General features: G+C 36.8%; 11 protein-coding genes across 21 annotated transcripts; 6 read left to right on the top strand and 5 right to left on the bottom strand.

The window, feature by feature from the left end:
* Positions 1-3,087: 3,087 nt before the first annotated feature.
* Positions 3,088-32,863, top strand: LOC124631788 (probable cytochrome P450 304a1). The gene is made up of 9 exons (XM_047166391.1): positions 3,088-3,286; positions 6,059-6,307; positions 11,702-11,874; positions 12,879-13,151; positions 13,856-13,973; positions 16,384-16,564; positions 22,314-22,431; positions 22,758-22,899; positions 31,029-32,863. The coding sequence occupies exons 1-9, from the start codon at positions 3,193-3,195 to the stop codon at positions 31,211-31,213; spliced, it is 1,533 nt and encodes a 510-aa protein (XP_047022347.1). The 5' UTR covers positions 3,088-3,192; the 3' UTR covers positions 31,214-32,863.
* A 20,984-nt stretch (positions 32,864-53,847) lies between these two features.
* On the top strand, positions 53,848-71,399 carry LOC124631870 (exosome complex exonuclease RRP44). The gene is made up of 15 exons (XM_047166502.1): positions 53,848-54,061; positions 54,140-54,468; positions 54,669-54,865; positions 63,505-63,731; positions 64,015-64,297; positions 65,232-65,402; positions 66,284-66,399; positions 67,158-67,413; positions 67,675-67,799; positions 68,133-68,303; positions 68,739-68,945; positions 69,360-69,580; positions 70,055-70,223; positions 70,575-70,715; positions 71,091-71,399. The coding sequence occupies exons 1-15, from the start codon at positions 54,008-54,010 to the stop codon at positions 71,343-71,345; spliced, it is 2,922 nt and encodes a 973-aa protein (XP_047022458.1). The 5' UTR covers positions 53,848-54,007; the 3' UTR covers positions 71,346-71,399.
* Positions 71,400-71,802: 403 nt separating this feature from the next.
* Positions 71,803-74,714, top strand: LOC124631872. The gene is made up of 9 exons (XM_047166507.1): positions 71,803-71,825; positions 72,099-72,357; positions 72,436-72,546; positions 72,620-72,855; positions 73,103-73,363; positions 73,602-73,704; positions 73,776-73,871; positions 74,053-74,208; positions 74,577-74,714. Exons 1-9 carry the CDS (start codon positions 71,803-71,805, stop codon positions 74,622-74,624), a joined length of 1,293 nt encoding a protein of 430 aa, XP_047022463.1. The 3' UTR covers positions 74,625-74,714.
* Positions 74,715-75,397: 683 nt separating this feature from the next.
* On the bottom strand, positions 75,398-84,042 carry LOC124631871. Of its 3 annotated transcripts, none has more exons than XM_047166505.1 (9): positions 83,825-84,042; positions 78,902-79,033; positions 78,627-78,770; positions 78,284-78,504; positions 77,646-78,188; positions 77,205-77,546; positions 76,833-77,073; positions 76,236-76,535; positions 75,398-76,094 (listed from the first exon to the last, which is right to left on the bottom strand). In XM_047166505.1, exons 2-9 carry the CDS (start codon positions 79,011-79,013, stop codon positions 75,748-75,750), a joined length of 2,250 nt encoding a protein of 749 aa, XP_047022461.1. In that variant the 5' UTR covers positions 79,014-79,033; positions 83,825-84,042; the 3' UTR covers positions 75,398-75,747. The 3 variants fall into 3 exon arrangements, with proteins under 3 accessions (XP_047022461.1, XP_047022460.1, XP_047022462.1); XM_047166504.1 differs by lacking the exon at positions 83,825-84,042 and adding an exon at positions 80,271-80,287; XM_047166506.1 differs by lacking the exon at positions 83,825-84,042 and adding an exon at positions 80,051-80,155 and having other exon boundaries at positions 78,902-79,079.
* Positions 84,043-85,372: 1,330 nt separating this feature from the next.
* LOC124631868 lies at positions 85,373-168,019 on the bottom strand. Of its 5 annotated transcripts, XM_047166500.1 has the most exons (24): positions 167,840-168,018; positions 166,414-166,587; positions 120,162-120,339; positions 119,240-119,342; positions 118,738-118,859; positions 117,572-117,723; positions 116,362-116,541; positions 115,026-115,074; positions 113,606-113,770; positions 113,037-113,326; positions 112,557-112,708; positions 111,818-112,032; positions 111,231-111,573; positions 110,733-110,893; positions 110,290-110,403; positions 109,637-109,778; positions 109,016-109,222; positions 94,146-94,320; positions 92,709-92,735; positions 91,117-91,248; positions 89,160-89,279; positions 88,501-88,556; positions 87,220-87,228; positions 86,933-87,072 (listed from the first exon to the last, which is right to left on the bottom strand). In XM_047166500.1, exons 2-23 carry the CDS (start codon positions 166,513-166,515, stop codon positions 87,222-87,224), a joined length of 3,192 nt encoding a protein of 1,063 aa, XP_047022456.1. In that variant the 5' UTR covers positions 166,516-166,587; positions 167,840-168,018; the 3' UTR covers positions 86,933-87,072; positions 87,220-87,221. The 5 variants fall into 5 exon arrangements, with proteins under 5 accessions (XP_047022457.1, XP_047022454.1, XP_047022453.1 ...); XM_047166501.1 differs by lacking the exon at positions 92,709-92,735 and having other exon boundaries at positions 85,373-87,072; positions 167,840-168,019; XM_047166498.1 differs by lacking the exon at positions 87,220-87,228 and having other exon boundaries at positions 85,373-87,072; positions 118,738-118,847; positions 167,840-168,013.
* LOC124631873 (delta(9)-fatty-acid desaturase fat-7-like) lies at positions 126,646-130,161 on the top strand. Its single transcript, XM_047166508.1, has 5 exons — positions 126,646-126,873; positions 127,299-127,429; positions 127,855-128,060; positions 128,727-128,912; positions 129,804-130,161. Exons 1-5 carry the CDS (start codon positions 126,690-126,692, stop codon positions 130,039-130,041), a joined length of 945 nt encoding a protein of 314 aa, XP_047022464.1. The 5' UTR covers positions 126,646-126,689; the 3' UTR covers positions 130,042-130,161.
* Positions 168,020-169,463: 1,444 nt separating the features above from the next.
* LOC124632062 (tetratricopeptide repeat protein 21B-like) lies at positions 169,464-179,029 on the top strand. The gene is made up of 13 exons (XM_047166717.1): positions 169,464-169,687; positions 170,021-170,127; positions 170,866-172,945; positions 173,337-173,622; positions 174,114-174,307; positions 174,543-174,935; positions 175,321-175,425; positions 176,296-176,467; positions 177,070-177,259; positions 177,568-177,771; positions 177,959-178,057; positions 178,148-178,266; positions 178,469-179,029. The coding sequence occupies exons 3-13, from the start codon at positions 170,990-170,992 to the stop codon at positions 178,705-178,707; spliced, it is 3,957 nt and encodes a 1,318-aa protein (XP_047022673.1). The 5' UTR covers positions 169,464-169,687; positions 170,021-170,127; positions 170,866-170,989; the 3' UTR covers positions 178,708-179,029.
* Positions 179,023-204,335, bottom strand: LOC124632063 (V-type proton ATPase 116 kDa subunit a 1). 3 transcript variants are annotated; one of them, XM_047166719.1, is made up of 15 exons: positions 204,212-204,335; positions 195,812-195,957; positions 190,706-190,882; positions 189,391-189,551; positions 185,348-185,528; positions 184,757-184,933; positions 183,645-183,857; positions 183,125-183,275; positions 182,449-182,822; positions 182,258-182,367; positions 181,739-181,866; positions 180,818-181,044; positions 180,213-180,438; positions 179,519-179,690; positions 179,023-179,243 (listed from the first exon to the last, which is right to left on the bottom strand). In XM_047166719.1, exons 2-15 carry the CDS (start codon positions 195,926-195,928, stop codon positions 179,144-179,146), a joined length of 2,514 nt encoding a protein of 837 aa, XP_047022675.1. In that variant the 5' UTR covers positions 195,929-195,957; positions 204,212-204,335; the 3' UTR covers positions 179,023-179,143. The 3 variants fall into 3 exon arrangements, with proteins under 3 accessions (XP_047022675.1, XP_047022676.1, XP_047022674.1); XM_047166720.1 differs by lacking the exon at positions 204,212-204,335 and adding an exon at positions 203,652-203,780 and having other exon boundaries at positions 180,284-180,438; XM_047166718.1 differs by lacking the exon at positions 204,212-204,335 and adding an exon at positions 203,652-203,779.
* Positions 204,336-205,130: 795 nt separating this feature from the next.
* LOC124632064 (thiamin pyrophosphokinase 1) lies at positions 205,131-212,523 on the bottom strand. Of its 3 annotated transcripts, XM_047166722.1 has the most exons (7): positions 212,245-212,518; positions 211,233-211,425; positions 210,840-211,006; positions 210,546-210,632; positions 209,955-210,234; positions 209,453-209,575; positions 205,131-208,856 (listed from the first exon to the last, which is right to left on the bottom strand). In XM_047166722.1, exons 1-7 carry the CDS (start codon positions 212,272-212,274, stop codon positions 208,852-208,854), a joined length of 885 nt encoding a protein of 294 aa, XP_047022678.1. In that variant the 5' UTR covers positions 212,275-212,518; the 3' UTR covers positions 205,131-208,851. The 3 variants fall into 3 exon arrangements, with proteins under 3 accessions (XP_047022678.1, XP_047022679.1, XP_047022677.1); XM_047166723.1 differs by lacking the exon at positions 205,131-208,856 and having other exon boundaries at positions 209,445-209,575; positions 211,233-211,404; positions 212,245-212,523; XM_047166721.1 differs by lacking the exon at positions 205,131-208,856 and having other exon boundaries at positions 209,445-209,575; positions 212,245-212,521.
* A 570-nt stretch (positions 212,524-213,093) lies between these two features.
* LOC124631713 (charged multivesicular body protein 5) lies at positions 213,094-216,376 on the top strand. The gene is made up of 5 exons (XM_047166265.1): positions 213,094-213,265; positions 213,354-213,505; positions 214,159-214,324; positions 214,796-214,919; positions 215,664-216,376. Exons 1-5 carry the CDS (start codon positions 213,197-213,199, stop codon positions 215,831-215,833), a joined length of 681 nt encoding a protein of 226 aa, XP_047022221.1. The 5' UTR covers positions 213,094-213,196; the 3' UTR covers positions 215,834-216,376.
* Positions 216,377-223,908: 7,532 nt separating this feature from the next.
* LOC124631711 (synaptic vesicle glycoprotein 2B-like) lies at positions 223,909-234,376 on the bottom strand. The gene is made up of 11 exons (XM_047166264.1): positions 234,149-234,376; positions 229,490-229,543; positions 228,475-228,636; positions 227,929-228,091; positions 227,057-227,178; positions 226,501-226,742; positions 226,146-226,351; positions 225,640-225,902; positions 225,217-225,376; positions 224,730-224,857; positions 223,909-224,248 (listed from the first exon to the last, which is right to left on the bottom strand). Exons 1-11 carry the CDS (start codon positions 234,150-234,152, stop codon positions 224,193-224,195), a joined length of 1,560 nt encoding a protein of 519 aa, XP_047022220.1. The 5' UTR covers positions 234,153-234,376; the 3' UTR covers positions 223,909-224,192.
* Positions 234,377-237,261: the final 2,885 nt, after the last annotated feature.

Below are 237,261 nucleotides of genomic sequence, written 5' to 3' on the forward strand. Positions count from 1 at the left end.
GAGACTAAATTACTTCTGAGAAGTCAATCAATTCATTTTCTGATTTTATCAACATCATTGTGAAATGAAAATGATTGATTGGTAATCAACCATCGTGAGTTGTAACTTTAGATTTCGTAGGTCGCATTTACAACAGTCAAAATAATTAGATAAGAACCGTTTTTTTGAAAAGCCGACATTACTGATGCGCAAATGTGGGTACTTACCTACTTATGTATATGTCGGAAGTGTCCATTTTAATTTATAGCAATGACACGCAGAGCCGGAATTTGCGAACCAATTTTGATAAAATGATTGATGCTCATTGCATTTATTTGAACTTTAGTTTAAATCCAATTAAAACAAGGTATTTTGGAAAATATAAATCTATACTAATATTATAAAGCTGAAGAGTTTGTTTGTTTGTTTGAACGCGCTAATCTCAGGAACTACTGGTCCGATTTGAAAATTTCTTTCAGTGTTAGATAGCCTATTTATCGAGGAAGGCTATAGGCTACTTTTTATCCCGGTACGGGAAGTAGTTCCCACGGGATGCGGGTGAAACCGCTGGCAGAAGCTAGTACGTAAATATTTATATTATTTTTTACCTACCAATAATATAATAGGGACCTTTCCATTTATCAAGAAATCAAGACAGACATAAATAAACAAGTTGATACATAACTAGAACACAAATAAATAAGGACATTTAGGGTTAAATGGAATAATAAATTAACATAGCTAATTTGTATCCACTTCATTTGTAAATATTTCATATCATATCAAACCAAAGTTGCTAGTCATTATATGGGTTAAATAAACTCAATATCTAGGTCTGAGAGACATGCATGATTTCTACGTAAGTAGGTACTACCTACTTCATATTTTCTGATGCAATTTTGCAAATTGCTTTGAAAATGAACCAAGACAAGTTGTTGCAACTCACCCTTACGTAGTTTGATATTGTCCAAACTTATTTAACAATGATATTTACATTTACATATTTACAAAAATAAAAAAGGGAAGAAAAATTAAAACGATGTATCAAAATGCAGCGTGCAGCGTGCAGCGCGCAGCCAGCCTTTCGGGTACGACCCCCGCTGACAGCGATGCGGATGAATGTTTTAATTTGTCCAAACTGTACCTATCCAATTCCATATCCTGATTGAAATTAAAAGTTTCAGGTACAAATTGTTTTAAGGACAGCTGGGTTCGCCCCATCTGTTCTATCTAATATCTAAAACTTTTGATAAATTTATGGAATCAGGCGTTATTTTGCGGAAATCCATGACATAGGTAACATGTCAGGATTAGAATCTAAAACTTTATTAATTCATTTGTTTTATATTATGTATCCCTATCCCTACTTCCCTACTAATATTATAAATGCGAAAGTAACTCTGTCTGTCTGTTACGTCTAAACCACCGAACTAATTTTAATAACATTTGGTACGGAGATAGAGTTGACCTTGAGAAAGAACATAGGATAGTTTTTAATCCGGACTTTTGAAGAATTCTCTTGGAAACGCGATATAACCGAACTCTACGCGGGCGAAGCCGCGGGCAGAAGCTAGTCTAGTAACATATTATAGTTTTAGTTTTACAAAGCTAAGTTTAGTCAAAATATTATCATGATTTTAACAGACCTGAGTAAAGAGCGTCTATTTGTAAAGAAAACTCCTTTGACGGCGAGTAATATTCGCAACTGTGGGTGAAAATTATAGAGGTTGATATCCGGCCGTTCGAAATCAAATGTTTTCTTCAAAAGAAAATCCTCTAAGATTTGTAGACGCATTTTACGTGTTTCTTTTGCGATCAAAATTATAAAACTATTCAGGAAATGTATGAAGAAATTATTAGATAAAAAAAAATGTAGGTACCTGGGCACCTTATTTTACATAATGAGTAACAATTTAATTAATTAGCTAGTTGGTCGCAATTGAACGTAATTTGCAACAAATGCACAATTATCCGGTAGTTAGCAATTACTTATAATATGGGACTTCGGTTATTGAGTTAATTACATATACCTATTCTTATTTTCTAGCAATATTGAGCTTTTCTTAAAATACCTTGAATAAGGTACAGGGTGCATAAGGTAAGGCAAGCGTGGTGATTAATGCTCAATCCTTCTCCATGTGAGAGGAGGCCTGTGCCCAGCAGTGGGACGATGAAAAACAGTAAGGTACAGGGTGATACCTACTTGAAATCCAGATCTTGCAATTGAATAAATGCAGCGTAGCCTTCCATCTATCCATATATTATATTTATATCCTTCATAGGGACCAACGCAAATGGTAAGATGGAGTTGGTAAAGCCTGGTAGACGTAGAGAAAAGATGAAGGGACTACGACAAAATTGGTGGGACCACTTGAAATATCGGAAGATGTAGAGATGAAATAGAGAGGCCTTCACCCAGAAGTGGGACAGTTCGAGCTAGTAACAAAAAAATAGTTAATTGTAAATAGAATTGGGTGATGTTATCTGACCTACTTGCCGATTTACTTTGAACTCATATGGCGTCATACCAAGTAGTTATTTCGCTAAATACCTAAAATAAATGTAGGCAAAAGGGGGACAAACGAAATTACATATTTTACCTATAGAAAATGGATTATCAAGCCAAAGGCAACATATGTATATGCTAAAGGTGAAATGCTCTTAGCCGTTACTATCACACGTATTAACCCTTAACACAAGTACTTAGTCACACATCATTTACAATGACTTACCTTATATATTTATCTTTAAGAAAGCATCAGGAATTCTCAAAATATCTGAAGATAGTGTTCAACAACGTGATTTCCACATAGCAATTGTTAACATATGTTAATAGATCGTTAAATAAGATTACCAAATAATTAATGATATCATAAATTAATCAGAGGCATCATAACAACACACGATTCAACTTTGCTTATCGACCAACTAAAGTTGACCTATCAAAGAGGCGCTGGTGGTTGTGAAAGACATTCACGATAAAGGGCTTTTCGTACAAATAAATGTAGTTCGTAACTTAGCCGCGGGTCAAGTTAAATTAGTCAGAGTATATTTATCTTCGAGCTTGGTACTTATGTATAGAACCTCGGGATGTTGGTGTTTTTATGCAGTGTGTGATCGGAGCCCTCGGTTGACACAGGCTTTGTAATTAAGTGCCATCAGTAATTAAAAAAACATTATTTTTTATTTTTATTTTATCGTGAAGTGGCCACGATGATCGCTGCAATAGTTCTCACAGCTGTTATAGCTTTCTTAATTGTTCATACTTATAAAAATGCCTACAAAAGGCCGCCAAATTTTCCGCCAGGTAAGTTTTTTTTTGTAGATTTTGAGTTAACCCTTGGTACGCTGAAATAAAATTCTATTCTTAATACTTAGTCATTTTCGGAAACTTTTTTTTTGCGTAAATATTTTTGCTAATTTATTTAAATTACATATTTGATCGACGACTTCAACGATTTATAAATAAATTAAAAAAAAAATACAACTGTATTAAAAAAAAAATATCCGCATCGCTGACAACGGCGATCGTGCGTTTTCGGAAACCGGTTTAAATGATTGAATGATGAAGATTTTTTGATTGATGACTTGTGATATAATTCTGGGTAAGGGCAATTGAAGTGAACGACCCTAAGGGTAACCTTTACATTATAGCAGGTACCGGTACCTATAGCGTAATTGTGATTTCATTATTACCTACCTACCATAATTACGTACTGGAAACATCTGCAACTTTCACAATCATCAAATCGGAATTACAGTCGACTCTCGTTAATTCGAAACTCGAGGGACTCTTAAAATATTACGAATTATCGAGTTTTTGAAATATTAAATGGTTCGAAATTTGTGAGAGAAAATAAATAAAACTTCGAATTATTAAGTGTTGATCAATTATTATTTTTTAACTGCTATTTTATAACTATGTCAAAAGTTTAAAGACACATTTGTGTGCATACATGTATTCATAATGTAATTAATCATTCGAAACAGCTCCGTCATACAGCTTCAAAACAGATTGCTGCTACTCAGACTGCTTTCTGACTCTGACTTACAATATTTCCGCCTCTTTCTCTCTGCAACTTTGAATTCTCGAGTGTTAGACGACTAAGATTTCGAATTAACACGTCATTTTGTTATAAAGCAATGCTTTTTTCGTTCGAATTACCAAGTGCATAAAATGTATTGATTTAGTTCGAAATATAAAGAGATTTTGTAAGGAACTCGTGATAACTTTGAATTAACGAGATGTTCGAAATATCGCAGGTTTGAATTAACAAGAGGCGACTGTATTTACGTACCCACTAATTTTGCGAAAAAAAAAAACTATTGTAGATTAGAAATAAACGTGCTTTATAATTATTATTATAATATTGCGGATTTCTTATATTTGTCCAAATTTTTACTTTATAGCTTTAATACGACTTACTTTCGACGCGTCCCGATTTGCAGAAAATTCGGTGGCTCAGTAAAATCATATTTTTACTTTCCTATGATTTCACGAGTAGGTAATATGTCTATCAGAGATTCACTTCTAGTCCAACCTACATGTAAATACGGAACTTTACCTCAATGAGTACAAAAACGCAGATTTACGAGATTTCCTCGAAAGGAAAGCTTTGCACTCAGATGCCTCTCTACCGCTATAAACCTGTTATTTATAAGATGCACGGATTTCCCGCAAAAAACTAGACTTTTCTTGACTGCCTACTGTGTAGGAATAACTACATCTACTTTTATAGTAAAAGTAGATTTCATCAAGTTTTGCAGGATCCAAATTTATGGGTCTTTCGTCATCTCAACACACTTAACTCATCACGAATGTGTTCAGTTGGAGAAACTCAAAATTTTAACATTTATCATGTCGTCAACTCGACACGTTAAGATTTTGATGCGTGTTCAGTTGGTGAAACTTAGATTATTCACTTTTATGTTTTCACCAACTCAACACGTTTTATAATTTAACCCGATTTCAAATAAAAAGTACAGTCAACAAATGACCGCACCAACGCTGGTATTAAAATACTATATTTGTTAGAAAGTCAACCTTTTCCAGAAGGAACAAAATGGTTTTTAGTCAGTAAATCGGAAAGTCTCGACAGATTTTATTTTATCTCTCACAAAATCCCACCGTATGACTTAAATATTTATGAGGCAAAGCTCTAGCTCTAATGGGATTTAGAGGAAAGTTGGCGCTCTGGTGATGATAATGGGCTACTTAATTTTATTTATTTTAAAAAGTTAAAATAAACATACAACTTAAAAGTAATAAATTGCATCAAAAAATTGCTCCTCGTCGCTGTCGCTTAATTTATATTTCATGAACCGGACGAGTGAAGCATTTCCTCAGGACACGTGTAAAAGCCAGTGAAATAGATTTATCGTAAAGTTCAAACAGGATTATTATTAAAAGAGAGATAACGACAAAAATAACGTACGCGAACTTAATTCACGTTTTTTGATAAACAAAAGAACAGAGATTGTGGGCGACGTACGATGGAAGTCTCGTGTCTCGAAATGTGTAAATTATCGCACGTGCAGGGTGTGTTTGATTATTATCTAATAGTATTCCCAATTTGGTTATTTTAGGATTAGGTATTTCAGCTTTGTGAATAGGTATGAATATTATTTAATGCATACCTAGATAATGTTATGTATTTCTCTGGTCTAGATTTCTGTTGAGCTTTTAGATAACAACATTGGTCCTTCATTGAGGATAAATATATGATTGTATTCAGCGGGTCGTTGGGTGGAAAAGCTATTTCAGGACGATATGGGTGGAATGTTATTATAAACTGAACAAAAACTCGAGTTTAAAGTAATATAACGGACATCGATCAAACTTCATGACCGCATTGATCATTTTAAGCCCGCTCTACACTTGCCGCAAAATGCGTTTCGAAGAATAAATATGCGTTCGCGCCCTTTCGCGGCAATCGCGCGCGGTTCGCGGGCTAAGTGTGGAGCGGACATTACAAGTAACCAAGTAGGTTCAGTAACCGTCAATTTCGAAATTCAAAAAACAAAACCCGTAATGATGGCGTCTGCCGTACCTACTAACATACATATATTTGGTTCCCAGGTCCTCCCAGTTTGCCAATATACGGAGCTTTTTGGATAGTTCTAGCTCACGACTACAATGACTTAGCATCAGCATTCCGTAAGCTTGGAGAAAGATACAAGACGAAGATCTTAGGCCTGTTCATGGGACCAGTTCCTACGATAGTGCTGAACGATCCTCAACTGATCAAGGAAATGCTGAACCGTGAGGAGTTTGACGGAAGAATGGACATTATTCTGTTCAGATTGAGGTCTTTTTGGAAGAAACTTGGTGAGTAATAATGTCATGTGTTGGTGAAGTTGTATGCTCTCGTGTTTTTGAGTGTCCGTTTTCACTAGTACACTTAGAGCAATATAGTTATGCTTTGATACGATTATTTCAGGAAACCCTTTTCTTTAGATACTTCATTCTAGGGGATTGAGCAGAGCAACTGTGTCTTTGTGCATACTCGTAAATAAGCTATAGGTATATGTTTGTATTAATTATGGAAAACCATAAAAAACATAAGCTGATTGCGAAAGAAATAAGTATCTACACGCGTAGATATAATAATAAAAATATTGTTTAGATCATGTCCCAGTACGCTAACAGTACCTAATTGTCTTCATATAATTTAAATCATAGAGCTTTCTGGTTTTTAATAGATTGTTACATAATGTGTCCTACAAAGTAATAGAATAATGTATTGCTATTTAAATATGTTTACAAACAAGTACCTACGTTATTATACCTTTATGTGTAAACTTGTTATAGGTACCTACTTATCCATAATTTTAGTCTAGTATACGTAACCTTGTAGTCCCAGTCTTACCAAGGGGTAACGGGTTACTCTAGAAGTTCGGTTGAGGAGCTCAGATAGGTAGGCTGCCGCTCCTTATATAACTCTATTAGCACTGGTACTCGGCTGTATCCTGTGAGACTGGAAGTCGACCATAACGTAGTTGGGAAAAGGTTCGGGAGATGATGATATGATAAGTAACCCTGTAGGTACTTTTGACCAGGTGAGGTATAAAATGAGTGACTCAATGGTGCATTGCAGGTATTTTGAATACCTATTATTTTAATCTGATTTCATAACTCATTTGAGCAGATTAGCTGCTAATTTATTAGTATGATAAATATAATTAGCTTGTTGATTTGTCCTTTGTTCATTATTCTTGGCCTTTTGACCGCTACTCAAAATTTTATCAATCGAAATTAGATTAGCTTGCTTAAACCCTACACATTGATTCTTGCTCGAAATTGTATTCGGTCCCTTCAACTTAAACAACACTCCCGTTATTTGGAGGACCAACAGCATTGCCATTAAATAATTATAAAATGACTTATGTAACATGTAGCCAATTATAGGTCCCCACTTTAGAATAATTCAGCAATTAACGCTTAACTTTGAACTGCACACATCAAGGCGTAGTTGCTTTTTTATTGCGAATCTTAATCGCGTAGTAGACAGTACCTTACACAATTTTTTTGCTATTAATTGCGGTTTAGCGAAATATTGCCGTGACTACTATCTGTTATAAGTGCGCTAGTTGGATGGTCCCCTACTAACTCGTCCCAGGCACGTCCATAGAAGCAGTCCTTACCTTTATGTTTTCAAATCACTATTTCTCACGAGTAGCTAGACTTACGAGTTTTACATGTCTAGCTTTTAGAAAAGGTGACTCTTTTAATTAAGTAGATAAGATTTTGTGCTTAAATGCATATTAGTCTTCATATCATATTGCAATAAATCTACAATTTGTGCCAGTCATTTAAGAATGTTGATCTCTCAAAAGTCAACCAATTAAAAAATGTTTTCTTAAAAGAGTACCCTTAATGCTAGCTTTAGTGCTAGGTTTTAACCATCCTGTTGATATAAGCAATTAGCAAAGTAAGTACAATAGGTATAGTTAACAATGTGTTAACGTTAATGTATCATTGATGCAGTCAGACAGTCGTGAAGAAACTACTGAGATCTAAGACATTCATAACATTATCGTGTTAGTGTTAAACATACAAAGCCTCAGAACAGTTAACTTTTAGACACCTTTCACTTGCACCAAAGAGATTTAAGGTTATGGCACATTATAGCGGCACCGCAACAGCACGGCTCCACACCAACATTTAAGTTGTCATTCAATTTAGAGCATTAAATCGTGTATATTATAATATATTTCGTAATGTCAATATGAAAAAGCCAACGGCAAGCAGTCAGCGAGCTTGCCGGTTCCACACAACTCGACTCACCGCCCGCGTGCTGCAAGCGAGCGGTCCTCAGGCCGCTGCCTCGAATTTTGCGGGCAGCGGGGCGGCAGCGGCGGCGGCGCGGGTGCGGCAGGATCTTACGCGTATAATCAAATGGACCGGCCCTCGAATACAGCGGCGCGGGAGCGGGCAACGAGCGGTGAGCTCCATTCAAAACGGTGACCGAACGCGCCGCCGCCGCTGCCGCCCCGCTGCCCGCAAAATTCGAGGCAGCGGCCTCATGCGTACAGCGCGCCGACGGCGTGCTAATTGCGCGCCGACTCCGAGCCGGCAGCGAAACAACGTCATTACGTCGTGTTCAATCATAACATCAATCATAATCGTCTTAAAATGATATTGAGTTTGCGGTGACAGCAAGCTTACGGCCGGTTCACACATGTCTCCGTTTTACTGTCCCGTTTTATCGTGTACGTTTTTCTTTCGTCGATGGCGTATGTAGTTGTATACAGAATACTGTGCCATGTGTGAAGTCACTCATACAACTACATACGCCATCGACGAAAAAAAAACGTACACGATAAAACGGAACAGTAAAACGGAGACATGTGTGAACCGGCCGTTACACCTCGCGGCCGGCGCGCGGCCGGCGCGCCGACGGCGAGCGGACAGCGCGTGGTTGGCGCGCTGGCAGCTAGCCGTAGTCTTAATTCGAGGCGACGCCGTGCTGCAGCCGTGCTGTTGCGGTGCTGCTATAATGTGCCACAAGCTTTATGCTATATATAGGTAGTAGGCCTACACATATGTTTAATGTCTTTGACTTGCATTCATGCACACTATGGACTTATGTATATCTTGGAAACGTAAACCAGGCTTAGAATACTTCGATCCGATTATACGGTGAAGATCTTGACTATTCAAAGTATTTGTTCTGAATTATTTTGAATAGCTTAATAAAGATATAGATTTAATTAATTTATTGATAACGATCAATTAATTTCTGCCAATATTATCATTGATTGTTATCAGTCCAATAAATATTTACAGACAGGTGTAAGAGAGTCGTAAATATGAGATCACCATAAATTTAAATATTAGGGGTTAAAGTATGAAATTGCCGTTTTATTCTAGTAGGTTTTTGAATTGCCATAGAGTCTTCATGGTTTGAGGTTTTCGAATGAAACTTTTTTCACATGGTTTCTGTGATGTTCTTCTTTAAAAAAATGTGAAACATTTGATTATCGATGTTCAATTGTTTTTGTTATTCAACTTAAACAAGAAAGATGGATACTGCGAAAACTTGAGTAATTTTTGAATATGAGTTCCGACGCGGAAGTAAACGGCAGAAACAGCCCGCAATATCAATGCTGCATTTGAAGAGGTGTCTGCTAATGAACCGCACCGTGCGATTTTGGATTAAACGCTTTTGTGGTGGAAACTTCGACTTGAAGAACGAGCCACGAGGAAGACCGCCTGACAGGTGATTAACGAGGAATTAAGAGAGACGGTGAACGCCGATCCTAGTCAAACTACCCTGATACCCAGCCGAACACCGAATAATGTTGAAAAAATAAGCAGTAGGTAAAACAGCCACGACTCGAGCTCGACGAATCGAGCTTCACCGTTATTGCTCCATGACAACGCGAGACCTCATACAGCAAGAGAAACCGTTTTAACTCTTCAGTAACTGCAGTTGGAAACTATTCGTCTTCCTCCATATTCGCCAGACCTTGCTCTAACTGACGACCATTTTTTTTTGTGATTTGGATTATCATTCAATTATCTGCGTGACAAGAAGTTTTCTTCCCAGGAGGCAGAACAAAATTCTTTCACACAGTTTGTGCAGTCTAGATCCTCAGAGTTCTATCGTAAAGGCATAAATGACCTTCCTTTTAGATGGCCGCAATGTAAGATAATAATGGCAACTATTTTGATTAAAATGGTTTGTTAAAAATTAAAAAAAATATATATAATTTAGATTTTCAGTACAAATCCGCAATTTCATACTTTATTAAGTAGTGACGTATTTTCATAATGTTACGTAAGAATCATTTGTACGTAGATGTAAGTGGGCCTAGATTCACCGACAATATGAACTTTTTTCTGGTAGGTGCCCAGGTTCACCGACAGTATATAAGGTACTTAAGTGTCCGTTTTTCTTAATTTTGCCTTGAAAATTGAACGTGAATAGTCATAAAAACAGTTCTTTGTTTTCAGAAAACTTACATGATGCACTAAGGTAAACTTGGGCCTTATAGTAGGTGCCTTCAAACCGTTGGTTAAGTTATTAAAGCGAGCAACGATCTTCGACTTTTTAAATACGTACCAAAGGACAGTTCCTGTTTTAGGTACATTAGAAGTTGTAGTAGGTACAGATTATATTCAGGAAGTAACTTCCTGCTTACTAATTGAAGCTGTTTATGAATTTAATATTGTCGCAATTAGCAGCTCAAGATAATATTGCAATGTTTTGAGTTAGGCGTGCACTTAAGTTTGCAGGATTTCCTGGATTATGTAACATTAAATTATTGAAAATTTTCAAAATAGAATAGAAAGATAAGTAGGTACTTAGGTACTTTGTCATCTAAAATTAAAAGTTTCAGATTTACTGAACCTGCATGATGAGTTCCTGCGTGTTTCAGAAGGCACGTAAAACTTGGGTCCCACGGTTGTCATTCGGTAACAGACCGTCTAAAAACTTTGATTGACTTCACGATTTTCTAATCATAAAAGAAAAATCCTATCAAGGCCTGACTAAATAGTCTGTAGTGTGCGGTCAGGCTTAGGGCGATCAGATACGCAGTCTCCTCATGTAGATAGAACTATGGTACCTACTCAGCTGCATCTACAACGTACTGACATTATCGCTTTCCAATATTAATTGTTACGCTTTACAAAAGCAATCAGTTATCTAAAGGGACTTTGATTTTCCTCAAGACTACATAAATTGATAAGTATTATTCAATAGGTCTAGTCTAGAACTTTATTACGTAAACAAAGACATACGCAATAGTAGTGTGTAACAGCTTATAATATGTAATAACATAATCGTTTCAATCACACATCATTACTTTTATGTGCGTAATAGCAAACTTAGTAATTCATGTTAACAGTTATTGAATATTCAAGTATATCTTTGTCTAATACGTTTATGGAGAAACGACAGAAATTTTATGAAATATAACAGCCAGAATGTCCTTGCGTTTTCAGTCACATTTCGGAAAGCATTTAAACCCTAGATTTTCAAGTGAATTTGTAAATATACTTACAGAGACTTGAACCATTTAACTATAACCGAACTACTTTCACTAGTCAAAAACGTCGATTTGACCAGTGGGGGGCAAGTAGATACGGCTGGCTATCCTTATAGCTAAATGGTGCATTTGGCATTTGACCTTTTGATCTATAGATATTTTTGCAAATAACCCGAATATATTATTGCGTATAAGTATTCTAAATTCGAACTCGTCTTGTCATCAGGTATATTCTTCACTGATGGCTACTTCTGGCACGTGCAGAGAAGATTCTCATTGCGTTACCTCAGGGATTACGGCTTCGGGAGACGAGACTATACCCTGGAGTCCGTTGTAGCCGGAGAAGTTAAGGAAATGCTGGACTTGAGACTTAGTGGACCTAAATACCCTGCTGAACATGTAAGTAGCTAGAATTTTTGATAAAAAATTATTTTTTATTCTCTTGAATCTGCTTTTCGGAAAGGATGATTTACAAATCCAATTTAAATACATAAATTGATCGTGTTTCAAAAAGTATTTGTTATAGGTAACTTAGCAAATAAAAGATATATATTACAAATGTTGAATGTACTGGACTAATTTTACTCCGATTACAAGCAAAATTGAAAGGGTGCCCTTATTTTTGAGGGCCCTGGGACCTGGTACCACCCTTAATCCGGACCTGGTACTACGTAGTCTTCTAATGATACCGTTATCATTTGGTAACCTAGTTACCTAGAACAAGTAGCAATCATTGTTATCAATCAAGTTTAAACTGAATGAGGTCACGAACTAAGAACTGACCTACTTAAACAATAAAGTGTTTGTTTATATCATTTTTTGGTAGTTTTATTGTTAACATTATACTTATTTTTTCATGCGGTTTCACTCCCACGCTTCGGGTAAGGTAGCTACTCCAAATTATAGTTCGGCCATTCAGAGAATGCGTTCCTGACACGTCGCGATTGAACTGACGACGTAATAACATTCATTGATTATTGATATAATAATGTTGTTTTAATGCTCCTCAATTGTTAAAACGGTAAACAACCAGCAAAAATATTTTTATCGTAACTGCAACGCCATTGCAAAGTTACGTCGTCAGTTCAATCGCGACGTGTCAGGAACGCATTCTCTGAATGGCCGAACTATAATTACTTATGCCTTTTTGCAAAAACTAAAAACAAAGCACTTTATACGCACTCTTGCCGTCAAAAACGAACGGACTCTGGAAATGTCACAACACGTTCGACCACTATTCTATTTTGCGAAACACGTATGTAGGTAAATAAATATAAGTACAAACTTACCATACACCAATAAGATAGTATTCCGCACTCACTCATATCACTGTAAACATCCGTCAGCTCAAATGCCCTGACAATTAACGCTATTTTTAAAACCCAACCTCTACTTACTTCCAGGAAATCGTCAAGGGTGACCTGGTGCAAATGCCATACTTCTTCTCCGTTCCCTTCATCAATGGAATGGTCCAAGTATTATCCAGAAGCACCCTGCCGAGATCGGAGTACCATGCCCTTTGGGCCCTTTCGAAAGGCACCGTGATGTTCCAAAGAAGTTCCAATGATATGGGAGGAGCGTTATCCCTTACACCTTGGCTTAAAGATGTGCTGCCGAACTTCAGTGGGTACAACTCTTTAGTGAAAGGAAATCAGTTTTTGCTGGATTTCTACTCGGTACGTACCTAGGTACTTCCTATTAAATTGTGGAATGACTACAATTCTTCATGCTACGAAAAGTTCTAAGATGTCGTCTGTAGCCCATACAAAGACAGACTAGGAACTCTAGAAACAGAACTTATTTTTGTAACTCAATAGCTAAGGAAAGTCAGATGCTCATAGACAGGGCAGTTCTGGATAAAGCTTTGTAGTAGAGAAATGGCTAGACAGATGACTAATCCTAGCCTTGAATAAAAGGGCTTACCTTTTGTAGGTTGTTGACTCATCCAGTTTTTGTTCTTGATAAACATCGTACTCTTAAGTCAGCGTCACTGGTGACCTTTGTAAGACGTCAATAACGTCTTGACATCACGACTTATTCTTGGGAATTCACAGGCCAAAAACATTTTATTTTAGTTTTGAATTTTAATTGCAAAAAATTATCATTTTAGAATTTTAACTCGGTGCAAAATTAAATTGTGATTTTGGCTAGACTCCCACACTTTATAAGCCTTTTTCTGAAAAGGAACTGTTTAAACCCAAAATCGGTTATAATCACCCACCATTAACATGTGCAGTCTATTTGCCGTCAATAGCACAAGTAAGAACCCAGATCAAGAAGAATAAGAATCGGAAACATCAATTTTATTAGACCTACGAGGTATCCTACTTAACCATCCTTTGTATAGCCATGTGAAACTAATTAAAACTATATTTTTCAGAAACTAGTGAACGATACAATGGACACGCACGATGAGACGTATGACCGTCACTTCTTGGACATGTACCTCACCAGGATGAAGGAAGAAATGAGACAGAAAGGACGCAGCACTTACTCAGGTAATCCTTACTAATATTGTAAATGCGAGCAGGGTCTGTCTGTTTGGTTTTCACGCCAAAATTATTGAATCGATTTCAATATTTGGTACATACATTTAGTCTAGAGCCTGAGAAAGGACATATGCTAACCCATCCTTGGTCGCTCCCGGATAGGTAGGTATATACCCAACCCAACGCAATGGAGCGATTCAAAATACGAGCCTATTGACAATAAAAAGATAACATCCAAAATCAAATCATATAAATCATAGAATGATTTTCGAAAAAAAAAAAGGTTTTCGAAGATAATTAACATAATTTATTGGGACCCTTTTCGTGACAATTCATCAAATTACCCCCCCCCCCCCCCGCTGCGTGTGCAGCGTGAGGGAGTGTTGACTCTTAGTAGTGACTAAAACCCACCATGTTCTCGAAAAATCCCGTATTCCCGATTCCCGTATCCGTATTCCATCTATCCTCCGAGCCTTTTTACCAACTTTGTAGGGGTCGGCTTCCAGATTACAACGGATTTACTTTTACTTTACGGATATTTCCGTATCCGTATTATACTCAGGCCTTATCAAGAATAGACTCTCTAAGGCTACAAATATCTATTATTGCTGTTTTGTCTTTATTTCTCAGTCCGGCACTTTCTAGATTTATTTTTATTACAACTGTTTACTCACTTAAGTTGTTTATTAAAAATCCTTGGCCTTAGGTTAAGCTCGAAGACAGATCAAAGAACACAAATATGTAATTACAAGGAAATTGCTTACGTATGAAACTATATCATGCATGACATGACAGAGTTCATTGCTCGTCGCATATTGTTGCAAATAGTAGTTGCAATATTTATAATGTTCAGATAATTTTGTTTTGTCTCTAGCGCGTCCTAGATATGCGACTGTCTATTTGGACTAGACAATACATGTTACTTGGTTTGGAAATACGTATTTTGGAATAGAGACTGCAGAATTTTTTGGGTGCAATTCTGAAAGGAAGAGAGCGAATAGGTAGGCGAAGAAGAGGATTAATACTTATTTTTCTGCGTATACAAAAAAAAAAACATTTATATATTATTAGATTTGGTATTTTTTGATTAGGTAGAAGATACCTATGTACCTAATTATTTGTTTATTTTCAATAAAAGGTACTCCGACAGATAACGTCATGCACTATGACCATGAGGGACGAAGTTCCTACTTAGTTGTATGATCATATGTGTTTACAAGAATTTTTGAGGCGACGCGCCTATAGTCAGATGATAAGGTCCTCAAGAAATGTTCATTGAGAAATATTGATTTATGCGGTAAATTGTAATGATTGATGCTTTTCCTGTGACCTTATTTTTCACCTTGGAGATAACAAAATAATGATTAATTAAGTATAAAAATTAAAGGACATTGTTTCACGATACTACCGCCTGGATGTTATTTATCGATATCCGTTCAATATTCACAAGAAAAAAATACTTATTGAAAAAATACGATAATCTATACAGTTGAGATTATTTCCAACTTGTGTACCGATAATTTGACAATAGATATATTTTGTATAACGCAAATGTGCAAAGTGCGTTTAAAATGCTTTAGTACCTAAAAAAATAATTGAAGTAGGTATAGCGGACAATAACCCAAATATTTAGACACATTTAAAGAGAGAACCTATTAAAAACAATTTGATGTAACAGCCCTAATTAAATAGATCTTAACATTTAATTAAACTATACCTTTAACATTATTTTGTACACTTCTTTGAATTTCCACTGAGCTTCCCTCCGACATAATTATTTTAAAAGTCATTTGTTATCTCTGACGCAGGCGTAATTCTAATTTAAATAAGGAACTCTAATAAATCTAACAGCAACATGTATTAATTTCAATAATTTATCTTATCATTGAATATTATATTGAGTCTTCTTTTGATTTTGATAACATCTATGAGCATTTATCTCCTAATACATGTAATTTAAACTAATTAGATCGACATTTATAAGGTGACCTAATTAAAGTCTACATCGCTATAGGAGTCTACATCGCTATAGGAGTCTACATTTTTTTTGTTGCTACTTACTTATACTAAGAATAAATAGTTTTACACACAATTTTGATTAAAAAAAATGCTTGCTGCAAAAAAAGGTTACCTCATTCCATTGACTGCCTCCACAGCTCTATCAAGCAGGATCGTAAGGACTTCAAAGAAAATGTACCAGAACATGTGTGACAGAAGTCACGATATACCGAAAGTTTCTTTAAATCAATTACTGACTTTTTCTTTGTTAATCAGATAAAAAGTGTAAGCAATAGATTTAATGAAGCTTAAACTTTAATGGAGCTTTGTGCAACTGACGTTTATAGATACCTATAAAGATAACAAGAGCCCATTTGCGACCTATTTTAGTTCTTACCTAACCTATGTTATTTGTTTCCAGTGGACCAGTTGCTACTGACGTGCACAGACTACACTTTCCCCGCGGCGTCCGCCGTACAGTTTGTCCTGGCAATGCTTGTGGAAAGACTACTGCTGCAGCCGGAGATTCAGGACAAAATACATGAAGAAATAGATCGCGTCGTCGGCAGGGATCGGCTGCCTAACCTTGATGATAGAAGAAAGTATGTAGTTGTCTGTCTACTTACCTATCTTCAGCCTTATCCAAGTTTTATTGATGTTTTGCTAGCATGACTTACCGTACCAGTACCGGGATAACATATAGCCTATGTTACTCAGGATCGGGAAGAGTGTAGCTTGCCAACATTGAAATATTTTTTCCAATTAGTTGAGAAGTTTCGTAGACTTTACAAACTCTTTACTATATTAGTCTACCATAAATAGCCTATTTTTATATGTCATGTAAGATGACAAACTGTTCGGGTAAGATTTATATGGCTCAGTGTTGAATTGTAGCTGAAATAACTGAAATAACATAAGGTATCAAGTTTGAAAGCTCACACAAAAGTAAATAGTAGAGCTTGCATAGGACATGTTAATGCAGATTATTTCTTACAGAAATTCCTTTTACCTCGTAGTTAAACAACAATGGCCTTACTACAAAAACTTTAACCACTGTTTTACACTTGTCTAAAAAAAATGTGGCTCCAAAATGAACCATATGTCAACGTCATAATTTGACATTTTTTTAGACAAGTCTTAAACTGACGTTAAAAAGTTTTTGTGGTAAGACGGTAATAATCGTTGCACGTTGCATGAAGGATATCTTCTAATTAAAATTATATTTTTTCCTAGTGGTGCAGGATAATAGCATTCTACTGGTTAATAAATTATGTCGTTTAAGAGATAATACTTAAAAAATACATACGTAAATGTTAGCTTCCTCTTACACGAAAGATAAGGTTTTGAGTATTATATTAAATGTCATGTTCTTTTTGACATTAACATAATCTTGGAACACATTTCAATTGATACGTTTACGCCATCAAAAAATAAGGTTGGTGTTAAACCTCATAATAAAACTTGCTGAAAAGATTTAAAAAAATGTTCGTCAATTTATTCAGCAAATTAATGCCTATTACTTATATCATTTAGAAGCCTACTATGCAGATGATTCTATAATAAACCTAAGGAAATACATAAAATTCTACAATAAAGATTATTTACTGAATTCTGCATAAAATTCAGTAAATCTATAGATACTTACTAATCATTCTATTATTCAAAAATATTAAAAAGGATTTTTTTTTGTTGGTTTGTACTGTGTACTCGGTAACATAGGCTGCCTATATTTTATCCGAGTACGTGAAGAAGTTTCCCCGGGACGCGGCTGCAACCGCAAAAGTTTATTCATTTCAAAAGTCAGTGCATTTTCAGTACAATCACTTGCACTTTTCAGTGCATGCTGACGACAATTAGGTCACAGACCTTATCGTTTTACAATACCCTTATCTACCGACGCCTACAACTTACTAATAATAGTATTGCGATAGGTCGCACATATCTTGGGTACCTATTGCTTGCAATTAAAATATATCAGTTGCAGTGTTCCAGTTTTTTCGCGACTTCTCCGCACCTGTCTACATTTTCAAGGACAGACTGATGCCCATCGCGATAACCCACAATTCAGGTCGATTAGGTACCAACACACACTACCAACCTAGTTTGTATCTTTATCTACAGGTACCTAAGACTAAAGAATTAGCAAGTGATTATTGAGATAGGTCTTAATAAACAACAAAAATATGTTGTTTCATAAAAAAAACTGGGCAGAAATAAACAAAGTTGAAAGAACATCTGTTGGGCATGAATAATGCATTAAAAACAATAAAACGGTCTTATCAAAGCAAATTATTTGCATTCTTAGACTATTTTAGATAACCTCTAATTTGTGAACTTTTGATTACTATTCATGAATCAAGATTAAGATTTGTTGGACTTTAAGACTCATAAAAATGCTACTTGTAAATTCCTCATAAATTTATTATGAACGCTTCAAAAGTAGTGCAATTTTCACTCGAGCATTTGTTATTCATATTACGCTCTAAATAAAACTCATGAAAGGTTGCATCCGACAAAGAAGCAAAAACATTACCCTCCTTTAGGAGCCGGGAAGAAAATAGGGAGCAATGCACCACATATTTCATGGCATTTACAAGTCTCTTTGTTATATTGTCCCTATGTCTAGGTACTGTTAGAATTGTAAACGTGATCACGTGCCGAATTTTTTGCCCCTACTATCAAACCATCATTTGTGTCTTTCTTTTTTAACTTGAATCGCGATGGCATAGAACAGTTAGGTACTTTTTTGTCGTTTCGTAGGCTTGGAAACGATTTTATCAAGTCTAACGAGACTAGAGGGGCAACGTAACGATGACCATCTAAAAATGTATTCCTAAGAAAAGCTTTTTTAAACTTCTTTGAAAATTGACGCCAAGAAGCTACACTACGATTTTTGAAAAGTTTTGCTTTAAGTAAAGTTCCTACTTACCATAGTACCTAGGTACCTACTTATCTAGTTGATTTGATTTTAGTTTCGTACAATCGTTTTAAATGTGCTTTATCGGGCTTTTGCCTTAGTAGCTATTTAGTAAACCATGCTTTCGCTCTGACACGAAAAAAATAAACAGAGGCTAAAGCAAAGGTTCTTGTAATGTTATATGAGCTTGTCTTTCATTCGGGGCTCAAATAAAACCCCGAAAAATAATAACTAAAGGAGGTATAAAAAAAGCAAATTCCAAGGTCTTGTAAACCAGGTTATCAGGAACTCAAACAGCGCTAAAATTAATCCTAATCTCAGTCAAGGTGACAAGACAATACTAACCTATCATAACATACTGCCAATTGTTTTCGTAACATTGATAACAATGTAGGTGAAGATAAGATAGGCGACGTAGGAAATCAATCAATGATTACCTACTTTAAGTTCTGGCAAAATTCATGAAATCTTTGTAGGAGGTATTTACGAACATATCGGACGTGCCTTCAAATGACAAGTGAATCGTGACAGGCTTGGAGCTTGACGTCCGTTTGTAATTTTTTTTACTGTTCGCGGTATTTTTCTTTATCTTTAATTTTACCACGGCTATGTTTGTAATTCGAGAGGTAAATAAGTTTTTCAACATAGTGCTTATTATTGTGTAATACATTAGGCACATTACATATTATGTACATCGGTAAGATACTTATCGCTTAATTAAAATTTGATGAAATTAGCATTTGTTTATCCTGTTTAGAATTTGTTTATTATTTGAAATTATAAGTACCTACTCTTAATTTAAGTAGGTATCTCATGCCGAATCTTTTTCCTGATCTTTTAAATAATTCACGATATGCATCGTGAAGTCATCATGCATGAAGTTATAAATAATTAATGTATCCAGGTTCCTACCTCACCTAATATGTATGTTACCGTAAGATTACAAACATCGTTAGATTACAATCTATCTCGAGAGATTGTAAACTGTCGAATTCTTGTGAACCGTAACATCTGATTGCAATTTAACGCATTATTTTCGCTATATTATAATCTATCGATGAGAAATTGTCAAATTGTCAACTGTCCGAAAGCTCTCTCTGATTGGTCAGTCTTTTTGTAAGATCGACCAATCACGACCAGCCGTTCTGTTCCCATGGAGTTCCCGTAGAGTTAGGAATGAAATAGAGGTGTCAGTTAAATAAAATAAATGCTCTTCAAAAATTCTTCAAGTATTAAATTTATATAAAAATAACTCTTATAAAAATACAGTTAGGTATTTTGTCTTCAAATACAAACTAATATTTAAAAATAAAATAAAAGGGGTGCTAATTAAACAGGCTTCTTTTTAATATCATTATTCGCCCCCAAAAATGTATGTTGCCTTCTAAATTACTAAGTCAGCCACAATTAATAAAGCGTCGAGCATCTAAATAATACTATCTTAGCCACGAGTTATCTTCCACTCTAAATACAACTCAGCATGATGGTTATTTTTTTGCATCTAAATTTGTAGCATGCATTCTAACAGTAAACTTCTTAAATACTATTAAATGACATCATAAAAATATTTATTTACCTTCTAATTTTTTAACTCGTACCTACTGAGTTTTTTGTTTAAAATATAACACATCCCATATTAATTGACCCAGCATGGAAGTAAGCATGCAACATGCAGCAAGCATAACTTCTGTCACGGCTCCGGCGCTGCGGGGCTCCGGCGGTCCCATGCGAGCTTATCGTCGCAGATGGTTTTCACGCTCACCACCGCAGCTTCGGCTTGCTGGCCGGCTGAGCCGGCCAGCCTCAGCCGCGGCGGCGAGCGCTGAAACTACCTGCGCCTCAGCTCGCAGGCCGCCTCGCCCCTCCGCGCCTACGCGGTTTTGAATTGCACTCTAGGGGTAGGGCAGACAAGACTACGTGGAGTCGGTTTTGCAGCGATTCGTTTTCGTCACTAACTTCAATTTTTAATACAATTTTTAATTGTGTGTAATTTGAGTCTTAAAAATTAAGTACAATTTTTGATTTTATAAAAAATTAAACCGTCACTTATTTTTGCACGTCTAAGAGCTGTGACACCGGGAGTTGCAAAGAACATTGTCTTTTTTGACGTTCTACCAATCAGCGCGCAAGATGCATTCCGTTCTACGCCAGTTGACAATTTGACCGCTCTACATCGCTCTCGATCTTACAAAAAGACTGACCAATCAGGGAGAGCTTTCGGACAGTTGACAATTTGACAATTTCTCATCGATAGATTATAATATAGCGAAAAATAATGCGTTAAATTGCAATCAGGTGTTACGGTTTACAATAATTCGACAGTTTACAATCTCTCGAGATAGATTGTAATCTAACGATGTTTGTAATCTTACGGTGACATGTATAAAATAAGTACCTAGGTACTTAGATATCTACATTCTACATACATAGTTGATTTAAATTCACATTTCGGTCTATTGGGGATTCGGATATTAGGGTCTTGTGCTTTTAGCATCGATTGTGAACTTCAGGAAAAATCTCTATGTTATCGCCTAAAGCGCCTAGCGTTTCTGTGTCACTAAAACTCATAAACATGCGTAATCTCATATCAAAAATTAAAAGTTGCGCACGCAATGATTCTAAACTCTACACTTATTCCATTTATTAATATTTTCCCGTTTTATTTTTTTCGTAATGGTTAATCATAATCTCGATTAATGCAAAAGTGATGAATGTCGTACCTCCATTAAATAAAGCTGATGGCGCGAAGTATTAACGGGTTTTCAACCAGCTATTACGGTAGTAAAACCGCTATACTTTGTACCATCGACAGCTACTTTCTGGCCATCACGAAAAACGCTAGTCGTTGTGGAAAACGGATCATTGCTTTTGTAATAAGAACGTCTCGAATGATTTTAAAATTTCAAGTCTTCGAATTTGTATTTTGTTGCCATAGGTGTCGGTTAGTCGAAATATGGTAGAAAATGGAAAATACTGGCAGCTATTGCAAAATCTTTTTTCGTTAAACTCCTTAGGCAATTTTCCTAACCTTTTTTGAGTTTCAGCCTAAGTACTGATACTACTTGTACAAGTATGTAGTTATGTAAATTCAATCATTTCGTCATATTCAACTTAATAGGTGGACATTGTAAAAGAAGTCGTACTAATAGGTACGCCTATCCGTTTGGTCACGCAACGTGAACCACTTAAGTGCATAGGATTACCTAGGTACTTAGACATTATTTACCTAACCAAGTAAACATTGCATGTAGTGCTGATTGTGTAAGTTTTATGTAACTACAATGCACTATTTCATGATATCGTTTTCCTTTAAAACTAGAGATGCGGCAACAGTTTCAAGTTTTTTTTGCTGTTTTTGTTTTTTTTTCTGTCATCTTCCATGTGTAATATGTACCTCTAATGAACATAATACAGCAATTAATTCTTTGTTACAGTATGCCGTATCTGGAGGCATGCATCCGCGAGACCATGCGGTACGACACCACGGTACCGCTCGGGGTGCCACATCGAGCTATGAAGGACACCACGCTAGGAGGATACAATGTACCAGAGGTGAGCACAGTAACAGCCTACATTAGTCTTAAGGCTCCTCCTGGTCTTCAGGTTGCCGCATCCAAATTGTGCTTTTGCAGATCGTCACTTCATCTTTCATTGGCTCTTTGTGCTAATGGTCAATTCGACCGAATCAATTCTATGGCATCAGTTATAAGAGAATACAATACGATCCTTTCTGTTGTCTTAAGATTTCGTTTATGAATAGCTTTAAAAAAATGGGTAGACTCGCTCTCTGTTACATAGGACCTAAACATAACCCTATCTAGGAAAATGTACGTTGTAAATTATGAAATTAATAACAAAAATATATTGCTTAATTCCAGGGCACCATGATGAGCTTCAACCTGACGATGTTACACATGGACAAGGAAATCTGGGGCGACCCAGAAAACTTCCGCCCTGAGCGCTTCATCAAGGATGGCCAGTTGGACGTCGCCAGTGACAAATCATTGCCATTTGGAGCAGGTACAGCAACATTATTCATATTAAGCGAATTTATTTAGTGATTCGGATTAGCATAATACATGCAAATATAAAGTAGATCTTTGTTAGGTTAGGTTCTACGTCAAAGTTGATGCAAGCACATTATAACTGCTAAAATGGCTAAAATGCATGACCAGTGGTCAGTTTTATTCTGTCATACTGCTTTAATTTGCATATGAATCGTTTTCAAGATTTACCCGATCCATTGCCTGTATCCGTGACCTAACCACGTTCGAGATAAAATTTTAATGTTTTTGCAAATGAGCCTGGTTCCTACGTTCTTACATCTCGCTTCAGCATTACGTGAAGGCCGTCAGGAAGAATTACCACCTATGACATTGAGTATTTATTAAGACATGTTTTTATTTTGTGCACAAATTAAAATAAGGATAGGTCAGCGTGATAAATAAAAAATGCTATTTTTGTACTCTTGTGTAGCCATACAGAGACTCGATGTTTAAGCTGTAATTATTATAATTTATGCTTCAGTCATTAATTGGGAAATAAAAGTTAATGAGGGCCATTTTCCGATACTAGATCAATCGTAGGTAACGTGTTAGGTCATTGAGTAATTTGGCACATAAAGTGTATGCCGCATAAAAAAATATATATATTTTTATTCTATTAAAATCTATGGAATCATAGAAATATAAAATAATGGATATTGGGCATAGACATTTTTTATTTAGTTTTCAGGTTTTAGGGTGAAATTCAAATCTATTTATTTTATAAAATACATCTACAGTACCTAGCTTTAATTGGATATTGAAATTCATTGTACTCAATTATTTACAAAATGTTTTTGTTTTTAATTTTACTAAATACTAAATGAGTGTCACATGTTTTTTTTGGTTCTTACTTCGTAAATGGGAACATATTTTTGATGTGATTTTACACGGATGTGACGTATACAAAATGGTGACGTTCTAGAGAAATGTCAATGCCGATGTTATAGTTCACGTTCACTGATAACGTAGAAATCTAACCTCAAAAAATTTCAAGATTAGGGAGGTGGTATATTACATAACGGTTACTGTTTTTTATAAAGCCCTGAGTACTTATACCTAGTATTTTTATTATTCAAGATAGAAATTATGTCGTGATAAAGTACCTGAATGATTGTTGACTATTGAGGCTAGACTTGAATTAATTTGGGATTTATATAACCTGTCAAGACCGTACCTACAGTTTAAAAAAAGAAACCCTAGGCCTTTAAATATATATAATTAAGAATGTATTTAGATACATTAATTTAATAAAGAAAGCATCCTACTGTGGCCATTCATATTTTTTATTATTTTACTAGACATTAAGTAAAACAATAGATAATTTATTGTCTTCTTTAATTATTTATAAGCATGCAGCTGATTTAACTGTGCCAATTGCTTGACAGTTTACCTAACTAATAGATACATATAAAATAAGCTGTCTTACATTATAGGTAGCGACAACATTACATTTACTTTAATTTCAACATAGCTGCCAATTCCATGTTCTTCAATGCCAGTAATGCAACATAACTGAATAAGTGGCACGTTTAACGAGTGCCTAGGTAGGAACTAGGTACATTCAAAGTCTAAAGGCCTGCACAGACATACCTACGGGTATCGGATTATAAAATTAATAGATACATATCTACAAAAGAGATTAACGCCAAGCGTGACAGACACGCGTTGAATAGGGTTGTTTCCAATTTTCGGAAATCTATTTAGATAGCTTCTAAATAATTTTAAGATCACCCTCTCTTTCATTTTTCGTCTCAAATCTTTTTATTTTTTATGTATTACATTTTTTTCTATTTCTCTTAAAATATTGCTCAGAAAACGCTAGATCACGTGACTGTGACGTCAACGTTCTCTGTTCATTCCTTTACATTTTAAAGCACATCTAACGAGAAAAAACTAACATACCAACTAATGGATTTCTTAATTTTAATAATGTTTTTTTATAAAATAGCTACAAAAACTATAATATTTTATACATATAAATTATTTTTATACATTTGCACAAAAATAAAATGCCTCAAATGTTTTGAGTTGTGTAGGTGGAAAAATGAAACGGTGCAAAGAAACGTAAAGTTTGTGTTTATTTATATTGAGGTTATGTTTGTGTCCGCGTTCGAAAAGATTTGATGCTTTTTCAAAAAACTTAAATTAAATGAATGTCTGAATAAACAAGGTTTGTGCGGCGCGAGGTTATGGAAATACGACCATTAGTGCTCCAAATAAACTGTTCATCCACGTTCCGCTGAATAAAAATCTTGGTTATCAAAGAATTGAGCGACCATAAAAGAGTCTACTTCTGGCAGATTGGAATCTATCAGCTTTCATAAATCCTTTCTCCATAATTTTTTAACAGTTGTATCACTTAAATGCAATTAACACACAGAACTTCACAGAAGCAAATAAACAAAACATTAATTCTGAGGTTATTTCGATATATCTGTCACTGTCAAATACTTGTCATTGTCAAATATAGAAAGGATGACGTCATCGGTCTCTTCTCGTCGTTTTTAATGGCGTGACGTCATAGGCTCTAAATTAAAATTTCATAAATTAATTAAAAAAAATATGGTCAGTTATAAATAATATAATATAGCTTATCGTGTTTCTAGTTTTGTGAACTTTCGGTGCATTTATTTATTTTTAACTAAATTAATACTAGGAAACAACCCTATTACAGTTTCCTATTTCAGCATTTTTTCGTCTGTAATCAATAAACATTGTTAGAGAGAGTTAGTAGAGTATGAAACGCATCATCTTAATTCAATTTTGTATTTCTAGAGCTCACGTTTTCTAATTCGTGACTCAGACAATTGTTATGAACTTTCATTTGAGATTCATACCACTACTATTATATACTAGTCTGAAACAAGGAATCGAGACTAAACCTGGGTATTTTTAATCTAATTACTAATAAATCAGTGCTAAATATAAAGTTATTTAGAGCGCATTATCACAAACACACCTATAGGTCTAAATCTAGAAATACAAAAATGTTGCAAGCAAGTGAACCTATTTTGCAAAAACTGGGCCCATTATACAAGTTACTGCCATGGTAAGCGGCACCTACTTATACCTACATACCTTTCTATTGTTACGGTTACAAAGTGATAGCAAAAAACCATGCTTGCACCTTGGTGCCTCTAGGTACAAGAGTAGGTATTTGTCACAACCTGGGTTATTCTTACAACTATTTTAGCTGTTGCTTTTAGACATCCTGTCCTGACGACGATAGGACCAAACTTACAAGAAGGTACTACCTACTCTTTCATTTATGGAACTAATGTTCCAAATCAGTCTAGGCGTCTTTGAAAAATCGATTATAAAAAATCAGCTTTTTTGGAAGTCGGTTAAAAGATAGAGACGAATCTGTAAGCGTTCTGTTAATAACCTGCGCACCTTATGTTCGATAGCAAACATATGTAGTAAGTATACAATCTGGAACGCCTTAATAACAACATTTATATGTAGACCTGCATTTTGCAGGTCTACATATAAGTGCAGTCGTTTATAAACCTGTCAAAGTATGTAACGTTGGGCAATATGATTTAGCTACAGTTACTTAGTTTTCGATGTGAAACGGTTGAAAAATTGCTACAAAGTAGTTTATGGCTTGGGTAACGTTTACAACTTAATAAGGGGTATAAATTTTCCACACAAAGTTTCATTGATTTCACTTTTATAATTAGCTGCAGAATGTTTTTTTTTTCTGTAAAGATAAGTAGGTGTCGGATCTCCCGACTGTCATTTCTTTCAAAACCAAAGATTTGAGGATTGGTTCTATGTAGGTTCTTTGTGTAGGTCTGTAATCAACATACCAAACCTTTCACTTTACCCATAGAGTTACCTTTCTTGGAGATGAGAAAACTGCATGAGATTGTACGAGTACAATGAAAAAACAATAGAAAGAAGTCTATTATGTACTAGCTTCTGCCAGCGACTTCGTCCGCGTTAGAGTCGGACTTTGTGCAATGAGAGGAAGAATAAACACCCCCTCCAATTATCTAAATCTATATATATACTTCCCCTGCCGACTTCGGCTATGGTGACTGCTTTCAGTTATCATTGAGAGAAGAGCTAGGATGATCAGCTCTTCTATGCGCCCTTTGATGGCTGCAGTACCCTATTTTATGTGTAAACGTGCGCGAGCATTGGCTGCACGTTAGGATACCGTCCACGTAGTTATAATGAATGGCTACTGGTGTTTTAGCCTTAAGAGCATCACGCTTCGCATCCAGTTCTGAGGATCAATGTTGCACCTTTTCATGTGTCTTTTCTGAACATCCTTGAAGCGTAAGAACTGGCCACCTTGTTTCCGTCTGCCGTTCTGGAGTTTAGAAAAGAAGATGCGTTTGGCCACCCTATCATCATCCATGCGTAGAACATGACCGCACCATCTGAGCTGTCGCCGCATCAGGTACGCTTCTATGCCGCAGACACTCGCGCGTCGTAGCACTTCGGTATTTCTAATCCGATCCGACCATTTGATTTTCAGAATGTCTCTTATGCACTTTAGATGAAATCGGTCCAGCGCCCGTATATGTTTCCGATAGAGGACCCATGTTTCAGCCGAGTATAAAAGATTTGGGAACACTATGGCCTTGTAAACGAAGATTTTTGTCGAAAGCTTCAAATCATGTGTGTGTAAGACCTTGGCTCGTAATTTACCGAAAGCAGCTGATGCAGCGCCAATGCGATGGTTTATTTCGGTATCAAGGTCACACTTGGATGTAATTGTGCTGCCCAGATATTTGAAGGTATTCACTTGCTTCAGCTCAGTATCGCCAATGTTTACCTTGATAGGTTCTGTAGCTCCTTGAGAGTCGATTGCCATTACCTCAGTTTTCTTAACACTGATTTTTAGACCGAAACGACAACAGACTTCCTGAAGGTTAGTCATCAGGTTCTGGAGCTCTTGTGCAGAGTTGGTAACAAAACACAGATCATCAGCGTACATGATCTCCGTTATAAGAGCATGAGATACTTTAGTATATGCTTTTAATCTGGCCAGGTTGAAAAGTCCCCCATCAGTCCTGAAACGTATTTTGATTCCAGCAGAAGTTTGTTTGAGTGCTTCACTGACAACGACAGAAAAGTAGAGAGCAAACAGTGTTGGCGCAAGCACACAACCTTGTTTGACCCCACAGGTGACAGGAAAGAACTCTGACTGGTCACCATTATAGGTAACACAGCAGGTCATCTCGTCGTGCAGAAGGCGAATCATTCTCACAAACTTCTCAGGACAACCTAATTTTGCCAGTAAAGTCCAGAGGGCTTCCCTCGGCACGCAGTCAAAAGCTTTTTCTAAGTCCACGAAGCACATACACAAAGGTTGGCCTTGTTCTCAGCTTTTTTCCTGGAGTTGCCTGATGGAAAAGATGGCTTCGCCGGTGCCCCTGTTAGGTCGAAACCCAAACTGAGTTTCTGGCAATATGGCTTCGGAGACTGGTAAAGCCGGTTGAGAAGAACTCTGGCAAATATCTTCCCAGGGACAGAGAGGAGCAATATACCCCGGTAGGAGTTGCAGTCGGAACGGTCTCCTTTGTTTTTATACAGTGTCTGTATACGGGATATTTTAAATTCAGGTGGTATTGTTTCCTCGTTCCAAATGCGATCAAAAATTTGCCAGATGTAAGTATGAAGTTGCTCCCCTCCGTATTTCAGCAGTTCTCCGGCGATGTTATCAACGCCAACTGCTTTTTTATTTTTCTGCTCTTTGATGGCTTGAACAACTTCAGCAAAAGTTAGTGGTTCAGCAAGCGACTCATTCGGCGGCAGAGGATGGATATGCCTTATATGCTCAAGATCTGCTGATCGATCTACATTGAGCAGGTGGTTAAAGTGCTCTGCCCAACGATCAAGTATATCCTGCTTAGCAGTGAGCTTTTGGGAACCATCTAGGGATCTTAACGGAGTGCAGTTTTTTATGGAAACGCCAATCAACTTACGCATTTCTTCATAGAAAGCGCCTAGTTGATGGGTATCTGCAAGCCACTGTATCTTTTTTGCCTTTTCAAGCCACCATCCATCTTTCATCTTCCTCGTTAATTTCCTTAAGGAATCACCACTACTTCGGACTTCTTGACTGGATTTATGATTTCCTTCATTACGCTTTATGAGTACACGATGCTGTTTAAATGCTTCAGTTAGGACCCTATCATTCTGGTCAAACCAGTCCTCGTTGTTTCGTTTTTTGTATCCTATGGTTTCCGTAGCCACAGTCAGTACGGTGGATGAGATCTGTTTCCATTTTGATATTAAGTCACCTTGCTGGGCATCAAACACATCTAGCGCATCTGTTAGGCCTTTCTGGTATTTTTCTTGAAGATCTTTACAATCCAGTCGATCTAAGTTGAGAGATATTGGTTTAGCCCTGCAGGGTCTTCGTGGTTCACAAAGGCGGAGTCTCAACTTAGTTACCAAAAGCCTGTGGTCTGTCCAGCAGTGCGCGCCGCGCATAACGCGTGTGATATGCACCTGGGAGATGTCCCTTCGTCGCGTTATCGCGTAATCGAGGAGCGGGTGCATCCAGGTGGTTTTGAATTTGTCGCGAAGCCTAAACAGAGTGTTTGTGATTGTGAGGTCGAATTGGGCACAGAGTGTGAGTAGTAATTGTCCGTTACTATTCATATTGCCCACACCATTCTACCACCATCACCTACGCGTACTGATGCGTACCTACTACTACTTTAAGAAATAAAATGTAAACTATTAATATTTTGTATTTAAACACTGCCAAAATAACTAATAGGTACTAACCTATTTTATAAAATAACAACAAAAGAAAGTTAAAAATAAATTATTTAAAACCTAAAAGTCACCCAATAAGGTTGAACACTCTGAACGTCTATTCGCATCAATCGCACCAACAGCCAAATATTGTATGAAGCTCGCGCAGTCACCGCGCCGCGAGTTGCGTCGAGCGCGGCGACCTTTGCACAAAAATGATCCTTATAGCATGATTCAGTATTCACGCGCGATGGCTTATTACCGTTTTTCATGTACAACGTTGGTGTTTCTTTACCGATTTATATAATTCTTTTTATAATGAATAGATAATAGTGTTAATTATTTTTAATAAGTGTGAGTGAGAGTGTTATAAACGTAACAGTAGTCAAATATAATCAGAAAGCTCCGAACTGCTAAGCTTCCGAGAGTTTTACGTGTTATTGTGAGTCAACCATAAAAGATAGACATATGCTGTCATGGGATATTTTTTACATAATTTTATGAAGAACATTTCTGTCATACATGGTTTCTGTGTAGCTGTAACCATTAGGGCAGCACACGCGACGGAAGCTTAAAAAATGGAGTAACTTCTCCCGTTTTCCCAACATTTACCTTCACTGCTCTGCTCCTATTGATCGTAGCGTGATGAAAAGTAGGTATCCTATAACCTGCCCAGGAGTATGAAGAATCATTGTACCAAGTTTCGTTGAAATCCGTCAAGTAGTTTTTGTTTCCATAACGAACATACATACAGACAGACAGACAGACAGACAAAAATTTTACTGATTGCATTTTTGGCATCAGTATCGATCACTATTCACCCCCTGATAGTTATTTTGGAAATATATTCAATGTACAGAATTGACCTCTCTACAGATTTATTATAAGTATAGATTACTTAATTATGTATTACTTAAGTTTCATAATATTTATTTCTTATTGCTTGATACAGATAATTAATTATCAGTCTTAAGGCAAATCTAACATTAATCAAGACGTATCCGTGGAAATATTTTCCTGATTATTTCATGTTATCAAGCCTTACCTACAACTAGATACTTACAAATTGAAATAGGTCAGAATTAAATCCTAGATACTTATAGAAAACCGATAGTTTATCAAGAATTAATTATGTAAAGCGCCTAATCCTGTAGATATACCGACTTAACTATTTTATTACGTAATTTTAATAGAGAAGAATTTGTACAATGTAGTTATTGTAACCTATTTGCCGAAAACACGTCTCTAAAATGAAAAGCCTTGAGAATGCACCTAAATATGTACCTACTAGAACAAGTCATGATGGATGACAGACAGCATAATTTTATTTTAGCTATTATTTTCATGAAATATCTACTAATTTATTAACTTTATCCCCAGGCCGAAGACTATGTGCAGGGGAGACCTACGCACGTCAGACCATGTTCCAAGTGTTCGCGGGCTTCATGCAAGCATTCCACGTGACCACTGCCGATGGAAAACCACTCCTCAAACCTGCCCGCAGGATACAGGGCATCATCACCACCATCCCCGAATTTTGGGTCAAAGTCAACGTCAGAAAATGAATGCAGCCTCTTTTGTTGAGTGTAAAATGTGTTTGATCTCTTTTTTTACCGGCTGCAATTTAGTCTATGCTACTATTAAAAAAAATTCTTAAGTGACACGTAAATGTATACGAATGGGCTTGTAGCCATTTACATTTTAAGATGTTAGTGATTATCTGCGTGGGCTTGATACGAGAAAAATTCTGTATTGTTAAATTATGCGTATCGTGGATATATTTTTGACAAAATGACATTGATATGGCCTCTGTAGTTTACCTTGACAGGGCGACCCATTCAGAGGCGCAACTAGATTTCTTTAAGCATTATTTTTTTTGCCTTGCATGGAGAGATAATATTTAATCTTTGCATGTGACACGTACAATTGAGTACTTAGTTCTAAAGTCAGAAAACCTGAATGTTTAATGATCTTCTGTTTGAACGTGTAGCCGTGTGCCACATAAGGTTAATTACTTTGCGTGCTTGTCTCACTAAACGACCATTATTTGACTACAAGTATCTTACATTGGTAAAAACGTAGCCTACTTATTAGAATTTTTGCAAGAGAGATGAGTTATGGCTGATTTAGTTATTTGTTTATGAGATTTTAGAAGAAGAGTTATGGCTTACTTTTTGTTAGGTTCGAAATAATGCCTACATATAGCAAATGTTGAGAAGGTAAAACACCTCAACACTATACAATTCACAACTTTTGCCTGGTTATGTCATAAGGACGGTGAAGGGTGATTTCATATTACCCCCAGAATTAATTAAAGTCTTTAAAGTTGATATCCCCAAGGACAGGTATGCCATCATTCAGTGTCGTGAACACGCGAAATACGTAATGATTTACGACCGTTGAAAATTCAATAAATTATTTTGTTGCAAACATAGTGAAGAAAGATGGCTGTTAACATAATGAATTCTTTATAAACATGCATCGTTAGTGTTGCGAAGAAAACTGTTATTTGCAAGTAGGGCAACCAAATCAAATGTAGGAACCGATACTAGACTATTGGTTCCTACATTTGACCAATAATTCGGATAATTGTCAATAACTCAACAAAATCCATTTAATACGATGTAAATCTTAATTTTTCTGTGTAGCAGTTAAAATTAGCAAAGATTTTAGGCACGAAGTTTTAGGTAGGTTTAGAAAATACATGTCCGAGCAAAGTCGGACGAATGGTTTCTCTACCAGCAGGCAAATATTTCAATAGCCTTATTGTTTCTGTTCAACTATATGCATTTCCTCCATAAAGCTACCTATCTTTGTATTACGAGATACACAAAGGCCACTATGTAAACATGTTTGGATAAAACGGTCAACGTCCATACTCCGTTTATATTTACCTACTTGCATATGACACATGGACTTAAACGTCACGTTCTCGTCAATGTCAGAACCATGTTCTTATTTTAAATTATGTTTTATTGTTTAATTTTATAAATTATGTATTCTGTTGTTTTCCTCGTATCAAGCCACCAGATTTTGCATTTAGAATTAAATGATGATATTAATAGAAATATGCTTAAAATATTGACGCTCAGTCTTAAAATAAGTAATTTAGCTGTTTTTGCTTCGCTAATTGCACCGAACGTGCTTTTAGCTTTGTATCTAAAAATAAGCAAACAATTACTGTGTATTTACCTTAAATAAAAGATACATAATTATTTTCTTGGTTTTCATTTAAGGACACAACAGTCATAGCAAGAAGAAAACGGTTACATAAATAAATACCTAAGTTTAAAATGAAATGCTGGACTATGAAGCAAGCTGTTGCTTATTAATTAATTTAAGTACGGAAAAAAGATTTTATATTATGATTTATATTCTATTATATCGATCTTTATAGCTAGGCAATTTTAATGGAGGAAGCTATTAACAAGAACAGTGGAGGACATTAATACCTACCTCAGATTAGAAGACTAATTAAAGCAGATCCCAAGGTTGTTTGTTTTGAATAATTTTAACATATCACTGCAGTGTGCAGAATTAAAAAAAGAAAGATTATATTGCTTGTTACGTATTGACGTTTGTGACATTACTTTCGGTAATCGGATCACAATCGGATTCTGTGCCAATAGCTAGTTGGTGTTTGTTGAGAAGTATTCACTATTTATCTGTTCACAGTTATTTCTTAAATGGGTACCTACTTATAGGTTTTCTATTAAAGCTGTTTTATGGCCATACGATTTGTAAATGCCCATGCGTGCCATAAAAATAGGTGAGCCATTGTAGAAGTCCTTGCATTAATAGTATCAGAATCTTGTTTGACTTGACCACTAAACAAGCGCAAGTCTTATGCGTAAGAGTGTAGAAATCCATACTTATAATTAAAATTAATCGATGGGTTTCGAGCCTTAGATTAGGTAGGTAGTTGAACTAAATATTCGTAGTTTAATAGTGTTTCAGCAGTTGCTACGAATTTTCTTCTGTATAGGTACCTACTTAGGATACCTACCTTACGAGGCAGAATAGAATAAGCTTATAAGAACCATGACATTACAAAAGACGCGATAGTAGGCTTAACAGACCTTACCAATCAGTGCGCGTCATCCAAAATTACAGTCATCAATCATGATATGCCATCAGAACTAGTCAGCTCTGAAATCTGCAAGTTATTACTGGTTTTTTTATACATAAATTTATGCAGCCTAAAAGTCATTTCGCAGTAAGAAAATCTGTCTTTCTAAACATGTAGACTTCAAGAATTTTTAAAAGTTTGCAGTTGCAAAAAAAAGCAAATATCTTATTAACGTAAACGACGTCTGATATCCTTTCTTACAGATTTTAGTTACGTATTTTGAACATCACGTAGGCGATATTACCTATCTCAGATTACCTATCTCAGATACCTAATTATTCTATTGATAGGTCTACAGGCGCTAGGCTTTTCACGTACCTAGTCACTGATATCTATTAGAGTGTTATCTTTCTTTATACATTATTTTGTATAGTTCGGCCATTCAGAGAATGCGTTCCTGACACGTCGCGATTGAACTGACGACGTAACTTTGCAATGGCGTTGCAGTTACGATAAAAATATTTTTGCTGGTTGTTTACCGTTTTAACAATTGAGGAGCATTAAAACAACATTATTATATCAATAATCAATGAATGTAGTTACGTCGTCAGTTCAATCGCGACGTGTCAGGAACGCATTCTCTGAATGGCCGAACTAGCAAACGTTTAAGGATATATGCATTACCTAAGTGATGAATTCGTTAAGTACGTAATTAATTTTTATTGCATCAGAAGATTACAAAAAGATTTATGATAAGAGACGGTCAGCTGACTTGAGGATTTTTGAATGAAAATAAGCCAAAAGAAAATATTTTGTCGAATGTGGATTTTCCTTTCCTTTACGTTTTAGGATTTAAATCGAATGGGTATAGTTCAGATAAGCTAGCCATGGATCAAGTAGGAAGGTAACCTATAGTATTTTATCAGGTTTTAGAAATAAGAATAATAAAAAAATCGTTTGAATTTCAAGTTTAAATTATTCAGTAAACATCAAGTTGCGTTATCGCAGAAATATAGATAAAATGTAATTTCTTTGCATTGTCATCGAACCCTGGCCTTGAAGATAAGCTACCTACGGGGTGATGTTTCAATTTATGTTTGTAAACACAATCGCCACACTTTCAAGCGAAGTTTTCATTTCAGTAAGCTAAAAAAGGGTCAATACTGAATCCGAATGGTCTTAATAATTGGATGAATGCGTATTAATAATGTATCTATGTTGAGACTGAAGTTAGAGCATTTAACAAGTGGAGTGGAGTGAAGACCTGCACAATGTGAGCAAGGGGACAAAATAGTTTTACATGCATCTATCTACCTTACGTTGATTTCTTCGGAGCGTGTTAGGAGGGAAGTACCGCTGACTATCACATAATATGGTTAATAATAATAGCCTATGTAAAGTTTATCGACATACATTGATAAGCAAGATTATAAAACATTGATATTTCTCTGTCAGACCGACCTATGATTGATCAGGTTACGCAATACTCGAGAAATACACGTGCTTAATTTTTAATTAATTACTGTACTAATTTATTAATGAAATAATTAATTGCTCAAGAGTTTTTTGCGCCCCTTCTTCTTCCTAGCAAAAACACATAGGTAGGAATGGTGAAGGGTGGTTTTGGAGGATGTCTTTTATAACTGTTTTACGTTTAAGTTTGAATTAGGTACCTACATGCATTATTTTACATGTCGGGTAACAGTTTCTACAGTACAGTTGCAGTTGTAATAGCGTGTAGATGTTTTATTCATTGAAATGCTTTATGCGATAGGTACCTAGTCAGCCCCTGAAAACAAGTGTCTACTTATCTGAAAAGACCCAAATAACGATTTAGGTAATAACTCCGCTGGGGATCATTATATTGATTAGAAATAATCACTTAAAATTTTTTGGCTAGCAACAGCAATTTACCGCAATTATGCAAGCCTACCTAATATAGCATACCTACCTTAATTATTATAATCCTTGAATGACGTTTATTAAACATTAACCTAAATATCTGTTGAAATTCAATTTCTGAATTTATTTGGTTGAAATTAGTTTTTGTATCCTCGTTCCAGAATGTTTTCGGATGCAATTTGAATTATTTAATTAAATAATGTCCCAATCAGTTGATATTTGAATGCCAATGCATAATTTAATTATAGATACCTACTTTTAAACCGGAAGTGGCCACACATTTTCCGTCGCTTGCACAGGAAATAGTGTAAAGATTAATTAATAAAATTACCATTTTATAAATATCATGCAAGTATTCTAGAAATGTTTTATTTTAGTAGGTAGGTAATGAGATATTAGTAAGTACCACGTAGGTAACTCTAATTATTTATCGATTGACCTAGTGGGTTAGGCTGTTCGATATATTAAAGTTAGTCATAAGGAAAAGCTTAATAAGGCTTAGTTCTGATTTGAATTCCATTGACAGGAATGAATTTTGTCTAAATACGTAAAGGGTAGGTAGGTAGGTAAGCATTTTAGTTTTTTGTAGATAAATGACTTCCGTTGTTAGCGTTTTATCAAATCTACTAAGCGTTGTTGAAGACCAAATGTTACGTAGTTTAAATGTTTGTAATACTTTGTATATCGATAGGTATTAATAATAGAGGAAAGAAATAGGTTTCAGTACCAACTAGGTAGATACCTACTTTATTCTTTACACGCCTTATAGGTACAGACATACCGATTACATTATCTGAAGAAGCAGTTTACCTGGTCAAAATCCACATTAAACTAACATTACTCTGTGTACTGTGAATTGTTTAACGTTTGTGAGTATAATTATTTTACTTCAACAAAGTGTTAATTTTATAGTTGGTTTCATAGTTCGAGCCTATCTTAATGTTTGTTCATTGACGTTTACTGATAACGGGTGTTAAGTTGCTTCGTAGTTATTATCTTGACAGCTCATCCAGACTTTTCTAGAAGTCAAATGTCAATAGTCCCAGGTCAATCTCAATACAATGAAGTTCTGTGAATTGTGTGTATGTAGGTATTTCCTTGGTTTGCTTTCTTTCATTAGGCATTCCAAATTTTAATGTGCTTGAGACATCGTAAGAGGGCGACCAAAACTTTTGTGCTTAGTCAATAATTGTCTCTTTTGTGGTGAAAGTTAACAGAATGCTTCTGTAAAAAGGAGACATTGGTAAATTCATCATCATCATCAGCCTTTATTTAATTTGCCTTTTTTGAAGTGAGTTAACAAGTCCAGGTTTCTTCATGACGTTTTCCTTAACCATTGCTAAGTTATTCGCTTCAAAGATAAACTTAGAAGCTATATTAAGCCTGGGCTGGAATCAAAACCGCACTCCCATACTTGAGACCACGACTCAAGTCAACATTGCTCAATTGATCAGCACGTCTGGCCACCTCGCCTCCTTGTTGACCCCTGTCAGTATCCCCTCGCTCAGTTAAACGAGCTCAATGTATTCAATTTACCACGGCATCACCCTCTGTGTAAGGATTCTTAGGACCAGCGTGAATTGGTCCACAGTTTTCATTATTAATTACGCATGCCAGACACAGCTCAGTCTTCTAAACAATTTTACAGGGAAACAAATGAGCTGATAGATAAATTAGTATTGTTGTACCAAAAATCGGTAAACATAATGTCTTATTTTAATCCCTTTTTAATTCTGTTAAACACTAAAATGAACTTTGTAGCGCTAAACTGTCAAGCTAATTCCCATTTATGCCTGGTTGAACAAGATTTTTGTTACACATACAATAAGGGATCAGTCTGATCAAAATATCCCAAGAAACATCCTATAACTTCGTCACAATCATCAGAAATTCAAACGTCACGTCAAAATATTGAAGATTAATCGGATTAGCCGATTATGATCTGGTAGCAATACCTAAATATTATTTGTTTTTCAATCTGAAAAGCTTTACTCATTAGGTAGGCAGGTAGTTTGTGTTTTTATTGATTAATTTTAATAAAATAAGACTAAGTAAAATATTTTGCCAGCACACCCAAGATCGGAACCAAAATAAACTAGTGATAAGGTAGACCAATTTTAATATACGTAAATAAAGATAATAAGAAAAAACATAAAAACATACAACTTTACGTTAAGTAAGTCAAATAAACAATTTATGTGTCAACATGGACAACTTACGTCTAATTTATTCAATAATATTTATTTAGCGACTGCCGCTCTTATCTATTGAAAATAGGTAGCCTATCTTATCGGAAAATCTAGTAGGTAGGTATCTTTATCTGCCATTAACACTGCAAGTCTGGAAGAGAGTATAGTGCTATTGATTTTGATTCAATTTTTTACTTCATCCCTAGTTCTTAAAGTATAGGTACAAAATCAAAATCATTATTCAAACTTGGCTGCAAAACAGCACTTTTCGAACGTCAAAAAAAAATTACATAAGACAGCCCCCAAAACGCCCACCCTTCACCACTTCTTATGTGTTTTTGCTGGGAAGAAGAAGTGGCGCAAGAAACTCCCCAGCAACACATGTCTGTCTGTAGGTTAAAAGAACCTTTCAACAAAGTACAGTGAGTATATTGCAGTATGCAATACGCAATATTGTCATAAAATAAAATTACATTTATAAATGATTTATAAAATCCACCACATGCTAGCTAGCACTCACCCTACGTAACTTGTCTACGGTACTGCGCCTACATCCAGTTTGTACATTCCGAATTAAAAAAAAAAACATGAATGCAGTTTGTATTAATTGGCTATTTAATTCATAATTCTATGGTCAGAAGACTTTCATTTCAAGAATGAACATGTCGATTTTAAAGATAAATGGGTAGGTAGGTATGTTAATTAAAACATTCATTCAACTGATAAAACTTATTATCTTGAAATTGTTAATTAATAAATAACCCAAAGGAACAAAGAAATACTAAATTAGCTGTGAAAATGTGACGTCAGAAACATCTGCATCATTGTACGATGGATGATGTGATTCTCGCTATCGCAGCTGTAGGCTTGGAGATTAAAAGCATGTAACTACAAAAACAAAATGATAATTATGTGATTTATCGTATACTAACCATTTTATTAGCTTATTGTTGATTTCTGTAATAATTCACTCATTAATGGGAATATTAACTGCAACACTAAAATACAATAATCGCAGGTGATGATGATGTCCTCCTAGCCGATTATCGGCTACGGCGGCTGTTCTCATGTAAGGAGATTAGCCAACTACGCAGGACATATTATAGTGCACGAGCATTTGCGCAGACACAGGTGCACTCACTATTCCTTAACTCTCATAGCCCGATGGGACGGTAATCCGACACGACCGGAGAGAGATCAGGCGCAGGACCGACATTTACGTGCTCTCCGATGCACGGGTGTATCAATCACCAGCTTCCAGGCTCCGGGCTGCTTTGTGAAAGTCTTCTAAAACCCACAAAGCGATTTCGGCCCGACTCGGGAATCGAACCCGAGACCTCGTGCTCAGCAGCCGCACTTGCGACAGCTAGACCAACGAGGCAGGTGCTGAATCGCAGGTACCTATGTAATAAGATCTATTTTGGTCGAGTCGAGTCAAGAATCTAAAAGATCCTTCACCTCCACCATTCAATCAGATAACCAATTCAAATAAACTGGATTTGATATAATTATAAACAACCAATTTAAACCAGTAGGTTATTAAACAAGTTTAGCACCAAATTGTTGTGGTAGTCACAATTTTGTTGTCAGCACCATTCAGAACCAGTAAAATAACAATAAATAAATTATGTATGAACAAATAAATATTTAAACTAAATTGCGTTCAATTTAGTTTTTTAATGCACCACATCCTAGCCAAGACTCAGAAACGTAAAACATGTATGAAAATGACCTGTGTAAGTCACGTTATGACCACGTGTTCTATAGATTTTAAATGTAATTTCCATACGTTTTTTTACGAGATAAGTATTACAGCCTATATGATTGAAGAAAGACATCTTGGCTAATGAATGATGTCTGGGAATGGGTGATCGTGACCTACTGGCTTAGTTTTCACTCATCGTCTGTCATTATCTCTCTCAATTTCTAAAAAATAATGCTATGTGCATTAACAGGTATACCTATCTTTCTGTAGATTAGTATATTATATTTGGATCAATGCTACTTAGCTTCTTTAAGAACGGTTTGGCACATGATAGCAATAATTATTTAAAACTAGCTTCTGCCAGCGGTTTCACCCGCATCCCGTGGGAACTACTTCCCGTACCGGGATAAAAATAATCCTATAGCCTTCCTCGATAAATGGGCTATCTAACACTGAAATAAATTTTCAAATCGGACCAGTAGTTCCTGAGATTAGCGCGTTCAAACAAACAAACAATCAAACAAACTCTTCAGCTTTATAATATTAGTATAGATAACCATGGTCCTGGTTTAACCTCACCACACTACACTCAAAATCTTTTATAACGACATTGAAGGGACTACTCATATTTAGTCGTAAAAACCGATAGTTTTAATAACCAGTGACAAGTATAGCATATAAAATTCAGTCAGGTCCTTTGATTTTGGTTAGTTTAACAGGTATGTTTTACTAAACGATGTCGCCATAAACAGTTTTGACTGTAAGTAGGTACTTGCAACTGATTTGACCGATTAATTCGGAATAGTCCTAAAACCGTATTATTGTCATACAAATTGTACTATTTCATCCACTGGAAGTTGTTATACATGAGCTAACGTATCTAATTAATAATTATCGATTTATTTGAATAAATTATCATATAAATTCGTAATTTATGCACAATTTTGGTTTTATTTTTATACTATCAGCACAGAGTACGCATTTATTTATTAAATAGATAATGAATGACCATGTCACGACAGGATGTTGGCTAAACGATACGGAATCGAAATATGCCTACTTGATTTTTTCTTGGGCGGATTTTGTACCTATGTAATTGTTCTTTTTTTCGTTTCCTTTGTTAATTTGCATTTTCCAAACTTCTGTCCTTACCGTCATAATATGATAATTTATTATAATTCTTGCCTCCATAATTAGCCTAAACCTTAGTCAATAAAACTTGTTGTTTGTATTCAGGTAACGTCGACCGGGCACCTCGGTTCTATGAACTGTGGTCATTGTGATTGTCATAAAAGTACGAGACAATATGGCTAATGGCCGATATTTAAAAAGGTAGGTACTAATTATTATTTAAATCCCGATAGGTATATGTTATGGAAGTGCAGACGAGTGCATATTTTTCACTGATAGTTTTAACTATTTGTGGAACATACAATACGTTTACCCCAATTATCTCCGCAGTTTAAAGATAAACATTTAAAACTAAATTCTTTCGGGAAGATAAGCAAGTGGAGCACGTTTTTTTCGAAAACAACAAAATAAGCTAACCGAAATTATCAAATGACGGGTCAAAGAGCAATTTCTCAGATGTCCAGTCATTAGCTCATCAGGAACACATCATAAGCATCCTGTTCCACGTTATCGTTTATACATATGTCCTTCTGTTTCTACGTGGGGCGTCCGGACCTGTTCTGAGAATTAGCAATTCCGTACATTAGGTAACTACCTATGTTGTTTCATATGCCATCAATTTGTTTCAAATCGTAGCCCTCAAATTATGGCTCCTTCGGTTCCTGCAATGCTCTAAAATTGCTGCATTGGGCATTCTCCCTAAAAGTCCCACATTTTCGAGTCTTTTCCCTTCACCTTCAGCATGTTAAAATAAGGCTGTTGGTACTAACCCACTTTAGCCCACTGACACTATGTTATCTGGAATGTGGTACAGACAGTCCCATTTATGATATTTTCTACTGGTTCCCTATACATATGTAAAGCTAGAAGACACCCTTACCCTAACTGCTGCAGCAGACGTCTATTATATGATTACGTCAAGAGGAACACTTGTAACGATTTCCTTCTTGACCGTTTATTTTAGCGGTCATTGTGACTCATGTACACGATGCATGATATTGTAGACTAGTTTTTCGTGAAACTGTAAAACATTTTCGTGCAATAATTAGGTGACAAAGAAATCTTTTTTCCTTGTGTTAAGTTAGCTATTTATCATGTACCTACATGTAGATTTAAGTAAGGTTACTAAGGTGATCATTACAGTATGTCACCTTTGGAGGTTGCGGGTGTTCCAGCTGATAATTATATAGCATTTATAGAAACTAAGTGCATGATTGTAGTACACAAGTAACAATTTAATGTGAACTAACTTCAAAGTAACGTGAACAATGAGGAGACTCCCATTACCAATTCAATTTTACATATGCACCGGTAATTGTTCGTATTTTATTTTTTGGATACTATCAGCATAAACGATAACAATAATAATTAAAATACTTCGATATGTGCGCGTGAAACTAAGGCCAAAGTTGAATGTTATCAAAAACGTATTTAAAAAACCGGCCAAGTGCGAGTCGGACTCGTGCACGAAGGGTTCCGTAAATTACAGTTAAATCAACCTATCTCAAAAACTATAAGAGATACTTTGATCAAACCAAAAATCGTTGAAAGAGTTAATTAGCATGCATCACCTCTATTTTTTTTAGAATTTTATACCCCGTAGTTATAAAAATAGAGGGGGGGGGGACATACTTTTTACGACTTTGAGAGCTGATATCTCAAAAACCGTTCACTTTAAGAAAAATGTTTTTTAGAAAACTTTATATCATTTTAAAAGACCTTTCCATTGATACCCCACACGGGTATGTACATCGAAAAAAAAAAATTCATCCCTCAGTTACATGTATGGGGGGCCCCACCCCCAATTCTTTTTTTTACTATTTAGTGTCATATTTTTGTAGCGGTTCATACAACACATATTCCCATCAAATTTCATCACTGTAGTACTTATAGTTTCCGAGTAAATCGGCTGTGACAGACGGACAGACGGACAGACGGACATGACGAAACTATAAGGGTTCCGTTTTTGCCATTTTGGCTACGGAACCCTAAAAACAGCCAAAATTTAGATAAAGTAGATAATTTCCGTATGGAAACTCACTGAAAAGGAATAAGTACGTGAGTGCAATAATCAAATTATCTATAGGCTTATCTGGACTAATACTGCTAGAAAAAAAAATCGTACAGCGCGAAACTAGAAGATAAAAATAACTCCTCAAAAATAGGAAAAAATCTGAAAGAAATTGGGTGGATTTTGGCCGATATATTTTATCTTACACAAACGCATTCCGTAATAGCTTATTTAGATAACACATTTTAAGACAGGTAGCGGTGACCAATGCGAGGTGTTGTTCCAAATCGTTTTTTCAGCGGCTATCGGATTGGCTAATAATGCTTAATTAACTTATCTAACGTGAAATCTAATTCGGCCTATTATATTTATCAGGTGCGCCATTTTAATCCATGTTAATCTGCTCGTATGTGCTTTGTAATCCATGTTTTTACGCATTAATCATACATAAGCTTTGTGTTACAATACTGATGTACTTTCAACAAGTTACTGTGTTGAAAAAATTGGGACTGTGCCAACTTAGGACACAAAAAACGGGAGATAAAAAATGCGGAAAGCGCTAAATCCAGTCTTAATTTATATTAAGGCCATAACCTGTCTAGGAACCAGTATATACGAGCAGGAACTTGATGCGATGCTAAATATAGATGTGGAATAATAATAGCGTGTGACAAAAAACTAGTAGGTATACAATCTATTACATAACTAGCTGTTGCCCGCAACTTCGTCTGCGTGGGCAATATAGAATCGTCAAAATACTACTTATCCCGTAGGTGCATTCTTTCACGTGACAGTATAATTAGGATTAGCACTTAGCAGTCGCATAGATTCATTGATCAAGGTTGTGTTGTGGATGTGACCATTTATCTAAACAAAAGAAGTAAAGTTTGTGTCGTTGTTCAGCCAATTTGGAAAATTATTACGTATGGTGCGTAAGTAATTTTCACAGGAAACAGCTATAATCTATGTCTACATGCTTTGAGTCTGACAAAGCTGTCATTTGTACATTTTCTGCAGCTGCTGCGACTAATCAGAAGCCAGAAAGTCTGTCAGGCTTACCATAATATGGATATCGTCTTGTGTAGTTGACTGGATTGTAGGTAAGTAGTCGCTCCAAGCAAAATATTGGTACTCAAACAGATTCGGTGACTGGAAGCCAACACCAACATAGTTGGGGAATAGCTGGATGGATGATAAAATGAGTCATCATCATCAGCAGGCGCATAGGGTAGGATAGTTTCACTTACTCATGGTAAGGCTGACCCCACATTAGGCGTGCGCGATCCTCGGGCGTGTGAGTAGCGCGGGCGTCGCGAGCGCGCTGCGTGAACGTCGCGTTTTGCTGCCCTGCGGCATGTGTGAAGAGTGCAAGCGACGCGCTCGCGGCAAGCACGCGGCGCTCGAGTTGCGTTCTTACCCCTTCGCCTGCTATCCCTTATCCGCCTTATCCGCCCGCTAAACGCCTTAGCAGTTAAACGTCAAGGAGAGCGGCGCGTGCGCGCCGCGAGCGCGCTGCAAATGCCGCAGGGCAGCAAAACGCGACGCTCACGCAACGCGCTCGCGACGCACGCGCGGCGCCCGCGCTACTCACACGCCCGAGGATCGCGCACGCCTAATATGGTGGCCTAAGCCGAGACTCCACCGAAATGTTTGCATTAGTTCACGAATAGGCAAAATGTACGCATCTGTGAGAATCCACTTCATGTGTTCGTACTTGAAACCTGTAGTTTTGCCAAGATTTTCAGAATGTACGCTCGCAATTTGTCATTTCTTGGTGGAGCCAGCAAATCAAAAGAAACATAAGTGTTGTATACTGTGCGTCACTACCGCACACCGGGAAAATTTCGCTCTTGCGGAGGACGTTTATATACCATATTTTGTGTCACACGTAAACAGGACGACAGTAAGTATCCACCGAAACACTTTCAAAGATCTGATGAACGAACAAATCAGACCTGACTTGGTCACCTGGGGCCAATCAGAGCTATATGAAGCGATAATACGCTTTGGCTCCTACTGTTATTGTGGTTTCTGAAAATTTATTCACCTCATTCAACGATGAATGTAATTCTAATGGTACTATTAAGAACACTTGCTTAGCGCAGAAGCTGACGTTGGCAGGTCAACTCTTTTGACTTCTCTAATAGGATACCATTGGTTTTTGTGCAATGCACACCTGCAATGCATGCTGGATTAGGATAGGATATAGGTGGATAGGATTTGCAACAGAGAACAATTCTGTCTTTGTGATTAAATGATATCAAACGTAGTTTTATATAAAAGGTGTTTTTTAGGGTTTTTAGACTGGGCTCGGGTCTTACTGAGACTGTTCGTAATCGTGAACTTCGTCGTGAAAATCGTGAACTATTTGCGATCAGAAGTTGAAAGTAAGCATGTCTCTGGTATGCGGCGCGTAATTTGTACGTTTTCAGACGCATAAAGCATTTTACGTGTGTATGGTATTAAATAGAGAGAGCTCCCATTTCTTATCTGCACTTTGTATCTGGGCTTGTTTTTAAAGCTACAGAATCCTACATTACCTTCCTCACGCTTAGCAGCGCTTGCGAGAGATAGATCCTCATTTCTTCTAGGATTAAGTTTACATATTTTGCATCAGAAAAAATAATTAAGGTCTACTTAATACTACTCACTCAAAGTAATTTGTTTTAAGGCCACCACATTAGTGGAAGATAAGCTAAACTATGTTTATGAAAAAATCCTGATATGAACTCCATCTGTAACTTTAAATGATAATTAATTGTTCCACTAAAGTCATCATTTTTGACATAATGTTCAAAAAATAATTTAGATGGCACCGTTTTAAATTTGGCTGAGAACTATTAATTTTCTTTTCATCAAGGTAATAATTATAGTTGGATTTTGATGTGGCACGGCAAACTGACAAACACTATTGAAATGTCTATCGAAAAATTACACTACGTGTTAAAATATGGTGAATTACGGAAAATACACAACTCCATCTGTTGAAATAATAATCCTCTATAAAGAATGTATGGTAATATTACCTCGCTCCTTTGACAAATTTGATGTATTTTATTTACCACAGATGGAGCTACTTTAACCTTTTTTTTTTTTTTTTTTTTTTTTTTTTTTTATCGACGTAAAATCATCAAATGACCCCTCCCGCTGTGGGTTAGCAGCGGTGAGGGAGTGTCAGACTCTTACTGACTAAAATCGTCGTGTTCCGTCATAGGCCTTTTATGTACCAGGGCCGCGGTATCTCTTTCGAACAACCCGCAGCCCCGGCAGGCCTTGGCCCTGCTGGGCCCCGCTGGGGTTGCTGACGTCTCTTTGAGGAGCGCGTGGAACAACGCGCGCCGTCGACACGGGTCTGTCGTCTAGGAAGACAGAGGGACGATGAGCCACCCGAACTTAAAATATGGTGAATTACGGAAAATACACAACTCCATCTGTTGAAATAATAATCCTCTATAAAGAATGTATGGTAATATTGTCATTTACCACCTCGCTCCTTTGACAAATTTGATGTATTTTATTTACCACAGATGGAGCTACTTTAACCTTGGCTAAACAAAATTTTCATATTTTTTTTTTCTTCCGAAGTGATTGGTGTGATTTTCTGTGTAAAGATTAATAATAGGCCGATCAACTAATATAAGTATGTACAACATTCAAATGTAAAGTTTTGGCAAATAGATTGTGTGTCGTAATATTTTACATCTTGAATTCACAAAATTAATCATATCTTTTGATAGAGTGGATCGATTTCGATGAAACAAAAACTAAGTAATACCCCAAGTTACGTAGAATTTTTGTATATAAGCATTGTCTGCATTTAATTCGTAGATTTTACGTGAATCCCGAACAAACAAACAGATAAACAGACAAACAGACAAACAGACAAAAATGACAAAAATGATGGAAATGGGTTCTGTTAGTTATCCTTTAACATGCTGGCTATTTTTTTTGTCAATTTCGTCAATGTACAAAAATTACTTTTCTACAGATTTATTATATGTATAGATTGACCTACTGACGATGTCGAATGCCAAACACGTGTTCACTTACACTGGTAATACCACGTGTATTAAAGGTATTCATATTGTTGTTACAAATCGTATTAAAAGACAAGAGAAAATGTTACTATAAAACGTTTATTTCTCGATCGGGATCATTTTCACACAACAAACGTGTTTATAAATAATCAGGCACTTGACGAACACATGCGGAATTGAACATCTATTAATTATTATACTTATTAATTATCATCTTATAATTAATTGCTTGGAAAATACCACAATAGAAGTGTTATATAATTAACTTACAAACTAAGCAGATTATTACAAATTGAGCCATCATAAGATATTTTTTGAACATTTTTTTACAACCAGTTAAAATATCAATTGACTAAGTCTACAAGGGGAGTATACTAACACTCGATATTTAATGATTCATCACTGGGCTTGATAAGAGTTAACAAGCAATACAAATGGATGCACCTATGCCCTTATACATCACATTTAAATTCACATTAACTAATTACATGCAAAAATACCTGATTCCCTACAAGTTCGTAAATACATGCCATTACAAAATATCATCACGGTATATCTTACCTAGAATATAATTTAAGAGACTAGCTCTAATTATACTTAATTGATAAAGCTTAGACAAATTACAGTTTAGTTTCGTAGCATAGCACCTGAGCAATACAAATACTTGTTACTAAGCATACATACAGACATGATGATCTAGACACAAAAACATGCGACAATACATTGTGTTCATAATTATTTCAATTAAATACGAAATAACGTATCACATCTGTTTTCAACAGTGACATATATTCACATTTGTATTTAATTATTTTGCCACTTTTATCAATTATCACAAAGGCACATCTGCTAATTTGCTTCCATTATCACAAGTAAACACATTATATCCTACAAATCCAATTCATCCATCTTCTAAGTGTTTTTCCACATTTTCTGGCTTACCATTCAACTCTACCAATTCTGCCGGATTTTTATGTTTCTCTGACTTATACGCACCCGGCCCTATTAATGACAAACTAACTGGTAAAAATATTAAACCATTAAATAAACCAAATAATATAACTAAGAGGAATATCTTAAAGAAAGATTGGAAGGTGTATGCCTTCGACATACTGAGTAGAGATAGTGAGAGGAATGTGGAGCCTCCGCCAAGCAACACAGCAGATCCAATAGATGTGACAGTTTTAAAGGCTCGTTCAGAGTTAGAACCTTCCGTCAATGTTAAGAATGTGTGACCTACATGAGCGGCATAATCCACGCACAAACCTGTCGCGAGCTCTAGACCTATACAACACACAATATCCACAGTCATGCCCCACCTTTGCATGCAACCTAGCACATTTAGAATAGTTAAGAGTACACAAATAAATATCCACAGACACATTTGTAGATTAGTTATCAAAATAACAGTGCAAACCATTACACAAAGTAGTGCCAGCTCTATATTCCTTTCGACTTCGACAGCTATGATTTCATCTGTGACCCAATTGGCGAATACCTTTGACCAGACACTTCGATAACCATCACCACTTGTTATATTTGTGGACTTTACAATATCTTTAACATGATTCATTGCCGGAATATATTCGTCAGGACCTCCGAATTTTGCAAAATTAAACATCATTGTAGAAGCTTTAATTTTAGTGGCTGGAATGCCGCACTCGAAGTGATCATCAAATTTAAAATTTACTTGAAATCTGCCGCCGAGCGGGCTGTACAAAAACCGTGACAAATGTTTATTAAACTCTAAGTCTGTCAATGCTGATGCGTTCTTGATAAGATCTCGATCATAATTTTGTAAGACATATTGATGGAAATGGTCCACCCAGGTGACCATATCGTAAATATACGTTTCGTTCTTTAATTCTTGAATCATTTCGTGTAGTCGAATGAATTCTTTGTTATAATTCATTTCTCCTAAAAACACCATGGCCATGTTGCCTTCTTCTGGATAATAATAATCATGAGCATTTAGAAAATCTTTGAAATACGTGTCGTCAGGAATAAACCATTTTGGGTCAAACCTCTGTTCTAAGTTAAGGATGGCCTGTATACTGAAACCAGTTATAATAACTGTAAACAGAAGAACTATAGTTTTGCCAGGAATAGTAAAAACAACCCGTCTATAAAACTCTTCCAACCAATTTTGGAATATAGTTTTATTTGTGGATGTTTTAATTTCCTTTTTATGTTGATAACAAAACAAAATACCATTGCGGTTATCCTGAATTCTTCTTAAGTCTAATGTAAATACTGCTACATAAAAAGTAACTGAATAGCAAAATATGAAAAAGACGCCTATAGCGGCATAGATACAAAAGGACTTTAACGACGGAAGTATCGTAATAGCACCAATAAGGAGAGCGACAATGTCCGTGAATGACGTAATTACAATGGATACGCCGGCGTGTTTCAGCATGAGACCTACTTTAACTGGTAAACTCTTTTTAGACGCCGACTCACCTAAGTTGTTCCAACAAGCATTCATCACAAACATGTCGTCTATTCCGAGACCCATCAGAAGAAATGGCAAGGAAGAATGAATTGGACCAAATGATATACCAAGAACAGAACACCAGCCTACAGCACTTATGTAGGCCAGTCCTACACACAACAGCCCAACACTACCCAATGTTAATCTTATTTCTAACCAATTAAATCGAGACAGAGCAAATTGTATGTAGAAAAACATTAACATTATACCTAAAAATAATTTATCTAATTCATCAAACATTGCTTTGCCACTGATGTCTGCAAAGCTTCTTCCAGCTTCATAGAACAATTTAATGTTAGTAAAATTATGATTAATTGACTCCATTGCATCTAAAAATTCGTTTTCCCACATAGCCAGTGGGATAGAGACCCAGTCTTCAGTGCCAACTAGATTACCCACCTCATTAACATCAACACTAGACATATTCACATGTGTGAACCATGTCAGCATGACTGACCCAGCAGATACTATGTTACCATGCTCATCATATTTCATTTCACCAAACAACTTTGTGTAATCAAAAGGATGCCCAGTTGTAGGATTAGTTTTGATCTTGTTAATTTTTTCTACAATATCTTGTCTTGTGGCCTGTTCGATGTCTTCCTGCTTGTTCTTCCATAAATCCAGAATGTTGGTCCGGTAACAAGTATATTGAAAACTTTCTAAAAAGTCACAATAAAATTCATCATTGACCCAAAGTGTTGGGTCTGAAAAATCACTATCACTGTTAGCACTTGAGTTAGAATGGCTGTTGGTTTCAGGCATTATGTCCAGGGATCTTTTGTCTCTACCTGAACTATAGAAGTTGACAATAGGAACTTTGTAACACAATTCTTTCATGGTGTATACTTGATCATTATATTTTATTTGAATTTCATTAACTCTTCTTGTGATATTGTTGATTGCAGATAAAACTTTAGGATCAAGAACATTATCAGAAGTAATTATGACTTTTTGGAGTCTGAAGCCGGTCCCAAAGGTATCAATGTACCAGTTTGTATCATAATAAAAATCTGACTCTGGTGGCACCCATAGGTTCATAGGGTTCTTCTCTATGTGAAATCTAAATAGTCCAATGCAGCTGAACAACACAAAACTTAATGTTATAATGACTGTCTTCCATGGATTCTTAGCCACAAGCACTCCAAGATTGAAGAATATTCCTTCTACCAAATGAACGGATTTTGAGGATACAGCTTCCCATAGCTGTTGGGGTGACTTGAAACTGCTTGATTTAGACATAGCTTTGATCTAAATTCACACGTTGTTAAAATAATTTAACTTGAAACATTTAAAGTTTTGACATAATTACACGCGATTTTATCTTCACAATTTAAACGCGTTTATTAGAATAACAATTTTAATGTACTGGTTAAAGCGCACGACATTCGAGCTACGTACGTTTAGGGAGGCGGCGACCGTCCGCCGCTCACCGCTCGACTGATATATTTATCTGCGGCTACGCGCCGAGAGACGCAATTATCCAATTTTTCATTTGATAAATGCCACTACTATTGACCGCAAACATGGCCTACACACCGACACCCAGCGAGTATTCGCTAGCTCTGTACGTCCTTATCAGTGTTAATCACGCTAACGTTGATTAATTATTCAGTGTTATTTATTTAAACGCAATCGTATGCCTAATGTTGGTGTTCTCGCAGTCAAAATTGCCGGGAAAATATGAGAATAGATAGGCACTGTAAAAAATACATACCGTACGTTTTCTTGAGAAAATAATGAATTTATCTACATATTTTTTAACAATGTGGAGGGCAAGTAAATATATTGCATTGTGATAATTTGATGGTAAACGAACAATTTATTTTTTCGTTGTTTCGTGACACACGCCGGGTTCATCCATATAATTCTAAGCTCGAATGATGGGTTCATCACCCTCTTCCTTTGTTTGCTAGCTGTCAATGTCAACTGTCAGTGTCATTATTATTATATATTATACTTTCACGAACATTGTCAGTTAAAAAAAATCGGTAAAAAAACTTTTAAGTTAAACGGTTTTATCTTATGTGCACTGAAAACTAGAAAATAAAAAAATAGTTACTTACCTGTCAACCTACGTAGGTGGTCCCGGTCATATTAAACTAAAATAAAAACGTGGGGCCCATTAACTATTGCTGTAGTACTTTCTTCTAGAGGTATAATAGGTGTGGATAACTAGAGATTTTGACAATCAATAATCAGCCGTAGCGGCTTCACCAGCGAACGCCGAGCTCATGATCTACCAAAGTATAAAGATATGCTTTGCCATAGGTAGGATTTCACAGGGGCCCCACGTTTTTATTTTAGTTTAATATGACCGGGACCACCTACGTAGGTTGACAGGTAAGTAACTATTTTTTTATTTTCTAGTTTTCAGTGCACATAAGATAAAACCGTTTAACTTAAAAGTTTTTTTACCGATTTTTTATTTTCTAGTTTTTAGTATTTAATGAAAATGCGTACCGAATATTCCTCATTCTATCTAATTCATTTAGTGTATCATTATTACACGGTCTCTTACCTGACAATTTATTACAATCTAATTCCTCAATACATAGCCCTTCCAGATACTTTTTTTTTTAACAACCCCAAAAATCATCACATGACCTCTCCTGCTGTGGGTCAGCAGCGGTGAGGGAGTGTCAGACTCTTGACTAGAAACCGTTTTGTTCCGTCGTAGGCCTTTTATGTACCAGGGCCGCGGTAACTCTTTCGAACAATCTCGCAGCCCAGGCAGGCCTTGGCCCTGTTGGGCCCCGCTGGAGTTATTGACAGTTTTCTACTTGTGAAGCCCTTTCATTTGATACCCGTATTGGTGGGATTGATAAAAAATTGTTATCAGCCATTTGGTAGCGGCGGCCATCTTAGATTTCAATTTTGCATAGTAAATTGTATTCTACTTGTTGAGACCTTTCATTTGATACCCATGTTGATGGGATTGATAAAACCTACGTTATCCGCCATTTTATAGCGGCCGCCATCTTGGATTTCAATTTTTTATAGTATATTGTATTCTGCTTGTTGAGCCCTTTCATTTGATATCCATATTGATGGGATTGATAAAATCTACGTTATCCGCCATTTTGTGCCGGCGGCCATATTGGATTTACAATGTTATTGATATTACTATATTGTATTGTCATCGAAATTAAAGGTGTATACAAAATTTCAGATTAATCGGTTGACAGGAAGAGGGTGAAATTTGAATTACTAAATTTGACCCAAGAATGAATAAATAAAACAAACGGGGTAAGCTAAATAAAACCGTTTAAAAACCATGGATTTAGTAGAAATGGACTGGTCTAAGGCGCTCCCTAGACAGTCAATATAATTGCGCAATGCGACAAAAATATTGTGCAATTAAATGTTCGTTAAAATCATTGCGAAAAATTTCAGTTAGTTTGGATTGGCCCCAACGTATTGCACCGCATCGCTGTCGTTGCGGTGACAACCTCGGTCTCCATGGTCTGTTGCTCGGCATCTCAGCATAAAAGACATTAGCTTATTCTTCGGACAAAGAGTTGGCATTGCTATACAAAATGGCAATGCAAGCAATCTTCTAGGCCCGTTTTTGGACGGCAGTGTAGTAAAGTACTTCTACGCCTAATAACACTTCACAGGTTCTTTCATACATTTTTTTATTCATAGGAAGTCGTGGTGGCCTAGAGGGTAAAGAGCCAACTTTTCGAGTGTGAGGGCGTGGTTTCAAGGTCAGGCAAGTTCCAATGCAACTTTTTTATGTTTTTATGTACTTTCTAAGTATATTTTGGACACCAATGGCCAATGACTGAGTTTCGTATGGCATGTGAAACTGTAGAGGTAGTCAGGGGCCCGATTCTCCTAATTTTACTTAAGCGTCATTCGATTCACGTTCGACTGCGATCCAATCACGACTCGATTACGATTGAAGCGTATGTGGTATTCCACTATTTTTTCTTTGAAATAAACGTTTTTATCCTTTTCTGTCATTCAATAATGAATCATTTTGTCTGCAAATGATTTATGATTGCAATATGATTGTAGAGCAACTACCGTATAGATATAGACTAAAATCACCAAAATAGCAGAGCAATCGCAAACCAATCGAATGTCGTTGGAATACGATTGGTCTTATGTTAGTAGCAGAATGCCCGATATGGTTAAAACTGCTATTGCAATCATATTGCGATTCGATTTCTATTCGATTTTGACATTAAAATATTAACTTATTATCGGGCCCTAGAAGCCAGTAAGTCTGATGCCTGTTTAACCAAGGAGTATCAGGTTGCCCGGGTAACTGGGTTGAGGAGTTCAGACAGGCAGTCGCTACTTATAAAACACTGGTACTCAGCTGCATCTATTTAGACTGGAAGCCGACCCTACCATAGTCGGGAACAGGCTCGGGAGATGATATGATGCAAGTAAAAATATCGTAATATTGAAAACTGAACATTCACAAACCTCATCATTCATTTCCTTCAATGTATGTAAACAATGGAATCAATATTTTGGTTTTCATTAAATAATACTTTGTAGGTAATTTAACAAAAATTGAATTCAGTTCCCAATCCCTGAAAAACATAATTCGTAATATTGAGCAATTTAATAAATCGTCTGGTGAGTACCTTAAGAAAAGCAAAAGCATGATTTTAATTATCTGTGGATTGGGTTGCAATAAAAAAAAAAACATTGTTAATTTTTGATAAATATATGACTGCGGTGTGGTTAAAGTGGTTTTATTATGAACAAAAAGTTCAAACTTATAAATTAGATGGTGTAAATGAAATGAACATCTCACAATTTATCAAAAGTTTAACTTGTTCGATCAAATAAACCGATACAATGTGGACTGTAAAGACATTTCTAACCAAAACAAAGCGCGGTAACATCATAAAAGTGAGGTTATATTTACAATGTTTATATTCATATTTTTACACTGAAATTTTGTATAAAAACGTGTGAAATACATTTCAGATTGTGCGGGAACATTATTTACGGGATGATTTGTTGTGTGGGTCTGGTGCTTGCAACACATGTCCCCACAAAGATGATGAGATAGTGTTGGATAGTAATCCGGAGTCAATATGCGCGTTGTTCGACTATCCTCATTACTTGATCCTGGATACAAATGTAGTGCTGCATCAGATAGACGTGCTAGAAGAAGACGCGTTGACAAACGTGATCATACTCACGACTGTACTGGAGGAAGTGAAACATCAGAACACTGCAATATACCAGAGACTTTTGGAGATTATACAGAATAAGAGAAGGAAGTTCTATTCGTTTATTAATGAACATCATAAGTAAGTTTACTGAGAATACATATAATCATTTGATTGGTTAATATTGTGTAATATAAAATTATCTATCCTGAAGATTCAAAAGTTTGCTGAAGCGTCTGTTCTATATTTTTTATTCTAATTATGTGTGTTTTACTTTAAAAAATATTGCAATAGTATTGTACAACAGGAGTCCAACCTATTGATCAATTTTTGTGTTCCAGGGACACCTACATTGAAAGGGATCCAGGTGAAAAACAAAATGATCGCAATGACCGAGCCATTCGTAAAACAGCAATTTGGTATGAATCTCACTTGAATGTAAACAGTGCAGTGGGCCAGGTTCCTAAAATTGTGCTCATTACTGACGATGAAATTAACAGAAAAATTGCACAGGAAGAAGGCATAATCTGCTGTTCGAGTAAGTTTTAAGAAAAGTTTTTTCTTGACTTTCCAAGAGGGTGTAATGGTACAATTTTAAGGTTAACCTCTTGAATGCCGCTAATTAGAGAACAATAGAAAATCAATTATGTCTTGCGTATGTCTACGCACCGGCATACAAGGGGTTAATAGAAAAATTTATGATTTACAGAAGTGAGCACAAGTGGATCTAGCCCTTATAAAATGTTGTGGAAAAAAAATTCACAATTATTAAGTTTGATATATGGGGGAGTCCTAAATTGAGTACTTAAGAGGTTGTATATGAGATACAGTGCTCACTACAGTACCAGTACAGTATTATATGTCTTCGAAAACACAGCAATGATGTGAAGAAGCAGTCCTATGATTCTGTGAAAATATCGAGAATATCAGTCATATCTGTATACAAATCGAGAATATCCTCCCAATTTCTGTCACCACAGGGCTATCTGTCAAGGCTGATTTACATTGAGTCAGTAACTGACGTCAGTGTAGGCGCCGAAAACTGACGCGTGCTATTTACACGAAGTCAGTGTAGTGTCAGTGTTTCGTCAGTAGTACTGTACTGACTTCAAATCAATTTACGAGATGGCAGTGCCGGGTCAGCACTGACTTGTTAGTGGACTGACGTCAGTTACTGACTCAATGTAAATCAGCCATCAAGGCTGACTCAATGTAAATCAGCCATCAAGGCTGATTTATATTGAGTCAGTAACTGACGTCAGTCCACTAAGTTACTGACTCAATGTAAATCAGCCATCAAGGCTGATTTATATTGAGTCAGTAACTGACGTCAGTGTAGGCGCCGAAAACTGACGCGTGCAATTTACACGAAGTCAGTGTAGTGTCAGTGTTCCGTCAGTAGTACTGTACTGACTTCAAACCAATTTACACGATGGCAGTGCCGGGTCAGCACTGACTTGTCAGTGGACTGACGTCAGTTACTGACTCAATGTAAATCAGCCATCATACTTTACCGCCAAATTTTCAACCGGCGCCATTGCATTCTTGTGATTCGTTCAAAACGCATGAAAAAATTTTTGTCCACTGCAAAAAGTTTTGTTCCTAGTGCTTTTAGCCTAGGAAAAGTGAGTTTTTCAGTGCTTTTATTTTAGAAAACACGGCAGTGTATATAATAAAATGGACTCGGTGAGTAATACGTGCGAGAACCGCGAGCGAGACGCGGCCGCTCCGGATGGAGGGCAATCGTCGTCGACAAGCTCGAGGGCGTTGGAAAGTAGTTCCTCCTCATCCTCGGAGTTTGAGGAGGGCACGGCTTCGCCCTTGCCTAATAAGCGTTCTCGTGCGTCGGCGAGGAACCGTAAGTACAAGTCTAAACATGTCCGTACCGATCCTCGTGTTGATACTTTGATGTCGCAAATGGCGTATTTGTCTAATTGGTCAGTGGGTCGTCTTAGGGGCGGAGTTGTAGGAGTTGGAGTATACGCTTAGGGGCACTATGAGCAGCAAAGAAAACCAAAAAAAAAAAAAATTTGGGACTAAAATTTTCGTATTTTTTTTTTCGAAAACTTGCCGATTTTTTTGCAGAATCGGTTTGACCTTGCCTGCAGTAACCATTTACGATCTGAGAAGCATGGTCCTAGGACGCACCGTTTCCGAGTTATGGGCCATTTTAATTTTTCGTATTTTTAGAAAATGGTTTATATTTCCAAAATGGTAGCTCGGATGAGATTATTTTCGGGAAAGAAATTGTTGCTCCACTCAAAAGCCATGACATTGTGTAAAAAAACCAGCAAAATTGAGAAAAAAAAAAACAACATGAAAAATTTTACTAAGTCCTGCGCCCCTAACAATACTCAAGCTGAAACGACGCCCGACACTTAGAAAATTTTTCATGTTGTTTTTTTTTTTCTCAATTTTGCTGAGTTTTTTTACACGGTGTCATGGCTTTCGAGTGAAGCAACAATTTGTTTCCCGAAAATAATCTCATCCGAGCTACCATTTTGGAAATATAAACCATTTTCTAAAAATACGAAAAATGAAAATGGCCCATAACTCGGAAACGGTGCGTCGGAGGACAATGCTTCTCAGATCGTAAACGCTTTCTAAGGAGTCACTAAATCAGTTGCTGAAATAAAAATGGTCGAATTCGACAAAAAAAAATTTTTCCGAAAATTTTACTAAGTCCAGCGCCCCTAACAATAAAGCTGAAACGACGCCCGACACTTAGAAAATTTTTCATGTTGTTTTTTTTTTTTCTCAATTTTGCTGGTTTTTTTTTACACGATGCTTTCGAGTGAAGCAACAATTTCTTTCCCGAAAACAATCGCATCCGAACTACCATTTTGTAAATATAAACCATTTTCAAAAAATACGAAAAATTAAAATGGCCCATAACTCGGAAACGGTGCATCCTAGGGCCATGCTTCTCAGATCGTAAATAGTTGCTGCAGGCAAGGTCAAACCGATTCTGCAAAAAAATCGGCAAATTTTCGAATCAATCAGGTTACTGCTATAATGGTAGGGCAGCGCCAAATAGTACAATAACGAGCTCGCAGCCTTCTGCTGCTAAGGACAGTTGTGCGGAACAATTTATTACTTTGCCGGCACAGCCCGAGTCGCTCTCTCTAAATTTGGGTGCCTTAAACACCGAGATAGACAGTAAGAAAAATATTCCACCTAGTGATAAGGATAGCTTTAATGAGTTAAATAAGCTGCAACAATTTGACTCGCAGGCTTAGAAGGGCATTAGATACAAGCAAGCTTTGCAAGGTTGCCTTGCAACCCCAGGATTTACAGGTCTTATGGTCAATGATGAGTTGTGTCACTTTAATAAGAATAAGGATTATTTAGCTGCTACTGAAATGTTTTTAGCTGGTATATCTAACAAAGTCTTAGAGCAAAGACAATAGGCATGATGACAGTAATCAAAAATCATTAAAATAATATATTTATTAAATTAAACTTGAAGCTTGGTATATAAAACGCGCATTGTTTTCTTTATTAATAATGTGATTAATATGTATTTTTATAAAATAAAATTACGAAATAAGGCAATCCGCCATGATATCTTGAACACCAATCAGAGCTCGTGACGTCATTTCTCAAAACAACTCGCGCGAAAGCGCGCGAACGTCACATTTCGTTATTGTGAACTTCCACTGCGATCTTTGTTTTTAATTAATTAGTTGTTTATAACACGAGTTATGGAGCCCGGATTTATCAATGCAAACAGCGCTAGCATTGATATGCAGCCTAGAATTGATATCATAATGCTGGGAAAGTTTTTGGCATCAAATAAAGATTTTTGTTCAGCTGAATTTAGAAATCTTAAAACTTCCATGTAAGTATACTAGTTTAATTAAAAAACAATGAGAGATGAAACCTAACCTCGAAATAGTTATTTACATTATAAACTATGCTAGAATCTAGAGAACTACGTAATAACTTACATCAAAGTGATCTTCACAAAAATAAAGTTGTACCCTGGGCAATATTGCTTTTGAATCTCGCCTTGCAAGTTTAAGCCGCTTGTTTCGTATTTTTGTAGGTATTGTGAGGAACGTACACAAATAACTGACCCCACAACACCTATGCCCTTTCGAATTCATATTTAATAACACAAAAAACTTAATTATCGCACGAGCGTTGTTCACTTGCGTCTTGTAATTTCAGTCGTGACGTCACAAGTGACACCATGACGCTGACAAGCGTTTTCGCGCCGGATTCAAAGTGGACAGAGAAAAATGCAATTATTTGATAAAAAATCTTCGCATTTTCTTAAAATTAATAATTTTTCATATAAAATAGACGTATACCTACATTATACAAAGGAATTTAAAAATTTGTCATCATGCCTATTGTTGAAATCGGGTTTACAGAATATTGTAGATTGGGCTAGCGCGGATCCAACTAATTTGAACCCCAAGTCATTGGTGGACAAAATGTCAGAGATTTTTGGACCTGGGTCTTCGAGTTATAAAAATTCAGAGACCACAATGCAAATTATTTGTGGAAAACGATCTGAATCTATTGAGGATAGGCGGGACAGGATTTTGAAAGAAAGGAGATTGGGCAAGAATGTATGAAGTCTGGTCCAAATGTCCACCACGAACGAGACCTATATAATTAAATAGTCCACTTAATTTAGAGTAACTTGTACTAAGAAAGTAAAAAAAAAACAATGCCAAAAAAAAGTTATAGCCAAAAATGTATTCTTAATTTTCGTTAGTTTTTGTATGTTATCATTATAATTTTTTATTTTATTCCACTTCCATTTCCGCACTTTATCTAAAACTAACATGAGTAAGACACATTTGCAAATAAACAGCCCATATTTTTGCCCGATGTATGTACGAATCACTAACCAATTGAGGCGCCAGAAGTGCTTGAATATACTCAGCGGTTCCTGGTTCCAGCGGTAACTGGTGGTGTCTTCTCTCTAATAATGAACAATTCTATTTTGTCAGAAGTTACAGAAAGTACGAAAACCGAACATCACGAAAAGTAATTGAAAAAATGAAATTGAAAAAATCTGTAAAATGTTGTATTTGATTTTGCTATAACTTTTTTCTGGCATTGTATTTTTTTTTACTTTCATAACAAAAAATGTTCTACATTTAACGGGCTATCTAGCCATATAGGTCTCGATCGTGGTGGAAATTTGGACCGGAATCGCCCATTGTCCTTTCAAATACGAACCTTAGGAACACATTGAGGAATGTTCCACCTAGTGCTGAACATTTATTTAGCAGAGAGGCACTACAGCCTATTATACAGTCCCTCGGAGGGTCTCAGGTCTGGCTGAATACTCCAACCTACCTCAAGGAAAGGAAAGTTACAGAGCGGGGCGAGCCCTTTCAAAATAGAAAAATTAATTTTAAAAATAAGTCTAAAAAGTTTGATAAGAAATTTAAGCATACTTCTAATAAAAACCGGCCCTTTCGTCAACGTTCCACTAACACAGCCAATAACGATAAGTCCACCAGATCTAAAGAAGAATGACTCTCACCGGGTGTTCAGAGGAGGTTGCCTTAAATTCTCCACAGAGAGATGGGCTCAGTTGGGAGCAAACCAGTTCAATTTAAACACTATAGCCAATTACCGCTTGCCATTCAGAAGCAAACCTCCCCTGACATATCCCGGTCAGAACTTTTTAAAGTGTATAGCCACCAAAGTTTCCCTGGAAATGACAAGAGTGATTCAGGATTTAAAGATGCAGGGCATCCTGGAGAAGCCAGCAGTGGTGGATCCCGGTTTCTTCTCCAAAATGTTTTTAATAAAGAAGGCGGATGGGGGATTGAGACCCATCTTCGACCTCAAGGCTTTGAACAGGTACATAGCCACAAAGCATTTTTACCTAATTTCGCAATTAGACATAGTTACCTTTCTTCAAGCAAACGACTGGCTAGTGAAGATAGATCTTCACCAAGCCTATTTCCATTTGTGTGTCGCGGAGACTCACAGACGGTTTTTGAGGGTTGTTTACAATGGAGAAATTCTCTAGTTAACTGCTCTGCCATTTGGCCTATCATCGGCGCCCCGTGTATTTGCGGCAGTCTCAAACTGGGTGGCAGAGATCCTCAGGAATCGAGGCATTCGTCTTTTGGTCTATTTGGACGACTTCCTCCTAGCTTGTCAGGACAGATCCAAGTTAATGGCACAAGTTGCGGAAACGTTGGCCGTCTTGGAGTCTTTGGGATGGCACGTGAATTACCAGAAGTCGGTGACGGAACCAACACACAGGTTGGAATACTTGGGCCTGGTCTGGGATACTCAGTACCTAACAATCGCCTTGCCCATCAGAAAAGTAGAAGGAATAAAAGCCTCCCTGACAAAGCTATTAAAGTGGGACAACTGCTCGTTAAGAGAGTTGCAAAGCGTGTTGGGAAAACTAAATTTCGCCAACTATGCGATTCCCCAGGGCCGTCTTCACTGTCGAAAGGCCCAACTCTTCCTGAGAAAGTTCTCCCGGAGAAACCAGAAGAGAAAATTGAGTTCCGGAGTGCGAGAGGACTTCCGGTGGTGGTTGGAAGCAGTAGAGGGCTGTCCAAACCCGTTACTCAAGAAAGAGGTAACGCATTTCTTGACCACAGACGCAGCGGATGCGGGCTGGGGAGCAAGTCTAAACAGCAAGTATCTCTCAGGCAAATGGGCCACGAACCAAAAAGCCTGGCACTCGAACCTAAAAGAGATATGTATGCCGTTTATGCGGTAATAAGGTCACAGGTCATTGTTACAGAATGCCCACATTTTGGTTCAGACCGACAATCGGACTCTAGTAGCATACATAAGGAATCAGGGCGGGACTCGGTCCTTGAAGCTGTTAGGCCTAACAACCCAGTTGTTAGAGTTGACTTGTCGGCTGAACATAACGATGACAGCGTACCACCTGCCAGGAAACCTAAACGGCATTGCAGATTGCCTGTCAAGGGGAAAGTCAGTACCCGAGTGGCACCTGCTGCCACCAGCCACGGAGGCAGTGTTCAGACAATGGGGGGTTCCAGAAATAGATCTCTTTGCTACAAGAGACACGGCAGTAGTTTCAAGGTATGTCAGTCTAGACTCAAGGGATGGCTCCGCAGAGTTCTGCGACGCCTTCAGCCAAACTTGGGACTTTCAGACAGCTTGGGTATTTCCACCTCCAAGCATGATGCCCAGGGTTCTGGCACATCTGAACAAGGCAAGAGGGACATACATTGTGATAGCGCCACAGTGGACCCAGTGCTTTTGGTTTCCCGACCTGAAGACACGCGCGCAAGTACCCCCACTGCCCATAGAGAACCTGAGGGAGGTGCTGCTGGACAGGACGACGGGACTACCTCCACCGTCAGTGGACAAGCTAGTACTTCAGGCTTGGAAAATTGGGGGTGGGGAGATCAAGTAAAGGACTGGAGCAGAGACGAACAAAGATTGTTGAGAAGTAGCTGGCGCCCCTCCACTATTAATACGTATAGTGCACCTTTAAAAAGATGGATACTTTGGTGTGAATCCCATGGAGTGGATAATAAGTGCCCAGAGGGCAAGGACCTAGCCAGATTTTTAGCTAATTTATACTTAGAGAAAGGTTTTGCATACAGCACGGTAATGTTGCACAAGTCTGCTGTCTCAACTTACTGTGCACCTAGCGTTGAGAACTTGGCCAAAAATTTTTTCGTTCAGCAGGTTTTAAAGGCAGTGAGTCTAGCTAAACCACGCCCAGCAAAACTACCAGTATGGGATGTTAAAATATTGTATGAGTGGTTAAAGTCTTCAGAATTTCCAGACACTCTTTTTTATCAAAGCAGACACACTGCATTGATTCTTTTACTTGCATCTGGCCGAAGGTTGCATGATCTTACACTTTTGGAGCTTGGTGATCAAGGATATGCTGAAACTGAGGACACAGTAACATTCTGGCCAAAATTTGGCTCAAAAACAGACACAAGTTCTCATAGACAATCAGGCTGGCTTCTCATGAAGCACCAAGATTCTAAGCTTTGCCCAGTCACTAACGTTAAGAAGTTAGTCAAGATTTCAGAGACTAGACGCAATCAAACTACAAATGTTAATTCCCTTTTTATATCAATCACCGGTGATACAAAGCCTGCCTCTAAGACCATGATCTCAGGATGGGTGAGGTCAGCCTTCAAATTGGCACAGATAGATGGCTACTCTCCAGGCAGCATAAGGTCAGTAGTGGCCTCCAGGGGATGGCTAGACAATAGGCCTATACAGGAGATATTAGAAAGAGGAAACTGGAAGTGTGTGGAAACCTTTTCTAAATATTATTGTAGAAATATAAATAAACCTGTCAGTGAGGATGTCCCTGGTCTACTTTATAATAATTTTAAAACAATGTGATTAATAGTGATTATATTTGATTATTTATGATAATGTGATTTTGATCTCAATTAGTAAGACTGAACAGTTCAAGTGTTTAAGTTTGAAAATTATTTGTTAATTTGTGGCAGTTAAACTGCATTTTTATTTATCAATCCTAAGAAGGAAGTTATGTTTTTTGTTTTCATATTGAATTGTTTAATTTGAGTTTCTTGATAAGAAAAATATAAATATTTTAAACTAATAGTGTGGTTGGATTTTGTTCTTAACATTTTCCCAGCAAATATTGAAAGTTAAAGATGGTTCAAAGAGAGTGATAAGAAAATTTGTTATAAGGAAGTACCTAGTAAATTATATTACTCTCACATTGCATTCTTGTGTTTTATAATTTCTGATCACCAGCAGATATCAAACAGGTCTTCACATCATTGCTGTGTTTTCGAAGACATATAGTATGACTGTTTTGCATTAAGACAAAACAGGTATTATATGTAGAAGAAAACACAGCAATGAGCCAAGGTTCTTGCTGATGATGAAGACTGCAATGGCGCCGGTTGAAAATTTGGCGGTAAAGTATGACAGATGGCCCTGTGGTGACAGAAATTGGGAGGATATTCTCGATTTGTATACAGATATGACTGATATTCTCGACATTTTCACAGAATCATAGGACTGCTTCTTCACATCATTGCTGTGTTTTCTTCTACATATAATACCTGTTTTGTCTTAATGCAAAACAGTCATATTTTTACCTAGAATTATAACCAGAAGAAATTTTCCTTTAAATGTTTTGAAGCAGCAACATACATCCAAGATATTATTGTTCTATTAAAACATGCAATTTTTATTTGATTACAGTAAAAGACTATGTGGAGAACATTTCCAGTGTCATAGGCCTTGCAGATAAGTTATCAAAGAATGTGATACCAGAGACGTGTTCTAAAGATGCTCTCTATCCAGCACATTTGACACCATCCCAGGTCCATGAGGGAATAAGAAGTGGGAAACTGCATCAAGGAACATTCCGGGCTTCTAGAGATAATTTCTTGGAAGGTACTGCGGTGATTAGTGGATATGAGAAACCTGTAAGTATTGCATACAATTTTTTTAAGTAATCGTAGATAATTTGAATTGATCTTGGGGAAACTGTTAATAACATTAATACTCAGTTAATTCCGATGTAATTCAAAAATTACAACATTTCAAAATACTTATATTTGCTTGAAGCTAGAAACAACAATTATTTTGCATATAATTTATGACTATGTACTGACACAGAGTTAATCTAAATTATATTAAACCAACATCTTCTTTCTTTCTTTTTCTTTTTTTACTGAAACATCAAACATAAAATATTCCTACTTACAGATTCTACTACAAGGACATATCGGCATAAACAGAGCCGTAGACGGTGACTCAATAGCCGTAGAAATATTCCCTGAAGAAGAATGGAGGCGTCCCAGTGACATTGTTCTAGAAGACAAAGCAGAAGATCCTGGTGATCATTTAGAAGAAGAAGAAGAGTTATTAAAGACTGCTGAACCGGTAGACAAGAGTGATGATGAAGTTACTCCCACTGGCAAAGTGGTGGGGATTATTAGAAGGAAGTGGAGACAGTATTGCGGTATTTTGATGCCGAGCAAGTTTCCAGGTAATGGTTTCATTATTTTAACTTAGTAAGTTCTGACTAAATACGTGCTCGGAAAATACTTAATCTGACAACAAATGTATCAGTGTCAAAAATGTCTCTCATAAATGTGTTCTAAGCTACATATTATATTTGAGAGAGAACTCTATTCTTACCTTCTAATAAGCGATATTTGCCTCAGTTATTTGATACCCAGGAACCATCCTACGTGTTCTTGCTTTCCAATAACTCAAATATGGTCTTCCTTTTAAAAAATTGCATTCAGATTCAAACAATGTTCCGCCCACTACTATCTTATATCGGGTGTGTCGTTCACAATCACATTAAATGAAATGCGTTAATATACTGGTTATTATATGTCGATTAACACAGAGGAAAAAGAAAAATACGTAAAAATAAAAAAAATAATTTTTCAAACAAAGTAAATATAATAAAAATGTGTGAAAATTAGAACACCATATAAAAGTCAGTCATTACAAACAACTGAAACTCTCCCTTGAAGACTGACAGCTGTCAACTGATCAAAAGATTCAATACTCCTAACTTTATCTCTACTTTACCCATGATGTTGTAAATTAGAAAAACGAAAAATGACTCCTGTGGTTAAACCACTGAATGGATTAGGTTATTTTTTTTACAATTCGGCATAGAACACCATAAAGTATGTGTGATAAGATTTAATGTGATTGTGAACGACACACCCTGTATATATAAAAGAAAGTCGTGTTCGTTACTCCACTTATAATTCAAGAACGGCTGAACTGATTTAGCTGAATTGGCAGGGAGGTAGTTTAGAGCCAGGAGAAGGACATAGGATAGTTTTTGTCACCATCCGGCTACGGGAAGCAGTTATCTCGGGTCGCGCGGAAGTAGTTGTAAATAAATGGTATTCATATAATCATTCCAACATCCTTAAAGAAAACCTTATTTTCCCCAGGAGCAACTCGTCACCTATTCACGCCGGCCGAGAAGTGCATCCCGCGCGTGCGCATAGAGACGCGACAGAGCGAAGTGTTAGCAAAGCAACGCATACTTGTTGCGTTAGATTCCTGGCCTAGAAACAGTCGGTACCCGTTAGGACATTTTGTCAGAGCTCTTGGACCTATTGGTAAGTTGTTTTCTGGACTCCAAAGTTATTTCAGTGTTTTATACCTTCAACAGAATTTTGTTCAGTATTGGAAAGTTATTTGAGTGTTTTATTCCTCTGTCTAATTTCGTGTGTTTCGAAGCTAATCCGGTTAGAGTGACCACCACAAACCACCCAGAAGTAGGAGCCCCGCTGTAGCGGGGCTCCGTCGACTTTGCTTTGGTTTAGAATTACCTTCAGTGCTCATTTTCAGGCGAACCGTTAGTCCTAGGCAAAAGGTGCCCAGATGGTTTTCGTCTTATTTTTAGGTATTCTATACGATGGAAATGAAAAACTAGGCATTTTTAAAAATTTACATTTTTTATGAAAAGTCCCAAAAGCCTTTATGTATCTATATATATAAAAATGAATTGCTGTTCGTTAGTCTCGCTAAAACTCGAGCGGCTGGGCCGATTGAGCTGATTTTAGTTTTAAAATGTTTGTCGTAGTCCAGGGTAGGTCTAAACGGTGAGCAAATAAGGAAAAAAAGATTGCGAGTAAGATTCCCGGGACGGGAGTGATTAGACAAAAACCAACTTACGGAATGCCGCAGAACCACAAAAGTAAAGTACTAGGACAGCATAATTCACCTTAGTAAAGTATACCAAAAACGAAATTTCGATGCAACTGCTCACCATGTACCAGGGTAGCATAACTTATATGAGTATACCAATACCAAGTGTAGGTAGACGCTACTGCACACCATGTACCAGAGCGGCAAAAAATACACCGGGCGCGGGTAATACCGCGGGGAACGGCTTTCTTTATATTTTCAGCCATATCTAATGGACGTGCCTACAACGTTTTTTAAGCGCTAGATCTGCCCCTGCCTACAATTATTTTCATTTGTTACTTCTGTTTAGGTGACAAGAACGCGGAGAATGAAGTGATATTGTTGGAACACGACGTGCCTCACGCTCGCTTTAGTGAGGCCGTCATAGCGTGTCTGCCGCCCGACGACTGGACCATACCTGAGGAGGTAAGAATTTTATCCATTGTCAATCAAAGCCAAGTCAAAGTCAATATCGTTTTCTAATTGCTTCATTTCAGAGGCGTAATTAATACTTTTTTTTGAGTACTTGCTTACTCCAGAGTTGCACTCACGTCCCGTGGAAACTCATCATCATCCTCCGAGCCTTTTCCCAAACTATGTTGGGGTCGGCTTCCAGTCTAACCGGATTCAGCTGAGTACCAGTGCTTTACAAGAAGCGACTGCCTATCTGACCTCCTCAACCCAGTTACCCGGGCAACCCGATACCCCTTGATTAGACTGGTGTCAGACTTACTGGCTTCTGACTACCCGTAACGACTGCCAAGGATGTTCAATGACAGCCGGGCCCTACAGTTTAACGTGCCATCCGAAACACAGTCATTGGTGTCTAAGGTATACTTAGAAAGTACATACAAACTTAGAAAAGTTGCATTGGTACTTGCCTGACCTGGAATCGAACCCGCGCCCTCATACTCGAGAGGTTGGTTCTTTGCCCACTAGGCCACCACGACTTTTCTACTATAAACTATTCCCGGATAAAAAGTAGCCTATAATTTTCTTTGATAAATGGGTTATCTAACAATAAAATAATTGTTCAATTTTAACCTGATGACATTAACGCGATCACAAATAAACTCTTCAGCTGTAATAATATTAGTGTCGATAAGCATAGATTTCGAGTTATCCAAAATTTGAAGTTTCACACTAGTTTTTAAGAAGACATTAATTAATACCATTATTTACAGGAAATAAAGAAACGTGTGGACCTACGCAACGAATGCATTTGTTCCGTGGACCCTCCTGGCTGCACGGACATAGACGATGCATTACACGCTAAAGCCCTTCCCGGGAAGACCAGCGACGGACTCAAGCGTTACGAAGTGGGCGTTCATATTGCCGACGTCACTTACTTCGTGCGACCAAACACCGCGTTAGACAAGGAGGCTGCTAGCAGATCTACTACTGTTTATTTAGTGGGAAGGAGGATTGACATGGTCCCAGGTATTGTTCTAGACAATATCTAACTTCTACCGTATTATATGAGAGTGGGTGTTCATATTACTTACGTCATGTACTTTGTGCGATCAAACACTGTTTATTTATTGGGAAGATGGATTAATATAGTTCCAAAGTAATTTAATGTAATATTTTCTTTTTAGGCACCAACTATTGTCCGTTGAAATAATATAAAATTATTATTATTTACTAATTTATTAATACTATGTATGTATATGTCTTCTTATTTTTTTATTCTTGTTTCAGATCTGCTAAGTTCTAACTTATGTTCGCTACGAGGCGGCGAAGAGCGACTAGCGTTCTCCTGCGTGTGGGAGGTCGATGAGAATGCCAACATTCTCAGCACAAAGTTCCATAAAAGTGTGATTAAAGTAAGTACCTACATGTTGTTTACTTTGCTATTCATAATTATAGGAATATAAAACGTTGATTATTATTCGACTGATTATCTCTAAAACAGGTCATACATAACCTAGCATCGCTGATGAGAATAATAGAAAATACTTGAATTTTAATGTCTCAAAAGTCCTAAATTAGACATCTTAAAACCGAAACAGTACTGTTACTTTTCAAAAAAATTGTGGTAGTTATATTTTTCCTGTCAAGCTTATTTACAAGCTTCACCAAAAATAATAGTGAATTTTTTGCATCAAACCTTTTTGTACCTAACCTTAACAAATGGTTTATTTTTTTTATTCTCCCAGTCAGCATCAGCGATGACATACGAAGAGGCACAGATAGCGATTGACGACAAATCCCGTAATGACGCCATTGTATCGTCGCTGCGGATACTCAACGCGCTCGCCAAGAAACTTAATAAGAAACGTATGGACAACGGAGCCTTGTCGCTGTCGTCGCCTGAAATAAGGTTCCAGGTATGTGGCGTTAAGATTAGCTTTATAAATTAGAAAACTATCATGTTGCCAATGTATAGTTTATCTAAAGCCAACATCTTAATGTCCTTATTTGAATAATATTATTTTTTCCGGGTGGGTCTCGGCAATATTTGTGAAGGTTATATGTGAGAAATGAACTTTATTGTCATCAAATAATATCGTCGATCTTTTAACATGGGGACGTAAAAATGTTTAGATAGATTTATTAACCAGTTTGCTAAAAAAGTAGATTCTGGAGTTTTCACAAAATCCATCCATCGTTTCTTTGGTCGTTATTACCTCTATATTCGTCCACATTCATGCTCGAAATGTTCAACATGATCAAATTCCATGGCAGCCAGTTTCCATATAGTTTTCAGACATCATCTTTTTAACAATAGGTAATCACCATATAACCAAATTGAAATTCTCCAGATGGACTCAGAAACCCACGATCCCGTAGAGGTAGCAGCTAAGAAGATTCTAGACACAAACTCGATGGTAGAAGAGTTCATGTTGCTAGCTAACATTAGCGTGGCAGAGAAACTTGCGGCCGAGTTCCCGCAGTGTGCCCTGCTGAGGAGACATCCAGCACCGCCGCCTTCTAACTTCACTACCTTCCTCAAAGCCACTAAACAACAGGTGAGAAGTATGTGTGAGGTTTATGTGAGAATTTCACATAAAAACATGTTGGCGAAACATGTTGGCACATAAAGATTTTGATTGATTGTAATCATCAATCAATCACTGCTCGAAAAATGATTCTGGATCAGGCAAGTACAAATGCAATTGTTCCAAGTTTTAATGCAATTTCTTAGTATATCTTGGACACCAAAGGGTGATGAAATGTGAAGGAAACCTGGAATATAAAGTCTGAAATCACCAACCCGCATTGAGCAAGCGTGGTGATTAACGCTCAATCCTTCTCTATGTAAAGAAAAGTGTGTGCCTGTGCCCAGCCGTGGATCGAAAAAGGCTGATGATGAAATATAGATGGCGCCACGGTGACACATAGTGAATTTCAACATTTAACCATATTTTTTTTTTATTTCCCAGGGTTTCGACCTAGACGTATCAACAAACAAGGCCTTTTCCAAATCCCTGGACGAGGCAGTGATCCCGGGCCGGCCGTTCTTCAACACGCTACTGCGTATAATGGCGACCCGCTGTATGCAGCAAGCGCAGTACTTCTCCAGTGGCAGCAAGACTTTCGAAGAGTATTATCATTATGGACTGGCCTGTCCTATTTATACGCATTTCACTTCGCCTATTAGACGGTGAGTTTATTTAAGATTTTTTACATGGACGATCTGTGTAACTAGTTGGTTAAATTGTTAGGAATGGATGACTGAAACAGTGTAATAGATTTTAACAAAAAAATATTGGTACCTACATTTTCGAGGTATACAAAAGATGCGCTCGGCGAATAAACTACTTGCGTCTGACGCATACAATATTCTAATCGGCCTACGGCTCAAGAGAAGTATAGAAATGTATTCCATGTACCTATATGCAGCTAGTCTGTTCGAAATTACCAATTCGCTTTGATGAAGTATGAAAACTTAACCAGTAATTAGGCAAATAATTAGGCGTCCAAAATCTTTGTGTCAATGGATGTGGTAATTTGTCTAGTTACCGGTAAATTTGGTAAATGTCCAAATTCTGATAGGATAATATATCAGTCAAACACATGGTTCATCCTTAACTCGAGCATTACAATATCAAATCTAACAGTATACCTTGCTCCCCAGTTACGCGGACGTGATAGTCCACCGTCTCCTGGCCGCGAGCATCGGCTGCGACGTCACCCACGCCACGCTGCTCCACACGCGCCGCGCGGCCGCGCTGTGCGACAACCTCAACTACCGACACCGCCAGGCGCAGTACGCCGGACGGGCTTCTGTTACTATGAATACGCATGTATGTATACTTAGGACTCATAGGTATACCACATAATAGTTATCTGATACTTGTCAATCACATTATCAATCTTTGAAACTGTAGTGGTCTCCCTAATCTGCGGTTTCTCTATGTTCTCTCTAACAAGAAATATTCCGTACTCTTAATTGAGATAATGAGTAGTAGACCTTTTGAAATATTCGCCCCCATCTACTCAGAGTAAAAGGTAGTATCGCGGTTTTGAGAGAAACATATTTTTGGTCTGAGATCCCCAGTGATCTCTGATTTAAAAGAATAATGTCTTACATCAAACAATTTTTTTTATCTCATAAAAAAATATTGTAAGTTTCACAATTCGTGATTCTTCCACAGATCTTGTTCAACAAACGCGTAGAAGTTGAGTTGGCGAGCGTGTTAGCCGTGAAACGGAACGCAGTGCATGTCCTCATACCGAAGTACGGGCTCGAGGGACCTCTGTACCTACCCTCCGACAAGTTCACTTATAATGAAGAGGTAAGTGTTTATTTTGTCAAAATTACATATTTTTCTGAATCAATTGAGTACATGATAGGCATGCAAGCTGTTTAAAATATAATAATTGTTTCACGTGAGAATTTTTGATAGCCGTCTTATGCAGAATGACCCGTTCCCCACTCGAATATCACATTTATTATTCGAGATTTTATACCCGAAAATATTTTTTTCCAAACTAGGCTTTGTATAACTGTTCTGAACCAGCATTATTTTTACGAATATTTCGCATTTCATCTCTCATCCAACTTTTCCGATTATTCGTTTAAAATATATTTGTCTATTGATGAAATTTCATTATGTAACATAAAACTCATGACTCGGAGATATTCTTAGAAAACTTAATTTTGTCCATAGGAACACATCCAAAAATGCGGTGACGTTGTACTAAAGACATTTGATGAGCTGACGGTACGACTAAGCTTAGACAGCACTAACATACAACACAGAAAATTAGTTTTCGAACTAGTGAAGCCTCACATACCAGGGTTCAGCGTAGATATTATGGAGACCGAGGAGACCGAAGAGTCTAAGAAGGAACCCCAAGACCCCAAGAAAAGAAAGGAAGAAACACCAGTAAAAAGTGCGAAAAAGAAATATAAAAAGAAATAAAGTGGAAAAATCGTTATGTTTACTTTATAAGTATAAATATATTTTTCTACTATTTTTAACTGTTTTTATTTTATTGTTTTTAATAGTAGAAATCATTTCGAAGTTCCTTCAGACTTTATGGTCAGGAAAGTTAGGCATAACCAGGGATTATCTCTATGCAATAATAATCCTTGGATTGTGTTCCTCATAATAATAGTTATTAGTTGTTATTTTCTACGTCTTACATTGCGAATCGACAAGTGTGCAAAATTATCGAGCTTATATTTTATTCTCTTTCCGACTCTAATTGATAGGTGTCAGGCTTATAATGAGTATTTTCGAGGACATCGATAACTATAATTTATTATTTCATTTTAATATAAAAAGTTATGTATAACAATTTTCTCAGACTTTTCTGTCGAAAGCACTTGTGGACTTCTTATGTTAGAGACGACAGCTGATATAAAACGGCCTCAAAATGTATGCCGGCAATGCTGTAACGTGAGTAGATAGAACTTTCAATTAAGACACAAATTAACTTGAATTTTGAACAAAAAGAGACACTGATAGCATGCTGATATAAAATATAGTTGTTTTCCCATGGTTACTTTTGCGTCCCTTGGGATCTACTACCCGTTCCCGGATAAAATATAGCCTACTCAGGAATAATGCAGCTTCCCAACACTTAATTTTCGATTTTTAAAATCCGTCGAGTAGATTTGGAACCCACGGATTTGGTTATTTACATTAGTACAGATAAATAACTTATTTCAGAGGCATTACCGGTCCTATGGACTACAAATATATGAAAGTGCTTCGTTTTGTCCTTCGCATTATAAGTGGCTGGCCAGGCAAGGCTCTCGGTGAGAAAACCCTCAGGATCGAGGGCATGGGCCATGCGTACTACAATACTATACTATCACTTGTGTACTTGGCCCTAGGGATCGCATACTTGAAGAAAAACTTCCACAGATTCGATTTTCTGGAGCTGGGACAGTTGTATATTGTTTTACTGATGAATATGCTGTCTACGGTAAGTGTTTTTAACTAAATTATAGATAGATATTATATGATATAAATATAAGGTTTACTTAAATTGTTCATTTTTCAGTCAAGAGCCTTCACCCTGTGTCTATCTCAAAAATATAGAGAGGTAGCGAAAATATTCATTCAAAAAATACACTTGTTTTACTTCAAAGAAAAGTCAGATTTTGCTATGAAGGTAAGTCCCACTCTAGAGGCTTACGAATAAGGATTATTCATAGTAAGTCTGAATGTAAAACTTTATATTTCAGATACACATAACAGTGCACAAAATATCATTCATCTCCGCGGTATATTTAAGTGTTTTGCTGTTCATAGCTGCCTGTATGTTTAATTTAATACCAATGTATAACAACTACAGTGCAGGAAGATTTGCTTCGTTTGACAATTTGGAGAATACGACGTATGAGCAAGCCATTTCTTGTCTTTATCCTTGGAACTTTGAGACTAATTTCAATGGTTATCTTGCGGCTACGCTCAGTGGATGGTAAAGTTCAATTTGTATATTAATTCAACGTAGGGTCTATATGGAAAAGTAAATGCGCACTTTTTTTGACAAATCAGATGCAATAGGTACAAAATTGGCCGTTGTATGAAGCTGTGGATTTTAATATAACTTCTTCAATACAGGTTGTTTAGAAACTATACATATATACTTCTAACTTATTCAATTTTGTGAATAAACATTTATTTATTTTTATTATTTATTTAATTTACCTAAAAAAAAATTGTAGGTATGGCACAATTCTATGTGGAAGCAGTGTATCGATGTTTGACCTATTCCTCTGTCTCATGATCTTCAATCTTTGGGGGCATTTCAAAATTCTCATTTATAACTTGGAGCATTTTCCCCGACCTGCGTCCGAGGTCGTGGATGCTGAAGGAGAAGAAAGAAGCGGCAGGACTGTGGGCTCTGAGATGTATTCACAATCAGAGCTCGAAGAAGTTGCCGTGTTGCTGAGGGATTGCATACAGTACCACATGCTTATTGTCAAGTTAGTATTATGATTTAAGTTTATGCTGGAATTGGGGGATTCATCCGTGCTATTACCACGACTTTTGAAAACGGATGGTAATGAATGGAAGCTTAAGTCGAGATCTCCCTGCGCGTCAAAATATTTTCTTCATTAGCATCCTCGAAAATTAAGTTGTCAACAAAGGAAGTTTTATAGTTTTTTGTTTCTACATAGTACCTAAAATGCGTACCTAAATCTTTTGTCGACATACTTTCAGTTTCACAAACAACATGTCAGACGCATTCGGAATGGCGCTCTTCATTTACTACTCTTTCCATCAAATTACCGGGTGCTTGCTGCTTCTCGAATGTTCTCAGATGGTGAGAAATATCTACTTACTGTTGTCTCTAGCGCCTGAATGTCTACCTAATTGTATCCCAATTGTTTTCAGACTGCTGCAGCCTTGACACGTTACTTGCCGCTTACCATTATTATGTTTGGAGAACTGGTTCTGTTGTCAATAATTTTTGAAACTATCGGTACTATGGTAATAATAACTTTTTTTATAGATTTCTTAGATTACATGATTTTATCTGAAGTATTTGGTGATGCTCTTTCATTTTTTTATTTTGAAAATATTAGATAATTTTATATCACTAATTTCATCTAGGTATTCTAAAGGCGGTTCGTCATTTAGGTAGCTGTTTCATGCCATTTGTATCTTTCAGAGTGAAAAACTAAAAGATGCGGTGTACAAAGTGCCATGGGAGTACATGGACACCAAAAATCGCAGGACTGTCCTGATTTTCCTCATAAAGGTTCAGGAACCTATTCACGTGAAGGCTGGCGGGTTGGTGGATGTGGGAGTCACTACTATGGCTTCGGTAAGATATACAAAATAGAATTCTTTATTCTAATTTATTTTGTGTACATTTTTAAGCAAATATGTAAACTATATTAAACCTTATCAGCCTTACTTATAAACGTGAATTAAATAATAAGTTAATAAGTAATATACTTAAGGGCTGTTTAAGAAATATTCTTACAAACGTTATTTAAACATGTCTTAAATAATGAACCCAAATATTTAATCACTACTTAAGGCTTTTAGTAGGTAATTCGTTAAAATGATGCTTAGATGATAGAGAGAAGATGATTAGATGATTTTTATGAGTAAGGCTGTCTTTAAAAAATAAAATACAAAAATAGGGTATCAGATTGAGAAAATTAAATGACTACTTTTCGTTTTCAGATCTTGAAAACGTCGTTTTCGTACTTCGCCTTTCTACGCACGTTCTAAATGTTTACCCCGTGTAATTGCGTACCATCAAGCTTAAATAAGAATGCTTATTTATTTATTTATCGTATTATGAATGACGTACGGCTTTAGTAATTATAGTTCGGCCATTCAGAGAATGCGTTCCTGACACGTCGCGATTGAACTGACGACGTAACTTTGCAATGGCGTTGCAGTTACGATAAAAATATTTTTGCTGGTTGTTTACCGTTTTAACAATTGAGGAGCATTAAAACAACATTATTATATCAATAATCAATGAATGTAGTTACGTCGTCAGTTCAATCGCGACGTGTCAGGAACGCATTCTCTGAATGGCCGAACTATAGTACTTTACTGTGTTTTCTCTTCAAGAGTTTATTTATGCATTGTAGTAAACACAGCCTTTTAATTAAGTAGGTACTACGATTAAAATTAGCGTAGGTTTGACAAACCTTTATGCTTACGTCTATATTGTTTTTTTTTAATTGGTTATTTTGGAAAGACTTACAATTATTGTATTTCGGATCAGGTGTAAAGTATGTTTTGTAAATTTTCTGCTGCAATTATCTATTGCACGTAATATCATGTTCACGCGACACTTTGCCCTATCATTAAAGCTTCCACACCTGGCTTTGATGTTTTATTCTGTTATCAATTAACTGACCTTGTTATTAGTAGATAATAATAATGTTATCTGCATGGGAAAGTTATTATATTATTTAGACTTTAGACCTCGGTCCACTTACTTAAGTTATCGTCTTACCTACGTCTGAAGGTAAAATAAAAGAATACTGTAAGTATTTTCTACTTTTAATAACAACAATAAATTCATTTATCTAACAAATGACATTGACATGATCACAGTTCGCCATTACATCAGATTGTAACAACTTATCATAACGGTAGGCAGCCCCGAACGTCAACAAAATAAAGATAAACACATTTGTCCTAGTAAGTACGAGTCTTATAACTAGCAGTCATTTCTTGTGAGTCATTTAACTTGACGCGTGAACGTCCACTGAATGTCACCTATATCAACAATCCCGTGTCGGTAAATTCGTCTGGACCTGTCCTCGGTTGGTGGCCGACTTAGCCGTGCGCCGTGAATTTACATCGCTTAGCTAGAAGCTACGAATGTTTTGATCTAGTTGGCTATGCGTCTCCGAATGGGAGGCGGGCTCACTGCCGTTGTAGGCGGAGGTCTGAGCATGACTCCCGAATCTTCTGTTTCTCCCGTTTCCTCTTGAGGAGTATCTGTATCTGTACTGGTAGTAGGAATTTCTTCAGGGGTGATGATTTGTGGCACAGTGCCGGCGGCTAGGTTTGCTCGTGCAGTGATTTTCGCGATTTCTTGATCTACCTTAGCGACTAACTGCTCGATGGCAGTAGGCCAGCGAGTGGCGGGGATTATGTGAGAGGGCACCAGGCGTGCGTCAGCCATTACTGCGAGTCGTACTGTGTCCGCGTACTGTATCACCGTTAGAGACATACCTGGAGACAAATGTTACATGGGTTAGTATTGGATAATGGAATAATTTGATACTCAAATCCATGTTTTTGTGAATAAGAATCTTGATGATCTGAAATACTATACTTCAGTATATTTTCAGTTCAAGAAGCAAAAATACTTACTAATATTTGCTTGAGGAGGTCTCCAATAAACGACAGCATCCACATTATGTCCCCACAACGTCTTCCGTGGCGGCGTGTTGGGCGGCGCGTCGATCTCTGCGTAGGAGAGCGCGTATCGGCGGGACAGCAGGTTGAGCAGTAGACGGGCCAGCGGGGAGGGCAAGGCGCGGGTGAGGGCGCCGCACTGCGCCTGCGCGGCCCAGCCCGCGGCCAGCGCCCGCTGGCGGCAGCAGGCGCGCCGCACGCCCGCGCACACGCGCCGCGCCGACGCGCCCAGAGGCAGGGACAGGCACACCATGCCTGCGGAAGGTAAAAATATATTACCATCATAGATTGTCATCTTCCCAATACAGGAAATTTGTTCAAATCTATCCCTATATCTATCAATGTCCGTAAGCTTTCGTCCTTGAAGCAGAAGAACAATGAAAACAGCTCTCAATGTCGACCACTTTCCAACTGCACCATTGAAACTGTTTAAATAAGCTAAAAGATATGTGCTAGATAACTATTAAGTAATCTATGGTACTAGGTTAAGTTTGCGCCAATATTTAATGCCTGATTCTGATGTCACAAATATCAGTATTCTTTCTATCTTACCTCCGGTCTGTGATTTCTTATGACTCTTCCCGTGTCCTTCAGCGAAAGTATAGAGGAAGTCCTCATGCGCAGCCCTCGCAGTCGTCAGCACATGGTCCGGTGAGTAGTTTTGTGCGTTTTCGAAGAATGCCCTCAAAGCCTCTGTGGCGGCGTATAGGGCAATGTCTGATGACGACACGTCCAGAGCTCTTGCTACGCGCTCTATACCGGCCCGGGGGACGGGCTTTGACCATGCTGTAACCTGACATACTTGTGTTAATATTTATAAAAAAAAACTTGATAAATAACTTACTAAGGGATGTGTGGCCCCAATAAGTGAGAGACCAACAAATATTGTTTATCCGCTATATTGGTTATATCTAAAGTAGGTACCTTTCGCCCACACAAAGACACAGTTTGTAACAAATGTCTATGGCCATCATCAGCACCAATAGTATCCGTCCAAAGTCTGGCAGGCGCCCGATACACTTCAAGCGCTGCCCTTGTCGTCTCATTAATAGCCGCTACACACAACTGCGCTAATTCAGCATACTTCCAAGTTAATGTGTCTGGTTGTCTGGCGTGACCACAAGTCCGTAACTCGTTTAAAGCAACCAGTTCATTTCGAATACGAAGGGGTAGACAAATGAACTGGCGTAGTGAAGAAAATGCAGCACCGATAGCCATGCCCGGCCATTTTCGAGGATCTGCTGTTATGAGTGGTGATAGGATTATCTGCGGATCAAAAAGATACGTAAGCATGAGGTTTAGTGCTAAAAGTCTGCGATCACTTTCACAGAGTTCTGATGCATCTGTTACAATGGAAATAATTACCTTTGGTATAGTAAGGTTTCTTCTATTACATTCTCTCTGGATCGCCGCCAAGAGTGTAAGCGCCGTGACTGGCGCCTCCGAAGCCGTGTCCCTTCCATTAGACCGTTTATTCAGTTCTCTTAGCGCACTAACTGTTGATATTAAAACTAAGCCAGCCACATGAAACGCTCCAGGTAAAGTCTTCAATGCTCTCGGACTTTCGACAGGATCATATTCAGATACGAATTCGTTCCACGCATTTGACAAATTTTCGTTAAGTTTCCCCCATAGTTCTGGTATGGCTGACGGCGTTGGGAACAGCTGTGTCAAGGGACTCTTCTTGGTATACTCTGTCTGTGACGTACTGATCCTGTCTGAAGGACTTAACTGTTCCATAAGTAGCAAGTCCCCGATGTTTAAAGACTTCTTCCCTGAGAGCAAAAGGTGGTGCACCCGAACTAATATGTAATACTTGGGCTCCGTTGAGACGCATGGTATTACGATGTACTGCCACGGAGATTGGTCGCTTGCGAAGTATTTTGATACTATGTCACTGACGTATTCCTGGAAATTAAATGAAGTCCAGTTTATTAACTATTCAAAGTTGAAGATATTATAGGTCTTGGTTCTAAGCTGTCTTGTTTATAAGTAAGGTTTACCTGAATATTGTTGTCACCAACTTGCCGTCCTCTATAAACGGCACTGGCTACAATAAAATGGTTTTCTGGTCTAAAGGTGACACTGGCATCCCATGCATAGTTCCCCCAACATGACACCAGTTGATGTCGTAGTCTCGGAAACATAAGTCCCCCATTCTTGTCGAGTTTGTTTATCACGTGGTCTGTTAGGTGGTTCTTTAGCTCTTCTGGGTCTAGTGTGCCTGTAAATTAAATTTATATTGTTAAAATAAGGCATGACTTCATAAAGTGCTAACTATTAGGGAGATGTCAATTAATTTTGTTCAATAAATTAGTGCTGATCTAATCTTAGCGTTATACATACCTTGTACTGAAAGTAACACATTGATGATTCCCTGGTTCCGATGCGTGTCAAGCAAAGAGCGAACTGTGTCTGTCCAGATGAATTCTAGATGTGGGTATCTGCTGGACAGTAGCTTCAGCCAAAGATATTTACATACTCGTACAACTGGAAAAAGACGAATTCAGATTAAGTTCTGTATCACATTAAAAGCTCGAGGTAGAGGTAGATTCAGTTCGAAGATTTGAAAAAGATAAAAAAAAGAAATGAAATAAAAAAAAAAATATAGAAATACTTACAAATATAAGAAACTGTTAGCACTGGCAGCGCCGACACGAAGATCCAGAAAGCGCAGTATGTGTAGAACTCTTCAACGAGGCGCGTGCGCACACTTTTACGCGGTGAGATCATAGCTCCCCTGTTGTTACTATCTGTGAATAAAATTTAACTATATACTTATATCACAATTTTCATAATAGGCATGATGACAAATTTTTAAATTCATTTGTATGATGTAGGTATACGTCTATTTTATATGAAAAATTATTAATTTTAAGAAAATGCGAAGTTTTTTTATCAAATAATTGCATTTTTCTCTGTCCACTTTGAATCCGGCGCGAAAACGCTTGTCAGTGTCATGTCGTCACTTGTGACGTCACGACTGAAATTACAAGACGCAAGTAAACAACGCTCGTGCAATAATTAAGTTTTTTGTGTTATTAAATATGAATTCGAAAGTGCATAGGTGTTGTGGGGTCCCCCAGTGTAAGAACACATCCAAAACAACTCCTGATAAGTTATTTGTGTACGTTCCTCACAATAAAAAAATACGAAACAAGTCGCTTAAACTTGCAAGGCGAGATTCAAAAGCAATATTGCCCAGGGTACAACTTTATTTTTGTGAAGATCACTTTGATGTAAGTTATTACATAGTTCTCTAGATTCTAACATAGAAGTTTTTTTAATTAAACTATATAATACACTTACATGAAAGTTTTTTTTAATTAAACTAGTATACTTACATGGAAGTTTTAACATTTCTAAATTCAGCTGAACAAAAATCTTTATTTGATGCCAAAAACTCTCCCAGCATTATGATATCAATTCTAGGCAAATTAGCTCTGTTTGCCTTGATAAATCTGGGCTCCACAACTCGTGTTATAAACAATTAATTAATTAAAAACAAAGATCGCAGTGGAAGTTCACAATAACGAAATGTGACGTTCGCGCGCTGTCGCGCGAGTTGTTTTGAGAGATGACGTCACGAGCTCTGATTGGTGTTCAAGATATCATGGCGGATTGCCTTATTTCGTAATTTTATTTTATAAAAATACATATTAATCACATTATTAATAAAGAAAACAATGCGCGTTTTATATTCCAAGCTTCAAGTTTAATTTAATAAATATATTATTTTAATGATTTTTGATTACTGTCATCATGCCTATTAAACTAAGTAGCTTAATGCGTCCAATCAAAAAATCTAAGCCTTGCGGTGCAATGTTTGATCCGTAATCAAGTCGATACGCAGATGACGCTTCTGCAGATTTAGCGTAGTCATATTGCTTCCTAGCTATCCACTTACGTTTTTCAAAGTATGAAATCTTAACAAAAAGACGCTCTCCTATCGATTAAAATTACATCAACAAACATCTGAATATCGACTACCTATGTAACACATTCCGTAACTATAGTTCGGCCATTCAGAGAATGCGTTCCTGACACGTCGCGATTGAACTGACGACGTAACTTTGCAATGGCGTTGCAGTTACGATAAAAATATTTTTGCTGGTTGTTTACCGTTTTAACAATTGAGGAGCATTAAAACAACATTATTATATCAATAATCAATGAATGTTATTACGTCGTCAGTTCAATCGCGACGTGTCAGGAACGCATTCTCTGAATGGCCGAACTATAAGGCTACTTTCCACCTAGTGCGTCGTGGCTCATATTCGTCACTATGATACAAAACACGCTGCGGTTATTGTGGTTAGAAAATTCTCCTTTAAATATCATTGGGAGCAACTGAACCATACTTCAGCGTCATCATTTCGGATAAGGATGTTTAATATCGAGTGCATGCGTGGTGAGAGTTCTAAGTGCAAACGAACGTTATTTATTATTCGTTGCGGTTCGACGCGTTGTTTCTAAACTATTGATAACGGCCATTGCAATTGAAAACAATTAGATCGATAAACAATATTGTCTGTGATTTTCCGAAATAGGGACTGTTATTTTCCGTTTTGAATTTAAATAATCAATTGATTATGCTATTGTGTTACGCGTTTTAGGTGAAAAATACGCTTGGCGAAGTTTGTTTACCAGAATTTAATAACAAATGTAGACAAAACTGTTGAATTTATTTAGTTTCGTAGATACTAAGCTATCGCGACGCAACTGGACACGCCCGCTGTTCATCATCCATTTTAGTTATAATTCTTACAAAGCCAAAACATACATTGTTATATTTATAAACAAATGGGCTGTATCAACATGATAGGGACCTATTCGTTAACTTTCAATGTTTTCATTTACATTTTTAGATAACAATTATAATTGGCCTACCGGGTTCACCTTCTCGTGTCGTTTCCCGGATCTGCGCGATTTTTGTTTTAATGAATATCGTATGATTCAGAATATTTGTTTTATCGCTGCTTGCACTCAGACGATGTAAATACTTAGTTGATGAAATGTTGTGTGCATGATTGAAAAATTGAAACTCGCAAATTACTTAGGTACCTACCTACATACAATTCTGGCCCGTTTAATATTTCCATGATATATATTATAATATGACTCTAATGACTTCAAATAATACGCTCGGAAAACCGAATAAAATGGTCATCCGGAAAAGTTCAGGAGCTTTCTTCTATAAACTTTGTAATCGTTTTAGTGGAGAAGAGAAATGTTATTTAGTTGCAGCACAATATGTATCTTTCTTCGGTTAGATTTGAAATATAAATAAATAAATAAAGTTGTTTGCTTGAAATATGATATTGAATTCATATGAAATCGTACGGAATCGTTAACCTCAATTTATTGTTATGAAATGACCGGTATCGTTCGAACACGCGAAATATTGCCTTAAACTTAGTGTACTTTATGAAACAATCGCGTTACAGTTATGTAGGTATAAAATATTGAATTAAATAGACTTTGCTATTTGTTAAAAATATTATCTAGCATCTACATAGGTAGAGAAGTCAAAGACTATAAACTTTATGTATGAAATAGTTAAGTATAGGTACCATAGTAAATGAGACTTTGAAAATATTCATACTAAACTATGCATTTCACTTAGACTAAAAGTTATGTAGGCGGCAGAAACCTGTTCTTGGACTTGCTTCCAATTTCACACACATCTTCACATCACCATTGGTGTATCAGAAGAGTTCCAACGTATTTACTCGTAGATATCCCAAACTATTTACTTATTATTTTTTTACTAATTTCATTTTTAATTGACCACAGTCCAATGTAAAAAACTGCTTTCAAACAGTCTAACAAAACAACTGATATATCCTAATCTAGGTCCGCTTCACAACAATTGAACAAACAATAACAATAAACAAAACACCAATTGTCTTTCATTAACCACTTAGGTACTATTAGTTAATTAAAATGTTAAGGTCACTATTTGTCCACTGTGGCCTGCAGATAACAGACAAGTGCTGCCGGTATCACTCTCACTTTCCCCCTTCTCGTTATGGTGAAAGGTTACGTTCATTCATTAAAACCTCCATGAATAACTGATTCGAGACAAAAAATACCATAAATAAGCAATGCTTTTTTGAATTTAGAACTTAAAAGATTAAAAAAATGTCAAATTATTGAAATATAAACAAAAAGTAAATTGATAAAGACGTGATAAAAGTTAAAACAGGCGAGAGTTGGTAGCGATGTAAATTGTTAACAAAATCATGATCTACTTTTACCGCGAAGTTACATAAGACGGCTGCGTTAAAATATTTTGTACCGCACGCTTGATATTTTGGTTAGTGACCAAATAGTCAATGTATTCCGTTTCTTTTATCTTGAGTAATTAAAATCGAAAGGTCAACGGCCAGGATTAAGAAGTCTACGTTATCTGTATCGACGATAACAGTTGTTCTATTGTGCTTACTTGTTTACTAATAATAATCTTTCTGATCGCTTTATCGTAGTTTTTACTACTTCGAAGGAACTGCCTACCTAAATGTCTTGACGAAAGTCCGTTTTCTCAAGTTCACGTGTCTGTGTTTGTTATTAAAAACCTAGATTAGACATATTCATTAAACTCATCTGAAAATAACTATTATTACGTATTTTACTAATTTAAATTACATTCAATGTCTAACGACTTATTTATTTGTTTTATACAAATAACTTTTTGTTATTTTTTCTCATCGTGCCAAACAATAACTTGAATTAGCTAATATGTTTAGCTAATTAGGTACTCCAAACTCCCGCCATTTTCTTTTGCGTAACTATCTAAGTAATTAAATCTAAGTTTTATCCATGTATCGTTAAAAATACCTACACATATATGTAGTGTTTATAAATTCAGGAAGTTAACAGAGGTTTGCAAAGTTTAAGATTTCGCGCAAGATTTTCCGAAAATCGCTGCATTTACGTAGGCTAAAATGAATTACGAAGGCGGACGTCAAGTCCAGTCATCTTGACTCTTCTCTATCACTAGTGACCCTATTGCACGCGATAATATATTATCACCTAGTGTTTCATCCTTTGTAATACGTAACACATAGTTTTAATGTATTCATAGACGTGCCTAATTACGCGAAGCGGAAGAAAACAACTCAAAATGACTCTACATTTCGTAGTTTTCAGTTAGAGGTCACTTTAAGTTCATTAAAATGAAATGTACCGTAAGTAAATGCTCTAAATAGGACCAGTGTATTGATAAAATCACACACTAATAGCTTAAAATGAAATCTTGGGTATCAAAGCTTTCTACCCATTTATTGAAATAATTCTTCAGAATTTTCATGAAACTTCAGGAAAATATTTTTCATTTAACACTCTTTAGAATAATAGTAGAACCTCTTTGAAGTTCACATGCAATTGTTGTCGTTGACACATAATATTTGACAGCACTCAAAAATAAATAAACAATTTTATGGAAACGTGAACTGAAACTGTAAATTCAGGCTGCAAGTCAGTATCGTTGATCTTGATGAATGAATGTTAATGGAATTAGTGGAACATATAAATAGACGAACCTTTATTTTTATCAGCTTCAAGTCATTAATGCACACACGTTTTTGTTTTGTCAATTTGTTGTCGAGTTTGAAATTGGAACTAACTGTTCGAAAGTTTGGCGGGAAGGTCGGTGCGGCGCAGGCGCGGTGCGGGCGGCGAGTGGCGAGGCACGCGGCGCAGCGCCACGCCGCGTCGTGATTCCCGCGCTTATCGACCCACCACTCGACCAAGGTCCAAATGTAAACACTAACAATGTTCTCCACTAGTCATTGTAAAATCAATAATAGGCATGATGACAAATTTTTAAATTCCTTTGTATGATGTAGGTATACGTCTATTTTATATGAAAAATTATTAATTTTAAGAAAATGCGAAGATTTTTTATCAAATAATTGCATTTTTCTCTGTCCACTTTGAATCCGGCGCGAAAACGCTTGTCAGTGTCATGTCGTCACTTGTGACGTCACGACTGAAATTACAAGACGCAAGTAAACAACGCTCGTGCAATAATTAAGTTTTTTGTGTTATTAAATATGAATTCGAAAGGGCATAGGTGTTGTGGGGTCCCCCAGTGTAAGAACACATCCAAAACAACTCCTGATAAGTTATTTGTGTACGTTCCTCACAATAAAAAAATACGAAACAAGTGGCTTAAACTTGCAAGGCGAGATTCAAAAGCAATATTGCCCAGGGTACAACTTTATTTTTGTGAAGATCACTTTCATGTAAGTTATTACGTAGTTCTCTAGATTCTAGCATAGTTTATAATGTAAATAACTATTTCGAGGTTAGGTTTCATCTCTCATTGTTTTTTAATTAAACTAGTATACTTACATGGAAGTTTTAACATTTCTAAATTCAGCTGAACAAAAATATTTATTTGATGCCAAAAACTTTCCCAGCATTATGATATCAATTCTAGGCAAATTAACGCTGTTTGCCTTGATAAATCCGGGCTCCATAACTCGTGTTATAAACAATTAATTAATTAAAAACAAAGATCGCAGTGGAAGTTCACAAGAACGAAATGTGACGTTCGCGCGCTTTCGCGCGAGTTGTTTTGAGAAATGACGTCACGAGCTCTGATTGGTGTTCAAGATATCATGGCGGATTGCCTTATTTCGTAATTTTATTTTATAAAAATACATATCAATCACATTATTAATAAAGAAAACAATGCGCGTTTTATATTCCAAGCTTCAAGTTTAATTTAATAAATATATTATTTTAATGATTTTTGATTACTGTCATCATGCCTATTATAGAAACGAGGTGATTGTGTCGTGAGCTCATGACATCAGCTGGGTTCATAGTAGATCAATATATCGTATCGCTCTGATATTGATAGGAGAACTTGGACTACATTCAGTTAAGTGTACCTACCTAATTATTTATTCAAGTAATATTTATTATTCAGCTGTCAGCATACTTGAAATATTTTGATTCAGGAAATGTTACTGAATTTTCCCCGCTTTTTCACCCACTAGCTTGATTTTTTTAGCTAGTTTGAGAATTGTTCCTGAAACGGACTGACTATTGTTCTAGGGTAGTAAATAAAGAAGACAAAAGAAAATTAAAATTATTTATTGAAACAACTTCAATTTCTTTAAATTAAATAATCTTTACTAAAGCTAGTGGGCTTAAATTTACACAACTAACGTAGGAAAGCGCAATATATGGGATAAATATAAGTAGCCATAAGTACACAAGTAATTGAAATATATTTTTCTGTTAAAGTACATATGTAGGTAAATTGTTCTAGGTATCAATATAGGACTTAACGTTAGGCTCTGCAGAAGATTATGATTTCCTAAGTTTAACATTAAATTACTATAACATTGATTCGACAAATGCTTTAAAATGACATCTGGATATTTAAAATGCCTTACAAGCGAGTGATGTTTGTACCTATTTGATACCTACTCGGACTTATAACTTTACATAGCAAATAAATAGTCGTAAAACATTCATTTAAGTTAATTTTGATTATGTGACGTTCGATACATAAGTAATACTTAGTGATTAACAATAGGGAAGATATCATGTAGGTATAAATTAAATATAAGGTCTTACAGCCACTCTTATCACATATTACAGCTTTATTTACTAGTTTGTCTACCATAGAAAATCTAAGATAACTTTATCGCCTGTATACAAATTTGTAAATTAAATCTACAAAATTAGTTCCCGTTTAAGGTAGTCCACTAACTGTATAATACAGGAGGTCAATATTCGTTTGATTACAATAAAACAAAATGCACTAAGCATCGGGTTACGAAATGTCAAATTTCACGTCAAACTAAAACCTTTAGGACGATTTTAGGATATTAGATCAAACTGTAACATCGATATAATTTGGCATCGTTCAACTAAATGTAGCTTAATTAATTAGCTTTACGATGAGTGGAAATAAATGCGAACAAGCGTTGCTCTAGCGCTCTGGTGGCGTCACAGGGACGTCACAATCGCAGTCACACCACATTGCGGGCAGACTTCACACACTCAATGATGGACTAAACAACAATAAGTAAGTCAAGCGAAACTTTCATACAGGAACTACTGAGTGCCTGACATCTGCCCGACAAATTGATTCAAAATAATATCACAAGTGAACTGTCTCAAACAAATACATCATATAGCGCTCGCTTTGACATGTTTAGTGGAAAGGAATTTTTGTTCAATGGACCTCCGCGGGATGCCGCTGACCTTCTTGGGCGAGGTGTTACAATTTATGGATGACGGCAGAGACTTGTAGCCGCCGTCCGAACTGTAGTCCGTGTCGGTAGACTGACCGGTCAGGCTCGGACTGTGCCGGGAGACGCTCTCCTTGCTACTGATCCGGCCATTATACAAATCACCGTACGAAGTATGATGCTTGATCATTGGCTCTTCAATCACGATGTTCTTTGTAAGAGTGCGTTCTGTTGTCGTGTATTGGTTCTGAAAGTTCTCTATCGAACGAGATCTGTTGGAGTATAACGCCCTACGGTCAGATTTGTCCCCCACAGAGGAGTCTCTTTTTATATATCGGCGGTTGTTGTCAGAGTTCGCGAGGGCTTGCAAATACTTAGTACCGACGCGGCTGTTAGTCTTCAACTGCACGGTGTCGGCACGTTTGTCTACAATATTCTCGTCTCCATTAACAAGTCCGTTCACTTTCCTAACACCACACTGGCATTTGTTCACAGTCCCGTTGGTAACAGGTCTCTTAGTCTTTTGTGCTTCACTATAAGACGGCAGCTTCCTCACGCTAGCTTGTTCATTCCAACTGCGAACACAAAATTATCGGTTAATATCAATTCTTTAAGATAATCATGATCAGCGTTTGAGTTTTAGAAACCTCGTTTATTAGTCACGATTTCAACTGCAAAATTAGATTAGCTTTCGTTAGGGTGTTTATGAATGTGTTCCTCACCTTTATATTCTGTCGAGGCAGCGTGCAACACAGAGACATATTTCATAATCAAAGTAAATTAAAATGTTATATGTGGTTATATGACAAAAAAGTGAGAAAACCACACGACTATATACCTACAGTCAAACAACACAAAAAATCGTCACTAACTGCCTAAACCAAGCCAATTGATTGCCTAGTCAAGTCAATGTGCCAGAAGTGCCGTGCTTCACACAAAACATCCTAACATGCTGAAACTCTTCGTTGTCAGTACTATATAGCACCATCCTTTTCTCTCTATCACAACCCCAATCATCAAACCTTGCATTATTGTCTTTTTTTAGCCTTTTAGTAACGCTTAGGCACTTTACACACTATTTACATTTTTATTGTTGGTTTTTTACCGAATCGTTATATGCAAATCTTCATGCAAACTAGCAGTGATGAAGTCACTTGATGTATTTGTAGCAATATTCGTCGATGTCCCTATCGGAGACGAGGAACACGGCTCCGTCGTCGGTCCGGTACAGCAGATGCAGTAAGCACAACACATTGACGGAACACAAGAGGCAAACAGCGAGCAAACAGTCGAGCCACGCTACCTGATCCGACGGACGAACACGACCACCACCCAAGTGGAAACTGCCGCCACCAATATCCAATGACGACATTTTTTCAATGAAAATCCAATTCGGAATTTAAAGCAGCATGTGAGGAAATTAGAACAAAATGAACATTTTGAAGGACCTGATGATGATGACAAATTATAGATGATATTGATGGGTACGCCACTTCTTGATGAATGATAATAAATACATGAATAATTTAAATCAAAGAAAAATACCAGTGAAATAGGGAGATAAAGTTAATGTTATTTTACACATGGATGTTGGTGCAAATGTCATTTTTTTATTCATGTAGTCTTTGAATATGATGATCCATTTGGAATTGTTTAAGTTTGACACTAATGCTTGGCTCTTAGACACGGTATGTTGTACGAGTGAGGAACAATGATCTTTATATTGTGACATGTATGAGGGGATAATGGGCGGTATGTACATCAAGATGATAGATGAATGCAGTGTGTGATAAATGGACTTTATTGTAGCGAAGATAAACCTAAAACAATAAATAAAAATATTGGATAGATGGTGGAATAAATAAAACGTAATAGTGAAGGGAAAGTTAGTATGACTAAATAAAAAGAAAGTGAGGTAACTGTAGGAGATAATGTAGAAGCAATAAGTGTTTCACTCAGTGTAATACAAGTGTAGTGCGTTGTAATGTTTAGGATGCGGTTACCTCACTAATCCGGAATTGTCAGAACTCGTTAACGCCGAGCTCATCGGCGGCCGCAACTGAAATAGAAAACCACATACATTTCAACTATTGTTTGCGAAACAAAGTCATGTGTCATATGATGACCTAGATTTTAAATACAATGCATTATATGAAACAGTTTTTCAAATGTATTATTATGTTTAAAAATAAACTTTTATTAATTCTCTAACTTCACAGTCCCCGTAATTCATTCCATCCTTTCTCTTCGTTTCCTTGGACCTTTTTCATTTCAGCCTATTATAGGCTTTCAAAAACAACGATATTTGGGAAACCTACAACTTGAATTGGTAGGTTTCCCAAATATCGTCACTAGGCTTTAAAACTGAATTTTAAGCACTTAGCAAAACTATTTTATTTGAATTTGTGGGGTTTCGCAACGTTTTATTACAGAGTTTTATGTTTTTTTCCTCTTAGGTTGTTCTGGTAACTGGGTTGACAAAGTCAGATAGGAAATCGCTCCTTGTAAAACACTGGTACCTACTCAGATGCATCCGTATAGACTGGAAGCCGACCCCAACAAAGTTGGGAAAAGGCTCGGGAGATGATGAGTTTTATGTGGGTATCCTTCTTAGTGTAAATTGTTTATGAAATGCCATGGTAATAAGTGAGTAGGTACATACCCGGTCGGTCTGCGTGGCGACGTTGCAGGTGTCGTCCTGCCTCGGCTCGTGGGTCTCGGCCATGCGCAGCATCTGCGCCTGCAGCACGCGCACCAGCCGGTCGCGCTCCTCCAGCTGACTCTGTAACAACGAACAACATATTGGTTAGCAAAGGTCACAGCTCATCGTTGGATAATACTGGACTGGACTTCGTCTTACGTCCGTTCCCAATAATTAGTTTTTTTATTTAATCTTTTCCATTCAGGCAACAGGCAAATGGCCCATAGATAGGTACAGATAATATATCTGTCTGTTGTTGTCCGTTGTCTTGCTCACTAGAGTTAGGAATTTGATGTTACTTTGAGGTAAATAAAATTATATTTCTCGGAAGCAAGTCAACGGATAAATAGAATATTGGGAACAGCCACAAGGCAAATCCGGGTATCTCAAATTGCGAGGGGCACTAACATGATTGGATTATAAAAAAATAGCCTATAATCATTTATTTGACGACCTCGATGGCGCAATAGTCATCAGGCCGGACCGCCGAACCTGAGGTCCCGGGTTCGATTCCCGGCTCGGTCGACATTTGTGTGATGAGCATGCTTGTGGGTCGTGGTCTGGGTGTTACAATATGTATTTATAAATATGTATATATGTAGCTATATGTAGTTTATCAGTTGTGTTAGCACCCATAACACAAGTTAATTAATAACTTACCATGGGGCTAACCGATCGTGTGTGAAAAGGTGTCCCGACATTATTTATTTATTTATTTTATTTTATATCATCTCCTCCGTCCCCATCTCAAACTCGTGCCAAACTGAATGGTGGTTTGGAAAATCGCGCGAGACTGCTGATCAGATACCAGTGTAAGGTGCCATCGCGTCTCATGATTTCTTTCTCAAGCGGAGGTAATTACTTAACTCACCTGATACTACTGTTCAGTGGCCTAGCTAGACGAAACCAGATTGACTCATGCGTTCATATCCAGTTTCAAAATAAGCAATTTGATTTATAGTTTATTGCTATATCGTTAAAAAATTATGATGGCCATATTTTTTTACACTGCCCTCAATATTTAATGAGAATTCTTTGGCTATGAGAATGGCAAATAGGTCTTTATAACGGGGTTCAAGTTATCATCAAGAATCTAGAAACTATTCGAGTCACATAGTGAGCAAGCACCATTGTGACACGCTTGCTCATTGTTCACATTACTTTCGCATAAGGTTAATAGCTAATTTTGATCATTTCTTGCTGATCTCCGTAAATATACTTGAAAATAAAGTTTCTGATCGAATTACCTAATTGTATTATCCGTGACCGTAGTCAGATATTTTAGGAGCCAAGAGAGACAAGGATTAGCCTCAACCCTTGTCATAAGTTTAATAACTAAATTATGACCTGTCGTTAAAGTAATTTAGGGCTTGTTTATTATAGAGTTCAATAAACCAGTTAGTAAAGCCAATTAGTTATTTTAAGCGCATTAATTAGATCTACTGCCATAAATGACCGAAGGCCAAGTTTTTGCCGACACTTGTATGGCTTCATGACTGGTGATTAGCTAATTAAACCCATAGGAGCTAATGTTGATATAGAACCGTTTTACGAAAATCCTTTTGAGTTGTTTATTTGTTTACTCAGTCTAACTTCGAATGAAACTACTCTTAGTGTTTTGTGTTTTCATGATACTTTGATGATTGCCACTGTGGCCAAAACTTCGCTGAACCTCATAATGATGTAGATTTGTATCCCTATTTTAGATACCTGTAATCCTATCAGTATTCTTATCATTGAGGTTCCTTTAGTTTGCCTTAATTAGAACAATAACAATCTTACTTTTCTTTTCGTAACCATCATGTAACCATCACATTTACGCACTTACCAAGAGTGTTCGAGAGACTCAATACTCTTTCGGTCATGAACCCAAGAGGGTACATGTAGCCTGTTGATATTATTCAAATATTAGCCTCACCTGCAGATAGAGTATCTGTCGGCGCATCTCGGCGCAGGCGTCGGGGTGCAGCGGCGAGGCGGGGGGGCGGCGCCCGTTGCCGCGCGCGGGGCTCTCCGCGCACGCCGCCAGCAACGGGTCGAGAGTTTCGCTCTGTGTACCATGGAATTGTAGAAAATGTAGTTAGAAATATTGTAAAGCTAGGTAAAACCCTTCCATCAGATGTCGCGAAAGCTGTAGATTAAAAAAATACATACATATAGCTAGACGGTTTAAGGTGCCCAGTAAGTCTGTTTTTCAATCCATTAAAACTCAAGAAATGGATCCTATGCACACGAAGACACCGTTCAGTTCACAAAGATCGCGAACTACTAAAATTATGATTTTTACCCGACTGCCAATGACTTAAAGTTGTGGTGTCTAAAAGATTAAAACGCGTGAAACAAAGCTACTTACATACTTATGTGACTCCATTTGACACAAATATTAAAAAATGATTTCGACTTTCCTTATTAAAAATACATATAAGTAGGTACATCGCTCAAATATAATTGTTGCTAATGTACTTAAGATTGCGTCATAAGTTGCGAACAAGTTGCCAAACCTCTACAACCTACGCAGACAGGATTAGGATTACCTATAAGCGAACTAAATTCAATTTGAACGAGGCCGTCTATCTTTAGCCTCGTTTTACGGCATATCCACTTAAACTTATAAAAGAAATATAGATAGATACAAGGCGCTACCCTTTTAATTAAAACTAATATTACCTATGTCTTCGATTCGTTTCTGAATTCGTATATGATCGATGATTCGTGATGAAATTTAATAATTTTGTTTGTATGATTAAATTAAATAATTTCATATGATCCATAATTTAATCAAAGATTTAATTTAAATATTTTCGATAAGCTATTTCATTTATAAAACGAATAATAATTTCTTCTAAATTGTACATACCTAACAGTCCAAAAGTAACAATAACGTGTATCAAGTGAACAATTTTATGGCTACTATTTTTAGGTTTTAAACAAATATTGTGCTTGAGGAAGACAAATATATCAGATCTTAATTCATATGCATTAAAAAACATAAGGTGATCAAATCCAGAAATACAGCTGCAGACTCGATCTTATCTTAATCACGTTGTCAATGGCATTATTTATTTTAATCTAATGTTGAAAACAGATGTGTCTTAATAAAGCGATTGTGAAGCATTTGTATCATCACCAATCTAGAAAACATTATACCCAATCCCACAACCTTGTTAGACCAATGTGTGAAGCACCAAAACAGAAAGTATGCATTTGTGAAAACAACGGATTATGCAGGAATTGATGATGAAACGAACTCAGCGATTGTTTATACAGTCGACAGTTTTACCAAGATGTGACCTCGCTATTTTATCAGGAAATAATCTCATTCGTGTTATGTATACAAAATATAGTTCATGTTGCAATAAAGTTGAAGGACAATGCGTTTAACATCGTTGTTACATTTTACAAGCCAAAGGAAAAGGAAGGCACAGACACGTTAATAGTATATTAACAGTTTTAGCATTGAATAGCAAAGTGCAGTGCATCGGTGCGGTATTGCGAAGGCGGGTTACTTACACTCATCGAATGATGCTCCTCCCCGGGCTGCGTGCGGCAAACAAGGCGATGCAACCAAATAAACATATACGTTACAACACGCCAAAACAAATTAAATGTGCCAAGTACAAGCAAATTAATGCTATTTAGTGAAACAACCAGTGCCCACTGAAATGTGACGATGTTCATACACGCTTTACATATCGACTTTATATCTTTTCAAGTGAAATTCATCGTTACATGCTTCAGTGGACAGTGATGCAAAATCATATTAAAAAATTAAAACATCTAAATACTGAAAACTATATTGGAATAAAAACGAAATATCACTAGATTGGAACTATAATGACGAAATTTCTATTTAATTTCAAGGATGCTTAAGGCAAAAAGTACTGTTTTTAGTCTAAAGCGTTTCAATAGCACTTCAGTCATTGTCAGATTTCTATCTAGTGTAACTAGGCCAGATATCAATCTGTGCACTGTGGAGTTAAATGCCTGGGATGGGAATGTGGACCGATAGAAATAAAGGGGGATGCTTACTTCATACATGCTACCTACATTCATTAGACACTAAAGAAAATAATAACATTTCTATACTACTACAGTAAATACCAAAATAAATATTCTAACATGCTATTTCGTTATGCACAACAGAACTAGGAACGTGTAATTTAAACTACTTATTCTAACAAGGAAGTAGTGCTAACTAATATTGGTTTGCTGAACCAGTGCGTAATTTATTGTAGTCAATCATATTTGAAAGTTAACTGTAAATAATATTAAGACTTAACGCTACACGGCTCTTTTGCTTCAAGATAATTATAACATCTTAGTAAATTCTTAACCTGAAAGTTTCAGCAAATAAAATGAGAATGATCTAATTAGACGGCCACGAAAGTAAAACCCACAATTAATTGGTGTACTTATATGATTCACTATCTCTGAATGGGAACAATTATTGATGTAAATAGCGCAGCAATGAGCAACAGTAGCACAAACCATTAATATGCGTGTGCGCTGAAACAGATCATTAAATAGACACAGTTTCATTTGAGACATGAGATACTTGCACACGCACCTACGAAGAAATGAGAACATTATAAATACTATTGTAGTAACTATTCTAAACTTATATAAGAGAAGAAATAATTGTGAAAGTGAGTTTTGAGGTAAAGTGGGAAATAATAATGGTATCGTTATTTTACATAGTCAGCGTTTATCAAACTATCTAATCGTCGCGTAAAAGGAGAATGTAACTGTCCCAAGTGTATGTTCACTGAGTGTACATTAAATTCTCATTTGATATGCCGTGAGCAATTTACGAGGAGTGGTATGGAAATTCATTTTATGGCAAGGGGATGGTCAGAATGGGCAGTTTGGGGAATTATAGGATTGGAAATGTAATTTGTGTAGTGTTTTGTTTAGAGACACATACATGCAGGGCATGGTTTAACTGACCTCCTGTAAGACCCGCTTGAGCTGCAGCAGCAGTGTCTTGATGTCGACCACATCTTGCAGTAGCGAAGCGGGCGCGGGCGCAGGCGACGCGCTGCCATCACTGATGCCAGCGTCCGACGGCGTCTGCGTCCGAGAGCGCTGCAAAAGCCGCGCTGTACGAACTGGCAAACTGGCCCTGCAAACATCAATTAACCATAAATTAAAATGTCAACATATTGAACAAGGTTTTTCAATTGAAGTAATTAAGGTAGAATGAAACCGGTTCACATTATATCCTCGCAATCCGTGACGGATGCCGTTTCACATTTACAAATCCTTAAATTTTTAAACACGAGCTGTTTGTGCTGAGCGCAATTAATTTTAAATGCGACATTATCCTATCGTGAAACAGCCATATTGATCTTAAATATGAAAAACCTTGTCATCAGACGCAGCTTATCTCATCTCATGAGAACCGTTATCAATTGTGATATCTGTCTTTTACACATTCCTGATGATTAAGTATATCGAATTGATGCATTATTTTCGTCACCAGTTTATAAATAGGTTGGCCTTTTTATATTTCCAGCTAATACTTCCCCTAAATTTAATGGGTATCGTAATGGTTTACTGATTTCATTTGAGGTTCTGACGTTGGGCGTGTTCGCGACCCGCCTACTCAAATTAATTAGCTAAACTAGGGCGACAAACAGACGTTTTGTCACCTGCTATAGTAAGCTATAATGGTGAAAACAATCTAGTTAATTAATATAGACCTAGTCTGCTTCCGGACAAGTAATTAGACTTCTATGAATGAAGTTTTCCATGAAAAAGGAGTGCGTGCCTTTAGCTACGAGAAAGCAACATTCTACAGGTTGTTAAGAATGTAGTTTCACATAACTTAAACCATCTCCCTTTAAAAATGTGTCAATGAGTCAATGTCAATGCCTTGATTGATTAGAATAATTAGATACAGTCATTATTTGTTTTTCAATTGTTGTTTAGAAGCAATCATAGGTAGGTAGGTACTCGCAGCGGAATATACTACGGGTAAATAAACAAGTAGGCAGTGTTGTTATTGGAATTCGTTTTAGTAGTCGTAAAAGAATTCGCAAATTGCAAAATAATTTTACTTGCAGTTAAAAGTTAAAACCAACCATTTAGTTACGTACCCAGTACGTTAACGAATTGAAGTAAGAAGAATGTTTTCTCGATGACTTATGAAATGGTAACATAAGATCGCCTTACGTGAACAAAAAACTATAATAGAACAAATAAACACATAGGAGATTGTGCAATACGTTATTATGAACTATCGTGGATTACCACAATAAAATGACGTTCGTTCTGTTGGGAAAGAAAACCAATAACATCCGGTTATGAAATCATCAGCCAATGGAGCGTTTAAGAAAGGTAGTGCTAAACAAAAATGAAACAAATGCAATGGACAGACACGCTCTACGCAGACACGCAAATAAATGAAAATATCTAATTTAATTCGTGTTAGTCATAATTGTTTTTCGTTGTTGTCCTACATGGTAAAGCAAAGTGCAACAAATAAGGATAATCCACATAGTTCGGTTGATGATTCAGTAGCAAGTGTAGCGGTGCAGCCAGTCTAACTCATTGCCTCTCCATTGGCCTTGCGATGTTGCTTCGGCCGCCGTATCTAGCTACTTGGCCTTTCAATGCACACGAAACAGCACTAATATTGCTTATGGAGGGACGAGCTTGTAAATAAAATAATATTCGACTGCAACCTCATTAGGAAACGCGAATGCGAAGTAAAGTCATTGAATTCTCGTAATCTTTTGTTTCAATTATGTAGACCGTGTACATGTTCCACATAATAGTTTTATAAACACAGAATTCTGAAAACACGACACTCAATGATACATAAACCGTTTGATATCGTAAGATAACACTCATGTTTCACCTATAAGATACGATATCGATTTGATTTTAGTACAAATATGATACGATTTTGTTTTTAAATAAATGCGTTTTGAGGTTTTTGATGTCACTTTCTAAGTTAAATTACAGAAACCGTTCACAACACACGCAATGATCACATTTGTAATGTATTTATTGGCCACCTGTATTGTTTAGCCCTCTGGCTGCGCAGGCTCGGCGCTGGGCTGGCTGAGCGCGCGGCGGCGGGTTCAGCGACGGCGACGTGGAGGTCGGTCTTCTGTCGTCTTGCACCCAGGTGCTGGGCGTGGCCAGCGGAGCCGACGCTCGCAGACGTGGCCGAAACTGACCGCATGTCGCGCGGGAGACTTTCACAGCGCGCACGCACGCGGACAACTGAAGTACGGCCGCGGCCCGCGCTATCGGCGCCGCCACCGCCGCTGACGCCGCACCAGCTCGCCCGGAAAAATCAGATCTCGTGGCGTCGACCCTATCCATTCATGCCGAACGGATCATAATCATCACGCAGTTTTCTTTTTGTCACACTCTAACTATACCCGCGTACTGTTAAACCTACAAGTTTACGCACCGTGATAACGACACAGTTGCGAAGTAATTGTTTATCATAATGTTCCCCATGACAGCAACATAACCAGGATGATACGCGTGTGGCCACTGACTCCTAGTTTGGCAATAGGGGCATGTCAAATGACGCAGCGAGGTGTGTCGGAAAGGGAGAAGGCTGAACGAGCGATTCTAATGTCTGAGTCGTCACACCGAGCGTCACGCTCGCTGACCGCGCACTGCCACCATAAGCACTTTCTTTTGCACGTGATTATGTTTGTTTTGTGTCATTATATGGATAGATGCCTAACGTATACGTAACGACTGGCCTAAAACACGTAAAATAACACATTTGCAACTATTTACCTCACTTCACTGTGTTACACTTCTCACACGTTTGGACGGAGGGGTTATCGGAGGGTTGAATAATCACGAAACTATTAGGAGCTTATAGGTCAGTGTCAATGTCTCAACGAGTTTGTTTGTTTTGTACAGGGTCGCCGGTCTGGTTACCATCCACTAGTGAGTAGAAACGCCAGCGCGCATGCGTCAGTCCGTTCAATAATCACCCCTGGCTCAGCTGATTATTTTTATAAACCGATTTCTGCTTCAATGTTCATAGCAGCTGTATAAGTGTTTATAAAAAGAAATGTAATTTAATTATGTAAGTTACATTAACCACCAACTTACTTAAATACAAGCAATTTAGAACGTTGACGTCAACATCGATTTCAGCCCCAAGTTTTCGCCCGAGCATGACGTCATTTTTATAGCTGACAACATTCGTATATTTTCATTAAATCGTATGATAAAATTATTTTACTGTCGTTGTCCGCGTCGAGGGAATAATCATCGCTCATATAACTGTTCTCTGTTGTATTTCCATTACATGAGGTAAAATATTTGCGTAGCGCGGATAGATACATAACGCTTGTGGACCGACGCGAATTCATTTCCCCCTTCAATGGGATAGTACGTTCCGTTATACGTACTATTTACGGTATAGTACAAGTTGCAGGGGCGGTAATGGAAGCGAGCAAAGCTGTGTCGGTCACGGTTTGGGCTGGCGACGATGGCGGCCAAGCGAAACGCAATTGTCTAAAAATACGGTAACTTACCATAGGCGCAATTACCATGCTGAAATTATTTAGAACTGCTAGAAAAACATTTTTATTGTAATAATAACGGCATTAGTTGATTTATAAGAAGCTTGTTATAAATCTTGACGGGCAAAAGTTGGAAAAGGTCAAGGAGTGTCAAACAAAAGGCGCACGTAGGTTATAAGCAAGTAATAAACTATGTGCCTAGATTTAATGACGGCTGCTTAAAAAGCTATTAAATATTTCACTCTAGGGTTAAACTTGAATGTCACGCGACTGTTACCACCTGGTTGGTAATATACGGCTCAAAACTTAAAGCCTGAAACGACAAAAGTGAAAATGCATATAGACTCAATCCCGTCCACTGACGACCAGTATTTAAAATACAAGTAGGCAAATAAACTCCAAAATTATTCTCACACTAATTAGCTGCAACTTTAGAAAAACGAAGCTTATCTAATAAATTAATTAAGTGAAAGAACGTTAATTGAACATTCACTTTTCGCTGCTACGTGAAATTGCTGAAATACAAAAGTTACAATACATTGCAGACAAAAGCGTATGTAATGCATGTTGTTATGAATTATTTATTTGTATTTTAGGTACATAACGAATGCAAATATTGTAGATACATAACAAGTGAGGGATATGTAACTAAATGCGTGATCATGCGTTGTTATGTGTATGTAAAGAGCTGAGTAATAAAGTAACCCGGGGGAACGGCCGCATAAGAAGCAAGACATGTTCTACTAATTATTACTTTCATTATAATGCGGGTAGCTAACTAGACTGTGTGCTTTACTCCCTTTAAGCTAGGGATAAAAAATATGGTGGTATTACGGGCGGACGCTGTAATGACTGTTTCGTAAAATACTCTTTACTTTAATTAATCGGACGATAGTGTTTATTTTTAACTACGAAGTCATGAATTAAAATAAAAAATAACATTCTACCAGCTATTCTAACTCTATATACATTCCATGTGATGTATTAGGTACATTTTGTGGTTAAAGACATAATTCTATCTGGATAAGCCTGCCACACCCTATATTTTACACGTGCTGGCAGATGGATATTGACTAATATTACTCTGGAAATATACATGAGAAATACTACTGCAGTTTTTGAAAACTCTGGGAAAAGTTCAATAAATCTACTCTCCTTTACTTCCTTACTGTTTTTTTTACTCAGTTAATTTTAGTCCAATCGAATTATGCGACTTTATATTAAACTCGCCCTTCATCGTTTTAAACCTGCACCCTACGAAAACATACAAGGATCAAGGTCACAAACTCCACAAGCAGTCGTGCCGGATTGACTACATTAGGGTAAGTCTAATAATAGGTACAGGCAGTCTCCTTGATTACTCGTTAAAAATAAAAAAGGAATCGTAGCGAAGGAAAATTGACGGGGAACTATTGCAATCTGTTAATCGCTCTATGAGGTAATTAAATACTTTTAGTAACAATAATATTTTCACATTTACAAAGTAAGTTTCAACGAACTCGATAAATTACACAGCTATAGTTTCCTTGCGGGAATAATACCAGAAGTTATAAGTTAGAATTAGGCTTAATTAATGATGTTCTGTATCGGCGAGGCGTAATGTGGCCTCGAGGCTCGAGGCAACCGCAGCCCGCAGGCTATTCTATTCAAACGATACAGTACCACTTCTTTCTCACTGGGGAGTCAGGTTTCCGTGGTCTGCTTTGCTAATGAATACTACGCAATTTGTGCATTGTTCGTGTTTTTGAAACATTAAACTAGAATACATATAAAGTTATAGGCCATTTGCTGTTTTATTCAGGAAATGGTGTCAATGATATTTTTATATCATAAACATACTCCTGTATTGCTCAGCCAAAATTTATTTAAATCATCTATGGTGCAGAAACATCATAAGCTTATGACGTGATTTATGGCCCCAATATTCGTGCTGAAGGTAACCAGCATAAGCTAAAGTCAACATAGGAAATGCAGAGGGAGCAATGCAGACGGCGAGACGTTCGCATGCAAGAGTTGTAACGATAAATACTTGTTCATAAAAAAACTTTAAACAAGTATAGCTGTGGTGCAGAGGGAATGAAGAGGGGTTGGTTTTACCCCAATCTCATACATATATGTAGATGTGGCATTTGCGTGAACATTAACAAGTGCAATGTGCATGTTTGCATTTAGCAATGACATTTAACCTGGCACGTATAGCGGTTAGCGTACTTTGCAGTCGTTAGATCTTAATGCAGGTTTTGTAAACCACATCTAATGAGTCTACTTTAAATGTGGGAGCTAAAAGTAGCTGTTCACTCTTAAGAATCTCGTACGCAGAAGGGATAAACTTTAGAATAATTATTGTGAAAATATTTATATAATTTGTGTGCATATAATTTGCATCATTTTCGCGTACTGACTCTTTGCATTAGATACGTTGAATAACTTTCCATGAATCATTTTTCTATGGTTATTGAACCTGCCAATCGATTTAAGTACGGTGCGTGAAGACATCAAAACAAGATGGTTTGTTTTTTGTTTTGTTTCACCATTATATCGCATAATGCTGTTATTATGTAAGCATACCTTCTCAACGTATTATTAATAGAAGATACATTAAAAGCCACCGACGTATTTGAGGTCATTAACTTCTACAATTTAGCGAATAATTGACAGATAGTTCATGAGGAAAATAAAATACGATATACAGATTTAAATGATTTTGGCATAATTATAGTATTGAACTTGATGAGATGTCCATAATTATTTTATTATAAGAAGAAACGGTACCAGATATAAATTAACTCAAGAAATTGGTCAATTAATAATGAAATTGCAATAACTCAGAAAATATAAGCAATTCCAAGCCCCTCAGAACGTTTGAATTGAACTAAATAACTTGATATCATAGGTGCTTTTTAGCGATGGCAGTCAGCCAGGAAAATTATGAATTTTACACCTATCATATAGGTCTTTAACCTATTTTCCCAGGTGCATTAACCTATAGTTATTCCTGTAACGGTAAAGTTCCTAATCTAAACTACCTGCTCACTGGAGAATACAATAAAAAAAATGTACAAAATGATCGAATCTAACCATTTATGTTTTGTTTTATGGCTAGCAACGTTGTGGGTGTAAGTATCGCAATTCCACCAAAACTATATCCCACGAGAAAACCTTGATTTAGTTTATCGTTGTATCCAATTTATAGCGATTTATTACAAAATCGTGCTTCTGTACATTTGATCTAAAATACAGCTGAGCTATAAGTTATTAATTCTAAACCTTATTTATTTTATAGTTTTATAACCGCCAATTCACGCAATTTTATGTAAATCAAATTACACAATTAGGTTCCATCTGACTGTTGTCTAGACTCTAGACTAAAAAACCGAAAACACACTTTTGCATACTTATAGGTAGTCAGTAGTATGTCATTAGTTAGGTTTGCCGTTATAACTAAGCTATTTTTTGTTGGTTAGCTGCCACATTAATCTGAGATCAACAGTTGCTGTCGGAATGTAACGTGAACTCCAACATCTCGGACAAGGTGCAGTGCTCTTGGCCGGTTTTAGTACTTATTTGTGCTGGGTTATGTCATTCGCATTTGAAAGTATCAATAAATAACATTGTAAAAGGAAACATTTATCATATTACGATGTCATACGTAAACAAATCGTTTGCGAGAGGATAAAACTGAATTTTAAAGGTATTTGAAAGTTGGGTAATTACACGAATTTATGGTAATTATATATCTTTTCGGATACCCACCTAAATATGACACCAATATGACTCTTCATTCAAGCTATTATGTAATATATAAGAGCGTTCCGTGATTACGTTTAATTATTGGCCTATTCAACTTTTTAATGACTTTATGTAATGTTGTGACTTTGTAAAAAATCTTGACAGTTCATTGTAACGTCAACACTTAGTTTTTTGTATGTCGATACCGTTTCACTTGTGTTATTTTAATAGCAATAGCAAATAGCTGTCATGTAGGTACATACCTGTAAGTGCGACAAATAACACGTATGGCCGACGTAATAATAGCTGCAATTTATTTTGAACCGATTGATTAAAAATCATTTTACGTGACTGGAAACTAACAATTATTAAATTCGTAAATTAGGTATATGCCTAGGATTTAGAGCAAGGAATACATCATTGCTAAATGATTGTAAAGAAATTGAAATAACACTGATCATAATCTAGATTCTATGCTTACCACAATAATTGTCTGATTATAATAACTGGGAATAAAATGCTAAGTAAATGACAGCCTTACCCGTTTAATTTTAAGCGATTACAAAAAAAAAACGGTTCAAAATAACTGAGCAATCATCCTCATCGTTGTGTAATTTAATTGCGTTTAAAAATCCTCAATCATACAAAAAGGAAACTAAACGGAACTGATTTTAGTGAGAAAGCTTGTCCTGCTTTTAAATAACATAAAACTTTAACTGTTTGTTTTATGTTCGACATCTTTACGCTTGTGATTACGAAATGCGAGACAGGATAAAGATTTTAATGGCTTTTATTTTTGAATTGCAGGGGTAAATACGTACCTTTGTGCTTGGCCATTGAGCATAGTGACCACTTGGGCCACGATCCCCTTGACCGGAGCTTCCTTCTCCGACATGGCGGGCTTTTCCATAGTCATCACAACACTGGTTATAATTCACTACTGTCACTTTAACACTGCTATGCAATTTGCTGTTGCATTACTTAGGAGGACTGTGTCGTTATAACCTACATGGATGAGTACACTTTAAGTAATCGGACTCCCAAGATTAAAAATTATTTGCCTTGATTTCAAGATACCGCCATCAGCTGAAGTATTTAGTAAACGACTGATGTCGTTGGCACATAATCCTTAATAGTGTAGGTTTATACGAGAGTGAGTATCGTTACGTTACGCCTTAATTGTAGCAAAGTGTCAGTAAACGTTAACCAGATTAACTACTCACGTAATAATTAATACACAATTAATGACAAGTGACAAATAATACGGACATGTTACTGGTTTTAATTATAGTTCGGCCATTCAGAGAATGCGTTCCTGACACGTCGCGATTGAACTGACGACGTAACTTTGCAATGGCGTTGCAGTTACGATAAAAATATTTTTGCTGGTTGTTTACCGTTTTAACAATTGAGGAGCATTAAAACAACATTATTATATCAATAATCAATGAATGTTATTACGTCGTCAGTTCAATCGCGACGTGTCAGGAACGCATTCTCTGAATGGCCGAACTATAATATATGTAGGTTTGTATGTGTAGCCGATACACAGGTGTATGCTGGGAAATTCGAATGCCGTTAGTCCAGTCAATTACTTCTATCGCTATGTAATAACATGCCATTCAGACATGACATCTGATGTGAATTACGAAACTTCGAAGCACGCTCATTTGAATGATTGCAATCTTAAATGTAGGACGTTAATGGTAAGACACTTCGTTCGACATCGATGTTTCAAAAGATAGCACATACTTTAGATTTTCTTTTAAGATTATTGCTTAACAATAAGTTTTGGGACTACTACATTTTATTCGAGTGGCTGACAATGTTAATCAAACGAGGAAGATTACTTAAGTTTATGGTAATTTCTTTTGCAAGATCACTTGAATTGATCGCCGATTTGTTTCAACAATCGATTGCGAAAAAGTAATGAATTTTTCACTGTCAGTCTTGCGAAAATCACATTGAACCTTTTCTCATGACCTCGGTACTCTGTGCTAAATAGTTTAACGACACTCCAGCACAGGTAATTAAAAGTAATCTGATATCTGGTAAAAATGTATAAAGTACGTGTGAGCTGAAAGTTTTTCAATGAAAAAGGTACGAGAGTGACATTAGAATAGGTAGTTAGAAAGTTAGTATGATACATAAAGCTAATGGCTAATTTAGAGTGCGGTCATTAAAGATGGAACTAAGGTCGAATTTGTATGTAAGCCGGATACCTAATGCGTTGTGAATGACTTCTTTTATGTATATTGTGAATGGAAGTCTTACGAGAAAGCTACCTTTACAGATAGTATTATTGTAACCAATGACTGTGATCACACGGTAGGTATCCATTAGAATATTTTTTAATAGTACCTATCTAGAATCTATCTCATCTACTGATTCTAGAATTTTTTGAATAAATGATTTGATGAGAAAGTTTAAATAGCATAAAAAATAATTCAAATAACGAACTCAAGACAATGAACAAAAAATACAAAATACATTATGTATGTAAGCATTAATTACCAACGAAGCTCCAAGAAACGGTAAAATTTGCAATAACTGGCACCATAAAGTATACTAATGTATGAACTAACGAGAGCATACGCTACGATTTTTATAAGATTTTTTGCTAATTTATTTTCAGCCAACTTTAAGCACTACTTTGAATATTCCACTCACGTATCGTCCACATTATCACAGTCTTCATTATTATTAAAAACTTCAGACATTTATTTAAAGTGCGGTATAGTTAAAAGAATAGTTTTGTAAAGCTTCGGCATTTGGCCGAGCCGAGCCCATACTAAAAAGCTCCGAGCTTCAAAGCTATTCAATGTTGCTATAGCAACGGATTTTGGACAACAATGGCACATTGAACCGTTTATCAATTGAATTGTATAGCAATAAATTCTTCAGAGCACAGACAATGACGTGATCCTGGTAGTTATACTGTTTGAAATCGAATGGACGATATATAATAAGTATTTTTTATGAATTAGACAAAATGGATTTCGTAGACTTTCGTAGCGTTACGAAATAATTGCGTAGACAGTTGAAAACCATAATGCTTCGATTTTTTATTAGACCTATTTCTTATTGAGTAACTTCATGAATAGTCGTTGAGACTTCTATGCAATAATAGAAGGAGTTAACAAAGACGACACGATTTATCGTCTGGAATTCATACAGCTACCTATGTAGAGTGACATTCACGAAGTACTTGCATTCGTCCTGTGTGTAATATGGGTTTTATAGTCTTTGGTAATATGCAATATAAATTGCTATGCTCATATTAACGATCGTATTCAGTCCGGTTATCACCGCGATAAGATAGCGTTACAAACACTGTCAACAAATTGAGGGTACATGTAAAATACTCGAACCCTTTATTTATTGTGCTTATTCATGCCAACGTTATTTTGTGATGTGTTATTTTGTGCCGTAAATGTACTTTTTACCTGGTGGAGAAAAGGGTTATGTTTCCTGCTACGATGTGTTATTGATTCAAAGTTTAAACAGGGATTTACATGACGCCTTTGCAAAATCCGTTGCTCGTCAAATATTTATTAAATAAAGTATATTCAGGCATTTTCAGTCTTCTCGCATAATTACTCATTTACTCTTTGTTGTTAAACATGACACTTATCATGTAGATTTATGAAGGAAATGTCTAAAACATCCTTTGTTGATACTGTTATTACTGATACCAGTAAATAGAAGGGTGAATAAACTTATTTAACTCATTCCATTGTGATCATAACAAGGCACAATGTAGTACGGGTTAACTAGCTTAAATAACATATCTATTTACTGTCGCTTTACTTTAGTTTTCAATAGCTATTGCGTATTCAGTTTTAAATAAATCAGTACCTACGCGAGTATGGTTGCTGCCTCTTAATTAAATTACCAGCTTTACCTAGGTATCACTGCACGTAAGGAATAACAACCATCCTTGGGAGCCGTTACCCTGATTTTCGATTCACGCCAGTCACTAACGCATCCTAATTTAAACGTAACGTAAACATAGAAACTGCGATAAACTGCAGCCGCACATGAATGTTGTCGAATTACGATCGTTCAGTGACCCGTGCGTTCGATATCGGAAGATAATAATCTCGATCGTATCGTGTCGTGTACCGCGAGGTCGCGGGCACGTGTCGTGCTCGTGCTGCGTGCCGGCTACGTACGTCCGCGTGCGCGACGAGTTACAGACTAACATCCGATCGGGCCCGCCTGGCACGCGGACGCAAGCACGCGGCGAGATGAACCGAAGCCCCGAGCCAGCTGCGCCGCTTGCTACTTTATCTGATTACCTCATGGAGCAAGGACCTTTCGACACACAAAAGCTCGCCCGTAAAATCTACCTTGAAAATCGATGGCCGCACCGCGAAATTCCTACGAAACTATACTACTGATAGATTTTCACAATTAAGATCAGGCTTAAGTAAACACTGGTGTTTTTATTTTCAATTGTGTCATGACAGATAAAACTCAATTAGAAGTAAACTCACCTCGAAGATTTCATAAAAAATATAATTGAATCCGAGTGCTACAAGAAATTAATCCAGGAATTTAATTTACACTTATCTTTATCTTCCGTGATAAATAAGATTGCTATACGTAGGATGTGCCTTTTAACGACTGCATGGTAATGAAAGGTCTACTAGGAAGGTTACCTGGCCCCAGCTGCAAGTCCCAAGGAAACAATTTCCCATTGTCGTAAATAGCTATTGTGGTGTCATGCAACGGCGCGAGCGCATGGAGGTCAAACATATACCCACACAATTAATCTGATAATTGGAACTGGAACGGTTCTTTGGCATTGTTTCAATTTTTACAAACACTTGTGCAAACTTCTACATGTACATATTTACTTGTGGTGCAAACGCATTACATGCATATCCAAACGATTGATTTGCAGCAGTGGATATAAAGGGTAGGGTAGAATTAATGTTTCTGAATATTTAATCTGCAGGTATCACGTAACTAGTGAAGGATTTTAGCACAAAAACTTGAGGAACATAATTGCATACTACCGGGGCACGAATTATCTCAAATATCAAAACCTAATATTCAGTATCGACGCAAGAAGCAAAAACGTAATGCTGTAATTCCTACCTACATAATACTCGGAACAATCACGTGGAACCACACCTTGATATTTGCGATAATAGGCCGAAAGTTACTTTGAAAAATATTTTATAATCGACCTGACCTTATTGTTTAAATGTTAATACGCGTAAAAGTTGAAACAAATCGAAACAAGAACGGTAGCCCGGCAATTAACGAAATTATACTGAGCTGCGTTTGAAGTTTGAAGTAAGTAATTGCTTGCTCCGTATCTTAAATATGTTTTATTTTTGGACAAGTAAAGCACTCGTAATGGTTCGTTGTAGTTCCATTACAGAACATTAGGTAAGGCCGGCTAATGTGATAAGTAGATAAAGGGAGCCACTTGGCTTAAATTACAAAGGCTTCCAGATTTTTTAAGTACTTAAGTAAAACAAAATTCTTGCTTAACCGTAAGGAAAATGTTATTTTATAATATTTTTTTAGCTTCTTGAAAACATAGTTTATGAAGAGAAGCTTTTGTGATCATATTTCGAAACCTTAATCTAGTATCTTTATGTTGTCACGTCTCGCAATTTTCGTTTTTAACATTGTTAGGAATAAAAATAATAAAAACGTTGTGTAACCATTTCACGATCTCTAGATTACAGATTGCGGCTTTATTATGAAAAATACTGTTTTCATATTAAAAACTTAACTTCAATAGCGGATATTATTTAAATATGCAGATGCCTTTGTTTAAGATGAAGAAGGAAATTGTATAAAAGATCGATAATGGTGTGTAAAATATGCAAGGGAAACATGTAGGTATCATAAGAGCAACCAGGTTAAAAGTATTGTTTGTTTTCTTGAGATGTGATTCTTAGGACATCCTTTGTGTGGATGCGAGGCTGTCAACACGCCTTTTGTTCGATTGTCTCAGTATCTATGAGCATGAACAATACTGTCAACACCAACATAACTACCGGGTGCGGCATGCGGCCATAGGTTAATCGTAAATAAATAGCAATATTCAATTCATCAAGATATCAAGATATAAATATAAATGCTTGCGGAAGCTACCGGTATGAAGGTATTTTTGCTAGAAGAGTAATCCTGGAGTTCCTACCGACGTTTCATAATTTTCATCATATCATAAAAACAGTTTTTTGTATCTATATCAATGCCTTTTATAAATATACCTTATTGGAGATACTATCAGACTTTGATTTGAAAAAAAAACAGATGATTATGAACAGAGTATTTTCATGGTTTCCGCGGTGTTCCTTGACAATTATTAATCCCGAATAAAAATAAATCTTTGATCCTTATTTCAGTTAGTTAAACTCATCTGAACATTAGTAATGATCCTTTCTCTTATCATCAAACATTACCACAATTATCAGCAAAATGCAGTGACGGTAGATACTCAATGTGTTTTTGAAGCTTTCGAAATTACAAATTAAGTTATAACGATGGGAAATGCATATTGTAAACAAATGTTTATTTTACCATTATCCTAATTGCTTTTAATGTTAATATTTGAATGCTTTCGTTCTTAATGACCAGCGCAATCATTATCATAGCTGTAGTATATACCACTTTGGACCCGTAAATTGCCTGTCCAAATTATTCGTCAAAAGTACACAGAAAATTATATCATCAGCAAAAGTTATCTCCAACTAAACTATCACTGCAAAATGCAGATTAAATGTAACGGAATGAGCAGTTCTTGTCCCTCACTGAACTGTGACACCCCACGTGTCACTCGGGTAGACGCTCCATTGACGATAGACAAAGACTAAACATACACGTGGTTACTTTGAAATGAATTTGTAGGCGTAATCAGGTGGCAAAGTTTGTAGCCTATTGAAAGAAAGTGCATTACGAAAGATCGTTAAAGTGAGATGATTTAACATTTATGCAATTGTTATCTAACTTTACAATGATATTCGAATCCTTCGTAAAGTTTAGGTATCAACTCTTTTAAGGCATTGCAGTCGATAAAGAGCTTATTTACGAGATTTTATAGCTCTTCATAGGAATGTGTAAAGATAAATACATATAAGTATTAGAATGCAATACCGGTGCATTGATATTTCAGTGTGCCCAGTCAATAGCATCTAAGTATCTTACATTATCCCTGACATCCACTGTCCATAAACAGCTATGTAAAGATTGGTCCACAATGAATGCCTCGCCATAAGGCGTGCGTGTTGAAAATAATACCAATCGTCGAGCCATAGTTTGTAACAAAAAGTTTGGATAAAGCTTAACTCGTTGTTTGCCAGAGCGACAGACACCATTGATTTTCTATTGGCTTATCATTTCCGGAGGTTACACAAGCGAGAGAGACGCTTCCAACCGGTTTCTGTGGAGATCTAAAGGGGAGGCCCATGTTCAGCAATGGACGTCCTATGGCTGAGATGATGATGATGATGACACGAGCGAGAGATACGACCGGTTATACAGATAAAACATTACGAAGAGTTTCACCAACGTAATATGAGCTAAAACAACAAAAAAATATTAATCTACACTTACCCGATGTTAGAAAGACTGTTGTTGCTTGCTGTAAGCGAGTCGGAAGCGTTGATCCCTTGCGCCATGGCCGCGAGCTGCCGGTCCAGCATATTGTTCTGTTCCAGCAGCTGGCTCCATTGCCGCACCGCGGTCTTCGAGGAAGATAGCTCCTGACGAAGCTGCCTCTCGTCTAACGAGTTGAGGCCGCTGCGAAGTGAGCTATCCAACCTAGGACGGAAAAATAAGTGATGAAGTCTTTAAATGTTATTAAATAAACTATATACTGTTGTAAGATTTCGTCAATACTTTCTTTACCACTGACTACATAGAGTAATTACACAGCCACATATTTACTATGGGCATTTATTACTTTTTCGTACGTAGGCATAGCTCGTGCCAATAGTATGTAATAAAAGATACACATCAAAAAATTAATCTTGTACGTCGCCAAATGCTATCAATAAGAACACACACATCAATAAGAACACACGCACGTGAAGTTACTACCTACAGCATACCTACCCAGCATTTGGGAGATGCGAGATCACCGATTTCTCTAAATTCCAATGTCTTTCTTATATTATAACAAAGAATCGAGGTGAAAAAATATAGATATTGCCTATTGCCTAGAACTTTCCTTACCTCTCAATATAGTCATCGACGCTCTGTAAGCTGGTGATGGACTGTGCCAGATCGTTGTCCATCATCAGGTCGTCCGACGCCAGGCTGGACAGCGTGTCCAGCGACGGCGTCCGTTCAGTGCCGCCGTTTCGCAAACCGCACACTGAGTTTAACATTTTAAAATTAGCATAAAATAACTAAAAACAAAACAAAATGATAAAATATTTACAAAAAAATGATTACTTTTCCCGCCAATCATCCGAACCGACTACAGGTAAATTAAATTATAGAACGTTCCATCCGAAATTTAAAAATAGAATAAACTTTTCGTACGAAGTTTAGCATTTATTATTTTTTATTTGCCCATATGGCAGGCTAAAGTCTTTCGACCATTCCGGCTAGTCTTTCGTAGTGGTGTAGCATGCTAAATGATTACAATACTCTTTGGTAGCTACCTATTTCAATTGTTTTTGTTTCGCCAATGGTGCAAATAACTTAGGTACCATAAAATAGTAGACCACAATTATTATTTCTATTGTGACTTTGATTACGAATGTTAAATATTAACATATTTGCCAATGCGATTAAAATATGCTTTTATTGCTGTATTTAGATTATTTAAATTTTAAAAATAACTACAATCTGTCGTATCGTAAATTCTTTAAGAGACTTACTTTTACGATTCCTTTGAACTAGTGGACTGGAAGTTATTCTTTCCCTTGACCTTCGTAGATGTTTGCTTGTGTCCGACTCGATGGTTTTACTTGAAGGGCTGCCGTCTGCGTTTTCTAGAACAAAACAAAATGGTTTAGTTAACAATTCGACACATATTGTGAAAATGTTAATTGTGATTTATGATTTCAACGGCCAAATTTGGTATACCACAAACTTGCTTTTTTTTTAAATTTGTTTGTTTTTTTTTTTGTTTCCCTTTAAACGTTTGCCAAAAGTGACGGCAATAACTGCTTGGAAATAACACATTACTATGACCACATTACACATTATTATAAACATGGTGGCAGCTTTGACCTGGGGTTAGGATTTTTTTTCACAATAGTATGGGAGTAGCTCCCTAGGGTCGAATGTGGAAGCTAGTAGACTATAAAAATGTTATTACTCCTGAACAGAAGAGCTGGCTGGTCAGCGATCTCGTCGTCGAAGAAGTCCCGTCCATCAGACAAGGATAGTGACCCGGAGGCGTGTGTCGGTGTTCCTGGCGATTCTGGAGTCGGGTTCTTGCTGGCATCACCGCTCTCGCCGTTGATCCTGGATGCTTCACTGTGGAGAAGAGGATAAAATAAATATCTTATGTTAAGAATTACATCAATGTTTGAGTCTTGAAGAGTAGGAGTTTTCAAAGGTCTACTCGGTTGGGATATTGTCGTAATGCCACTGTTGAGGAATTAGTTTTTGTTAGTAAGACATCAAACGAATTGGTTTCGCGGTTGGCTACCCTCCAAATATTTTGTCACTAGCAATTTCACAGTGAGCGTCTTGCATAGTTACAAATGATAGGCGTATGTCGGCACAATTTCTTTGAATGTTTGTTTCCGAAATGTTCACAAACTTTAAAACTCCTACTAAAAACACCATAGCGATAAAACGACAAACTTACATAACTACTTCTTTAACAGGCTGTATAGCTTCCCCATCGATATTATCCTTTTCTACCACCACGGGTTCTGGTGACCTAGTCTTGGTATTAGCAGTCTGATACGCCGAACTTATTGAAGGAGGATCTCTTTCCACCTGCAGCTCATTATTAGAGTCACTGGTACTGGTTGAGGATATCAAGCTGTCCGCAGGGGAAGTCTCGTCATCCAACATGCTTTGTGTGGAAGTTTCTAGAGCTGATAAATCGAATTTGGAATCTTCAAGTGTGAGCGTGAGGTTGTGGTGGTCACCACTCTGGTTTGTGCAGGTACTCGTGGTGCTGTAGTTTGAACTTGTCATTGAACCTGAGGGATATTTATTTATTGTTAAACCCTATTTGTTATTGAACACATTTTTACGACCAAGATTTAGGCGACCAACAACGCGATTAACTTCTTAAGCCATCTACCGGGCGTATTCAAAACTCTTTGGTGCTGGTTACTACAGTTTACATAACTTCGAATTAGAACGTTCTATTTCGTGATCACCTTGCTTCCTTCTAAGATATGTTAAAACAATTTCAACGGAATATGTTCATATACCACTTACCCATCATAGTGCCCCTGAGCGCGTCATGCTGGCTCATGGTCAAAGACTTCATGAGCAGCGGGTGCGGCACTGGAGGCTCATCCATGATGACTATCGTCTTCTTTGGTATCTCCGGCTCCAGCACCTTCGGAGCTGGAACTTCTTTGTTCTCCAGCTTGGACTTATCGTCCTCGCAACTGGACACGCTCAGCGCTAAGGATACATCGTCTTGAGATCTGTAAGGAGGATTTAAATTTATTTCGCATTTATTTGGAAGTATGTATTTTTAAAAGTTTCCTTAAATACCTCTTTAGTAAAATATTAACAAAGCAAAAATCTTTGTAGCGAACTAACCTTGATAATCACAGCTCTCGCTGTCTTTCTAACCTACTATTAAGATTAACGGTTGGGCAAGAATAATAATACCTACAGACAATATGTTTATTTTTTGTTAAGTAGACGAAGTTGAAGGTCGGCCTATTCTTTTAGAGCAACAAAGGAATTTAATTTTGCGTGTTGAATTATTTAAAAAAAAAAACATTGTTCTGCTTTCACATCCAATTTTTGATTACCTGCCTTCACAGCTTCTTTAGTCTACGTTATTAAAAAAAAAACTGGAAACGGGAGCTATCGAATATTTTTTGTCAAGAGTATGGTGTACTCCATTGTACTGGTACCTATAACGTTTTCTTTCACAGCAAACCAGATCACTGATTGGTCAGTTTTAATAACATTTCACTTCTAAATAATCTTTAAATACCTGGTAGCCATAGCTTCGCCAGCTGCGTGGCTCTGCCAAGCACTGCTGTTCCCGAAATGACTTTCCTCACTCTTGCAAGATGGACTGGATTCCTTCGACGAGTTCACCGTGGTAGGTGACACCACACCACTTGAAGACTTCACGAATGAGTTCTAAAAATAAATTAACACATTTAAAACTAAAAAAAATCTTCTGGCCTCCTCAATTTGGTAATAAATACTGGCAGATATATATTTTTAATTCGCTCTTCATCATTTTTGTGCGCTCTTCAACGATTTCCTTCTGATACAACAAGGCGATGCCCTCATTAAACGTTTTACATGTAATAGCTAAATATTTCATATTTAACTAACTACCTTATTCCTGCGGTTTTACCCGTGTTGGGGGAACCTCTTTCTATACTTATATTATGTCACCAGGGGATGGTGTAGCCTCTCAAAAATCCTCTTTATAATATTAGTTTAGATTTAAATATCATACCTGTTTATTCAATTTTTCAGGCTGTGCCCTATCCAGAACGAACTTCTCCTCATCCAAGTTCGTCTGTATCAAGGTGGGTCTGTTCCTATTCCTGTATCGTTCTAGAGTGGACATTGGGGAGTTCTGTCGCTGGGAAGCTTCTGATGCTGGTGTTGGCTTTGGTAAGATAGGAGATGGTGGTTTGTACGTGGGTGCTGGTGTGACCTCGTACTCCGGAGTCAGCTCGTCGTCAAAGGAACTTGGCAGCTTTGGAAGAGGTATTACTGCTTGTCCAGTGATTAGAGCGTCATCTGAAAATATGGGAGGGGAGTTTGTTTATTCAGTAAGCTACAAAAGTTTTGCTGGTATAGAGCAAAAAGAACGAAACATTTCAAGTACGCATGTCCGATACACGCGCATTGTTTATTTATTGTGTCTGATTCGCAGACAATGAAATGGATAATATGACTTTTTTGCTTATAAAACATCCGATGATTCGACGTTGCTTTCAGTTTTTTTTAAGGTTCAAATGTCACGAATCCTCAAGAGCAAACATTAAACTGTCCTAAAAGCAAATAAGCTGTACTCACCCATAATATCAAGGTCTGAAACCTGCAGCTCTCTGAGATGGAAGCAATGGGAGTTGCGCATGACCATCTCCAGGTTACGGGGACGCCGACGCATGCGCGGTGAGCCATCTGCGCCCTCCCCACCCGTCCATACTCCGGAGTCACTGGACACTGCTGATGCTGCACCTGGGTAACAGAAACATGAGGTGTAAAGATAAGTTAGAAAGGAAAATTGTTTTGGATATACTGGTTTGAAGGGAGGCCAAACGGTATGGTCTCTCTCGGTCATTTTCAGTATTGTGTATATGGAGTTTGTATTTTGGCATATCAGTACATAAGTTATTTTGTGTTTTTTTCGTGTGTGTGCGTGAACTGCATTTTTTTTTATTGCTTAGCTTTTTCAGACATTTATTTGCAAAGACTACACAATATGTTTTATATGTTATGTCAACATGAAAACTGCCAAACACGCTCTGGAGAAGTAAAAAATATGTAACTCCATTATTTTGCCCACAACGATTAACATCAGTGTAACATCTAATTAATAAAAAATTAGCACAACATAAAACACACAAATTATATATCAATGTTACATTTTTCTTTAGTTTATTATAGACTGCCTGTAATTCTAGAATCTCTCTGTCACCTGTCACTTTTAACAAGGACGTTCAATTTTGTTTAAATTTTATTTTAAAACGAATAGGAGTAGTGCAATTTATTATTTTGACAGGTATTTTTTCTCTCTTCGCATTCTTATGAACGTTTGAATAATTTAGTGATCTACGTAGGTATATATTTGTAATAACCAACAGTTTCAACTGCATCCCGTGGAACTACTCTGCGCCTCCGGATTAAAACTCTACAGCCTCCCTCGATAAAGACGGAGCTAGGAGGGGCTGTCACACCGGATTTTTATCAAATTGGACAATTAATTCCTGTGATTAGCGAGTTCAAATAAACTCTTCAGCTTTAAATACCTGTGCTTAAGTGATTCAACGAATAATTGTAACTTAATGCTACAGTTAAGTAAGTTAAGTGCAAAACGTATTTTTTTTACATTTAACATTATATTTGTTGCAACCACTCGTTACCGTTTCTTGTGTAAGTTGTTCATGAAAAAAATATTTTGCAATAACAACTGAAACGGTTATTTCTTGAACAATAATTAGCATTCTCTCTGCTTGTTACTTTCTACAGCAGTCTTTAGAAATTGGTTTACCCAGCACTTATTTACCTATCTACAATTTTTACAAGCTATCGACTAATTTATTCGTAATTCCAATTGTAGGGGAATACTTTTTTGTTTTAGGCAATTCATTAAGTATTACGTACACCTAGCGGCCTTGCATTTAAATATTTGTAGTTGCATAACTAGAAAGTAGTATTTAAATTGGATGCAATTTTTTAAATTAAATTACCATTAAAGCGACATCTTAATTACCTTCCCTCCATCCGTCTGTGACACTAGATTTCCTGGTGTTGTTCACCACCTGCAGATAAAAACACTTATTAGCCATGGTGAACCCTTTCACTTCACTTTCACGCACTGCACACAAAAATGTATATATTGACCATGTCGCTAGAAGTGCATAGCTGTGAATGAACCCGACCACTATCCCTAATGTTACGAGAACAGATGTCGAAATGACCCGTATACCAAGCACTAACTTTAAAAATAAACCCGACAACACACGTAGTCTACAACCGACAAGAAATCTTAAGACTCAAATCTACTCACTTTCTTCAGTTTCTTCAAAAATCATTTATTACAACAACTAATTAAAATACACAATTTTAACTTTTAGTATCAAAATAACAGTGAAATAAAACTTTTTACAAACACGTCTTGTCACGGTCCAGAACGAGGGGAAAATGTACAGTCTAATTAATTTGCTTTTTTAACGCGATAGGTACGTTGCAAAATACTATTATGTATGTAAGTATGTGCGAGTATGTATGTTAACTTTTAAATTATGCAAGTAATGTGGATCTGCGTGAAATTTTCGGGTAAACAATTATGTTTGTTTTCTTTGAATCATTTTACATTTGCAATAACATTGTAAAGGAATTTAGAGTTATTTCAATATTTTTTTGTAGTTGAGTATAATTTTTCATGAAGCACTAGAGCAAATCTTCATGAATAAATGAATATATACTAGTTGGTTGATAACGATCTTCGTTTTTCTAATCTTATGTGGAGCACTACGCTAGATGCACTGTGCACCGTAGATATTTTGAGTATACGGCGACCGGCATCGAACACGACAAGTCTGAAATAGACAAGTTGTGACCCACTTTCAGCGTTAAAGAAAAACCCACTGTTGTTCACAAACATTAAAGCTTGTTATTGATTGACCAGGAAGCCATTATGTAATTTATGGAATACTTAGCGTCTATTAAAAATGCTAAATGTGAAAAATTTCGTAATGGATATTTTGGCGGTGGTGTTTTGATTCAGAGAGATGAGAAATAGGAAGAAAAGCTCGTAGTAAGCTTGTTGACCTAAATTAAGTGTGATCGATGTTTCCTACAATGTATAGGCCGTAATCTCGACTTTAACGATCGATAATAAATAATATCAACGGTTTAGTAACAATAGTTAATAACTTTTAAGTCGTTAAAGATGCTTTAATTCAGAAGCAATTTCGAATACCTATACCTACTTATAGCCTACATCGCAAGAGGACGACATTAAAAATAAATAAATCAATCCCATTCACATTCGTCTCTGAAAAAATTACAAATGAAACATTCTTGCCTTGTTTCCAAGTTCTTACCTGTTTAGTGGTCTTAGCATCAATGTTCTTGACAGCTGGGAACTGGGGTCTGGGCAGCTGCGTGGTCTGGAAGGTGTACTTCCCAGGAGCCCGCTGGGGTTCAGGCTGCACTCGGGGTACGGATGCACCCCGCGTTGTAGCTGGCTCTGATATCCGCACGCTTTTGGTTGGCCGGCCATCCTGGAATTGAGACTTCTTAGTAGACCATATTATTATGTTATTTAGATATAGTCAGTGCAATAACATATGCTTTCGTAAGAGCTACGGACGGACGAACTTCTGTTTAAGAATATTGTAGCATCTATGAATTTGAAACGTCACTAATATTCACAACGCTTTTCGAGCAATATACTTACCATATATAAGAATATTGCAAAGTTTCTAGGTACGTTAAAGTATCGATATTTTTATCCTTTTGATTTATTTTTAGTCTTTTTTTCAGCAGTAACGTTTTAAATATGTTGTCCAATTCCCGGCGAATGTCTGATTGAACATCGAATAACTGTCTATGAATATATTGGAATGAAAACATTCATCATAAAACAACACACGACTTCGCATGATTCAGGTTTATGCTACATTCGTCTAATGCGACAGACATTGCAAGAACTTCTTCAATCATTTCTACATTCTAAATTATGAGAAAGTGGAATCATACTTATTACATTTTCAGACCAGTAACAAAATACCACAATGGAAAATTATGTTAAAATATATGAGAAAGTGTACCTAAATGGAGATTGCATTTCCATAAACATAAATACTGGTGAGTTTTATGGTATTGTATTGTTTCCAGCCTTTTAACCTAGAAAAGGCGGATATCTTTTAATTGCCAGGAAACACAGGCATTGTAGACTGATAAAGTTTTATAGAACACCGTTTTACTTCTTGGGCAAACTAAGCTAGAGTTTTCTATTATGCATGGGTAACGCTCTTCAGCGGATCTTTTATTATTGGAGGTATTTGAGGTAAAACTCGACAACATCCATTTGTAGAATCACACTTCTGCTATTTCTTTTATTAATATGTATGTCTTATCAGGTAACAAATAAACGCAAGTAGTATATGCACATAAATACGCTGTTTGCAACCCCTCTTAAAGCGATGTCTATTGGAGTTAGTGCTAGTAAAGTTGTTTCATATCCTGCCTTTACCCCGTTACCCCTTCATACCTATATCCTTAGTTAAAGTTTAAGAATATTAAGCTCACCTGTGCAGGTATCTGCTGCGTTTGATACGTCAGTATGACGGTCTGTTTAGTGAGGGTCTTGGGCACGCCTCCAGCCCCGACCACGGTGGTCACCCCGGTTGAAGACACCTGCGTCGCCTGCAACGGCAGCTGATTGTACCCCGCCTTTTTGTCTGGAATTTATACACATTTTATTGGTTTTAAATCTTCCGAAAATAAATGGTGGAAAAAGTGAAAGTGAAAATCCTTTTTCTCTATTATGCTCATTTTAAGAAGCCTTTTTCTCATACATATTTTAAACCGACTTCAAGAAAAGGAGGAGGTTCTCAATTCGTCGGAATCTTTTTTTTTGTTTACTCTTATGCGGATGTAATCAGCTAGGGAACATTCATGTAGTGTTGAAAACATTGGGCAGCTTTTCAGTTGATTGAGATGTTCAGATGTATCGTAGGTGAACCTAGAATAGCTAAGTACTTCAGTCAATCAACCATGTCTTACATTCTAAAATTTCACTCGGTTACTTTATACGGAAACCGTCAAATGGTCCGTTTTACCTAATCGGATTAAGTAAACGCCCATTTATCGTGAACACATTCCTGGATCGACGTGAATACTTCATCAGGTTTCTTTAAGCGGATAGGTTTTCATAAAAGACGCCTTCATTTATCAGAGAAAATGGCAGACACAGCAGAGCAAACCATTGGCTCGGAATAATATTATATCGATCGAAGAATTTATTGAGGCATGTGAAATATGGACGGTTTCGTATAATGTCTTATGTTTAGAAAACGAATTTTACATTCTCTTGCTGTGTGTGTTAGAAATTCGAAGAAATCATATTTTTATTCAAGCCATATTTATTGGCTTTTATAATCTTTAAATTCATTTGCTATTTTCTAAATGCCCATTTCAGGAATCCTCTCAAATGCAATTTGCATACCTAATCTGTAACGGGTGAACGACACTCTGATTAACATAATCTAGATACCTGCTTTAAAAGTCTGCATTCCAAAAACTGATGTGCACTTTCAATTTTTATTACCAAATATTTTAAACAAATTAAGATTTAAAATATTTGAGAGTATTTACATTTAAATGCAAATTATTGTATTTTAATAAATTAATGCGGTGTAATCAACATGCTGACACACATAACTGATATTACAACTCTGCTCACGCATGCTCACCTAATGCATTGTTATTGATAGTAGACTCCTTGTCCTTATGCGGGGCTCCGAAGGCCGGTTCCGCAGCCACGCTCACGTCCCCGACCTTCGCAGTTTTGGCGTGTTGTTGCCTGAAACCGAACCTAACAAATGAGACAATAATAAGACAGATATCAGAAGAAAGTGCTTATTTATTCAACCAGCAATGAAGCACGTAGTCAAGTTAAAGTGTCTGCTAGTCTTTAGCCATCTAGACACATTGAAGCTACCGTTTAAATTGAAACGCCTACGCAAAATGTAAAAGCAATAAATTACTCTCCGTCCGCATCAGGCGCGCAATCATTTGTAGGTAAACTGTGTGCCTCCGCGTTCACGTTTAGAATTAGAATTACAATAAAATGATAAAAGCATTTAGCTTTCTATTTTATGAATAAGTTAATTTGCGTTTTTATTATGTCATTTCCCTATAGCACTTGCTTTCGATAGCGGTTATGTAAGGTGCGGGTGTGATCTGGTTTGTTACCTGGTGGAACGTAATGGCTGGCCGGCGGTCTCCTTGCGGGGTCTCGCGAGAGGCGTCGACCGGCCCGACAACACCTCCTCCGGACGTAAATCCTCCGTGGAACCTGTCGTGAAATGTTGATCATTATATATGGACATCTTACCTGTTATACACACCCGGTGCGTGCATGCAACTCGTCATTAAACCCAAGTTTCTTATTGCAACATTCTACGAGATAACGTTTGAGATGTTTTGTATTTCTTCATCATGTTTTTTCAATATGATTCGGTGTAAATTATTACAATGTCTTTGTTCTCCATCGATATATTTTGACAAAATTTTAATCATGTTTTGGATAACCTTTGACATTGTTTGATCCGGTACAATCATTGTCCTACCGATTTCATGTTTCCTCTCAATTTCCTTGAATATACGATCACTAAGTACTGCGAAGCAAGCGTTACTTTCACTGCTTACCTTCGCAACATTTTGACAGCTGAATACTAAACATCTAGATAGTACACTACGACATACAGCCCGCGCTATCTAATGATCTTTTTGTGATGCCTACCTCTATTCAAATTAGTGAGCACCTTGTCTTCTATTTTGACATGATTACGACACTGCTAAGCTTTTAACAAAAACTTCTTATAAGCTATAGCAATATATATATATTGCTGCAACTGATGTTGTTTTTTTTTACGGATCAGTCTTATAGCCGTCTTTCACCACATAACCGCCACATCTCAATTGAGTTAGCCAATTATTTATTAAATGTGAAGGGGTGAACAATCCAAACGAACTGACTCGGAATTTTTTTAAGGATAATTCTTACCGTTTGTATCACCTCATAACTAAAATTGCGTCACAATTGAGCTAGGCAAAAGTTTGAAGGCATCAAAAACTTACTCTAGCCTTTACAATATCAGCAAGAATGTCCTACCTCCATTCCCGTTCTTATCATGCGCCTTCTGTTTCCTGCGCGAGTTGTCGTCAGCACGCGAGGTGCTGGCCGGTCGGCGGCGGAACCCGAAGGAAGTGGCCACGCCCCTGCTGGGCTTGTTGCCGTTGCCCGAGCTGCTCTTCTCTCGCTTCTTTGCACCCTTCGACTCAGAGTGACCCTGGGGAAGAAGTTGTGGATCAGTATGTTTATAAGCGAGCCATATACGAATGGACCTTAGTGAAAGACAAGCCTGATGGAAAAGACGGCTTGTGTAAAACACAAGCGGATTGGGATCCCTAATATCTAATACTCAGTACTATTAAAATTGCTTTAGCAGTTCTACCAAGAAAAAGCTCCATGAGTCTTTAGAACAACTTTCGGCACGTGAGGACCGTTACGGTTGAGCGAAGATAACACAAAAGCTAGTTTTAAAAAGTTTCTGGAATTCGTCTAGTAGTTGCAAATATCTATCCACCTGCTTTTACATAAGGAGGTACATAAACGAACAAAGACCACAACTGACAACACAGAGGGTCTCCGTCGTTAACTTGACCTACGACCGACATCAGCAAAGCAGACGGCCTTTGGTATAAATCGCGTATATAATTACAATTCACCGCGTATCATGGCACTATTTGTCTGAAGTTCACGGTATGTTCGATATGGCTTGACCTGGGGATATATGGTCTTCAGTGTAATTTGTTTTGTGCTTTTAGTTGATTTACTTAATTGTAATGTTGTGAAATACGGGTTGCACATAAATGATTTAAGATAAAGATAGACGCAGTGAAGTACCAAAGTTTCCGAACATATTTTTTTTTTAATCCAACCTTTTAACTACACCTACTATTAGTTTCGTATATGAGTTACCAAAATCATCTGCTGTTACAGGCGTACAAACAGAATGGGACATGGGGTTACCATTTGACCATTTTCGTGAGAAACCCCAAACATTTTATTGTGACCGTTAATTTGTGAATAAAGTGAAAAATTATACAATAAGAATTGGTACAAAGACGTGCCCTTGACATTTATAATAAAGCGTTTAATTAAAACATATAAGGAACTTGAAGTTTACTAACTTCAAACCATTCACCTTCATTGGTTTGGTAAGTTGAGAAATTAGGAAAATGAAGCCAAAAACAATTTTTATCATAAATTCATAAGTTTTACATAAGTTATTGCAATATTTTTTTTTTTACTAAAAACCTTATTTTAATTCACAAAATTTGAATCTCAAGCACAGATTTCTTTTCTGAATTCATAAAATTAAACAATACAGTTTTGATGTTCATTTGATAATTACTAGAGAATATTTTGACTGTGATTTAGATAATTCAATGCTTATCAACTACATTGAATTACTAACAAAATGTTAATTATCACACTAATTTAATTAACCATTGACCTGTCGTAATTAAATAAAACATGAATTTATAAGAACATTAATTTACCTAGAAATCTAAATACAATGTGCTGAATGTGTCTAAATATTTTATTTTAAGTACCTAGTAATTTCGCAAATTTAAATTTGCACGACAACATTTTTTTCACTAAGTATATAGGGTACCTACATATTAAGTGTCCGTTATAAAATGTCTATATCTAATAGGTGGTCGAAGTCGTGGTAGCCTAGTGGGTAAAGCACCAACCTCTCATGTAGGTATGTGTATGTGTCAAGCAATTACCAATGCAACTTTTCTCAGTTTATATGTACTTTCTAAGTACCTATATCTTAATTACTAATGGCTGATTAAAAAGGTGAAGGAAACCTGGACTATAAAGTCTGAGATCACCAACTCGCATTGAGTAAGCGTGGTGATTAGCTCAACCCGTGTGAGAGGAGGCCTGTGCCCAGACGTGGGCCGATAAAAAAGCTGTGACAATATTTCAATAGCTTTGGTGGAGACTGGACCTAATAACGGAATATAACAGTTACCTATACATATTACGTTATTTGTAATTCTGTGTAAAGGTGTAATCAGAATAGATACATTAACGCAATGAATGGATTGAGTACTTAACAAACAATACATTTATAAAGTACCTACGCTATGGTAGTACAATATGGTCGTAGGATTGTAACTACATGACGTATGACGGTATCCGAGGACATTTTTGGAGCGTGGCTTCCGTTGACGAGTTAATAAAACCTGTATATTTTGTAGCTTTGTGTTAAGCTTGTGAAGTTTTGTCATAGGTTATTTTATGTAGGGGGTACCAGCGAAATGCCCTGGCTTTGCATGGGTATACCATTCTTCGGTACTTCCTCTTGAATAACTCTTTGTATTAGTGAAAACGGTATGAAAATCCGTAGCCTAGTATCGATTTTATAGGAGCAGATAATATCTAGAGGAGATATAACCATAAGTTTTGTTTAGTGTTATTTTTCTGTTAATATCAAGAAAAAAAATTTCAATAGTTATTTCCAACTAACAGTAAAATAAACAGTTGCCAATTCATTATAATAAATATCAGCAATAAAATTGGTTTGTGGTTTTACTACCATTCCTATTAGGAATTTGCTTCAAATAAATTCACAGATTAGAGACGATGTTAAAAGCCGTTAACTACTAACTGTCGAACAAGGTTTATCCATGAGATTAAATAATGAAATACAACAGGAGTCCTAGCGATTATCTTAATCGAAGACATATCGACGGAAAAATCTAATTTAAAGAACCATTCTCCGACTTTTTATTCAACGTTAATTGTCTGCTTATTCTCAGATTCTTACTTAACAAATAACTTGACCCAAGTATGTACATTATGAATTATGCTACTTTGTTATTTTTTGTGATAACTCCATCAATAGATATCTACAGCCGTCAAGCTTAATTTGAACGTCATATCTTCCAACACCGAATAAAAATTCCCGAGCCATATTACACAACGTGACTCACTACAACCGGTCGCTTTGCTATCCCAAAATCGATTCGACTCATATTCAAATTCAAACCAGTCGCTATCGAAACAGGTTGCATACAAGAAGTTCCGTCATAAACATATGTCTGAACAAATCATGATGGTATCATTATGGTGTTCTCAAGCCCAACAGCTAGATTGCAACGATTCAATGTTAATGATTGTGCCAGTTGGTTCCGTAGGGTTGTTCAATGAATGGCCGTGTTATGATATTTTGATTGAAGATTTTTGCTATGAGTATAAAGTTTTATTAATTGCTTAGAAATGCAGTGTAGCGCTACGCGTTAGCTACACTATTCTAAGGAGTCCTTTTCACGTTAAAATCAAGTTATCTTGCAATAACTCTTGAAGCATGGTATCTTTATCTATTTATGCAAGTGATATCATAAGCCAATATATTACACCTATTTAGAAAACTAGTTCGATACTAGAAATGGATTGTTTATCGAATATTCAAGCCACATAATCACATCGTTAACAGATATTTTAATAAGACCTGACTTTGAACCAAGCAAATTTTTGATAAGCAATCAAACCAAACAACTTAAACGGATAGACATTTTGGACCTCATAATTCACGAACAGAGTATTATTTTAAACAAATAAGCGAGTGCCTCTGACGATCATAAAAACGGCCACTCAATTGCCGGAAATTGCCATTTAGGACATTTTTAAGAAGGAAGAGGCAACTAAAGGGGACTTTATGGAAGTCACTAAACCAAACAAACTGTAGCTTTGGTAAAAATATTGATAGACGAAGTCGTCGTGAGAACTTTATTAACAGGATCAATACTGAGAACCTTTGTCAAATACTAGCTTTATTCAAGCAAAATTGACGGTTGGTTGCCCCCGAACAGCGAGACGAATTTCTAACAAAGACAGCGGACAATATTGAAACTCTTTTTAAAGACTCGAGAAGAAAGAAGTTTTATCGAAGTAACCCTATACCTCTATGAACTAGATATACCGGTAAAGACCTGAGAATGGTATTAGAAGAAACGTAAAAACGCGTGCGACTGCTGTAGTAATTGGTTGTCGGTTAACATTTACCATCGTAATGGCGTCAGTGAGAAGCATTGATGTGTTTTGCACCATTAACTTCAACCGCAATGAAGCGAGTCTATCACCTGGGGCCCGATTCTTCTAAGTTAATAATGTCAAAATCGAATAGAAATCGAATCGCAATATGATCGTAATAGCAGTTTTAACCATATCTGGCATTCTGCTACTAATAAAAGACCAATCGTATTCGATTGACATTTGATTGGTGTGCGATTGGTCTGCTATATTGTTAATTTTGGTCTATACGGTAGTTTGCTGCACAATCATTTTGCAATCGTAAATCATTTGCAGACAGAATGATTCATTATTGAATGACAGAAAAGGATAAAAACGTTTATTTCAAAGAAAACATAGCGGAATGCCACATACGCTTCAATCGTAATCGAGTCGGGATCGGATCTCAGTCGAATCGAGTCGAACGTCAATCGAATGTTGCTTAAGTAAAATTAGGAGAATCGGGCCCCTGACTTTTAGATATCTTTTAATGTATAAAACACATATGGCTACTATTTCTTCATTTCTATTTTATTACGTGCAACTTCCATAAAATAGGTCGTGTATTTTGTACTCAGACAGGATAAAAATCCATAGTATAGTAGCTAATATGATTTCTTACAATATAAGTAAACTATGTAACCATGTAACTGCGTACAATACTCCTCAGCTTGGCGTAGTTCCAGATTCTCATACACAGCAATAATATTAAGACTGGAGCAAAGAGGCAGACAAAATTGAATAGTAGGTAGGTACCTCATAAGTTTCAGCCATACCCTCATATTGCAATATTCACCTGTTTCACAAAATAACCAACGTTTTCTCATCCGAAGTCAATTATGCATGATAAACAAGATAACATCGATCTATTTCGAAATCTATTTAAAACTTTCCCACCTTTTGTATACAAACCGAATCGATGTGAACAAGTGGATGCAATAAGATTCTGTGAGGACCATTGAATTCTCGTACAATGGGGGCCGTATCTCACAGTGTGGCCAGTAAAAGTACACTTTGAATAATATCAGGCAATATAGATTGCAGCCATTACAAAGTTCTGCCGTACAATGGGCTTCGGCATCATACGACTTTGTATAACGGTGAGATTTATAAATCATTTAATCTGAGTTGTGAGCCCTTTCGCAAAAAATTAGAAAGGAGCAGCGAAAGTTTATTCTAGTTCAGTTTTTAACAATGGTAGTTGTTATTTAAATTTTATTGCCTATTGTAGCACAACATGTTATGATAATATACGCTTAATAGGTGTGGTTGGGTGTACACATGGCGCTTAAGCTAAATCAGCTTATGTTATGAAATGATACTCACAGATCGATTATCACATTATGGATGTAAGAACATGTTGAACAAAAGGAAAGAATGGTGATGCCAGTTCCTATTTAAATAACGTGTACCTAAGACAAGACAGTCAACAATTTTAATTGAACTGTTGATGGCAAAGCAGTACATAGTTGGTCTGCTACACAACGCTGACCGCAAACTCAGCCGCAAGTGGACGCCACAACCTGCGCGCACGCATCCCTATTTACCGTTACGGACGACTGACCGCAGTTACGTTATCATATTTTCCTATATTAACTCTTTGGGCAGCCCTTCGTAACGAGAAAATATTCAATAAAACGCGGTATTGGAGCAGTCGGAAAAGTAAGTAGAAATCGATCTAGTAGGTAAATAGTAGAATAGATAGAGGAGCGGGTAAACAATGTAGCCGAGGACAGCAGAGAGTTATAATAAGAATAAAATGTATTAAACTAAATTCAATCGTAATAAACCTCCTCATTCAATCCCCAATTATCCTCAATTTTCAATTGGTTTATTAAATATGTATGCGAAACAAATAAATTGATATTAAAATTAATTCGACCTAAATAAATTATTTATCCCTTACCCGGATCAAAATTACATTTCTGCGACTGCATGGACTGTGGGTATTACTGTGATGACATAACTCTGAACCACTTCAAGCCTTTTAAAACCTGTAGTACCTACAGACTGTACAAATAAACATATAATATGATAGACAAGAAAACCAGACTGGTCTCTCAAACAATGTTACTATAGAAATTATAATCAATAGCGATGTTTACTACGAAGAGTTAATATCTACAATTTAACGCTGTGTAAAGGATATCGATTTCATTCTAGTGTATTAACTTGTTTAGGTACATAGGTACAAACAATACAATGCACTTATTTTCGCTTTTATAGCACAATTTTACCCCACACGAGCCAATGTTCTCTGAATAGAAACTCAAAGTTTTGCTCACTCGGTATGCCTTTGTTTGAAATAGCTGACTTCGATAAAAAAAGGTTCTAGTGATGTGAAGTATTCGCTCGACACTACAATGTCACCGAGAGAGAACCATCGGTGTTCTTACGATCGATAAACCAGTCCAAGTAGGTAGGTTGAAATAAATGCTACTGATTTAAATTTAAATTGATTAATAGATTTGTATAATTTCGGTGATTTAAATAAGCATGCAAAAACAATAGGTTCCCCACTCATAACAATTATTTCTAAGAGTAAACATGTCGAAAATGAAGGAGGAACCGTCCTTAATTTTGACTAAACTGAGAGAATTTGAGAAATGGATGGGCTTTGAGACTGAGATCAAGTGGCTGACGGCTTTTGTTGCGTTTAGTTATCATGTTCTTGCTGTCTACTGGTGTTATCATTACGCATTGCCTGTGAAATGGCAGAGCGTTATTTTTGGTGAGTTAAAATGCCATTATGACTTTTAAAACCTGAACATCTATTCTCAATCTATTAACAAAATCATCAAATATCAACGCACTACTGGTTAAGTATGTATGAAACACAAGTTTTCTTAGGCGACGTAAATGAGCACCAAAAAGGAAGTTCACGAAAAACCTGTATATTCGAGAGAAATAGCTCTTCTACTTCTTACTGCCCTGTTCCCAAGTTATTAAGATTCGGCGCAATATGTTTTCCATCTTCATAGTAAACATCCACTCCCGCATTAGTCATATCGCGAGAAACAGCTTGTCGCACATAAAACAAAACATTACAAAAATCGGGTAATGTGGTATTTTGAAACTGTTTTCAAAATACCACATATATGATCTGTTAACGATTGACCTAAAGCTCGACATTTTATATAATATGATATTTTTCAGCGTATGCTATGGTCTGCTTCAGTGGGTTTGGCATAACCGCCGGAGCGCATAGATACTGGGCACACAAGGCTTTCAAAGCTACCACACCACTGCGGATTATCATGCTCCTGGGTTTCGCGTCTGCTGGCCAGGTAATATCAAAAATTTATGCTCCATTATATGCAGATGGCAATTTCAAAGCAATATCTGCTGGCTCGTAAAGTTATTTGGCGGTGTCTAGACGGTTTTCGGGTGCATAGCGAAAGGGAATTACATTTTTGGGAATATAGAAATTGTTATATTTGTAGAAGTTATTTCTGACCTCGCTGAAGTTGCCACGAATTTGATTTATTCCACTATTCATCAAAACTAGAGAAACTATACATTTAATGTGCTGTTATAAATTAATTTATACAGCTATAGTGTGAGTGTGAAGGTTAGAGGGCACTCCAAATTTAATCAAAATAAACATATGCTCGCATTCATATTATGTAAGCAAAGGTTGTTTAATTAACATGTTATTGAAATGAACTTTTATTTCAACTGTTGCTTCCATATAATAAACAAATAATTTCAGAACACGATATATCAATGGGTTCGTAACCACCGTATTCACCATAAATACAGTGACACTGAATCTGACCCACACAATCGGGAACGAGGGTTATTCTTCTCTCACATCGGTTGGCTTCTGATGAAGAAGAAACCTGAGGTCACCAGCAAAGCCAAGGAGATTGATATGAGTGACATTGAAAACGATGCGCTGCTTACTTGGCATAGAAAGTACATCAGACAAATGTGTACGAAAATGTCTTCTTGTTATACTGGACTGTCGGTAATCCGACTTCTGGCTAAACCAGTGTCCCTTACAATCCGATCCATGTTTTTAGGGCTAATCTTCTTCTAATGCGTACATAATTAATTGCTTAGGTTTTAACTTTTACTAATCCCATGTTAATATTTACTAAACATGGGATTAGTAAATAGCATGGCATGTAGTCTGAAAGTAGCGCCAGTTACAGAAAAGATGAGAAGTAGAAGATTGTCGTGGTATGGACATGTAATGAGGAGGGATGATACGCATGCAACAAAGTGTGTGCTAAGTATGAATGTAGATGGATGGAGAGGAAGAGGAAGACCTAAGAAAAGATGGATGGATTGCCTGAAAGATGATATGAATAGGAAGGGAGTGAGTGTCAGTATGACGAGTGACAGGGGAAAATGGAAGAAAATGACATATTGCGCCGACCCCAAGTAATATTTGGGAACAGGGCAGGAGAAAGAAGAAGGAGGTTAATATTTACTAAACGGATTAGGCTCTTTAAAAATCCACGTAAAAGGCTGAAGGAGTTTGCCATTTCGTAGCCGTATCGGGACCTTTATATAAGAGATCCGATAGGAAAAAACCTTACCACCGTTGGTTAATTTTGTTTCTTATTCATATTACAGGCACTTGGACATAGTAAATCCTTTAATGACCTTCGTGATCCCGACTTTAATCGGTATGGTACTATGGGGGGAGACCTGGAAGGCAGCTGTGGCGTGGCAGTGCTGCATTCGATTCCTGTTTGTGTACCACAGCGAGCTGACCGTCAATAGCTTAGGACATACTATAGGATATAAGCCTTATGATACGTAAGTGACTTTTAATGCTATACCTAAAATATTTTCTTGCCTCATCGAAATTATTTTGGCAATATTTTTATTTTCATCATATATTAAACTTTATTTGGAACTTCAAAGTAAGCAGCAATCATTTGTAGCTGCATAATTTGTGCATGAATACTTCCGGGAAAGGGAATACGTTGAGTTTCTCTTGAAACGTGACCTTTTGAGCTATCTACATGTTGTGCGTTTGCGCAGTCTGTAGCGTAGATCGTATTAACTCATTATAAAACATTAAGCTGTTGGTGTTTTGCATAAATAATTTAAGAAAATATTATAACCACTTTAATAATGTCAGTAATACACGGCTTGATACACGGACACCTAAACATACTTGCAATAATTGATGCTAACTTCATCAAAAATTGTGTTAGATTTCACATATATCCAAAAATAACGGCAATTTTAGATCTTTATTGTCGAACTTGAACACTAAAAATGTAAATTTTAATGCGAAATACTTATAGCATAACATTAAATTAATATTTTCGCTATAAAATTCTACCTGGAATCTGCTATTGAACGACGAATGTTATGGTTATTATTGGTATTATAAATAACAGCATTTGACAACATCTTTTATTAGATTATTGGTAGGTATTATTTGTCTGGGACACAAGTTATTTGGCTCCTGAAAAATAATAAGAACTAGCACTACTGAATTTCGCGGTTAAAATCTTACTGCGCTATGTACAGAAACCCCTTCATAGATTTAACCTTCTGGGAAATCATATATCTTTTATTTAACGTCATCAAGGAAAAGCAAGAGACTGTTTTTTTTTCTATTAAACAAGCAAAAGGGACCCTAGTGGTGGTCATGCGGGGAGCCCTCGTTAATACATAACGTATTACTTTTTCCAGGAGCATTAATCCAGCGGAGAACGCCATCATCTCAGCTTTGACCGGAGGCGAAGGTTGGCACAATTTCCATCATTCCTTCCCATTTGACTACAAGGCGGCGGAGTGGTCACATACCTTCGACTTCACTACGGACCTCATACATTTCTTCGAGAAATTCGGCTGGGTGTACGACAAGAGAGAGGTCACGAAAGATTTTATAAAGAAATATGCTGAACAGCACGCTAAGTTCAGTAGCTGAGACAAAGCGGTTGAAGTTGGTATATGTTTTATGATATACGTAATATTGTATTGTTCTTAATTGTAGTATTTATTCAAAATTAAATGTTTTAATCACTCAAATATAAATTAAACAATCAAATAAGTTCTATTTATTAAAAAAAATGCACAATTAATGTGACGCAGTAATTACGTTCTTTATTAGGAACAAACAATTTTCAAGATCACTAGCCTCATATCAGCACAATGCATGTCCTAGAAGTTTCGTAGTTGGTTATGCTAATACATTACGTACCGACAAATCTTTATTATGATCTCATACCGCAAATAGTTAGCACCCACGCGTGTCAGCTAAATAAATGTACGAATGTGGTGCAACTTGGACCAGCCAAGTTTATGCACTTGGCAGTAAGCCACACGACCTTATGAACTTCGCATAAAAATTACGTAATTCGGCGACGTAGGTATTGTGAATACTAGTTAAACCCAACATTTTTGCAATTTGCATTGAATTGCACCATGTATATTAAAACCAAAATTAACACACGTAGGTATCCAAATAAACTTTTGAAGACTGCATATTATTTAACCAGGATACAAATTTCTTTAACACAATTATTACCTACAATATTCTACTATAATATTGCTGCTATAATAGATAAAAGCTGTACCTACTGTTGGAAACAAATCTAGTTATAGACATAGATACTTTGTACCCGCTAATAAAGCTGAAACCGCTGACTGAGCCCTTTCCATGGTGCCAGTTCCTCATCGCTCCGTCCCAGTTAACGGCTTTCTACATTCTTAGCTGTAATAAATTGATGGTGTTTAGCGAACGCCTTGGAGATTGCGGCCTGCGACGATAATGTGTGCACATTATTTACAATCCTGGGAATCAAACTATGACAGTCCTGGGATGATGAAATTATAAGCTTTTGGAACGACCGCAAAGTAAGATGTTTTTGTTTTTATGCGTTTTATTATTGGATTTTCCTACGTGCGACCCTAAAACCACTTCTCGCACCTCCAGCTGTATTGAAACCAAACTGTCCCTTGATCCTTTATCAATTTGGCCATTAAAGTGCAGCAGTTATAGAATCTACCATCCGAATGTCATTTGTACTTGATATTAGAGGATCTGTATCAATGTTTTCTACCAAAAATAAATGAACTCGACAAAAAGATCAAAAACACTTTGAAACTGCAGTGAAAATCTAGCTGCATCATGCAAATCAAAAGTATGATCATAGGAATACCATTAGAATGCAATTGCACCATAATCATAGCTGCAAAGGCCATCGCCATTCACCATAACTTACAATGCAAACCCATTGCTTAAACTTGAAAGTACAACGCCAGTTAAACATGGAAACTTAAAACTAAACTTATATAAGTAACATGTTTTAACTTTAAAGCAATTAACGTTAACGAAGACGTAATACCTTGGCTAATTAGAATTGAGATATATAGCTCGGAATTAGCATATGAAACACGATACAGTATGGTGGAAGCTTATGCATACCACTTATGTGTGAACACATACTTAAAATTTTATGCTTAGTCATTAAAAGTCGACAGAATTTATGGCAAAAGACAAAACAAGAAATAAAGCCTAAAATCACTGCAGACTTCATAATGATAATGAAATTTTATGAAATCACCTGATGTGCTGATAATCATAATTCGAAAGACAATAGTATTATGATTCATCTTAACATCATCAAGGCTGATAGACTGACAAGATTACAAAGAAAATATTTATTTGTATAGGAATCAATGGATTTGATAATGCAGAGATCAACGGTAATGATAGCCAAATAAATGGTATTGCAGAGGTTGATTACAATGTTAATAAGAAGTTGGTACTGTTGGTAGGATATATTCCATTCGTAAATACATGCAGTGCCTTGATTGTAGGGGCTGTAGGCGTATACACCAACAATAAAAGTGTAGAGTCTAGAGATAGGGAACAGTGTAGGAACAGGTGACTAAATAAATAGCGAAAGATAAAATCTAACAACGAACAAAGTGAAAACATTCCAATAAGTGAAATTAAAAGTTTAAGGCTTCAAGCTATTTCATCCCACGTGTGGAGAACTAATTGTAATCAGGCCCGCCGCTAGCTGTTTGTTCGCCCGCGTGCAAAACTGATTATGCCGCCCTACGACTACATACGTTTTGTCAAAAAATATATAAGGATCCAGGTGGTCCGGACCCCCCCCCGCCCATTCATATCCATCTTACTTGTCCAACAGAAAAAAATATGTACATGCACCGCTCTGATTGCAGAAAACCCACCTACTTTTGGATAAATAACTATTGCAATACATAACATACATTACACATAACTTTTTATTTACTTGAAATGTTCAGAGTAACCTAAGCCCTAAGCAGTCCTGGGTTAGCCCATAAGCAAACTAAGCAATTGCTTAGGGCATCAATGCAGTGCAATCATTACCCAAGTGGCCCCTATGTATTGAAAGATTGAGATTTACTTAAACTAACGCACTTAAATATCTATAACAATGTTTAAAGTCAGTAAAATACGTTATTTGGTGGGTTTCCCGTTGAAAAATTATAAGACACTTTCCATATGTAAGCAAGTGCGAGCGGAGCGAGCGCGAAATTTTTATTTTTAAAGGACACAAAACAAATAAAAATCACTGTAAATTAACAAAGCAAAGTCAAAAAGTAAGATATGCACAGAAGTGAAGTGCAAAAGCCGCGAGCGAAGCGAGCGCGATTTTTTCCTTAGAGTTTTCATGAAGTGAACATATCATAAAAAGCCATAACGGACGTGCGCGAAAAATGTTTATTCGGAATTGAATGCCTCAACAATTAAACAAAGATAAAATGCGATATCTGACATGGAGCCGCGAGCGCAGCGAGCGCGAATTTTTTTGGGGATGCAAAGGGTGAAACAGTCAAAATTGATAGGAGACGACCAAAGCTAGGGCGGCTTTTTCCGAAATTTTATTGGTTTAATTTTGCCGCCCCCTAAATAGCATTTGCCCCACGCTACGCCACTGGTTGATCTTAAATCGTTTTTAAGAATCTTTAATTTTGAAAATGTCCTTTCAACAGATGTACCTAACTGAAACCGGCAGTGTAAGTAATATTCTTAGCGCTATTGCTGTGTTCGGAAATATTGAAATCAAATCATAAGTAAAAAGATATTGTATTTTTTAAATATTACGTGATAACTCGCTAGATTTGCCGCCCCCTAGGACGTGCCGCCCGCGTGCTGTGCACGCGCTGCACGCCCGCTTACGGCGGGCCTGATTGTAATAAATCACAGCTCTTAAAACACGAATCTATAGCTAACCAGCAATTTTACAGTTATCAACTATCTCATCACCTGTCTAACCATTAGCTTTCATGAAGTCATGCGAGAACAGTAATTAAATACGAGATGGTTATTATCTCAAGCTAGCTGAATGAGTTGACCTGACATTGTGGCATCCGAATTTCACGCACACTCACCGTCTAGGAATTATAACAATTATAGAAGACTTTTGGTTCCCAAACAAATTATAAGTTTCAGATTTCCATTAAAGAAAGCAAAAAGGAAAATAGTCAAAATGTTTAAGTTCTCAAGTGAAGCCAGTAACAATGTATAGCACCATTTTGGTTTCATGGAAACAACAATAGGCCTCGTGTAGGCTTAAATGAGCATAAAGCCATGAAAGAAAGGCGGTTACCACAAATAATAAGAACGTATTGTTCTTCATAATTAGTGAAGAATCGTGGGTGCTTCGACATAATGGAGATTAATACAATAATTTCGTCTGACTTTCACTGAACGACAGTGATGACGCTCCGGCCATTAGTGCGCTTAATGATTGATCGCAACGTGGAACCTGCATCGATTTGATTGTGTAATATCAGGTTATTTGTTTCAACTTGTTGCAGTGTTATTGATGACATGTGTTTTTATATTTGAGTGTGGGAATCTTCAATCGTAACATTTTCTGTGAGAAGTTTGTTTGTAGCATTTGAGTATTCAAAAACATCCCAATTAAAATTTTATTTTCTGCACCATTTTAGTTGTAGCTTGCACAAAGGATGTCGATTTAATTAAAATCTGTTTTCCTTGTAAACTGGTATTCAGGAAGTAATAAAAGATAAGAACAGCTATCTCGCAAACACTAACAAAGGCTGGAATGGAATGCAACTATTTAAGACATTAGAATTAGTCTACTGAGTTACTGATACTTTTGATGTTGATGATAAAGAAACCTTGCGTACGTTTTAGGAAAAAACTTACCCATCATATGATAATAATCATAATGTCTTTTACGAAATAATTTATGTATGTGAGTATGTAATTATGACTGCCGTAGTAACTGGAGTGCATTAAAGTTTCCAAAGCACTTATCGTAGAATGATACATAATTAATTGTTACAACGTAATGTTTTTAATTGACTAATTTCAAAGCAGGTACCCAATTAACAACAATGTTCCCACACAAATGCCTTTTGAATTTACTTATCTTTTAGGCGATACATGATTTTGCTTTATGGTGCAAACGAGCCATAACGGTAGAAAAAGATTTCTGTAGCACACGAATATTCTCGAGTTATGCTCATACCTACAGCTGACCTGACACACTAATACATCGCAGAAATTAAAAATAATTGTTTACTTTGCACCAGTGACAACAATGGCATATTATGTTCAGCAAGAATGTTAATTTTCAGTGGTTTCATTATAACGATTATGTAGCAAAACAGTCACGCAACAATCCAAGCGCTACCGATTTTCAAGGTCCCTAACGATGCAGCGACTAAATTAATTGATGTCAATTATGATGCCGTAAAAACAACCATGAACGCTATGCAAACCGCAGAAGAAATTGGTCTTCGATATCAAAAAGGTTAACGGTATTGCATCATTGCAAAACATGCCAGATCGTCCATTTTGCGCACACGTTCTCAGCGAAGTTTCCGCGTTATATAATCACTGAAATCCATATATCTACGTACTGTTTTGCATCGAAAGCTTCGGAATAATGTCAACATGAAGTGCACTAATTGCATTGTTTAGGATTATCGAAGGTTTGTATGAAGGTTATTGCATATCAGACGTACCATATCGCACTGAGCTTCACCGTCGTCGTCATAGAATATGGTGTCGCAGTCGTCCATCCCTGCAGCTGAGTCCACCTCACTCCTCAGCAGCGCGGGCCGGCGCCGTCATCAACGTCGGCACACGCGGCCGGACCACCGGCATCCGAACTTGCACTAATTGTCTTTACGGCTACACACCGACACCGGCTCAAGACTCCACTATCGTAGCGAATTTAACGATCGAAATCTTCTGGATAATCCGATGAGTCACGCGACACCGACCTGACTAGGTGCAACACTGCTCGCTCCGCAGACGACGCTCGGAAGGTGTGGGTGTCCTTAACGAGCTGAATCACACGCTACCTCGAGGAGGAGCCTCGCGTTCACTTAACATTTTTTGGGTACTAACTAGCGGATGAGCCGATTGATTGTATATTTTTTGTTTGCTCAAGGGCGATCCGCTGAGTGCGCTAGGTTTTAGATGGTGTTTTTGTGGCCAACTGCGTAGATAGCGGCGGCCGGGGCGAGGGTGGCGCGCGCACTCCGTCGGGGTGCATTGATCGGATCCCTACTGCGCATGTCCCCTCTTCAGATTTCTCGACTGTTTTGACATTTGCTGGGGGAACCCTTACACGTCCGCCGCAGATTGAAATACAATAAACACATTTCCTTGCGGATGAGCGATAGTCTAAATGCAGGAACGAATAAAAAAATGTTTTACATTAGTAGGAGTAGCTATTACGAACAATAATGACTGAACAAAAAGTAGCGTTCACTATAACATTGAATAAAACAGCTACATCATAGAAATTAGTTCTCACATGTTTTTATGGCACCTCAATAATGGCAGCTGGTTAGAGCCTGCGTTTCATTCAATTATCGCAATTCTGTTAGCTTCGAAGAAATAGATGGGGCATGTAGACAGACAGGCCATAAAAGGAAAGTACCTACCTGGGTATTTACAATTGCTTCACCCGTCGTACCTACGTACGTGCGTATTATGAGTTTGTCTGCGTATACATATGTTGGTTGGTGTAACAACAGTAATTTTACTAGAGTATACATCACGTTCTTTGTGTTCCACAAGCGAAACAGAATTTCATAAATATTATGTGAACGTTTGTAACGCTTTGTTGTTAAGGTCTCATTAGTACAATTTATTTTTATTATTGTAAAAAAGCTAAATGTTAATTCGTGAAGTGTTTTAGATTCCATTGTTTTTTCCTCGTAGCTTTTTTGTCAGCTAAAAAACTTTTATCTTAAAATTATGCAAGGAATGCGTAATAAGACAATTACATACGTATAAATATACATTTTTAACGCTAATTAAAGATTTTAATTACTGAAACTATTTCCAGCTTAACTTGAACTACGTTTATTACAATCTGAATTACGAAGGCGCTAACTCAGTTGAATATTTGATGGTAATAAATTCCGGCGCGGTCGGGTATATTCCTCCTTCATAAATGTTTGACGATATGTCCCTGTTTTCTTATGAACCGAGTCCAGGTGTACATTTTAGTGAGGTACAGGCACCTACTTCCAGTATATTTATAATTTAATTTTCATCTGGTTTTCCTTTGCGAAATTGACAAAATTTTTGGCAGCGAGACAGGGATGTCAAATATTTGATTTATGAAGTTAAATTGAAAAAGTTATTATGTTTGATTGTTTGTTGATTGTATTAAATCTCTGAGTAAATCTATGAATAAATTACTCTACGTTATCAGATTTGCCAACCTACCAAACTTGCGGCAGAAAAAATAGGCATAACAAGGAATTAAGAACACTAGGAACAGAAGTACTCAAAATTTTTTTTGAAAACTCAACAAAAATCAAGTACTATCATACGCAAACACTTTAATATACTAGGTACCTACCTTCCTCAAAACAACTGCCTACTACGATAGTAAACTATGCTAAAATTTGCCTTCACAAAACAAGTTTAGTCAGTCCCCTGTCGTAAAGCACCTGCTATGAATGAACCAAGTCAAGTATGTCAAGGCGCCCGGGACCAACGTTCACTGTGCTTAGGGCTGCCATCCGTCCGGGTTTCCCCGGATTTGTCCTCGTTTGGAGGCCGTCCGGGGGCCGTCCGGGCGGGGTTTCAAGAAGTGTCCGGGGAAAACCCAGACATTTTTCATAGGGCCATCTTAACCTATGGTGCCTGGGTATGCGAATAACCCGGGCGCCTAATAATGCAGAAGTCGAAGTGTCCCAAATCTCAAAAATTTTCGCGCTCGCTTCGCTCGCGGCTTCTTTTCTTGGCACATTTTTTTTTACGTTTAGCTACTTTAATATCCCAATATTCAAACAATTTAGCGCTCGCTTCGTTTGCGGCTTCTTTATTTTGCGGATATTTTTATTATACAAGTTTAGGTGCTTTAGTGACCCAAAACTCAAAAATTTTCGCGCTCGCTGCGCTCGCGGCGACTTCACTTTACAGTTTCCAAAACTCCTAGTTTCCAAATGAGCTTTCTTAATTATGACCTTCGAAATACATTAAGTCACAATCTTTCAATACTAGGTACTACATGAGCTAGAGAAGGCACTGACTTTTCATGTAAGGAAGGACCTCATTGGGGTCCGGGGAAAAAATGCGATTTACGCCAAATGTCCGGGTTTTTTTAAATATTTGTCCGGGTTTGGCGAAATTCGAAATGGCAGCCCTAACTGTGCTCCAGTTATATTATAACCCTTTGCGTAGGTTCATGTCTACTTAACTGTCCTAGAAAGACTCGTCTTTTGTATGGCAGGAGGTAAGTTTTTCTTTAAAGTGTGTAACGTGTTTGTTTGTAGATATGTGTGCGGGGTAAACCTAGTAGGGAAAATTAAGGAAATGTTAAGTTAATGTTAGTTGATTTTAAGACACATGTTGGACGAGTACTTGCTACTACGCTATGCTACTAATGTTCTATAAGTTTCTTAGTCGTGTCGCTATTGGAACACTGGTGTCACTCCGCTCGATTAGGTTATGGTTTGTGGATAGATGTAAGTTAAAGATATGACTTGCACATATTCCAATTTTACAGGAATGTAAGTATGGGGAAATCATGAAAACGTAATAAACATTACATTCCCCTTAAAAAAAAAAAAATTTTACACAGTGTGTACGAGTTTGTGTGTAGCTCCACATTTACATATACGTATAACCCTGCTGGGAGCGCTAAATAACTGTAAACACTATTATTGCAAACTCTACAGCACATTCATTTGTTTAAGCATTCCCTGAATTAAATTTCAGCGTAATGCGTTCATAATTTTGATGATTACAGCAAAACTGTTTATTTAAAAGTACGGATTGAAATCTATTTTACTATCTTATTTACCATACTATCATCATTTTATTGAAAAAATCTTTCACAGTTGCAAAACTAGACTGGGTACTGGCAGATATTTAAAAGGGACGCGGGTAAATCCGCGATAAAACAGCTATACCTATAGTGTATTTATAAAAATACATGATTGTCATGAAATTTTCAAATGAATAGCTTCGAAAGCTATAACATAACAATTAGTTAATGACTAATTGACTACAATTCATTACAAGTTCGTGGATTTATTACGAGCTGTCTATTTGATTGTGTAAATATGACTGTTATTAATGATAGGGCAGAATAAGTTCAATCGTGAATTCGTGGTTTCGTTGCAAAATGTCAAGGGAATATTTTAATGTTACGACAACTTGACGAGAAGGCAAGAACTGTTAGGTACTGGAACTACTTGATTCGTAAAGGGCGATATGTTTGAGTAAGTATACAACTTAAACTTAGAGCAACATAAGTTTATTTAGGAACCTGAATATTTCAAAGCTCCTGAAATGGGACACGTATTTCATTTATAATCTTGAATATAGCTGTTGATTAATTAATATAAATATATGATCCAAGGAGAAAATTATAAGGAATGTTAAATTACTGTAATGTCATTACCCTGAAACAACTTTTCATCACGACCACATTCCAAAGAAAAAATGCAATTTGTATTTCTAAACCTAAGGAATTCATTCCATCGTAAATACATCAAGCCAACAAGATAGTACCCTGTCACATTTCCTTCTGCGGCCACTCTTTAGAGCTAATTTATTATCTAGTACGACGATCGTGTCTGACCGCCAGTACCTACGATCGTGAAAGGTCTAATTACTCCGTTATCTCTAATTACTATCACCAGTCTTTACAACGTGCACAAACAAATGTGCCTCCATATACGTCTGGGGAATTAAACTACATTCTTTCTGAGTAAGGTCATAGTGAAGTCACGTTAAAGGTCAAAGGTCATTTATTTCAATTGTCGCATGCGCTCTTTTGAACTGCATTCTTGGGTCGGCTCGTGTGCATGGTAGGTATGACGTTGCTCCAAAAATAGTGGAGTCAAAAGAGAGGTAAGTAAGTATTTAAATAAGTTTTTCACGTTATTGAAGACTATGTGTAGTCTTACAGCAATAAATATTGAAACCGCAGGAAACACCCAGATAAAATAATCACAAAAGCCAGTTACGAGTACAAGACAATAATGTATTTCATAATTCGTATTATTATCTGTCTTCCAGCTGTGTACAGGCTGGCTAAATTGATACCATCGTACAACGACCGCCGGACGTTACGTAGTCCGTATTATCCCCCTAAGATCATTCATTTGTTCCGTGTAACTCTGTAGGGGGAAATTTTATGAACTACCTTAGTAACTATAGAAATAATACATTGAAGAGACAAGGATAAGAGGCAATAGATAAGCTGTTAAACCAGAGGGTATCGAAATGAACTTGCGTCAAGAGTTACCTTCGAGTTACCTTTGCTAGATTGCTAGATATATATGATTTAAAAAGGCACCAAAACATAGAATACATGTAATTTATTGAGCCAATATTATGCCAGTAAGTTAAGTTTTGTGCCAAAGTCTTGGATAAACCGAGCTGGTTTATTGCACTATAGGAAATTAGTACATGCGTGTCAGCTATATCTGAAATGAACGTACGCACGACGCTAACATAATTGCAATTTTCCAGTCGAGTCGTTGCAGGTTGCGGGTCAGGCGTGCGTCAGCGCAGACGAACAGCGAATGAGATATCGCGTGTACACAAGCAGGAAACGTTCTCCTATCTTATTTTACTCAACAGATAATAGTAAAACAAGCATTTAACTTTAAACTCCGGCACGTTACCCAGTAATACGTAGGTACAGTTAGCATCGAAGCGAAATTTTCAAAACTGCTAAACACCATGTCTACGATAACTTGTCAAAGTATTCCCCTACTTTTTTAAAAGTATTTTTCTACTTTTTTTAAGTTTAGGTGTTAAGTTTTGGTGTTTGTGATGTTAAGAAATGATGAACCTTTACGTTGTTAGGCAGTTTTGAAAATTGTGATATGTATATGTACTCTTGACGCTGACCGTACTTGCGCAAGCGACGCCATCGCTTGTTCTTTTTATTAAGTAGCCAAGAATTATGATGCGCAAGAGTTTTTACATCTGTGCGATAAGAATCAGCATTTCTTCCGCCATTCTAATTGTTAAATAATGAATGTTGTACAATTGTACCTACACATGTCTGCATGTGACAACGAAGGAGTTAAACTCGCGTTGTACATTTTAATCTTTACACATTATCTTAGGTGGACTCATTCATCATTCGAAAAAAGTAATTGAAGTACCCTGAATGAAATGAATCATTCGTTCCGAATAAAAAAAAAACAGCTTGCCGACTTCACAAAGAACTCTCTTAACATATTATAGCATAATTACATAATTGGACTCTAAATACATTAGTAGTGATTACATACGTGTTTCAAATGAATAAAAAATGAACACCCAAGTGAGCGTGATTTGATATTATAAGTTCGTGCAATACAAAAATTCACATGCCTTTCAGGTCAAGGTGATGTCAAATCAATACACTTCAATACAAACAACTTACAACTTTGCTTGTGTTGCAATGTCGCAAGACTGCATAATCAGAACTTTTTCTGTCATTGCCAATGTCCTTTCGTATTTCGACCACACAATGTGCAGAGATGGCGAAAATTAGAGAAGCTTAGACTAGTTGGGACCATCGAAAGCAAAAGATTGGTCGTTCACTAACAAGATGGACCCATCTTGCTAGTGAAGATCAAGTGAATAACATAAGTATATTAATAACAAATAAGTAAAGTGTGTATGTTTGTGACATTTGTAGGGGTTATCTCCCAGTAGAAAATTATTTTTTCATCCCACCATCTCGGAAAGAGTAGTTTTACCCTTTGATATCTGAGCGCAAAAGTCGTTTTTATCCTCTAGAGCGGCAAAGTGATTTGAATTTAGAACATCGTGTGCAATACTCCATTTGTGACAACCTTGATAAGACTTTTCAAACAAATACATATTAAACAAATAAAATACTGCTTAAAATAATTCAATTAATTAAGTATTTTTTATTATTGTTTTTATACAGATTTTTAACGTCGTTTCATTTTTAAAGTGAGTTTTCAAATATATGAACTTTAATAGGTACATCTTTTTAATTTGATACTCGTATGTGCGCGCCATTTTGTTTTTTTGCATTTAGTAATTTCCTCGATGAGGTAACTCGAGTGCAAAGATTTTTCACCTTGTGCTCTTTTGATTCCCTCGCTATCGCTCAGGATTCTAATTATTGAACCACTCGCTACGCTCGTGTTTCAATTTTAGAATCCTTCGCTTGCTCGGTCATCAAAATTGAGCCCGCGGTTAAAAAGCAACTTTGCACTCTTGTATAACAAATAACTATTACGTACGTTATTTTTGAGTGTCACAGGGATACGTACGTTATAGGTTATATTCTATCCAAGCAAGGTACGTATTCTAGGACACGGGAGAAACCGCGGAAATGTGGAAGCTTGTCATTAGCAATTATTTTAATATACTTTGTTAAATAATTGGTGTAATTAGTCTGTAAGCTTTCTTTAAAACAAAAAAAACAGCTTATATCTCATAGGGCTGTAAGAGATGATCTGGACAGAAATCAGTGGAACCTAGAAAGATATCGGTAGAGCTAGGCAAATTCTCCAGATACAACCATAATCAGCATTATGGTGATGACCACGATTCTCAAACTTAGGAAACCGACCACAAGATATCAAAAGGTTATCAGAAGAAGGAAGCAATAACATAACACTACACGTAGGTAAACTAAGCCAAGCCGTGTTTAATTCTCAATTACAATAAATTACTATTGTATCTAATTTATTATGACATCGTTTAATTGTTATATTACTATTATCTCTAACAGGGTGAGTGAGAGTTAATTGGAACAGGTTTGTTCGTAATGAAACTCGCGAAGATAGGGAAACGGCCTGTCCTTTGCTGCGGTATAAATTATCTACAATGTGTCTACATGGTATTGCAGAACAATTAAAGCTTTGTCCGGTTAATTAAAATTAATTTCGTTTAAGAAATACACTTAGTCTTGTGGTGCAAACATTTTGTAATCTTTCACGTGTGAATCTTACAGGGTCCACTGATTACGTCATCTACGTAAAATGTAAATCTCAGAAACTCCCAATTAAATATTTTTGTTCTCCTTTTATTCTCCATGTAAGTTGTTATAATTCAACGCAATTAAAGTGCTTTTCACTTATTCCCCTTTCGAAAATATACTAACTTCGGTATGTCCTTGATGACCAGATAACTGGCCAGTCACCACTTAATTGACGAATTGGCTAACAGCCATTTATGTACACACTCTACTTCAGTGGTTCTTAACCGGTGGTCCGCGGACCACTGGTGGTCCCTGGAGGCATTCCAAGTGGTCCGCAAAACATTGCTATACGTTATTTAACTTTATTTTTATCGACTTATATTTGTGAGCAGGGGCTTTCGCATGGACGTATACATATAAGTTAAGTTTCGGGGTCCGGACCCCCCCATTCATATCCATCTTACTTGTCCAACAGAAAAAAGTGTATGTTTGGGCTACATTTTACGTAATTTTAAGAGTCTTAAAAAAAAATCGCGCTCGCTTCGCTCGCGTATTCAGAAACTATGTGCCCTTATTCTTGAATTTGTCAACAAACAAAAAGGTAAGTATGTACGTTTGGGCTATATTTTACGAAATGTTTATTTGAGTCTGAAAAAAAAAATTCGCGCTCGCTTCGCTCGCGTATTTAGATACTACATAAAGAAAAACAAACATATGCCATGTTTGTTTTTCTTTACAACAACAAAAAAACAAACATATGCCATGTTTGTTTTTCTTTGCATTCGCTTACCTACAAAAGAATAGAGAGGAATTCAGAAGTTAGTAATGAGAATGCAGTCACAAAAATCTCATTAAATTAAAATCTGTAACTTTTCGTTTTTTGCTAAATAATAAAGAAATGAGTGCTAATTATAAATTGTGCTTGTATTCTTTATCAAAGAACCCTCAATTAGGTAAACCAATGGGGTGGTCCCCGGCAAGACAAACTTTTGGTAAAGTGGTCCCTCATGACGAAAAGGTTAAGAACCACTGCTCTACTTAAATATAAATTCCAAAGAAATATCTTATCGCTTAAACTAGAATACATATTTCGAGTGCAGTTTAACACTTTTAATAGAACTGTTTCATTCGGTTCCATATACTTACCTCATCGGAAACTAAACACATACACATTTACGCATTAAAATTAAACCAGTGCAAGTCAAATGTGAAATGCGATTAAACCGTGTTATAGATAAGTTAATATTCAGGAAATATTATTAGATATTCATTTAGAATTTAAAAAGTTCTAAGAATTTAATTAAGTAACTCTATTCAAATATCTAAATGATGATCTAACAATCTATATGAAAAATTCTTTTGCATATACAGTACTACACGAGCTTCCGCCACCGTTTTCATCAAGGGAACCACTTGCGGCACTCGGATAAAAGTAGCATATATCTTTTTTCAGGATTTATTACTATCTATGTGCAAAAATATTTAAATCAGTTCAGTCGTTTCGGCGTGTAAGTTTAACGGACAGACAGAATTACTTTCGCGTTTACAATATTAGTAGGATTAGTCTAATCCAAAACATAAAACCAAACAAAATTCCACCACGAACACAAACCTCATTTCGCAATCCAAACCTCTTATTTACCCCAACCACGTAAATGACGATTTGTATTGCAAATACATGAATGGTGACCGTCGTTCGCGCGGTAACACGCGGCCGCCGGTCAACGGCCGCTTCCTGTAGTACCGCATTCCTGTGGGACTGCTATGTGCAATGTGCTACCCCGCTGCTGACCGCACTATGGACCCAAAATGACCACTAATCCTGAATAAGGTGTGTGTGTATTAGTGATTGTGTGTGTTTGTTACGCACTTAATTATACCAAGGATTTGCACGCCGATGTGCAATGTCATAATGTAACACCTATGTCAAACAATGTTTCACGCAAATAAATATTCGTATTCGTTAATATTTTATATATAATTATTTATTTCTTTAATTCACCGACAGCATAAATGTGAGTTTTCTCTGAACAACTGTTTATTATGAATTCTCACGTTCAATTTTCGAAGTAAAATGTTGTTTTAAGTAAAACGGACGTTTATTTTGTGAACTTGGTCCTAAATATAAGTTTTTTTTTTTTTTGGGTGTGATTCTGTTATGTGGGAAAAGAGCTATATACAAAATACTTAAAGCAAATTGCTTTCTTGATTGATTTACCTACCTACATCATCAAGGAAAAACAGCTTTTCAAAGCTATAATAGGTAATACACATTTAGCTAAAAATTCAACAATTCACTTTGTAGTCAGACACGCAGAAAGTTTAGTCTTGCCCCGAATTACGCCGGTCCTTGCTGTTTAGGTGTCCCTAACAAAAGGTGATCGTTAATCACGCACCTTTTGTCCCAGAATAACATTAGGTGCTTGTACAAGGTTAAGTTCTAAAAGAGAATTACGTGTTTCAGTACCGAATATATCCTAGGTTATATGTAAATTGTAAAAATGTAACCGTGACCAAGCATTTTACAGCGCCATCAAATAAATTAACCTATGGGTGTCGCTCAAACTTTGACACGGCAATTTTGTACTCCTAACTATTGTTCTGTACGTCAATTAAAAGCTTGGCGAAGGTATTAAGAGACGATAGTTAAACAATAGGTACTGTCCGTCTGTCTATACTATTCAAACATCGGCCATGACCGTTAAATAGAGAAATATTTTTTTTGGTGTTAGTAAAGTATTGAGTAACACTATTAAATGTACGATAATCTGAAGCATTACAAAAGAATTATCAATAAAAATGGAAGTGCTATAACGTCAGCTAATACCAGTAATACCACGGTCACGTCAAAACGTTCAATTGAAATGTTTGCCTCACAAGTTATCAGAAGTCGATCTTTTACGTGTACAACTATGTTCTAGCTTGACGTTGCACCATCTTCATAACCGTTCTGCATATTTGTAGCTACAAATTATATACATATCTTCACGTAGAATAACTAAGTTGGAATGCTGTTAAACATAATTATTAGGTTCTGAATGCTTTCCGTGCACATGGATTTATTTAGCTACTTAGGTTAGCACATCCATATTTTCCTGGTTAAATTCACAGGTTTAATCGATACGAATAGCTCATCATCTTCATGATCCCAGCCTTTTGAATTTACTGCTTAACATAGGCCCCTATTTATTTAATAAGCTATCTATCAGTCATAATGCCAGGGCAATAAGTTATGAGACCTTTTGGATATAAGTAAAATCACACTTTGCCAAAAAAATAATGAACTAAAACTCCTAAAAACTTGTAAGTAGTATTTGCCCACTTCCGATCACTCAACCAAAAAATAAGTAATGTTGCTTCAATTAAGTATGGTAACAAAGTGAGTTCAACGTTTTAGCTGGAGTCGCTCGAGTGTAATGCACGTTGGTATTCTCAGCAGTCCACAGACCGGTTGCGTAATCCTCGCATGTGTTCCCGACTAGAATAATTAGTTAATTAATTACAGTCTTACTGCGCATCGTGGCGTCTAGCGTCGAGAGTAGTCGAGACGCGTAAATGACCACGGTTACACAACGCAGCCATAGAGAGTTGAAACTTAGTTACTAGTGTTGCCACTTCTTGCTACTATGTGCAGTTCTGATCAGAATCTCGCGAAGGACAAGTTTATTAGTCACGCCTTCTGAATTCGTTACTTTCGACATTTTCGTGTCATGTAAGCGGCACCTGTGAACATTTAGAAAATATTTTTGCATGCCATTAAATGTCAGACAGGTTTTATGATCAACTATACGTGCATTTGCACATGTGTGTTATGCAATAACTTTATTAACAGCATAGAGAGCAATTTTCTTGGAATAAAGAAGGAAATAATATGAAATCTTCCTGCAACGTAAACTTCATTGTTAATTTTATGATCGGAGTATAAACGGATAGGAAGCCGTAATTTCTGTTGTTGATTATTTTATAGTCACTTCGTGCTTCCACCTATTACACTGCAGTCAAAAAGCATCACTAACGGCCGTTTCCAATATTTTATCTATCTGTAATTTTGCTTACCAGAGATAGAAATTTGACATTAGCTCCATGCAAGCAATGTCTTTCTCAAATTCAATTGGAACGACCGTAAATGCCAATGAATTAGCACCAGGTACACTTTAGCTTGAACGTGCTGAAAAAACAAGTGAAATTCAAATTGACAAAAGTTTTTTTTATTATTGCAACAATCAACAAAACCGTCATGGTTTCAAAACAAACAGGCTTTCAAAGCTATCAACTGCATTACAATGATTATGATCGTCATTCACAACGGACCGGGCTTATTCATACCATGATCAATGATATCTTTGGCACAAATCTGAGCAGGTGAGATTGCGCTCCGAGCAGATCGCCAGACGAAGAAACTGCAATCGTTAGGGATAGGACGGTGAAAGGGCTCGAAAGTGCTTGAATTACATACAAATGTGCTTGTGCCTGAACTAAAGCTTTGGGCACCTACTGTGTCCGATTGTACGAAGTCCATGTACTAACTAGTCTGAAGAGAAAACCATCGAATTGATTACATTAAACTTTAAATCTATCTCGGGCTATCTATTAGATTTATTAATACCCTTGGGTTGAGGTTTAAGTTAGATTTTATAACGAGCTACAGTAATTGATATTAATTATACCTACATAGGTACTTACGTAGGTACTTACAGAGTAATATATGTATATCACTGGGAGTTTCAGTTTGAAAGTATTAGGCAGGGATATAGCCTGAACATTTATTGCTTGCTCTGTAAAGTGTTACATTTACATATCAGTAAGGCATAGCATAAATATATTGTTTTCATTTGAATACGCTAAAAGAGGCGTCTCTAACAGGATACAATTTAAAATGGATTCTTCCAATTGCCCACTATACTGTATAGTTTACATTCTATGCCAGGAAATAGTGCACTTACTATTTACTAGCTTCTGCCCGCGACTTCGTACGCGGATCCTGTCCCTTATGCCAGCGACTACGGGGTCAGCAAAATCAAAGATCTGAACCGTCTGATATTGAATTTTAAGGGCCCGTTGACTTGAAAACAACGGAATACGGATAAACATTAGAAACGTTCCATATATTTAATTAAATTGGACTAAACAAAACGCTGAGAACTGAACCGCAATAGGCGTGATCATAGGGATAAAAGTAGTGATTCTAATAAGTCTGCATTTAAGTTATGTGGCAAAAATGTTACACGTATTATTACGTAAAAAAACATTAAATAGATGACAAAGTCGTGGTGACTTAGTGGAAGTCGTGGTGGTTTAGTGGGTAGAGAACCAATCTCTCAAGTATGAGCGTGCGTCTTTGATTCCAGGTCTGGCAAGTGCCTGCCAATGCAACTTTTCTAAGTTCGTATGTACTTTCTACGTATATTTTGGATACCAATAACCGTTATTTGGAGGGGATGTTAAACTGTAGGTTCCGGCTGTCATTGAACATTCTTGGCAGTCGTTATGGGTAGTCAGAAGCCAGTAAGTCTTACCAAGGTATGTTGGGTTGAGCGGGTAACCAGGTTGTGGAGGTCAGATAGGCAGTCGCTCCTTGTAAAACACTGGTACTCAGTTGCATCGTGACTGGAAGTCGACCATAACATAATTGGGACAAAGGCTCTTGAGATAATAACGACAATAATAATGAGATATAGGCACCGCAGGACATCTGAGGCTGATGACGGGGAGTAGCAACCCCGCGGGGCTATACTATATGCTGAGTTCTCCAGGGAGAGTATCCCCCATCTCCGGCCGGTCGGAGTGAACCATGACGGGGGTAGGTCTCACGCCTCTGGCTTGGCTTGGCCGTCCAGAGTGGAGTCGCTAGAGCAGGATTAGTAGCCCTGCTCGGAGGGTAGGTGCCTCATGGTAAGCACAGGGAGCGCGTAATCTGTGTTTAAAGTCCGCCGAGGTATCCTCACGCTTCAGGTTCCCGGGGGCCCAGTAAGTGAGGTGGCAAGTCTCCACCTGCCATTTTTACATGTACCATTGACATCCACTAACATCCCATCACAAATAGCCCAAGTAGTTTCCCTCAATAGTTAGCAATAGTTTAGCACAGAACCGGGGATTGTCTTTTTTTTAACGACGTCCACCGGTGAATGTCCTTGGGTTCATTTCTATAGTGTATAAAGGGATAATCGACGGTATTGTGTCACCATTTCATTAAAGTTGTCTCAAAAGGGCTTCAGCGTGTTGGCTTCGGCCCCACGTTTGCCTCCCAAAAATTCGGAACTCTGTAGTCCCGAGGTCTGGAAGAGACATACAAAATAATAATGAGATATAAGGCAACAAAGTCGGAGAGTGAGGGCTCGTGACGCCACGTCTAAGTATGTAAAATTTGTACTAAGCAGTGACTTAACGAAGCGTTGTTGTATCTTCGTTATTATTTGTTTGTGAGAGAGAGAGAAAAGAAAAATACGTGTCCATTATTTTAGGATAGGATTCACCATACCTATTTCATAACATTCATTTCTATACATTTCAAGTGTAGTATTGCTCTTGAAGTTTCATATCAGGTGTTCCAGATCTTCGATGTTTATACATCAATAGAGAGTGCTTATCAGATTGAACCACTTTTGCTAAAACGTCATATCTTCATATGCTATAGTCTAGCTGGACTCCTGGAGTTCCACATCAGGTGTTTTACACCTTCAATTTGTATAAGTCAACAGAGAGTGCTTATCAGATTGAACAACTTTTGCTAAAACGTCATACCTCTATATGCTATAGTCTAGCTGGGCACCTGGAGTTCCACATCAGGTGTTTTAGATCTTCAATTTGTATAAGTCAATAGAAAGTGCTTATCAAATTGAACAACTTTTGCTAAAACGCCATACCTGTATATGGTACAGAGAAGCTGGGCTCTTGGGGTTCCACATCAGGTGTTCCAGATCTTCAAATTTATTATCTCAACTAAAAATGCTCATCACATGAAACAATTTTTGCCATGGCACCATTTTTATATCTCTTATAGTTTTGTTGGTCTGTTGGAGTTCTGCATCAGGTCTTCAAGTTTCGAAGATATATTATAGCCTATATGTTGACCAGGCTTAATACTGATACAACAAAGAAAAAATCATTGAAATCCGTTCAGTAGTTCCGAAGATTAGCGTGTACAAACAAACAGACATACAGACATACAGACATACAGACATACAGACAAACAGACAGAATTTTTTTTTTGGATTTGTGCTCCATTACTGTTTCTAAACCCCACCCAATTATTATTTTTTAAATATATTCAATGTACAGACACAGTTTTTTTACAGATTTATTATACAGGGTGTTTGGCGCATGGACCGACAAAAATTTTTGGGGGATTCGTGAGGCCATGTACTAGTTTTCACTCATAGACCCAATGTCCTATATGTCACTGTATTCGAGATACGATTTTTTTGTTTGTTTTTAAAAATTACCGGAACTATCACCTTTAAAACGCTATAACTTTTCAGTCTGTTGTCGAATTTACACCAAATCACTTTCATTGCGTTCTCTGATGTATTATTATTCCAAATAAAACATAAATTCATAGCACTAGATGGAAAAAAAAATACTTGTTGAGCTTCCAAACTCTTAAAAATGAAAAAACGTATGAAAAATGTCAAATTCAAAATTAATTATAAAAAAAAGTAAAAGCTTTTATGAACTTCGTTTAATAAAAAAAAATTGCCTACTTAATACCCTTTCCAACGATATGCCACATGGGTGTGAAATCATTAATAATGTCGTCAAAATCAGAGCAGGAACGAACACGCACTCTAACGTCTCTAACAACGAACCCGTTTGATAGAACAATGGTAAGCAGGTAATTGGCAGGTAAACTGCCTGTCTCTTTCTTACGCATGAAAAATATCTCTTGTCTTTGTCTATCATTGGGTTGGAGTTTGTTATGTGATCCTTGTTTAGTCGAGATTTGACTATCTCTGCTATCGGAAGTGTCCGTGTATTTCACGTTTTCCTATTTCGTTGTTTTTTGTTAAAGTTTGTTTTTGTTAAGTTTTGTTTGTTGAACTTTTCTGTTAAACTGTTGGTGTATTCACCGTGCTTGTTACAATGCCTAACTTCAGCAACGAAGAGTATGCTGACATGTTGTTGGCATATGGCAGCGCTAATTGTAACGCTCGTGAAGCGCGTAGAATTTACCAGCAGCGTTATCCTAACCGGCGTATACCACACCACGAGACGTTTGCTACAACCTATCGACGTCTGAGGGAGACTGGAAACATAAATTTCCAAGAGCCTCGCGTTAATGTGAGGCAACATAATGTTGTAATTGATGAAAGCATTTTGCAAGCTTTTGATGAGGATCCAACGACAAGTATTCGAGTTGTAGCTGAAAGACTTCACTTGTCGGTTTGGAAAGTTTGGTCAGTTCTTCGGGAAAATGGAAAGCATGCGTATCACTACACTTCTGTTCAAGGTACGTTAAGTACTTTATTTATTTTATCAGGCGAAATCGTAAAACTAAATTTTGAACCAGTTATCTTCGACCTTATTGTGCTGAAATTTTGCACCCAAAAAACTTGTATTTTAAAATGGTTTTAACCATACACTTATTTTAAACGTTTACAAATATCCTTGTAGCTTTACTGGTTCGTTTTTCAAATAAATACCTAGTAACTTTTATTTTTTCTAATTTTATCTTTTAAATTTATGTTAGTTTTTGCCATTCAAAAAGTGAATTTTTACCAGTCTTTAATGGATTGTTCTAGGTCTCATAGATGATGATCACAGGAGACGGCTCGATTTTTGCCGATTTATGATGCATACGGACGTAGATGATACAAATTTTTTAAAAAGAATTTTGTGGACTGATGAATCCAATTTTAATCACGAGGGAATTGTGAATCTCCACAACCTTCACCATTGGGCGCAAAAAAGACAAAATCCCCGCAAGAAAAGACAAAGTTCCTTTCAAACTAAGTTTAGTGTAAACGTTTGGGCGGGGGTTATTGGAAGACACCTGATCGGTCCACATTTCTTACCAGAGCGCCTGACCGGAGAAAATTATTTGAATTTTTTACTCGAAGATTTACCTGAATTGGTATTACCAGTATTAGATGGAGAACCAATTATTTTCCAAAATGATGGCTGTCCAGCACATTACCAGCGAGACGTGCGAGAACATTTGGACAACTGTTTTCCAAATTCATGGATCGGAAGAGGCGGCCCAATTCCTTGGCCTGCACGTTCACCAGACCTGACGCCCTTGGATTTTTATGTCTGGGGCCGTGCAAAAGAAATTGTGTATGCGACTGAAGTACCCACAAGAGAAATTTTAATCGAAAGAATAAATTGCGCCTTTGAAATTATGAAAGCAGAAATGCGACTGAGGACGACGACTGTAGAAATTAGAAAAAGATGCCGTGCATGCATTCGCAACAGAGGCAGTCATTTTGAACATAATTTATAACTTAAATTTAATTAAAACATTTTAAAACATTTTTGTGTTTTCATTACCCTGGCACTGGTTAATGTGTACCTTTAGGTTTGTGACGACATTATTAATGATTTCACACCCATGTGGCATATCGTTGGAAAGGGTATTAAGTAGGCATTTTTTTTTTATTAAATGAAGTTCATAAAAGCTTTTACTTTTTTTTATAATTAATTTTGAATTTGACATTTTTCATACGTTTTTTCATTTTTAAGACTTTGGAAGCTCAACAAGTATTTTTTTTCCATCTAGTGCTATGAATTTATGTTTTATTTGGAATAATAATACATCAGAGAACGCAATGAAAGTGATTTGGTGTAAATTCGACAACAGACTGAAAAGTTATAGCGTTTTAAAGGTGATAGTTCCGGTAATTTTTAAAAACAAACAAAAAAAATCGTATCTCGAATACAGTGACATATAGGACATTGGGTCTATGAGTGAAAACTAGTACATGGCCTCACGAATCCCCCAAAAAATTGTGTCGGTCCATGCGCCAAACACCCTGTATGTATAGATTCTATAAAATATTGCTTCTAAGTTTATAAGCATTATCTAACGGTTCCTTTATACTTAGGTACTTAAGAGTGCGTAGATATTTTTATATGGGTATATATCGTACATCAATAAAATCTCTTTCATATTATAGGTATTAGGTACCACATTAAAGAGGCACATTCCTTTTCTTTTATGATTTCTCAATTGACTTCAATTGTTTTCATCAATTACTCGTACATTAGAAAAAGCATTATTGCACCGCTGTTTAGCAGTGCCGCTAATAAAACAGAGTTATTCGAACAAACTTATGTAGTTACCTGCATAGCATGGAATAAGAATTCACCTACAAATGTCTCCGCGTAATATTTTTCCTGAACCTTGACATTTGCGACGTTTACCTAAAGTTTTTATTCAGTATTATGAAGGACTTGGCTTCAGTAAACCTTGATATTAACATTCCTTGCCATAATAAAATGGGACTTTTCTAGATTCAGGGTATTTTCGTAGCTTTGGCTTTCGCAAAAATTCGGAATGGTCCTACGCAAAATATTTAAGAAAATATAACGACTCTTATAAGTGGTTTGAGATTTCGAGGTTGAAAATATTATTATTTTTGGCAAATATTCAATTTTTCATTTCTTATCAAAGTTATTTTTCTTCGTCCTCAGACATCGACCCCTACCTTTCATTTGACATTAACCCCCATAACTCATGTTTGTACTTATATCTAAGTATTTTTAGAAACTAAATTGAGCTGTTTGCAGTTTTGCACGAGTCTGTCACAACTTTCTATAAAATTAACATGTCTAAATTGGCATAAAAGCTTTTACTATAATTCATTTCTAGAGCTGGTGATAAATATTTATATTTCTTCGATATTGGATTAAATTCAAGTCAAGAAATATCATGATTAATTGAATAAGATATTAAATAAGAAAATTACTCTTACAAATTTGTTCTTTTGGAAAACGTTTCATGAAACTCCGTGTAGTTATTACAATCAAACTATCTTAAGTGATTTCAACGGCCCTCGTCGTTAGAATCGACGACCTCGATGGCGCAATGGTCACCATGCCGGACTGCCGAAGCTGAGGTCCCGGGTTCGATTCCCGGTTCGGTCGACATGTGTGTGATGTGCATGTTTGTTGGCCGTGGTCTGGGTGTTACAATATGTATTTATCAATATGTATATATGTATATAAGCTATATGTAGTTTATCAGTTGTGTACCCAGCACACAAGTTAATTAATAACTTACCATGAGAAACCGTGTGTGAAAATGTGTCCAGACATTGTATCTTGTATGTCTCTACCAGACCTCGGGACTACAGAGTCCCGGATTTTTGGGAGGCGAACGTGGGGCCGAAGCCAACACGCTGAAGCCCTTTTGAGACAACTTTAATGAAATGGTGCCACAAAACCGACGATTATCCCTGTATATGTCGCAGGGATATGATAAAAACGGGGATTTGATCAATTCTCTAAGGGATTTGATCAAATCACGGAGGATGTTAAAATAACAACACGATTTTATCTTTTCCCTAAACAAATCTAGTGAATAGAACAAATCCCTAAATTGGTTTAGTGAAATGACAAAAATAATTTTGCTTTGATATTTTAAAGGTTTATTTGGTAAGATAGACATAATTATAATAATCAGGTGTGTGTAATACAAGGAAATATTGATATAAAAAATCACCATTACTCAGAACAATATTTTTTTTTAAAGAATGAACAAAAATTTCTTTAAAAAATTAAAAATATTTAAGTTGCGTATGATATGCCTATTTATAATAATCACTTATTAAAACATGTAGCTGATTTGTGGCATCGTGATTTACATAAAGGAATTTCTTACAGGCGCAAGACAAGAACTGACATGTTTTTTGTCATTTCACTGAACCAGTTTAGGGATTTGTTCAATTCACTAGATTTGTTTAGGGAAAAGATAAAATCGTGTTGTTATTTTAACATCCTCCGTGATTTGATCAAATCCCTTAGAGAATTGATCAAATCCCCGTTTTTATCATATCCCTGCGACATATACACTATAGAAAAGACATTATATTATTATTTTGTATGTCTCTACCAGACCTCGGGACTATAGAGTCCCGGATTTTTGGGAGGCGAACGTGGGGCCGAAGCCAACACGCTGAAGCCCTTTTGAGACAACTTTAATGAAATGGTGACACAAAACCGACGATTATCCCTGTATACACTATAGAAATGTACCCAAGGACAATCCCCGGTTCTGTGCTAAACTGTTGCTAACTATGGATGAAAACTACTTGGGCTATTGTGATGGGATGCTAGTGGACTAGGAATGGGGAAACTACGGGAACTATGGCACCTGCCGATAACAATGTAATAAATACACGTAAAAATGGCAGGTGGAGACTCGCCAACTCACTTACTGGGCCCCCGGGAATCAGTCGCTAAATCGCAACAAGAGGGCAACAGGTACATGAGCGGCTGAAGGGTGAGGATACCTCGGCGGACTTTAAACGCAGATCACGCGCTCCCTGTGGGTCCAGCATCACCGGCCCACTCGCCACTTACCACGAGGCACCTACCCTCCGAGTGGGCTGTTAACCCTGCTCTAGCGACTCCACTCTGACCGGCCGATGAAGGCAAGCCAAGAGGCGGGAGACCTATCCCCCGTCATGCTTCACTCCGGCAGGCCGGAGATGGGGGACAGTATACTCTCCCTGGAGCACTCGGATATATAGCCCCGCGGGGTCGCTACTCCCCGTCATCCACCTCAGATGCTCTGCGGGGCATATTATTATTATTATTAACATAAGTCCATACAAGTTACTACAACTTTTAAGACTCTGAATTGCTAATAAAACAGAAGGTAATAGATTCGAATGGCGCTTAACAATCCCACAAGTACAATACACTGTCAGTGAAGATCCGAGATCCATTCAACTGAGTATCCGGAACATTATCCTCGTGTACATACTCGTAATTTCACCTTGCTTTCTCTCCTATCGATGAAGATGATCTTGATAAAACTAGGTAATGGTGGGCTCGTAATTTTCCTAGGAGTACTTACATTACTAATGACAAAAGGCAAGCAATTGCGAGGCAATAGCTAGTTATTCTCTAGGGGCTTAATGAGAAAATGTTGTTCGGAGAACCTACGCGCTGGAATTCTCATTTTATTTCACCTCCCGACGTTTGCTTTTACGATATTGACTTTTACTAGCTCAGACTTCAAGTATTCGTACCTAGGCGCGGTTCAAGACGACTTGCCGAAGTTATTGCTAGGCATGTTACAGAGAGAGTGGAAAACCAATTTTACACGGACCAAAAGTTAAAGTTTACTACAACATTAAAACAAAGAACACAGACTTCACTATGTTCGCAGTTGTAGCGTAAAAACAATCGGTGGGAATAAGAAAATACCCTTTATCGTGATAAAATGCTTGTCAGTATGCAGCCCCGGCGACGCGATAAAGAAAGTAAATAATGCAACAACGGGTACATTTCCAAGCCATTACACAGGTGCAGCCAGGAGTAATGAAGGCAGTCATTCGATTCCCGCATTTCTTGGAACAATCGTCGCAAATCGCAGCGACTAGGAAGTCGCGAGATTGCCTAGCAATTCAAGTTTTTTGTCCTAACAATGCGATTTATAGAGAACAATGCGACATTGTACATACGTATAATGTTCATTAGAGAGAAAGTTTGACTTTAAACAATAAATAAACAATGAACTCGCTTTTGTTAGGGAACGTTATAACTTGTCAAGCTTCAGCGTGTTGCAATAATTTCGCAGTCTTTTTCCTTTAGCGGTTGGAATTCGAAAGAAAAGCGATATTGCTCGCCTACGGGCAACGCCTAGAAACCATGTAGGTAATAACATGTTTGTGTTATGGTCATGGTATTGCAAAAGTACTTTTGCTACCGACTGGGCTGTGAAACAAGTGGTTTGTCATAATACAACGTCTCATACTTTAAGAATATGTCTAACAGATTGGGTAAAGATAAACCTATTTATGAAATGTTTTCAAATTAAACAAATTCAGTGTCAAAATATAGCAAGAAAACACAAATTCGAGGAAGGACACAAGGTTAACACAATTGTATATTTTAAAGAAAAACTGTTTGAATCAATTAGATTCCCTATTGTCCTCTAGTAAATCGTATCTAGTTGTCTGGTCTAAGAAGTAATTGCTGGCAAAGTAAATGTCAATAAAATGTACGGCCGTGCCGCCATTGACCTAGAAAGCTAGCACTGAAACAACTTACAGCGACAGATAGGTACTAGATTTTTAACTATCTGCCTAGACTCATAAAAAAATTAAAACGACATCAGTCAATCAATTTTGAAATTGTGAGTGTTAGCTATTGTCAGTGTGCACATTATTATGTTGGGCGCTAAGTATATTTTTTAACCGACTTCCCAAAAAGGAGGAGGTTCTCAATTCGTCGGGATCTTTTTTTTTTTTTTTTTTTTTTTTTTATTTTTTATGTATGTTCACCGATTACTCAGAGACGCCTCGACCGATTTGCAAAATTTTTTTTTTGTTTGATAGGGTTTACCTCCCAGGTGGTCCCATAGTCACCAGGTCAGGATCTGATGATGGAAACCCTGAGAAATCGAGGGCAACTTTCGAAAATCGTAGGCATACGTAGGGTAAAAACTTGACACTAAAGCGCATGTCTGATAACACTATGCAATGGTGAAGGCTTGGAGCTGACCTGATGATGAAGACCAGAGAAGGTCGAGGGAACTTGAACAATGAATGTGTAAAAATCTACCTCGTGTTTGGGCTTATTTTGTTCGTATTGACGAGACCTTTGCAACAGTGAAGGTTTGAAGCTGACCTGATGATGGAGACCAGCGAAGGTCGAGGGAACTCGACAACTGAATATGTAAACTACCTCGTGCTTGGGCTTATATTGTTCGTATTGATGAGAACTTTCCACTGCGGATATGACATGCGGATAGTGACAACTATGCTTGTCACTGAAAAGCTAAAAATAAAAAACTTTTTACAAAAAAATAAAACCGACTCCCAAAAACACTGAAAAGCAAAAAAAAACTATTCTTAGGTGCATCGGCCTAGAAGTCGGTGGCGTTATAAACTTAGTTACATCCATTAGACACCGACTTCTAGGCCGATGCACCTAAGAATAGTTTTTTTTTGCTTTTCAGTGTTTTTGGGAGTCGGTTTTATTTTTTTGTAAAAAGTTTTTTTTGTGCAATTTATCTCTATACAATCATTTTATAACAACTTCATGTTAACTTTCAAACTAGGAGTGTACGCAAGAATCTTTTGATAGCGGGATTTGCGAACATTGTTAAGTGATAACAAGGCTAGAATTCTATTGTGTCATATCTGGAGCATCGTTTAACACATGACATCATACAAGCCGAGAACTTTCAATGGGAGATGAGCTTAGCAAGCATCCTACGCATTTGTTATTGATTTCTAACATTGGATAAACTTTCCACACGCTCCGATTAAACTTTATTTTTATATCACTAGAATATCGCTCGTGAATTTGAGTAAAAATTGTAATAGTCTGTGCTTTTTTAAGCTTTCAACAAATTGCTGAGGTATAAAAGGTACTTTGTTTGCGTTTAATTTAAAAGCAATTTACGTATCTATTTATATTTATTTTGTCACTTATTCATGTGGAACACAGACCGGTGTTCCCACAGTAATAAATACTTCCTTACTTTTTCTTTTTTACCACAAGACAAGACGCGGATGACGTAATCGGTAAAGTGCGACAAAAAAGAACATAAGAATGCACTACGCATGGCGTTCGTAGGTGGCTTTATTGATATTAGAATTACCGGACTTACCGTATGGGTAAAGTAAGTGCTTTAAGTTGGTTCTACGTGATTTGAACAGTTATGAAGAGAGCAGGAAGCCGAAGGGGCGAATGATCGTGAAGCCAGTGTGTCACGAGTGGGGACAGTCGTGCCGGACATCTCTCGGTGAAAATCACCAGCAATAAATATTGCGTACTCTCTATTGCTCTCTATAAACCCATTGTCTGTATCACGCCTAACGGCTATTTATTTTAAAGATAAAGCCGCCATGTTTTTGTTTGTTGTGGCAACACTGGACTGATTTATGCAACGTTTCTATTAAAATGGAATAACTTTCTGCTTTTTTATTTATTTATGTGAGTCATTGATTGAATATAAATAAATGCAAATTAGTGTAAAGAATAGCAAAACGTCTGTCATGTCTTTTTATATACGCTAATAAAGATAATGTGAATCTCAACATATTATCGGACTGGTGGGATGCGTCACTTTTACCCCTGACCTTTGAAGGTGTAGGTAGCGTAGAAAATATAAAATACATTTCTTCTATAATAATTAGCTAGGTATAAGATACGAACAAATAAAACATCGTCATAAATACAACTACAATGGCAGCTATTGGATACCATATTGATAGACAGAAACAAGATCAAATTATGATAAACCAATCAGAAAATATCTGGCAGCTAAACTGAACTGCATGTCGATTCTATAAAATATCATAACTCACTTCGACATCACTCTCACTTCGACTTCGATCTAAAGGTAGAATTCCGTGGACGCGACAATAGTCAACCTATGAAAATGTATGGCACCGTTGCCGAGGCCCGTGACAGTCGCGCGCGGCCGACGAATTTCGTAAGCTGCTCGTGGCATTGTCAACAATTTAATTCTGGTTTTACTAAAATTCTATAGATGTTATTAAGCGCTAGACCATGTTGAGAAGCGTACGGCCGCCAGCGGCTCACGAAATTCGTCGTCCGCGCGCGACTGTCGCGGCCCTCGACAGCGGTGCCATACATTTTCATAGGTTGACTTTTGTCGCGCGCGGCTGCGACAATCGCGACCCACGGAATTCTACCTTAAAGTTTCGTGATTGACATTGTCAAACTACACTAGCGCTTCACTATCGAGCGTGTTGACAAGTTGAACTAAATTAAAGTCGAGATTTTGACAGATCTGCCAAAATCTGTCTATCTATAGGGGAGGTAGGGGAGAGATGGGCAGTTGGGAGACATGATCAAATCAGATTAAAGGGGGGGGGGGTCCTTTTATTCTGATTTGATCATAGTTTTTTTTTTATTGGGTAGTTTACGTTACCGACTGGTAACGGTGTTCATCCATAGACTATCTGTCATTTCTGTGAGTTGTCAAGAACAAACACTCGTAAAAGTACTTAAATATTTTGTTGCGGTTTCGGATCGTTATAAAGAGAAAACTAATGAAAGGTATGTGTATTTTCTATTATTAATGATTGATTGTCAAAATCTCCAGTTACGATTATAGTAAGTCGATGCAATCCACACCTATTATACCTCTAGAAGAGGTACTACAGCAATAGTTTATGGGCCCCACGTTTTTATTTTAGTCTAATATGACCGGGACTAACCACCTACGTAGGTTGACAGGTAAGTAACTATTTTTTATTTTCTAGTTTTCAGTGCACATAAGATAAAACCGTTTTACTTAAGTTTTTTTACCGATTTTTTTTTTTATAAACTAAGTCAAAAGTGTCCAATGCTCCCTATGGTAGGGAGGCTTGGACATACCATGTAATGTATAATTTGTAAATTTTTGTTCTTCTTCTTCAGTGAAAATTTGTGAGGTTATAAATCTGCGCTAAAAATCCTTTATAGAATCTTGTTTCAGGTACCGTTGCCAACTTGATCTAGGGACTCCATATTTATCAGCTGTTAATTTTATTTTTTAACCTTTTGATACCTCTTGTATTGCTCGTTATATTAAATCTTTAGGAATTTCCCGTCGCAAACCATTCTTTTTAACCCCCGACGCAAAAACGACGGGGTGTTGTATATCAAGGTCATCAGCTCGTTTGTTAGGTGTGATAGGAATGTTACACGCTCAGTTTACTTGCAAGCATATGTGGGATCTAAAATTTGAAATACTAATGTCTTCTGGAACCACTGAGCTGGTCTGCTGTTAGGACACGAAGATAGGTAACCCTGAACTGCCTTTTAGTAAACCCATCGAGTTTGGGCTCGTTTAATTTGTCTTGACTAGTTTTCTTCATGTTTCTAATTGACGAGAACCTAATTCTGGAAATGGGATGTGGCGGATGAAACCCTAGAATGATATATAACCCTGGATCAACAAAGGTCCATCTTTATTGTTTCTCAATCTGTGCAATTCTCCCAGAGCCAGTTTGTCATGAGGATTGTTAAACAGCTTCCTTTGGCTGAGATCGCATTAGCGAACCCATCATAAAAAGAAGGAAACATTAAGGAGCTCCTTTAAAAAACCATGAAATAAAATAAAATTATAAATTAAAAAAAACCCCCGACCCAAAAAAGTACGCAATTATTATGACAAAATGTTATAAACGATAAACCCTATAAAAAGCAAAAAGTAACTTTAAACACTACGTAAGTACCAACTAAAGCATGTCAGACTAAACAAAATTTTGACGTGTCGACGGTTTTATTTAAACCGTTTAAATATCTCGTAATGTTGAAACTGATTGTAATTTTTAGGATAGCTCTTTGATTTTATCTAGCCAAACATAAGAAATGGCAATAAAAGTTGATTATCTGTAAAATCTGATTTTTTATGCAATAAATGTGAAAAAGTGCCCATCGCTCCCCTACCTCCCCTAAAGTATGAAATGACATTACGAATCGAAGTGAAATGCGAGTTGTTGATCGAGTTTTATAGAATCCCAATACTGAACAGACAAAAAAGGATGCACTATTAAATTAAAAACGACAGGTGTAATAAAATATCTGCATACGAGCATGCTTTGGTTCAACGATCCATATCAATGGCGGGTACAAAAACAACGAATTCCCAAACATCTCGTATTACGTGTGAAAGTAAGAGACATAGTAACGATACACAACTAGCTTTGCAAATAGTTTTGTTTCTCATTCACTAGACCACATGCACCGCAATTGTAAACTGATCTACTAAGAGGGAAAGTCTCGTATTGTTTCTTTTTTTCACATTTGCAGGAAGAATTTGATACTTATGTGGGAGATAATAAAAGTATGAACACGCTAAGTAAAAGTTAATAAACTTATTCGCTTACTTAGGTACTTGATTTGTCCATCTACACCAGTTTTCTCTAGTGTTTTTCCTAGCTAAGCTAAAGGTATACTCCGAACCGGTAGACAGGTGAGTGCACCTATGTATATTGCAACGTCTAATAATTCATCAACAGTATTGTACAAGGTCCTTATACCTACCTACATGTGTACTTGCATACTGTGTCATACACAAAGTAATTTATAGGTATAGTCCAACACTAATTAATTACTTATGTATTCCGCTCCTACAAGACACTTCACAATTCAAGGTAACTAGTACCAAACATGTACAGTAGGTACCTAATATCTATTAATAACTTCCAGGTGCACTAAAGTGCAATACGCCAACAAACTTACAGAATGCCAACTTAAAAATTTCGGCCCATCGACCCTGTATGTCGCAATAGTGAAATCGAAGGAAAGCCATAAAAGGTTGTAGTTTGTAGTCCTTATATAAGATAAGATAAATTAATAAATTGACAGTAAAATAAGGTTGAGTGTTTATAAACCTTTTTTATTTTAATAAATAGCCGTTGACGCACGAACAAGTTTTACACTTGTTCGTGCGTAACTTGAATTGAATTATTATTTTGAAATAATGCGTTGCGAGTGTCATTCGGCGTGCAGAAAACTATCTACGACGAACTATTGTAGTTTGTACACAATAGACAACGAGATAACGTGGAATTGTATATAAACGTGTAAAAAACACAGAACATTGTGGACTTACATACTTGAAGATAAAAAGATACAATCAAAAAATACTGAACTGTCGTATTCAATTGAAGCTTTCAATTTTCCAGCTTGTAATTACTTTTCATTTCTGCTATAGCTATTCAATGTTCGAAGACACCATAAATTCCATTGCTCGGCTGTTTGCTGTTTCTAAGAATAGATACGAATAAAACATAACATAAAATCATTAAACATGTGTGACAAAGTTAACGCAATAAAAGATCGCAGCGAGGAAAGTGAGTTCTTAATTTCGCGTTACAAAAAGCTATAAAGTAAAACATTCCAATCTTCGTTGATAGGAAAGCTGCATATAATCATGCATAAGTACATATTAGTTAATTGCTAGGTTAGCTGTGCATTGGGTTGGAAACTCTCGCCCGCTTGGGTCCACGGCGCGCTGGTGAAAATACGCGCCTTCGTAAGTTGCCAACTGCCACGATAATTGCACTTTATACGTATTGCGTCAATTGCAATTTTACTTTTGTCATTTAACGATTCACGTGTCAAAAGCACTTAAATAATCGTAATCTTCCATTTATCGCTTTCTTTAGGTGTTAACCTTTCTTCACTTGTGTTACCGGTATTCGTACCTATAGCGATTTTTCCTTAAGCTTTGATATCTGTCCGATTTATACATATAAACGCAGAGGTGCGATAATTTCTTATTGACACCTTTTTATGCTTGACTGTACTTCACTTTGGCCATTGGCTGTGTATATTCTGTCAATCAAGCATGTATTCAGTAAATAGAACATTGATAAAGCTTAACAAAAGCTGTACATACTTACCTACCTAGCAAAGATGTACATCTGCTCACCTACTTTAGTACTTTTATTTTGAATACCGGCCGATCGTTTAATTTGATTTCGCTTTGTGCATCGCGACTTCAATTACTGAGAAAGCGCGAGCACCGAACAATTCATTTTTCTGCGAATCACTCCTATTTGCTTTGGTGGTCGTTTTAATTTCAGGAGTTATTCGTATTGTCCTCGAGAGAGGAATTCGTATACCGTTCGTGTTCGCAGAGGCTGATCTCATATCTGAGAAAAGCATGACGATTGTCGCTGTGGATTAACAGACCCAATAGATCCATAAGTACAATGACTCTGTAGCTTTATGTTTATTAACAATCTGCTTATTATTATTATTGCTTAAGGCTTCACGTACCTACCTTCATTGTGTAATTTGTTTACTTTTTGTTACCTCCAAACCTTTCGAAAACTTGACAGCGAAAAGTAAGACAAGTCCATCACATATAATTTCGTGTTTAGCAAATATGTTATTATGTTCACGCAACTAGGCAACATAAAAGGGTGTAGGTACTAGATAAGAGTAGTTCAGGTCAGTGCACCTCATTGTGGTTGGGCAACAATTGCCGGCATGTGGTAGTATGATGCCGGCTGTTAATTGTGGCACTGGTCGAGGAATATCGGACATTACCATCTAGCGAGGGTCTAACAGCCTCCATTCATACACAGTCACGCCTCGAGAGCTTTGAGATATACATCGCGTTTTGCTACAAATCGATACAATCGCGTTGTTTTAAATTGAATGCGGCGCCTGCGACGACGACGGAATTACTTTGATGGCGTTTGCAGTTTTATTTGTTGCTTTTGTACAACGGTAATTATGTTTTACAAGACACTATGTTTGTTGTCAAAAATAATGTAAGGAAAGTTATGCAACTTGTTATTCTATTATCAAAACATGTATTGTACTTTTGCATGTACAAGTGTGCGACTATTATTACGACATCTTTTCATTCACAATTACTATTGCTTACAATTGAATTGTTGTCAGCTGTATTCTTTATAATGGTTGAGAAATTATCTGCCTGAAGGCATATTCATAGTAAGTACGTTTGCAGAAGTCGGATACAATGTTATAAGTATGTTACATAGGTCGTGACAATACTGACTAATTCTTAATGCTACGTGATCAGTTAATTAAATAAAAGTGTTAAGTGCAAAACAGTGACTCTGTGAATGAGTCGTCCGGCGCACCCTCCATACTCAATTTACTACTCTTTGAGCAATTCCCTTTGTTCACTAGAACCAAATGTATCAATTGTGCAGTTAGTCTTGGCACCTAAATAGACTAAAAATTATTTAACTATCACATAAAAACAGCAATAATAGTTAACAAAGTAAACATATCAATTACTTGTAATCCAAGTGAGGTAAATCATTACTTAGGAGCTGCCGATAGCCCCGGGTGACACAGGGCAGTTTAGGCTCCGCTGCACAACAGGCACTTACATAAAAGCTTTAAACAAACATAAGTACATACTTTATGTATTTAATGACATATTATTACGGCTACATACATTTTGTTTGAGTCCTCTGCGTAAATAATTAAAGGTAATGATTTCTGCCGCTACGATACGCTACGAAGCTACGAGATGGCGCGTAGCAAATAATTTTTAATGTGAGTTCTATTTTCTTACCAATTTACTTATTGAATCTTAAATATATTGTCCAATTATATTATTTAGCATATTAAATATTGAATATCTACGCACACATAAAAGTGAACGACCCAGAATCGGGGTCTCCAGTTTTGCTTAACAAACAAAATCTAGTTTTATGTTAGATACAGGTTTTCATACATGTATTGTACGCAAAATGTGTGTCAAAAGTCATGCTAGATTCTAGATGCACCGCACATTGTATTTTGTATGGATTACACGTACACCCGGTTATGGTACAGTAAGTGCAGTGGTTTTAGTAGCCTTACTTCTTGACGTCTTCTTGTAGAATCTTTATAAAGTAGAATTGAACTGGATCAAATAGCAATGAGGGTTTTCTAAAATGGCGTCCACGAGGTGGCAGCACCGAGTCGTCAGGTCCAGGTAACTGTCAAAGTGCTTATCTTTACTATGAATAGTGAACGATTTTTGTGTTTTTTTTTATTTTATAATTAAAGCACTGCATTATTGTTTTACTATTGAGGTTGAGTAAATAAAAAAAACTAAATCATATTGTGTTAACAAATTTTTCAACAAGCTTTTCCTTAGTACCAGTGATTTTTGCACCCTCTCTCTTAGCTCAATTTTTAGTTCGGAAACCTTATTCTGACCGTAGTCCATAATAAAATCAATAACACTTCCAATATAACAGAATTTCAATAAACAATAAGTTCGGACCCTACAATTCCATACTATTTGACAGCTGTTTGGACGAAGCGCCGCCTGGCAGAAAAAGTATCGAAAACCCTCATTGAATACTTACACTACTTGCTTAAGCCTACTAGATTTAAGAATGGTATGCCTGAATCTTAGTTTTGAAATAAACTCCATGGTTCCAAATTTTTTTCTAACATTTATATAAAAATTACGTGCAATATAGTAAAGTATGTATTACTGTATGATAAAATGTTATAATATTTATGTATTGTTTTTCTATGGGCCTGAAATGCCTGATACAAATAAATAAAAATAAATATGTACCTATATTCCCATCCAGTACTAGTTCATCTTTATGTTCATGGAGACTTTAACGGCATATGCGACCGTTAACTGATGAAGAAGAATCACAATTGTACCTTGTAAAATTATTTATGACTTCTCATAAAATTAAGTATAACATTTTATTAGTATTTAAATATAAACTGCTCGCATCCACCATCATCGTCTTACTCAATTTTCAAGTTGTTTGACCAGTTTTTTTACGACATCAGCAAAAGCTTAATGAGTTTCTGATCACTAAGAATATACGCTTAAAAAACGAACTTATATTGCACCACATTTTTTACATACACTTACATACAATTTTTAAATTAATTTGATGCTGTAATTATGTCATATTATAAGCCATTAAGTAACTACTCGTATGTATCTGTTCGCAATATTTATTTACATATTAGGACTTACTCCGCGGTCAGCGGGGGCTATGCAATAGCCGTTTTTGCAGGGGCGTTGATAAACAACATACAAACAGATGTGAGATTTGAAGGGTAACAGCAGATGTTTTGGCAGTTAAAAACTTTTTGCCTAAGTTTTTATGAAGCATGAATTTTAGCCTCTATTCCGCATACCAACTTTGAATTTCGAATGGCACGTGAACTAATGAATGCTTGTGGATACTTCTGCTTAAGCCTTCAGGTACATAGTAAAGGTCATAATATACTGTCAAACTTACCCTCCTGACGGCTCCGCTGACGGTACTGGCTAGGCTCTCCGCGTCATAATGACGTGAGAACGAGTAAGGGCCCGGATGACTCCGGGATACGCATTGCCCCATATGCCCGTCACACACAACAAACAAATCACATGTGTCATACACCACTTCACTTCACGTTCTCACGATACAAATATGCGAAGCAAATAAAAGAATTTTAAGTTAGGTAAGTCAGGATCCTACCTAGTCCGAATTTTAATGCGACGCCCACGCAGCGTACTAAATTGTTATCGAGCGTGTTTTACAAATATGGGTAGATGGAAAAAATACTGTGACACAAACGATGTTTGACTGTGAGACACTCAAGTGGACGCCTTGGTTTTTTCCTTTGTTCTTCCTTATTCCCACATTTAATTGTAAGTAAATAGAAAGGTAGGAGGGGGCTTTGCATCATCTGGGTTTTATTATCATGTATCAGAGAATATCCTATGACCAAGTTTTGTATTAAATACCCTAAAAACTAAGGAATAGATATCTCAATTATCATCTCTCAAAACCGACAGAAGTCCAGTCTCGAAAACCAATGAACCGATTTCAATAAACTTTTTTATCCGTCTGGCCATAGTTCAACTCGGGTCATACACGAAGAATCTTCACTTTTGTCCAGATGAAAGATTCAAATCGATTTGTATATTTTTTTTTCTTTTAGAATAATGCACTTGTGCGTAAATATAGGCCCTAGTCTGGCTAAAAAGTGTTCTTATATGATTGTTTACATTTAAGTATTTATAAAAAATAAACATTGTTAAACTCTAATCAGGACTAATATACGACGATAATACAATGTTTTTATTTAATAAAGGTGTTGTTCGACACAATAACATGATGAAGCGCGATTGTATATATTTTAATCTACTGTGAACAGTTAAACCGAAATAAATGATTAATTTGTGATTCAATTACTTTTTATCATTATGATGATTACGACAGCAGATAAAAGGCGTAGAAAACCATACACAGGTAATCTTTTTTAATCTATTTCTCATAAAAGTGTATGATCAGTCAGCGTGAAGATGGATTTAGTTAACATTATTTTAATTTTACTACATAGGTATACAATTTAGATGCTGCATTGTTCTCCTAAATATTCGAGTCAAATTCGTACTTCTTCCTAATAACTTGTCTAACATGTTAACGTTACAAATTATAATCTACAGAGGATCAAAGCGTGAGTAACGTTTTTTTTCTGATCCCGAAGGCCATATGTCAATACAATCGTGGTCATAAGCTAGACATTTAAAATCATGTCATTATAACATTTTATGTTGATTTTTATTCACATTTTAATAACTTAGTGCCGATGTTATTAACATAAACAATCGTCACAGTTTATCGATGTAATTTTATTACTTAAAATAATGTTTAAAATTAAAATAAATCACCGTACATTTAATCACAGTGGGTAAGTAATGTTTGTGTAAATAAACAGTCCAGCTGATCACACGTGTTGATACAAAACATGGTCCTTGATAGTTCACATGTTGTCGAACTTTACGGTAGAGTATCGCGAGTACTGCGCGTCGCGCGCACTGCGCACGGTTGAAGACTGCGGCGCGCGCGCACCTCACAACGCAACCGGCACCGCCACCGCCACCGGCTGAGTCTGTTGACTCATTCATGAGCTGCTGCGAACCCTCTCATCGGGGAATACATAATATTTGAATAAATTAAAACTCATTGCGTAAGTTCGTTATGATTTAGGTGCATGATTGAGGTTATGTGAGATTGCTGCCCATCATCGGCAAGGTAATGGTTCTGCTTGATCAATTAATTTTAATTTTGGATTAACTTACTATTACAGGTTTGAAGGTAGGAGCAGAAAACGATGAATTTCGAACACTGGACCATTGGACAAATGTTATTATAATATAATAAGTCTCTGCATATAGTGTGTGGTCTCAAGATCGCTTTCGGGGTCGAGCCTGCATACCAGCTTAATAACTTAGCATAAGATCCTGGTAGCATCCACGTTGGGCCCAAAAAACTTTGGGGTCTGGCCGGACCATTTTGTTTATAAGTAGGTAAGTATTTAAGTAATTCCTTTATTCGATACTTCTTCGTGGGTTATTGGTAATGGACCGTGACGGCCAAGGACATGCGGCGGCGGGCGGTCGGTCAACTCGGTATCTCACCCAGGTAAGTGCAGCGGCAAACGGTAAACAACAGCTTAGAGTGACTGACGTCAATACTGAAGCTAAAAATGCTGCACCAAACTTTATCTAGACAGTTTAGAACAAGGAGGTGCTGTACGTACCTATCCAAGCCCGGGATGGTTGGCACTCAGTTTGGGAGCATTCTGAGTAGGTAGCTAATTCATTTTAGGACGGAAACAGGCTAACTGATACGATGGTGTTAATGAATGATGATTACAAAAGCTTATTATTGCACACTGTGCAGCTTGAAAAAAAGTTTATATACTCATTTCTTTATTACATTTTAAAGAAGGCCTACAGACTAACAGAAAAAAATAAATATAATGACTGTAATGGTAACAAATAGCTATTTACAACTAACATACATTTAATAAAATTAAATAATAACATACATTTTTGCTATTAACATTTAAAATATAGGTAAAACCTCAGATCAAAGAAATTGATCTGAGGGTAAAACGTTTAACCAACCTGGCAGAAAAACAGTGAAATGGTAGTTACTTGTGCAATATAATTTTCTATCTATCTAAAAAGCTAGCCTGTTATCACTACCAATAGCTAGACTCTTCTCTAGTAGTTATACTGTCTATCAATTAACCTAAATACCTATTAGGTTTAACTCTTCTCAAAGTATGCATTGTTTTAATTTAGTTGCGAAGTCTTTTTTGTCCATGAATAAAACCCTCCCCATGTGTGATGTGCGTAACTTCGTCACACTACTGTGGGCGGTTCTATCCGTTCTATGTATTCGGTTCTCAGACTAATGAAGAGGTTCAGATTGTTTGAGTTCCGTTGCATGCAGCAGGCATGATAGAACGTCGACTTATTAATACTGTCAACGTGACATTATTGACAGTCCGTAAATGCCAATTGCGTCGTACTAACAAATAATAGAAGATCGGATTATTCTTACCATAATTAGAAAACATTTAACTATTTAAGTTAATAATATTTTAGCTTTGGTATATTTATTTTTTGCGCATTTGGAATGTTAACCCGCGCTGGTGTGAGGCTTTTCTCAACGGAAGCGTTGAAAGTAGTCAACGATGTTGCTAAGCAACAGTTTGTGGTAACTTTGACCAGTGAGTAGTATTTTGTTTCCTTTTTTTTTATCTTGTAAACAAGTCCTTGTGCTTTAATAATAGTGTTATTCTTTTGAAATACAAATTATCCTGAAAAAGTTTTGTTTGTGATACAAAACTAGTGACATCTTCAAATCGAGATACCGGCTTCAGCCAATACAGGTTTCCATTCCACCACAACACCCTCAAAGGTTGGAAGAATTGTAGCTAGTTTCCACCACGTATTTTTTATTTACCTATAAGTTGACAAAAAACACTTCAGTCATCTTAGAAACTCATATTATGATTTAATTGCTATTTACAGAGGAACATTAACATGTCTAATTGTTCTAGGCGACGCAGTGATAGATTATGAGTCAGAAGGGAAGAAAATAGTATTTATCCATACAGGGGTTCCTCCCATGTTTCAGGGTAAAGGAGTTGGCCGTGTGCTAGCTAAGGTCAGTAACCATCCCTCTTACTATGTTCAATATCCAAATGTTTCAGTACCACATTAATTAATTTAAAAAGTCGTGGTGGCCTAGTGGGTAAAGGACCAACCTCTCAAGTATGAGGGCGCGGGTTCGATCCCAGGTTAGGCAAGTACCAATGCAACTTTTCTAAGTGTGTATGTACTTTCTAAGTATATCTTAGATACCATTAACTGTGTTTCGGATGGCACGTTAAACTGTAGGTCCCGGATGTCATAGAACATCCTTGGCAGTCGTTACGGGTAGTCAGAAGCCAGTAAGTCTGACACCAGTCTAACCAAGGGGTATCGGGTTGCCCGGGTAACTGGGTTGAGGAGGTCAGATAGGCAGTCGCTTCTTGTAAAGCACTGGTACTCAGCTGAATCCGGTTAGACTGGAAGCCGACCCCAACATGATTGGGAAAAGGCTCGGAGGATGATGACCACATTAAATAATCATGCATTGTAGAATTCAGTCATCATCATCCTCTGGGCCTTTTTCCCAACTATGTTGGGGTCGGCTTCCAGTCTAACCGGATGTAGCTGAGTAACAGTGCTTTACAAGAAGCGACAGCCCTGTCTGACCTCCTCAACCCAGTTACCCGGGCAACCCGATACCCCTTGGTTAGACTGGTGTCAGACTTACTGGCCCATTGTAGAATTCAGTATAGATTTAAATGTCCGTGTCTGTTCCAATTTTCAAATAAGTATTAAACTTTATCTTTTTCAGTATGCTTTTGACTATGCACATCAAAATAATTTAGTTGTAACCTGTCATTGCAACTTTTTGGCCAAATATTATGAGGAGAATAGACAGGATTACCCCGGTCTCAACATAACATTTGACTTAGAAAATGAATAAAACACAAACCACAATGGATCTAGCTTGGATACGATGTAACATATATTATTATTTCCGTGAAAAATGCTATGGTAATGTCAAAAAACTTTCCTACAAAGCCTCAAAACAATATGGTGATGCTGCAGAGTTTCTTTTCTATGGTGGTCTGGCCAATATATTAGAAGGACAAGTTCAGAAGGGAATAAGTGAATTGACTCCTTTACAATCTGAAAAAGATATTCAATTGGCAGTGGTCATTGCTCTCATATACGGTTATAAATTAAGCAGTCCTACCGAGAGAGAAGCATTGTACAGTCTAGAATCTAAACTTAAGGAGGAAAAGAAGCAAGCAAATGCCTTGTCTTTTTTCTATGCTGGTCTATTTCTATCTTTTGCTGAAAAGTATGAAAAGGCATCCGAGTACATAAACAAATCCTTGAGGAAAGATGCTAACAATTTGGAAGTGATCATCTTAAAGGGATGGAATGATATGTATATGAATTTAGGAGACATGCAAGTATCCATACTGGATTGCCTAGAGTTAGCTCTCAGCAAAAGTGATAGGAATGTTGACGCTTTATTAGGACTAGCTAAATACAAATATTTTGCTAAAGAGTATGATGCATCAAACCTCACATTAGACAGGCTGATTGTAAATAACACAGGGCAAGTTGTACCGCTAGTAGTGAAAATGAAAAATGAATTTGCCTTACAAAAATGGGATGCGGTTTATGACACATTAGAAAGAATTTTCCTCCTAGATCCAGATAATGTTGAGGCTTTGAAAGTTAGAATATTTATTGCTCTTTGTAAAAATGCTGATTATATAGAAGCAGCAGATCAGTTAAATAAGTTCTTTACAGTTTTGGAAAATGAAGAATCCCATAACGCATATCAGTTTTACAATACTACACAGATATTCTCAAGAGTGTGTAGCAGGTCTAGTACAGTGCTGTCTCAAGTATACAGATTTGCACAATATGCTTCTGAGATGAATCCAGGCAATGTTGATTATTTGAGTGAAGTGGGGTACCAATGTATTCTTCAGGGAAAGTATAAAGATGCTCTCAGTTTTTTCAAGGCAGCTAGTAAATTGGACAGCAACTCAATCACTGCATTATGTGGGCTGACTCTTTGTCAGATGAATGAGAATGGTCCTACTGAACAGATATCTCAACAGATAGAACTGTTGTTTGAAATGCAGGGAAATAATAAATTACCAGTTTTGTACCATCTGTCAGCTCAGCTGAATTTAAAGAATCCGTCCAGTGCTATTTCTTTTCTAACCAATGCTTATGAAGCTAAGGTTGCTTTTGCTAATCGTCATCCTTTTAGTTTGGCATACGTCAAAGATTTGGACCCAGATTTTCTTCTGGAAGTGTACAAAGAGTTTAAGAAACACTTACCTAAGAAGCCTTTTATAATAGTAGGGTATTTGATGTACTCTCAGGAAGTTAAAAATTCTGTTGTGGCTCAGTGTATGAAGCTACTTAATGCAATATGTGATGCCTGTCCGGGGCTGATAACAGCTTTGTATGAGTTGGCCAAGTTGAAGTTTTTATTTGGGTATGCAACTGATGCTCAGAAGTTGGCTCAGCAGGTCAATGAACTGGACAGCACACATGCTGGCAGTCAGGTTTTGTTGGCGCAGATTTATATACAGCAGCTTGCTTACACAAAAGCTGCACAGAGTTTAGAGATGTGTTTGAGCTACAATTTTAAAGTGAGGGATAGTGCAATGTACCATTTTCTGAATGGTGTGATTTTGAAGTCTGTGGGTCAGCTCCAAGAGTCCCTATCAAGCTTTCTGACAAGCCTTCAGATAGCGACGAGTAAGAGCACAGTTGCTAACGCGAATAGAGCCTATGAGTCGGATCTAAACATTATTGATAAGGCTACATTGTATTTGCAAATAATTGAGTTACAAACGACGTTAGAGCAGTTTGCTGAAGCTGGGAAGACTATGCAGGTAATTTTTAAATACCATTATTTTATATTGATAAAACTTCTGTTTATTTATTCACACTTTTTGTCTATAGATATTCAAGTTACATCATATTATGAATTAAATTCCGTAAAATTGCATTTTTATAGGCATACCAAATCTAAATTCTCTTAAGTCTGTATCTGTAACAAATTGTTATTTGTTCAACACTCAAATATCGATCTTTTGATGAGGTCACTTGACCTCATCATAGTATTTCCGTGTTGGAATTGATTGTAACACAAAAACAGTGTTTCTGTCGTTATTTCATCTTTCTTTATGTTTGTTAGATAACAAATGTATGTACGTTAGATAGTAAACTATACATACCTATTTCAAAATATTTCTTCTAATAGTTCCTTCAACCTTTTTGTAGGAAGCCATACAAGAATTTTCATACACCTCAGAAGAGAGTCGACTGTTGATTGCTAGAGCAGATTTAGCCCTCAAGAAAGGTGATGTGGACAATGCAATAGATCTTCTCAACGAGATAAAACCTGGCCAGCCGTATTACTTCCAGGCTCATAGCAAAATGGCTCACATTTATTTGAAGGAGAAGAATGACCGTGCTATGTTCACTTCTTGTTTCAAAGAGATTGTCAGCAACCATCCAATGGCAGATGCGCATACTATGATGGGCGATGCTTTTATGTCGATACATGGTAAGTATTTACTTTATATGAAATACATATTTCAAAAAATAGTCCATCCGTTTGTTACAAAGTTTACTTGCACGGAATATACCAGTTTGCTCATGTTCAAGTTATTTGACAAGTATTTTTAGAGAATAGGGACGGTCTTTTTTTTTGACGACGTCAAAGATCATCAAATGACCCCTCCCGCTGTGGGTTAGCAGCGGTGAGGGAGTGTCAGACTCTTACTGACTAAAAACCCTCGTGTTGTGTCATAGGCCTTTTAAGGGCTATGACGAAAGGGCAGGTATCTCTTTCGAACAACCCGCAGACAGACAGAATGACTTTGTTAATACATGACAATGCAGCCAGTCTTCTGGACACGTTACCGGAGGACAGAGATGCGAAGGAGTAGTTACTTTGACGCCTTATATATTTTAGTTTTAGTTATAGTATTATTTTAGTTTTGGTCTATAGTATTTATAGATAATCTGTTGTTAAAATCTTTAATATCATTTTAGACCCCACCCAAGCCGCAGAGGCGTACGAGGCAGCTTTGAAGGGCAGTCCCAAAGACGTGCAGTTGGTGAAGAAGTTAGGCGTGGCGCTTGTCAAAATGCACGAGTATGATAAAGCTTGCCAGCATTATGAAAATGCTATAAGACTGTTGAGCGATGAAGACCTGCAGTTTGAGTACTATGAACTGCTTATTAAAGTGAGTATTGAAAACTATGTGGTCTGTTGAGCATAGCCACATCTTGGGACTTGTTGACAAAAGTTATGTTCTTGCCTAAAACTGTATCACCAAATAAAAAATAGAAACTTCAAACTTATTGGTGCTGGAATTCTTAATGCAGTAATAATAACTAAGTTTTTGAAAAAGTTAAATAATAATTGGTAATAAGATAAACTACTTTTCCCATTCTTTGATAGCAAAATATCTTTTGTAGCTCAAGCAATACGACAAGGTAGAATCATCAATATCTTCAGAACTGAATCAGATGTACAACCGTGATAAGGATATCAACCTTTTAAAGCGTCGCGTTCGATTCCTGCTCATGCAAGCCAAAGGGCGCGAACTTAAGAACCCAACTTCTGCCAACGTTAACTTAATTCTCGCCGAAGCAAAAGATTTACAAAATACTGTAGTAAAAAGGTTAGAGATAGAGTCGAGGGGAGATATTCAGGAAGAAAAACAGCAGTTGTCCAATATACTCTGTGCTTTGGCTAAAGCTAAGTCTTTGAAGGAACCGGCGGTAGCGGCCAATTTGTACTCTGAAGCGCTGGTTCATTCGCCAAGGGATCCTAGCACGTTGTTGGCGCTGGCTAAATTGTATGCTCAAGTAAGTTTTGCGTAAATTTTGAAACCGTTTTATTTAGATTTTACAGGACACTGAATTATGTTGAATGTACGGAAGGCAGTGTATAGGTGAGCATATATGGTTAGTACATAAGAGAATACAAAGGAGTGAACATTAATGCCGTATATGAGGGATATAGAACAGTATTTAAAGGAGTACATAAAGGAGTATGTAGGGAGAGTTAACAAGTATATAAGAGTGTACATACGGGTGAGCATAAGAGGGTGCCCAAAGAAGTTTATAAGGGGAGGACATAAGGCAGTGCTGAGGAGAAGTGTATAGGGCTAGCACATAAGGTAGTATAGGGGTACTACTAAGGTAAGGTAGATTGTGTTCTCAGGAAAATTACAGTGAATTCATTTTACAGATAAACAACTCTGAGAAATGTGAGCAAACATGCGCTATTCTCCTGAATACGGACCCCAACAACGAGTCCGCTGCGGTCATGATGGCTGATCTTGCATTCAGAAAGGTATTGTTATTATAATTGTAATGTGTTTATCATCAACAAATGTTCTATATAGTGTAAGCTAGCTTTGTGTGAAGTTGAGTTGAGCTGGGTACGAGATCACGGGTTCGAATTCCGAATTGGACCGAAATGGATACGTGGGCTTTAGAAACTTTCACAAAGCAGCACGGTGTCTGGAAGTTGGTATTTGATACACTACAACATCGGAGAGCACCTTAATGTCGCGCCAGATCTCTCCCATCGGGTCATGTTGAATATCCCTCCCATCGGGTAATATGAGTGAAGGAATAGGAAGTGCACTTGTGTCTGCGTAAATAATTGTGTAATATCTCCCGTACAGCTGACTCATTTCCTTTTAAAAAGAAAACAGGTGGCCTACAATCCACCATTTTGTTATTATAATTTCTAACGTTAATCATTATTACATAGTATACCATTTCTATGTTATGCAACATAAACTAAACAATCACTTAACAATTGAATTTGATCAGTATTTACCTGTCAAGATTGCACCTATTGTTATTTGTTGAATCATTTCAATTGTTACCAAAACACCTTGACAAGATAATAGAGATAAATTGTAACTGGGTATGTGGGACTACATTGAATGTGCAAACATTTTCATTTTGCTCGAAATGATTTCATTTAAATCTTACACAATACAGGTGGTTGTTTTTAAACATTAGTTCTGTCACTCAAAATTTTTACATCTGTTCATATGTATTCCTTTTCTTCTCCCTAACTTTCTCCACCCCCAAACATCTACAACTCTATCTATAGAATTACACTTTAAAATAGGTTGGTTTTCTTCGCCTACATACAAATTCTTAACTGTGACATTAAAACATGGTACTATAGAAATCCCTCCACTAGGTGGATCTCGAAGCAGCTCAACGCCACTTGACGCAAATCTTATCAGTGAAGCCAATGAGCTGGGAAGCCCTGGCTCAGCTGATAGAAGTGCAGTGGCGACGTGGCAAACTCTCTGAAGCGGAACAAGCTTTAGATGCTGCCAAAGTGGCTCTGGGCGAACAGGAAGATCATGGTAAGGACCCAAATATTAACAGGGATGTTGTACCAGGGGGATTAAGTCTTCTGGCGTTAGTTCCTAAGCTGTCGGGAATGTCGGGACACCTTTTCACACACGGTCGGTTAGCCCCATGGTAAGTTATTAATTAACTTGTGTTATGGGTGCTAACACAACTGATAAACTACATATAGCTACATATATACATATTTATAAATACATATCATAACACCCAGACCACGGCCAGTAAGCATGCTCATCACACAAATGTCGACCGAACCGGGAATCGAACCCGGGACCTCAGGTTCGGCAGTCCGGCATGATGACCATTGCGCCATCGAAGTCGTCCTGTGAATTGATGTTGTTAAAATGTTTCTTCAATTATTTTTGAGGTCTTTTGCTACTTTTCGGAAAATCACCATAATCCTGACCTATCAATTATTGAGGTTCGCGTGAAACATCTGATTCCTTAGTTCGGCTCGTCGATTTTTATCACTGGCCCGCGACTTCTTCTATCTAGAATTCCGACTATAAGACAATTGTCTTCTACAGGCTGGGTGGGTCATGGATATAAAAACAGATTTTCTCTTGTTTTTCTTCACAAATTGATCATGTCTCAGGTTACTGGTACTGCGCTGGTATATGCAGCGCTTACGCGGGCCGCGCTAACGCCGCTCTCCGTCAGCTCAACCAGGCGCGTCGCTCAGCGCAGTGGGGGGCGAGCGCAGCCCGGCGCATGGTGCTGCTGTGTCTAGCGCATCACGCGCCGCACTCGCTCAGCGACACCTTCCTCACCACAGCGCTGGACTCGTGAGTACATACACCACTACTCAAGATGGAGCAGACTCGTGGGTCGGCCTCCACGGTCGAGTTTAAAGAAGCCCCTTTTATTCTATCAAGATTCTCAGGCTTGTTGCGGAGTGGGCATTTCCTCTTATCATCATCAAAGGACGCCATTTTCGTAAGATGTTAGGTGGACATTTTCTACATGTCGTTGTCCCTATCGCGGATATTAAGCTCCCCGGTAGCTCAAACTTCCTCTGGCTGATCTGAGCTCTCTTTCTCCCAACAACTAATTTTCGGACACTGCGATCTAAGCCCCGACTCGAATGTTACAGAGACACAAGGCTCTTAGCTCTCAGAACTGCAGAGAAGCTTCTAGGCGAAGTGTCGCCATTAGACCGCAAAGCGTTACAAGCCATGCTGCAGTTAGCCACGAAGCAGAAGCCACAAGCTGAACGAGTGTTGCAAGAACTGTTGCCACTAGCCACTGAGGATAACTTCCAAGATGATCCCTATTTGATACTGGCCATTGCTAATGCGTAAGTACTTCTCTTAAAAGGGTAATTTATTTTAAAAAGTTGCACTATGTAGTACCTTTTTATTTTCGAACTTTTTAGCTCTCTAACCTATTTCACTGTCTTGCAATGTATTCATTTCATATCGACAATTTCTGTGTGAATGTGTGTGTCGATAAACTGTGTAGTTGAATATTGTTTTTAATTTTAGATACAACATAATAAAACAGCCAACTCGTGCGAAAAATATCTTGAAGAGGACGGTGTCGTCAATTCCTTGGACTCCTGAGAAAGCTGATGGTTTGGAAAGGTAAGAGAGTGAAACATCGATATACGAAATATCGAGTACCTACATTAACTTCGTAAGGTTTGTTTGTTTATAATTCTTTATTGCTTATAGATGCTGGCTAGAAGTAGCCGATGGACAGATAAGTTCAGGTCGAATGGACGCTGCAAAGGAACTGCTCACCAAGGTCTTGAATCATAACAACTCTTGTGCAACAGCTTATCAATACTTAGGTGAGTTTACTAGTTTAGAGGTTGTTACGCAGTGTCGATAGTCATAATTAGCTTTTTTTGGCTTTTTAAATTTAAAATGTGAGGACAATTTTTTTATGACACTGACTGAACTTGCCATTGAACCTTTGTGTAGCATTTCTCCGTACAAACTTAAGATACTATAAATCTTACTTTTTTATATATTGCCCTTTACCCTTTCCAGGCTACTTAGCAGAAAAAGAACAGAACTACAAGAGTTCAGCACACAACTACAACAACGCGTGGTCTCACGGCGGTAAGAGCGACCTCGCCGTAGGATATAAACTAGCTCATTCGTATCTCAAGCTCAAGAAGTACCCAGAATGCATCGTGGTCTGCCGACATATACTCAAAGTGCATCCAGACTATCCGAAGATTAAAAAGGAGATATTAGAAAAAGCTAAAACTAATTTGAGAACTTAGTCATCAATTACTTTAGTAGGGGCTCATTTCAAGGATACAAGGGACCATTCCATTGCTGAGCTCACAACGCCTACAAAAAAGGATTCTTGTTAATTCAGAAACATATTGTAGTAGCGGTTTTGATGGATTTTGGATCTTATGGACAGTTTTTAACGACGTTCAAAAAATGCCAGTGCAATTGTTCTATAATCTGACTATTTTACGTTAATATTGTACACAACTAGTTAGTTATTATTTTAGAACTTAGACTACAAGAAAAGCTTTTATGTTTAAGAGTATGGTAAGTATTTCTACTCGCACAATAAAATTCGTGTGTCATGCATAAATATGTTTTATTTCAATTCAATTCACTCGACAGTTGTGACATTTGCAATAATATTGAAACATTAATCAAAAATACTGTTTGTATCTACACTACGTTTGTTATTCTAATTGTTTAGTCATCCTTGTTTTCTTCCTGTTCGAGGATGGTCTTGAAGCAGAATGGCTGGAACACGTATCCCAGACCAGAGTAGAACTTGCTCATGAACTCCACCCTGTAACATAGAAAAGTATTTAGTTTCTTCATATAAACAGAAGATTGATTGCCATTTATTTCTTTATGTTGCCGTATTGGGACCATTAACTGTTTTGAGAGAGAAATAAACGCCGAATATTTTTTATTGTGATGACTAGTTGCTGAAAGGATAATAACGATCTTACAGGTCCCTCCTAACGCAAAGATGCCTTATCAATGTAGCATGGATAAGCCTGTCCCTTATTGGAACGTTCAAAGCTTTACAGAAAACTGAGAAAAGAAAAAGTATCTCACCAGTGCAAACGCAAGGTATGCAAGAAGGCGGAGAGGCCCTCCATCATGACGAGGATAGCCAGCGTGAATAGCGCCCAGAAGCAGAACGCCACGTACAGCTTGATGGCGCCAATGTAGTCGTGGTCCTTCAGACCGAACGTCAGAACCATGTTCCACAGCACTTCTGACAACTCTGTAATGTTACAATATAGTGCTTAGATCGTACTTTAATAATATTATGGTAGGGAAAGTTTGAATGTATAGATAAGATTTTTTTTCTCTTTAACGCAAAAACTACTAGATGTTTTTTTGTTGAAACTTGGTAATAATATTGCTTAGTATCAGAATATTACATGAAATAGTTAATCTGTTAGGGCCTATGCACACCACGCTTTTTAAACGCGCCGTCGACGCGCGTTTGTAGCGATACAGACGCGATACGCACGCAAGACAGAGGCAGCCTGTAGACCTTTGCACACCTGTTTGAGGAAAACATCCAATCTATTTGCGGTAATTTAATGTACCACAAGATGGCTATTTGAGCCAGAATCGGCTTTAAATTGGTGTCGCGTCTTTAGAGTTATTTAATCTCGTAAACAAAAGTTGCAGCGTACAATAAGACGTGGTTGAACATTTTTACACAAGACTTAGCAGAAATCCGAAGACTTAATAACTTCAGAAAATACAATAAGCATAATTAAGTTAGCATATTTACCTGCATGAGCAAGTGACAGCGCCCACAGTCGGAGATAGGACGCAGTATGGGAGATGGTACTGAGCACATACTCAATAGTGTGGATCGCTTGGTGGATCATGATCTCGCTGAAGGGCTCGTCGTCGTGGTCGTGTGACGCCTTCGCCTCGGCCTTCGGAGCGTCGCTGATGTCGGTCTGCTCCTGCATCTCGATGCCGGGGTTTACGCTGCCGTTTGAGTGTTCCGGCTGTTGACAAGTATGTGCTTATTGAATTGATTTTGGTAAGCTTTCCAGTTACTTTTCCTAATATTAAAAACACTCCTGGGAAAATATACTATTTATGAAAATATCACCAGTTTCTAAATATCTTGGAAATTCTTCTACCTCCTCCCTTCGTTGGGTTGCAGCCCCAAAAATTACGTCTATTCACCTTGATTCCTATATATATGCCCTTGGTTGTTTCTTAATGAGAGATTCATTTGAAAAAATACTGAAGAATTTGTTTGCTAATTAAAATTTCAGTGTCATATTAGGGCCAAAGGCTACATTTTATGCGGGCGCATGAAGTAGCTTCGCGAGAGACCGATGGCAGCTGGAAGAAAGATCATCCTTCAAAAAGACGTACCTTAGCATCCTTCTTCTTCTTCCCCGCACACAACAGATACAAGGGCTTGCCCAACAACATGACGGGGATACAGCACAGTGCAATGAGCACAAACACACGTTGAATGGACCCCTGGGAGTCGAACATGTACTCCTTGCAGCCGTCAGCCGGCTCCGTGCTGGAGAATAGCATCATGTTGATGAACAAGATCAGCACTGATGGGGCACAGCCTTGCGAGTATGCGATGTCTGGAAAACAAAGGACATTTTGCTATAAAGACCCGTATAATTTGAAAAGTGCTCTGTGATATTCATACTGCCCGCCCATGTCAGTTTTTGTAGGATAGATAAATCGGATCTACCTGTAGTACGTCCTGACTAGAATTTTCTGACCGACTTTTTCACCCTGAGTGGGTGGCTTAACATAAGAATAAGATCTTACGTCATTTAAATATTTACGGTGAGTTTCAGCCATTTTCAGTTGTCAAATCGCAGATTTGAATAATGGGCTGCAATTCCACAGCTGGTTATGATTTTTTTAAATAATATCGGGACACCTTTTTCACACACGGTCGGTTAGGTAAGTTATTAATTAACTTGTGTTATGGGTGCTAACACAACTGATAAACTACATATAGCTACATATATACATATTTATAAATACATATCATAACACCCAGACCACGGCCAACAAGCATGCTCATCACACAAATGTCGACCGAACCGGGAATCGAACCCGGGACCTCAGGTTCGGCGGTCCGGCATGATGACCATTGCGCCATCGAAGTCGTCAAAATTTGGTTATAGTAATAGTTAAAGTCACACCTGGCTAACCGCGCAATAATATAGGTAACAAAATTCAATGAGTTATATTAAATCCTATTACAATGTGCTTCACCAAATTTTCCAAATATAAATACGTAATTTAAGATTATAAACTCACCATCAGAGAAAGTGCTGTAGGCAATCCACTTGTAGAACATCATGAACACCATGTATAAGAAGAGCAGACACAGGAAGATCACTTGCGGCAAGAACTCCAGCACGATGGAGTAGCGACGTTGGAAGAAGCTGAAATAAGTCGTTTAAGAACCGTCAAATACGACAAATATTATCATCTGTGGTATATCGCACCCCCCGTGCGACACTGGCACTACTGCAAATATCATCGTGAATAAACGTTAATGAAATATCGATAACTGAATTCAATCATCGATATACATTTGAGTGATAAATCTTTGTGTGATTACCTAATAATTCGACCTACCTATTAATACCTATTAATTACCTTGTATGTCTCTACCCGACCATGGGACTACAGACTCCCGGATTTTTGGAAGGCGAACGTGGGGCCGAAACCAACACGCTGAAGCCCTTTTGAGACAACTTTAATGAAATGGCGACACAAAACCGACGATTATCCCTTTATTATTAATTACTATTATTAATGAATTCGACTTACTTGTAGTTAACCACACTCATGCAGACACCGAAGATCATGTGCAATACACCGAAAATGATGGACAGCTTCATTTTGTACGAGTTCAAGAAGATGATCTTGTTGTCAGCAGTCTGTAAGTCGTCAATAATCATTTAGTACATCTGGTACATTTTCTGTAAATACATTTATCGATAAATTGTACTATTTCTCACCTGCCAAACAGGATCAACACCAATAAAGTACGGGATGTTGCTGTACGAATCTTTCGGGTCCAAAGTCATAGCCGCATTCGCTTCCATGGTCTCATTATCGTAAGGAATACTCCACGAGGATCCGAAGATGTTCATAGATTTGGAGAAGATATCGTTATAGACCAGTCCAGTGTACATTGAGAAGCAGCCCATGAGAAGAATGATGTAGCGACCAGCGAAGAAGATGTTCCAGATTTCGTTGTTGGACTTTTTGGATGCGAGGGAGACTTCCTTGGCGACCATCCAGGCGCCGAACAGGGCCATGATGGCACCGTGGCCCAAGTCGCCGAACATCACCGCGAATAAGAACGGGAACGTGATGATGGTGTACAAAGCTGGGGGAGAAAATGTTCGTTTTTAAAAGCAGTTTTGTGATTTTTTTTACTTTGGTTCTTGTCGACTTTCAAGTCGCCAAAATTTCGCAAATCATTTCTGTAAAGGGTAGTGTTATTTTGTAGGGTAGGCATCACTATTTTGTCTTAGATTTCAGATTGACTCGTTTTACTCCGGTTTTCCAAAAAATTACCTTCCAAACAAGGACAAAATATCAATAGCCTACTAAATTCAAAAGAGAAAGATTTTAGCAGTATTTTCAGTATCAAACAAAAGTCTTGATACTTGATTATTTTATACGTACCAGGGTTACATTCCCTGTAGGAGGCGACTCCGTAGGCATCGATCAAGTTCTGGAAGCCGCGCGTGAAGCGGTTGGTGCGGTTGAACGTGGGCGGCTCCTCGTCCGTCTCGATGCAATTCAGGAATGATGGGATCGAACTGCCGCATGCGTTCTGTTGGTAAAAGTGTTGTTTAAAGAAAATGCTATTGGGGTCAACTTTTCGAATATAAAATATGGGATGCAACTCGGGATTATTTCTGAAGGATCGTTAGGGTGGGTTGCGCCATTTGAATATAACGGTAAATCATAACCAGCCATGAAATTGCCGACCATCGGTCAAATCGGCGATTTTACACCTGTCCAAGTTAAGTTTCTTTCACAGTTCTGCTATCGAGTTTTTTTAGCTCGATATTGCTTAATGGATTTTTTGATCATCGACAAAAAAAGAACTAAATATTCAAGAGGCTTATTACTTGAAGAAGCAAAGTTTTTTTTATTACAAAAATTGAGTCAAATTTTGAAAATTCCAAAAAATACTTACAGAACCATCAGCCAAAGCCTTCTGTACGTTCGGCAGATCAGCTGTAGGCACCCAGCACTCTCCGATCAGGCATTTCTTGGTGACGTCCATATTGAACAGATTCAGGGTATGGTATATGGCCTTCATTTTGCGCACCATGATGGTCCAGCTGGCCAGTTCCTTGGCCACGCTTGCGAGCACGCGCTGTCTGTGGTCGCTGGTTTGGTTTAGAACCTGGTGAGGGAGTTATGTTGTAGGATGAAAATAGTCTTCTAAAAAGAAGGTATGCCAAGAATGTTTCCCTATCGGCGTCCTATTTAGGTTAAAACATATTTTTCAATTGCATACACAGGTAGCTGTTAAACTGGTAATAAAAAGGCAGCTGATATGCGAGTTACTTCGTTGAAAGGATCAAAAGAATCTATTTAATTTTTTTTGTGGGGAAAGTATAACTAACGAATATTGCTTGTTAAGTAAATATCGCTTGAATTTAATGGTGAAGTCATAAAATGTGTGCCTGCGATATTTTGTTTATTGAATGAGCTGTAGGGTTTTACCTACTGTTTTAGTATGTAGGTAGGTACTTGAGGGAACAATGGAAGGATACAATAGGAATATCTACTTTGAAATGCTATACATACTACCATGTAGTTATGTATGTATTTAATTACAGGAAATAGAACAAAGGACAGTTACAATTTATACACAAGTTTTATCGAGCACAGCGATCTAAGTCCGCTGTCGGCTATAATTTCTCAGTATAAAGGGCATGGGTAAGTACTGTAACTTCCTTGACATTTACGTTGAAAATCACGACAAAATGTATCGTTTATAGTGTCTTAAGTAAACTTGGGAGAGTACCTAATGATATTTATTTAGTAAATGCATTAAAGAAAGAATAGTTTAACCAACACATTTGGTCCTGTCCAGCGTTTTCTTGCAGACAATGAGTATATAATATGTAATTTAACGGTAAGCCGAGAGCGTGTGTGTGTGTATTAAGTAGACCTCTATAAGTCTATACCTAGATTAATTTACCTAGTTTCTCATACACCCTATTCAGGCACACTCAACAACCATCAAAACTTTCCAAACTAATTGAAACGAAAAGTATCAAGATTTGACCAACTCACCATATTAAGATCTTCAAGCCTGGTCCGGACTCCTTTGACCATGTCCTGTCGCTCCGTGTTGGAAGGTGGGCACGGGTAGAGGGACGCGTGGAAGCCGGAGCAAACCTTCTTGATGCGGGATTTCAGCTGCTCTCCTTGGAAGAATGCTACGAACACTGTCTTGTAGATTTCGTTGCCCTGGAAGAGGTATGTTGGGTTAGCTAAAATTAAGAGTTAATATAGAAAACATGATGTCTAACTAAGGCTTTTGTCCCTCCTGGGACTTAAAAGTCTAGCATCTTAGATGTTAGTCTTACGCACTGTTAGGAATAAACAGAATATCTATATTTCAAAATAAAGCTTGTTCATGCCCCGGTAGCGTGGTGTTCAGAATTGGGACGTTGATGTTTTCGATTAACAGTTCTAAGATCATACTTGCTAAAATGAAAAGACTTATCAAAAGTAATGTTCTAAGATGTCTCCGTTTTGCGCAGGTATATCAAAATAACCTTTATAAAGATACATTATAATGAGGTTTCTGGATTAATTGCGAAGATTTTTGAAGTTGCGTCATAAACTTCACATAAATGCCAACAATTACAAATCACTTACAGTGGCAGGGTCTTCCAAAGGCTTATCAAGCTCAGCGCGCCTCAAGAACACATTTCCTCTCGAGATACGCCATAACATCCTCTCGAAAGCGGGCACTCTCTCACGCTGCACCACGCCGGCCACAAAGCCGAGGCGACCACGCGTCGCTGCTTGCGTACCTGTCTCGTCTGATATCAGGGATCTGGGAATGAAGCGTACAAAGTTAGTTAGTATATTGGTGATATTTAGTTCAAGATACAAGCTTTCCCTTAGTTTTGGAGACAGTGCCAGTAGCTAAGGGAATATATTTTATTTATTCTAGATGTATCTAGGTAGTTACGCTCGCCAACACCAATGAAATTTGGGGTAAATCTCCGCACATAGGGCTTCGGCTTTAAAGACTATATCTTGTAAATTGTATAATGTTTGATACATAGATTTTAAGATCCATTATATTAAAATAAGATAATCTCTGATAATTTTTATTATATTTGGATAGTATGTTTTTTGGAAGCCGAAAATCGATCTCAGTGGCGTGCACTTGGAGAGGCCTATGTCCAGCAGTGGACTCCGATAGGCTGATGATGATGATAATGTTTTTTGGTTAAATCAAACAAAAGCATTAATTGATTTGGGCCTATATTACAATTTCGACCATTAATTAACTTTCTGACAACCTTCTGACACACTGACGGGTTAACCAGACGTTAGACGGGTTAATGACGGCCGTGTAGCGACGGCTTAAGAATACGTATGTCGCTACCCCTTCTTCCAGTGGGTGTCGTAGAAGTCGACTAATGGAGTAAAGAATGCACCGAACACCAGTGTGAGAGAAGGAAAACTCGGAAAAAAACCCTCTATCAACCCGTCTGGCCAGCGTGATAGCAGTAGGCTAAATACCTTCATGAGCAGCACAAAAAAGCCACGGCCCCTAGTTCCCGGCAGTCCCGCTATTCCCGGTCACGGTGGCGACCGTGGTTACGGTGGGACAGGGGGTGCGAAGAATCTCCGGGTTACGGGAGGCCACCAAACTAAACTGACTCTTGCGACGTACAACGGCCGCACGCTACGGCTTGACTCGCATCTGGCGCAACTCGAAGTGGAACTTGGGAAGATTAGGTGGCACATATTAGGGTTATGTGAAGTTCGAAGAGAGGGGGAGGACACCATAACCCTCGAATCAGGTCACCTAATGTACTTCCGAGAGGGAGACCAACAATCCCAAGGTGGCGTTGGGTTTCTGGTTAATAAGTCCCTAGCTGATAACGTTGTGGAGGTGTCTAGTGTGTCGAACAGGGTAGCGTACCTTATCATAAAGCTCACCGATAGGTATAGCCTCAAGATAGTGCAAGTGTACGCACCGACCTCGACACATTCAGACGATGAAGTGGAGGATATGTTTGATGATATATCAAGGGCCCTCCACTTCACTACAAAGACCCATTACACCGTTGTCATGGGGGACTTTAACGCTAAAGTGGGAGTACAGATTTGCGGCGAATCGGCAGTAGGATCCCATGGATTTGGAAGCAGGAATCATAGGGGGCAAATGCTCGTCAACTTCCTCGAACGCGAGGGGCTCTTTTTGATGAACTCCTTTTTCAAAAAGCGGCCCCAAAGGAAGTGGACGTGGCAAAGCCCCGACACTATGACTAAAAATGAGATTGACTTCATCATGACGAACAAGAAGCACATATTCAGAGACGTCTCCGTGATCAATAGGTTTAATACCGGGAGCGATCACCGACTTGTCCGAGGCTCTCTGAATATCAACTTCAAGGCCGAACGTTTCCGTCTGATGAAGGCCAGGCTCCGACCAACACTGCTCCAAACCATGACAGGATCTGAAACGTTCCAGTCACATTTGGAGAACCGATTTGCCGCCGTGGAAACCACAACAGACGTTAACCAGAACCACGAATATGTGGTTCGGATCCTCAGGGAGGAAGGTTCGAGATTCTGTAACATGCAGCGTAAGGGCAAGAAATCAAAGCTTTCGGAAGAGACATTAGGACTTATGAAGAAACGACGTGAAAACCCGCCTGTCACTTCGTCAGCTAAGCGAGCTCTAAACCAAGAGATCAACAAGCACGTACGACGCGACCTCCGGTGCTCCAATACTCTTGCCATTGAAAGAGCAATTGAGCTGAATCGGGGGTCAAAGGTGTTCGTACAATCTCTTGGAAGAAGCCACTTGACGAAGCTGACCACAGCAAGCGGAGAAGTCGTTTCTTCGGTGCCGGCAGTCCTTTCGGAAGTGGAAAATTTCTATGGCCGGTTATACGCATCGCATGCATCCCGACCTGATCCCGGAAATGAGGATTCTAGAGCCACATTAACACGCCATTTCACCGAAGACCTGCCAGAAGTCAGCAGTGGCGAAATCGAGATCGCTCTGAGACAGCTCAAAAATGGAAAAGCCCCTGGCGAGGATGGCATTACAACAGAGCTACTAAAAGCAGGAGGAAAGCCCGTACTGGGGGAGCTCCAGAAGCTTTTTAATGCCGTCCTGTTTGAAGGGAGAACTCCAGAGGCGTGGAGTAGGAGTGTTGTCGTCCTGTTCTTCAAAAAGGGAGACAAAACCCAGTTGAAGAACTATCGACCCATTTCCCTCCTAAGCCACGTCTATAAGCTGTTCTCAAGAGTGATCACGAACCGACTTGCGCGAAGACTCGACGAATTCCAACCACCGGAGCAGGCTGGGTTTCGGAGCGGATACGGCACCATAGACCACATCCACACAGTGCGGCAGATTATACAGAAGACCGAAGAGTATAATCAGCCCCTGTGTCTAGCATTTGTGGACTATGAGAAGGCCTTTGACTCGGTTGAAATCTGGTCTGTTCTGGAGTCCCTGCAGCGTTGTCAAGTAGATTGGCGATACATCCAAGTGATGAGATGTCTCTACGAAGCCGCTACAATGTCCGTCCAAGTACAGAATCAGCAAACAAGGCCCATACCGTTGCATCGAGGAGTGAGACAAGGGGATGTTATTTCCCCGAAACTGTTCACTAATGCAATGGAGGATATGTTCAAGACGCTGAACTGGAAAGGACGCGGCATCAACATCAATGGCGAACACATCTCTCACTTGCGATTTGCCGACGATATCGTCATCATGGCGGAAACGCTGCAGGACCTACAACAGATGCTGAACGACCTGGCTGAATCTTCTCTACGCATCGGCCTACGGATGAACTTGGACAAAACCAAGGTCATGTTCAATGAACATGTTCTACCGGAACCGATAGCGATACACGGCGCCGTTCTCGAAGTTGTTCGGAAATATGTTTACCTCGGGCAGACATTGCAGTTAGGTAGAAACAACTTTGAGGACGAGGTGAATAGGAGAATTCAGTTGGGTTGGGCTGCATTTGGGAAGCTACGTCGAGTCCTAACATCGTCGATCCCACAGTGCCTAAAGACAAAAGTCTTCAATCAGTGCGTCCTACCTGTCATGACTTACGGAGCCGAAACGTGGACACTGTCGGTGCGGCTGGTTCACAAGTTTAAAGTCGCTCAGCGGGCTATGGAAAGGGCTATGCTCGGCATTTCTCTGAGGGATCGCATCAGAAATGAGGTAATCCGTCAGAGAACCAAGGTCATCGACATAGCCCACCGAATCAGCAAGCTGAAGTGGCAGTGGGCTGGCCATATTAGCCGAAGAACCGATAACCGTTGGGGTAAACGAGTTCTGGAGTGGAGACCACGCCTCGGCAAACGTAGTGTAGGACGTCCTCAGGCACGGTGGAGTGATGACTTGCGCAAGGCGGCTGGCAGGAGCTGGATGCGAGAAGCCGAAAATCGATCTCAGTGGCGTGCACTTGGAGAGGCCTATGTCCAGCAGTGGACTGCGATAGGCTGATGATGATGATGATGATTATTTTTCTGATCAAGCATAAGGAATCTTTTATATTATAGTCTTATTATTGACTACATAATATCTACAAGCCTCAGTGGCCTCATCTTAATCGTTACCTAGGTTAGGTACAGTTTTTATGTGAAAGCATTACTCACAAAAAATCTTTCGCAACTTAATGGTAATTTTGGTAAATAACACTCACTTGGTCATGGAGTCCATGCCGATCTCCTCCTGAGCGATGAAGAAGGCCTCAGTCTTCTCCAGCACATGTCTCAACTCGGTCAGTTCCAAGTAGTTCTGTTTTAAGTTCACCGCGTTGTGGGACAGTTCCAGGATTTCATTCTCCGTCTTCTCCAAATGGGCCTGAATATGGAAATTACTAATTAGTTACCGCTTACCAACTTTCATTACAACGTATGAATTTAAATCTATACTAATATTATAAAGCTGAAGAGTTTGTTTGTTTGTTTGCTAATCTCAAGAACTTCTGGTCTGATTTGAAAAATTATTTCAGTGTTAGATAGCCCATTTACCAAGGAAGCTATAGGCTACTTTTTATCTGGGTTCGTGCAGAGGTTCCCACGGGATACGGGTGAAATCGATAGAAGAAGCTTGTATTTTATAGTATACTGTTAAAGACTGACTCGTTCTTCGATGAAAAATGTAAACACTGCCAAGAACACAATAATACATTAAGTCAGAAGCATGAATACATAATAAAATACATATTTAACGACCCCTAAACTGCGAAATACTTTCAATTAAAGTATGCTGTTCCATTAACTGTGGCCTTTTTATGGTCACAGCAGTTTGAACATACCGCATTCTTTGTTGACAAAACATATTGTATTTCAGGAAGTGAGAGTACTTTGTGGTCCATTATCTCTGGCCACGACGCGTGGAGTTTAGTAAAAAGAGACCTACATACGTTAACAATAGAGGTCAAAACAGGTTGACAACCTCTCGTTGTTCGAACGATATTTGTATGTACCCCTTTATCTCTTATCCCGTTTATTTATGTAAATAATAAACCTTGCTGCAAGATGTCTTTTGTATAAAGAATGAGGTCGGACATGCAGTTTCTGTGTACATACTTATAAATAACTTAATAAATGAAGTGAAGAAGGATACTAAAAAATAATGTAATTTCCCAATTTGGAACGCGATTAGCCCACTTCCATATTTAGCTCTTTCAAGAAAGATTCCTTTTTAACCAGCGAGATGGATAGAACTAAATTATATGAGATTCTGAGTAACCCACGTATTTTAGATTATATATATCGTAATCGAAAATTATATATGTATCGAAAATCAATTAAAGTTCCTATTTTGACCTACGACCACAACTGAAGGCGAAAGTCCATTAATAAGACTTCTTTGTTCATCTCTCCTTGTACCATGAGGCTCGCCTGACCTCATGAAGTAGGTACATGATATGAACCATATATGATGATGATGATATGATGGATAGTAACCAACAAATATTGGACTCTAGAATAAAATAAATATCCTCTCACCTCAAGATCGATGATCTCCCTCGGGTTAGGGGCTCGGGGCGCCTCTTTAACGGCCGGGATGTGCACACCATCCTTATGCACTTCAGCCTCAATGTATCGCAGCTTGCGTTCCATCTCATCGCAACGACGGACCTCGTTCACGAATTTACGTTGGAAGGCGTTCACGTCTGGGTTCAGCTGTAAGAGGGAAAATTTGGTTTAATGTTGAGTAATGCAAATATTAGAACTTAAAAACTTTAAATCCTATATGCTAAGAGTGTGGGTACTCATCATCTCACCGCATGGAGCTGTGTACCAATGTGTGGTTTACTATCATTGTTTAGCTATGTCTGAATGTCAAAAAGTATAAAAATCCAGAAACAGAGCCGTTCATGTGCCTGAAGTGCCATTGGAAGTCTTTACAAGGAATACCAAAAATAAGTACTACACCAGAAATATGATATTTGTACTGTCGGTTCTCCCCAACAAGCTCATTTGCTGGTTTATTTATATTTTACAACAAAGTTGAAAAGATTTACAAAGTAACCAACAGTTTTATTATTCTTATTGTCCTTTTGTATTTTGAACTTTGGACACATTTGGTAATATTTATGTGCCCTTTGTACCCGGATTAAATTAACTTTATGTGGAAAAAATACGTGCCAAGTGTGTTTACATAGACATGGCCTAAAAGCTCAATTTAAAATAAATAAAGGTTAAACCCAAACCCGAAGTCCTGGTGGCCTAGTGGGTAAAAGACCAACCTCTCAAGTATGAGGGCGCGGGTTCGATCCCAGGTCAGGCAAGTACCAATGCAACTTTTCTAAGTTTGTATGTACTTTCTAAGTATATCTTAGACACCACTGACTGTGTTTCGGATGGCACGTTAAACTGTAGGTCCCGGCTGTCAGTGAACATCCTTGGCAGTCGTTACGGGTAGTCAGAAGCCAGAAAGTCTGACACCAGTCTAACCAAGGGGTATCGGGTTGCCCGGGTTACTGGGTTGAGGAGGTCAGATAGGCAGTCGCTTCTTGTAAAGCACTGGTACTCAGCTGAATCCGGTTAGACTGGAAGCCGACCCCAACATGATTGGGAAAAAGGCTCGGAGGATGATGAAAGGTTAAACCCAAATCGCACGCAGATTTTAATCAGACTCTGGTTGAATAAATAAATAAATCAGTAAATTAAGGCGGCCAACTTTCCGAAAACTGAATGCGGGACTTAACCTTTCGTGAAAAGGGGGGGGGGGGTGCATTGAAAAATGATCGGACGGAACTGATAAAATAAAAACCGTAAGCAAAAAGCTATAATTTAACCTATCAATATCGTGTCACAGCGTGCACTATTGTCTTATTTTCAAAATCATTAAGCCTCACGAGTTCAGTAGAAATAAAGAGAACGAGATTATAAGTAATCTGTGTTCCTGCACTGTTGACCGTGCGCGCAGGTGGGTGTTGTGTAGAAGCGTGGTAGAAAAATAGGGATGCGGGACATGCGGGACGCATACAACGTTTTGCGGGACTATTTTACAAATAATTTCAAAACGGGATTTCGTCAAGCATTGCGGGACGGTCCCGCAGAATGCGGGACGGTTGGCCGCCTTACAGTAAATGGACTTTAAACTCGTAGAGGTCAAAGTATAATAATCAAGAATAATTATATTAGCATTCGAACCAGTTGTATAATAAAACTTCAGAATCATAAAGACTTAATTTTCTCAGATTTAAATAAACTTTTCAATTTATTGGCACCTATGAATGGTAGCAGGCATATAACAACTATCAGGTATTTGGCTGTCTAAATACTTTAACCGAAGTTACGATTTTCTTACAAGAAATATTGTCTCTGTCTCCTACCATCGGGCCAAATGTCTACCGACTGTTCAAACTGCAGTGTGGTAATGTTTACGGCCTTGACCTAATTCACTCAGTGTTTTGTCTAAAATCAAAAACATGACAAGGAACAGAACTGTCCCACATATAAATTCCCACAGAATCTCGATCAAATTAATCTAGAAACTTCCAAAACATACGCATTGTTACAATCGCATGACCTAGGCGTGTTATGTATTTATTATGAACACAAACATAAGACTGTTGAATACTAGCCGTGACTCATAGTCGAACACCTATTGAACAAATCAGTCGCCTAGGATTTACTATTACGTTTAATTTGTCCTGCAGCAGGTGATTCAGTTATTTATTTCACTTATATCCTCGTAACATTTTGTGTACGTCGATGAGTGTTCGAAAATAAGGTTCGAAAATAAATAATAAAATAATAATCTACAGGATAGGTCGTGTTAACTTACAGGTTTCTTTGACGTCTTTATTTACGTACATTAGTAAAAACCTCTTAGTAGTAACCTGTGAATATGAGGCGAAAACAACTTTTTAATCCAACGTTCAATATCAACAGTAAGGTCCTGCTCATTAAACAGTAAATCACATACGCTTAATTGGCGCGCGCTTGTCGTTAAAATAGTTCGTGTCAATTAGAATAGACTATGTTTCTTAAGCGGCACTTGTCAGCTAATTAGCCTTAATGTTCGGCGCCTTAGAGCAATGTTTTTGAGCGACCGTATCCGGCAGAAGTATCCTGAGTGCAGGGTCGACCGCTTGGTAATGCGATTGCTTTAAATTGACGCAAATTGTTCACAGCTCGTGGTGGTAAGACAGATGGTGAAAATATAATGGGATAGTGAAATTATTGGCACTCATCATTCACTTTTAAGTTAAAGGCAGATACATAGTTTATGAATTACGTTATGATCGAATACTTCCAGGATTTAACTTAGGTACATTGGCTTTAACCGAATCTGGATCTATCCTCACAATTCTGCATCTTATTGATGTCAGTCAATTGAACAAATGTCAGGCAATTGGGTTTATGATCTTACCCTTGCCAGGTAAGATAGGTATTGAGAGTTCCCAGGAACCCATCTCAAACCTAATGATAAATTTTAGCTTTGTGTACAAAACAAAAGAGACATTTACAAAAATATTACATTCATAGAAAAAAAAAAACAAAAACAATATTCTGTGAAACTGTTTCATGTAAAACTTCAGCACAATGTTGAACGAGGTCGGCTTTGCGCTAAATTGTATTTGTTACGTAATCCATCATGACTAAATTGGTACATGTGTAGTAAATGAACTGTGCTGTTGTTAGAGAGAACCATGCACTTGCTAATACATAACTGGTTGTTTAAATAAACAGAAATACCGAGGTCGTCTATAGAAAATGGAACTGTAGGCGTCAGTCGAAGACCTTGCGAGCTCTCACGCACTGTCTTTCATATTATTGTAACGTTTATCTATAACTTATGAGTTGTATGTCATAGTAGCTATAAAATGGTAATTAAGTAGCTATGTACTAAAAAGATTAATCTATCCTTCCAACGTTACATTTATATATTTATATACTTCCAACTAAATCAACTATCTTGAACCTTATTGCTATTGCTTAAGGCTGTTTGCACTAGTTGCACTTCATTCGATCCTATTCAAGAAAATGTTTCTTTGGGACATAAAGAAACGAATTTTCTCTTTGGCCAATTATATTATTTGTATGCGCGCACTATCTATAGGTAGGTACCACTCTTGTCTTAATTTCAAGAAAACTTGTAAACTAACTTTACACCTTAAACATCTACAATGTATTTGCGTCGAAGTAATTAACATTATCTATTGACGCTAGGTAGGTACAATTACTGCAAACACACATAAAAATACCATAATGTTAGCTGTAAAAGTAAATATAAAAAAACAACATAATTCCATGGTTCTTAAAGTGGTTTTTATGTGAATCCTGTCGCAATAAAGCCATTGTGGGGTAAATCAGGCGCAGCTGTCGGAAACCGGTTGGACGGGAGGTCTAACATCACAGCTCCGAAGTATTGCATCCTCACGCATTCACAGTCGCTGCACATTCAATTTATATTGCCCACCTTTAAATCTATAACAGGGTTATTCATTATGCTGACTTTGACCTTTGCTGACATTACCTAATTTATATTTCGGTCAGCATTTGAATTATTAAATTATTTCATAAAATTAATTTAATACATGCAGATATTTTGTGTGTCTACGTTGGTTTTGTGGTTAAGCTCGCAGAAAATCGTCCAAGTAAATATGGGACAAAAAATATTTGCCTTGTTCCATCTAAGATTAGTGTGGCCTCAATTTACTTACTTGAGGCAACACAGATTAAAAGGTTTAGTTTTTTTTTATCTCAGTAGACGCAATAAACTGTATCTAGTTTTAGAATACACTAGGCACTCGCTTAGTTAAAATTCCTCATTCATACAATAGTTGCATTTTATCGTTTATTTATGCAAATATTTCTCTCACAACACAAGGTAGGTATATTACGCTTAATTTAATTCAAATACCTCAAGTCAACTGTAGCCTTATCAATGCTTTAGAAAAACAAGTACTAGAAACTGAATAAGGAAAATATTCGAGCTGCTGCCATTAACATAAACTGCCATCGAATGTAGTCTGGTTAATTTATGCGTATGCGTTGATCCGCCGCGAGGTACGGGGGACCTTGCAGGACCACCTTCGTGGCCCAGACTGTCTGAAGGCCCCGAATCACCAACCTGCTCGCCTTACCGCCCCACTGATCGATCAAGCCGACTAACTCGTCACGCTTACAACTTTCTGATGATTATGCAAGTACACTTTTTTATTCTTAATTCGTCTTGACAAACCACTAAATATGTCAAGTGTGTGCTAAATGCGAAAGGATGTTTTGCATAAAAATAAAATATTATATTTTGCATAAAAATAAATATTAAAAGCAGTTTTGTTTTTGCTCGTTTCGGCCTTATGAATATGCATGCGGTTGCAATCAATTTTGCTGTCTTGTGTTCCGGTTTCAAAATAACACAGGGAAGCCTTGGAAGGTGTAGCTCATGAAAAATAACGATCGTCACTTTGAGGCTGCCCAGACTTATGCGAATTTTCCTTTCTCAAATAAATATGTCCTTACAAATAACTTTGGAAGTTTCTAGACCAGAAAACTGTGCTTATACATTCATGGACGATATCACATTATATTCATTTCTTCCAGACTGTTTGATGTTACATTTCTACGTTTATATACATAAGGAAGAACACTTACATCTCTGAACTGTACGCTGCCTGCCTCTCCCAGCTCGGAGACGGACGTGTAAGCCGCCTCAGGCTGGATGAAGAGCTGGCACAAGGCCATCTCTTCGCTGCGGAACATGGCCCCCATATTGGTGGTCTATTGTGCCCCGCTTGTTTCTGCAAATAGAAGAAAACAGTGTCATCAATAGCCATTCATTTTAAGAATGTTACATGATCGATGATCGGACAAACTGGTTCTGGTTTCAGGAGGACATGACAGGATCGCGTGTCTAGTAAATCTTCTGAGAATGTCAGAAACAATCAACGGTCGAAAGAATTGAATTAAAACCATATCGCTTTGAGAATTTGTTAGCATAAATTAATTTGATCCGGCGCGATCCAACTGCGCGTTAAGCAGTTAGGAAAATAATTGGAATGCTAGTGCATAACCAGTGTAGTGTAAACAGTTTAGGTGTAGGTAAAAGTTGAGGCATCATATTGCACGTATCGGACCATTTTCGACACCTGCCAATACCTACAGATGTGATTAACACAATAGGGCAAACGTAGGCAATTTGTTTTCGCGGTCGCTCAATGAAATGGGGGCAACTTCAACTTATTATCACTTAACGTCACAAGGTTGACTTATGATTACTTATTGCAAGTTATCGGTAACGTGTGAATTGACAGACATAACATTGCTTTGCTATTGCCTGCTTATGGGACCGACAATATTCAGTATGTTATTTAACAATGATCGCTTTTCTATATACGGATCCAAACATATTAGTATCATTGTTAGCAGTTGGATTGGCGCGTGCTTTGTGTACCAAAGAAGAATGGGCACGGCCAAATATGGGTTAAAAGTCGAGAATGGCTAGTGGTCGCATTTGTTAGCTTGTAGCCATTATCAGTTAGGTATCTTATAAGTTATAAGTTATAACCACCTACGGATTCTCGACTGTTTGCAATACGTGAAATACGTATATAGTCGGCAAAAAGTTACAAGATGAAATTATTAACATTCTGAATGGACCGACGAGACACTTTCGCCATATGAAACTCGTTATGTAACTAATAGCTGGATGGAATATTAGAAATACATAGATGATCAAACATCCATATTGACGTTGTAAGTCGCAGCATTTAGTCTGGACATTGGACAGTTTAGCTCATGTCTATCATATTCCTTGCCAATTTTCGCTAATGGAAGTTCGGCGTTTGATAATTTGATCAGACTGCCAGCACGAATGGTTGCAATAGAAACAACATCAAGTGAGTCATGCTACAAATTACGGGTAGTCTGAGCCACTTTTTAGCGCATTAAACATTGAACGAGTTGTGGTTACTAAGCGTGACACCAGATTCGATACGCGTACTCATGCGTGCAAGATGTTTTTAAAAGCAAACAGTTTCATTGGACTTCAATCGTCTAATTAAGATCATATTAGTATAAACGAACAATTACGTCTGCTGCGGTTTGAAATATCAAAAGTAGTTAAGAACAAGACAGTATTTCAGTGCAATCTGATGACAACGTTATTAAATTGTAACAAACTAAACAAAAGTAATCTCCTGGAACTGCTCTTAAAATGGGACGCGTTGATATTGCAGGAAAACCCACTAATCATTATGTTTGTGAGATATATGTAACTAGATGTCATGAAATAAGAATGGCGTGAGACTGAATGCTCGTGATAATAACTGAAACATGTTTTAGAAAGATAGTGTTGATATCCATTATTGTTAATTCAGACCTTATGAGAAATGATAGGAGAATGTAATACAGGAGGATAACTTAAGGTCATAGCAAAACCCTACCCGTTGGGAGCTTGAAAAAGGTTGATGATTAAATTTATTATATTTCATTTACATATTATTAGGCAAATTATTTCATTGGCACACGACCCCTTTGAGATATTGCATGCTTGAATATTTATTCTACAATCAAATAACAACGTTGCTATGATGTGACAGAATTTGAAATAAATTAAATCCAGTCAGAAGTGTTGACAGTAACAACAATGACGCTATCGACGGTAATTATTATTGTTTTTGAAGTACGTACTTAAAATGTTTTTGTTACAGCAAGTGATTTGTTCACTCACGTATGCCTAGCTTTAGAACAACATCTTAATGCTGAAGTAATTTAGTTCAATTGGGTGCTTAATGTCGCCTTGACTTGGACGAAGAACTAAGCTTGTGAATGAAATAAATACGTTTGATAGAACGGTTACAAACAGATTTGTTTAAAGATAATGGGTCTTAAAACTACCATGTTCAAATGCAAATCGTGGTCTAAGAAAAAACAGTCAACTACTTATCTGTCGTTCCCATCCAATGAAGCAGGAATCACGTTCGCATTTCGCGGTCAGTAGCAAGGCCAATAGTTTTTACTTAAACTACTATTGCCAGTTTTTATGTGAAAAGCTATTATTCTCAGATGATATCGTATTGTTATAAGATTACTTCCTAAACATTTTCTTACGGAAACCAGTGACGCAGTGTCTACTTTTTCCAAACAACTTTTCGTCTTTTTTTTTTCCGACGTTAAAAATCATCAAAATGACCCCTCCCGCTGTGGGTTAGCAGCGGTGAGGGAGTGTCAGACTCTTACTGACTAGAAACCGTCGTGTTCCGTCATAGGCCTTTTATGTACCTGGGCCGCGGTATCTCTTTCGAACAACTCGCAGCCCTTCGAACAACCCGCAGCCCAACAACTTTTCGTCTTGAGTAAACTTTTGCGTTGTAATGTTTGCCTTCTTTAAACGCAAGTTATCTACATGAGTGTTGGTTTTATGATTTTTTTCTGTAATCAGTTCGTGCTGTTCAACGCAAATAAAGATATGTATGTTTAACACCTTTATTTGCCAAGTGACTGCAGAAAATATGAGCATTAACTGCTAAAGTGAAGTTAAATAAATCAGAGAAGGGTTTGTGCCCGAAATTCTCTATTAAATGATTTAATTTAGACCACATCATCTGTAGGTAGGTAGTAGATAAGTATATTAAAGTTATTTTAATTGTCCGTCCAACTACTTTTAGGCCGACTATGCTAGTAGATAAAATCACCAAAATTATGCAAACATGCGTGGGAGTATCAGAATCAAAAACATTTGAAAACAACATCCAGAAACATACAAAATTGACAGATAATAAAACTGTTCAAAACTCATTTTACCAATTCTATGTGTGAACCGAAAATGCGAAATGAATAACCAGTGCAATAGACACACACACCTCTTATTATTTCTTTAGTAAGTACTGACGCAAGTAAAAACAAATGAGGTTCATTTGAGCAGCCACCAGCGGAGTAGTTATCATAACAAATGATTGACAAGGCAGTTAGCATGATTAGTAACGATTACCAGAAACAAACAGCAGCCGAGAGGCGTTACATTTGTTTGAGCGTCCTCTCACAAGTTTCTACAGAACCACTGTTCCAGTAAATTAAATATTCAGCTTTGCTTGAGCTATTTTGAATAATGTTCACTAGCTTTACCTACTAATGTTCCCACGACAATGGAAACACATTTTTTATGAACAAGCAAATATTTAAACGCACAGACAGGTTTTGAAGCTATTTTGTCACCTACTGGAATAGGCAACACGTTTTTGCGTCGAAGAAATATGGTCTGAATTTACTTTGAAGTCGTTAACACTAGTTCATTGTGTTCACACTTCCATCACATTTGTTTAAATATCTTCGTTGCCCTACATTTTTGTAATTCAGTATCGAACAAATGTGGAAAAGCAAACAATTTCCTCATGTCTGTAAGTGGATCAGTTGATTTAAAGAATGTAAATCAATATTTGAAGACTGCGCACGATAAGAGTTTATGCATTGGGGAGATACGGGTCGGTTTAAGCTAACCAGCTCATTTAACTTCAAATATTCACTTGAATAAAATTTCATCGTTATCTGCATGTCTTATTGAAAGTGTTATTAAAACGATAATAGTCATTAACGAGTATTTATGAGCTATTGATTAGTCTCACAAATAGATAAGGAAAAGGCTACACTGAAAGACATTTCAATGAGATAATTGATTCTGATCAAGTTGTATGATTGCGGCGCGGCGGAATACTGGAGTTTCGTGAACTATGACATCATGAGCAGGATAAATCGTACCAGCAGTGTTGTGAAGGTTAGAGGTACGTAGGTACACGTAGGTACATATCGCTGCTTCAATTCAAAAGTACCACAAATTAAAAAAAATACAAAAGTATTTTTATCGCAAAAATGCAATCGTAAGTCTGTAAATGAGCTCCTCTGTAAAAAAGTGTAATTTTTATATATGGTAGTTTTGAATTGAAGCAGCGATATATTACCTACATGTACTGTTGTGCTCTCAAAGGCCAGTCGTCCGATGTCGGTTTCCGGTGTCGACTGCTAATATCGCTTCCGATTACCTGACCTTTTAACTGTTTTTTACGGGAATGGAATGTAACCGCATGCAATTAATCAAGCGGTTTATTTTTATTTGTCCTTAATTGATTTATGATTTTATATTGATTATTGTTGGAGGGAAATCTAGACTGCAGATAATAAAGAGTAGTTAAATATGATATTGAGGATTTAATTATGAAGTGTTATTAAAAGAGTATATTTATGTGTTAAAAACGAAAATAACATGCAAAAGACACAGGATAGTAGATATTTCTTACATGTTTATATGCCAAAGTGACTTTAACACTTAATTTTAGCATGAGTTATTTATATACAGGGCGCATTAATCTTGGACCTGATACGGGAGCACTCTTGACAGAAATATACTTATATTTAGCCGCCGCATGTTTATAAACCAAGTTCGACGTTCAGCAACAATAAATTAGCTGCCTGAAAATACTTTCATAAAAATCTGGTGCAGGTACACTTCAAAGTAAGCAGGGGAATATTTCGACACTATTAGTCATAAACAATTGCAATTCATGATAGGATTAACATAAACGAAGCTATTTCAGTACGGAATGATCGAGAACATCGCCGCAGATATGGGATGACAGCCCATAACAAATTGCTATTGAGAACAGCAGGAAACACATAATTGCAATATTCATAGGTAATACATTCGCGTAAAATATAGTAATTCTGCAGAAATACGACGAATGGGAAGTACGCTTTGAGTGTTATTGGGTCATTTGCCAATAATATAATATGTTGTTTATACATGATGAATATTGAGAATCATTGATCAATTATTGGAACTAAGAGCAGATCAAAAAGGGGTAGAAAGGGGACCTAAGAAGGTCATAATCTGGTTTCAAAGGGAAGACATTGTAAGCAATGAATAAGGATGTCATTGGGAAATTACAACAAACTGTTTAGCATTTGTTTTTAATAACTTCGGTCGCAGGCAAACCTTGCACTCATTACTCATGGAAATGTTTCAATATTTGCTGTAATTGCGACTTCGCACTCTCAAGTTAGTATTCTGAGCGAAACCGCTCCATCATTTGTTTTATTACTCCATTTACAAAACACACGTATGTTAAGTACTCAATGTCCAAAACTTGGCAGTTTTACAAATTAATTAATAATTATTAAAAAGTGGCCATTGAAGGTTATTAAAAAATTTCAACTTTCTTTGCTGTGAGTGTAGTTAACTTGGGTGATTACTAGCATTTCAATTAGGTACGCTTACTTTACTGCTCATACTTGTACCACAGATTAGAAAACATGTGACTCCGAACATTTAATTATTTAGGGTACGTACTTTCCTAATTAAAATTAGATGTTCATTATCTCTGATCTTAAGAGTAACAACAATAATTGTTTGCTCATTACATTATGTACCTACTTTGAAGTGGATATTTTTAAAGATACCTAGATTAACTTTCCAGTCTATGTAATCAATCACACCTGTCTAATTTTGGGTTAACATCCGTTATTTTACCAATTTTGGAAATTCCTGTTACGGTTTTTTTATTTTAAAGATTCCATCGAATACTATTTAGATAGTGTTTATAGTTTTCTTATCACCAACAGATCGACTCTGAGATGAATGGGAAACGGTTATCTAAATAAGAAAACTATAGTTCGGCCATTCAGAGAATGCGTTCCTGACACGTCGCGATTGAACTGACGACGTAACTTTGCAATGGCGTTGCAGTTACGATAAAAATATTTTTGCTGGTTGTTTACCGTTTTAACAATTGAGGAGCATTAAAACAACATTATTATATCAATAATCAATGAATGTAGTTACGTCGTCAGTTCAATCGCGACGTGTCAGGAACGCATTCTCTGAATGGCCGAACTATAGTGCCTTATCTAGCACGTGACTCCCAAGATCGTTCGCTAAACAAACACCTCAGACGAACCTCGAAACAGATGATAGAATTGAATTGATAGCACCTAACTGGAATGATGGCGACACATGTCATGTCCGATATGTTACTAAACGACTCTGACACCGCTATTGAAAGATTTATGTAATAGATAGACTAATATTATAAAGAGGAAAACTTTGTTTGTTTGTTTGGTTGTCATTAATAGGCTCAAAAACTACTGGACCGTTTTTAAAAATTCTTTCACCATTCGAAAGCTACATTATCCACGAGTAACATAGGCTATATTTTATCCCGGTACGGGCAGTAGTTGCCGCCACGGGACGCGGGTAAAACCGCGGGAAAACGGCTAGTGTAATAGATAGACATACTGCTTATGTTATATAACACATCTTATACGACATCGTGATTTAAGACCACAGATTTAAGAAGAAAGATACTTTATAGATTTCTATGGTTTTGATGCATCAATTGAAGATTTTATAGCAGAGTTTAAGAGCGTTCGTACCTATATGTTCTTTCTAAGGAAATGGCGAGTGGTCGTAAAATGGTATTAGCTACGAGTTAATGTCTTACTAGGAAGACTGTTTGCTAAGTCTGAAATTTTTAGTACCTAATAGGAAAATAATTCTGAAGTTTTCTGAATCATTAAGCAGTAATATGAAATTACTGGTTTGAGATCTGTTAGAAATATCAGTTCATGAAGCTGAACAATGAGATCAGCCTTCAAAAGTTTCAAAATCAAAGGCACGTGATTTATAAGCATAACTGAAATACTGCAAAAAAACTAGCCTGATGTAGTGAGTCAGGTGGATAAAAAGCAGACAGATTTGAAAGAACATACAAATGGAGTACCTACTATAAAATGTATAGCCGAGCTGACATAGATACTAGCCAGATATTGACACAGACTAATGATAAGAAAACTCTTAAAAATAACGCTTATGGAAGCAATGAACAGCTTCACGTGATAAAATATCTCAACGAGATACTGTTGAGGGGCAATGTTAAGATAAAACTCACAAGAGGACGCCTGTTTTACTTATGAACTTGATAATGGTATAATAAATAATAATTATAGACCTCCCAATACACTAAGAATGAATCATGTAACAATTTGTAATTAATATTCAGAAGGCGACTGTAAATACTACGAGCAAATTAAAATATTAACGGAATCATTTGCATAAAACTAAAGATAAGTCACAGGACCAAAGAAATTTTTAAGCATCATAAAAACGAATAACACCAATCAAACAATTTTACGATCAAGAATTACACTCTATACGAACATATGCGATAAGCATTACTTAATTACAAAAAATATCAAAACACAATTTCTTCACTAATTACGAACAAACGTAAAGAAATGCGTTCGATTGAAGTCATCAACCACTAACTCGTGTAAAGGCTCGATTCGTAGTCAAGGCGGCTGCTATCGCTCGTACGTTACATTCAATGCAATTAAGTACTCAGGAATTTTTGTTAGCCGCTCAAATGCACCGCGGAAATGAACCTTATTAGTAAGGCGATTAGGTTTTGATTAGTATTGTTAATATAAATTGTGAGGTAGGACGCACCAGTGATCGTGTTTCGTATCGCAGCCTCGCACAGTAACACGTTTGGCGCGAGAGACGCGCGGTAAGCAACTGACGTTGAGTTCATATTGGCATGTTGGTGCCGCCGAACATGTGACCATGCTAACTTCGTGATGTGATCGTTAAATAGTTCCCTAACTTTGGGTATTTTAAACGCTTTAATCATGTAGCTTTGCGTCATTATTAACTCTTCCCATAGAATAAAAGTATTAAGTTTTGAGATACATGCGCACGCGCAAGGCTACTAAATAATACGTACATCCTGTCGGTTTACATAATACACATCCCGCTAATGTAAACTAAGTATTTGTATCATATTTTAATACATTTTTATGACATCGGCCCTATTAAATTGGATCATAGTTTACACTGAAACGGATTATGTAAATAACGGGGGACAAATTATATCATAATTCCTACACGGTCCACCGGCTAAATAGATAATTTATGACAGAATAAATTAAGTTGCGTGGAGTAAACGATAAATGTATAGAGAATAAGAATTTTCTTATAATAAAATGGAATATGCATAAATTACTTACGTGTGAATAAAGCGTTGGTATTCTGCGATAAATATTCACACAAGTGAAGAAGTCGTGCCTCTGTTATTGTCACATCAGCTGATGATAAGGAAGATGAGAGCTATCTCGTGATCGCGCCGTGCGGTTGGCAGCACTGCCGACTCCTGAGCAGCCTCCGCGGCCTCGCGACTCATCATTGCGTGATTCGTACTGTGGATAATAATTACTTTTGTACACTACACTTAATAATTGATCGAAGAACTTTAATTTTATTTAATACAATACCTGATTTTTTGCAAGCATCTCAAAATAGAACATGCAGAATATAATTTGTCCCTAATGACAGGCAATCAAAAACTACAACATCTATATAAAATATTGTCAAATACTCACATTACCTCGAAGAATGCATGTAAAATATAAACTATTTTTTTTTAATTTCTGCCATTGAAAGTCCCATGATATCTGCACACGCAAGGTAGGCAATCAATATTCGACTCACCCGGTGTTTATGCCAATTGCCTTTTGATTTACAAGGAGGAAGAAAAGATGAGCGGAGACGCCATAAGCCAGGTAGGTCAGGCGAATTCTTCTAGGTCAAACTTACGGTGGGCGTGACCAAAACACTCATTTATTTGACAGATCTGTCGAAGATTTTTGACTAAAAGAAAAATGGGCAGGTACCAAAAAAGGCATATGAGGGCGAAGTCGGTAACGTTCCTCGTCCTCCGAACACTGCATTTTGACGACGCTACTTTCTTAGGAGACATTCTGTTATGACATCTCCGCTCGTAATTTGCTTCTCCTTGATTTGTTATGATTGAGGCCTTATCCATTGTAATGAGTCATTTAGGTAATTCAATCAATTGCCTTCCATTATGTAGCTATCATATTACTGAAAATTATATGTTACATGTAATGGAAGTAAAAAATCTGTACATTTTTGTCTAAATTTTGTATAATTTATTGAAGATAAGTACATTCGTTAATAAATATTGTATAAGTACATAATTAAAAAATATACATCACCAACAGAATTGTAAAATTACATATTAGGTAATATTTTTTCTAAATATCAACTATGGCCAGATGCGATTATGATTGTGTAAAACAGTATTGAAAATCGATTTGGACATCCATTCATGGTTTACACAATAATTCGCAGTAGCCTTTAAAAATAACATTATCTAAATAAATTAAAAAATAACAGTGAGCAGATGATTTAGGCGAAACTGTAGATTATAACAAAACACATAAGTACCTATTTCTTGTCTTTGGATTAAGTCAGTAAAACGTAATGGAGGTTTTATGCGAACCTTACAAAATATGCGAGCTTGCAGTTTTTATGCAGTTTGTTTTCATTTTCTTTAAGAATATACCATTTTAAATATAAATGGAAATTATCTAAATGTCTCAGGATATTTGTTAAAAAGTTCGCATAAACGTTTTTAATTAATTCGACGACATGTTAAGAGGGAATACAACTATAAGTTTGATTTGTAAATTCATCTAAGTACATTTATTGAATATTATTGATTAATGATATACGTGATCAAAAATTGACTATAAGTTAATTAACATATGCAGACAACTACAGTGTTGTATGAAATACGTTTAACGTTTACGAGCTCAAAAAGACATATTAAGTTTCATTTTGAGCATACATAGAAGACACCGTGATTTCATATTTTATACGTACAATTAATATTATACGATTAAATTACAATATCGCCTTGGAATATTTTTTATTATTTGATTGCTACTAATTGCTACTAATTATTTGAGATTTTTTAATAAACACAGAAACTAACTATTGACCAATATAAGGTAGATGACATGTCACTATTAAATTATAACTATGTCCAATCTTAGTTTACATTTTGCTGGTTAGCTCCGAAACACTACCGCCGTGAAAAATCTATCATGGCATTTTCAACTTTATCTCCAGTAGATAAGGTGTTAATCTTGAAAACATTGGTTTCCCTGCTTTGAGTATGTGTGCTTAGAAAGCTCGAAGCTAACTAGCAAAACAAACTGCGATTAACAAAAAAACATTTATCACATAAAATTCCCTAAATTATAAACTACATCACATTTCAACCCAACTAAATAATGAACTAAACTAAACAAGGAACTTTAATTAACAACATCCGAGGTAGAAGGGGTAAAGTAAACTAATAGGTAAACTTATTTGGTGAGCGTTGTGTTTTGGCAATGTTGTGCTATCAATACAAAATATAGCCTGCAATTAATCACAAGACAAACAATTAAAATATCACGGTCTCAGACTTCATTATTCCAACCCATATAAGAACTTAAAAAAAACGAAAGTTGGATCTAACATTTTTCACGTTCACATTGGCACTCCGAATATTGCATAAAACAAACAACAATGCAAAATATATGAACTTACTTAAAATATCAATACGGTCTTGCAAGAGACTGATATTGCCCAACTATTTATGGTAAGAAATGATAATAAATTATGATGTACTTGTCGTCATTATGTGTTAATGTAACTACACTCGTAGACATTTAAAAGTAAACAGAATAATTTCTACGCTTTCTAAAATGAAAATCTGCACCAATACAGACAATTGTCAGATCATTTCACAATGAAATATAGGTATCGAAATTCATAATAAATAACAAGTAATATCAAAATAACAAATTTTCATTATACAATTTTAAATACCATCACAATTATAATTCGTAATTTACGTATACAATAAAATTACTCGGATATTTACGATCGTTCCCACGACATGAATGATAGCGATTCACTTTAGTGATATTCCTACAATTCTTCCTTTCATACTAATGCAGTTATTTACTCGTCGCACGTCATTGTTCACCAGTCGTAAAATAAAACAATGGGAGATTATATCTTGACAGCTTATAACAACTATTAAGACAAAAGTATAATAATATCTAAAATACAATAGTGCCTTTGCTGTGTCTATTGGATATCTTATTACTTCCAAGAATCGATGTAGGTCGTCATGCAAGAGGCTAATTTTTTTTTTTATTGAGGATATAAAATTACACTTCTTTTCCTAAATTGGCAAGAGTACATTATTAAATCAAAAACCTCGCAATGACCTCTATCTAATATTGGTATAGTCACAATTACCGATTTACAGCGTTGATTATCAATATCGTCCTAACGCGAACTCTGTTCTCACCAAACCAATGTTTACAAACGGTCCAGCCATTTTTGATCAATGTAGGAATAAAAACAAATTATAAGGTGTTTACGACGCGGTATAGGGATATTTTTGGCACGATTAATCAGCGCGTATTCTTGCCTAATGTTTGTAATACAAACGCGCGGTATACATCAATAAGAGAATTTGTGGAAACCGCTCTCAGGTTGGATCTGCATTTGTTGCCAGTAATTTATCGAATAATTCTCGTGATCATATTTCTGTACACAATATTGCATACGCTTAAATAACAGTGTTCAAAGGGAAACAGCGATTGAAATAATGCCCATATTCTTAGTAGTTTAGTAGCCTGTAGATATTTGTAAATATTAGTTGTGTAGCCTCTATATGCAATCACCAATAGTTTTATGTATCTTATAGTTTTACCTGACGTTTTGAAAGTTTTGTTATTAACAAACTTTCAAACCCCTACAGAAAAAAAATGAAGCTTGTGAATCCGTCTCTGGTTTTGTGGATTAAGATTTGAAGCGTTTGTAACACGTTAGGAGGGCAAGTCATAATTTTTCCTGGCCATTTTCCTGTTTATTTGAACGCCTACGCATTTCGACTGGTTGAACTAACCGTCAATGGAACCATTTTGGGCAGTTTAAGGAAAACTTTTGAAGGTTTTTGTTTCCGACGCATGAAAGAGAAGCACCTTATAAAACCAGGAATAGGAAACGTAACTACCTACGATGCATTTATATTAACTTAAGTACTAACATGTGCTAGGATGTGCTATTCCAAAGTTTCTTGTAAGTATAGAGTTTTGAAAAAACTATTTGTTTTTTTATTTATTTCACGACTGATAAAACAATGACCATCTCAACCTCCTAAAATTCAAATATTCTAACCTTGCATCACACACTAGTATCGATTAAAATATGAGAGCAATTCGTATACCTATATTCTTAAAGAACATTCAGTAAGTACATTACATGGCACAGTTATATGAAGAATAAGGGAATTATGTTCACCGTAATAGATACATAGATCAATAATCACCGCGTTGTATGCCGAAAACATACTTTGTTCTATGGCATAATAGACCGACCCCAACATCTTATCACCACAACATCCCAAGGCGTTAAGGGTAGTCGGAAGAAGTCTGACAGCCAGTCTTACCAAGGGGTATCGTAGCCCAGGTAACTGGGTTTAGGAAAAAATTCTAGTAGGTACGACTGCTGTGCCTGGTTCGACTGGGAGCCGACCTCAACAGAGTTGGGTAAGGCTAGCCAAGTGATGATATTATATACCCCAACTTCTTCACCAAATCGACACGCACTTGACCTATTTTTTTTAATCAAATGTATGAATTGTAAATTCTACTAAAGGACAGATAGTACAAAAGTTTATGTTTATATTAAACAGCTGTAAAATTGCCAGCAGTTTATAGACACCGAATCTATGATATTTACTGGTTGGAAATACTGTTATACCCATATTTTATCCATTTTAAGCTGAAACAAAGAAAAAAAATATTATCAACCTATTTCGTTTTCCTTTTTTAACATGTGTAGGTAACACACGAAAAATATTTTATTGATAACTCAGATCAGATGACCGGCTTTCTGAAAATGTTGGCTTTACTTCACCAAAGTATTAAACTACTTAATTTTATAAATCTTTTTTTGAACGTCGTGAAATATTAGCCGCCATAATTACCGGTAACGTCACGGCTTTTTTAACTATGTGACAGTAATAAATGATTTAATTGGCGCATTCGCTTACAGAGTCAACTAAGGATGACCTTAGCGTTCAGCGTTTTTATCACATTGCGCGCGAAAGTTGAAAAGGAAACGTAAAATCTCAATGTATTTTATGGCCGTTGTCGATTGAATTGTTTTGATCATCAATCATCTTTAAGAATTTTTGTAGGTGTAATGTAGTTTTCATATTTATTTATTTAAACTGAACCTAACCTTGTGAAATATAGTCCTCTACTTTTAAAAGTAGTCCTCTCTATCATATACCTATATCACATCAATCTTGAGTAATAAATACTTCAGGACAATGTAATTAAATTACAAGTAAAAATAAATTAATAGCTACTTACTAGAAATACTGGGTACTCTCATGGACCACAGCAGAGTATGGCTGCATTTAACAGTCACCTTTTGTGATCCATCAAATGTGTTTGAAGTGCTTACTATTCCACCGAAGCGCAGAGGCTGGTTATCTGCAAAAATGATAGTTTTTGATTTTTTATTGCTATTTTAAAACGATAATAGCTAAATAAGGCATGTTGCACCGATATATCAAGTAAAATCCACAGTTTTTTTTATTTAATTTTAAGAAACAATAATAACAAAGACCATTGTACAAAGTACAGGTTAATTTTATAGGTAAGAATTCCATAATAAAAATGCAATAATAATGGTGCTACGCATGCATATTAATAATTTCGCCTGACACAATTAAGCCCTAGCACTTTTTTACGATTACTTGTGAAGAAATAAAGTTTTCGCAAAACATGCATGCGGTCCGCAAAGAAAATTCCGAGAATAAGAACACTTCTCTCGCCATGCAAATTACATAAGTGCTACATAAAAACTCACCAAGATTCCACTTAAGTCCAGTAGAAGTGACACGCTGGCAGGTTTCACCAACTGGCACCAGCGAACACCATGCCCTCTTATGCTGCCTAGACTCCTCTGGAATATAGATCACGTGGTCTCCAGGGTGCAGCAGCCAAGAGATACAGTCATCAGACATGAGAAACACATTTGTGTTTGGACCGACCAGAAACTTGTCCCTTACGAGGAAGAGGGTCTGAATGTTGCCTAGGATTTGGTCCAGTCGGCCAGAGGTTTGAGCTATAGCAATGACGTGGGTCAACTGAAAATAAATAAAGATTTATTTATTAATTTTTATTCTTATTTTGTTGAAGAAATTGGGTTGAAAACAAATTGAACACTGAGATTTTCTTCACTTGGTTTCATGATTATTAGGTCTTATTTCTCCTACAGTTCTACATAGCTTTGTCTTACAAATGAAGATTTTTCTTTTATTTAACAAAACATATTTATTTCTGATAATAATAACAACATTTTACTTAAATATGAATAAACAAGTGTTTTTTTTACTATGGCAGCACTAGGAAGTTATTATTGTTGCCATAAAAAATAGAAAAAACGAAAATATTTTACCTGCACTCCCACCATGTTGCTATGTATGTTGAGTTCCAGCAGAGCTTTTGTGAAGTCGGTGTAGTTCTGATCTGGTGTGTGAATGATCTGAAAATATATAAGATACAACAAAAATTACAACACTGAACTTATAAAATTCATCAAGTCACATGAAATTCTATGAAAAAGCTAGATAGCTTTCTTAAATCCAGCAGTTTAGAAAGCTTTTTTAAAAGAAATGATAAAATTATATTTTCCAAGACTCAACTGAATATTTTACTAATCAAAAATTAGTAATAAAAAATGGAATTTCACCTTACAACCTTTCTGTTTATATTTCTCTAATATTTCATCAGTGATGGAGTCAAAGTCTCCTGTAATGAGATCCGGATCCTGGATGGTAGTCTTTGTCTCATCTGAAAAGTTGCTCAGGAACTTATCCCACTGCTTAGTGCCACCGTCGACGGTCATCCTAACGGATGCTGAAAAATTATAATACAGTAATTACATCAGTTGTAGTTAAACCAATATATTCTGATAAAAATAATATTGACTGAAAACTTTGGATACAGGCATCTTACAGTGAAGCCTTCATATTGTTTAAGTAGTTATAAGCAACAGCTATTCACTACTGAAAACATAGGTAGCTCTCATTCTTTACCCACAAGTTTATACTTTAAAATGTAAATAGTCTTTGCAATAATATACCTTTATTCCACAACCTCTTTATAAATCCAGGGTTTTGGGTTATTGGCCGATTCAAAATAAGAACACCATACTCAATGTTTCCCAATACTTTGTTCATTATTAGTTGGTCAACATCCCATTTCCAGCACTTGACGGCACGAGTCTTTCCCAAACAACCGCCGGGCAGCATACACTGCGGAGTAATATTTTTACCCTAAAAATAATAATGCTTTGATGACATAATGGACTTTTAATTCAAGGATTATGTAGATGGGAAGATGGTTGGCAGCAATCTCGAACATCCAGTTCACGAGGCATCAGACCGCTCTATATGTGGGAAGTTTGTTGTTGCGATACTCAGTAGGAAGGAAAGATCAAAAACAATAAGAGGATAGGCGCGCAGTCTCCATGCAAAACACTTGCTCTCAGCTATGTCAGGTTAGAAGTAAAGACAAAGCTGACATAGTTTGGAAAGCTGAGTTGGTGATCATATGCTTTGATTGAAACCACATGTTTTAAAATATAAGGTTGTTTATAATTCAATTACATTTCTTTTATTTCTGTGTTAGTTATTAAAAAAGGAGGTAATGTGACCATTGGGTCATATTGTTATTTAATATTAATTTAAAAAATTACAAAAATAATTAATCCCCTATAAATAACAATAGTCCTTGAATTTCTGTATGACTTTTCTATAATGCTGGTTCTAAATAGTAACACAAAGACAAATTTAGAACATTAGTGTTCACATATAGACCAATTGAGTCAATAGAAATAGTCGACGCGATATTTAATTCATTTTAAATTCGATGTCCATTTAAGAATATTAGTTTGTACTTGAACTTGTTGATTGTGTTATCATTTTATCAGTGTTAATGATTTTCGACGGCTAATCCCGCTTGCAATAAGCACATGGCTATTGCTTCTACAAAAAAGTTCTTACCAGTATTTATGAAAGATATTTATTGTTATACATTTATAAGATTAAAGTGCAAATTTAGATTTTTCAAATAAATCATTGAGAGATACATACCGCTTCACCGACACCCCCGTTAGTAGCCATGACGACGAGATGCTCCAGGTATTTGTTGATGCAAGCACTGAACTAAGACAATGATTTGATATCCTGTTTTTGGAATTTTAAGTGAAATATCGAAAAAATCTCTTCCGCGATCGCACTATTCGATTTATTGATTTTGAATTTTCTCAGTGTTGCCAGTTAGATTTCAATTTAAAATGCATCTGCTGTCAGTGGCGGAACCATTGAGATAGGATAGAAACAGATAGAAATTATAGTTTAGTTTTCTATAAGTCGATGGGCGGAACTGACTGAGGAACCTTGAAGAACAGAATTTGATGAACTAACACACAATGCCTCAAACCACCATCATTTCCTCATTGACTCCAAAAAATAGCGTTTAGAAGTCAGTGGTAAAAGCTGATAAGCTGTGCCTTTGTACTATCTTTTCTATTTTTCTTCTTCTCTGTATTCTGTGTGTGTGTACATAAATTGTTAAATAAATAAATAAAAGCCAAAGGCAGATCCAGCAAGGGCTTGACAATTGCTTGACAACGGCTATGTGACCCCTAACAATCGTGATCGCATTTTTGTAATAAGCTACATGATCCCCCTAGGATCTGCGCTTGGTAAAACCATTATGGAATTTTGAATAAAGTTGAGGATTCGTAGTTTGCAAGTAATAAAGGCCTTGGATAATAATGTAAAGCAATGGTTTGAAAATCAGTATTTAATGCAGCTACATGATGAAGAAACGAAGAAAATAGTTTTGCACGTGCGCGTATGCGCAATAAAATTAATAATAGTTGCATTATTTTTAAAGCTAACAAGACCAACAAAATTGTTAAGTGTGAAGTGTCATTACTGTCAAAAACCGAAGTTTGACGAAACGTCAAAATTGTTGTGAAATTTTTATCCTGTTCAAGGGTTTGGTTTTAGTTTTGAATAAACTACATACTTATTCAAGATGAACAGAATATTCGGAAGAGGAAAGCCTAAGGAACCTGGCCCTAGCATCAATGACTGTATCAGTAGTGTAAGTGTACTTTACACTAATTTGCAAACTAGTTGTTACTTTTGATGATTCATATCTCCATGATGTCTCAAATGATTGTAAATTCCAGGTGGATAGCAGGGCAGATAATATTGAGCAGAAAGTCCAGAAGCTGGAGAATGAACTTAGGAAATACAAGGACCAGATGAACAAGATGAGAGAGGGGCCAGCAAAGAATTCAGTCAAACAAAAAGCTATGAGGGTATTAAAGCAGAAGAAAATGTAAGAGAACCTTTGTTTCTTCTTTTGTTGTTTTTGTCATTATTCATAGTCACCAAAACAAAGCTATTCAACCTATTAATCTAATTATAGATTCTGCTCATAGTGTTAATAAACTGGGTGATCACAATGGCAGAAAGAACTTCCTGTCTAATAGCATTAATGCTTCCTGATATGATTTACTATTGTAGCATTCATTCCAAAACAACTGTTTTGTTGTTTTGGCCAGTAAATGATAACGTAATAAGAAATTGTTTATAGTTCTGGGTTGTCAAGAATATTTATAACTATTTGTATTCTGAAGTTCTTTCAAGTATTAGTGATTAAAATATCACTTTTGGTTCATTTTCATTTCAAAATTTTACCAAAATTTCACTATTCTCTTAATTATGTTCGTACCTTACACTATACACACTGTTAATTGTCATTGTCTTAAATTGATATTTATAATAAGCATTAGGTAACGTTTATTTGTTTTTCAAAACAAAACAAATAAGTGAAATGAATGCCTAAAATGACATGTACTACATACAGTACACGTACAGATGAAGAAAAGTTAAGAACCATACTACAGACAGTACACATCTGTGTTGGTTATACTACAACACAATACCTCCATACTTTTCTGCAGTCTATATTAATAACAATTACTGCAGGTATGAGCAGCAGCTTGAGAACCTCAGAGCGCAGTCGTTCAACATGGAACAAGCGAACTATGCTACGCAGACACTCAAAGACACGCACGCCACTGTGGCAGCCATGAAAGATGGAGTCACACAGATGAAGAAAGAGTTCAAGAAGATCAATATTGATACTATTGAGGTTAGTTTACTTCTTTTCTATGTAAGAACTTTTTCTGGCAATGGAACAGTTTTTTTTTCCTTGCAATTTATGCAAATGCATACCTTCATGCTTAGCCTACATTGAATGTAAAATTTACTTTTTGCCTCCTGGTAGCATTTCTTGAATTTGTCCATTTTGGCTCCAAAACTACTGAACCGGGTAGAAAAAATCTTTCACTGTTGTGAAATTAATGTAGCTTGCCTTACATCCTTGCTTTACATTACAGCCTTGAAAACATAGGCATTTTAATTTGGGACTAGTTTCAATAGGATGCACATAAAACAGTAGGAAACTAGAACTATAGTTCTTTATAAAAATATAAGCATCAGAATAATAAAAGTATACAGCTCAAGAACTTGTCATGCTGTTGTGAAAAGGTTAATTCTAACGGTTGTTGTGTAAAGGTTATTCTAAGACTTAATTCTCATGATTCCACTAATATTATTCCAGGATGTCAACGACGAGCTAGCAGACATGTTGGAGCAAGCCGATGAGGTGCAAGAAGCTTTGGGCCGCCAGTATGGCATGCCGGAGATCGATGACGACGAACTGGCTGCTGAATTGGATGCTCTCGGTAAGTTTATTATAGTTTGTGATTGTGACAATTTCTAGGAGAAACTTGTCTATTTTGAAATAAGCTACTCAAAAAGTGATAGGGTTTTTTGTGGTTTCTCTCTTTTAATTAATTAACTTTTACTCTTTTACAACAAAAATTTTAAGTAGATTTTTTATGTCATAATCCACAAGGCCACTGGAACACACCTCACTACTAAAAATTACTTAATATTAGATTTGGTACATCCTCTATTTATTATCACAAATGCGCAAAAATATTATAATCGCGTTATCATCTGAAATAAGTAACCAGCGTTAAAATATTCGGTATACAATTTAAATCCTGTTGGCACATACATGTTTATAAATACATCGAGTTTATCTCGTGTTTGCGAGATTTATAATGAAAATCTTGGGCAATAGGTAACTCGCAACCACACAGCAATAGACACGTATAATGTGTATTAAGATCACATTACTTTAGGTGACCACAATTTATTTCTAAATATGTTCAGTTTCACCTTTACGGCCTTAGGGATAGAGACGTAAATAGCCTGGTCATTAACGCTCGTTCCTTCTCCGTATGAGAATAGGCCTGGCCCCTGTAGTAGGACATTAAAAATTATGAATACTGTAAAGAATAATAATTGTAAACAAGAGCACATTGCCTGTTTACTCTTCGTTTGTCGAGCGATATTTGGTAGAAGTATTGCCTATTACTATTGATTGGCTATTATTTAAATATTGTCTTTTATCATTGCAGGTGATGAAATAGCCCTTGACGACGACGCTTCCTACCTGGATGACGTAGTAAAGGCCCCCGCTGCTCCCGACAAGGAGCCAGGAGCGGACAGCATTCGTAACAAGGACGGAGTTCCCGTCGACGAGTTCGGCTTGCCGCAAGTACCCAGCGCGGCACAAACTTCACGTTGATATGACGTCACACGGCACAGGTAATATAGTCTATAGATAGCTTTCGTTCTATTCGCTTTTTGAAATGGACTATCGTGATAGTGTATGGAACCTCTTTTGTTTTTATTTTGTTTCAACATTAAAGTAGTTTTGTACTGTTCTGTAGGTCTGTTAGATTTGTTTATCTATGGCAGGTCATGTGACGTAGTGTTCTCTTTCTAGCGCTGAGTCACTTTGAAATGTGTAGTAAAATACCATAAACACGTCAGTGTAGTACTGGCAACTTTTATTTCGATATACCTCCTTATACGTATACAGATTAAACACATTATGCTATCAATGATGCGCCATATAACGCAAAATTTCGCTATGTTAAGTCTAACAGATTTACACAGACTTACTTTTATTTTATTCATGGTCATAAAATCATCGATTGTTTTCGTACTGCATCTGACATAATAATATAATTTTAATTGTATGTTGTATAATACTAAAAGCGTAGAGCATTCTGATTTCACTTTGTAACCAATTTTATATTTTTAGTAATGATATTCAGCACTAATTTGTTTTAAAATTGTTATTATAGTAATACCTCACATCACCGTTAGCAGCATTCGAATTTATAGCTTTTACTTGTTGCTATATTAGAATAGAATATATAAAAAACGTTAAGATTTATGCATACTACTAAAATTAATTAAGTATATGTATTTGCAACCTGAAATGTTAGAAATGCATTTTAAATTTTCAATACCACCGTTTTTACAAAAAGCTGAATATAAAAATATGATGTCCATCAGGATTGAGGAGCCACTTTTTGTATCTTAATGAAATTTTGTACATATTTAGTAGTAAGTTAAAAAATATTGTAGGCTAAATCCTGGAATTTGTAGTATAATAGTTCAAAAGTTATGTGACCAAAAAGGTGGCTCCTCAATCTAAATATTTGGACTGAGGAGCCACGTCGGAACACAGAAAGTATACGATGTACATTCTTGAAATTTTTGTATGATTTAGTAGTAATTGAGCGCAATACGTACTAAAGATAACAATTCAGTACCATTAATATTTAAGAAGATACAATACTTTCAATGTGGCTACTTAACCCATACTATGAAAGTGTGAATTCCCATGAATCGTAAGTGGCAAATTTAAATTACACCCCATAAGCATTTAGTAGTAAGTGTGTCTGAATTTGTAGTACACAGACAAAGTACTAAAACTCAGTGAATTTAGTAAATAAACACATTTTATGTGGCTCCTCAATCCTGACGTTTCTGTTAAGAGAAAATGCTTGAGTTACGTGAAATCGGAACGGAATAAAAAAAACAAAGATACCAACATTTAGTATAAATTTCTACTAAATATACATGCACAAATGAAAATTGTATGTATTCAATATCTGAGAAAAAAACATCTTTTCCATATTCCTTAGGACGTCGCCATTTAGGGTGACCATGTAATATGAATAAAAATCAGGATGAATAGTTTTCCAATATTTATTTTTACAATAATCTGCAATATATAAAGTATATAAAAAGTCTAATAGTCTAAGTCTAAAATATAAAAAATCGAGGTGGCCTAGTGGGTAAATATCCAACCTCTCAAGTATGTCTGATTCCAAGTCAGGCGATTTACTATGAAACTTTTCAAAGTTTGTATGTACTTTCTAAGTGTATCTTGAACTTAAACATCAATGACTCTGATGGCACGTTAAACTGTAGGGCCTGGCTGTCATTGAAAATCCTTGGCAGTCGTTACGGGTAATCAGAAGCCAGTAAGTCTGACACTATTCTAACCGGTCTTGCCCGGGTAGCTGGGTAGAGGAGGTCAGATAGGCAGTCGTACCTTGTAAAACACTGGCATTCAGCTGCACCGGTTAGACTGGAAGCCAACCCCAAAAAGGCTTAGCTTTTTCCAATTATGTTGGGGTCAGAAGTACGGTACAGTAAGTACTGTAAGAAGATGATGAATTATTATAGAATATCTGAATATGTTCAGGGTATATAACCAATGTCGAAAATGAATAGTAAGTATTCTTACTAATTTTATAAGTGATTGTACCTATGTAAAATGTAAAATTGATGAATAAATAAATGTCGAATTAATCATTTTCGACATAAGTTATTGTATGGATCAAAATTGGTTGGTCGGTACTCTTACGAATTTTATAATCACAGTCATCGTAGCAAAACCTCTCGTCCTTTATTGGATAGTGACATTTATAGTGACCCATGCCAACTTCGCTAATTGGAGGGACAAATTCTATAACACCTAATAATGAAAAAGATTTATTAGAAATAATTATGGACTGTGGGACCTCGCTTACTGCAAATGTTTTATTAAGATTTATTTCCAGTGATACAGTTTTTGACAAATTATATTTGCACACTGTTTCCTGGTTACAATATGTGCAATTTCTTTTTTCTTCTGTAATACAAATAGAGTCTTCCAAACTTGAGATACCGAAAACAGAAATAATATTCAAGTTCAATGGCAAAAATGCGACCTGTCTAGATACTGGACGAAATTGGCATGAATCATTAATACATTTTTTGCTAAAAATTGCACTAAAAAAATACTTCAAAGCTATATGTTCAAAGATGAACGATGCATTACAAGCAAATTCACAGAGACTTTCTCTTACATCAAAATACAAAACGCCGATTTCGTGTCTCATTTTGTAAACGTCATAGTTATTAGCAACCGGCTCCGATAGCAGTTTTATATATTGAGGAATCAAATCATCAGAGTATCTATATAATATTTCTTGAAAATTTCTGCTTTGAATATATGCAATACTAAAGAAATGCATGACTGAATCAAAACAGCATGTGTTTTTCAAACACACTTTATCACCGTTGCCGACTGATACTGCATCGCATAGATTGCCATTTTTAACAAATTTTACGTTGATTTTGTTGGACGTCATATTAGAGTCGGCTTCACCCCTCCAATTTTCTATGAAGGAAGGATGATCAGAAAATATCGATTCAGGGGTAAATGATCGATTAATTTTGTTCGATTTCAAAGACTTTGATATTTTCCTCTTTTTCACCTGTGTTTGAGATTTTGTCATTGAATGTTTTCTTTTTCTAGAGCGTTTAGCTTCCTTATTTTGTATATCATTGACTAGATCACCTGAGGCCAATGCAATTTCCGTATTCAGGTAATTATAATGCATTTTAATAAATTCATCTATTCGATATTTTTTTAATTTTGTTCTGAACAGTAAATGTTTTAGAGTTTTGAAATAGCTCTCAATACCAGAGGACGATGGAGCAATATTATCAATTTTAAAAAATGGACACAGTAGATTCGACCATAGTGGAAGTTTCCAAAGTATTCTTCTGAATTCAGAAACAAATGGTGGATAAAAATATAAGTTTTTATTATCTACTTTAATTTCCATTAACTGTTTTTGCAAATGTGCTACTTGTACATCGAACCAAACAAAAAAGTTGAGATCCGCAGTAGGATATTCTTGATTATAATTTTTTTCTAATAGAGTGTCGTCACCGGTCGTGCCGAGTTCTTCTGTACGATCTAATTTAATACTTTTCATTCGCACCAAAAGTCTGCTTAGGGCAGCTTGATAACTAGAGCTTGGTGTCAAATCATCAAGTTGAAAAAGACTAACCGTAATCATATCAATGATGAATTTTTTTGCGGTTTCAAAATCTTCACATACTTTTAAAAACATAATGCAGCGAATATAAAAATATTTTATCCGTGGATCAACGTTAATAAAACATTTTAAATTGTGCACAGTTTTTAGGAAATGACTAGAGTCTAGTCTGATAAAAGTAGAGGGGATTTCTGTCGCCTGTCCTTCTAAAATAGAAAATAATTTAATTATGTAGTCTTTTGCACTGACGTACACCGTAAAAGCTTCAACACTGGCTGCAATTAGGGCTGAAGAATCGTCAGTAATAATTTCGTGAGGTGATGTTTGAATTTCACGTTTCCATTGATTTAGCCAATTAAATATAGATTGCTTCCCGTGTGCATCAGTGACCATTTGTAAAACGGGCACAGACTTTAATTTGTGGTTTGCTGTTATAAGGCCTGCATATAGAAATTTTCTTTTGGTGATCTTTGTTCCATCAGGGAGGCGCATTGTTTCAAAAAATGAGCCAGTAGCGTCAATTGTAATTGTAACTCTTTCAAATTTCCCTAAATATTCATTATAATAATTAATCTGTTCGTCGCTCCAATAATAAATTGAAAAGTCGGGGTGTACGGTAATAGAGCGGATTACATCCTTATGGGTAGTTTTCGCCATAGCTAACAAAGATATAATTGGATTAGGATGAAGCCACTGTGTTCTACGGGCCTCAGATTTTATTTGACGTATAGCGGAAAGAGACGGTATTGCTGGTACATTTGTAACTGCATTTTCATCTTCTTTATCGCCTATGATCTTTGATGCGAACTCATTGTGAACGACTATTGCAGGTTCGTTCTTCAATATTTTTGCTAATTTTTGTCTTTTATACGGTGTCAATTTAAATTTCTTTTTTGGGTTGTGTATAAAAGTTTTATCTATATTGGTGATCTTACAAAAAATAGTGTGAATTTTGTCTGTAGTTTTATAACTTTTTATCTGAACACATGACTTACATTGGGAACAAATTCCTTTCACAAAGATTTTATTTTTAACAACCTTTTCGCGCCTTAAGGTCCAAGTGCATGGAAGCTTTGTAAATTTATAAATGTTTTCCTTTAACAAATGACTCCATTTGAACTTTGGCATTGTTCTGTATTTCTTATAGGTGTCAGTGCCTGATCTTTTCTGGTATGCATATAGAGGCTGAATTTTTTTCCAATCATATAAGTCCATTTGATATGAAAATACTTTTGTTTCTTTTTGAATGCTTTTCTCTGAATAAAAATCACTATCTTCGAATAATGTGTTTGATATACAACCGCTGCTACTACTAGAACTTTCAACAGGATATTTTTCATCAGTTTGCTTTTTATGAATTGTAATATAATTTGGAAAAAGAATACTCCGTTTGCGTTTCAATGACAGAAACAAGGCTAGCGGGGACATTTTAAAATTAAGTTCTGTAGAAATAGTTGTGAAGATCGGGTCATTACTTTTAATGTTAGGATTTTGTAGTGTCTCAGCATATTTATTAAAAACTTCTTTTAGATCTTCAAGATCTACCGTCAATTTACGACCTTTCGGCATAGTGGTTCTGAAACAACGGTATTTGTAAATATGGCTTACTTATGCCATCTACATATTATAATCTACATCTCCACTAATACTACCTATAGGTCTCTATAGGTATATATTGTTTTGTTTGTTTGTACCCTAAAGGCTGCGGAAGTACTGAACCGATTTAATTAACTAATTCACTGTTGGGAAGCTAAACTCCTCTTTACAAAAGAAACATAGTGTATATTTTACGCGGGTATAGGAATAAGTTCCCTAAGGTCGCGGGTGAAAAAGCGGGCAAACTAGTCATTTATAGTTTTTAACAAATGAAGTACACTTATTGATACAAAATATAGGTAAGTACTTACATTCCAAAAAGTAATCAAACTGAAGTTTGTTATTCTCACCCACTTAATATGCACTGTTATAGTAACAAATAGTATCTTCAAGAAGTCACCAATTACGGTTTGATAAAAATAATATAGTTCAGTGCTGGAATTAGACATATAAATATAGAACTATAAAGTACATCTATTATAACAAGTTTTTCAATTCATAAAATAAGTGGTTAACAGAAAATCGAATTTCCAGCTTTACCGCCAATTTTTTTTTTTAAACCTAAAGGCAAACGCATTTATGGCTATTCGGCCAAGTGAATGACAAAAGAGACGCAACCTATTTAAGAGTATTTAATAACCCCGGTGCGCCTTTTCAATATTGCTGGAGCAGTGCACGCGTTTTTTGAATTTGGAACATTAGGTTCCAAATTCAAAAAGGGTGCCTGCAATGATTTTTAGGGTTTCGCACCCAAAGGGTAAAACCGGGACCCTATTGTTTTCGCTCCTCTGTCGTCCGTCCGTCTGTCACCAGGCTGTATCTCATGAACTGTGATAGTTAGAGAGCTGAAATTTTCACAGATAATATATATTTTTGTTGCCGCTATAACAATAAATACAAAACAATACAGAAAACTAGAATTAAATAAATATTTTGGGGGGCTCCCATACAACAAACGTGTTTTTTTTGTCCGTTTTATAAATAATGGTTCGGACCCCTTCGTGCGCGATTCCAACTCGCACTTGGCCGGTTTTTTTTTTCATAGAGCAGACTAGTCTTTCAACCATACTGCCTGGTCTTAGCGTTTAGTGTTTTTTAAGTAAAGCCGCATTCTATTTTATTGAGAAAGTTTTTGAATTCGCAAAGGAAGTGTTTGATATAGTTACGGTTATTCTTTCAATTAGATGATTTTTAACAAGTTTTGGTTGTCAAGCCGCCTTAAGCAGACTTTTGGTTCGATTGAAAATTTTTGAATTAGATCATACGCGATAGGAGCCGTTCGGCTACTCTTATTATTTCACACCGAGCGCCTTCGAGCATTCCTAATGACAAAAGCAGTGAACATGCAGAAATAAACCTTACTACAAATAATAAGTACTCGATTTTCATCGTGTTAAGAATTTGCTCTCCTCTCCGAGCCGGTCTGTCTGAACGGACCCGAGCTCGGCACGATGGGTGACGACAAATTATTGGAGAAGTAAATTAACAAAGAATGTCCCAATGCGGATTTCAGCTTTTTTGTTTGGATGGATGAAAAAGTAGCACAGTTGAAAAAAAATTAAAGAAAAACAAATGACAAAATTTGGTACGTGCACCGACCAACCAATTTTGATCCATATTATTAACTTATGCCCCAAATGATGAATACCTAACTGAAGAATATCTGTACATATTCAGATATTGCAGATTACTGTAAAAATAAATATTGGAAAACTATTCATCCTGATTTTTATTCATATTACATGGTCACCCTAAATGGCGACGTCCTAAGGAATATGGAAAAGATGTTTTTTTCTCAGATATTGAATACATACAATTTTCATTTGTGCATGTATATTTAGTAGAAATTTATACTAAATGTTGGTATCTTTGTTTTTTTTATTCCGTTCCGATTTCACGTAACTCAAGCATTTTCTCTTAACAGAAACGTCAGGATTGAGGAGCCACATAAAATGTGTTTATTTACTAAATTCACTGAGTTTTAGTACTTTGTCTGTGTACTACAAATTCAGACACACTTACTACTAAATGCTTATGGGGTGTAATTTAAATTTGCCACTTACGATTCATGGGAATTCACACTTTCATAGTATGGGTTAAGTAGCCACATTGAAAGTATTGTATCTTCTTAAATATTAATGGTACTGAATTGTTATCTTTAGTACGTATTGCGCTCAATTACTACTAAATCATACAAAAATTTCAAGAATGTACATCGTATACTTTCTGTGTTCCGACGTGGCTCCTCAGTCCAAATATTTAGATTGAGGAGCCACCTTTTTGGTCACATAACTTTTGAACTATTATACTACAAATTCCAGGATTTAGCCTACAATATTTTTTAACTTACTACTAAATATGTACAAAATTTCATTAAGATACAAAAAGTGGCTCCTCAATCCTGATGGACATAAAATATGGATGCCATTTTATGTCAAACAAAGTGAATCAAAATTAATAATAATATTCTAATACTGTTTTGTGATTGAAATTCTACTCTTAGTTGCTGTACCAATATGTAAATGTAATCTAGTTCTTATATTTTTTTATTTACTTAAGTTAAATATATTATTATCTTTGTAATGGTTGGTTTTATTTATTACATTATCTATTTTATACTCGTATACCATTTTTACATGATTATGCAGAGCATACACATCCAGAGATCATTATTACCTCTATGTATAGCATACTTTTTCATTCGCACACTAACTACACACACACGCACACTACATCACGGCTCACGTGACCCGCCACTAACTTGTTTTAAAGAAAAAAAATTAAAAAGAAACTAAATTCTTCATTTTAATCACCACTTGGCTGAATATATTTCCGATATCCGTTTAGCACCAATAAAATAAAAACACTCAGATAAGTAGGCAGGTAATCAACCTTTATTATAATAATAATAATTTAATTGAATTATATTACACAGTCAACACTAAAATACTGTAATGTTCATCACTTATGTTTTATAGACATAGCATACTGATACACAGTAATTTGGTGACAGTTGTCTTTTCACAATAAATTATTTAAAAGTAAACGTCCTTATTAACATCCTACGTTATGTACAATCACTCTGACAATGTGATAATAACTATGTATTGTAGACAGTCTAATTGTATTATCTATGAATAAATAACCGTTTGTAGCTTAATCTAGGGCTTCCTGTCCGGTCTTTGGCAAGAAGAAGCAGAGTATTGCAGCAACTGTGGGTGAGAATATAAATATTAGTAAGCAATAATATCAATTAGGATCTAGGTTTGTTAGGTTTATCAATTAGCAATAGTTTTGACTCATTTGAAGCTGCCATAGATAAAGAGTCCAAGACTTCTTATCCTTTTTTCATAAAAGTCTATAGTGATGGGATATCTTGTATCGATTAAATTATGTATAACAAATTATGTATAAATTATATATACTATAGCACATGAGCGAGAGTTGAATACAGCTGTCGCGATTTCTAATCCCATTCTTTATCGGCACGGGTAGTACCTAGGTATCGACAAGTCTCACACATGTAATACCTAGTAGTTCCTGAAGTTAGAAAATAATGGAAAATTATTGATTGACAAAACAACATTGAGAACCGAATTGAGAACCTCCTTAATACTCAATACCTACTCAATCCTTTTTGGGGAGTCGGTTGAAAATTGAACAATTCAAGCCTGTTATAAAATGGACACTTACTGAAAAGGAATGCCGAGAAGACGACGATGGGGATGACACAGTTGATGTCGATGAGGTAGCCGAAGGACAGGTTGCCGATCAGACCGCCACCTCGACCCGCCGTCAGGGAGAGCGCGGCTGCCATTACCCTGAGGAATTGGAATAAATTGTTAATTTGGTCTTAGAAAAGTATCATAGTTAACGCCAAGGTTTTAGGAGTATTAACTTGACATTTCTGACGTTACAAATCGCAATATTCTAAGAGTATCGGCACATTAGGGTAATTTTTATTACTCCTTGCACATTGATTGATTATTCCAGCCGCTGTCCAATTGACTTGACGCTGACGGAATGACTTAAAAATGATAAGCTTCACCTCTAGTGCGATTTCTAGAATGCCAAAGTTTTCAGTGTGGCAATAAGTCAACATCATTGCAATTGCCATTTAATGCTTTTGCATTATTAACGGATCTGTTATTTATTTTTGAAATGTAGACGATCTATTTACCTGAGGTTTGTAGGGAACAAGTCGACCAGCACGCAGAACACCAAACTGATGGCGAGCGAGGTGAGGGCTTCAAAGATGCACGAAAGCACCAGGTTCTGAGTGGAGTTCTGTACGAAGTACAGGCCGACTGTCACTACGCCGGCGAAGCCCAAACTGAAGACTGAAATAGAAAGAGGTGAATTTGTAATAATGGTGTGGTAGGAAAATTCGTCTGATTATGAGTTGCAGTGAACTCTAATGAACTTTGGTCTGAAAAGTTGCCATGTTTCCAGATACTGATATCTAACAAGTAGGAAAAAAAGCTAATATTCAGAATACCTTGTTCACGTATTGAGTAATTAAATTACATGTAAGTAATTTTTTTCAAAATTCCTTCTAAGTATCTATATATCAATAACTAAAAAAAAATGGAATGTCACTTACTCAAGAAGAACTTAGCACCAAGTTTGTGTACGCAAAGAGGCAGCCACAGAGAAGTCGGGATGCAAGCCAGACCGACGATCAAGGTATGCATATACACGCTGGAGTCGATGGTCTTCAAGCAGTCGAAGGGATCGCCTTCGTATTCATCCACGACCACGATACCGGAGACGTCGCATACGGAAGCTGAGGTGTTGGGGAAGCGGTGCTCGAACTCCTCGTAACGGTTGAACAGCTCGGGGAACCAGATCATGAGGGTGTAGTAACTGGAATATGAAGAGAGTGGTAAAACTAATCTGCAGTATTCTTCTTATTTGATATACCTAATTTGCAACATTTTCAATTGTACACCGTACAGGAGTTTTTAACTCAAACGAATGTTTTGTGTAAAATTGTCTTTAGGGTAAAGTTATCCTTTCATAAAAAGCTTGGCCCTTGTCCACAAACACATAGGTGCAAAAAAAGTTTTGGGAAAGCTTATATCTGCAATTTCTACTTTAGTATCTCACCTGGTGGTCAATCCGAACTGGATAATGCAGGTAAGGATGGTGTATTTGAGGTAGGGCGGCCTGCACAGAGCCTTGGTCTGCACCCAGATTTCAGAGAACAATCGCTTGAGGTCCTTGGGTTTGCGCATGCTCAAGCTTCGGACGGATTTTACAGAGGTCTGAGAACCTACAGACACGGTTCGTACTTTTTCCTTGAGGCTTTTGATCTGGAAATAAAAAATAATGTATGAGTGAATATTTTGAGTTAAAATGTTTTAAGAGTATCGTGACTCTCCATCAAAAACATCTGTTTATATATTTCTCAAAGAGAAGGCTTATATTGTTGTCTGAAAATAGTAAAAATAAAATGTCTTACCGGGTAGTTTTCGGGATCATCACCGGTGTTTTGTCTGTAGATGCTCTTGAGGACCTTAAGGGCATCGTCGTAGTCGCCGCACTCCATCATGAACTTGGGGCTCTCGGGGAAGTAGAACAGCCAGAAGCCGAGCATCAGGGAGGGAACACCGCACGCGGCCACGAACCAGTTCCAGGAGTCGTAAGAGAAGCTGCCGCTTTCGATACGGATGCCGGTGATAGGGATGATGCCCCAAGCGATCACTAAAGCAAAAAATCATTGGTTAGGTGGCAAAATTCATATTATGTATGTAAGTATGACGGTGTGACAGATTTTTATCTGAAGAAAAAAGGCAACCTTACAAAATAATCATTTCAAGCAGAGATTAGATAGGTATGTGATCTAAACGACTTCTCGATAAGTAACTACGTGCTTCTGTTGCCATCATCTTTCTCATATCTGGTGAAAGATGGCCACTGGTGGATGATGTCATATAATATACTATTCACATATTCTTATAAAAGTCGTTGGTTTAAGTATCTCACTCTTAAATCTATTATTTTAAGAGTATTCTTACATGGCAATAAGATGACTCCGAGGGTCCAGAACATTTCCATCCAGCAGAGGATCTTCTCTCTGTATTTGGTCTGTTGGAATTCACCCAAGTAGGGGAAACAGATACCCATAGCGCCAGCAACACTGCAATAAAAAAATATCGTTAGAATATTAGAATAGTAAATTATACCTCTTTGTTTTGATGGTATCTACCTATATGAAAAGTGTGTTTTTGGGTTTCTTGAGCAATATGATGCCCTACAATTTGATCATGCTGACGACTTTCAGCTACATTCCTGGCAAAAAAATACCTACTATTCTTTCATCAGGATGTGACACTTATTAAGCACAAATCGATATCACTGATTGCAATCAAACTGGTTTTCAATTAATGGCTTTGATGACACCATTTTGCTCGTCACAATTGTACTACAATAATTAGTAAAGGGAAACGTGTGCACTGAATCAATTGTGGCGTGACGGACCGCATGATTTGTAGCCTCCATTGTTTACTAGGAACCAAGGAAAAACTTGAGGCCATGAAACACGCGGCGGGTGTCATTGCTGATATTGGATACATTTTAAGACTCAGGAATTTTCAAACCATTGGATAACTCCTGATAATGCTTTGTAAATTCTCGATATTTGCATGTTTATTTCACTGGGTTCTTAAACCTACATTAGGTATACCTATCAAACTCTAGAACCTTATGCTATTGAAAAGTACTTAAATCGCTGAAGTCATAGCCTTAGAGCTAAGAGCGGTGTCTGAACTGAAGACATTAACATCACGTGCTTTTCCGCATGTGCATACGTATCTAAGTGTCTACAGAACCACAATATTTAAATAATTTATCCAGTTTATCTTCTAAGTGGTCTATAAAGAATACTTACGAGAAACCGTTAATGAATCGGCAAGCCATGAAGACGGGCAGGATTTGTACGAAGGAGGAGATGATTCCAACGATACCGTCCATCAACAGGGTCGAGACCAGCACGATTTTACGGCCTTTTGTGTCTGCCAAGCAGCCCCAGAAGTATGATCCGAGCACCATGCCTGAAGGAAAACAACTCTTGTTATAAAGAGGCATGGCAACATTTGGCATGGTAGGTAACGACAATTTTGTAAAAGAAAGCAGGATCGAGAGTATTTTACTTCCAATTGCATTAAGCTGAAGAAAAAGCTGAAGAAAAGAAAGCTACTTTTTTTAGAATTCAGGCACATTTTAAGCTTACTTTATCTAAAAGGATTCTAAATATTTTTTTATGCTAATTGAATGCTGTGACTGGAGTCTGTGTTTCAAAACAAAAGTTTCATTTGTGACCCAATTTACGCCTTCAAGAACACTGTTTCTGTTGTAATGTATCGCCTTTTAGCGACGCAGCCTACATAGCTATGCTGTTTAATATCAGGTAAATACTAAAAATAAGGGTTCTTACCCAACATAGGTGCGGCAGTGAGCCAGCCCTTGTCCGAGGAAGTCATTCGGAAGTCACATGTCGCCGCCGGCAAGACGAACGACACTATAGTGATACCGATGGCAGTGTTTGCGTAGATCAACCCGGTGACCGCCAGCAGGCAGAAGTGGAAGCGACCGAAACCTGGAATACATTGAAATAAACATTATTATATTTTTTATTAACATCAAAAAGAACATAATAGGGAATCTGCAACAAAGTAATCTTCAACATCATTAACTTTTCATCTTCATCTTCAACTCTTCAAGAATCTTCAACAAACTTAATCTAAAACAAGCGTTGCCCGGGTAACTTTGTTAAGGCGGTCAGATAGGCAGTCGTTTCATGTAAAGTACTGGTACTCAGCTGCATTCAGTAAGACTGAAAGCTGACTCCAACGTAGTTGGGAAATGGCCGGGCAGATGATTTTATGGGTCAGATTCGCCGTGATTCGCGGGCACAAAAGGGAAACCTTACAACAACTAAACAAAGTGCCAACAAAAAAGGCTGATTAACTATGTTTAATTCTTCAGCATTTCCTACAATTCATCCTTTAAGTAGATGTCTAGTATGTAAATAATGCAAACAATGGGTCATAAAATATAATGCAATTTGAAGAATACTTTGGTAGGTCTTACCTATGCATTAGTCTTGTTTCTATTGTGGAGTAAGTAAATACCATGTAATTTTCGTGAATACATAATTTAGGGTCCATTTAGATACCTACTTCTAGGCATTATCTTTATAGGTACCTAGGAACCCTTATTTACTTTGCATCAAGTCTTGTCCGTTTTTTAAATTCCATAAAAATTGTGTTTCATTAAATTCATCTGTTCAAATACACATTCAACTTCATTATTTGGCTCACGCACAGAATTTAATTTAGATAATTAATACCGACTCACAGCTCTCAATAACAATTCATTACTCTTAACCTGTGTCGTATACAAAAGTACTGTGTAGCTGCAATTAAATTAATTAAAAAAAATGTATTTACCTGTCGCCGATATTGCAGCTTCGAAGTCTGCTCCATGTTCCAAGAAGTCTAGACCTGTTAATAGAAAAATCACATGAATATATTTGTGCTGCCTGTATTGTTAACATCGTCAGTTGTTTTTAACAACTTAACTGATAAAGCTCGCCTGAGAGCTACTTTGGCTATCGTAATATGAGATTCCACTTTCATAGTTAACCACTTAAATTAAAATTTCACATTTCTACATTTATTATTTAATTAAAAACTAATACAAGACCAATTTCATTGAATTCGATAAAGCTTTTGTTTTTCACCCGCACTGATTAAAAGATTGACACGCTATTGGTAAACGTCCAACTTTCTAATGACACTATTATTTCAATTGCCAAGATAATTTTGCGTAATTTTAAGTCGTATTTCTTTGAAGATAAAAACTAATTTAGCTTAGATTTATAGCCTTATTAATTTCTGTTAGCGGGTAAGTAGCATGGAAGTTTTTAAGATGGAACTGTCATTTTTTCTACCAAGTACCTACCCTCATTCTGAAAAACTATTTGACACTAATTATTATGAAAGAGGCACCAAAGCTTATGTATATATTGATTAATATTCAACCTTTCATGCTTTCGGACGCAATTGTTTATATCCTACAAAAAATACATAAACACCAACATAACATAATAATATGCGTGACAAGTCACAGTTATGTAAAACATTTAAATCTCCTAAATAAGATGAAACTGTAAATGAATAGGTGTGTCTAATACCGAGACCAATGTGAATGGGATTCGATACATTTGGACACCTCAACAAGTTTCGGATTATCGAGGAAAATCTACGAGGTGTAGATAAAGTGGCGAGGTGTATTCACGTTATTTTTTTCACAAAGCCTGAAGTGTCGATAAACAGTATGTATGACTTGTTTTTATTTTCTTATTGATAATGTCAGTTTCAAGTGTACCTGCTGTCTAAGTTGGGACTTGATCTTGATTATTTGTTTAGTTAAATTACTTATGTTATTTAGTTAAGTAAGTAGAATCGTAGTCTAGAGCCTTCATAAATCACGCCTTTCAGAGTTGTATCTAAAGGTGCAATTATATTCTTTCTCTAAGTAACTAGTTTAGAGGTTAGAGGTCCGTTGACTAATTGACCGAACCGTGGACTGCACAAAGTCCATCAATACTTTTTCTATCGGGGATCAAGCTGGGATTCTCATGTACTTCTAATTACCACCTTTAATTTACCCGTTAACAGCGCTTGTCGATATCTAACTCAATGCTTATCAGTAGGTACCATCGTCGTACGATTTAAGTTGACACAAATGTGTACAGTGCTATAATTTCGTCTTTAAGTACTTACTTACTTACATTACGCTATCAGACTTCTAATAAACGGTGCTTAGTATGTTATAAATTGGATGGTTCCGTCATTGAACAAAATCATGAGTAGGTAGGTAATGTTAATTTAGTTCCTAGGCTCAATTCGTAAGTAATATAAGGTTCTTGGGCATGGGGTTAATTTGACAAATCTGGCTTTTCACGTGTATTTTCGTATGCTTACATCTAAAGTCAGAAGGGACACTGACTTTTCAGGGATTAATGAATTTAAACAGATCTATCAATAAGAGCCCATAATTAGGCAATATTTAAGAACAGATTTTAAATAATACCTATTCAAACACAGACATGATAGACACATCCACGTCTGTGTCAACAACACGAAATCCTCAACAATTCTTTTTACAAAGGCTACTGTTATTTTAGACTTCCGAATGAGGTTGATCAAATAGCACTCCAAGTAATTATTTTAAAACAAGTTAATTCAACTGTTAACAATTGTCAGTGTTATCTTATCAGTCATAATGAAAGTACAGGTAGCAGTGTTTACAAGAACTGGCGTATGATTAATCAATTTTATTGTGAACGCGAGATGAAGGGCTTACTATAGTAAATAAATCAACCTGACATGACTAAACATAGCTGTGCTTTTTATCAGAACTTTGTTTGCATAATGATTAGTGGTGTACAAATGTATGGCAATGACATCGTCAAATCAATTGTGGTGGCATTGAAGCTCCGCAAGGACATTGTTACGAAATGGTAAAACTGCTATCATAGAAGTCCCTTCTTATGAATGTTAAGAAACGGTGTTCGTTTGTTTCTTGTTGTATTGACGAAAATGATGAATGAACCTAATTGAATTGAATACGAGTGAACGATGTAATATGCCTTATGTTACGTAGTAACTATTTAGTAATCTGTGCCTTAAGTGTAGGTTGTACACCTTGTATCTCGTGTAACAGTTGCGATACTTGAGCATACTTAAGTATTCTATATTTGTTCCGGGTTAGGACAACGGTGAGGTATTTATTGAGTTTTCATGTAGAGTAGCTTTGGATCTGTAACTGTGCCCGATCCTTGCGGTCTATGGATATCTCACTTATTGCTCATTTCCCAAATTTCAAGAAGCTGTTATGATGATCTTATGAAAACATGAATCATTATCAGTGTTCTTGGAAATATTTTCCAGTCGTTTAGATGAATTAGTGTAATAATCTATCCCTCTAGTACCTGGAAATATCCTAATACCTAGTTACAGTTTAATGTTGAATTAACTGAAACACAATGTAAGTGCATATTGAAGTAAAGACCAACATTAAAGGTCCAGCTCATTGTTGCAAAATTAGTGGTTTAGAATGCAAAGAGTATGTACTCTGGTCTAAATAGAAGTAGCAGGATAGTGATGTGAAAATAATATGCTAATGTTGACATTGTATGCGTTTGAAGGCTGCACCCGTATGTGTAACCAGCACACGGAATAAAAAAAAACTAAACGCTCTATGGGTTATCTATGAATTTATTATTAGAGACCATAGTGTATGGAAATCACCAAGTGAACATACCATAGTATAAAGGAAAACTTATGTTCAGTTCAATTTTTGCGTTTAACTTTTTTTATAGATTGAAACACTACTAGGACAAATTAAAACAAAAGAAGGTGTTATAAAGTTGCAAGAAAATAGTTTTCAAATTTTCAAAGATATCCTTTATTTTACGCCATGTAAGACGATTTATAAATCATACATAAGACATCATTAGAACAGGGATTTATCTCTTTAAATTTCGGTAATCAATCTAATTGCACGCCATTGTTATACAGCCTATTCTCCAAAACTAACTTAGCATAAGAATGGGTCAAATTAATTAATTGTCGAGCTTTGTATGAGCATTCCAACACTGTATGAAGAATGGAATCAATGAATGCTGTAAAATTCCGATTTCATACGCTTCTCTGACGTCGGTTAAGACGTAACCAAATAATTTCGGAAATACAGATATGGTAATAAAATTTTAACTATTTTTATGTTCGTATTGTTTTCGTAAAATAGTTCGCAAGATTTGGTATTTAAAAACTGTTCGGTATGATAGTAATTTAATTAAAATTTAAGGAAAACATGTTACGTAATTTAAACCAATGTCATTTAGGACAACCTCGTCTGGGGCACCCCAATGGTAAAAGCATGGAATAAAAAATAACAAGGCTTTTTTATTTGAAGTGATTTTTTATGAATAGTAAATAGTATTTGATGGAGGTAAAGAGCTGATAATGTTAATAGATGGTAATTAACGCAAAAAAAACCGCAAATGCTTGGTTCATGATCATAGATACACCTGCATGGTATAATAATGACTATTTTGCATATGACGGAAGAAATAATAATATGAATAAAGTGGGTTTTGCCGATTCCTCTTAATATTATATAAATAAATAAGATAAGGCTCGAGTATGCTATTGAGTTCATGATGCGTTTGCAATGAAATTAGAATAATTGCGTAACTTTTTATCCTCTTCCGTACCTAAGTATATGATATTTGTTTCAATATATTTTTTATTGTGTTATGTAATATTAGTTTGTTATGTAATCTTTTTTTAGTTAAAAACTGGTGAGTTTGCAATGTATAGAATATTTCAAATATACAAAAAAAAAAAATATTTACATATCTTATGAGTAGTTTTAATTTTCTGATCAAATTAAGAACTATTTTTTAAATGAAAATCACTTCTTTACTATTGAGGAGTAAAAGTTACATAATTCTTCAATTATAAATTGCGGAAAAGCTTATTACAATACGTACTGAATTTTTATTTCATGCATTTTCCCCAGTTTATTCTAAGAAAAAAATCCTCAATGAGTGAACTTTTTGTAAAATAATGTCAAAAAACTAACGAATATTGTTTGGAAGTGAGTGACAGGCGTGTGAGATTTGAGCAGTGAGTGATCGCGGACATTTTTATAATAGCTATTGTACACACAATCTGGTTCGAGACATCGTTGAGCGACGTTGATTTGAAGCTCACTCAAGTTCTTATGACAAATCTTTTATTTAACAATCTTTTAATGAAGTGAAGCGTGCAATGAAGAACGTTTATATTGTTCCCTGATAGAACCGCACAGAATTCGGGTAAGTTTGCGCTAAGTTTTCGTTTCGACGGTTACGTTTGAATTATTTTGCTTTTGAATTAGTTAGACTTTTTGTGTATGTAAGTAATTAATTACTTAAGTAATATTTAAGGTTTTAATATAGTTTAGGTGATGAAAAAAATTGTGAACATCTTTTTATTTTTGATGATTTTAAATCAAGTTTGCTGAGCTAATGATTGACATAGTATCATACTCACCCATTTTGAATAATTCACTTTTTCACTTTATAAGTCCGATATGAGATCACGTTAGAGATATTCCGCGGTCACCTATCACCAACGTTTCATCGTCACCCTGCGTATAGCACTAGAGGGAGGATGCGCGTGGGCAGGCCGGGGGTATCGGCGCGCGCGTCGCTCGCCGTCGCCTCAAGGATGTCGCGTGTTGCCTGCTGAGGCTTCTGTGCGAATGCCGACTCGCTACCGGCTCCCGCCTAAGATTCCTTCCACTCGAGATAACGATAAGGCCGATGCTCGATCGCTCATCTTGTGTTATCTAGACGGCCGATGACGGTGACCACGATCGATCTCCACTCACACGCTGTTGTCATGCTCTGCGCGCTTTTACCAACTATTATGCAAATTAAACGGTAACTTTTGTTTATTTTGTTTAAGAGGTCTTGAAGATTTTACTCTATTTTCTTACGATTTTCTGCATTTACATTATCTGGTTTAGTTAAACTGATAACTGTGGCATTGCAGATTAAAGTTAAAAGTTTCAATACCGATATTACATGAAGATAAAAGATTATCATCCATATATTTTATCTCAATTTGGGGCGTGTGTGAAAACTCAACTGTTATGTAACAGAAGCCTCTGACAATACCCTGACTACTTAAATCCTGCAGTTAATGCTATTGTAAACTATGCGGAGCAGGATAGATTTTTTTACAATCTGTGTTTTTTTGTGTGAACAACATCCGGTTCAAAAAGACGTCATGAAAATCCTTCATCAATGTTGAATAGTCTCCAAAAATATGTAAAATCCCGTTTAAAACAAATTATTGAAAAAAGAAATGTGCTTTTGGTATCCAATTCCAAAGATACTCAAGTTGATTGTTATTTTTAAGAGCAAGGCGTGGGTCGGCTCCGTGGTCCCTCGGCGACCAGGCGAGGCATCGCGTAATGAGCTGCCTTGTAAGGCGATTACTTTGATTTGTTTTTATTAATAACTTCTTTTAACAATAAAACAATGTTTCAATCTTCACTGAAAATGTATCTAGGTTAAATCTTATGCAAAGTTTTTTTTAACAATGTGATTTGGCATTTCATTTTACATGCTTACCGCGGAAATTATCTTGATTTCCTTTAAAGGGTAGATAGAAGGAATACTACTTAGGGGCCCCTGAAATTAAAATATGAATTTCGTAATCAATATCAATTTTTATATTTGGTTGTAGTCACAGCGTTTGTGTCCATATTTAATCTATTGAGTTTTAATAAGATTCGGTAAGTTAAAACTTACAAAGGTATTCAAACCAACAGCATATAAAATTCTACCTAATTATTATGTGTAGCGAATATAATATAATTGGTGATTCCTAGTAGATAGTGTCTGCGTAGCACATGACACAGGGTCGCGCAATGCGCGTCTTTCGGTCAAGTGCGACCGCCCACCGTGTATGGTCGTAAACTAGGGCTATACGTATTCTAGGGTGCATACGACAATCCATTTAGTTAATAAAAATATCTGCCAAAATTTTGCAAACCATGTAATTAAGCTTTTTATATCTAGGAATACTGAATCGTACTTATTATTGCAGGTTTATGACGTACACTTTTGATTGCTCAAGAGACGTAATAGACGATACAAGACGTCTTGGAAAATAAGCCTGCTCAAGTGTGCTCGAGACTATTCGATAATTAAGTGTGCAGTTCTAAAAATTACCTGAACTTCATTCAAGTGGTAAACAATTTCCTATTAATGACTTAGGTTAAGTTTTATTTTCCTTATAATACTTGTTACAATAGATTACGACAGCTGAGTGATATCCTAACACATCGTATTTTGGTTGTCATTACGCATTCACAGTTGCACGCCCGCGTCCTTTAAGGTCGCGTTCGACATTTTACGAATTTTACTGATGGCTGTTCGTCACCCAATAAACATAAATCTTTTTTCTTTTTGCGAATCTGAATATATTTTTTCCCGTATTTTATTCGGAGTTAAAATAAGGTGTTGAAATGGTTTTAGATGAGTTCAACCTGTAAGTAAAGCAAAGAAGCCTGGAAGTGGATAGGGATCATTTGGGAAACTCCTATAGTTATATGTTAGCTGCATAATTTGGTAAGTGTGGTTAGTGACAAAATATACCTACACCTTCAACAATGTATAACGACTCAAGCCAGATCATAAAAAGTGTCATAAAACCTATCTTGTACTTACGAGTTTATTATTTAGGATACTCTTTTAGGCAGGATAACATTAAAGAAACGATAATTGAAAATGAGCATCAATTTATATCTTTCAACTAATAGATTGATTGCAGGCATTAGAAGTTAAGGATGTTAGGTGTGAAGCTAATTATTAGGTAATAAACAAGCCACGTAACAGTTTGTAGGGTCGGTGTCGATCACTACTTGAATACTAAAGCCGATAAGGAAACAAATAATATTTATTGCAAGGACCTCGACCTCTTTGTTGTATGTTACGAAACGCATTTTTCTACCATACAATTTTATGTCGAACAAGTGTGGGCACTTAAGTACCTAACTGAAGTTATAGGGTTAGCACATAAGCCATTTTTCTATTCCGTCAAATGATAGGTAGGTACTAAACGATTACCTATCCAAAATCCGTAACTTGAACATTGATTATTTTACTTATTTTTTATTAGAAGCAGTACCTAACAACACTCCAAAACGTATCAGCTTCCATTAAATTAATTTAACCAACCCTTGACCCTAACTGACCCGGAAAACCATTTTCCTCATCTCCAATTTGTATTTTTACCAGAATTTCCTAGAAGAAAACGATAGTATTTTTCCGTCATTTTCCAGTTTCCCGGAAATAATTTTTCCTTTCTCTATAACCGTATTCGAACTTAAAACTGCTGGTCAAACACTATAATACTTAATCGTGAAATTAGCTAAATCTGTATAGAAGTGCTTAAGTGATAATAGCATTTTTCTTTATAATTATAGGCATACCAAGTCCACACACTTCTTGCATTACCTTATAAACAAGTTCCTCTTAGTTTCCATGTTTATTTACTGTCTCGGAAGTAAGCATTTAGAATAACTATAGTTTCTTACCAAATATAGGAGAACGGAAGCTTGATAGACAATTATCCCAGCTTGATACCATTTT

This window comes from Helicoverpa zea, chromosome 7 (genome assembly GCF_022581195.2).
Source record: "Helicoverpa zea isolate HzStark_Cry1AcR chromosome 7, ilHelZeax1.1, whole genome shotgun sequence".
Lineage (NCBI taxonomy): Eukaryota > Metazoa > Arthropoda > Insecta > Lepidoptera > Noctuidae > Helicoverpa > Helicoverpa zea.

Coding starts and splice junctions, on each gene's coding strand:
- LOC124631871 (XM_047166504.1), bottom strand. Junction 77,547..77,645: donor GAAACCTTACTATACCAAAG/GTAATTATTTCC, acceptor TTTGATCCGCAG/ATAATCCTATCACCACTCAT. Junction 76,536..76,832: donor TAAGAAATCACAGACCGGAG/GTAAGATAGAAA, acceptor TACCTTCCGCAG/GCATGGTGTGCCTGTCCCTG.
- LOC124631788 (XM_047166391.1), top strand. CDS start 3,193: ATGATCGCTGCAATAGTTCTCACAGCTGTTATAGCTTTCTTAATTGTT. Junction 22,432..22,757: donor GAGGATACAATGTACCAGAG/GTGAGCACAGTA, acceptor GCTTAATTCCAG/GGCACCATGATGAGCTTCAA. Junction 22,900..31,028: donor ATCATTGCCATTTGGAGCAG/GTACAGCAACAT, acceptor CTTTATCCCCAG/GCCGAAGACTATGTGCAGGG.
- LOC124631872 (XM_047166507.1), top strand. CDS start 71,803: ATGTATGCCGGCAATGCTGTAAC. Junction 73,705..73,775: donor TTCTCGAATGTTCTCAGATG/GTGAGAAATATC, acceptor AATTGTTTTCAG/ACTGCTGCAGCCTTGACACG. Junction 74,209..74,576: donor GAGTCACTACTATGGCTTCG/GTAAGATATACA, acceptor TTTCGTTTTCAG/ATCTTGAAAACGTCGTTTTC.
- LOC124631868 (XM_047166497.1), bottom strand. CDS start 166,515: ATGGGGCAATGCGTATCCCGGAGTCATCCGGGCCCTTACTCGTTCTCA. Junction 112,033..112,556: donor GGCGAAGCTATGGCTACCAG/GTATTTAAAGAT, acceptor TCCTCCTTACAG/ATCTCAAGACGATGTATCCT. Junction 92,736..94,145: donor TCAAGCGGGTCTTACAGGAG/GTCAGTTAAACC, acceptor TGCCGCACGCAG/CCCGGGGAGGAGCATCATTC.
- LOC124631713 (XM_047166265.1), top strand. CDS start 213,197: ATGAACAGAATATTCGGAAGAGGAAAGCCTAAGGAACCTGGCCCTAGC. Junction 213,506..214,158: donor GTATTAAAGCAGAAGAAAAT/GTAAGAGAACCT, acceptor CAATTACTGCAG/GTATGAGCAGCAGCTTGAGA. Junction 214,920..215,663: donor TGCTGAATTGGATGCTCTCG/GTAAGTTTATTA, acceptor TTATCATTGCAG/GTGATGAAATAGCCCTTGAC.
- LOC124632062 (XM_047166717.1), top strand. CDS start 170,990: ATGAATAAAACACAAACCACAATGGATCTAGCTTGGATACGATGTAAC. Junction 172,946..173,336: donor AAGCTGGGAAGACTATGCAG/GTAATTTTTAAA, acceptor ACCTTTTTGTAG/GAAGCCATACAAGAATTTTC. Junction 177,772..177,958: donor ATACTGGCCATTGCTAATGC/GTAAGTACTTCT, acceptor TTTTAATTTTAG/ATACAACATAATAAAACAGC.
- LOC124631711 (XM_047166264.1), bottom strand. Junction 226,352..226,500: donor ATGATCCCGAAAACTACCCG/GTAAGACATTTT, acceptor TTTTATTTCCAG/ATCAAAAGCCTCAAGGAAAA. Junction 225,377..225,639: donor TGGTGCTAAGTTCTTCTTGA/GTAAGTGACATT, acceptor TTTCTATTTCAG/TCTTCAGTTTGGGCTTCGCC.
- LOC124631873 (XM_047166508.1), top strand. CDS start 126,690: ATGTCGAAAATGAAGGAGGAACCGTCCTTAATTTTGACTAAACTGAGA. Junction 126,874..127,298: donor ATGGCAGAGCGTTATTTTTG/GTGAGTTAAAAT, acceptor GATATTTTTCAG/CGTATGCTATGGTCTGCTTC. Junction 128,061..128,726: donor CTGCTTACTTGGCATAGAAA/GTACATCAGACA, acceptor TTCATATTACAG/GCACTTGGACATAGTAAATC.
- LOC124631870 (XM_047166502.1), top strand. CDS start 54,008: ATGTGGACTGTAAAGACATTTCTAACCAAAACAAAGCGCGGTAACATC. Junction 67,800..68,132: donor TCCATAAAAGTGTGATTAAA/GTAAGTACCTAC, acceptor TTATTCTCCCAG/TCAGCATCAGCGATGACATA. Junction 68,946..69,359: donor TCAAAGCCACTAAACAACAG/GTGAGAAGTATG, acceptor TTTATTTCCCAG/GGTTTCGACCTAGACGTATC.
- LOC124632064 (XM_047166721.1), bottom strand. CDS start 212,274: ATGGCTACTAACGGGGGTGTCGGTGAAGCG. Junction 211,426..212,244: donor ACGGGGGTGTCGGTGAAGCG/GTATGTATCTCT, acceptor TATTATTTTTAG/GGTAAAAATATTACTCCGCA. Junction 209,576..209,954: donor TGGACTTAAGTGGAATCTTG/GTGAGTTTTTAT, acceptor TCATTTTTGCAG/ATAACCAGCCTCTGCGCTTC.
- LOC124632063 (XM_047166719.1), bottom strand. CDS start 195,928: ATGGGGGCCATGTTCCGCAGCGAAGAGATGGCCTTGTGCCAGCTCTTC. Junction 183,858..184,756: donor GGCTTGAAGATCTTAATATG/GTGAGTTGGTCA, acceptor CTCCCTCACCAG/GTTCTAAACCAAACCAGCGA. Junction 181,045..181,738: donor CTACAGCACTTTCTCTGATG/GTGAGTTTATAA, acceptor TTTGTTTTCCAG/ACATCGCATACTCGCAAGGC.